Source organism: Dama dama, chromosome 18 (assembly GCF_033118175.1).
Source record: "Dama dama isolate Ldn47 chromosome 18, ASM3311817v1, whole genome shotgun sequence".
Taxonomy (NCBI): domain Eukaryota; kingdom Metazoa; phylum Chordata; class Mammalia; order Artiodactyla; family Cervidae; genus Dama; species Dama dama.
Genome location: NC_083698.1, coordinates 99,769,556 through 100,057,913, shown reverse-complemented (window position 1 = coordinate 100,057,913; position 288,358 = coordinate 99,769,556). Strand labels below are relative to the sequence as shown.

At 42.1% G+C, this 288,358-nt stretch overlaps 9 protein-coding genes and 1 non-coding gene across 15 annotated transcripts; 3 read left to right on the top strand and 7 right to left on the bottom strand.

Moving 5' to 3' along the window:
• Nucleotides 1–16,643: 16,643 nt before the first annotated feature.
• LOC133073053 (trypsin-like) lies at nucleotides 16,644–58,272 on the bottom strand. Its single transcript, XM_061166545.1, has 5 exons — nucleotides 58,182–58,272; nucleotides 25,051–25,192; nucleotides 18,336–18,586; nucleotides 17,379–17,515; nucleotides 16,644–16,972 (listed from the first exon to the last, which is right to left on the bottom strand). The coding sequence occupies exons 1-5, from the start codon at nucleotides 58,270–58,272 to the stop codon at nucleotides 16,826–16,828; spliced, it is 768 nt and encodes a 255-aa protein (XP_061022528.1). The 3' UTR covers nucleotides 16,644–16,825.
• PRSS37 (serine protease 37) lies at nucleotides 37,068–42,220 on the top strand. The gene is made up of 5 exons (XM_061166439.1): nucleotides 37,068–37,101; nucleotides 38,934–39,075; nucleotides 40,318–40,571; nucleotides 41,419–41,555; nucleotides 42,080–42,220. The coding sequence occupies exons 1-5, from the start codon at nucleotides 37,068–37,070 to the stop codon at nucleotides 42,218–42,220; spliced, it is 708 nt and encodes a 235-aa protein (XP_061022422.1).
• On the bottom strand, nucleotides 51,022–58,049 carry TAS2R5 (taste 2 receptor member 5). The gene is given in 7 exon segments (XM_061166275.1): nucleotides 51,022–51,115; nucleotides 51,117–51,555; nucleotides 51,558–51,890; nucleotides 53,914–53,982; nucleotides 55,321–55,417; nucleotides 55,964–55,979; nucleotides 58,033–58,049. Coding segments are annotated over 7 exon segments (1,065 nt in total).
• A 3,681-nt stretch (nucleotides 58,273–61,953) lies between the features above and the next one.
• Nucleotides 61,954–62,844, bottom strand: TAS2R4 (taste 2 receptor member 4). The gene has a single exon (XM_061166438.1). The coding sequence runs from the start codon at nucleotides 62,842–62,844 to the stop codon at nucleotides 61,954–61,956; it is 891 nt and encodes a 296-aa protein (XP_061022421.1).
• Nucleotides 62,845–73,149: 10,305 nt separating this feature from the next.
• Nucleotides 73,150–74,790, bottom strand: TAS2R3 (taste 2 receptor member 3). Its single transcript, XM_061166436.1, has one exon. The coding sequence runs from the start codon at nucleotides 74,708–74,710 to the stop codon at nucleotides 73,760–73,762; it is 951 nt and encodes a 316-aa protein (XP_061022419.1). The 5' UTR covers nucleotides 74,711–74,790; the 3' UTR covers nucleotides 73,150–73,759.
• Nucleotides 74,791–88,135: 13,345 nt separating this feature from the next.
• SSBP1 (single stranded DNA binding protein 1) lies at nucleotides 88,136–98,228 on the bottom strand. 2 transcript variants are annotated; one of them, XM_061165951.1, is made up of 7 exons: nucleotides 98,153–98,228; nucleotides 97,410–97,476; nucleotides 94,782–94,842; nucleotides 93,595–93,735; nucleotides 93,285–93,372; nucleotides 91,615–91,703; nucleotides 88,136–88,285 (listed from the first exon to the last, which is right to left on the bottom strand). In XM_061165951.1, exons 2-7 carry the CDS (start codon nucleotides 97,431–97,433, stop codon nucleotides 88,242–88,244), a joined length of 447 nt encoding a protein of 148 aa, XP_061021934.1. In that variant the 5' UTR covers nucleotides 97,434–97,476; nucleotides 98,153–98,228; the 3' UTR covers nucleotides 88,136–88,241. The 2 variants fall into 2 exon arrangements, with proteins under 2 accessions (XP_061021934.1, XP_061021932.1); XM_061165949.1 differs by lacking the exon at nucleotides 98,153–98,228 and adding an exon at nucleotides 97,950–98,146.
• Nucleotides 98,229–103,911: 5,683 nt separating this feature from the next.
• On the bottom strand, nucleotides 103,912–129,412 carry WEE2 (WEE2 oocyte meiosis inhibiting kinase). The gene is made up of 11 exons (XM_061166435.1): nucleotides 129,068–129,412; nucleotides 122,815–123,011; nucleotides 120,783–120,834; nucleotides 118,407–118,579; nucleotides 116,901–117,022; nucleotides 110,610–110,756; nucleotides 109,845–109,952; nucleotides 109,628–109,713; nucleotides 108,762–108,932; nucleotides 107,464–107,606; nucleotides 103,912–104,068 (listed from the first exon to the last, which is right to left on the bottom strand). The coding sequence occupies exons 1-11, from the start codon at nucleotides 129,410–129,412 to the stop codon at nucleotides 103,912–103,914; spliced, it is 1,701 nt and encodes a 566-aa protein (XP_061022418.1).
• A 14,867-nt stretch (nucleotides 129,413–144,279) lies between these two features.
• Nucleotides 144,280–192,335, top strand: DENND11 (DENN domain containing 11). The gene is made up of 9 exons (XM_061165943.1): nucleotides 144,280–144,529; nucleotides 162,696–162,795; nucleotides 163,968–164,126; nucleotides 175,675–175,828; nucleotides 181,593–181,731; nucleotides 182,574–182,705; nucleotides 182,824–182,974; nucleotides 183,494–183,562; nucleotides 186,082–192,335. The coding sequence occupies exons 1-9, from the start codon at nucleotides 144,280–144,282 to the stop codon at nucleotides 186,275–186,277; spliced, it is 1,350 nt and encodes a 449-aa protein (XP_061021926.1). The 3' UTR covers nucleotides 186,278–192,335.
• On the top strand, nucleotides 160,713–160,785 carry TRNAG-CCC (transfer RNA glycine (anticodon CCC)). The gene has a single exon. It is a non-coding gene; the product is annotated as a tRNA-Gly (tRNA).
• A 4,973-nt stretch (nucleotides 192,336–197,308) lies between the features above and the next one.
• AGK (acylglycerol kinase) lies at nucleotides 197,309–284,995 on the bottom strand. 5 transcript variants are annotated; one of them, XM_061165944.1, is made up of 16 exons: nucleotides 284,922–284,995; nucleotides 278,451–278,568; nucleotides 252,122–252,161; nucleotides 247,452–247,531; nucleotides 240,549–240,624; nucleotides 235,581–235,673; nucleotides 233,933–233,965; nucleotides 232,486–232,580; nucleotides 227,738–227,807; nucleotides 216,025–216,104; nucleotides 213,010–213,067; nucleotides 208,853–209,000; nucleotides 208,314–208,408; nucleotides 202,037–202,107; nucleotides 199,653–199,737; nucleotides 197,309–198,365 (listed from the first exon to the last, which is right to left on the bottom strand). In XM_061165944.1, the coding sequence occupies exons 2-16, from the start codon at nucleotides 278,549–278,551 to the stop codon at nucleotides 198,228–198,230; spliced, it is 1,263 nt and encodes a 420-aa protein (XP_061021927.1). In that variant the 5' UTR covers nucleotides 278,552–278,568; nucleotides 284,922–284,995; the 3' UTR covers nucleotides 197,309–198,227. The 5 variants fall into 5 exon arrangements, with proteins under 5 accessions (XP_061021927.1, XP_061021928.1, XP_061021929.1 ...); XM_061165945.1 differs by lacking the exon at nucleotides 284,922–284,995 and adding an exon at nucleotides 284,654–284,739; XM_061165946.1 differs by lacking the exon at nucleotides 284,922–284,995 and adding an exon at nucleotides 282,325–282,347.
• Nucleotides 284,996–288,358: the final 3,363 nt, after the last annotated feature.

Sequence of the window (288,358 nt, the reverse complement as noted above, 5' to 3'; positions counted from 1 at the left end):
GTGCAGAGTGGGAAGCTCAGAGTAGAGCTGAAAGATAGCCTGGTAAAGTTGAGGGTGGGGATGGGAGAAGAAAGAGAACAAAGAAATGAATCTGGCAACCCCAGCAAGTGAAACATGAGAAAGAATCAGGAAAGAAACTGGACAAGAGGGACTGGCATAGGTAAGAGAGAAGAGAGATGAAAGGCACAGGTCAGGATTGCACAGTGTGAGAAAGGCAGGGAGAAGTAACCAGATGCCATTTCTCTTCTCTTTCTCTGTCCCCTCTGTATCCTCCCTCAACCCAGGGACACAGCATGGTGGTTTTCCCTTGTCACCTTCAGCTGCCATAACCCAGCCATTTCCCTCCCAAATTTAGGGCTGCCATGACGATGTGAGTGATGCTAGATAAGAGAACGTCTCTTTCCAAGAACTTCCCTCCACACTCTGAGAAAGCCCACTGAAAATAGACTTGTCTGCATTAACACACCCATTTGGCCATGAGGTTGGTAAAATGTCAGGGTTGTGAGTGAGTTCTCACAACTACCAGCTGAGAGGATCCACACAGGTGTACTGTCACTGTTGGACCTTGGGCCAGGAACCTCAGAAAAAGTTAAATCCTGAAGTTGAATGTGGCATCGTGCATAGAAGTAATTTAAGCAGTGATTGCTGGGTCATGAAAGTGAAAGTGAAAGTTAAGTCACTCAGTCGTGACCGACTCTGCGATCCCGTGGACTGTAGCCCACCAGGCTCCTCCGTCCATGGGATTCTCCAGGCAAGAATACTGGAGTGGGTTGCCATTTCCTTCTCCAGGGAAATCTCCCTGATCCAGGGATTGAATCCAAGTCTCATGCATTGCAGGCAGACGATTTAACCTCTGAGCCACCAGGGAAGTTGGGTCATATGGTAATTTTATTCCTAATTTTTAAAGGAATCTCCATATTGTTCTGCATAGTAGCTGTATCAGTTTACACTCCCTCCAACAATCATATGACCCACCAATCCACTACTGGGCATAAAACCTGAGGAAACCATTATTGAAAAAACCACATGTAACCCAGTGTTCACTGCAGCGCTATTTATAATACCTAGGAAATGGAAGCAACCTAGATGTCCATTGACAGATGAATGGATAAAGAAGTTGTGGTACATATATGCAATGGAATATTATTCAGCTGTGAAAAGGAGTGCATGAGTCAGTTCTAATGAGGTGGATAAACCTAGAGCCTATCATACAGTGAAGTAAGTCAGAAAGAGAAAAACAAATATCACATATTAACACATATATATGGAATCTAGAAGATAATACTGATGAGCCTATTTGCAGGGTAGCAATGAAGATGCAGACATAGAGAAAAGACTTCTGGACACAGTGGAGGAAGGAGAAAGCAGGTGAAAATTAAGAGAGTAGCACTAAAATACATACATTACCATATGTGAAATAGACAAGCAGTGGGAGTTTGCTATATGACACAGAGAGCTCAAACCCAGTGCTCTATGACAACCTAAAGGGGTGGGATGTGGTGGGAGATGGGAGGGAGGTTTAAGAGGGAGGGGACATATGTATACCTATGGTTGATTCATGTTGATTTATGGCAGAAACCAACACAACATTGTAAAGAAATTATCCTCCAATTAAAAATAAATAAATTTTTCAAAAAGTAATAATTAAAGCAGAAAGTGTCCACAGAGACAATGTTTCTTCTATGACCAGTTTTTTCCTCCAAAATCCTATAAAAGAGTAAAGATTGAGCTGTCAGTAACATGAAATGGACCCAAGGATCTGAGCCCCTTAGGATTTCTGGGCTCCTCCCTCATTTCCTTCAGGCCTTTGCTCAAGTGCCAAAGCTCAAGGAGCCTTTCTTCATCATCCTCTCTAAGAGAACACATACCATCCTTTACTTTCTACCACCTCACAAGGATCTGTTTATCTCCTTAGTTCTCATCACCTAAAACAATGTTTACTTTTGGCCTATTTCCTGTCTCCTGTTTTATAATGTAAGCAACATGAAACCAGAAATTTTGTCATGCTTACTTATGGTTTCTGATACTCAATGAATACTTTTGAATGAACAAACCAATGAATCAATCAATTAAGGAAAGAATCTATGAACAAAGCGTATCTAGTCCTGGCTTTGGCCAATTTTGAAGCAAACTTGCCCTTCTGTCTTCACTGAAACACTTCCCTGTCAACATGCAGCCCTCTCTCAGGAAATCTCTTATAAAAGGCAATTGGGTAACAAGGGTATATTTGTTGGGAGAACCTAATTGTCTGCCTTCCACAATTTCTGTTTTGTTGTTGTTGAGTCACTAAGTCATGTCTCTTTGCGAGTCCATGGACTGCAGCATGCCAGGCTTCCCTGTCCTTCACCTTCTCCTGGAGCTTGCTCAAACTCATGTCCGTTGAATCAAGGATGCCATCCAACCATCACATCCTCTGTCACCCTCTTCCCCTCCTGCTTTCAATCTTTCCCAGCATCGGGGTCTTTTCCAATGAGTCGGCTCCTCACATCAGGTGACGAAAGTAGTGGAGCTTCCAGTTTTCTGTTTAGCCGGGACTAAATGAACACAAAGACAAGAGGAGGCTCCTAACCACAGCAAGGAGCTGTGCCTGTGTCCAGCATGAAGTCAAGGAAGAGCTGACTCAGCTCTTCCCCTCTGCAATGCAGGGGGATTTGGAGATGAGTCCTTCCACGCTGCTGCTGCCCTGGCCTACTCTTCAGGCTCGAAGTGTCCTTTATCTAGACACCAGCCAGGACCACAGCTTCCCATCCTGATCCTCTCCTACTCTTTCCTTCACAGAGGCGAACCCCTAAAAAAGAAAGGGGTCCGTCTAGTTAAGGCTATGGTTTTTCCAGTGGTCATGTATGGATGTGAGAGTTGGACTATAAAGAAAACTGAGTGCTGAAGAATTGATGCTTTTGAACTATGGTGTTGGAGAAGACTCTTGAGAGTCCCTTGGACTGCAAGGAGATCCAGCCAGTCCATCCTAAAGGAGATCAGTCCTGGGTGTTCATTGGAGGGATTGATGTTGAAGCTGAAACTCCAATACTTTGATCACCTGGTGCAGAGAGCTGACTCATTTGAAAAGACCCTGGCTGGGAAAGATTGAGAGCAGGAGGAGAAAGGGATGACAGAGGATGAGATGGATGAGATGGATTGCATCACCAATACAATAAACATGGGTTTGAGTAGACTCCAGGAGTTGGTGATGGACAGGGAGGTCTGGCATGCTGCGGATCATGGGGTTGCAAAGAGTCGGGACTGAGTGACTGAACTGAACTGAACTGAATACAAAACTATGTTAATCAAAACAGCATGGTGCAGGCATAAGAAAAGATGCATGACAAACAGAATAGAACTGAGAATTCAGAAATAAACTCATATGGCCAACTGATTTCCAACAAGGGTGACAAAAATAATGCAGAAAGAATAATTTCTACAGCAAGTGGTACTGGGACAACTGGATTTCCACATGTAATAGAATCAAGTTGGACCCCTACTTCATGCCATTTACAAAAATTAACTCAAAATAGATCTATGACCTAAATACAAGAGGTAAACCATAAAAATCTTAGAAGAAAACATAAAGGTAAATATTTATGACCTTTATTTCATCAATGGCTTCTTAGATATCTAAAACATGAGAAACAAACAAAAAAATAGATGCATCAAATTCATCATTTGAAGAATTCATTTTGATGAGTTTTAGAATTTATTAAAATTGAAAATGTTTGTTCATCAAAGGAGAGAATCAAGAAAATGAAAAGACAACTTACATAATAGGATAAAATATTTGCAAATCATATATATGTATGATAAGAGTTTACTATCCAGAATATAGAAATAATTCCTACAACTCAACAACAGCAACAAAAACAAATCAATCCCCCCAAAATGGGCAATGGTTTGAATAATCATTTCATCAAAGAAGATACATAAATCACTAATAGAACACCAAAGATGTTCAACATCACTAGTCATTAGGAAAATGTCACTAGTCACAGTGAGAAACCACTTCACACCTTCTACAATTAAAACAAAGAGAAAACAATAAGGATAAGGAGAAATTGGAATCTTTATAGATTGCTGATGGGAATGTAAATGGTCCAGCTGCTGTGGAAAACAATCTATCAGTTCCTTAAAAAGTTAAACATAGGATTACCATATAACCCAGAAATTCCACTTGTAGGCATATACCCCAAAGAATTGAAAAGAGGGCCACAAATGACATTTGTATGGCAGTGCTCATTGGAGCATTATTCATAATAACCAAAAGGTGGGAAAAAATTCAAGTGGCCTTCAGCAGATGAATGGATAAACAAAATGTAGTATACACATAAAATGGAATTTTATTTGGCCATAAAAAAAGAATGAAGTTCTGAAAACATGGATGAACTTGAAAACGTTATGATAAGTGAAATAAATCAAACAAAAGGACAAATACTGTATAATTCCATTTATACAAAATAACAATAATAGGCAAATTCTGAGACAGAAAATAGGTTAGAGATTCTCAGAGGCCGCGGGCAGAGGAGAATGGAGAATTCTTGCTTAATGAGTAGCTTCTGTTTGGTGTGATGAAACAGTTTTGGAAATATTGGCAATGACTGCAAAACATTGTGAAAATAATTAATGTAATTAACTGTGCTGGCTTTACAGTTGTGTGTGTTTGGTCATTTCAGTCATGTCCAGCTCTTTGTGACCCCATGGACTGTAGCCCTCTTCCCGTGGCTCCTCTGTCCATGGAATTCTCCAGGCAAGAATGCTGGAGTGGGTTGCCATCCCCTCCTCCAGGGGATCTTCCCAACCCAGGGATCGAACCTGCATCTCTTATGTCTCCTGCATTAGCAGGTGGGTTCTTTACCACTGGCACCACCTAAGAGGCCCTAGTTTTACACTTTAAGTTATTTAAATGGTAAATGGTATGCTATATTTATTTACCACAGTAAGAAAAAAGACCTTGACATGATGAGTATTTAAGAGAGATGGGAAAAAATGGCAAATGGGCTTCTGTCAAAAATGTCTTCATCTTGAAGTCCTCACAAGACCCTATTCCCCAGATGATCTTGGCACTACTCCCCCCCCCGCCCCCCCCCCCCCAGTATCCTTTGGCCATTGTAATGGGAACCTCAGTAAGAGAGAAATAAAGAATCTGCCACCCATCCAACCTCATGGCCATTCTAGCCTATCCAGTGTGCATGCATTCCAACTGGCTTTTCAGCCATATACTTCCCTTCAGATCTATGGGGTTACCTCCCTGAGCTGGTTGCAGTGAGAGGTACAGGGTAGAGTGTCAAAATGCAGAGGTGGAAAGTTATAAAAATGATAAACATGCTTAGCTTTGCTTTTGGATAAATAACTACTGATATATTAAAAACTAAAAAAGCTCATGTTAAAAATTAAACCTGTATAAAAGGATAGTTAAAAATTAAACGTCTCTCTAAAGATGTCCCATCTATATAACATGCGCTTTTTTAAGTAGTACTCCATCACACATACTGTCCTGAAACTTGTTTTTTTCCATGTAATATATTGTAGCACATCTAAGTCTACTGTGAAAGTCTAGTCTACTGTGAAAGTCACTCTGTCATGTCCGCCTCTTTGCGACCCCATGCACTATACAGTCCATGGAATTCTCCAGGCCAGAATACTGGAATGGGTAGCCTATCCCTTCTCCAGTGTATTCTTCCCAACCCAGGAATTGAACCCAGGTCTCCCACATTGCAGGTGGGTTCTTTACCAGCTGAGCCACCAGGGAAACTCAAGAGACTGGAGTGGATAGCCTATCCCTTCTCCAGTGTGTTCTTCCCAACCCAGGAATCGAACCAGGGTCTCCTGCATTGCAGGTGGAGCACAACTACCAGGGAAGCCCATGTCTACAGTATTTTCAATAATTTCTTCATATTCTCTTTATGAATATGCCATTACTCTATAACCATTTCCTTACTGATGAACACTAAGTTGTTTTCAATTTTTGATCAATACCACAATATAACACCTGTATATATGCCTCTGTACCTTTGAAAGTTGTTGCTACTGTTTAGTCACTAAGTCATGTCCAACTCTTTTGTGATCCCATGGACTTCAGCCCACTTGACTCCTCTGTCCATGGGATTTTCAGGCAAAAATACTGGAGTGAGTTGCCATTTCCTTCTGCAGGGCATCTTCCCTATCCCAGGATCAAATCTACATCTCCTGTTTGCCAAGCAGATTCTTTACCACTGAGCCACCTGGCAAGCCCCATACTTTTTAAAATATATAACTGTAAATAATTACGTTAAACTTTTCTATCTTTTATCAGATTGCCTTCCCCTGAATTTTATCGAGGTCAAGAGACCTTTTCAAGGTCTGTCCACAAAGCTTCCAAGCAAGATGTTTCCATTTCACTCTTAACTCTGTGCAGATCATAGAAATCAATAATTGGATAGAGTCTTGGAAAGAAGGACATATCCCAGAGGTCCTCGGCCCATAGGAACAATGCTGAAAGCCACCCAGGGAGCCTCTTGCTATTATCTGCCTGTTGGCCTTAGAGCAGCACTGTTGGGTCATGTGATGACAGATGTGGAAATGTGAAAGGAGGGTTGCTGGCAAATAAAGATATCCAAATATCATAGACTCGAAACCTTTCAGAACTCCTTTTTCAGAACCAACTTTCTTATATCAGTCCTACATCCTAGATTCCTTAAATTAGACTAAATTCAAGGCCCTATCAGATCATCAGTAAAAAGAGCCTACTGTTCTGAATTCCATAACTGATTCTTTCCGTGACTAAGTAAGTTCATGGCTCCTTGTTTCCCTCCAAATTACAGAAAGGAGACTATCTAGGATGAAAAGGAAAAACTATCATGGGCCAGAGAAAACTAAGATCCCTGAAACTGGTAAACACTATCTTCTGTCTTCATTCAGGAGGTGAAAATTAAACAGAAACTCTTCAGTTACATCAGTTCTCAACTTCCTCCACTCCATTCTGCAAGAAGCAAGTTCAAGATCTTTTTTGTTTAAATGTGGTAAAATATACATGACATGAATGTACCATCTTAACCACTTTTAAGTGCACAGTTCAGTACTGTTAAGCACTTTTGCACTGTTGTGCAATCAATCTCCAAAACCCTTTTCATCTTGCAGACCTGAAACTCTGCTCCTATGAGACCATCCTCTCACTCCAGCCCCTGGCAACCACCATTTTTCTTCTTCTCTATGAATCTGATGACTCTCATATAAGTGGAATCATACAGCATTTGTCTTTCTTTGATTGACTTACTTCAATTTAGTATAATGTCTTTAAGTTTCATCCATGTTGTAGCATATCTAAAAAATCTTTCGTTTTAAAGGCTGAATAATATTCCATTGTACATCTAAACCACATATGGCCATTCATCTGTCAGTGGGCACTTGGGTTGCTTCTACCTTCTGGCTATTGTAAATAATGCTGCTATGAGTACGGGAATACAAGTATCTCTCTGTTCTCAATTCTTCTAAGTATATACCTAAAAGCAGAATTTGCTGGATTATATGATAATTCTATTTTTAATTTCTTAAGGAACCACCACACGGTTTTCTATACGCTATACCATTTTATAGGCTTTGCAGTGGCTCAGACAGTAGTAAAGCATCTGCCTGCAATGCGGGAGACCCGGATTCAATCCCTGGGTTGGGAAGATCCCCTGGAGAAGGACAAGGCAACCCACTCCAGTACTCTTGCCTGGAAACTTCCATGGACAGAGGAGCCTGGCAGGCTACAGTCCATGGGGTTGCAAAGAGTCGGACATGACTGAGCGACTTCACTTACTCATACATACCATTTACATTCCCGTCAATACTGCACAATCAGGCTGTATCCATCATTTTCATTTGTGATGATTCAGGACAAAGCACAGCAGATGCTCAGTGCTTTCAATAAATTGCACATCCCTAAAAAATAATTTTTTAAAAAAAGAACTGATGAAAAATCTGAATAAAAATTGAATCCAGACACAAAACAGATTCTCTGCAAATTCTTTCCTGCCATCTTTTTCTGCCCTTTGCTTAAAGAGGCTATTTTCTTAAATATTTATTTCCCAAATGAAATCTTCAAAATCAACTGAAGCATTTTAAAGTGAATAAAATATCATGTATTATTGCCATTAAAAAAAAAAAGTTTCAGTTTCTCCACGTCCTTGTCAACACTTATTTCCTATTTGGGTTTTTTATTGTATTTTATGGGCGGGGGAGGGTTCTTTTTTTTTTTTTTTTTAATTGGGATTAAGCCATCCGAGTGGGTGTGAAGTGGTCAGTAATATTTTTGAAAGCCATATTGCAACATTTTACTGCCCTGATTAAAACTCTTCCAACATGTTTCAATGCTCTGAGGGCAACTCTCCAACACCTAGCAAACCCTTCAGCATTATATAGTAATATGGTCCCAGTCCGCTTCTTCCCCATCTCATACTCCCACTTGTTTTGTTTTCTCCCCTAGAGGTACCCTGATATTCTCTTGGCTCAATGACCAAGTTTTGCTTCCTCCTCCTGTCTCACAGCCTTTGAACATTCTATTTCCTTTATCTTAAATGTTTTTCCCCTTCCCATCCAGATTTCATAGTTAACTTTTACATCCTGCAGACTCTACTCAAAGGTCACTTAGGAAGGCTTTCTGTGACCCATTTTGTAAGTGATGACTGTTGGTCCTTCCCTCTGTACCAGAGGGAGAGATCAGGGAAGAGATCATTCTATTTTTTCTCCCTGTTATATTCACAGTCCCTGTCATGTATTAAGGGAGTGATAATATATTTTTGCTTTTCTTTAACTGTAAGTGAAGTTAGGGCTTCCCTTGTGGCTCAGTGGTAAAGAATCTGCCTGCCAGTGCAGGAGAAGTGAGTTCAATCCCTGGGTTGGGAAGATCCCCTGGAGAAGGAAATGGCAATCCACTCCAGTATTCTTGCCTGGGAAACTGCATGGACAGAGAAGCCTGATAGGCTATGGGCCATGGGGTCACAAAGAGTCGGACATAATTTAGCAAATAAACAACAACAACAAAGTGAAGTTAAGCATATTTTCACAGTTTTTAAAGCCATGTGCATATGTTTCTCTGAAAATTGCCTCTTCACGTACTTGCTATTTTCCTATTGGTCTGGTGGATTTTCTCTTATGAGTTTTAATAAGTTTTTGTATACAATGACTATCCTCTTTTACTCTAATATATATTTGAAATATCTTTCTTAGCTTGCTGTTTCCCTTCTAATTTTGATTATGCTTTGGTATGAATTTTTTTTTAATTACACAGTACTATTTTTCAACCTTTTCTTTCCAGTTTTGTGTTTTGTTTACGAAGTCCCACTCCAAGACTATATTCTTTTGTTTTTGTTAAATGTTTTCTCTTGTACTATTTTTTTATACTATAAGTGATGTTTACTGCTTTCTTTTTTCTCTTTCAGTTTTTGTTCAATAAACTTTGCTATTTATACAAACAGAGACAGCTTTACATTTGTTTTAAACAAGAAAATAAAGTCTGTCACTGTTTCCCCTTTAAGTTTGTAAAAAGTGAGGACTTAGTGTATTATACATAGGTAAGGAGAATCAGGCAGAAAGTGAAGATGAACTAAAAAGCCTCTTGATGAAGGTCAAAGAGGAGAGTGAAAAAGTTGGCTTAAAGCTTAACATTCAGAAAACTAAGATCATGGCATTTGGTCCCATCACTTCATGGGAAATAGATGGGGAAACAGTGGAAACAGTGTCAGACTTTATTTTGGGGGGGTTCCAAAATCACTGCAGATGGTGACTGCAGCCATGAAATTAAAAGACGCTTACTCCTTGGAAGGAAAGCTATGACCAACCTAGATAGCATATTAAAAAGCAGAGACATTACTTTGCCAACAAAGGTCCATCTAGTCAAGGCTATGGTTTTTCCAGTGGTCACGTATGGATGTGAGAGTTGGACTGTGAGGAAAGCTGAGCACTGAAAAATTGAGGTTTTTGAACTATGGTGTTGGAGAAGACTCTTGAGAGTCCCTTGGACTGCAAGGAGATCCAACCAGTCCATCCTAAAGGAGATCAGTCCTGGGTGTTCATTGGAAGGATTGATGCTGAAGCTGAAACTCCAATACTTTGGCCACCTGGTGCAGAGAGCTGACTCATTGGAAAAGACCCTGATGCTGGGAGGGGTTGGGGGCAGGAGGAGAAGGGGATGACAGAAGATGAGATGGCTGGATGGCATCAACGACTTGATGGGCATGAGTTTGAGTAAACTCTGGGAGTTAGTGATGGACAGGGAGGCCTGGCGTGCTGCGATTCATGGGGTTGCAAACAGTTGGACACGACTGAGCGACTGAACTGAAGGAGAATGAAATAGAAGTTATGTAACACACTCAAGATTCTCATTAGGTATAAATAATAAAGCCAGGATGCAAATGCCAGCAGCCCGACTCTATAGACTGAGCCCTTAGAGTGATTACTTATTATTATCTCCCCTTTTGAACTGACAAGACTAAGGACCAGAGGGGGTTTAAATAATTTTCCCCCAGACACACAGCTTATTAATAGTGAGGCTGGTTTTTGAAATTAGACTTATCTGATTATACAGCTTCATATCAACTCCTACCATCTACTATTTTCCTTACAAATGAACTTCTTCTCATGTCTAATAAACTTAGAAATATTTTTAGTGGCAGAGCTTTGGGCCTCAATTCAGGAAGATAGGATACAGCCTAAGTGAAATATAAGCTAAAATACTTGTGAATATTATAGATATTTATGGTGATGGTTCAGTCGCCAAGTTGTGTCCGGCTCTTGTGACCCCCTGGACCGTAGCCTTTCAGGCTCTTCTGTCCATGAGATTTGACAGGCAAGAATACTGGAGTGGGTTGCCATTTCCTTCTCCAGGCAATCTTCCCAACCCAGGGATCGAACCCAGGTCCCCTGCATTGCAGGTAGATTCTTTACTGACTGCACTACAAGGGAAGCCCCATAGATATCTATAGATAAACTAAAAGCCTAGGGAACAAATTCTGATCTTCCCGCTGCATCAAACACAATGCCATTACAAACTCTTGGGAGATGTTCCAGGGCCCAAAAGCATGGATTCCATCTCCAAATAAAGAAGGTATGCCATGAAGTATGAATTACTTAATGCATAAATAAATGGACTAAAGTCCCTTTGATATCTTCCCAACCAGTCAAGTCCACTGGCAGCAAGTGTGGCGGGAAGGATGCCTGAGGTGAAGAGGCCAAAAGAATACAACTGGAGACTTTGAAGCTTCTGTAGTGCTCGTATGAACAGCACTATGTGAAGTGTGGTCCAATGACCAGTGGTCCTTAAACTGTTTGTAACTGTTCTGTGAAAAGCAAATTACAAACTGTAAAGTAAATATTAGGAGAAGGAAATGGCAATCCACTCAGGTATTCTTGCCTGAGAAATCCCGTGGACAGAGGGGCCTGGAGGGCTATGGTCCATGGGGTTCCAAAGAGTTAGATGTGACTTAGCAATTAAATCAGAGAAGGAAATGGCAACCCACTCCAGTATTCTTGCCTGGAGAATCCCATGGACAGAGGAGCCTGGTGGGCTGCCGTCCATGGGGTCATACAGAGTCGTACATGACTGAAGCGACGTAGCATGCAAGCATGCATGCAAAGTAAATATTTAGAAACATTTATGGCAATCTGGCTTCCTCTGAGACCCAGATGCAAATCCAGGAGCTGCTACTGAGTGATCCTGAATAAGCTAATACCTGAGCTAGTACCTTTTTAGAATAAAGATGGTTCTTTCAGCAGCAGAGGCAAGGATTAAAGAACTAACACAGTTTGAACACTAGGGAAGGAAGGGTGAGAAGAAAGTGGAAGTGAAGTAGGAAGACAACATGAAGTAAAGCTATAGGAAGATGTGATAGACAAAAACACAACTCAGAGCAGCCCTTGGCAGTTTATCTGTACGGCTCCCTATCTCATTTTTCAAAGGTCAAGGTTCATATCCCAGGATATAACTACTCAGAATTTACGATAGCATCATCTTTCCCTTGACAGTCACCCAGGAAGCCCAAAGCAAGGTCTGAAAATGTGTTTTTTCAGACAAGTTTTAAAGTAGTATGGCAAGTTGGCCTGGATGGGTTCAGCTTATGGGCTTCCCTGGTAGCTCAGTTGGTAAAGAATCCACCTGCAATGCAGGAGACCCCGGTTTGATTCCTGGGTCAGGAAGATCCGCTGGAGAAGGGACAGGCTACCCACTTCAGTATTCTTGGGCTTCCCTTGTGGCTCAGCTGGTAAAGAATCTGCCTGCAATGCAGGAGACACTGGTTTAATTCCTGGGTTGGGAAGATCCACTGGAGAAGGGAAAGGCTACCCACTCCAGTATTCTGGCCTGTATAGTCTATGGGGTCACAAAGAGTCAGACATGACTGAGCAACTTTTGCTTTCACTTTTCAGGGACATGAGAGCTATTCATGCTCAGAGCTTCATGTGACCTCCAGTCAGCTTGGAAAGGGCCCAGAAAAGGTGATAGCAGTTATGACCCAGGATGCAGGCAGTGCCCTTGGAAAGAAGAGGTGGTTGAGAGGATCTGAGAAGTTATAGAATTGTGTCCATTAAAATGAACCCACGGATATGCCATGAAAATAAGAATAAACATATAAAGCATTTGTTCTACCATTAAGTATAGCTAGTGAAAGAGGAGAGTAAAAAAGTTGGCTTAAAACTCAACATTCAGAAAACTAAGATCATGGCATTTGGTCCCATCACTTCATGGGAAATAGATGGGGAAACAGTGTCAGACTTTATTTTTGGGGGCTCCAAAATCACTGCAGATGGTGACTGCAGCCATGAAATTAAAAGACGCTTACTCCTTGGAAGGAAAGCTATGACCAACCTAGATAGCATATTAAAAAGCAGAGACATTACTTTGCCAACAAAGGTCCATCTAGTCAAGGCTATGGTTTTTCCAGTGGTCATGTATGGATGTGAGAGTTGGACTGTGAGGAAAGCTGAGTGCCGAAAAATTGATGCTTTTGAACTATGGTGTTGGAGAAGACTCTTGAGAGTCCCTTGGACTGCAAGGAGATCCAACCAGTCCATCCTAAAGGAGATCAGTCCTGGGTGTTCATTGGAAGGACTGATGCTAAAGCTGAAACTCCAGTACTTTGGCCACCTCATGCAAAGAGCTGACTCATTGGAAAAGACCCTGATGCTGGGAGGGATTGGGGGCAGGAGGAGGAGGGGATGACAGAAGATGAGATGGCTGGATGGCATCAATGACTCGATGGGCATGAGTTTGAGTAAACTCCAGCAGTTGGTGATGGACAGGGAGGCCTGGCATGCTGCAATTCATAGGGTCGCAAAGAGTCGGACACGACTGAGCGACTGAACTGAATTGAACTGAATGCCATATATCACAAGTATAGCTAGATAGCACAAGCATTAAGTATAGCTTGACGCAGAGATGGAAGAGGTTTTGGAAACTATCACTGGAGATGGTTTTAATTGTAGCAACTGAAAGCCTGACTCAAACTATCTTACACATTGAAAGGAATTTAGTAGATGAAAACTGAAAAATGTCTAGAGAAAAGGCCTACATTCTGTCACAGTTTTATTAGGACTTCTGCTCCACTTCTGGGCAATTCTCTTCTTTTGACTTCTGTGCGAGGGCTTCATCCTTAGGCAGTTTCCCCAGTGGTCACTGCAAAATGACAGCAGCAAGTTTGATTCTCATTCATCGGCCATGTTCATATGCTCAGAGCAATGTCTCAACACAGCTCACTCTGTGTTATCCCAACAATGAACATAAATAAAGGGTCTGATGTTTAATATGACCAACTGTGTCATATACCCAGTCCTGAACCAAACACAGGGATTTCACTGCTAAGCTAAGGACAAGTAGGTCACATCCCTAGTGCATCATTGTGACATAATAGAGGAGAGATAGAAGTGGATGCTGAGAAGGCAACCACAGCATCCACAGGTTTAACTCTTTTGTTTTGTATATCAAATAAATCTAAAAGCCAAAGCCCAGTGATTTTCTAAATTTACATAGTCTGTAAATTCTAATAAAGGAACCACAATCTACTGCACATCATCCCTCACATATTTCCAAAGAAGAAGGTGGACTGAGGAAGGAAAGATGTCATGTCAGAAGTATGCAAAAGTAGGCAAGTATGTGGTAATAATAGAGGTGGTGCAATTAGAATAGTTTACCAAGGGAACCAATAGAAATAGACCCATAAACAGATTTTGGAATGAACCCTTCAGGACACTAGAATGGGTCTAAGACAAATAAATAAAAACAGAATAAATTAGGGATAAATAGAAGTTAATAGGCAACATTTACACATGAGTTTAGAAAGGATCTTTGAAATAATCTATAATTTATAGACCCAAGAAAGGTGATCTCTCTCATGAGCTAAAGACCAGACATGATTGAATCAGAGGGTTGGAGACAAGATAGTTCTCTTCCACACTGCAGAGGGGAACCAGCTGCCTGACCAGGCCATCCTTCATGTTCCCATTTTTGTTGTGCTCTTCACTTACCACATTGAAATCTGCTGTTTTGTATCAGGGGTCCATTCAGTGGAATGGATGTAAGCTAAAGAGAAGGGCATGGGATATTAACCCCAATCCATGGAAAGAGAAAAAGGAACCAGAAAGGGAATACAACAGTGATTGGTGGATATGTCAGGAGAGGGAGGTGAATGTGAGGGAAGACAGGGCACAGGCTACCTGAAGTTACTGATAAACCAAGTTAAATGTGGGACAGAAATGAAAAGGCTTTGCAATCAACCATATGCAAGATTGGGGCTTCCTTGATGGCTCAGATGGTAAAGAATCTGCCTGTGATATGGGAGATCTGGGTTCAGTCTTCTGAACCCACTCCAGTATTCTTGCCTGGAGAATCCCAAGGACAGAGGAGCCTGGTGGGCTACAGTCCATAGCCTTGCAAAGTGTGAGACAGGAATGAGTGACTAGCACTTTCACTTTCTTTCTTATACAGTATTGAGTTTAGAAGAAATTGACTGGATAAGTAGAAAGGTATTCACACTCTCCACAAATTAGTAGATTGATTAACTGTCCACTCATGTGTTAGTCTCTCAGTCGTGTCCGACTCTTTGTGACCCCATGGACTGTAGCCCACCAGGCTTCTCTGTCCATGGGTTTTTCCAGGCAAGAATACTGAAGTGGGTTGCCATTTCCTTCTCCAGAGGATCTTTCTGACCCAGGGAACAAACCTGGACCTTCCCCATTGCAGCAGATTCTTTACCATCTGAGCCACCAAGGAAGCACATTCATAGATAGATTAATATTAAATAGATAGAGGCAATGATTTACCCTTTCCTTTTTACATTGGAGAGCAAGGTGAGATAGAAAGAAGGCAATTCATACCAGGAAAATACAAAGTCAGAAGATATGAAGAAGCAAAAATGCCCAATGGTTGAAGTATTGGTGACCCAATCATTAAGATAGGCTTGCAAGTAGAGGGCCTGATTGAATCTAGAACAACTGCAGTGGGATGAACACATTGAGAACTCTAAGAATGAGGCCAGAAAAAGGAGGACAGAAGTACAGGTAGATTGTTAGGAAAATCATGCCAATGAAAAGTTCAGGTTGCAACTAGCTCAAATGGCTGAGGACAATACACCATCTGGCATATCATGTAAGGACAGAGAAAATCTCTAATAACTTGGAGTAGGAATTAAGTAGGCAACAAAAAATGAAACAGTTGGAAACTTAAAATTACTAACTGTTGCCAATTCCTGAATTCCTCCTATGCATTCCAATATACTTAGCACTTAACACATTATCTCTGATCACCATGATAGTCTTAGAAGGAATAATAGCTTTGATTTTGAGAAGCTTTGTGAAAGTAAGCAATTCATATCAATCAGCAATTTGAACAAAAGAATCCCAATATTTCACTGCATTGGACAAAAAAAAAGGTGTTTTACATGTCAGATACTAAATTTCTTGACCACTCAGTATTTTATATAAAAATTAGCAGATTTTAGATCAAAATCAGTTTACTCTATCATAAATTAATGAAACTTGATATGTGGAGAATATATTTGTGGAACAACAAACAAGTGTCTTTTGGGTGTGCTTGAGAATAAAAGCCTGTGCTCACGAATATATGCATGGCCTAGAGAATGCATTCAGGGTCATGCATAAAATCTCTCAGCCAAAATCCTCATGAATTTCACTATTGCATTTCCCTGTAAGAAAGGAAAATGTATTGGAAGGAAAATATATTGAAAAAAAAAAAACAATCCAACCACTTATGAAATCCTTGATATTTGTAATATGAATTATAAAATTCAGATAAACCCATATTCCAAAATTACACTGACCTATGGGTGGCTTCAGCAAACCTCAGAAAATTTTGATTTCACAGATCTTTTAAGCAGGTAATGGAAACATTAACTATAACACCCATACACACATACACTCTCTCTCTCTCACTCACCCAGGAGACATTTGGTCACTAGAAGAATTACTAAATCTTCTAACTAATTTCAGCCAATTACTACTCAGTTATGTGGTTCGCATCATGCCCAGACAGACTCCTAGTAGTTATTGTTCCTTATACCCACTTGTCTTCTGTGTTCTTAGGATAAAACAGGCAGTGTTTTAACAGAAGTATCTGAGTTAGTAGGACTACACTTCTTGAGACCAGCATCCATGTTTTCAATGTTATATAAACACTTGTTTGTGAGCTGGGAATAAGCAAAGAAGTAGTTAAAGAAACTAGAGAAATGTCAACACCAAGGAGTCATCAATGATTTCTTTTGACACTCCACTCAAGCCTAGATGCTAGGAAAAATTGGGACTAAGATACAGAATGTGGTTTCCATGGATCAGCTGGGATGTAGGGAGGGTGTCAATGGAGTTGCCAATCATCTTATGTAGAAATAACTTTCTTGATCCATGGAATGTGGCTGTAGATGTTAATGAAGACAGCAGAAAGATCTGTCGGAAAACATCCAGTTGTCCAAGACATAATTCCTTGTAATTTATCGCCACATGTGGCTGGTGCACCTGTGGTCACCTGCCAGACAGAACAGAGGGGATCAGAACCTCCTTCCCACCTCGAAATTTGTCAACTCTTGAACAAAAGCAAAGGCCATTATATCTGCCATGCAAAAGGCCCTGGATGCAATAGTCTGAAAGCTGCTTTCCACTGCATTAACCACTCCTACCTCCTAGTCATCCCTGGACAGAAATTTCAAAATGGTAGCTGGAAGACAGCCTTACACTCCTCAACAATCTATTTCTCTCATCTCTCACATAGGATGAAGGAGACAGACTCATCATTCTTCAGCCCTTTACTCTCTGAGCTCTCAGTCTGTCTGCAAAATATAGACCCTCATGAAGGATGAGAGGTAACAGAGACACAAAGACAAAGAGAAAGAACAGAGACTGAGCTTATGGGCAAATGAAATGAGAAAGGTTACCTGGCATTCTTCTGTGTTTTTTCTTAAGCGTCCCATACAGAACAAGTCTTCAAAAAACTTTTTATGCAGTAATGTTCTGCAGACTGAATCAATACTCAGTTCAGTCATGAAGCTCTGCAGGTAACCTCTTGTATTTCCTAAACATAATAAATAAATAAAGGAGGGTTTCAGTCATATTTGCATTTTCATAAGGTATTTTGCCTCCCTCTCCTTCAGGGCTTCTTTTCAGTTAGAATGGACTGCAGAGAAAGAACTGAAGGAATAGATCATGGATTAAACATGTCCTCCTGTTTATTTATCATCTTTGAAAGATGATCAGCATCAAGGTGTGGTGCCAACCAAGACACTCCAAACAATTTCTGAATCCAAGCTCTGCCATCACGAAGTTTATGACTTTGGACAACTAGTTAACCTCCCTGAGTCTTGGTTTCCTCATTTATAAGATATAAATACTAAGAAAATTGATCTACATGATATATGATGATGACTGAATAATACATATAAGATGCTTAGTGCCCGGGACATAATTAGTGTTCAACAAATGGTAGCATCTATCATTGTTGTAAGTGATAACCATATCACTGATAGGCAGGTAAAGGAAAAATATGATTTTCATCAATTTGCAAATAAAGATTCAGAGAAGCTAAAGGATCTGTCAGTAATCATATAATAAATGGCAGAACCAAAACTCAAACATAAATCCCTGAGCCTCAGCCCTCTGCAGTGTGTACCAATGTGATACATACACGCAACACATTGATTTAGGATTTGGTTCCCAAAGCCCTAAAGGAGATAATCCCTTCTATTCTAAAGAGCTGACACCATTGCTCTATTTCTACTGTTATAATTGGATGCTTAAAAATTAGTTCCAATTCCTTCCCCTGACTCCACAGAGATCGTGAAGATGTGAACACATCCAAGAATACAGCTAACTATTCTTTGTTGACAGTCACTCACCAAAAGATCTTTTTTCTTCCATCCAGGTGTAAACCAAGCAATCTGAAATGTCACTTGCATTGGAAACAGGCAACTGAAACATGCTGGTAGAGAAGAAGGTGAGAGGTACAGACAACTTTATCAGCATAAGATCATTTTTAGGAGAAGTGAAAGTGAAATTTGGGTGAACAATGACCTCCTCATAAGGCAGAATTTCCCCAATAAACTCTTGAAAAGTGATGGCTCCACCAGTTAAGATAACCTGGAGATCTCTGAAAAATGGAGAGAAAAAAGGTTGATATTATCTACTACCACATATCACAAGGCTAATCTCTCTCTCTCTCTTTCTATCTCCCTCACACACACACAGTCACGTGCACTTTCCTTCCATAGTAATCCATTTAACCTCCTCTCATATTTGTCCATCTGAACCTTTATACATAGCTACCACTTGTGGTCATGTAGGTTGTCTGCCATAAAATGTAGTTGGTTGCCATTGTTGTTGTTCAGTTTCTTGGTCATGTCCGACTCTTTGCAACCCCAAGCACTGCAGCATGCCAGGTTTCCCTACCCTTCACTGTCTCCCAGAGTTTGCTCCAACTCATGTCTATTGAGTTGATGATGCCATACAACCATCTCATCTTCTGTCACCCCCTTCTCCTGCCCTCAGTCTTTCCCAGCATCAGGGTCTTTTCCAATGAGTCAGCTCTTCGCATCAGGTGACCAAAGTATTGGAGCTTCAGCATTAGTCCTTCTCATGAATATTCAGGGTTGATTTCCTTTAGGATTGACTGGTTTGATCTCCTTGCTGTCCAAGGGACTCTCAAGAGTCTTCTCCAACACCACAGTTTGAAAGCATCAATCTTTCAGCACTCAGTCTTCTTTATGGTTGCCATTAACCCAGACTATAATGTGAATGGTGCCTCCGGGACTTAAGGCATACAATAGCTTGGTCTCCAATTTTAGCATATTTCTAGGGAGAAGCTTCAATCTGACACCCAGAAATAGCTGAGAGAAGTGCACAAGTGGATAGTCAAGTCTTCTCTGAAAGTAGTTTCTGTTAAGTGGACTTCTTTGGGTGTTGGGGGTAAACAAGAAATATGAGATTATACAAATGAAATAATTAACAGCTTAGAGAATTGAATTATTTTAAAGCTAGGGAGGATCATCCAAATATACTATGCTCTACTCATCTCAATCAAAAATTCACTGAATTAACAGGGTTTTCTGATGGTCCTTTACAAGAATAAGAGTCAAAAATATTGGATGTTCCACTGAGATCCAGTTGAAATCCACTCACTAGCATGGCTCAAGATTCTTCAGAACAGGACACTTCTCTGAGGCCCCTGAGTCTCCCACTCAGGGGTCTCTCCAACCATAACAGTGAAATAAATATCATATTAGTACTGAACACCACTTTTCTGTTGCAATCCCAAATGCTAAATTTGTCTCCTAACAGCAGTATAATTTGTCTCAACCTATTCTTGTCACTCTGTTGGGAGTTTATAAGATAAAACTGTGGTGCTGGAGAAGACTCTTGAGAGTGCCTTAGACTGCAAGGAGATCAAACTAGTCAATCCTAAAGGAAATCAATCCTGAATGTCCATTGGAAGGGCTGATGCTGAAGCTGGAGCTCCAATACTTTGGCCACCTGACACAAAGAGTCAAGTCACTGGAAAAGACCCTTGTGCTGGGAAAGACTGAATGCAAAAGGAGAAGGGGGCAGCAGAGGATGAGATGGTTAGATAGCATCACTGACTCAATAGACATGGAGTTTGAGCAAAGTCCAGAAGATAGTGAAGGATATGGGAGCTTGGCATGCTGCAGTCCATGGAATTGCAAAGAGTCAGACACAACTTTGCAACTGAACAACAACAGCATCGTAAGCTATATTTATAATTTAGAAGTCTACTTAAATTGAAGAAAATTCATAAGTAAATGTGATTCTTGGGCAAATTATGGTAAGTGAATTTCAGCTTAAAACAACTCTATGGCATGGAGGAGGGCTTTCCTGATGGCTCAGTGGTAAAGAATCCGTCTGACAATGCAGGAGACACCAGTGTGATCCCTGGTCCGGGAAGATGGCACATGCCGCGGGACAGCTGAGCCTGTGCACCACAACTACTGTGCTCTAGAGCCCATGCTCCACAAGGAGAAACCCACGCGCTACAACGGAGTAGCCCCCATTCACTGCAACCAGAGAAAGCCCACTGCAGCAGCAAAGACACGGCACAGCCAAAAATAAAATAGTGCTTCAGAAAACAATTATGGTGAAAAAGTACCAGAATAGTAGGTGCCTCTGAGAAATATGAGTGGAAAGCAACTGAGAAGGAGTACAGGATGAACATTAGGATATTGTTTAACTTAAGACTTTATTAAATATTCATATTAAAATTTGAAAAGTGAAAGTGAAAGTCAGTCATGTCTGACTCTTTGTGACCCCATGGACTATACAGTCCATGGAATTCTCAGGCCAGAATACTAGAGTGGGTAGCCGTTCCCTTCTCCAGCGGATCTTCCCAACCCAGGGATGGAACCCAGGTGTCCTGCGTTGCAAGTGGATTCTTTACCAGCTGAGCCACCAGGGAAGCCATTACAATTTACAAATTAATAACTGAAAGAATAGAAAAAAGGAAAATTAAAAAGTTATCTAAATTACTAATCTAAGAAGAAAGCAAAAGTATTTTTAGCCAAACAAAATACAGTAGAAATTCAAAACAGGTAAAAAGTAAATATAAACATAGCAATAATCAAAATAACCACAAATGGTCTAAACTCACCAATTAAAAGACAAATTATAGTATTACATTTTTTAAGTCCTGCTATATATAAATTAAGATACATGCTTAAATCAAAAGGATACAGAAAGGTGGAAAAGAAAAGATGTAAACATGATATACCAGGACAACAGTAACCAAAAGAAAACCAGGGTTGGTGTATTAAAAGCTGACAAAAATAGGTTTTAAGATAAAACATATTAACTGTATGAGAGAAAGAAATGACATATAATAACAAGTTTGATTTTACCAGGAATGTACCAAGTACCTAAATTTATAAATATACCTAAATTTATAGATACCAAATAAAATAGCCTAAAATATATTTTTAAAAAACAAAAATAAAAATAAATTCATAGAACTATTTTGACCAGTCTACTAACACAGAGGAATAACTTCAACACAATCCTCTCATTTCCTGGTATCAAGCGAAAAAAAAAAAAAAAAATTAGAAAGGATATAGAAGATTTGAATTACATAACTTAAAAGTTTGATATACTGGATATACTGAACATACATAAAACCTTCACCCTTAAAATCAGAGAGTACACTTTCTTTCAAGCACACACGAAACATTTATAAAAACTGACTCCATACTAGTCCCAAAACTAAGTCTCAATGATTTTCAAAGAATCAGTATCACATAGATCACATTCTCAGACCACAAAACAGTAGTGTGTGTCTGTTAATCCAAAACTCCTCATTTATCCCTCCTTACATTTCCCTTTTGGTATCCATAAGTTTGTTTTCTACGTCTGTGGATCTATTTCTGTTTTTTATATAAGTTCATTTGTATCATTTTTTAGATCCCACAATAAGCGATATCATATGATCTTTGTCTTTGTCTGACTTACTTCACTTAGTATGATAATCTCTAGTTCCATCCATGTTGCTGCAAATGGCATTATTTCATTCTTTTTTATGGCTGAGTAATATTCCATTTTATATCGATATACCACATCTTCATTATCTATTCATCTGTCATTGGACATTTAGGTTGCTTCCATATCTTGGTTATTGTACAATAAATAATGCTACTATGAACAATGGGGTGCATATATCTTTTAGAATTAGAGTTTCTGTCTTTTGGATATATGCCCAGGAGTAGGACTGCTAGGTCATATGGTAACTCTACTTTTAATCTTTTAAGGAACCTCCATGCTGCTTTCTCTTATGGCTGCACCAGTTCACATCCCCATCAACCAACAGTGAAGGAAGTTTCCCTTATCAAAACATTTTTTTAATTTGGAAAAATTTAGAAAATTCACTCCCAAAATTCTAAACTTACAAATGGAAGATTTAATCAAGTGGAAATTTTATTTTATTCCTTTTTATTGAAGCATATTTGATTTACAACATTATATTCATTTCAAGTGTACAAGATAGTGATTCAGTATTTTTACAGATTATTCTCCATTCATAGTCATTACAAGATGATGGCTGTAATTCCCTATTGTATACAATATATCCTTGTTGCATATGTATTTCAAACACAGTAGTCTGTATCTGTTAATCCCATACCCCTAATTTTCCCCTTCCTCCATCTGTTTCCCCTCTGGTAAATCTCAGCTTGTTTTCTATATCTGGGAGTCTGTTAATCCCATACCCCTAATTTTCCCCTTCCTCCATCTGTTTCCCCTCTGGTAAATCTCAGCTTGTTTTCTATATCTGGGAGTCTGTTATACACTCATTTGTATTATTTTTTAGATTCCACATTTAAGTGAAATCATATCGTATTTGTCTCTCTCTGACTTACTTGACTAAGCATAATATTCTCTAGGTCCATCCATGTTGCTGCAAATGGCAGAATTCCTTTTGTTTATGGCTCATAACTTCTCATTGAACATATATATGTGGAGATATATATATATATATATATCTCACAACTTCTTTATCCATTCAACTGTTGATGGACGCTTGGGTTGCTTCCATATCTTGGCTACTGTAAATCATGCTTCTATGAACATCGGCGGTGCATGTATCTTTTTTAATTACTGTTTTCATTTTTTCTGGATATTTGACCAGGAGTGGAACTGCTGGATCATGTTACAGTTTTATTTTTAGTTTTTTGAGAAACTCCATAATGTTTTCCACACTGGCACACCAATTTACATTCCCACGAATAGTATATATGAGTTCTCTTTTCTCCACATCCTCTCCAACATTTGTTATTTCTACATTTTTTCATGATTACCATTCTGACAGGTATGAGGTGATATCTCATTGTAGTTTTGATTTGCATTTCTTTAATAATTAGTGATACTACTGTCCAACTGATATAAAAAGTCAAAGCACTTCCACATAAATCCCAATAGAATTTTTCATAGAATGCTACAAGTTGATTTTTAAATTTATGTAAAAGAATTCCTAAGCGTTCCTGATGAAGAATAAGATGGCTGGCCAACCTCATTACACATCACAAATTATGATAAAGTCATAATTATTAAGGCACTGTGGTCTATAATAAATAAACCAATGGAATAACGACAGCCCAGAAACAGACCCATGTACAGATGGAAATTTAATAGATGACAAACAGATACTGTAGATCAGTGGGGAAAGAAGAGACTACCTACAAATGATATTTGGATATTTCGCTTAATATGTTAAAAAAAATAAAATTGGATCCCTACTTCACACCATTCACAAAAATCAATTTCAAATTATACAAAAAATTTAAATATGAAAATCAAAGCTTTAAAATCTTTAGAAGTAAATGTAAAGGAATACCTTTCTGCTTATGATCATAAAAGATATTTTTAACTAGGCACAATGATCAATAACCACAAATAAAGACTGATAATTCAAGTTTTAAATTTAATTATACTGAAGTTAAGGACTCTTTTTACATTAATGAATCACTTATTTTTTCACTGAAAGCTTGCATGCTCTATATGTTTGAATATATGTCTTAAACGTTAGTTGCAAAGTACCGTTTGGGTTTTTTATTTATTTATACATATATTATTTATTATTTATAAATATTTATTTATTTATATATTTTCTCTCTTTTTTTTTTTTATGTTAAGAACTCTTATGCATGAAAATACACCATAAAGAGAAGATAAAACCACAGAGTGGAAGATATTTTCAACATGTATAACTGACAAACGAGTAATATCTAGAGCACTTATAGAAATCCTATGAAGCAGTATTTTTACAATACAAAAAATGTTCAAAAGACAAAAAAGATTATTTCCCAAAAGATACATTGTCAGGAGAAGGAAGAAGAGGATGGGGAGGGAGGATGTTGATCATCACTACTAGTAAAAGTAACACAATTAAGATAATTGACACTTAATCAGCAAAAAAATTAAAGAGCTTGACACTACCCAATGTTGGAAGAACTCATAAATTGCTGGAGGGTGTGTAAAAGTAAACATTTGCAAGCTCTACAACCAAGAAATTCCACTTGTTATTATATATTCTATTTATATACCAAGAGGGGTACTCACAGATACAAACCAATATGTTGTGATACCAATACATATATAGATACAGAATATATCTCACAGATACATATACAAGAATAAGTTCTAAGGTACATCATATGTTTACAGTAACACTTCAAAATAACAGAAAGCTAGAAATAACTGAAACACCTATCAAGAAAAGAATGAACCAAACTCTGTGACATTCACATTGAAAAATTATACAGCAGTGAAAAATTAAATACAGTCACATCTAACAGTTTTGGATGAATCTTAAAAATGTTAAGAACAATGTGCAGGTTTATTTTTATGTGTATATGAAATATTGTACTATACCATAAAACTGTTTCCTTTCTGGACGTGTTAAACATAAGAGTGTGTAGTTAAATTTTATCTGTATACTTGAGCTCCCCTTTACCATCAAATCATTAAGACTTCCTGACTAGCACAAGTTTTATAGAATTTCCACAGGAGTGTTGAGCCCCAGCCTGGAAGCCTTAATAAAGTAGAACATTGCCGACCACTTACGGTAAGAAGCAGTGTGCTGCCGTTATCACCCACTGAGGAGCAATCAGAGTCCCCATACAGGACTTGTAACTGGATTTCAGATATAATAAATAGAAAAGATTGCTTAGGTCTGCAACATCTTCAATAAAAACTGAAATAACACCTGAAACACACAAACAGAAGAATCACTGGGATATAACCCAGCTGATTAAAGGGAACTGGCATGGTTATAGAGATTTTAAGATACCAGTGTCAGATAGTATCAATATTTACCACATTAATCACTTAGCCTACCTTATGGTACTAAGTTCCATACTGTACAAACACTGTACTAAGCACCTTGCTATTGTTGCTTAGTTGCTCAGTGATGTCCAACTCTTTTGTGACCCCATGGACTGTAGCCCACCAGGCTCCTCTGTCCATGGGATTTCCCAGGCAAGAACACTGGAATGGGCTGCCATTTCCTTCTGAAGAGAAGCAGGGAGATCATGTAGAGGAGAAAGACATACACAGGATTTGGAATCAGATAGACTGAAGTCAGAAACCTTGAATGAACCATCCTTTACTAGTTATATGACTTTAAGTAAATTTCCTAAGGTTAAATTCTTACTTTGTAAAATAATATAAAATGCATCCACTCCACCTTTTTATTTCCTGTGAAAATTTAAAAATATCTATTTTTAAAGTATCTAAACTGCAATCTCAAAAATGACAGAATGATCTCTGCTCATTTCCAAGGCAAACCATTCAGTATCACGGTAACCCAAGTCTATGCCCTAACCAGTAATGCTGAAGAAGCTGAAGTTGAACGGTTCTATGAAGACCTACAAGACCTTCTAGACAAACACCCAAAAAAGATGTCCTGTTCACTATAGGGGACTGGAATGCAAAAGTAGGAAGTCAAGAAACACCTGGAGTAACAGGCAAATTTGGCCTTGGAGTACAGAATGAAGCAGGGCAAAGGCTAAAAGAGTTCTGCCAAGAGAACGCACTGGTCATAACAAACACCCTCTTCCAACAACACAAGAGAAGACTCTACACATGGACATCAGCAGATGGTCAACACCGAAATCAGACTGATTATATTCTTTGCAGCCAAAGATGGAGAAGCTCTATACAGTCAGTAAAAACAAGACTGGGAGCTGACTGTGGCTCAGATCATGAACTCCTTACTGCTAAATTCAGAGTTAAACTGAAAAAAGTAGGGAAAACCACTAGACCATTCATGTATGACCTAAATCAAATCCCTTATGACTATACAGTGGAAGTGAGAAATAGATTTAAGGGACTAAATCTGATAGAGTGCCTGATGAACTATGGACGGAGGTTCGTGACATTGTGTAGGAGACAGGAATCAAGACCATCCCCAAGGAAAAGAAATGCAAAGAGAAAAATGGCTGTCTGAGGAGGCCTTAAAAATAGCTGTGAAAAAAAGAGAAGCCAAAAGCAAAGGAGAAAAGGAAAGATATATCCATTTGAATGCAGAGTTCCAAAGAATAGCAAGGAGAGATAAGAAAGCCTTCGTCAGTGATCAATGCAAAGAAATAGAGGAAAACAACAGAATGGGAAAGACTAGAGATCTCTTCAAGAAAATTAGAGATACCAAGGGAACATTTCATGCAAAGATGAGTTTGATAAAGAACAGAAATGGTATGAACCTAACAGAAGCAGAAGATATTAAGAAGAGGTGGCAAGAATGCACAGAAGAACTGTACAAAAAAGATCTTCAAGACCCAGATAATCATGATGGTATGATCACACACCAAGAGCCAGACATCCTGGAATGTGAAGTCAAGTGGGCCTTAGGAAGCATCACTATGAACAAAGTTAGTGGAGGTGATGGAATTCCAGTTGAGCTCTTTCAAATCCTGAAAGATGATGCTGTTAAAGTGCTGCACTCAATATGCCAGCAAATTTGGAAAACTCAGCAGTGGCCACAGGACTGTAAAGGGTCAGTTTTCATTCCAATCCCAAAGAAAACCAATGCCGAAGAATGCTCAAACTACCACACAATTGTACTCATCTCACACGCTAGTAAAGTAATGCTCAAAATTCTTCAAGCCAGGCTTCAGCAATACATGAACTGTGAACTTCCAGATGTTCAAGCTGGTTTTAGAAAAGGCAGAGGAACCAGAGATCAAATTGCCAACATCCGCTGGATCATTGAAAAAGCAAGAAAGTTCCAGAAAAACATATATTTCTGCTTTATTGACTATGCCAAAGCCTTTGACTGTGTGGATCACAATAAACTGTGGACAATTCTGAAAGAGATGGGAATACCAGACCACCTGACCTGCCTCTTGAGAAACCTGTATGCAGGTCAAGAAGCAACAGTTAGAAATGGACATGGAACAACAGATTGGTTCCAAATAGGAAAAGGAGTATGTCAAGGCTGTATATTGTCACCCTGTTTATTTAACTTATATGCAGAGTACATCATGAGAAACGCTGGGCTGGAGGAAGCACAAGCTGGAATCAAGATTGCCGGGAGAAATATCAATAACCTCAGATATGCAAATGACACCACCCTTATGGCAGAAAGTGAAGAACTAAAGAGAACTTTCAGCTCTTGATGAAAGTGAAAGAGGAGAGTGAAAAAGTTGGCTTAAAGCTCAACATTCAGAAAACTAAGATCATGGCATCCAGTCCCATCACTTCATGACAAATAGATGGGGAAACAGTGGAAATAGTGGCTGACTTTTATCTTTTTGGGCTCCAAAATCACTGCAGATGGTGATTGCAGCCATGAAATTAAAAGACGCTTACTCCTTGGAAGGAAAGTTATGACCAACCTAGACAGCATATTAAAAAGCAGAGTCAAAAAATAAAAAGTAAAAAAAATTTTTTAAATAAAAATAAAAAGCAGAGTCATTACTTCATCAACAAAGGTCTGTCTAGTCAAAGCTATGGTTTTTCCAGTGGTCATGTATGGATGTAAGAGTTGGACTATAAAGAAAGCTGAGCACCAAAGAATTGATGCTTTTGAACTGTGGTGTTGAAGAAGACTCTTGAGAGTCCCGTGAACTGCAAGGAGATCCAACCAGTCCATCCTAAAGGAAATCAGTCCTGGGTGTTCATTGGAAGGACTGATATTGAAGCTGAAACTCTAATACTTTGGCTACCTGATGCGAAGAGCTGACTCATTTGAAAAAACCCTGATGCTGGGAAAGATTGAGGGCAGGAGGAGAAGGGGACGACAGAGGATGAGATGGTTGGATGGCATCAACGACTCAATGGACATGGGTCTGGGTAAACTCCGGGAGTTGGTGATAGCCAGGGAGGCCTGGTGTGCTGCAGTTCATGGGGTTGCAAAGAGTCGGACACGACTGAACGACTGATCTGAACAGCAAGTGCTTAGTGGGATTTCCCAGGTGGTTCAGTGGTAAAGAATCCACCTGCCAATGTAAGGGACATGGGTTCAGTTCCTGGTTCAGGAAGATCCCCTGAAGAAGGAAATGGCAACCTACTCCAGTTTTTCACTTTTCACTTCATAGTACTCGAGTTCCATACTATACAAACACTGTACTAAGCACTTTGTTATTGTTGTTTAGTCACTCAGTCGTATCTGACTCTTTAGAGATCTCATGGACTGTAGCCCACAAGGCCTCTCTGTCTATGGGATTTCCCAGGCAAGAATACTACAGTGGGTTACCATTTCCTCCTCCAGGGTATCTTCCCAAACCAGGGATTGAAACCATGTCCCTTACACTGACAAGTGGATTCTTTACCACTGAACCACCTGTGAAGCCCCACTAAGCACTTTAAGTACTTTAAAAAAAAATTTTTTTTAATTTTCATGGGAAACAAAAAGATAGAGTAGATACATTTTATATTATTTTACAAAGTAAGAACTTAACCTTAGGAAATATACTTAAAAGTCATACAACTAGTAAATGATGGTTTGTTCAAGGATCCCAATTTCAGTCTGATTCCAAATCCCATGTACATCCTTCTCCTCCACACAATCTCCCGCTTTTCTTCACCCTGTCTGCAGTTTTCCAGGATGACTCAGCTCATCTCCAATCTCCCAAAGGCTTAAGACTTCTCGGTTCTCTCCACAGTCATAGTCATGCAGCCTGTCCTGCAGCCCCTGACTGTTTCTACTAGCACACTGCAGGGATGCTCAGAGACCAGTCATTGTGACTCCAACAGCAATAAGTCCATTAGTGAATCAAAATTAAAACTTTAATTCTGGCATGAAAATATAGGGAGAGATATTCTGAACAGATGGGCACTTAAATATAGGACAGTATTTATTCTCTGAAAACAGATTATCTGGATTCAAATCCTAGCTCTATCCTTACCAGTAGTAGAAACTTGTACAAATTAGGCAGATCTCTATATCTTAATCTCCTTATTTGTACACTGAAATCACAAACTTCTCTCCTAAGGTTGCTGTGAAAATTGAATGCATTAATGTATGTAAATAGCTTGAAAGAATGCTTGGCATATAATGCATATAATGTGTGTTCAATAAGTGTTATTTTATACAATGGCAGTTTCAAGAATATTTTTACACTGATAAATGGCAAACTAATACTCAGAAAAAGATAGAGACAAAGCCTCTCCGTTATTTACCAAATAACTAAACATTGGATACTGACTGATATCACCCTGTTTTTTGTGTTATTGCTACTTCTTTATCAGTGACAGCTCCAGCCCTAATTTAATCCTCCTACCTACTAATTAAAAATTTGAAGAACACAATTAGGGTTAGGGTACCCCAATTAGAGTCAGAATGTTCCTTCTTGACAACACCGAGTTCTGAACTGACTCCATTTCTCTAACTCCATCTTCCAAATTATCCATCAAACCCTTTAAGACGCCCCTCCCAAGTTCCCTTTACTGGGACACGTGAGATTCTCTGGAGTGTGTTGTCCCTGCTACATAAAGTTACATAAACCTCACTTTAAAAAATTCTTGGTGTTTTTCTTGGTGGCATTTGGTTAGTGGGTTCAACGAGTTAGGTCAAATATTGCTTTCTCCAGTTCAGGAAAGGAAACAGGAAAATATAAAACTATTACTTTTTAAAAAAATCTATGTTCCAACTGGGGTTTCTCTTGCTATATCAATTTATATTTCTGGGTCTATGGGTTTTCATCTAATAAGCAGTAAAAGAACAATGATTTATACAATATCCCCAAGCATTCAGCATAATTCCCAGCACATGGTATAAACTCAATAGATAGGTATTATACAAATGAATTAATGAGTGCTCGCTTCGGCAGCATATATACAAATGAATTAATGAGAGATTAGAGTAAAACTCACTTTGCATGAAAGGGGCCACTGGAAGGCTCTGAAATTAATGCAAGGGTTTTATGGATTCATATATAAAGCAAGCATCATCACTAAAAGCTAACATTATGTATACAGACATGTGTAGTTCTGTCCAAATATATACATGTGTGCATTTTTTAAATCTGTTGAATACTAATTGGTTTCTGCCATGCATTCATGAATGCATGCTAAGTTGTTTCAGTAATGTCTGACTCTTTGCGACCCCATGGACTGTTGCCCACCAGGCTCCTCTGTCCATGGGATTCTCCAGGCAAGAATACTGCAGTGCGTTGCCATTTCCTACTCCAGGGGATCTTCCCAACCCAGAGATCAGACCCGTGTCTCTTGCATCTCCTGCATTGGCAGGTGGATTCTTTACTAGCGTCACCTGCTTCACAACTTTTTTTAGCATAAGAACTCCTTTTAGTCTTAAAATATTTTGAATCTTTTTATGATGTTAATGCTGTTGTTCAGTCACTAAGTCGCGTCTGACTCTTTGCAGCCCCATAGACTGAAGCACACCAGGTTTCCCTGTCCTTCACTGTCTCCCAGAGTCTGCTCAGATTCATGGTCATTGAGTCGGTAATAATATCTAACCATCATATCCTTTAGTCTTTCCCAGCATCAGGGTCTTTTCCACTGAGTCAGCTCTTCACATCAGGTGGCCAAAATATTGGAGCTTCAGTTTCAGCATGAATCCTTCCAATGACTATTTCAGGTTGATTTCCTTTAGGATTGATTGGTTTGATCTCCTTGCAGTCCAAGGGACTCTGAAGATATATGATGTTAATACATCATGTTTTATTAATAAGACTAAGAGGGGTTCTTATGGTCAAAAAGGTTGCAAACCACTGGCATAGGCAATATTCTCATTCCTTCTTACTCTAAGCTCTTCCAGCACATAAATCTAAGTCTTATTTAACTCCCACAATATATCCCTAAATCTAGACCATCTCTTGTTAGCATGAATGCTCAGTCATGTCTGACTCTTTACAACCCCATGAACTGTAGCCCACCACACTTCTCTGTCCACCAAATTTTCTAGGCAAAAATACTGGAGTGAGTTGCCATTTCTTACTCCAGGGGATCTTCTTGACCCAGGGATCAAACCCACATCTCCCATGTCTCCTGCATCATCAGGTGGATTCTTTATCACTGTGCCACCCGGAAGCCCAAAAGGACCATAAAGGAGTACTATAAGCAACTCTATGCCTACAAACATGAAAACCTAGATGAATTCTGTCTATGATATACTCTGCCAAAACACAAACAAAAAGAAATAGACAATCTAAATATGTCTAAATCTATTAAAGATACCGATTAAACAATAACCTTCCAAAAGAGAAAGCACTGGGCCCAGATGAGCTGACTCACGAATTCTACCAAACATTTAAGGAAGAAATTACACCAATTCTCTGCAATCTTTTTCAGAAGATAGAAGCAGAGGGAATATTTCCTAAATTATTCTATGAGGCCAGCATTCTCTTGGTACCAAAAACAAAGTCATTACAAGAAAACTACAAAAAAAAAAAAAAAAAACCTTCTCATGATCAAAAATCCTCAACAAAACATTAGTCAAATCTAATTCAACAACGTATAAAAAAAATTATACATGCTCTAAGACCACGTGGGATTTCTGCTATGTATGCAGGACTGGTTCAACATTTGAAAATCAATTAGGAGCTTCTTTCCTGTTTTCTTCTAGGAATGTCAAGGCTTCGGGTCTTTTGTTTAAGTATTTAATTCATTTTGGTTTAATTTTTGTGAGTGGTGTAAGACAGGTTTTCCATTTCAGTTTTCTGCATGTGGTTAGTCAGTTTTCCCAACACCATTTATTGAAGAAAAATAGAGTGTTCTTGTCTCCTTTGTCAAATATCAACTGATTGAATACATAAGTGTTTATTTCTAGGCTCTCTATTCTGTTTCATTGTTCTATGTTTTTATTTTTATGCCAATACCACAATGTTCTAATTACTATAGTTTTGTAGTATAGTTTGAAGTGTGATGCTTCTGGCTTTGTTCTCAGGATTGCTTTGGTTATCTGAGGTCTTTTGTGATTCCATATAAATTTTAAGGCTGCTCTTTTATTTCTGTGAAAAATGTCATTGGAATTTTGATGGAGATCTCATTGAATCTATAGATGGTTTTGGGTAATGTGGAAATTTTAACATTAATTCTTCCAATCCATGAACATGAGATATCTCAATTTTGTTTATGTCTTCTTTAATTTCTTTCTTCAAAGTCTTATAGTTTTCATTGTACAGATCTTTCACTTCCTTTGCTAAATTTATTCCTAGGTATTTTATTGTTTTTGATGCTACTGTAAATGGGATACCATAAAATTCCTAGAAGGAAACATAGGGAAGAAACTCCTTAACATGGGTCTTAACAATTTTTTTGATTACGACAGTAACAATACAAGCAACAAAAGCAAAAATCAACAAATGATGGTACACCAAACTACAAAGCTTCTGCACAGCCTGTAGAGAAAACGACTGGTAGATGACATATTTCCCAAACTTCCCCAGTTCTGACCCATCAGCTCTCCCTCCCAACAGAGCTCTACAGCCTTATCTCCAGCTGAGGCCCAATCAAACGAGAGAGAGATGCCTTCAGTCACTCACCAGTTATCATCAGCAAGGTTAATAGGATACACTTCATGGTGATGCCTGAATCTTGTCCTGAGGATAAGGTTGTAGTGGAAACAGGCACAAAGCAGGAACAGAACTTATAACCCACTCAGGGATTCTCAACAGCAGGATTAAGTGCAAATGAGAGAACTGGGATGTGGATTCTATAAGTCTGTCATTTAGAGACTGCTTCTTCCAGTCTTGATCCTTAGTAAAAAAGGATTCATTAGTTACACCTGCCAACTCTCTCAGTCAATTAGCATGGAAATCCTAGCAGTCTAACTGATATCTGCCCTATAAGAAGATGAGTTTCAGGGGTCTGAGCTTTATCCCTTATCTAAGGAAGTAAGAACAGAGTGAACCTTCTGTGGTATTAAAATTCATCCCAAGTTCTTTCCCTAGCTTCTCAGTTCTTTTCACCAGTTCCTTCCCCACAAAGTTTAACTAGCAGCCCTCCCTCTACATGTCCCATTGACTCTCTGCTTTCTGGGCTACTTGGACGAAGCAGAGCTATGTCCCCACCCTTCTCTGTGACACGGACTCCCTTCTCCTTTATTCATGTCACACTCGGCCCACCCCTCCTCAGAACCGCTTCACTTGTACTGGTTGTATTCACAAATACCATTTGAAGAAAAGTTCTCAACCAACACCAGTACTAGAGGCCCCCGTCAGATCTCCAAATCTGTTCCTACTACGCTGCCCTCTGGGACAGCAGCACTGTTCCTACTACGCTGCCCTCTGGGACAGCAGCACTGTTCCTACTACGCTGCCCTCTGGGACAGCAGCACTGTTCCTACTACGCTGCCCTCTGGGACAGCAGCACTGTTCCTACTACGCTGCCCTCTGAACAGTACTCTTGTTCACTCACTCTCTCCTTTCTCTGTGGCTGCCTCATTTAAATGGATTTTTTGGCAGCAAATACAAGTGTGAGTGAAAGTCACTCAGTCGTGTTCCTACTCTTTGCGACCCCATAGACTATACAGTCCATGGAATTCTCCAGGCCAGAATACTGAAGTGGGCAGCCTTTCCCTTCTCCAGGGGATCTTCCCAACCCAAGGATTGAACCCAGGTCTCCCACATTGCAGGCAGGTTCTTTACCAGCTGAGCCCCAAGGGAAGCCCAAGAATACTGGAGTGAGTAGCCTATCCCTTCTCCAGCAGATCTTTCCAACCCAGGAATTGAACCAGGGTCTCCGGCATTGCAAGCGGATTCTTTACCAACTGAGCTATGAGGGAAGCCCAAATACAACAAGGATATTACTTAAATAGAAAATCTTGTTAGATGGCAGAATGAAACAATAATAGATTTAGAGTCGCTTTAAACCTTAGATATGAGGCCTTAGATAGATATTAGGAATGAGGCCATGGACAGGTATATCTCCATGTATATATATGTATGGAATCTATAATAACTCTAATAAAGAACTTAATGATAAGAAATTTACAAACACAAGGAAATGTTGAGTATCATACATATACATACATACTCATAGGATTCTAAAGTTATCTTTCACAAAGAGAAACTTTAAGAACACTGTCAATATCAGATATCAATATCTCAAAACAAAAAGGGAAAAAAAATGAAATTGGCAAACAAAAGGAAACATTTGAGGGCTAATGTATCATAAAAAAAAGTTATTTATTGAAACAAGAAAATTAACACTTGAAAGTAGTTTTGTAGGCCTGCAAATAAGTGTGTGGGGTGGGCAGGCAGGAGTGGGTGGCAAAGAGGGGATGAGAAGAGATGAAATGAGGTGATGTCAAGGGATCTCCCTAAACCATGCTAGGGGTCATTCTACAGTCAGTAGGGAACTACTCAAGAGTTTTAAGAAAGAGACTAATACTCTCTCCCCTACAGTTTAGGAAAGATGTCTGAGTAAAACAATGTTAAGTCGAGCAATAGTAGGCAGGCACATGCATTAGTTCAAGTGAGTCAAGATTATGGCCTGGAGTAGGGTGACAGCAGTGAGAATGGAAAGACATGGATGGATTTAAGAGATCTGGGGAAGCAGGATGGACTTTGGGATTGAGTGGTCAGAAAAAGAGAAAAAAATTTAAAGTGAAAGGTAGAGTTGTCTCCTAAAAGGAGGAAAACAGGCAGAAGTCTGAATTTGAAAAGCTAGAGAAATAAGGAGTTTAGCTTGACAGGCTAAATTTCAGGAGCTGAGAGGAGATGCAAACAGTGGTTCCCAGGAAGCAGTCATGTATGCGTGACCAGAGCTCTGGGCTACAGATACCAATGTGAAGCTCATCAGCAGGCAGCAGACCCCAGTGCCAGCTTCTCCAGAAAATCTGCTTTTCTGCTCTCAGTCCTCACATCCCCAGACAAACTCCCTTCCTGGCCCAGAATCTTTCCAAAAGAACCAGGAAAAACCACCTGGCAGTAAAGTCTCTCTCTTTCTCAAATTTTTAACCTCTATTTAACTAATCCCACCCCCACCACAGAAAACCTTCCACAACTCCATCTTGTCCAGGAATCTCAAGTGTATTTCATAAACGAGCCCTAGTCCCAGTGAGGCTGTGTTCACTGTGAGGTTTAGCAAAGTATGTGCCATGTTAACATTTTAAAACTGATTTGTTTTTGGTGGTGCAGGGTCTTTGCTGCCACGCGCAGACTATCTCCAGTTGTGGCAAGTGGGGGATGCTCTTCCTCGTGGTGTCCAGGCTTCTCATTGCAGTGGCTTCTCTTGCTGCGGACACAGGCTCCAGGCATGCAGGCTTCTGTCGTTGCGGCCTGCGGGCTCTAGAGCTCAGGCTCAGTAGTTGTGGCGCAGGGGCTCAGCTGCACCAAGGCACATGGGAGCTTCTCAGAGCAGGGGTTGACCCCGTCTCCCCTGCACTGGCAGGCAGATTCTTAACCACTTGACCATGAGAGAAGTCCCCATGTTAACTTTTCATTCCACACTTCAGGAAATTTGTGAGAGGGACTGTATAGTTTTCCAAGATTCATGAATGCTGGCTGATGAACTGAAGCCTGGAGGATGTGGCTAAAAAGTGGTGGGTATCCAGTAATAAAATATAGATACTGTACTTCTAGTTTTTCCAGCCATGTGTGATTTTGAAAAAATCATTTAAATTCTTTGTTTTGGTCCTGTCACTACAGATCAGGAGAAAAGAAAGAATGATACCAGCCCCGCCTCATCTCTCCAGGGTTGTTGTGACACTGGAATAAGACTATGAGTTTAGGAAATTTTCAGGGGTAAGAATGATACAAAGCTTACTTAATTTTGTATCTCAGACTAACCTGATATAAAATCACCACTAACAATGTCTGTAAAGAACTTTGCTCAGTGACTGGGATGTAGTAAAGGCTCACAGAATGTTGGCTATTAGCATCTAGGCTCTTTGTGTTCCCAATTATCCAAGGATGACATGGCAGTCTATTATTGGCTGACCAATCTCTTCATTAGGTAAAAAGCACTTAGAGGTCCTGCCAACCATTCAGTAGATCCTAGATCTAATGTAATCTAGAATGTAAATCATTCCCTGACTGTCAAAATGACTGCTCAATGAATTCTTTACATTTCCCCATTTCCTTAGCTCAGACCTGCTGATCACAACAACCAGGCCAAGCTGGTGATGATGGCGGAGTGATGAAATAGTGAACCCAGGGAAAGATGAAGCTAATGTAACAAAGAGGGGAGGGGCTGAAGAAAAGTATAAGTAGGGGGCTTATTATATTAGGGGGCTTATATATTAGGGGGCTCAGAGCAAACCTGGGCACACCGTCTTCCTGAACTAAGGTGCAGAATCCTGTCCCCCACAGCCCTGGCCTGAAAAACTCCATGGGGACATAAGTCCTAAGCCTGGAGTTCCCTTTCCCACAAACAGCTGAACTGTTTTTGGGCAGATGGGCTTTTAGGGACAGCAAACTGAGGGACCTGGGTCCAGAAGCCCAGTCACAAAGCTTCCTTGTCTTTCCATGAGAGGCATAGCCCCCCACCTTCCCTGGAACAGAGGGCCTCCATCTGCCTGTTGGAGCCCTCCTCCCCTGTTGTATTCATGCCCAGAGCTGCTTTTCAACCCTCCTGCCTAACCATACCCACTGGTTCTACTAGGTGTTCCAGAGAAACTACTGAACTGAGAGCTCCATACTCTGCTGATCTTCTGCCCCTTGCAAAGGGAGGCTATGAAGTTTACCTTCTGTTTGAGTGTCCTTGCTGGTATGTATCCAGGACTTTCTACTCTGTCATATAAGGCATAGGTTAATACAGAACGGAGGAGGGCAGATGCAGGATGTGGGGATGGTGCAAAAGAGAGTCAAGAGAAACTGTCAGGAGCAGCACTGGGGATCCCCCTCAGACTCTAGCCACAGGCTCTCTGGACAGGCTGAGAAGCCCAGTGCTAAGCCTGAGGGGTAGGTTATGGTGTATGTCTGCCTTGGAGAGTTCCACGCTCAACACTCAACAGTGAGTGTTCCACCTTGGTTATTCCAAAATACGGGCTTCATCACACAGGGGCAAGTCTCAAGTGTAGTCACAAGGACAGAGAACTCATTTTGACGACTGATATGCCTTCCTGTTGCAAAAGCTTAGAGACTCAGAATGCGGGGAATGGAGAAGATGGGAACAAAAGATCAAATGCAAGGACCCTCCATCCTGAACTCCCTGACTATCATGAAGCTCTTCTGAATTCTCCAGAGCGGGCTTTCCCTCCACACCCTGACTGCCTAGGTTGTTGCATCACAAATTAGCTGCGTGAGCTTGGACAAGTTAATTAATCTATCTGGGCTTCAGTTTCTACAGTCAAAATGGGAATATTCCTACCTACATTATAGAATCATTGTGAAGATTTAGAACAAGAGTGCAATGGCTCTTGTCCTTATTAATACCCCACCCTTTTTTCCTTGGGGTTTCTAACAGTGTGACTCCAAAGAAAAGGGTATGGTGAGGCACAGGCCTGGGCTTGGAAAGGTTTAAAATAAGAACCAAGGGCAGCTGAAATAAAAACAATATTTCTGATATTAGAATCAGCCTTCCTCCTCTTTCTTCTCTTTTTTTTAAAATAATTCATTTATAAAAGCACTGCACGGTCATACTAGAAAATTGAGAAATATTAAAAAGTATAAAAAATAAACATCATTCATAGTCCCACCTCAGTCAACACATGCTAATGCACTGTTTGAATTTATTCCCAGGCTTTATTTTATTTATTTTAGTGGCTTATTTTTGTTTCTTTACTTGTTCTTAGATAATTGGATTACTAGATTAAATATACATTTTTATTATTTTTTAACTGAAAGGTTATTAGTATTCCTTTGCTGTTTAATATTCTTTATAAATGCAGTTTTAATATATATGCTGTTCCATTTGTTCACATCCCTTTGTATTTCAATATCCAACATTACTGTATTGGACATTCATATAAGAAAGAAAGAAAGTGAAGTAACTCAGTCATATCCATCTCTTTGCAACCCTGTAGCCTACCAGGCTCCTCCATCCACAGGTCTAGGCCAGAATACTGGAGCGGGTTGCCATTTCCTTCTCCAGGGGATCTTCCTGACCCAGGGATAGAACCCAGGTCTCCCACATTGCAGGCAGATTCTTTACCAGCTGAGCCACAAGGGAAGCCAAAGAATTACCTATTATAAATAGTGTTAAAATGAGCACATTTACTAATAATCTTGGTCTACATCTGATTATTTCTTTAGAATCAAGAATTCTTGGGATTGTAATTATTAGGTCAAAGATGACAAACCATTTACAATTCTTGATGCTCATTTTTAAGTTGCTTTTGAAGAAGACAGAATCAATTCCCATTCCTATAAGTAGTAAATGAGAGTCTTTCTCATTGTACTCTCTTAGGCTGAATGATTATTAAAACTATTAGATAAAATGGTATGCCATTTTTATGTACATTTTTATTCTTTAATGTCAAGTACCTTCACATTTCCTGCCCAAATGACTGTCACTTTAAAATCGTCCGCATTTCCATCCAGCTGGGAAGCTGCTGACTGTCTCCTTTGTCCTAAGCACTTCTCGTTTCCATCCCTCAGGGACGCTCTTCTCCACTCACTCGTCTGTGCAGAAAGACGACCCTTCCCCGTACCTGGCCTACCTCAAGTCTCACTTCAACCCCTGTGTGGGCGTCCTCATCAAAAGCAACTGGGTGCTGGCCCCTGCTCACTGCTACTTACCGTGAGTGTTGAGCGTCCTCACCCACTCTACTCATTTCGCATTGGTGATTCTCAAACAGGGCCAACGTTCCCCCCAGGGTACATTTGGCAAAGGAAGACATTCTTGGTTGTCACAGTAGAGTGAGGGCTGCAGGGAGGGCTGTGCTAACGGCATCTGCCTGGTGAACAGACGCCAGGGCAAGGATGCTGCTTAATATCCTACAGGGCACATGACAGCCCCTCCACAACACAGTCATCCAGCCCCGCATGTCAACAGGGCTGCTGGGGAGCCCTGTCCTATGTAGTATGCCTCCTCGGTCTCCCATCAGTCTTTCCAAGGTTTTTTTACTGGCAATATGAGTTTTGTCAGTTAAGGAACCAGCAGGCAACAGATGGTACACTCAGATTTTATTAAATTGAGGAGACTTTATAAAAAGAACTAATGACAAAGATATGGTCTAGTTATAGGGAAAACATAGACAACAGTTGAGTTCCTCTGGTGTTCAGTACTAGAAAGATGCACTTACTACTCCCAGACCTAAAGGGGCAGGGGGAGAATGATTTTAGGCGGGGAGAGGAAAAGAGTCAGTGAGAGAGGAGAGCGCACTGTGCACAGACTGCCTGATGGAGGTTCTAACCTTTGGTCAGGAGACAGTCGACGGCCACAACCCTGTGGCAACCCAACGGGGTCGCGCAGGTGGGAGGATAAACACGCCAACCTCTCCCTTTTCCTTCCAATTCCTTTGTGGTGCTTCTTATGAGCCAAATAGAATCAAATGCCAGAGGAGAAGAAAGCTCATTGACTTAATCCACCTATTTCACCTTCCAAAGTACAGAGAAGGATGAAATAAGAGTTGCGAGGAGATTTGATAAAGCAAACAGGAGCTGTCCAACACTAAAGTCACCTCATTCTCTTCCCAACACCAGAATGGAAATGCCCATATAGGCTGGAGCTGGAAAGGAGGGGAAATAATATTTCTAGACCATGCATTCTTTTCTCTCCCACTACATGAAAACAGAGAAGTTAAAGGTTCCACCACTTAACTGTGTGACCATGGGTGAATACTCTCATGTGCCTCCATTCCTTCAGCTGTAACACGGGTATTCAAAACAGAATCCCCCTCACTGCCTTGCTGTGAGTAGTAAATGAGGGAATCCAGGATTCAGACAAAGCTCTTGGCAAAGCACCTGGCCCACTGTAACATCAGCTTTGATGATGATACCAACAGTGATGATGGTGACTTCCAACCCCTTATCCCTCCAGAAATCTGAAGGTGATGCTGGGAAATCTCAGGGTCAGAGTCAGAGATGGGACAGAGCAAACAATTAACCCTATCCAGATTATCCGCTACTGGAACCATAGTCATAGTTCGCCCCAAGATGACCTCATGCTTATTAGGCTGGCTAAGCCTGCAACCCTCAACGAAAAAGTCCAGCCCATTGCCCTCGCCACCAGCACCGTCAAGCCAGGCACCATCTGCATGCTTTCAGGTTTGGACTGGAGCCAAAACAACAATGGTGAGTGCACCTTCCACTGAACATCAGGTCATCAGTTATATCTGATGAGACAAGTTGGGGAGGAGCCCATGTACGTATAACTGAGAGCAGAGGAGGCTGGGGTGGAGACCAAGGGGAGGTACTATCTGAGGGGTCTGGCAAAAACAGACCCTCCCAGAAGTCCAGAGTCCTCCTTTCCCAGGGTGTCTAAAGCCTCACTGCTTCTTCAGGGCTTTGGCAGGTGGAGCCACCAGGCCACCTGACTCAGCACAAAGGCCACACCTCCTGATTGTCAGAGGCACAGTTCCCATTAAAAAGGCTCCTCTTTCCCATACTGGCTCACTTCTCTTGTGGAGGACACCTGACAACTTGAGTCAGGTCACCTCTTATTCCTCCAAGAACAGACACAGAGTAGAAAGAAAATGCTGCTTTTTAAAGAGACATAAAGGCCATTTCAAAATCCTCAAGATTAACCCTCATAACCATGCACAAAATCACGTCTTCTTTCTTCCTCATTATTTTTGCTCAGTTTAGTTCAGTCACTCAGTCATGTCTGACTCTTTGCAACCCCATGGACTGCAGCACACTAGGCCTCCCTGTCCATCACCATCTCCCAGAGCTTGCTCAAACTCATGTCCGTTGAGTTGGTGATGCCGTCCAACCATCTCATCCTCTGTTGTCCCCTTCTCCTCCTGCCTTCAATCTTTCCCAGCATCAGGGTCTTTTCAAATGAGTCAGTTCTTCACATCAGGTGGTTCAAGTATTATTCAGACAGATACAAAACATCAGTTGAAACAGAGGCTGGGGATTGGAGAGCTAAATAACATTTGTGAACAGGATGGTTGCTTTTATCCCTGTCTTCCCTCAGGCAGACACCCTGATTTAAGGCAGAACCTGGAGGCCCCTGTGATGTCCAACACAGCCTGCCAGGAAACTGAACAAGGAAAAAGCCACAGAAATTCCATATGCGTTAAATTTCTAAAAGTGTTCAGTCGAATTTTTGGGGTAATCTTTTCTCTCTATTCAATTTTCATTCATTTGGATATGTCTAATTAACTATTTAACCACGGTATTTAAAAAATAGAAAGCCCACAACTTCACAAATTTTTGAGAATTTGGTAAGGCTGCAGCAAAGCCTCCCATTATCTTCAGTAAAGGGCCCTCATTAGAGACATCTGTATTTATTAAAGGGCATCATGCATACTTTGCTTGGTTTTTGTAGCACTTAAAAAAAAATTAATTCAAATATTTCACAAACTGAAACAGGCTTCACCAGTTCAAGTAAATGGAGTTTGACTCATTTTACATATGAGTTCTAGAAAGGCTTTTCTCTGACTTTCTCAATGTCACACAAGGCTAGTTACAACAAAGTTACATAAAAGAACCAAGCTTCCAGTCTGCAGACTCTTATCTTGATGCAGCATGCTACCTCTAGACAGGGCGCATCCACACAGTGACTAGAGAGCTCCTATAAGGAGAAGATTTGACTGGATCTGTCTGCCCCCCTCTCTGTGTGTGATCCCTTGTAGGAGGTGGCCGTTGCTACTGTCATCTGCAAAAACAAGCTTCAGGGGATCGAGGTCGGACACTTCATGGGAGGGGATGTGGGCATCTACACCAACGTTCAGAAATATATCACCTGGATTGAGAGCACCACTAAAGACAAATGAGACCATGTTTCCCCCTAATCATCCCAGTGGCTCTGCCATGGACGATACCAACCACAACTTACCCCAAATTCAAAATAAAACATCCAAATAGAAATATTTGGATTTACCACACCAGTATCTTGTGTTTTCTCATTTGTATCTCTGTGCATATCCCATAATGAGCTGAAGAACCAAGAATGAAACATGAAATAAGCATTTTCCACACTGTCCTGGGTTATATATATTATCTCACTTAAAGCTTATAACAAACCCTCAAAGTTATCTTTTCTTCCCACTTTACAAATGGGAAAATTGAGACAAATAGAAGTTACTTAACATTATCTATAGGTGGTAGTTTGTCAGAGCCTGAAATGGAATCCCAAAATGCTGGATTCTTAGCCCTATGCACTTAGCCTTGAAGTTATAGGCAAGTCCATAGCATTACAACAGATACTGGCTTCTGTTCCCTGATACTTCTCTCCTTTGCTTTTCGCTTCTCTTCTTTTCACAGCTATTTGTAAGGCCTCAAGAGGCAGGTCAGGTGGTTTGGTATTCCCATCTCTTTCAGAATTTGCCACAGTTTATTGTGATCCACATAGTCAAAGGCTTTGGCATAGTCAATAAAGCAGAAATATATGTTTTTCTGGAACTTTCTTGCTTTTTCAATGATCCAGCGGATGTTGGCAATTTGATCTCTGGCTCCTCTGCCTTTTTTAAAACCAGCTTGAACATGTGGAAGTTCACGGTTCACATATTGCTGAAGCCTGGCTTGGAGAAATTTAAGCATTACTTTACTAGTGTGTGAGATGAATGGAATTGTGTGGTAGTTTGAGCATTCTTTGGCATTGGTTTTCTTTGGGATTGGAATGAAAACTGACCTTTTCCAGTCCTGTGGCCACTGCTGAATTTTCCAAATTTGCTGGCATATTGAGTGCAGCACTTTCACAGCATCATCTTCCAGGATTTGAAAGAGCTCAACTGGAATTCTATCACCTCCACCAGCTTTGTTCATAGTGATGCTTCCTAAGGCCCACTTGGCTTCACATTCCAGGATATCTGGCTCTAAGTGTGTGATCACACCATCGTGATTATCTGAGTCGTGAAGATCTTTTTTGTACAGTTCTTCTGTGTATTCTTGCCACCTCTTTTTAATATCTTCTGCTTCTGTTAGGTCCATACCATTGCTGTCCTTTATTGAGCCCATCTTTGCATGAAATGTTCCCTTGGTATCTCTAATTTTCTTGAAGAGATCTCTAGTCTTTCCCATTCTATTGTTTTCCTCTATTTCTTTGCACTGATGACTGAGGAAGGCTTTCTTATCTCTCCTTGCTATTCTTTGGAACTCTGCATTCAAATGGATATATCTTCCCTTTTCTCCTTTGCTTTTGGCTTCTCTTCTTTTCACAGCTATTTATAAGGCCTCCCCAGATAGCCATTTTGCTTTTTTGCATTTCTTTTCCTTGGGGATGGTCTTGATTCCTGTCTCCTGTACAGTGTCATGAACCTCCATCCATAGTTCATCAGGCCCTCTGTCTATCAGATCTTACTACTTCTCTCTGTCTCCACTGCTACCACTCTGGTAAACCTGGAGTATTGCAGTATCTCCCACTTTTGCCTTACTAAATTCAACCTGTTCTCAATACAACTTCTCTTAAAACTTGTCACTTGTCTCTGCTTTTAGCAGAGACAACCTCTCCAAGGTTCCCTCACTCAGAATAAACAAAAAATGTGTACAATGGACTATAAAGGCCCTAAAATCATGGGCCCCCCTGTCCCTTTGACCTCATCACCCACAACACCTCTACTCCAGCCACAATGGCCTCCTTGCTCTCCCTTGAACACATTAGACACTTTTTTACTCAAAACTTTCACACTTTTCCCAGATTCCTGAATGGCTACTTCCCTCACTCCCTAAAATCTTTGTTTGAATATTTTCTGGACTTCCCTGGTGGCACAGTGGATAAGAATCTGCCTGCCAACGTAGGGGACATGGGTTTGCTCTGTGGTCTGGGAAGATTCCACATGCCTCGGAGCAACTAAGCCCATGCATCACAACTATTGAGCCTGCGTTATACAGTCTGAGAGTTCCAGCTAATGAGCCTGCGTTATACAGTCTGAGAGTTCCAACTATTGAGCCTGCGTGCTACATCTATTGAAGCCCGTGCACCCCAGAGGCTGTGCTCTGCAACAAGAGAAGCCACCACAATGAGAAGCCTGCACACTGTAATAAAGTAGCCCCTACTCACAGCAACTAGAAAAAGCCCCCACACAGCAATTAAGATGCAGAGCAGTCAAAAGTAAATAAATAAAAACATTTTTTAAGACTACAGGGATTTCCCTGGTGGTTCAGTGGCTAAGACTCCATGCTCCCAATACAGGGGGCCTGAGTTCAATCCCTGGTCAGGGAACTAGATCTCACATGCTACAACTAAGACCTGGTGCAGTCAAATAAGTAACTTAAATAAATATCTTCTTAGTAAAGTCTTGTCTGACTACCCTATCTAAAATTAGGACCCCACTTCTGGTGCACGTTCATCTTCTGTAAGAATTTGGCAATGCATATGATAAACTTTAGCACTATGCATATGCATATTCTCTGATGTCTACCTTTAGAGTTTTACAAGATGTTCACTGTAACACCATAGAGAGCAAAACACTGGTAGGGTGGGGGGCCACAGAGTGTGGTTCATTTTTTAAAAGGCAGTACAATCATACACAATAACATGTGTGGTCATTCAATAATATCTACTGTTCTAAACACTGAAGACACAGGAGAAAATCAAAGATTTCTGTCCTCATGGAGTATACATTCTAGTTTAAAGACACAGATAAATTTTAAAATGTATTATGTCAGGTAAGTACTATAAAAAAAAACTAGAGTAAAACTGGGAGTACTGAGGTAACATTTTAAAGAGAGCATACATTGAGAATTACTCAACAAGGATCCCCAAAGCTGGAGTAGGTTCTATGAAATTTTCTTGGAAATGCAGAAAATAGAGTTGAAAGGTGGTTAGGAAAGGCAGTGTCTGCTATCCTAGAGAAATCGTTGATTAACATAGAAGAGTCAAAATGCGACGACCAGGAGTGAGGAAGTGAGGATGAGGAATATGTTTATGACAAGTTGTGATAGTAAAGTGTGACAGAATGTGGCTCCTGAGTCTTGAACGTCCCCAGAAAGCACTGATGGTGACAAATGGGCAGAAGAAGGGAAGAAAATAAGAGATCCATCTAGGGAACATCCAGGACAGGAATCTCAGGAGTAAGGGTTGAATTGGTTACCATTCCTCTGGGGATACTGGAAAAGCCCAAAACCAATTACAAAGCTAGGGGCCTGAGAGTGAAAGATGCTGTCATCAGATATTCCCCCAACTCTTCTACTAGTTCCTCAGAGATATCCAGTGCTGAGTTACAAAACCTTACTAAAAAAGAAAGCCTAAACTGTTGATACCTGATTTTCAAAGTTATCTTTTACCTTAAATTCAGGATAAGTTCATCTTAATGATACTATGCTAAGAAAACTACAATGAGATTAATACTCTACTCTTCTTAACCTCTTTTGCACACTTAAAAGACATCATGCCTGAGTCCTATCTCAGAGACTCTGACGGAATTGCTCTTGGGCAAGACTTGGGCATTTGTGATACCTTTTAATCTGCCAAAGTGATTCTCATATGCTGCCAAGACTGAGAACTTGAAACTAACCATGAAGCATGTACTATCTAAATATTTCCCAGAATTTTATAGAACACTAGAGGCTACAAAAAATGGTTTTCTAAAAACTCATGTTTACTGATTGCTTCATACTGCTGTATAGAAACACATTAACTCTTAGATATTGACCTTATATATAGTTACCTTTCTAAATTATTTCCTAAAATTTTTTAATTATTGGTATTTTCTATGTAGACAACCATATCTGCTTAAAATAATGACAGTTTTATTTCTTTTCTAATATTTACATGTTTTATTTCTTTAATGTGTTGTTAAGCATATAAATCAGTGGTTTTTTTCATATAGTCACAGACTTTAGCAATTACTGCACTATCTAAATCTAGAACATTTTCATGACCCTGACAGAAACTATATATATCCATAAGCAGTCACTACCCAATACCTATATCCCCAGCACCTGGAAACTACTAATTTACTTTTGGTTCTATAGATCTGCCTATTCTGAACCTTTCACATAAAGGGAATCATAAAACATGAAGTCTTCCTGACAGGCTTCTTTCAGTGAGCATGGTTCAGGTCCATCTGTGCCGTACCATCTATCAGTACTTCTCTCCTTCTTCCTGCTGAATAATATTCTATTACATGATTATGTGTGTGTGTGTGCACACACACACACCACACTTTGTTTATCCGTTCATCAGACAACAGACACTTGGGTTGTTTCCACTTCTTGACTATTATGAACAGTGTTGCTGTGAATATTCATTGGTAAGTTTTTTTGTGGACATATATTCTCATTTCTCTTGGCTATATACCTATGAGAGGAATTGCTGGCTTATATAATAACTGTATTTAATGTAGAATGTTGAAGTTTTGAAGCTACTCCACTAGCTCCCACTAAAGGAAAGAACCTCAGCAAAGTTTTCAGCTTTGTTCTTAAAATGCTCATACATTGCTGATGTTTTCTCTTTAATTGAAAGTAAGTTGTCGCCAACAGGTTCATTTTGTCTTCAATCTATATGCTTAATTTCTTTGGTCTGTTTCTCCTATTTCCATCTTTTTACTGTTTCCTGATACCTTCTCAGAACGTTCTCTGAGCTGACCTTCCAGTTCATTAATTCACCATCAGCTGTATCAATTCTGATGCTTAATGTCACTGTTGAATATGTCATCTAATCTAAAAATACATGTTTCAGAAACCAAAGTGGAATTAGATTTTTTCTCGCCACAGGACTTGTCATCTATGGCAGGTATGATCTAGAATCAACCAAGCAGAGGTTCTTAGCCAGGATTTTAGACCTCGGTACTATAATTCAAAGGGACATGTGAGGCACAGAGGGACAAGTGCCACACAGAGGCAGTGGCAGTGTCAAGGTCACAATGCTGACAGTTGAAAGGTGAATGGTGGTGCCAGCATCAGTCCCTCAAGAATGATTTGGTTGTGTTCTCAGTTGTTTAAACCCCCTTGATTCCCTTTCTGATATTGATTCTCCCTCTCTCCTTTGATTCCAAGAGATAGCTAATTCCCTTCCAATGAATTAAATTTATTCTTAAGTCATATCAAGTTGGACACATGAGCTGGGATGTGGGGAGAGTACAGGAGAGTCAAAGAACTGATTTTTTCCTTCTACATAGTTCAGATTCTGTAGCTACTGTCATAAGTTATGATTTTAAAAAGCAAAGTAAAAAATATATTACTTAAATTCACAAAAATTAGTGACCAGAAGAACGACAAGTAAATAAAAATAATCAAATACTGAAGAGGGGAATAAATTTGAGGTTAAGTGAGACAATCCCCAAACTTTGATGAACGGGATTCAAAAGTTACAGTTCAAAGCTAATAAACCAAGTAAGAGAGACAAAATATTTAGAGTTGTGAAATTCATCACCAGAAGAATGACGACAAAAGGTAAAATGTGACTACATCTGGGACTAATGTCAGGGCATTTTCTACCTGTCTGTACTGTTTACATCTCTTCCTAGTTCCCCTCTAGGCTGCACCATCAGAGATCTCAGTCCATAAGGGAAAGGAAGTTTAGCTGAACCCACACACACGCACGCGCGCACATGCACATGAACACAGACCCAGCTGCAGCTCTGAGAATGCAAACTATAGAAGATTTAATTACACAAGATTTAACTCAAGAGCACAGATTTGCCTCCAGATTTGTTTTCTTGGGTAAAACACAAAGTAGCCTCACATCCATCATGAGCTAAATCACATACAGAAGAGGAAGGAAATTCAATCCCAAAAGATGACTAGGAAAATGCAAGTGTTCTGTCCCTGAGAAAAGCAAGCAACAGAAACTTCAGTCTGTCATGATTTTGGATCTTGGCTCCCAAGCATCCCACTAACACAAAACTTGAAAGATTAGCTGCTTATTTCACCTGTTTAAAAATACTCAAAAACTTGAGCATGCCACAGGCTAATCCCAGCATGAAGTCTCACAAGTACGAACAAGAAGAACTTAAGGTTTACTGGAAAAAGCACAAGATTTGGGGTTCAAACATCTGGGACTGTTTTATTAGCTGATGATCTTGAGCAAATCATCACTCCAGCCTGAGTTTTGTCATCTACATAATGGGAAGACAATTACCACTTGCATAGAGTTGCTAATAAAATCAAATGAGATAATAGACTACATATAAGAACACATGATACAAAGCCCAATACAAATGTTAGGTAAGTATCATTATTACAACAACTGGTCACAGTAGACAGCTGTATAGGCATGGCATAATGGAAAATCTATCCTACTACTAAAAATATAGCCAGAGAGAAGTATCTCTCTACTTGAAAAGGATGATTATTATCATCTCCAGAAGACTAATATGGTGCTTGGCCTCACACAACTCACAGTGACATCAGTGGAGCTATGCCTCCTTTGAACGATGACCAATATCCACATGCACCTAGGACACTCCTCAGTTCACAGCTTTGGATAAGGAAAAGATATGTGTTAGAACATGTTAATGAAAGTAGATTAGCATGGTGAGTAAGAAATGAAAAAAATGTAAGTATATCAAGTACTGTTCTTTAGATTACAGAGGGGAAATGTGTTCAAATAAGCCTAAAAAGAAGGCTGAGGAAGTAGATACAAAGGATGCGAAGCTAACTCCTTAGGAAAGTCATGTGATATAAAGAAAGAGTCTGGGATAGGAGTCAGGAAAGTTAGTTCTGGCTCTCTGTGAAACTCTGGAGCAGCCCATTACCCTCTCTGGGCCTCATTTTCTCTATAATATATAAAAGGAGTTAAAAGGCTACTTCACACAGCAAATCAGTCATTTAGAAATTGTTTATTATAGCCCAGGTCATATTCTAGGCACCAGGAACCTAAGGAGGAAACAAAAACAGGCAGAGTTCCTACTGCCATGGATTTGATGTGCTAGATGATCTCCATTCAACTCGAAGACCCAACGTGCTAAAACTCTGCCTTTAGGCTGTGGAGAGGCCAGAGTGGACAGACAGGATGGCTAAAAGACCAAAGAAAATAAGGTTTGACCTCTGAAGGGAGCAGTGTTCTTTTGGGGAGCGGAAGCAAGTGCCGCTTGCTCCCATCTTGCTTCCCCCAGGTCCTGGGCATCAGAACTTAATACCAATTATGGCAGCCAATTGACTTTTATCCTAAAAGGAAAGTCTAGGGCTCAAAGAAACTTCCAGAAATAGAAATATATTTTGTTTTGTTTTTCAGTTAGATAACTAGAGAAATGGGAAAATCCTTTGGTACTTTTATTAAACTTATCTAAAATGACTAACATTAACAGACAGATGAAATTTCATAAAAATTAATGATCACTACAGTAATTGTTCCTAACCTCTATTTCATATAATAGGAAAAACACAACTTATATATGTAAATTTAAAAGAAATGAATTATTTGTTATATATAAACAGAACATAACACTTCTTTTACCAAACATGAAGCCCCAGCCTTGATTTCTATAATAAATGAAAATAATGTACTTCATATTGTCAAGAGAGTAATACTGATTTTTATTCTGCATTTTCTATTTCCCATTTGTTGATTTAGTGTTAAAGAAGGAAAGTTTTTACTCAGCCATTAAAAAGAGTGAAATATTCACACTATAAAATAGATAATAAGAACCTATTGTATAGCACAGGGAAATCTACTCAATACTCTGCAATGGCTATATAGGAAAGAATTTGCAAAAAGAATGGATATGTGAATATGTGTAACTGATTCACTTTGCTATACACCTGACACTAACATAACATTGTAAATCAACTATACTCCAATAAAAAAAACTTTTAAGAAGAATGAGGTAACACCATTTGCAGCAACATGGATGGACCTAGAGAGTATCATACTAAGTGGAATAAGTCAGACAGAGAAAGACAGATATATGATACCACTTATAAGAAGTGAAAGTCACTCAGTCATGTCTGACTCTTTGTGACACCATGGACTATACAGTACATGGAATTCTCCAGGCCAGAATATTGGGATGGGCAGCCTTTCCCTTCCCCAGGAGATCTTCCCAACCCAGGGACCAAACCCAGGTCTCCTGCATTGCAGGCAGATTCTTTACCAGCTGAGCCACCAGAGAAGCCCAAGAATACTGGAGTGGGCAGCCTATCCCTTCTCCAGCAGATCTCCCTGACCCAAGAATCGACCGGGGGTCTCCTGCATTACAGGCAGATTATTTACCAGCTGAGCTAGTAAGCAGAATCTAAAAAGAAAAAAGTTGATACAAACAAACTTATTTACAAAAGAGACACAGACCCACAGACTTAACAGAACAAACTTATGGTTACCAGAGGGAAAGAGTTTGGGGGAGGGACAGATTGGGAGTTTGGGACTGACATGTACACACTGGTAAATTTAAAACAGATAACCAGCAAGGACCTAATGTGTAGCACAAGGAATTCTGCTCAATATCATGTAATAGCCTAAATGGGAAAAGAATTTGAAAGAGAATAGATTCATGTATATGTATAACTGAATCACTCTGTGTATACCTGAAACTAACACATTGTTTATCAACTATACTCCAATATAAAATAAAAAAATTTTTAGGAAAGAAAGAAAAAATTTTAAGTCAGTCCTCTTTGGGAGAGCTATCAAAAAATTATTTCAAAACAGTCTCCTGACCACTCCTCTCTCTCCAGCTCACAGGCCCTGGGCTCTTCAAGCACATACAGTCTTCCACAGGATTCTCTCACATGTCTGCTTCATCCTGGGGTTCCCCATGATCAGTATGACAGAATGAAGAGAAGGGTAGTGTCTCAGAGATGAAGAGAGTGATGAGATCCACAGGAAAAGTCTTGGAGCTGATGGAGAAGGGGCTGGCCAGGATGCAGACCATGTAAAGTATAAGGAAACAGGCCAAGGACTTCCGGACAGTGATGTGAGCCTTGGCCTGAGCATCTCTTCTGCCGGCTGTATGGACCTTCATCTTCCTGTAGTGTCCATACAAAGGGACAGTCAGCAGCCCAGAGGAAACAAGAAACGTCATGCAAGGCATCATGCTTCCTGTATTGAGCTGTAATACACATATATAGTGCCAGTTTGAAAGGGGGAATAAGATGCTGCTGTTTCCTTGGGAAGGACTGGAGAAGTCTAAGCTACCCCTGACTGTAAGTTACAAATTGATCGTGAAGTACACCAGGAGGCAGCAGCAACTCAGGTAACAGGCCCTCTGCTTCAGCCACAAGACCGCATGTTCACAGTCAGGATCTTCCTACAGTAGCAGACACTGAGAAAACTCGCAAACCACAGGCTGGCCTGGCTTACCAGAACCCTGAAGACACTGAGATAGCGAAGCCAATGGCTGCTCTGGAAAAGCAGGAACAGACTTGAGTCCACCACAATCAACCATTGCAGAAGCAACCAACAGACCGCCAGGCTTAGGACAATGAGGTTATACAAGGACTCCCTGAATGTTCGGAGCCATTCTCGAAAACTCCAGACCACAAAAACTCCATTTCCAACAAGGCCAATGAGAAATTCAGCCACTGCCACCAGCATCAGCAGTCCTAGGATAGAAGTCGGCACAGCTGGGGAAGTCTCTCACTGCTGTCGCAGAAGGTGCTCTGCTTTAGTGCAGATAGGTGTATACAGCTCTTGGCTACACTGCAGATTCCCTGAAGGTGATACCACACTCAACATAAAGTCTTAGATCGCAAAATCTGGATTTGGTCTTCAGTTCAGTTCAGTCGCTCCCTTCTGCAATCTGTCCTCAAGCATAGACTGAACAGCTCTGACCAGAAGCAAAGAGTTTAGAAGTTAGAAATCTCTCTGTATTTGCACTCGCATGAACGTTCCTGGAACAAACCCTGAGACTAGACATTTGAAACATCACAGAGACCAAGACTCCTTCTCAAGGATATTGGGTTAACATTAGATACTAACACATTATATAATAAGGGCTTTCCCAGGTGGTACTAGTGGTAAAGAAACCTCCTGCCAAATGCAGGAGACAGAAGAGACAGGGTCTGATCTCTGGGTTGGAAAGATGCCCTGGAGTAGGAAATGGCAGCCACTCTGGTATTCTTGCCTGGAGAATCCCATGCATAGAGGAGCCTGATGAGTTGGACACAATTGAAGCAACTTAGCATATATACAAACATCAACAAGAGAGACCAAGTGAAACATTCTTAGATTCTATACCATGCCAGATGTGAGCTTGTTCATATAAAATAGAAATTCTATTTTCATAAAAAGAACTTTGAACATGTAAGCATGAAAGCTGAATAAACTCAGAAATTCAAAATATATTTTATCATTAAAGACAGAATTAGGGGAGTCTGGGAAAAGAAAGTAATCAGAGAACCAGAACATATTCCACTTAAGTGGCAAATAATAAAAAATATATAGGAGATAGGGTACAGAAACCATCACTATTAATCATGATCTCTGAGGTCATCTGCCTTATGATCAATTATCCACACACACTTGACTTAGCGTACATCTCACATCAAAATCTTAAGAGAAAGGAGATTGGCTCAAAGAAGTGAAAAAAAAAACTAGCACAGTTAGCAAGAAATAGAGGGAAAGTGCTTCATTTATTGTTCAGATTCCAAGTTCCTTGGAACCAGCCAAAAGCAAATGTGTTTGTGAGAGGCCGAATTCTAAACTGGCCCCCAAAGTTCCCACCCCTTGGTGTACACACCCTGAATAATCCTTGAGCAGGTGCAGGGCTATGAATAACAGAGGATGTCACTCCTGTGATTAGGTAATATTACATGGCAAAGATGGGGGGCTTTTGCAGATGTAATCAAGGCCCTAATCAGTCAAGTTTGAGTTAATCAAAAAGGAGATTCACCTGATTTAATCAGTTAATGTCTTGGAGGAGGAACTGAGCCCTTCTGCTGGCCCTGAAGAGTCCAGTTGCCATGTTATGAGAGTGTTGCATGTTGAGGAACTATGGGAGGCCCTGAGATGCTTAGACTGACACCCCCATCTAACAGCTGGCAAGAAAATGGGACCTCATCCTACAAATGCAAAGAACTGAATCCTGCCAATAACCAGGAGCTTGGGAAAGCACCCTGAGCTCCAGAAGGAACACAGCCCAGCCAACATCTTAACTGTGGTTTTTGAGAAGCCTACACAGAGGGCCCACTTGGGCTGTGCTGGGAGCCTAATCTACAGAAACCATGACAATAAAAGTATGCTGTTTGAAGCTGCTAAACTTGTCTTGCTATGCAGAGAACAGAAAACCAGTATGGTATTCGATATAGGCTAGAAACAAGCATAAAGGAAATGAGAAGACAGTGGAATTGGATTGGAGGGGAAAGGCCAGGCTGGCTTCTTAGGAAGGCAGCACGGGCATAGTGAAGAGTTCTGTCCCATGTCCCAGCAGCACCTGGGGCACTCTGTGCAGCTGCAAGTGAGCCAGCACCCTCGCGAGGTCTCAGCTGTTCCACTAAAAATGTAATGGACTGTAGGACTGGATTTCAGTTCACTGAGGTCAGATACACACAGCATGCACCATGTGCCAGGCAGTGCCGCAGGCACAGGGACACAGCAGTGAGCAGCCCCTGGGCCCAGGCTGCAAGCGCTGTGCCACAACCCACCCACCTGAGGGCCTGGCGCCTGAGAACCCTGCCTGCAGCTGTGGAGAGGCCAAGGGGAAGGCCACAGCCGCCACTGGTCAGAGAGCCGGGATGAGGCATGAACCTCTCCAAGAGCCAGGCTTCTGTGGTGACTTTTCAGGCAGCAGGTGCCACTGTCCTTCTCTCCTACCTGCCGCACTTCAGGTCTTGGGCAGTGGAACCTCAGGCAAAGCAGGGAAGCCAATGACATGTATCCAGAAAGCCCAGTCTCGCCTCAAAAAAAAACCACCAAAAACAAAAAGATGGTTTCTTGACAGATTATGAGTGGTGTTAAGAAAGGCTAAACCACATAGAGAACTGAGATAATTAGCTAACTCTAATAAGAAAAATGTTTGTCTAAAAACCATCTAGCAACTAATGCAAGGTTCAAGTCTTTTTAACACTCATTATTTCAAAATTACAGCTATTTTTTTTTACTTCATTTCCTCAGGGGATACATAGTCTACACTGGCAAAGAGAACTGGATTACCTATATTAATTTAGAAAAATGTGATCCTTTCCATGCAAAACATGAAAACTCAGTTTTGACATCTGGAATTTAACAAAATAAGCACTTTGCATTGCTTAGAGAGCAACAGCTCTGGTTTCTATTCTGTTTTCCACATTACTTTCTCATTTTATTTCAAACTTAAAGAAGAAATAAGAAAAAGAGTTGAGGACAGAAACTTCATTAACTCTACAGTAAGTTAATTATAATAAGTGAATTTTACTATTGGCAGTTCTCTAGAGTAAGGGCTGATTTGATCTCCCTCCCATGTTGTGGACACCTTCCATAGAATTCTTCAACAGGTCTGATTCCGCCTAACCATTATAATCGAAATGTCCTTAGTCGCTCAGTCGTGTCCAACTCTTTGTGACCCCATGGACTGTAGCCCGCCAGGTTCCTCTGTCCATGAGGATTCTCCAGGCAAGAATACTGGAGTGGGCTGCCTTACCCTCCTCTAGGGGATCTTCCCAACCCAGGGATCAAACACAGGTCTCACCACATTGCAGCCAAATTCTTCACCGTCTCAGTCACCAGTGGAAGCTCATGAATACTAGAGTGGGTAGCCTAGCCCTTATCCAGGGACCTTCCCGACCCAGGAATCAAATCAAGGTCTCCTGCATTGCATGTGGATTCTTTACCAGCTGAGCTACCAGGGAAGCCCAATATGTAAAGGCAGCCATGAGTATGAGGAGATGAGCCAGTGGTGGGTTCAGCAGAGGAAGAGCTGGAGATGATGGCAGAGAGGCTAGCCAAGGCATGAAAGCCACGTGGAGAAGGAAGAAGCAGCTAAGAGACTTTGGTTTCAAAGACTCAGGTCTGACACTTTCATCCAAAAAATGCCTTTCACCTACAAGCTACCAGAGTCAGTCCAGCTCCATCTCCTACCTCTGACATATCTCAGGGACTCAACCATTCTGTACTCCTGCACACAGCCTTTTTCAATGCTTCCCAGAACTGTGCCCACATCGCCACCAGAAGGCCTCTAGAAGGCAATTCGCCTATAGCAGCTGTTCACCTGAGCAAATTAATTCTTCTCTTAATACACTGTATGAGTCTAAAAATTCAGATATTGAGCAAATTAAGCATGTTATTAATAAGCACGTGTAACCAAAACTATCAATACACATATATTGTCTTTACAGATTCTTTCCCACCACTTCATGAAGAGGTGGAGTTCTTGCTCTCTTGGATTGGTACCATGTCTTGGGTACTAGAATCCAGGTCTTTGCAGGGAGAAGGAAGTGCCAAAGTGCATCATCCTCCATGGCTGGCGTGCCATGGACGCGGCGTGCCTGGCATTACAAGGACCAGTGTAAGAATATAAGCAGCAGCAGCATTGCTGGGGCAGGAAAAGTAAATGGCAGTGAGGAGACCTGGCAGACAGGATAGCAGGAACTATTTTCTCTGGTTCCATAAGTATGAAAACTTGGGAGGAGAAATAAGTAAGATAGACAAGATTTGGGAGACCCTCTAGGAAGCATGGCTTAATGCCGCTTCCCTTGAGAGTAAAATGGATATAGAGACTTACCTCTAAACTAGAATGTCTGGAAAGGGAAGCAGAGTGAGCAGGCAGTGGAGAAATCTGCAGACACCACCTTAACCAAGCAATCCAGGTTAACAGGACCAATGAATAGTCATGATGACATCATGTACCCCTGATGTGATGCAATGTGATGAGAAGGGTGCTTCACCTCTGTGAATGCCTCTTCCCCAAAGGCATTCAAACCCAGTCTAACTGTGAGGAAAACATCAGACAAACTCAAGTGAAGAGACATTTTACAAAATGCCCAAACAGTAACCCTCCAAGCTGTCAAGGTCATGAAAAACAAGGAAAGACTGAAAAACATCATAGACCAGAGGAGACCAAGACTATCTGCAATGTGATATCCTGGATTGGACCTTGGAACAGATAAAGAACATGTGTGGGGAAACCAGTAAAATTTGGATGAAGTCTGTAGTTTAGTTAATAGTTACTGTATGAATGCTGGTTTCCTGGTTTCAACAAATATATCAGGTTATGTAAGGTATTAACATCAGAAAAGCTGAGAGAAGAGAATATAAGAACCCTACATACTCTCTTTGCAACTTTTCCGCAAAATAAAATTAAAACTTTATTTTTGAAAAGTTACATAGAACCCAGTTACAGAAGGCTGTTCGCATGACAATCACATTTTTAACATTCTGGAACTTCTGCTTTTCTAGAGAAAATTTGGGAGACTGAGGTTTTCCCCTCACAAGATCATGCTAAGAAAAGAGTCGAGCGACAGAGATGGCAGACAGGACTTTCCAGATATCTAACCCTCAATGGGACACAAATCTCTCGACAAGCTCCTTGTAAGGGGAATTTAAAGAGGGGCACTTGGGGCCACTCACAGAAAGGCACCATTGCTTCAAAATCCAACAGGTTTGGGTGTGTCTCCCCGCTCAACTAGCCAGAAGCTATGTTCTTACACAAGTCAATTAAGCTCTCAGAGCACCTGGTTCCTCCTTATAAAGAAAGTTTTTATAATAATGCTTACCTCACAGGGATATTGTGATGATAAAAGGACATATGAAATTACCTATCCTGGTTCCTACAAATTAATGTCAGTGTTTTTCTTTCCTTCCTTGGTGATTTCTCTCCATACTCACTCCTGTCAACAAAGTAGGGGAGCATCTGAAGTCTGCTGGTATTCACAGTATGCAAATACAAGAACTGGGATGGTGCTTCTAAAAAAGGTGATCAGCTGTACACAATTCTAGAATTTCTGGACAGTAAGAGTAATGATAGGAGACAGGCCTTTAAAAACAGGCAGAGATGTCAAAGATATACAGGAATAAGTGAGAGTTAGAGAGGTTTTTTGAATAGTATCAATATATTTGATTATTTCTTGAGAGCCCTGAATTCAGGTCATTATATAGTCATTGTCCCAACTTATGAAAGCAGCAAAGCTGAGACAAATAATTTTCTGTATTTAAAATAGGTCAGCACAACATTATAAAACAATTATACTCTAATTTTTAAAAATAAATATATAAAATAGGACTTCCCTGGTTGCTCAAATGGTAAAGCGCCTGTCTACAATGCAGAAGACCTGGGTTCAATCCCTGGGTCAGCAAGATCCCCTGGAGAAGGCAATAGCAACCCACTCCAGTACTATTGCCTGGAAAATCCCATGGATGGAGGAGCCTGGTAGTCTACAGTCCATGGGATCGCAAAGAGTCAGACACGACTGAGCAACTTCACTTTATATATAAAATAGGTCAGAAAATCATGAAACAAATCATGTACCTGTGTTTACACACCTCATTTGCAAGCAAGTTGTACACACATGGAGCCATCACCCAGGGCCTCAGGCCCCTTCCTCCTAACATGGAGGTACATTCCTGCCTTTTCCCAGACCCTACACAGCCCTCAGCCATCATCCAGAGAATAAGCCAGCTGTTCCGACGTGAAGCTACTGTTGGCATGCCCCAAGAAGACTGACCTTACACGCCCCCCCAGCCGCTTGGGGAGGCTGCTGTGCAGTCCGTGCCCCTCCCCTGCTGCGGTCCTTACCCACTGACCCCTCTCCCCCTCCCTTCCCTCCCCAACCTCCAGTAACTTCTATCACCTACCTGTACTCGATTTCCATGCCAGGCAAATTCTCACACATCCATGGAGTTTCTTTTCTCCCTTTTTCACTTAAGGAATCAAACTGGCCAAGGGTCAGTTATCTAAATCCTTAGGGAGCTTTATCAAATTACCACTTCCACCTTCTACTCACCCAGGAAGAACAGGAAGCAAGCGTACAAAATTCGAAAGTCCCAGCTTCTCCAGCGCTCTCTGAGAAACAGTGGGCAGATGAGAGGATACATCTCCAGCTTGAGCTTAAAAAAAGAACATTATTGGGAAACCTACTCTAAGTGCTTTCAATAAGCTTCAGTTTCGCTGGAAAACCCTGGCATTTGAGACTATCTTAAAAGTTACATTCAATTTATGCTTTCAAACACTACTGTCTTCTTCCTCTTAATCTCTTCTTTCTTTTGTTAGTGTTGTTTTTTTTAAACTGGAACAACTGAAAAAAGCTTGTAACAACGATCGGGGAAACCCAAAGTCACATATGTTTAAGTGAAATTTCAGCAATATAGAGAAACCTTCAAAATACTTGAAAAGGCCAAGAATCCCATTTAGTTTTTCCATGAATTTTATCTACCTTCCCACCCTCTTTCTATTGGCCTATTCCTTCCCAAATAGTAGCATTCAAAAGAAATTATAAAATGGTTTCTTCTTTAATGTCCCTACTTGCTGGTTTAAAAAACATATCTCACATAAATTACACGGCCTAAAAATCCAGTAGCTATCGGATCTCATAATACTTATTTTGGAAGGAAACTAAGCACCCACAGGATTTCATATCTCCCCTACCTCTCTCAGATAAATAGACAGATAGAGATAAATAGATAAATATAAATCTAGCGCCTTAGGGTGAGATTTTCAGGTTAGATACATCCTGCTTCAGACATCATTTTGAATACTTTTTTCCTGTCCTAGAAAATAAAGCTTTATAATTGGACATTATTCTACTTGGGTCACTATGTCTTCCCACTCATCTTGTGATACAGGGGAAAAATAATTGGATTTTAGAATCAGAAGATGAATTGGAGCCTTGGGTCTACCCTCTCCTAGTTTTACTGTTACGAGTCATTTACTTTATCTGTTTGTATCTCAATTTTCTCAGTCACATAATGGGCATAATGATACCTACATTACCAAAGAAATCGTGAGGAACCAATAAAATAGCACGTGAAAATGTGCCCCAGAGAATATTTGGACTTGTAGCAGTTAAAAGCTAAGTAACAAATCCCCCAGTTATAGCTACCACAGTGAATATTTCATGATGTTATACAGACATTGTCCTGGTGCCTGCCATTCATTTCAGAAAGTGACTCTTCTCAAGAAAGAGTTTGAAGAAAGAGTCTCAAGTTGAAGGAAGGTTCGAGACTTTCTTCAAATAGCAAAACCTAATTTAAAAATTTCCTAATACAAAACCAATACCTCCAGTCCAAATAGGAAATAAATGAATACAATATAAGACAATCAAGAAATGAATTAGCAGAACTTTGTCAATACTAGAAAAAGAATCCAGATAAACCCAAAGAATAGTTATTCACGCAGCCTTTCTTAGTGAGGAAAAATAGAATTTTGACATCAGAAGACCCCACAGCTCCTTTAGACAGACAGAGATAATTTCTTACTGTTTATATTTTAAAGTATGTAGTTTGTTCTGATTACCAAAGAAATATATGTTCATCATAGAAAACTTGGAAACTTTGTGGGGGCGGGGGTGGCGTGGAATTACCCAAAACTTTCTGAAAGTCAGTGTTGATCACTCAGTTGTGTTCGACTTTTTGCAACCCCATGGACTGTAGCCACCAGGCTCCTCTGTCCATGGAATTCTCCAGGCAAGAATACTGGAGTGGAGTGCCATTCCCTTCTCCGGGGGATCTTCGTGACCTAGGGATCGAACCTGGGTCTCCTGCATTGCAGGCAGATTCTTTACCATCTGAGCCACCAGGGAAGCAAAACTCAAAACTTTCTACCTAAAAATAATTGTTGTTTTCAATTTTTTTGCATATGAATTATTTTATTTTTATTTCACTTAGTAGTATAAGTATTTTATCAGATCATATAAAAATGTTCCTTGACTATAAAGTAGTAAATAGCTACACATTACTTCATCATAAAGATGTATGCTATTGTACATACTTACGGTATAGCATGTTATTTGAGTAAGGCAACAGAAACATCAAACTACAGAGTTGAACAGAATAGAGACGTTTATTTTTCATAAACAGTCCTGGAGTTAAGGTAAGGCAGTTCCACAGTGTTAGGAACCACACAGCCAAGTCTAGGATGAAAATCTGCTCCACTATCCCCAGGCCATCACCTCATCTGTGGTGCAAGATGGCCAATCCCTGTATCAGCGTTCCAGCCCACAGAAAGAGGACCAGGGAAAAGAGGAAGGCAAGGCATCTACTAACACCTGTTCTGGGGACACCACCTAGAAATCATATACACAGCTTCTGCTCATACTGTATTGGCAGAACTCAATCATATGGAAAGACCTACTTACAAGAGAAAGCTACCAGAATTCTAAGTAGCTAAAAATTCTGTAACTATGAATTTATGGGGGAAAAGAAAAGATGTTGGGGTCCATCGGGCTTTCTGCTATTCAGAGTTCTGATGTCATAGTGTAGCTTAATCACTCTCAGCAATCCTTTTATCTCCTAACCTTCAGATTCTAATCTAACAGATACCTCCAGGTTTTGGAGTATAAAATATTGGTTTGGGTAATCTTACTGAATACTCTAGTCAAGATTCTGGTGGCTGGGATGAGAAATATCAGGTAGGCTGTAAAATCTGGAGATTTCTCGGGATAATTTTTAATAAGGAGAATGTTATTTTAATTAAGATTATTTTGAAATGTGTAAATATTACATATCCTGTAAACACACAAAAAACTACATAAATTATTATTTCCCAATTCCCATTTTAAAACATCAGTATTTCAACTTCAGATTTCTGTTCCTCTGTAGCCACAGTCCTGCTGTTCCAAACAAACAAGCAGAAGGCACAACATTCTGGAGAACCATGCAGTGCCCATAAAACTCAGTGCATAAATTCACACAGAGGTGACAGAAATCCACCAAAGGGCAGGCGTTTCCACCATCAGTCCAGTGACTCCTCTCAGCTTTCTACTGAACTCCGTATCATATGATAGGGCCAAATCTTTTGTAAAGTGGCACTCAGAATGTATTGATTTCACTCTTTGGCACAACTTTTGAACTTGGCTTCCCAGATTTGAAGATCCTTAAAGCCATCCTGGATTGGGTTTCTTTAATCCTGGTCACTTCCTTCCACCCATCAATTCTGGCCCTTCCCTTTTTTCCAGAACAAAAGAATAAATTCAGTCCTGAGCTTCCTGGCAGTTACTGTCCCTCAGCAAGTTGAGGACCCTTTTTCTCTACATCAGACCTAATGTATACCTATCTCCTTTGATGTTTCTCTTTCCTCTCTTTTCTCTCTGAAACTTTCCCTTCCTCTTTGTCTCGCTGCACCCTCTTGTTATACCTAAGCCAGTTGAGTGGCTCCTGATGACCATTTACCCATTGCTGATCCCTTACCCAGGGCTCCTCAGCTAAACTTCAAAAATTTAACTATGAAGTGACCTCTAATATATTGCTTAATTTGGGGGAACTACCCTTACACTTCTGTAACCAGTGGAACAGTGTGGTGATTTCCAAGATCCAGGGATGCGATGCCCATGCAAAACACATGATAAGCAACGCCTCCAAGTTCCTTATAGAAAATGCCTGATTTTAAAATATTACTAAACAATATATTGTACAATGAACTGAAATACGGGCACTTAAAGGCTTATAGAGTCAGATCAGTAAATACAAAAATCAATTTCTCAGATCACTGGGAAAACTACCAACAAAGAAAATCTTGCTCCCCCTGAGGTGACTTTAGCACCTTTTATTATTGAAATTCCACTATTTATTGAAACAAAGAATATTCTTTGCTTTTGTTTTCAGTTTAGGATGTGTGAGAATAATAATAAGAGAATGTCCTGGAGGGTAAATGGTGGACATAATAACGTAAATAGACTTGGTTCTCAAATCCATCCCTATAGAAGAAGGGAGATAATGGAGCAGGGTAGCAACTGAGTATGGAATGTAGAGTATGAGGAAACAGATCATCAGCTTCATAGCACCCACATGAGCTTCAGTCTGGGGATTCCAAAGAACAGTGGCACTTCTCTGCATCTTCTGTATATGTCTCTTCAAGGAATTGATTAACAAAGAAGCAGAAGTCACATTAATGATGAATTGGAGAAATGAGCTCAAGACCAAAGGAGTCACCAAAGACAAGAGTCCCTCATTGATGTCAAATACTGTGCCATTTCTCACAGTCACAAATTCAAGAGAGGGTGCCAACTGTCTGAGCATGACATACAGGAGAGTGGTGAAGACAGAAAGGAGCATACAGACCAGCAGCATCCGGAGCATCCTGGTGGACAGATTTCGTTTCAGCAGGAGAAACATTGAGTGTTGGTAGTTAGCAATCTTCACACAATACAAGACGTTGAGCAAGGTTACAAACCAAAGACTACTAGAGTCCAAAAACATCCAACATGACAGGAGAAAACAGGATAAGGAGACTGACCTTTCCGCATTTGGAGAGACGATGACAACAACATTCAGTAACAGTATAAAAAATCTGGTGATGCCCAAACTGAACAGGAGTGTGTCAGAAGAAGAGATCCTGTGGCTTTTGATGCAAGTCTTGTAACTGACCACTACAATGAAGAGATTCACAATGAGTCCTACAAAAGTTAAAATTTCAGAGACAACAATAGAAGAAAAAAAGACTATCCGAAGCATCTTTACTCATTGAGGACTCAGGAGATGCGGTGCTGATGCTGGGAGCAGGGAAAATATTGTAATATACAAGTAGGCACCAGTACCAAGCCAGGAAAGATATTTCCTATTTTAATTTCCCCACTGTGGCAAATGAACCATCAGTGGTCTAAGAGCCAGCTGCTTTTACTGAGATGCAAATCTTCCAAGGATTGCATTACTATTTCTTCATTCATATCCTGTTTTCCTTAGAAATGCCTAATTAAAACCACCAAAGTGAAAATTCCTTCTCCAAGAGAAGGAATGCTAGAGGGAAGAATTACAGCAGACTCCAAGGTTATCAAAATCAAATGATTGAATTCTAGTCCAGCATGTCTGGACTTCTCTTCATAGCAACCCCAGAATATGGTGGGAATTCCCATGCCTCGCTCCTACACACACACACACACACACCCACCCACAAAACTACAGGTGGCCACATCAAACAGGCAACACAGAGTGAGCAAGCAAGGAAACAAGTAAAGGAAAGGTTATATCAGAGCACATATTTCCACTTAGCTATCTACAAAATTGATTACTACATTGAAGTAATTATGTTAAATATTATACCTACCACATTTAAACAGAATAAACAATATAGTATAAGATACAAGAATTACATCTTAATTATATCACCAGCTCCGGGAGTTGGTGATGGACAGGGAAGCTTGGCGTGCTGCAGTCCATGGGGTCACAAAGAGTCAGACACAACTGAGCAACTGAACTGAACTGATAAGAATTTACATTCAATACTTGAAAACCAAGATTTGTAGTTATAAATCAGAAACATACAATGTATTCACAAACACAAAAAACAAGAGAACTCAAGCATGATACAAAGAAAACCTTCAAACCACAAAAGGAAAAACAAAAAACGAAAAGAAAGGAACAAAATGAAATACAAAATCAACTGGAAAACAAGGTTCAAAGCAGCAATGAATACATATTCATCAATTTTTTTGTTCAGTCACTCAGGCATTTCAGACTCTTTGCCATCCTGTGGACTGCAGCACACCAAGCTTCCCTGTCCTTCACTATCTCTTGGAGTTTGCTCAAACTCATGTCCACTGAGTCAGTGATGCCATCCAACCATCTCATCCTCTGTTGCCCCCTTCTCCTCCTCCCCTTAATCTTTCATAGCATCAGGATCTTTTCCAATGAGTTGGCTCTGCACATCAGGTGGCCAAAGTATTGGAGCTTCAGCATCAGTCCTTCCAATGAATATTCAGGGTTGATTTCCTTTAGGATTGACTGGTTTGATCTCCTTGCTGTCCAAGGGATGCTCAAGAGTATTCTCCAGTACCACAGTTCAAAAGCATCAATTCTTCAGCATTCAGCTTTCTTTACAGTCCAACTCTCACATCTATACATGACTACTAGAAAAACCATAGCTTTGACTATATGACCTCTGTCAGCAAAATGATGTCTCTGCTTTTGAAAACACTGTCTAGGTTTGTCACAGCTTTTCTTCCAAGGAGCAAGCATCTTTTTATTTCATCGCTGCAGTCACCATCCCCAGTGATTTTGGAGCCCAAGGAAAAAAGTCTGTGACAGTTTTCATTTCCTCCCCATTTATTTGTCATGAAGTGATGGGACCAGATGCCATGATCTTCATTTTTGAATGCTGATTTTTCAGACAGCTTTTTCACTCTCCTCTTTCACCTTCATCAAAAGGCTCTTTAGTTCCTCTTCACTTTTTGCCATTGAGGTGATGTCATCAGCACATCTGAGGCTATTGATATTTCTCCCGGCAACCATGATTCCCACTTGAGCTTCATCCAGCCCAGCATTTCGCGTGATGTACTCTGCAATAAGTCAAATAAGCAGGGTGGTAATATACAGCCTTGACATACTGCTTTTCCAATTTTGAACCAGTTTGTTATTCCATGTCCAGTTCTGATGTTTCTTGACCTACATACAGGTTTCTCAGGAGGCAGGTAAGGTGATCTGGTATTCCCATCTCTTTAAGAATTTTCCATAGTTTGTCATGATCCACACAGTCAAAGGTTTTAGCATAGTCAGTGAAGCAGAAATAGATGTTTTTCTGAATTCCCTTGTTTTCTCTATGATCCAATGAATGCTTGCAACTTATCTCTAGTTCCTCTGCCTTTACTAAATCCAGCTTGTAAATCTGAATTTTTCAGTTCACATACTGCTGAAGCCTAGCTTAAAGGATTTTGAGCACAACCTAGCTAGCATATGAAATGAGTGCAATTGTATGGTAGTTTGAACATTCTTTGGCATTGCCCTTCTTTGGGATTGGAATGAAAACTGATCTTTTCCAGTTCTGTGGCCAATGCTGAGTTTCCAAATTTTCTAACATATTAAGTACAGCACTTTAACAGCATCCTCTTTTAGGACTGTAAATAGCTCATCTGGAATTCCATCACCTCCACTAGCATTGTTCATAGTAATGCCTCCTAAGGCCCACTTGACTTCCACTCCAGGATGTCTGGCTCCAGATGAGTGACCACACCATTGTGGTTATCCAGGTCATTAAGATCTTTTTTGCAAGTTCTTCTGTGTATTCTTGGTACCTTTTCTTAATCTCTTCTGCTTCTGTTAGGTCCTTCCCATTTCTGACCTTTATCATGTCCACCCTTGCATGAAATGTTCCCTTGATATCTCCAATTTTCTTGAAGAGATCTCTAGTCTTTCCCATTCTATTGCTTTCCTCTTTTTCATTTGCATTTCACCTAAGAAGTCTTTCTTATCTCTCCTTGATATTCTTTGGAACTCTGCATTTGGTTGGGTATATCCTTCTCTTTCTCCCTTGCCTTTTGTTTCTCTTCTTTTCTCAGCTATTTGTAAATCTTCCTCAGACAATCACTTTGCCTTCTTGCATTTCTTTTTCTTTGGGATGGTTTTAGTCACCATGTCCTGTACAGTGTTATGAACCTCCATCCATAGTTCTTCAGGCACTCTGTCTGCCTAATCTGATCTCTTGAATCTATTCATCACCTCTATTGTGTAATCATAAGGTATTTAATTTAGGTCATACCTGAATGGCCTAGTGGTTTTCCCTACTTTGTTCAATTTAAGCCTGAATTTTGTAATAAGGAGGTCATGATCTGAGCCACACTCAGCTTCAGGTCTTGTTTTTGCTTACTCTATAGAGCTTTCCCACCTTTGGCTGCAAAGAATATAATCAATCTGATTTCAGTATTGACCACCTGGCATGTCCATGTGTAGAGTCATCTCTTGTGTTGTTGGAAGAGGGTATTGCTATGACCAGTGTGTTCTCTTGACAAAACTTGTTAGCTTTTGCAAGGATCATACACCATGATCAAGCTGGATTCATCCCCGGGTCACAAAGATGGTTAAACATATGGAAATCATTCAATGTGATACACCACATCAACAAAAGAAAACAAAAACTACACGACCACCTCAATAGATACAGAAAAGGCATTTGATAAAATTTAACATCCATTCATGATATAAAAACTCTTACCAAAGTGGATATCAAGGGAACTTATCTTAACATAATAAAAACCATTTATGACAAATACATAACCAACATAACACTCAAAAGTGAAAAGCTAAAAACCTTCCCACTAAATCCAGAACAAGAAAAGGATGCCCTCCCCTCACCACTTCTATTCAACATATTATTGGAAGTCCTAGCCACAGCAATCGAACAAGAAAAAGAAACAAAGGGTATCCATATTGGAAGGGAAGAGATAAAATCATCCTTATATGTAGATGACATGATACTATATATAGAAAACCCTAAGGACTCCACACAGAAACTATTAGAACTGATCAACAAATTCAGAAAGGTAGCAGTATAGAAGATTAGTATACAGAAATCAATTGCATTTCTTTATACCAACAATGAAATATCAGAAAGGGAAAGGGAAAAAAAATCCCTTTTAAAATCATATCTAAAAAACTACTTAATAAAACTAACAAATGAGGTGAAAGACTTATATGCTGTGAACTATAAAACACCAATAAAGGAAACTGAAGATGATACAAACACATGGAAAGTTATCCCACACTCTTGGATTGAAAGAATTAATAGTGTTAAAATGGCCACCCTACTCAAAGCAATCTACAGATTTAATGCAGTCCCTATCAAATTACCCATGATATTTTTTCATAGAACTAAAACAAATATTAAGATTTATATGTAACCACAGAAGACCCAGAGCTGCCAAAGCAACCCTGAGGGAAAAGGTAAGGGAGGGATAAATTAGGAGTTTGGGATTATCAGATACACACTACTATTCATAAAATAAATAACAAGGACCTACTATATAGCACAGGGAACTATATTCAATATCTTGTAATATAGTGGAAAAACCTGAAAGGAATATATATATATATTTATGTGTATATCTTAACCACTTTTCTATATACCAATAACTAACACAACATTGTAAATCAACTATACTTTAATTAAAAGAAAAAAGTAGTAAATGTTCCAAAAAAGAAGAGGAAACCCAGTGTCATGCAGTAATAGGCCACATTCAGAGGTTGATACACGAAGTGGTTGGGTTCTCAGTAGCAGGAGGCATGGAATTAAGATGCGATCATGTCAATTAGCAAGAGCAATGAGTAAGCTGGTTCTATCTGAAGTCATTTCTGAAAGGGTCACTATAGGCAAACCGTTAACAAAATCCCTTCTCCGCCTGCATAGAATATGACCTTCAGTTAAATATGTTATGGAGGCCTCTTGCTTCCTTGAATGTGAGGGATAACTCCTAGGTGTGTATCCCTTGGCTCAACCTGGAAACTAAGGCTATGAAATTATTACAAGAGAAACTGATTCTTTGAGACATGAGGCTTTTATTTTAGGGCAGCTTCTATCCTTACCTAAATGTGGATCTCTTCTCCTTGTACCCGAACCGTATAACTGGCAGCAAGGACACTGCAAAAGAAGGTCTGATATTCCCCTGCTGCTGAACTGGATCGCTGAACTATACCCATCCGAGTACACTGGTGCCAGAGTGTCCTAAGACAGTCTTGTGAGTCTGATCATTTGTTTGTTTATTTATTAGAGCCCAAGAAGACCCAGGGTGGATACAGTGCAGTCCTGAGTCCATACTTTGCTACTCAGTAGATCTGGAGGAAAAGTCTTGGGGCAAACAGTCAAAGCAAAAGGATGACTTGGTTTATTTGATGAAGACTTTGAAGAATGAGATCAGGCGCAGATAAACAGGAATTAAAAACTTTGAATTGTTTTCAAAAGAGTACCAATGTTGCTTAGAAGAAATGTCTTTTAATATTTCTTAGACTTTTTTGAGCGTTTATTATGTTCCTAGGCATTATAAATCTCAGTTCATCTTTAAAACAGTTCTAGGAGAGAAATCTGGTTACTCCTACTTCCAGATGAGGAAAATTCAGGTCAAAGGGAGTAAATGACTGCCAAATGTCACAGAAAATCAGTGGCTAATTTGGAAGGTCTTCTGAGACTGAGCTCTGTCCAGTACACTAGGCAGCTCCTCATTGGTTCATTCATTCAGTAAATTGTTATTATCAGCCAGTCACTTATACATTATGTGCTAAGGAAACAGGAAAGAATCACCCACAGCACACCCTGCCTTCAAAGAGCATACAGAATAGTGGGAGAGACAGACAAATAGACAATTAGATCATGTATTAGGTGCTATAACAAGAAAAAACAAAGGGTACACTAGGAGTGCTCCGGAGGGGCCTTTAACACCGCTTTGAGGATTCACAAAAGGCATTCTTAAGGAGACATATAAAGTAACTATTGAAGAGGCAAAGGGGTTATCCAAGCAAAAGACTGGGGTGAGCAATGGAGAGTCACTGCAGGATTTTAAGAGAAGAGCACCGTGATTGTATGTTCACTGTATGAAGCCCACAACCCAGTAATGTGGAAATGCTTTGCTGGAAGAGGATGGAATTGGAAAAGGAAACTAGTTAAATCATGCTGCAGGGGCTTCCCTGGTGGTCCAGTGGCTAAGACTCTGAGCTCCCAATGCAGCGGGCCCAGGTTCGATACCTGGTCAGGGAACTAGATCCTACACACTGTATCTAGGACCCAGTGAAGCTAAATAAATAAATAGATATTAAAATAAATAAATAAATCCTGCTGCAGTCACTCTTAAGGAATGAAAAGAATACAAACAGAGACTAGCAGGCATTTGAGAGAAAAATTTTTAGAGTACAAACAAACAGATTTAATGACCAAATGAATATCAAAACTGAAGGAAAAGGAAGAATCTGGGGTGATTTTCAAAATTCTAGTTCACTTGAAAAAACACAACACTTGTATCTTTTATACAAGAAACACAGGCAGAAATAGGATTAGACATGCAAGAGATTTTAGGTGGCAGGAAGCAAAGGAAGGTGAATTTTCAGATAGCAATGGAGGTCTGATACCTATAAAGAGAGAGAGAGAAGAAAGAATTGGGTAAGAAGAGCTCTAGACTGTAGCACAGTTCCAAAAAAGGGTCACCCAAGCTGATGGAGAGTCCTTGGGCGAAAACTGCCTGTTGGAAGAGTCTCGTGTCAGTGGAGCAGACCTACCTTAGGACTCTGGTCTCCATCACTGGCTGGGAGCAGTCTGCAGGAAGTGTGGCCTCAGCAGCTGGAGCCCTCAGTCAACTTTGCTCCCCAGGGCAAGAGAAGCGAGCAGTACATTTTTTTTTTTAATTTATTTATTTTAATTGGAGGCTAATTACTTTACAATATTGTAGCAGTACATTTTAATAGCTGTCAGAAAGAGAGAGCTAAAGATCACCAGGGCCAGAACTCTCTGGTAATGACAGCATCCCTTCATCATACCTGAAGCATCTGTTTCAGTGATGGAGAGATGGAATACTCATTTCTGCATCTTTATTGCCCACTACATGCAATGCTTCTGAGAATAATGATTGATCTAGTACACTGTTAAGTGCAGAGAGCATGTTAAATAAGTGTCTGTAGTATGAAAGAATGAAGTAGAATCAAGATAAGCCAGAGAGGTCAGAAGGTATCAAAAATGAGAAGTAGTTCCCTGAGACACAGGATATATAGGGGGCCCTGGTGGAAACCTGGTGGAAGGTTTTGTGAGGTACTGTTCATAAGTTACTGTTGACTCATATGTTAAAGGCCCCTCCACCATACACCAAAGAAGACATGTGCTTGGCGGAGACACGTAGCCTCAGGAACAAGCTCTAGCCTATAACTGGACTCCAAATGCAAGAACGATTCTCGTTCTCATACTTTGACCCTAAGAACCTGGTCACAGTGGGGAAAAGATATGCTCTGGTCCTTTGTGCATGAAACGGCCAGATGTAAGAGTCTTAAGGGATTTAGCAACTAAAGTTAATTTAATGAAAACAAAACAAACAAGATGACCACTTCCAGGGTGTCTCAAAAATGGGAGTAAGGTGTTAGGTAATTCTCCCCTACGGCCTTGGACTGTCAGGAACTGGCAGATTAAGTATTTTCCCTGGTGGGTTCAGAAGACCATATCCTCTCCAAAAGAGCTAAACTTCCCTTCAGGGTGCCTCTAGCCACAAGTAAGACTCCTTTCCTCAGCAAATCACCCACTACTCAGACTCACGTCCCCACTCCCACACCAGTCTTTGATTAAGGGCAGCCAATATATTGTTGAAGTCACATAACAAAGTCTGAGCTTTCCCAGGAGTCACCTCCAGATTTCTCTGAAAGAGGAAACGGGGGAGGGATTGGGAATGCCACACCTATGAATCTGATTTCATTTGCTCTCAGGGAGGGAAACTCTGCAGTCAGCCAACTGGACTACGACAACAGACTCCCTATTGGGGGATTCTACAGTTTCCACCCATACTCCAGGTTCCAGTGGAATGAACATTAGTGGTAGTCTGAGCAAGTTGACTGGACCCACCCATCTGAATCTGTTAGATTGGGGTAGGATTTAATGAAACCTCAGTAGAAAAAGGAGGAGGAAACATCCAGGAGTTAGCCAAAGGCACCAAGAAAGAAACAACAGCCAAGCCAAAATCTCTAATAAAATGTTATGTCCAAAAAAGAGACACAGATATACAGAACAGACTTTTGGACTCTGGGAGAAGGCGAAGGTGGGATGTTTCGAGAGAACAGCATGTATATTATCTATGGTGAAACAGATCACTGGCCCAGGTGGGATGCATGAAACAGGTGCTCGGGTCAGGTGCACTGGGAGGACCCAGGGGAATCGGGGCGGGGGGGGGGGGGGGGGGAGGCGGGGATTGGGATGGGGAACACATGTAACTCCATGGCTGATTCATGTCAATGTATGACAAAACCCACTGCAATGTTGCGAAGTAATTAGCCTCCAACTAATAAAAATAATTGGAAAAAAAAATGTTATGTCCAATTAAAAGAGAAGAAAATCCCCACACCCAAGGCAGAAGGCAGGATCAGGAATTCCGGTAAGGACTAAAAAACCAGAAAGTCAGGGCTAGGTGGAGAAGCTGTCAAAATGACAAGAAATAAGAACAAGTGTTCAAGAGTCAGAGAGGATAAACCGGAGTAGGGCTCAAGGTGAACAAAGCACATAGCAACTGAGACCGCAGTTTTTCCACAGGTAAACTTCCCTGTGCTGAAAAGAAGCACAGATTTTTTAATTACAGAAGTTCTCCTTTTAGAATCCTTCTATGTTAGTGAATTATGCATGAATATTAAGTCATTATTTCCACTGACAATTTTTCTCTATATATTTTTAGCATTTTTTTCCCATTTGTTTCTCTCTGTGTGTCTACACCATCTTGGAAAATCCCTTCTTCCTCCAAATTAAATTTTTATTAAGAAAAAAATCATTATTTTTAAGTTTCCATAGATACCTTTTTGAAAGAGAACTTTATGTCAGAATTAGGAATTTTCCTAGCACCTCCAAGAGGCAAATATCAATTTGAAAGCAAACAATACAGACCAAAAAACATTTTATTTCTATAATTTTGAAAATAAATGTATAAATCAGAACAACCTGAAAACTCACTTTGGGCTACATATGACAAAGTGCTAAGAAATGTGTTAATTCTTCATGCTATGTCTGAATGTAACCTCTTTCACAAAACAAGAACAAAAACAATAATAATAGCAGTATTTATTGACTTACTCCATGTGGGACTCTAGTTTTCTTATGTTGATTCACTTATTCCTTTCAACAATCTATCAAGAAAACACTATTACTATTTCTATTTTATAAATTGTTGTTTTTCAGTTGCTAAGTCACGTCCAACTCTTTACAACCCCAGGGACTGCAGCACGCCAGGCTTCCCTGTTCTTCACTGTCTTTCAGAGTTTGCTCAACCTCATCCATTGAGTCAGTGATGCCATTCAAACATCTCATCCTGTCACCCCCTTCTCTTCCTGCCCTCAATATTTCCCAGCATCAGGATCTTCTCCAATGAGTCAGCTCTTCGAATCAGGTGGGTCAAAGTACTGAAGGTTCAGCTTCAGCATCAGTCCTTCCAATGAATATTCAAGGTTGATTTCCTTTAGGATTGACTGGTTTGATCTTCTTGCAGTCCAAGGGACTCTCAAGAGTCTTCTCCAGCACCACAATTCACAGTTCGAAAGTATCAATTCTTCAGCGCTCAGCCTTCTTTATGGTCCAATTCTCACATCTGTACATGACTACTGGAAAAACCATAGCTTTGACTATATGAGGAAAGTGAAATAGAGGTTAAGAAACATCCCCAAGGTCACTCAGTTTATTAAGGTCTGAGTCAGGATTTGAGCTCAGGCTATCTGGTCTACGTTTTTAGCCAAAAAACTTTATACCTGAGAGCCCTGTTAGTGACAGAAATCCAGATTTAGAGTTACCATGTGTCCTAAATTTGTTTACAAGTTTGAGATCTCAAGCAATAATATTCTCACTGACTTGTCAGCACTGTTCAGTGACAGGAAGGAAATCAAAGCCTATATAATTTTATTAAAATAAAAATGATTACATTTAGAAAAACTGCTTATTTTTCACAAAACTCTGACATTTTAAAAACAGATATACATCTTGGATAATTTAAAAAAAAAACTGCTTGGATATTTTGCCCAATCTAAAAAATTACAAATTACTTGAAAATTTGCTTTAGCAAAATGATAAAAGAAAGCAAAGGATTACTGAAATTAAAATGACTTAACCAGCAGACAGGATTGGAACCGAGCATCCAAGGGTCTTGACTTGTATTTCTCTGCTTGTCAGTACACAATGGACTTGTGGAAACAGGTCTCCTGTGGTAATTGCTGCTGCGGCACACTTCACTGTTACAGTAACAGCTTCACCTCCTGCAGATTTCCTTCTTGTTCAGTCGCTCAGTCATGTCTGACTCTTTGTGACCCCATGGACTGCAGCACGCCAGCCTTCCCTGTCCATCACCATCTCCCTGAGTTTTCTCAAACTCATGTCCATTGAGTCAGTGATGCCAGCCAACCACCCCCTTCTCCTCTAATTCTGATATAATCCTGACACAATAAGCTGTGCTGAAATGACAGCAGACATTGTCTTCTGAATCTCTAAATCCCCTGTGAAGTCAGTATCACAGTCTGCATTTTAAAATGGGGAAAGACAGAATCAAACAGGTAATTAAAGTAACTCCCCTAAGGCCAAAAAAAGTCTTGGAAAACGGACTGAACCAGAATTCAAACCCGAGCCTGTGGATCTACAATGCTTTTGCTCTCTCCCCTCTAGTTCACTACATCACTGTCAATATAAACTTGAAGTTAAAGCTAGTAATCAGCTCATGATGTTGAGTTGATACTTATTAAAATAAAACTCCATGTCTATATATTCCAAAGACTATTTCCACCTCTTCAAAGCAACCATACACGGAGAGGCCGTGAGAAGGGTCCCTGAGGAGGGCAGGATGAAGCAGTAATTACAGAACTGGTGCCACAGGAGGGTGAGGAAGAGCCCTGTGATCCTGGCTAAGGACTCCTAGGTCTAAGGACTCCTAGGCTCCCTCCCACACCCCAAGATGCTCTATGGATAAACAGATCCCTTGGATCCAGGCTTCAGACAACCAGGCTCACACCGGAGCATCGCCACAAACATCTGCTTCAGCTTGCTATTTCCCAAAATGAGAACATAGGAGTGACCAACAGGATATAGCATTGCAATTACTTCTCCAATCATTGAAATCATCTTAGTTGCTGGCAGGAAATAACTGGATGTTAACACTGAGAAGGAAAGATAGTAGAGCAGGAAGAGAAAGAGGAAGGAGAGGATGACTCTGATGGCCCTCCTGTGGGCCTCGGTACTGGGATCTCTGGGGCTGGCACGGTTCTGATGCATCTGCCGCATGTGCCTTCCCAGGGAGAGAATGAGCAGAAAGCAGGAGGTTAGAGACAGGACTAGGGGAGGGAGGTCCCACAGAGTCCCAAGAACATGGATCAGTTTATATTCTTTTTCTTTCTTTCTGAAGAGCTCAGTCACATTCCCAGTTTTGTCAATTCCACTGAGAACAGAATACATCTTAAATTCCCGGATCAGAGAGATGGCGCTGCAACATGATAACAACAGGGTACTCAATAGCATCCATGCGACTACCCTAGAAACTCTCCACTTAAGCCAGAGGAATGCAGGATGGGAGAAACTGGCCACTTTCAGGCAGTAGAAGACATTGAGACAGGTGGCAAGCCAAATGCTCAGATGGTTTGTAAATGTCCAGAAAACATCAATAATTTGCATGAGTATCCCTTCATCATGTAGTTTGGAAGAGAACACCAGTAAAACACCATCAATCAAGAGAATCCACAGCAAAACAATCCTGGAGACAGCCAGGTTAGTGATGATGAAGTCAGACAAAGAGATCCTCTTGCTCTTGAACCAGCTGCTGCCATTGACCCACCCTATGAAACCATTCCCCAGCATTCCCAGCATGAACTGAACGGTGGTCAGAACCAGAAACCCCCACTTGCTGAGCCTCAACATGTTAGCTGTTCAGCAGACCTGGCCTTTGTTCTTTCCATTGACAAACATTCTCCTGCTGATTTGAAATTCCTCTTCTTAATCACCTCTACCTGCTGCTTCTCTTATCTCTGCCCAGTTTGGTCTGTTGTAAACACAACACAGCAGACCTTCTGGCTCTTTCAGGTTAGTCTGTCCTCTTCAGAGGACGTCTTGGTTTGTCACATTCCATCTATGATCTAAACTCAGAAGCTCTTTGCCAAAATGCAAATAGAGTAGTGTCCAGTGTCACGCAGAGAAGGAAGAGATGAGTCACCAAGAAGATGGAGGATTTGGACTCCATTTCAAAGGTAGTAGGGCTCTGAGTGCAAAGTGGAGTGGAAACTCAGAGTAGAAAGGTGGGTCACCAGAAGGGTCACACAGAATCACTCACGAGGAATGACTCAGGGACACATACAAAAGGGGGAAATATCAGAATTTCACCATACGGCACTATCACAATCATCCTGGAGGGAGGTTTACATTCATAAAATAGGAAAAATTCAGAGTCAGTGGTCCTGGATCAGAATTAAACGGAGTGCCTCCTACTGCCTCTTTCCTTGTTTTCTTAGAGTATGCCTCACATGAAGGGGCTACAAGCTCATCTCTAGGGAGTCATGGCATCAGAAAGACTTAAGTACCTGAATATTTAAATGATAACAATAATGAAGTATCATACAAGCTGCTCAAAGGATGGATTTTTTCAGAGGGCCTGACCACTGTATTGACATGTCAGTAATAATTCAGGCTGACCAAAAAAGCATACAGACACTCTCTGTGAACCAAAACAGGGCCTTACAAATTTCCCAGGACAGTGTGCTTCCATGTATATCTCATTAGCTGGTGACCAGAGTTCAATTTCTCAAATGACTTTGTTGAATATCATCATTATCACTGCCATCATTCCATCAGGTACCAGTGATATGAATTATGAGCCCACAGTTATAACTCTTCTCATTTCTTAAGATAAATAGTAGAACCATCATACTATAACTAAAACCACATCATTAGTAAAGGCTGCTTCCAAAATGTACATTGACCATGGTCTACCAAGTAACCACATGTATTTCCATTCTATTAAGCCTGCAGTTTCTTGGAGAAATCAATACTAGAGCTGTGATATTGTGGCAACCCAGGCTGCAGATACCTAGAAAGAATACTGAGGTCACACACTTGTTCTCAACCATTCTTTTCAGTAAAAGACCAAAGAAAGTAAGGTAAGTCAGGGCACTGGCAAAAATAATTTGCACAGACTAGGTCATTCCAGGAGTGTTTTAAAAAGGAATTATTTTTTAAATGAAGACAGAGTATTAGGGAAACTATAAATCGATAGTTTAGGACCCCAGGGCAGGAACAGAGGGCACTATAATATGATACCACTCCCAGAGAGAGAGCTGTGTGTAGAGGGGACCCCCAGACCATTACCTGAGATTTTTTCAGCTGGGAGACCCTGAAGAGAGTCAGCTAAGAGAATACAGGTCAGCAGACCAACAAGACATTCTCAGATCATCTTCCACCCCTTCATTATTCTTGGCACTTTCTCCCCAAGGACTTAGACATCATGGTCCAAGTCTCTGCATCATTCCTGCTTCTGATACTACTCTGCATGACAACTGTGTGGATAACTGTTAGCAGTACACTCAGACTGACATCAAGACAAACCTTAGACAATATCCATTTATACCAAAGTTCACTAATCTGAAGAACACAGAAGGAAATCAGCAGAGTTGAGTGTACACAGCAGAGAGATCAGCAATACATATAAAATGATAAGTGGTCTGCAGCCTTGCAGGGCCTTAAAGTCCTGACCTGAAGAATGCACAGTGTCCAGTAATAAGTCTACTTCAGTTCAGTCGCTCAGTTGTGTCTGACTCTTTGCGACCCCGTGGACTGCAGCATGCCAGGATTCCCTGTCCATCACCAAATGCCAGGGCTTACTCTAACTCACGTCCATCGAGTTGGTGATGCCATCCAATCATCTCATCCTCTGTCGTCCCCTTCTCCTCCCGCTTCAATCTTTCCCAGCATTGGGGTCTTTTCAGATGAGTCAGTTCTTCTCATCAGGTGGCCAGAGTATTGGAGTTTCAGCTTCAGTGTCAGTCCTTCCAATGAATATTCAAGACTGATTTCCTTTAGGATTGACTGGTTGGATCTCCCTGCAGTCCAAGGGACTCTCAAGAGTCTTCTCCAACACCAGTTCAAAAGCATCAATTCTTTGGTGCTCAGCTTTCTTTATAGCCCAACTCTTACATCCATACATGACTACTGGAAAATCCACAGCTTTGACTAGCTTTGTTGCCAAAGTAATGTCTCTGCTTTTTAATATGCTGTCTAGGTTGGTCACAACTTTTCTTTCAAGGAGCAAGTGTTAAAAGATTTTATGGCTGCAGTCATCATCTGCAGTGATTTTGGAGCGCCAAAAAATAAAGTCTCTCACTGTTTCCATTGTTTCCCCATCTATTTGCCAGGAAGTGATGGGACCAGATGACATGATCTTAATTTTCTGAATGTTGAGTTTTAAGCCAACTTTTTCACTCTCCTCTTTCACTTTCACCAAGAGGCTCTTTAGTTCTTCTTCGCTTTCTGCCAAAAGGGTGGTGTCATCTGCATATCTGAGGTTATTGATATTTCTCCCGGCAATCTTGATTTCAGCTTGTGCTTCGTACAGCCTGGCATTTCACATGATGTACTCTGCATATAAGTTAAACAAGCAGGGTGACAGTATACAGCCTTGACATACTCCTTTCCCAACTTGGAATCAGTCGTTGTTCCATGTCCAGTTCTAACTGTTGCTTCGTGGCCTACATACAGATTTCTCAGGAGGCAGGTCAGGTGGTGTGGTATTCCCACCTCTTGATGAATTTTCTAGTTTGTTGTGATCCACACAAGGCTTTGGCATAGTCAATAAAGCAGAAGTAGATATTTTTCTGGAACTCTCTTGCTTTTTCGATGATCCAACAGATGTTGGCAATTTGATCTCTGGTTCCTCTGCCTTTTCAAAATCTAGCATGAACATCTGAAAGTTCACGTACTGTTGAAGCCTGGCTTGGAGAATTTTGAGCATTACTTTACTAGCATGTGAGATGAGTGCAATTGTACAGTAGTTTGAGCATTCTTTGGAATTGCCTTTCTTTGGGATTGGAATGAAAACTGACCTTTTCCAGTCCTGTGGCCACTGCTGAGTTTTCCAAATTTGCTTGCATATTGAGTGCAGCACTTTCACAGCATCACCTTTTAGGATTTGAAATAGCTCAACTGGAATCTCATCACTTCCACTAGCTTTGTTCAGAGATGCTTTGTAAGGTCCACTTGACTTCACATTCCAGGATGTCTGGCTCTAAGTGAGTGACCACGCCGTTGTGGTAATCTGGGTTATGAAGATCTTTTTTTTTTTTTTAAATGAAGATCTTTTTATATAGTTCTTCTGTGTATTCTTGCCACCTCTTCTTAATATCTTCTGCTTCTCTTAGGTTCATACCATTTCTGTCCTTTATTGTGCCCTTCTCTGCATGAAATATTCCCTTGATATCTCTAATTTTCTTGAAGAGATCTCTAGTCTTTCTGAGGGAACTGAGCTTGTGTGAAATACAGAAGTGCTTCATGTAAGTGCAAGAGACTCTCTTTTCCCAAATAATGGGTTGCCCAGGCAACCTAGATTGAACTCCGAGGGTTATTTCTGGACAACCTTCCTCTTTACAGTATAAATCTCCTGTAATAAGAGTGATTGAATTCTGTATTTATCACTCCTTCCCTTTTTGAATAGTTTTATCACATAGGTCCCTGTCTATTAAAAATACTGTATACTTGCTTGATTTTAACCTGTAAAAAAACAACATGCTATACAAATATCCTCTGCAACCTGATATGAACACAGTATATGTTTATAAAATTATTCTTGTTACGAGATAACTGTATTTACCCAGGTGTATGATAATCCACTGTGGGGGCATTTATTTACCCATTCTGTGTGGATGAACCTTGGATTGTTCCCGGTTTTGTACTCTTACATATTGTTGCCATAAGCACCTCTGGACTTGTTTCTTGGTCTACATGGCAAGACTTTTCTACAGAGTCTATCTTAAAGGTAGAATAACTGGGTGAAATTTCAACATTACAAGTTAATGTCAAAATGTTTTCTCAAATAAGGCAAGTTATGTCCCTCAAAAGGTGTCAACTTACATTCCCCCACTAGTTTCCATGGTCTACAACATCCTCCTTCACACTTTGTTCTGTCAAATGTGTTGAAACTTGCTAGCACGGAGGTCTTAAAATGAAAGTTTATTGAAATTTCTGGTTTTGCATTTCCTTGATTATTAACAAGATTGACCAGTTTTTCATACATTAGTGGATAATTTATATTTCCTGTTAAGTGCTTCTGTCTTTGACCATTTTTCTACTAAGCTCTCATTTTCTTGCTTTGTAGTTTTTCATATATTCCAGCTCATATTTTTTGCTCTCTAGGCCTTTCTATATTCCACTCTATTTCAGTTATATTATTTTCAAATATCTTCTCTGCCAGTTTGTGACTTGTCCTTTTGCTTTCTTTGTGGTGACTTCTGATTTAAAAAGGTTATTTTTAAGTTAAATTTATCACTTGTTTCTATGTTCAAGGTTTATTTTAAAAAACCTAGCCATTGTACTGTACTTTCTTCCAAAATTTTGTTTTTCCTTTCACTCTTTAAATAACCAAGAATTGACTTTTGCATAAGATATAGAGATTCAATTTCATTTTTTTCCTATATGGATGATAAATTTTCCTAGCAACATTTACTGATACTTAATCTAGTGATCTATAATACCACTTTCACCCTATCATTTCCATATATGCATGGCCTGTTTCTGAGTTCTCTATTCTATACCACTGTTTTATTTGCTTATTTCTGCATCCATAGTATACTTATTACTTAAAAAATAAAAATAAAAAACAAAAACCTGTCTTACCAACTGGCAGAGCAAGCCCCCATCTCACCGTTCCTCTTCAAGAGCATACTGCCTAGTCTCAGACTTTTGCTTAAGAATACATCTTTACAATCAGCTCGTCCAGTTGCCCCCAGAACACTTCTGGGAATTTTTTGATCTGTAAAACATCAACTTGGGGAGGACTGACTATCTTTACATTTTGATGCGTCCAATAAACATGGCATACCAGTTTGTCTTCTTTTCATGCATTTCAAAAGTTTTAGAACATCCTCTAAAGGGACCACACACTTGAGGACACCTTCCATCTTCTGATGCTCTTGCGTATAGGATCTTTTTGAAATTACATTTTCTTTGCTGTTTGCAATTGACTTTCGTACACTGATCTTATTTCCAGCAACTCCTAATTACTCATCTATTGATTCCCTTGTACCTTCTATGGAATCCCAGCATTTGCAACTTTCTTTGCTATCTTAATACTTTTTTTTTTCATTTCCTCACTGCGCGGATACAACAGGATTAGCTCCTCATGAGAGCTCTCTACCAGAACTCATAATCAAGAGGTCATGTGAGCACACAGTAAGATGGCAGCCACCCCGAAGCCAGGAGCACAGGCCTCACAAGAAACCATGCTGGCACCCTGATCTTAGGACTCCTGCCTCCATAATGGTGAGAAAATAAACCTCTGTTGTTTATGTCACTTTGTCTATACTACTTTGTTATAGCAGCCTCAATTAAGACATTCAATGATGCAATAAAAACTATGTTAAACTCAGGATTCAGTTACTTTTCCTCTGGGAAATCTCACTCCAGATTATCTGGTCTGCTATACTGCAGGGGAAGTATGAGGGTAGTATTTCTGTTCTTAAGTGCTCCTTTATTTAACAGGGAGCTGTTAAATTAAGGGTCCTCATTAGGGACTTCAAGCAAAATTGCACAGTATTTATTTGACAAGGGTGCTCAGATTAACTCTTTGAAATGCTAACTGTTAAGGTTCTATGTAGGTTTTATGTCCCAATCTCCTTCTCGAGTTCAGAATGAGACGTTAAGTGAAAAGCCTGGAGGACTGTGTGAGCAGAAGTAAGATTTCACTTCTACTCACAGTGGAGAGAGTGCAAGAGAAAGGTGAGAGTAACGAGCTGATCATGTGTATGGAGATAAAAGGTTAAAAATGCGTGAATTCATTAAGGAATAGGTTTAACTGCAAAGCACAAACAAGTAGTTACAAGGCAGATTTATTTGTGTCGCCAAAAGAAGTCCAGAAGTAGGCTGTCCGGGACTGGTATGATGGCCCACAGTCATCATGGATCCCAGCTTCCTCTGTCTTCCAGCCTGAAGACCACCTCACGTTCCAAGATGGCTCCTGGAGATTCAGCCACCACGGCCACATTTTAGGCAAGAAAGAGTCAGATGACAGTGAAGAGAAGCACACAGGATGAGACTCCCAGCAGACTTAGGTCACTGAAGGAACTTTCCTGGAAATGCCAACAAATGACTTCTGCTTATACAAACCCCTCCTCCCACCCCCCAGCCCTGAGCAATTCTTAACTGCAAAGGAGAATAGGAATGCAGTACTTCTGCTGTTCACAGTCACCCCCCAAAAATATGGGTTCCGTAAATGTAGAAGGAATAACAGATACTGGGCAGCAAATGCATGCTTCTTTTTTTAAACAATGTGTCTTATTTTCTGTATTTTATGATGCTTTGACATCTTGGGGCCTGGCAGATCATGCGAGCCACCGCCCCCACCCCACCCCCAAAGGGTAGCTGATTCCTAGAAACAGTAGGAGTTGCCCACAAGCATGCCTTTGATATGCACATCAAGCAGCCCTGAGTTCACAGCCCTCACCAAGATACTCTTCCTCTGCCTGAAATCCCCCCACAACCTGATGATACCAAGGGACCATCCACTGCCTACTGAAATGTATTCGAGCTGACTAACTCTAAACTTGTTTGGCTCGCCTATCCTGTCTCACCCGCTCTTTCCCCCAGGAAACCCCCGCCTCCCCCCTCGCTCCTGCTGCCTCCTGACTTACCCTGGCACCTCCTCATGTGTACATGGTATGGCCCATGCCCTCCCCTGAGAACTGCAAGGAAGGAACCCTTCTCTCAAAGACAGCTGCCTCTCTATCTGTCATCACACCCTTCCCTGATTAAAACCAACCCCGTATCGTAAAAACAAGGAGACAACTGGAAATCTTTCCCACATCACTTCCCACAACAGAAAGCTGGAATCCTGGCCACATTTGAAGGTTACCTCACAAAAATCTGCTTACAATGTGTCTGGCGAGAAGAAAAAAATGTCACTCTTGCCTCAGCATGGCTTCTGAGCACCAGACTCATTAACCTTCACCCTCTCAAATAAAAGCTAAAAAGTCTACAACTAAACAAAACTAAACTCACTATCTTCCCTCTTCTCAAATCTGCTCCCACATCCATGTTCCTTGTTGTTGTTGTTCAGCAGCTAAGTCATGTCCAACTGTTTGTGACCCCGTGGACTACAGCATGTTATGCTCCCTGAGTTTGCTCAAACTCATGTCCATGGAGTCAGTGATGCCATCCAATCATCTCATCCTCTGTTGCACTCCCCCGCCCCACAGCATATCGGACACCTGATGACCTGGGGGCCTCATCTTCCAGTGTCTTATGTCTTTTGTCTTTCCATACTGTTGGTGGGGTTCTCAAGGCACAAATACTGGAATGGCTAGCCATTCCCTCCTCCAGTGGACCACACTTTGTCAGAACTCTCCGCTATGATCTGTCCATCTTGGATGGCCCTACACAGCATGGCTCATAGCTTCAGCGAGTTATGCAAGCCCCTTCGCCACAACAAGGCTGTGATCCATGAAGAGGGATCTTCAAGGCCCCAGTGCCCACGTTCCTTAGTCTCAAATAAAAATGTCACCATCTCCACAGCTGCCCAAGCAGAAGTTTCCACATTATCTTCTGACTTTTCTCATACCGCCAACACATGTGTTCTGTCACCACTAGATCCTGGGTAGGAGTTATGTGTTCTCTGTGTCCCCAGCTCAGGGCCTAGCACAGGATCTGGCACACAGTAGGCACAAAGATGAATGAGTCCACGTGAATCCCATACGGCCATCATGTCACCTCTCATCCCCACTCTACTAACCCTTCCCAGGCTTATTCAGTAGCTTCCTAATGACCTCTCCACTTTCCACCTTCTAACCCTTCACCTGTCTCCACAGTTCTTAAAGGACAATTCTGATGAGATGTTCCTATTGTAAAACCCTTCTAGGGCTCCTACTGCCAAAGTTCTCTACAAGCTTCCAACGCCCTTTGCAGTCTACCCTCAAACCACTTTTCACGTTTTACCTTTCAATGTTTCACAGACCTTTAAGTTTCTGGACCCCTGTTCATGATGTTTCCTAACTTAACTATTCTTTTCTGGGCCCCGCAGGACTGTCTCCACTGTGACGAGTATCACACTCGACTACACGGCCTCCTGCTTTCATCCTCCCCACCCAACCCCCACCATCCTACACCCTGAGTTCCTTCAATGCAGGAGCCCTGTTATATTCAGCCTTATGTCCTGGCTACACGGATGCATGCATATGACAGATGCCCAGATGGCTTCTGAGTTTAAAAAGATACCCAGGTTAATGGGAAATAGCCATAGAAGATTAACAACAAAGCAAAGAAAAAAGAATGACCAAAGTGGAATATGTGCTCAGTAATCCATGGGTGTTGATAATACAACCACAAAAAGGTAAAGTACAATAAACTGAAATGCCCTCTAAGGATCTCATGAGACTCAGTGAGATGGACAAGGTGACTGGAAGAAAAATACACCTTATTTAAAATAACTGCAACAACAGTAATAACATCCAGTATGTACTGAGCACTTGATGCAGTTACTATGGGCATCAAGTAAATAAGTTACATGTATTATTATTACATCATGTAATAATAATACATCACACATATTATTAATAATAAGTTACACATATTAATATGTATATTAAAATAAGTTAACATTTATAATAAATTAGTTAACTTAATAAATTAAGTTAATTTATTAACCTAATAAATAAGTTAATATTAATAAATAGTACATTATTATTAATAAATGAGTTACACATGTTATTATTACATCATGTAAATAAGTTACACATATTATTTACTATGTTCTTCACAGCAGGGCCATAAAAGTAGGACTACCATTACCCCTGGTTTATTCATAGGAAAACAAAACAACAAAAATCATGGCATGGAAAGTTAAGAAACTCACCAGAGTTCACTCATCTGCTCTGACCAAAGCAGAGATTCAAATGCAGGCTCTCTGACTGCACAGCCTTCAGTGAACTATTATGGCAGACCAGTTTTTTCCCCAAATGACAGGTAGAGGAGAAAAACAAGAAAGTGTCAAGATGTACACCAATATGGACAAGCAGGACTCTGAGGTTCAAAGGATGGCAGAGAGCTAATGGATGAACAGTAAAGAGAGAATGAGAGGGGACATCAGTGATACTGGTGCCGGCCAAAAGTCTCACTCTCTAAAAAGTAAGCCTGACAAATTCTTGAACAATCTTCCAGACAATCTCAACACTCAGAAGGAAGGAAACAACTGGAGGAAACAATAAAAGGAGCAGACACCCTGAACTTACTTCAACCAGTAAGGAGACACTGCTTGATAAAAAAGAAGAGGAATATGTAAAGATAACCTGGTAGGGAAATTAACTGTGACTTATTTTCCTGTGGGAATCATTAAACTGAAAACGAGAACGAATACTGAAGAGGTGGCGGTATTTCTCCATCACTCATAATTCTTCCCCCACTAAAGCCTAGAAGGTACGGGATCCTGGTGTGATTCAGATGCACCCTGCACAGGGCTCCAGGCAGAAGTCAGCAGTGGGGTTCTGGTTACTCAAGGTCAACAGGAGTGGGAAGGAAGCTGTGCTGTGCTGTGCCTAGTTACTGTCATTTCCGACTCTTTGTGACCCCAAGGACTGTAGCCCACCAGGCTCCTCCGTCCATGGGATTCTCCAGGCAAGAATACCAGAGTGGTTGCCATGCCTTCCTCCAGGGGAATCTTCCCAACCCAGGGATCAAACCCAGATCTTCTGCACTGCAGGTGGATTCTTTACCAACTGAGCCACCAGGGAAGCCCAGGAATACTGGAGAGGGTAGCCTATCCCTTCTCCAGCGGATCTTCCCAACCCAGGAATCGAACCGGGGTCTCCTGTATTGCAGGTGGATTCTTTACCAGCTGAGCTACAGGGAAGCCCCTAAGGAGGCTGTGAGCAGAAAGCAAAATGCAAACCTCATGTATCCAAGTTCAAACCCCAGATGTGACTCTCATGAGCTGCACCACTTTGACGTGTGTCTTTAATCTCTCAATGCCAAGTTTCCTCACGTGTAGAATGGGGATAATTCGACCTACTTCTCAGCGTCCTAGTTAAATGAGTCAATAGTAGAGAGTACTTAGCTCAGGCCCAGTGTGCAGCCACCAATGTGATTACTGTCACCGTGTAAGATATTTCTCTGTAACTCACTAACCTTGCGACCACCTCTTGTTTTCTATGATGATTCGCTTGCTGTTATTCCCACCAATCTTCAGGGCATATAATGCAAACCCTGACAGCAAAACAAGTAAGGTGATCCTGCCCTCATTTGCATGTCAATGTCTCAGTGCAGTCTAAAGGAACAACGCGCATTTACAAAGCCCTAAACCATCACTGAGCTGGGCTGAGCTGGACAAGGGTAAAAGGGCAGTCTGAGTAAAAGACAACCCTGCCCTCAAGAACTGCACATTGTCTTTTAGGAACAATGAGAAATTACCATTAATTTCCCCAGCTACAAAGGTTAGGCTGAAACCCAGTTGGCAATGACAGGTAATCCCCAAAACAGCCACAGAAACATGTCTTTGATGATTCTGGATGTCTTTGAACAAGTAAGCACCCAGCGATTTTTAAGAAAAGGATGACTCTCTGAGAACTGCACCTCGCAGCAAATAGTGGATCTCATATGTGATAGTCTTTAAAGTCAGCCCTTCCAGGCTATACATACTTAAAGAGGAGAATACAAGAAAAAAAAGATGACGTGTCTAAGCATGAGATGGTACTAGCTTAATGTGAATGAGAGCAAGCCTGGCTTGGAAATAATGGAAAAGCTTTTTTTTTCCCTCAAAAATGTAAACAGCTTTATTTCTTATTATAAAAGTAATACATATTCAATGCTTAAAAAAAAAGAATACACAAAAGTGTAAAGTAAATCATACACAATCTTCCCATTCAGAAATCATCAGAACATTTTGTTTTTTCTCCTTCTAGACTTCTTGAGGTATATATCTATTATCAATTACTTCTTTTTCAAATACGGGATATATTTTCAAACCACACATGCTGTCTGACACTTTTTCTCCCACACTTCCACGTATCATACTCATCATTAAACTAACACAGAATCCCAAAATCAAAGTCACAGAGCAGTCTTCTATAGGTACATTCCCTGACATTGTAAGACCATGAAATAAGGAAAGGCAGAACACAAAACTAGAAGACCCCTACGGTCTGTGACTGCTATCGGATCCTCCGTCTCCTCTGAGACCAGCCTGGGAACAGCAGGAAGTTTCTCAGCAGCTGGGGCTGCCTGCAGGGGAGGGCAGAGTTGATGCTCCTGCAGCCCAGCAGGTTGTGGACCCCAGGTCTGTAGCATCACGTGCACGCTGAGGCCTCCGCCCTGAACACCTGACTCTGAAAGCCCCGCTGCCCACCTCAGAGCCTCTCGAGTGAACTCCAGTGGGAGTCTGCAGAAGACCCCCTCAGCTCACAGGATCCTAGAGGACACTGTCTCTGGCCCCTGCACCCAGACTCAGAATCACTTGGCAATTAAGCTGTTTTGTTCACCATGTCACTTTCCCAAAGCACAGATTCATCACCCAGTTTAAACAGGAATACTTATATGCATGACCTCTTACAACTTTGAAGGAGCATAAAAGTAGCTTCACTGAGCACAATAAAAAGTTGCCCCCAAAACAAATTTTATGTACTTTACAATTTTGCTTTAAGGAATGTGGGGTCAAGGAGTGGGTACTACAACACCAGAGTGTTAATGTGGGAACCAAGAGGGCAGATGTAACATGCTGATTAATGGTCCCAGTTACAGGAAAAAAGAAAAAGGCGACTGGAAAAAAAAATTAAATTTAAAGACGGTTGATACGAGGAAACAGTAATTTTCTCGCATGTCTTGGCATGGAAAGGATAAACTAAGGAACTCCAATTTTCCCTAGCCAAACTGTAGTGTGAGTACAAAAAGCTGCTGAAGTGTGTAGAATAAACCCTAAAACAGCCAAGGGCCCATAAAGCAACGTGTGAATGCGGTTCTCGTTTAAGTCCAGCAGGATGCACGCCCCAGTGAGCACCACACTCAGAGGCAGGGGAGAGGACACTCAGCCTGGGACACAAACAACCAGGCTGGGCCAGAGGCGGAGCGGGAGCGGAGAACAGGGACGTCTGCCGTGTGAGCCGACCACCTGCCCAGCAGCGGCCAGCCTCTGTAACACAGCAGCGAACGGGCACACACTCCTGGGAGGGACTGATGCCAACTTCAACACATACAGACGCATTTAAAACACTGAGTTTATTTCATTTAATCATTATTAGTAAATTGTTAGTGCTCTGTGTTAGAATCTTATAATGAAAGTGACTGTGTGTACACAAGTGTACACAGTATGGACAGCAGGAAACCACGTAGAAAAACTAAAGGGAAAGGTCATACCTGGGGTGCTAACCTAGAGACGCATTGCCAGAGGGGGCTCCCTAAAAAGAGAGAGCTCCGGATGAGACTAAAAGGACAGAGAATAGGGGCTTAGAAAGAAAGAAAATAGTGTGAAACCAGAGTCCCTGTATCACCTCCTGGAGATGAACAATTTCATCCCCAGTTGCACTTTAGGTCTTTACTGCTGGTAAACTGTTTCATAAATGCTACTAGTGAAACTGTCCAAAAACGAAAGACAGGACTGAGGTAGCTTAGTCTTGAAGCTATTTAGGTTAGATACTAACTGCTGCTCAGCAAACCCCTTCACTTTGGGCTAAAAGCTCATTATCCTATTGGGATCATTCACATGTCAACATTTATTGCCTACTCTGTGCAAAGCACTGGTTAAACACACAAGTACACAAAGAAGATACAGCCCTTGCCTTCTGGTCCATAAACCAGATAAGGAAATCAGTATCTGCAACCATGGGCTAGATGTCTCACATACAGCAATGCTCAGAAACACTGTGGTGGTTGACTCAATGCTATAATAGAAGTGTGCACAAAAAAAGGGGGGACGGTCAGGGGGCCTTCCCAAAGGACATTCATCCCTTTGCCATAACATGGATGAACCTAAAAGTTCACAATTTTGTACACAGAAACCTTCTCTTAAAGAATAAACAATCAGTGAATACCATTAACAGGCAGGAGCTATCAGAGTTCATGACACAAAAAGGGGAAGGGGAGTGAGAGTCAGGAAAATGTTATCACTCATTTTATAACGAAGAGTATTTTAATTCTTGTCCTTAGGAACTATAAACACTAGCATGATTTGGAAATGAGACTGTACCAAACACCGGCCAGAGAAGAATCCTCCAGTCTACGGCTTCTCTTTCATCTGGTCACTCAGAAATATAATATTATCTGTAAAGAAGCCAAAGCACAAATGTTATTTTCAGAACTCTTTCTCCACCTCACTTAATCATTCCCTTCTACCACATACATTATTTTAGTAATATTCACCAAAGAGACTTTAGACAATTCTCAACATACTAGGTTCCTGCTGAGAAGGGGGCGACAGAGGATGAGATGGTTGGATTTTATCACCAACTCGATAGACATGCATTTGAGCAAGCTCTGGGAATCGGTGATGGACGGGAAAGCCTGGTGTGCTGCAGTTCATGGGGTCACAGAGTTGAATACGGCTGAGTGACTGAACTAACTGATGTTCTTGACAGGTATTTATGATGGGCATAATGGAGGTTAACAGCTGGGCTTTGACAGTTTATCAGTAACTCAGACCTTGTGAGAAAAGGTGGGATACTTCTTGTCTTCACTGAAGGTAGCAAAGGTCTTCTCAGTAGTAACTTTCTACAAAAGAGCTAGTCACACACTTTGATGCTTGCAACACTCAGATAGATGCCAGTAAACCAAGGAGCACATCCTCACACAGAAGAGGATCACGGCATCACATACCACATGCTGGAGGGAAGAGGGAAGGACGGGGTTCAATAATGGCCCTCTCAGGACAGAGATCTACTTGTGATTTTTAAGTCTGAACACTCATACAGAACACGCGGTATTTCTAAATTTCCAAACAAAATGAGTTTTACAAACTTATTCCAGGGAAATTTTCTAGTAATCAATATTTCAGAGGGAGCATTTTTATCCAAAAACATCAGACACTGCTCCTAAAAAGTTGTCCAAAAACAATTAGTTTAGGACAAGCAAAGGAAAAGAAGCAGTACCTTCTACAAAATACCAAAACACTGACATTCTTAAAACTTTAGAATTATCCCAAAAATGGTTACTATACAATAACTGAGTATTTCTTCATGACTATAGTCTTCTAAAACTAGAGTATTTTGGTATACAATAGTTATTTCAGAAGAGATTATCCAAGTTGACATCACTATGTAAAATGACGAGACTGCCACCTGCTGGTGGCTATTTTTAAGTTACATTGATTTCTAGGAGAAAAAAATATATAGCCCATAAAACAGATGAGCCAAATTATACTCTATTCCCTTCCATCCTAAAGGTACTAAAGACCTATTCATTTTACTATTACCCATAAACCTATGTTAATTGCTTAATCATCCATGCTGGTGAATAATAGTGACAAGAAAAAAATAGCAGATAATTTGAAATGTTTCTCTTTGACCTGGTTTATAAAACTTCACACAATTTAAATTTGAAATTTGTCCACACAACAGGTTCACAGTAGAAGATCAAAGTATTAAATGCTTCATAAATATGTCAACTATTTTATTAGACAGCTTGATTTTCCACTGCTGAAATCACAGGCATAGTTTTATACCACACACAGGTCTGGAAAAAAATTTTTGAACAGGGAGATACCTCTGCAAGAATAAGCCAAGGAAGAGGGCAGGCAGGAAGTGATTTACTCAAGACACTCAAGAAATATGAAAGCAAACTGGTCAGAAAGAACCTTCTCTTAGGTTTAATAATGAGGAAAGGAAGATACCTATATTGGTTCTCAAGGTCAATATACTTTCAAGAAAACAGTAAGAAAATATATGCTTATTATTTATAACAAATTATAAATTATCAATAACACATAGTAGTTAAGACATGAACTCTGGAACAAGTAAAAAGAGAAATCTGACTATAAAAGGAAAATCTGTCAGAAGACTTTAAGTTGTCAGACTTTTAGCCTCCAAAATCTAAATTCTTTTTTTAAATGAGACTTAAGATATACATAAACCATGTAATATAACGTATAGATTACTGTTCATGAAGCAAGCAAAAAAATTTCAATACTATGACATCTAGTAAAAGGTGAATTTAACAATGAGTTCTTAATACTAGCTCTGCTAATAGCACTATAAAGAGGAATCCATACATTTCAGAGACACCTACTGAAATATTTATGGATGATACAATGTCTCAAGATTCACTCAAAATGATCCAGGTGGGGAAAAGTGGGCTGGAGCATAGATGAAATAGTATTTGATATCTGCTGTTAACTGTTGAAGCTGCATGATGGGAGTTTTTGTTTTTCACTCCTCTCTCCTTTTGTGTATGTTTGACATTTTCCATAATAAAAAATTAACTTTTAAATATCTAATTTTGGCATATCTCAGAAGTTCATAAATAGCTTTTTCATTCTCATCAACTTATTTAAGAAAATAGTTTCTTGAGTTTTATATACATAAAAAACAAGAAAACAGAATGAATGCTTAATAACTTTTAGTTTAGCAATTAATCCAAAAGACAAAAAATGCATCATCTATCTCATTAAGACACATTTTCAATAAAATGTTATAGCTTTGGTACTTACATATTACAGTTGTTTTGGTCAATTATGTATTTGGTCAATTATTTGGTCAATTATATTCTATTCAATGATAACCTATTCAAGGAGAAACCTAACATTTAGAGCCCCCCTATCACAAAGTTTTTAAAATATTTTAAAATTTCTATTTATGCATGTACTTTTCTTACATTTAACAGAATAAAATAATAAAATATTTTTGACTATACAATATATTATATTAAGATACACTTCTAAGGAGAAAATGGAATTGAAAAACAAATTCAGAGAAAAGGGAATCATAAACTTTCCAAATGTTGAAGAGCTTGTATCTTTTTAATGATGATGGATACCAAATTGTTATGGTATTTAGATCCCTTAATACCTTTAACAGCAACATAATTTTATATTGAAAAAAACTCTTAATGTCAACCTAAACGTGTCCAAAGGGGTACATTGGTTTCAAAATTCTTGCAGAATTTTCAGAAAAGCTTGAACACTCTTCGTCTAGAGGATATCTTCTTAACCTCCTTTAAGCTCTGTGCATCCATTTTTCCATGTTGTTTTGTATTTTGTTTAATGAGAACAGGAGTTTAAAACAAAATCATCACGTTAAGTACCAAACAGGCTCTGAGTGAATCTATACAAATGTCTGATGCCAATATTAGTGTAACTCTTCTTGGTACATGCTTTTCCATTTAGGCCATGTCCTTCAAAGAGGCATCAACAGTGCAACAGATAATTCTAAAGTTACTTGTGAACTAAAACTGTGAGTACAGAGATCACTTTCTGAAAGAAGATATATATATATAGAAACTTGGAGCAGGCCCACAAACTCCACTCGGGATTCTCCTGGTGAGGTGCCTTACAATCTCATAAGCATCAGTACTAATAGCCTCAGGTAAGGCTGCAACATAGCCAAGCTTTCAAAGGGAAAAAAAAAAAAAAAGAATAGCTATTATCACAAGAGCCTTACCAGCTATAATTGTTGTTGCTTGTCGTCTCACATTATTTTTATCCGTATATTCACCATAGTCTACTTTCCCTTCCACAAAAATTCGAGACCTGATACAAATAAAATTTACCAGTTTTAGTCTGGAGATTTCAATATGCTTTACAGCAGAGTCAGGTCAGAGAAGAGTTATGAGTATACTCTTCAAGGATGAAATAGATAATCACACATACCATTTCTCAAAATTCAGAATTAAGAGTGCTAAAACAGTTTCCTGATGGTTAGGACTCTGCGCCTTCACTGCCTGATCCAGGAACTGAGATCCTGCAAGCCACGAGGCACAGTCAAAGAACAAGAGTACCGAAACATAAAGTACACGTGGACTTGCCTTGCCACACTGTGGAAAAAACAATGTTTTTGTCTTTTAGCTGCCTGTGGCCTTTATGAAGTTTAAGGGAAAAAGTTCCAAATTTTAAGTCAAAATTTAAAAAAAAAGCAACCTTAAGACCCTGAAAATGAACAGCATCCTTTAAATCTCTATGACTGATTTCCAACATGTGATTTTTCTATCCCCTTTGACCCTGGATTATCTAACAGATTTGTTGGGTTTTTTTTCACTTATTTTTCAGTTCCTTTCTATAGTGAGGTTCATGAACTTACTCTCAAATGACTTTAGATTATTAAAATTCAAAATACAAGTTTTCAGCTTAGTATTTCACCCAGAGTTAATTACTAAGACTATTCTGCACTCTCTAGAAGGCTGAACTAGAAGACAAATGTAATGCCGACTTTAAAGGTAGAAAATGGCCACAGCGGCACCAATCTCAGAATCTAATAGCACTGATACTGTACAATATAAAAAGCAGACTAGTACAATGACTGAGTGCCAAAGGGAACAGTCACACAGATTCATCAACCAGTAAGTGAAATTGGATACCTTTTCCCTGAAATGTCCCCTACGTGTTTTATGTGTGTATATATATATTTACATACTATACACACACAACAATGGAGGTACATATGAAGAAAAGGTATGCAGCTACTGAAAAAAATAGAAATTTTAATTATTGCTAAACTTATGTTTCATGAAATGTTTTATTTCTATAATAGTTAAACTATGACTACAGCTGCTGTTAAACACAATCTTTTGTCCTTCTGTGGGTTTGGAAAAGATACTTCTTATACATAATCCAAACATTTCAAAACGGAATTGCTAAGCTCATATAAAATTATCAAATATGAATTAACTGCTCTGAATATCCCCAGAATACCTCACCACGTCAGGCTCCCAACCTCCTAGACGCTCTGTCAAGCCACCACGTGGATGCCAAGAGGAAGACACCCACCATCGGGGTCCCTGGCCGTGGTGGCCTGGGGCCTCCCACGAGCACTGCTGCACCTGCTCAGAGGCACACGGTACCCTCTGCCTTCTCTCTCACCTCATCAGTGCTGTGCAAGTTCACATCCTATTGTCCTAAGTTCTTAAAAGGCTAAACCATGTTAAAACCTTCAAACTAGTCACATATGACACTATGCATACAGTATTAAGCACTGATAAATACCTCTTGGGCTAACCCAAAGTAATGAGCGGTACTTTATAAATAGAAGAGCTACAGAGTCCATGAAAACACGTTCCCAGTTTGTTTGTTTTTTTTAAACATTCAACCTGTAAGATCCCTCCTTCTTCAACTTACCCCTTTTTCACATACTGATACGCCACATCTCTGAGGCCCGGTCGGAACACTGAAATTCTATGCCATGTTGTCTTTTGACTGACATCACCTAAGTCATAAGAATCACAAGGACAGGGAATGTGGTTACAAATGCAAAAGACAACTGCCAAAGGGCATCACGTCCAGCTAAGCCATGCCACCGTTTCTAAGAGAGAGGACAGTTAGGGAAGATCCTTTCTGAAAGTATTCTTAAAGTATCTAATTAGACAAGTCACACTAAATAATGTCTATTTACTGCGGATAAAAGTAAAACCCAGTCTTTTATACTCACCCATTTGGTAGGTTTCGTTTTCCCCTGATCGCCACATCTCATTTGTTGCTAGGGAAAATATTGTGACTGGGTTTTTTCCTTCTACCTGTCTCATGACAGGGTCCTGACCTACACGACCAAGCAACTGCACGCGATTCAGAGCTGAAAAGCAATGTAGATAACATAAGACTGACAGAAATGTCCAGAAGAGGAACAGCTACAAACACTACTTCAACTTCAATCTCAGCATTAAACAAAACCCAAACACTAGAAGGTCAGAAAACAGGTGTGAGGAGCAAATAAAAAGAGGATCGAAGGGAAAAAAAGAGGACTGACAAGAAAGGAGAAAATATCCATAGAACCCCACAAAACAAGCATTAAGCTCTTTATCTAAATTCTTCTTTTCAGTTCAGTCAGTTCAGTCACTCAGTCATGTCCAACTCTTTACGACCCCATGACTGCAGCACACCAGGCCTCCCTGTCCATCACCAACTCCCGAAGCTTGCTCAAACTCAAGTCCATCGAGTCGGTGATGCCATCCAAACATCTCATCCTCTGTCGTCCCCTTTGCCTTCTGCCTTCAATCTTTCCCAGCACCAGGGTCTTTTCCAATGAGTCAGTTCTTTGCATCAGGTAGCCAAAGTATTGGAGTTTCAGCTTCAGCATCAGTCCTTCCAATGAATATTCAGAACTGATTTCCTTTAAGATGGACTGGTTGGATCTCCTTGCAGTCCAAGGGACTCTCAAGAGTCTTCTCCAACACCACAGTTCAAAAGCATCGATTCATCTTTTAAGCACCTTTAAAAAACTTTTTTAAACTGTTGTATGGTTAAAAGAATAAAACTGAGATCTGAAAATCTTTATAAATACAGGGACTATTTCTGTGAAACAACCACTTTTCACAAACATTCACTACTTCAGCCAACTAGCACACAGCCTTGGATGTCTTAGGTAACCAAAAAGGACCCAAGGAATTTCTTTGGCAGGAAAGTGACGATAAGACTGGGTAAAAAATGACTGATAAGGAAAGAAGGACCAGGTTTACAGAAGGCCCCTGCAGCCTGATAGGAAGGCCAAGATCAGAGAGGCAGATATGAGCCAAAAGCATGATGGTTAACAGAGTATAACCCGATGAATGCACCTCTTCTGCAACATATCTGAGAACATGAGCAAACTGCTATAAAAACTGGAAATCAGCTACTACTCACATCTCTCGAGAACCAAACTGCTAGCTACTTCAGACTCATGTCTTACAAACTGGCGAAGCACCTAAAGTGGAGCAAAGGAGTAAAACAGCTTTAGTACGGGGGAAAGGCAAATGCAAACAGAAGACCAGCTCACACCTGGTCACCACCCAGTCAGCAGCCCCCGAGGCACACACCCACACACTAGAGGTGCACCCGTCACAGTGCCAGGCACGCGTGCACGCTCAGTGGCTTCGGCAGTGTCCAACTCTGTGCAAACCTGTAGACTGTAGCCCACCAGGCTCCTCTGTCCAGGGGATTCTCCAGGCAAGAATACTAGAGTGGGCTTCCATGCCCTCCTGCAGGGGATCTTTCCAACCCAGGGATTGAACCCACATCTCCTGCATTACAGGGAGCTTCTTTACCACTGCACCACTGGGGAAGCCCCACAGAGCCAGGAGAGCCACACATACACCTAGGGGAAGCCTCCGGCAGAAGCCCACAGGCACAAAGAAGGCCCGAGGGAGTACACAGAGTCCATTACAGGCCCCTCCTGCTGCTTCGGTGGCAACCTCTGACACGGTGCTTCTGTGCTTGCACACAAAAAGGTAAACAACACGTGTTGGAAAAATCTGTGCTTCTGACAGCCCCCCAAAAAAATCTAAGATAAGCAAATATGGTTCTTTGATTAAATATGAAAGTAGGACTGTTCGAATCAGTCTGTCAGAGAAAGACAGTCACTGCCGGGTAACAGCAGCACCCAGTGATAACCAGAGCCATCATTACTGAAAGGGCCTCCCAGGTGGCGCGGTGGTAAACACTCCGCCTGCCAATGCAAGAGACGAAGGTTCGACTCCTGGGTCGAGAAGATCCCTTGGAGAAGGAAATGGCAACACATGCCAGTGTCTTGCCTGGAAAATTCCATGGACAGAGAAGCTTGGCAAGCTATAGTCCACAGGAGTCCATCATTAGTGAATACTAGGTAAGTGCTTTGCCTCTTATCAATTAATCCTCAGAATAAACCTATAAACTATGTAAAATTACCACCACTTTACAGATGACAAAAATGAAGTTCAGAGACGGAGTAACTTGCCCAAAATCCTACAGGAAAGAAGTGGCAAGTCACAACTAGAACCCAGGGCTCCCTGCCCCAAGGCTGCTGGCTTTCCCACTGCCCTTTGCTGCCTCTGTTTAAGGGCTACTGCCAAGATTTGAGTACACATTACTGAGAAGGCCACTGGGTTCAGAGAGTTAACCACTATATCAGAGAAACATGTATCCAGAACTGGCACTGTTAACATACAGTAGGCATCTACCAATTGAAACAACACCCATTCCAGGGGTACTTTTGGCTGTGGAATCCCAGCACTATGCTTGTGGGCAGAGGATGGGTAGAAAAATAAAAATATGAGTTACCACATAGTAAAGAATCAACCTAACTGGTTCTTGTGTCATGATTCTAGAAATGTACTAACCTGATTCTCAGATGAGCCAGAGCTCACATGATTTATGGAATAATAATCTGTCCCATTGGGGGCACACAAAAATCAAGACCTACCAGAGAAGCAAAAATAGGGAATGAATTATTTAACTGGGATAATTTTTTAAAACTAAATTTTTAACTCTTTTATATATGGTATTAAGTTTACCTTAATACTGTAGAATTGTGTATTACGACACGAGTAACTTTTCCAGGTTTCACATTTCAACACATTAAAAAGTATATATTTTAAAAGTATGTGTAAGTTAAAATAGGGATCCAAGAATAAAGAGCCAATTCTACAGCAGACTCGAGGAGACCTGAACATGCTTCACAGAGGAAATGATTCTTCCTTAACAAGATGGACGTTATGAGAAAAGTGTTATAAAGGAGAATCTATACAACTTGGTGCCCAAATGAGGTAAGTGAGGAAGAGTGTCTAGGCTGACTCAAGGCTGGCTAGACTGACTGAAGAGATTAGGTGAGGAGTCTGACTGGGTGAAATGAGGAGTTTTGAACATAGTTCATCTGTAGAGTTGCTGAAACTTTACCTGCTCTCCTCAGCAGGGAGATGGCTTGTGGTGGGGGACGCAGACTGACAACAAAAGAAGTCGGTGGTCAGAAAACAAACCACATCATTTTTTTAAAAAAAAAGCTGAAACAATTCTCATTGATTTTAGATCAATAAGGACTTTAAATGCTAACTGATCTACATGCAAGTAACACGTTTTAAAAAGTAATTACTCTCATCACATATGTGAATAAACTAGAAACGTGGTGGGTTTTTTTTTTTTTTTTTTTTGCTTTAGTGAACATTATTTATTCAAGTGGTAAAGAATCTGCATGCCAATGCAGAAGATGCCAGAGATGCACGTTCGATCCCTGGGTTGGGAAGATCCCCTGGAGCAGCAAATGGCCATCCACACCAGTATTTTGCCTGGAGAAGCCCATGGACAGAGGAGCCTGGTGGGCTACAGTCTATGGGGTAGCAGAGAGTCAGACACGACTGAGCTTGCACCTACCACCAAAATCTGTCTCCAACCCTCATATCAACTAAGTACACATAAGATAGGTGGACTCAAAGGACTTCTGCCTTTGCAGGCAAAACCCTAAAGAAATGTGATCACTATGGTTTATAACAACACATCTCAACATTAACGTGAAGTGATTACCTGTACTACAGGTCTTCGAAACATGGCTTCTACTCTCTTTTCTTCCAATCTAATCTTTAGTCTTTTCCTGAAGAAAAAGAGATTATATCCTATAGCAAGAACACGAGTTCACTAAGTCCAAAATTCCTAAAGGCATTCAGGGCTTTTATGCAACCAACCTTGCAACCATAACATATCACGCCCCTGCACATTAGACAAGGATTCCCTCCCGCTCCCCAAAATCTCTCGTACCTGTTTTTTTGGTCCCCCTTAACTTCCTCTTCTTTTAACCCATACAAAAATTCTGATTCTACCCTCATTTCTATTCCATTGTTTTCTCAAATTCAATTAAAACGCAAGTTCCCTTCTGGCAGGGATTCCTGTCTCATTTCTTCACGGTTAGACCCAATGCTTCTAAAACAGCTCCTAAGACAAAGTAAGAGCTCAGCAAATACTAAAATGTTATCATGCTGCTGCAATCTGGAACGTGCTGCCGCAAAAATTACTGCCTCCAATCCCGTTTGCAAAGAACAAGGCGATCCCTGGGCTTCTCCCTCTCACCGCTGAAATGGGCGCGCGCCCTGGCTCAAAGCTGACGCTCCCAAGCAACAACGTAAAGAGCCTGGGAGGTGCGACGAAAGCAGAGTCCTCCGCGCGAAAAGAGGAGGTCTACACGCCGAAAAAGCAACTCCTCCCGGGAAACGAACAGCCGTACGCACACCTAACGCAACACTCTGGCCTTCCGCCCTTTCTCCCGCCCTCACCTGAGGCTCTGGGCCGCACAACCTCCAGGTAGGGAATCGCTTCCGGGTGCTGCCGGGACTCAAGGCTCGCGAGAAGGAAGAACCGGAAAGTCCTCTGCGTACATCGTGAAAATGCAGCCGGCCGGTGCTACGGAAAACACGCCCCCTTAACGCGGTAGTTCCGGGAGCTTCCTTCCGGACGGGAGCAATATATCAACACTGCCCATCGGCGAGCTAACCTGATTTTAACTTTTTAATGAAATGAAATTACTGTATTTGAAGAGTTTCCGGGGTCCGCCCAGGACTCGGCAAGGTGAGCGAAACAAAGGGTAGCTGCGCCTCTGGAAAAAACTAGAAAGGTTCAAGCCTCCAAAAGCAAGAAGAAAAAAACAGTAGCAACAAATAAAAATAAAACAGAAAAAGGAATGGGGAAAGAGCCGAAAGTGCAAAATTTAAGGGTCACCCAAAAAAAGGGGGGGAGGTATCAAAATAAATATTAGTGCAATATTTTTAAGTCAGAATTAAGGAACAAATCCGTGAATAACATATAATTTGTATTAAATACAGTATATGAGCCAAGTAGATTCTTAAGGCACCAGGAAAAACGTGCGTGCCTATGTACAAGTTGTTATGTATTTGAACATTTTTTTCACAGAACATTAAAATACTTGAAGAAATATTGAATATTTTAAAATTCGGTGTATTAAAACTCACCACGCTGTTTTAAGATAAGTATTTTTTAATACCAAAAACAGAATTATAATTTTACCTTCCTACCTTGAATGAAAGTAAAACAATCGATAATATTTTCAAAAGCCTTTGATTACCTTATTTCCAATTGCAAGAATTTCCATCTCTGATAATTTTTCTCGAGGAAGTGGCATTCTTAGTTAACTTAAGCTTACTGATCTTGACTTCATTTAGAATTCATTGTGGATTTCGTTAATTTTAATAATTTTAAAATAAAGCATTAGTCTTGAGTGCTGGGTTTCCTAGCCATCCCTTAAATTTTGTCTTGGGCCCGCTAATTCTGGCCTTGGTGAGAGAGGGGAAAGAAGGCTGACAGATTGTAGAATACAGGCTGGGGGGCGCCTCCCCAGGCCTCTCCATCATCTGGTCCTGTCACTGTCCAACTTCTAGGAAACGTACACCCATGTCATCCTAATCAGCACATCTCCTCAGAACCCTACTTAAAACTCTTCAATAGCCCGTTTTTCCCCTAAGAGGAAAAAATATCAACTATTTCATGTGATTTCCAACACATACATTAACCCATTCTTAACAGTATGACTTCCTAGTTGGTATATTTCATGATGCTTACCTGTTTTACTTCCACCTTCAACATGTTTTGTCCTGGAAATATACCATGTTAATTGCCTTCAGGCCTTGCTCAGACATTAATCATCCTACATGCCTCCGTTTACTACTGTAACTTCCTCTCTGATGATTTCATATTTAAAAATCCTACTTTTACTTGAGCTGTTGAATCAAGTGAAAAAACAGATTCATCGTTTCCTTCAAAGCCAGCTTCCCTCTTCTACGTGCCTTGTGTGTTTTAATGGTGCCAAGATTCTGCCAGACCTGAACTTCAAATCACCTTTGAAATTTCTCCCTGATCACCCATATCTGCTAATCCACATCCAGTCACTTGGCCTTGAAAGTTCTTTATTAGGCCACAAATCACTCCCTCTTTCTTTCTGTTCACAAACACTTTGGAGAAAGGAATGTGAAAAAGTTTATTTAAAAAAAAAAAAAGCAGAAAGCACCATGCAAATTGAAAGTCACACGCAAAACTTGATGAATAATATCTTAGTGGAGAATCTGGGCTAATCTGAATTCTCTCTCAGACAGGAATTCCCAATTCACATTCTCCTTTGTTGGCTGGAAAAAGTTGCAAGTGCTGTCTACTTTGACAAAGAAAATCATATTAAGATGTATGATGTCATGGCATAATGGAGTTAAAACATCTTCTGTTATCAAATAGATCCTCCTTCCCAACATGGCAGATACTTCAGCGTTGTTTTGCTGTGTCTTCATCATCAGAAGTGTCCTTTCCTGTAATTTCAAAATTCTTTATGCAAATCATCCTTTCTTTGTTCTCCCAGTTCACTTTCTTTACACCCTAAATCTTATCTTGAATTAAAATTTAAATGCCCATGAAGGTGCCTCCTCTTCCCCGTTGACTGTGAGCTCTTAGAGAACAGGGACCTTCTTGTGAATATCCAGTCAGCAGTTAAGTCTTTAAACAAGAACAGACCACAGGCAAGAACAAATGAATAGAACATAGAAGGATACTCAAATAGGCCTGAAGTTAGAAAACTTGAAAAAATAATAATAATCTGGAAGAGTAGCTGAAAAAAATTTATTAAACACACTGCTTTTGCAAGAAATCTACAGTTTGCATTTTGACAAGGAATTCCTGAAACCTCTTCATGATGTGCGTAGACCTGCACCCATTCTTTAACATAATCGTAAGCTTTTTCTGTAGTTCATCCATGGACCCAGAAAGGAAGGACCTTCCCAATACTGAGAAGTGGTGAAAGCATCATGCCTTTAGTCAGCTACCATTACCGCTGGTCTTAGTGGAATAATTCAGGGCTTTCATCCTTTGCAAAGCTAGCTAAGAAAGAGACAAGTCTACAGTATATGCCCAAGGCCACAAAGCTATCTTTGGCCTTGCCTTTTCTCCCCTCTAAATTAAAAGAAAGTCTCAGCTGTAGGCATCAACTGGTAGAAACCGTGGTTGGTAATGCTTTCTCACAGACAGGAAGTTTTGGGCAATTCCAGTGATGTATAAGAACACTTTTTATATGTTGTAATCAAGTTTTCGCTTTGCTTTTAAATCAATTTTTCCTGAAGCCTAACTTAGAAAAAAAATTAAAGCACTTATTACCTAACCTGATCACTAGCATCTGTTTTACAGTGATTCAAATCTACTTTAGCAATACCCTATAATTAACCATGGCTACTTTTTGTTGAATTTTAAAAACATCAACCTAACAATTTTTATGCAATTCAAGATTGACATAATGGTTCATACAGAAATTTTTTAAACCTAATTGTTCAGGCCAAAATATTGACATTTATCTTTCAGTGTTCATCTTTCTACAGCTTTTAGATAAACAGCTTCTATGAATTGGTAGACACATTGGTGGTTTAGTCACTCAGTCATGTCAATTCTTTGCAACCCTATGGACTGTTGCCTGCAAGGCTCCCCTGTCCATGGGGTTTTCCAGGCAAGAATACTGAAGTGGGTTGCCATTTCATTCTCCAGAGGAACTTCCCAACCCAGGGATCGAACTCTGGACTCCTGTATTGCAGGCAGTCTCCTGCATTGCAGGTGGATTCTTTACTGACTGAGCCACCAGGGAAGCCTCAGGAAAGGCCAGTAGTATTTCTTTATAAGGTTTCTTTAATTCAAGATTTTCTGTTGGTACCTGATTGTCAGTGTTCATGTTTAAGAAACAGAACTTCATGACAAGATGGAGCTTCTTGCTGAGGCCAGGGGTCAACTTCCAACTGAAATGGAAGAGATTAAACCCTGAGCCCAGAGAAGACCCAGTCTGTGTCACGTTCAGTGTCTATGCAGCTTCTTGCTCTTCTGGTGACTTCTTGCTACTGTGGAGCCCAGCAGAGAGAGAGAGAGGGAGGGAAACCCACAGTCTAGCATCAGATCCATTCAGGTGCTAGAAGAGGCTCTGAGGAACAACATAGAGAAGGGGTCACAGGCCCTATCAATAGTTGTCGGTGCCTTCCCTGGTGGCTTAGCTAGTAAAGAACCTGCCTACAATGCAGGAACCCTGGGTTCAATCCCTGGGTTGGGAAGATCCCCTGGAGAAGAGAAAGGCTACCCACTCCAGTATTCTGGCCTGGAGAATTCCAAGGACTGTATAGTCCATGGAATCACAAAGAGTTGGACACAACTGAGCGACTTTCACTTCACTTGAAGAAGACAGGTGTAGCCACAGAACTTGCAGCTATATATTGCTTGTGCTAAGTCACTCAGTCGTGTCCAACTCTTCGCAACCCCTTGGACTTCAGTTCACCTGACTCCTCTGTCCATGGAATTTTCCAGGCAAGAATACTGGAGTGGGTCACCATTTCCTCCTCCAGGGCTCAAACACTGCTCAAACATCCCAACCCAGGGATCAAACACTGGTCTCCTGTGTCTCCTGCATTGGCAGGTGGATTCTTTACCACTGCGCCACCTGGGAAGTCCAATACATTGCATACTCTTAATAATATACCTGTTTATAAATCACAAAGTGTGGTTGACCTTGCACTATTCTGCAAGGGACATGGCTGTTGTCCAGTAGGCAAGACATAAATTCAGTTTGAAAACCTAAATAATCAACTATATTCCAATGTTTTTTAAAAAAGAAATAAAAATAAAATACACAGTGTATACAGAAAAAAAAACCTGAATAAAGACTTAATTTTTTAAAATGTCAATGGGCAGTACAGAGCACTATACCTCATTTAATTGCAGGGAGGAAATTGCTACTCCAAAACACAAGAATGATGTGATGGTTTGTTCACTGATTTATTCCATTTTTAAAACTTAACTTGCTTTTAAAAATTAAGAGAAAAGGAGAAAATAAGGCAGCCAAAAAGCCTACAAGCCACAACAGGAGTAACATTATTAAAAGACACAACTAGGCGTTCTCAAATGCCTTTGTGACCAACATGATTTTGTGTCATAACCTGGCCATTATTAGCTGTGAAGGCTATGAAACCGAGCCTTAAAATCAAGACCTGTTAGCCCTAGCCTGCTAAATTCTCTCTCCTACCTACTGTGGTTTCCAACATGAATTTCTCATTCTTTGTTAGTTACGTATTTACAAAGAAGAGTGCTTTACTGCTATTTGGCTTTGGACAAGTTTAAAAAAAGAACTTTATTTACAAACATTCTATTCCTTTAAATATATATACAGAGCAAAGGATTTGGATAAAATAGGATAAAATCACAGGAAGCAAAGCCAACTTTTGATAAAATCCAGTAGAAATTAGTAACACTCAGAAAAATCAAAACCAGTTATAACAGTTACAAGAGAGTCAAAGCAAATAGATTGAGGAACAACAAACCACATCAGATTTCCCTCAAACCCTCTAGCCAGTGTTTTTGTTACATAAGTTAATGGCCAGTTCAGAAATTTCAAGTCACATAGTGAAGCCACTTACTTTGTAAAAACAGTATCAGAGAAAGGGATTGTCTCCATTCAGAGAATACAGTAGGAAAACCACTCACTCAAAGCGACTGAGAATTTTTTGAGGAATAAAATCATCTAGCCTGGGACGTGTTGTTGAAATCCAGGCATACTTTCTTATAAAATACTACCTCAACTCAAAACAAAATTGACTTTCTTTCTGTGTGCCAGGAGAGTCCCTGGGATCCTTGGTTGGTAGGCAGGTGGGTAGGCAGCCTTGCAGTCCACAGGCTGCAGGGGCTGGGGGGTGTGGGGGGGGGGGCGGGCGGCTGCTCTCAGTTCAGAGGCCCATGCTTTCCCGCTATGCATCAGCAAACCTGAGAAGTCAGAGCTGTTGACAGGCGGTGTTAGAAACGTAACGAGAGAAGAGACATGGCTGCTAATGGTAGCACCAGCCACCAGTGCTGCTAGGAAGCCTTGGCGGCTGTAGGATCTTGGCTGAAAATGCTAAACTAGGCTGGCTTTTGAAATCTTCAGCCTCCTGAGCCTGTTAGTTCCTCCCTTTATGAGAAAAGGTTGGCACAGCTGGTATCTATTTTGGGGATAAAGGGTAAGTTGATGGGAGAGACATTCTTATGGGGAAGACTGCCTCGAGGTGAAGCTTGAAGACTTGGCACTCTTCCCTCCTACCAGACGTTTGGCGCTACTTGACCCGGTGGGGGTCTCAGAGACCCCGGGGACACTGTGGCCATCCTTGGGGGACTGGGCCTGCTGGGCTTCTTTCAGTTCCCTGACAATAAAAAAGGAAAAGTGTACATTCCTTGGTCCTAAATTAGAGATGATATTTATGATCAAAACCAGCATAGATTTTTCTTTTTATTTCAGTATTTATAGAAACAAGCATGAACGATGCACAGAATAGAAAATTAACTCCTGTGATTATCTTTAGAAATGGCCAGTACACACGTGCCTCAACACATTGCAAGTTTGCCTTCCTAAATTCTACTCATTGGGGCATAAATGGTCTTTAAAATTAAAGAGAAATAAGGAGACAACTCTACAGGGGTCAGCAAAGGACAGCCCATGGGTCAAATCTGGCTGCCACCTGTTTTTGTAAATAAACTCTTACGGGAATTCAGCCAGTCCCATTCATTTTTGTATGGTCTCTGATTACTTTCACATCATTCCAGCAGAGTTGAGTCATTGCAGCTAAGACCATATGGCCCACAAAGGATAAAATACTACCCTGGTCTTACAGAAGGGTGTGCCAGCCCCTGGTCTAGACAATTTCAAGAAGGCGTCTGCCTCATCTCCATGATGAGTGCTCACTACTGGTAATGACCAATGACACACACCTGTACGTCGACGACTGGCTTCACAGATATACACACCACACCTTAAGGATACTTATAGTCCTGTGACAGCATATATATTTGTATTTTATTTGTTAGCAGAAATAGAGCAAAAATAAAAGTTAGGATTATTAGGAAGTTGCTTACAAGGAAGGATTGCTTGGCTAATGTCTTCATAGAGTTTACACAGCTCATTGCCGAGAAATTATTTGGGGGGACTTTTCAAGCTAATCATTCTAAGATGGACTGTGTATCCAAAAGAAACTGGACTTAAGTATATTTTAGATAGTGGAAGTGACAAATAGAGTCAAGGGATTAGATCTGATAGTGCCTGAAGAACTATGGACGGAGGTTCCTGACATTGTGCAGGAGGCAGTGATCAAGACCATCCCCAGGAAAAGAAATGCAAAAAGGCAAAATGGTTGTCTAAGGAGGCCTTACAAATAGCTATGAAAAGAAGAGAAGCAAAAGGCAAAGGAGAAAAGGAAAGATATAGCCATTTGAATGCAGAGTTCCAAAGAATAGCAAGGAGAGATAAGAAAGCCTTCCTCGGTGATCAATGCAAAGAAATAGAGGAAAACAATAGAATGAGAAAGACTAGAGATACCTTCAAGAAAATTAGAGATACCAAGGGAACATTTCATGCAAAGATGGGTTTGATAAAGGACAGAAATGGTATGGCCCTAACAGAAGCAGAAGATAAGAAGAGGTGGCAAGAATACACAGAAGAACTGTACAAAAAAGATCTTCATTACCTAGATAATCACAATCGTGTGATCACTCACCTAGAGCCAGACATCCTAGGATGCAAACTCAAGTGGGCCTTAGGAAGCATCATTATGAACAAAACTGGTAGAGGTGATGGAATTCCAGTTGAGTTATTTCAAATCCTAAAAGATGATGCTGTGAAAGTGCTGCACTTAGTATGCCGGCAAATTTGGAAAACTCAGCAGTGGCCACAGGACTGGAAAAGGTCAGTTTTCATTCCAATCCCAAAGAAAGGCAATGCCAAAGAATGCTCAAACTATAGCACAATTGCACTCATCTCACACGCTAGCAAAGTAATGCTCACAATTCTCCAAGCCAGCTTCAATAGTACATGAACTGTGAATTTCCAGATGTTCAAGCTGAATTAGGAACCAGAGATCAAATTGCCAACATCCATTGGATTATCAAAAAAGCAAGAGAGTTCCAGAAAAATATCTACTTCTGCTTTGCTGACTATGCCAACGCCTTTGACTGTGTGGATCGCAGTAAACTGTGGAAAATTCTTCAAGAGATGGGAATACCAGACCATCTGACCTGCCTCCTGAGAAATCTGTATGCAGGTCAGGAAGCAGCAGTTAGAACTGGACATGGAACAACGGACTGGTTCCAAATCAGGAAAGGAGTACATCAAGGCTGTATATTGTCACCATGCTTATTTAACTTATATGCAGAGTACATCATGTGAAATGCTAGACTGGATGAAGCACAAGCTGGAATCAAGATTTCTGGGAGAAATACCAATAACCTCAGATATGCATATGACACCACACTTATGGCAGAAAGCAAAGAAGAACTAAAGAGCCTCTTGATGAAAGTGAAAGAGGAGAGTGAAAAACTTGGCTTAAAGATCAGCATTCAGAAACCTAAGATCATGGCATCCAGTCCCATCACTTCATGGCAAATAGATAGGGAAAGAGTGGAAACAGTGGCAGACTTTATTTTGGGGGGCTCCAAAATCACTCCTGATCATGAGTGCAGCCATGAAATTAAAAGACACTTGCTCCTAGAAAGAAAAGTTATGACCAACCTAGGCAGCATATTAAAAAGCAGAGACATTACTTTTCCAACAAAGGCCCGTCTAGTCAAAGCTATAGTTTTTCCAGTAGTCGTGTGGATGTGAGAGTTGGACTATAAAAAAAGATGAGCCCTGAAGAATTGATGCTTTTGAACTGTGGTGTTTGAGGAGACTCTTGAGAGTCCCTTGGATTACAAGGAGATCCAACCTGTCCATCCCAAAGGAAATCAGTCCCGAATACTCATTGGAAGGACCGATGCTAAAGCTGAAACTGCAATACTTTGGCCACATGATGCGAAGAACTGACTCATTGGAAAAGACCCTGATGCTGGGTTTTTTCATCTCCTTTTATATTTTCAACAATTCACTGGATGTAATAATTACTTTAAAATGCCTTCAGTATCCTGCTCAACCATCACTGCCTTACCTTTATAATACCAGGTCCATGCTATCTAATTAATTCCTACTTGTTAAATGAAGGAATAGATTATGCATGAATACAAGCTTACATGCATAAGAAACAGGATTGCTTCCTTAGGCTTAGAAAAATACCTCTTTCTTAAACATGGGCCAAAACAGAATTTTTTTTCTGTTTTTTTAATTTATTTATTTTTACTTGAAGGATAATTGCTCCACAATATTGCATTGACTTCTGCCATACATTAACATGAATCAGCCATAGGCTCTGTAACAATCAAGACAGAATATCTGCCTGCCCCATGATTTAATGGACTTCTAATAGGTCTATTCCCACCTTAGTTATGGTTATCTTACTTTGGATAGTCATTCACCAGTTACTTGAATACTGTTGTCACTTAGAATCCTAATTTTTCTTTACCAGTTGTATTTCCTTGCATTCATTTGCATTAACTGGAATTGTCTGTCTCAAGCTGTCTACTCACAGAGCATTACACAGGGCCCCTCTTTGTGGGCAGAAGCCTCACAGTCATAATGTTGGATTCCACTTGAATCCATAAAGAAGACACACCAGACCAGTTGTGAGTACCACATAAATAGGTTCTTGCTCAACTCCAGCATCCAAAAATCTACCTTTCCAGCGTGGCTATCTTGAACTTTTCCAAGTTCAACTGGTGCTGAAGCTCTTCTGTTTTCCCCAGGGAGGGACAGAGGACTCGATTCTTGGCCAGAGCTGCTGCAGACGGTCTCTCTGCTGGATCAGGGTGGATCATGCTCTGATGAGGTGGGACCAAAAGGGAGGAAACAGAAGCTTCACTCTTGGGAAAATCTCCCCACCCAACCAACTCCAACCCAGCTTCTGCTGGCGGGTTTTTTGAAACTCAATTCTCCTTCGTGCAAAGGGAAGAAATAAATGAAAACTTAGCTCCACCCAGGACAAAAATATCATCCTTACGTGATAGCATCCATCATCCATACCTTTGACTTTCTCAAGTATCATCTTTTAAAGCTGATTGAATGATGAACTAGTCTAATGCCTTAATTTTCAACAGAGGAAACTGAGGTCCTGAGATAAAGTGGCTTGTCCGAGTTATTGACAGGACCAAGACTAAAACCTGGGTTACCCAACTGCTAGTTCAGCTCACTTACTGCCATCATGTGTCCATTTTTCACATAAAATTAATTAAGGATATCCTATCATGATAGTACTCCTACAGCCTTTGTCTTCAGAGGATATCTGTAGCCCAAGATGACTGGAATACAGTAGAAAATACCTAAATATATACAGCAATTCATGTCAAATAATGAAGAAAACACTGACCCTTCCATTGGAGGAGCAATGTTCAGAGTCTGCTCCACTACTTGGTATGTAGCCCTGAGCAAGTCACAAAACTTTGCTGAAACTCAGTCTTCCTTTACTGGCATTTGGAAGAGCAATATTCACCTTCCGGACTGTTGTGAGAATTAAATGAATTAGCATATACTTATTACCTAGCACAGGACCAACACTGAGCTCCTCAGTATGCTGCTGCTAAGTCGCTTCAGTCGTGTCCGACCCTGTGCGACCCCATAGACGGCAGCCCACCAGGCTCCCCCGTCCCTGGGATTCTCCAGGCAAGAACACTGGAGTGGGTTGCCATTTCCTTCTCCAAGGCATGAAAGTGAAAAGTGAAAGTGAAGTCACTCAGTCCTGTCCGACACTTAGTAACCCCATGGACTGCAGCCCACCAGGCTACTCCGTCCATGGGATTTTCCAGGCAAGAGGACTGGAGTGGGGTGCCATTGCCTTTTCCGCCTCAGTAAGTATAAGTATCAACTCACTCTAAGAACGATTTACACATAGAAATAGGTGGACATCTGTTTGCCATTACATTAAAAAAGAGAGAGAGAGAGACATTTCCATCTTCTCTTCAGTTCACAAGAGACAGCACCTTGAGTAGTTGGTGGAATTCCTTGGAGAGCTCCTGAGGAAGATCTGGAAAGTTCCCCTCACGAATGTGATGCCACTTGGCGCCGTTGGTGGGCAAAGACTCTGCTCCCGCAGCCACCGCGATGGTCAACCCCAAGGCAAATATGTCTGCTTTGGGAAGGTGCTGATAATTCTTCAGAATGGAAGACAGGAAGGCTGGTTAGTTTGCCAAGAGAAGCAAGTCTAGACTAAAACACAACTGGCAAGAGAGAGTTGCTTGAACACACGTGTGGGGACACAGTGGGGAGGTCACATCTGCTGTGATTAGTAGTCTCTCTAGGGAAGACAGAGGACAGGCATCAATCCACCTGAGTAATACTGCCCTGGTCCTGGGAACCCAAAGCTGGTGCTCTGTGATGACCTAGACGGGTGGGATGGAGAAGGGGGTGGAAGGACATATGTATACCCATGGCTGATTCATGTGATGGTGGAAACCATCACAATATTGTACAGTAATTATCCTCCAATTAAAAATTAAATAAAATTTAAATATATATATATATACTGCCCTGAAGAGTCAGAGGCAGAATCTTAGCACTCTTTTGCTCTCTCAGGCTCAAAGAGGCTTGAAACTTAGATTGACTGATCATAGAGAGGAAAGACTCCTCTTTTCTTCCCCCTACTAGTGGCATGATAAAGGTTGGGTTGGAACAGTAAAGGCTTCCTTCCTGCTAGGAAATTCATAATGCTAAGAATTCTAAAAAATATTAGAAATAGCAAAGGACCTTTACAAAAAAACAGTAAAAATGTTGATTAGTCCATTGATTGAGCCACCTTTGCAAACATTTCAATGGACTATTAAAAACCCTTTGTTCCCCAAATCTATACCTCTTGCAAAATCTCATTAGCCAGGAAGCGACTGTCCCCCTCTTCCACTTTGGGATTGCTTATTGATGCTACATGACCCAAGTCACCTAAGAAAAGAAAAAGGAAGTTGAGTTCTTTCAAAGCAGGTTTTTCTTAAAACTGGAATAAATGGATTAGAGTCATCAGCATACATTTTGTAGGATTAGAGTATACCAATCAAGTTACAAAACAGACTCACCAATTTTATACATCACATCGGCAGAAAGAAACCAATCAGCTTCATTTTCAACCTCTTCCAGGACCACAGGAGAGTCACTTTGCATCTTATGACAAATGAAGATGTTACCTGAAAAGAAATACAGAACTGTTGTAAGGAATGATACCTAGACCTTTTCACCTCAGAGATTCTTTTCTATAAATGACATTTCAATCACCCTCCTCTTCTGTGTGCAGGTAACAAGACTACCAAGGTTTCTTTTCTTCCATGGAATCTCTCACACTACTTCCAAACAGCTCAGTGATTGACAATACCTATTTCAGTGGAACTTAAACCTCAAACCTCTTTGAAGAGGCTGGCAACCTCAATACAAAGAAATAATCATCAATACAGGATAGTAACAACATTTCCTTGCATTTCACATCAATGAGTGCCTTAACTAGGCATTTCTGCTCACTTTGATCTGTGCTAAGTTAGAAAGATTACCACTAGTTGTAAATCATCAGGATGCAGCCAGGATGCAGTGTCTTATCTATGCGGTAAAATCAATACTTATTTTCATAGTTGGGCTTCACTGTCTGGGAGTCTTTTCTTTCTGTCCTCTAGGCCCAATGGGAAAGTAGTTAAAGCTGTTTAACTGGAATGTGGGCCGGGGGAGAGGGATGTGGAATAGGATGAATAGGATTCTGCCAGCTAACAGCATCTTTGACAGTCAAGCAGGAACAGATTCTGACAACAAAGGGGAAGGAATTAAACACGGCCAGAGGAGCAGACAGCTGTACTGACTGGGCTTCATGTCCAGGTGCACCATGCCGGAGTTGTGGATGTATTTGAGCCCGAGGGAAATCTGCAGAAGGATGTCCTTGAGTCTGGGCTCTGGGAAATGATTGCCAGACTTTGCGTTTTCAGTTATTGCAGCCTGCAAGCTCCCACCTAGGAAAAAACAACAGAATAGCCCCACCTAGTGAGAGGAAAAGGTGTGACTCTTGTATGTGAAAGCCTAGTATGCATTCAATACATTGCTCATGAATGAACTCATTCAAACAAGTCTAAACTGCTTCAGTGTCGGTGTGAAACATAGTATCAGCTCCCTGTCTATACCACAATCATACTGGAAAGAATAATTAAGTGCCTTTAAAGAGGAAAAGAAAATGCTGTATCCTAGGTAGCCAATATGTGGCTCTATTGCCTTGAGTATGCCCCCAACTAACATTTAAAAAGCTTCACCTTGTTATCAACAGAAGATCAGTCAGTCCTAGTCAGTCAGCTACTGTGGTGTCGATGAATAATTCCATGTTGGTGTCAAGCTAGTGATTATAGGCCATTAGTAACTTTAATGTAATTGATTTCAAGTTTCCTTCCATTAAAATATATATCTCGAAATAAGAACATTTAATGATGGCTGACCCAAAGAAAATATAAAACCTCCATGTACACCTAAACCCTCTTTGAGCCAATGTGTTTGTATATCAACTCTATCACTGTTGTCAATAAAAAGATAAGCCCTGAGCTCATCTGACTACCTGACCTCAGATGCCCTGCCCTAAGGTATTAGAATGCTTCTGAACCTTTTGATTCATTAATGAGCATTTGTCTGTAGCCTCCTCAGTCAAGTTAGAGAATTCTGGGACCCCCGTCAGTTATAAGGCCTGTAAATCCCCACTTCAGGTGTGTATCAGAACAGTAGGGTCTGAGATGGTAACTGTACTTTTAAAGAAATCCATATTTAAAACTCTCTTATGTAAAACTGAATGTAAAGGTTCAACTGCCACATTCAAATAAATTCAGAAAGGAGAATTCAGCCCCTTTCAGAGACAAAAAAACAAAAACAAAAAAAAGGGCTAAAGGAGACGGGTTTTGTTTTTCCCTGGGAAACTTCTTAGGAAAGAATTTATGAACTGTAGATGACATTAGAAAGGAAAAATAAGTAAAGAGTGCATTGGGGTTATTATAAACAAAGCCACCTTGAGGCTAAGTTTGCAGATGAGTTTATGAGATGTGACGTAGGAAAAGGGAGGTTGCATCAAGGCCCCTGGGTCTCCACTAGCCTGGCTGTTCCTTTAGGATGGGCCCGCAGCTCCTTCATCCTTCCTGTCCCATGGTCTGGCATGTAATCAGTATTTTCTGAACTGAATGTCTATCCTGGCAACAGAGGGAAAAGACTGAGTGAATGCCCCTATGCAATGTATGGAAAGAAATAAGCATCCTAAGTTACTTAGCATTCCTTTAATATGTTCCTTTAGATTATAAGCAGAGGGATTTCTAATCCCCTGAAGAGCGATGGGTATTTAGTAAGGGGAACTAGACAGTGATAGCAGCTCTTTCAGTTACTTAGGGTCTCTATAGTTAGTGTTAAAGTTAGGCAAGTGATAAAACAGTAGAAGAGAAGTTACTGAAAAGTACTCATTCATATGACGGTATTAGAATATCCTTATTTTGCTAGAGCTAAAGCTGATTGTCCACACACTCTTACAGAACAGCATAATGAACTGTTCTTTACTAAACAGTATTAACAAGAAGTATCCATTGACAGGGGGCTTCCCCAGTGACTCAGATGGTAAAGAATCTGCCTGCCATGCAGAAGACCCGGGTTCGATCCCTGGATCGGGAAGATCCCCTGGAGAAAGGAATGGCTACCCACCCCAGTATTCTTGCCTGGAGAATTCCATGTACAGAGGAACCTGGCGGGCTACAGTCTATGGGGTCAGAAAGAGTCAGACATGACTGAGTGACTAACACGTTTCACTCCACTTTCACACATTTACAGACATAGCAGTCCTGAGTGAACTGTAAACTTCATCCCTCCTGAGCTCACCCGGGTGCACTGAAGCCTCAGTTCCGTAACCCAAGGTAGCCCCTGGCATTGGCTCTGTGCCTTAGCAGGTGCCCTAGGAGGAATACAGCCAGCTCCCGGGCAGTTCTTTTCAAACCATCTTTGTGAGATGAGTTGCTGAATTCCTTCCTTTAGATAAATGTACTTGCCCAACTTGGTAGGAGAAAAGATACTTCAGAAAAATATATCCTTGTTCTCCTGTCTGCTCATAAGACCTAATAGATGCCAAAACAAAGAAATAGCAAATACCTTCTGACAGTGAAATGCAAAAAGCAGGCCAACAGTTCAACAGCACATCTTATTTATGTATTTGTATTCTCACTATGTTACTTTGCTGCCAACGACACAAGCCTACTTTTCTGCTGGTAAAATTGTCCGTTATCTGATGGAAAACATAACCTGTGTTCATGGTGTTCCAACTTCTGGATGTCACATCACTTGAGCAAATGTGAGAACCAGTATTCTAGGGGATCATGCTCTGTAAAACTTCTATGCCAGAAGACGTCACAAGGAAACACTGCGGTTAGGGAGAGATTGGGCTTCCCAGGTGGTACTAGTGGTCAAGAACCTGCCTGCCAAAGCAGGAGATGTAAGACACACGGGTTTGATCCCTGAATCAGGAAGATCCCCTGGAGGTAGGCATGGCAACCCACTCCAGTGTTCTTGCCTGGAGAATTCCATGGACAAAGGAGCCTCTGGGACTACAGTCTATAGGGTCACAAGGATGACTGGGGAATGACTGAAGCGACTGAGCACCCACGTGCAGGGAGAGAGTAATTATCCAGCCCTGAGCCGGTCAGAATCCTAGTTGTTGCAGAATCAGCTGGCTACTGGAGACCTCTGATTTCTGAGGCTGGCTCAGAGGTGACCTTGTAGGGGACCTTGGCTAGGGTGGCGGAGAGGGCAGAAACTTGTGATTGGTTCAGAGTTTATGAGGGACAGGAGGGAAATCAGATGACTGTGGGTCTCTCATAGTTAAAATCTACCTTATCTACATCATCTAATTTATAATTGAAGTTAAAACCGTAACCATGCATGTTCCAGCCTGACTGCTATGAGAGGCTGGGTAAAGGGGTTTGGGCAGATATGGGTGGCTAAGGGTGGGTATGGGGAAACAGGGCATAGGATGAGAGGTGAGACAGAGGGGGAGAGGGAGGATGTAGGAACGGAAGGAAAGAAGCACCGGCTACCTAACACATACTCTGGATTTCTTATCCTTTACTTAGACCCGCTCCAGTATTCCTGCCTGGAGAATCCCACGGACAGAGGAGCCTAGCAGGCTACAGTCCATGGGGTCGCAAGAGTGCGACACCACTTAGCGACTAAACCACCACCACCACCACCAGGAAAAGTCTCAACATGGATTATCCTCAACAACAAACAAGATTTGCGTGCATGCGAAGTCACTCTGGTCGTGTCCAACTCTGTGCGACCCCAGGCGCTGCAGCCGGCCAGGCTTCTCTGTCCGTGGGATGCTCCAGGCAAGGCTACTGGAGTGGGTTGCTGAGCCCTCCTTCAGAGGGCCTTCCCAACCTAGGGATCAAACTTGTGTCTCACATCTACCTTCACTGGCCTGCGGGTCCTTTATTACTAGCACCACCCAGGAAGCCCCACGAAAGGGCGTGCTTTATTTTCCATCATCAGTTTATATTTGAAAGGTTCAATGTATGTGAATTACATTTTGCTAAGTCACGTTTGGGTTGGCAAGTGTTGAGTGAAGTTAGCTGAAGCACCACAATGAACAAACAATAATTTCCCATAATATCTTACATCTAGTCCACACTCACTGCCTGGCTTTCAACGCCCACTACAGGCTTCCCACACTTCACCTTGCTGGTCTGATTTCCTCCTACAGGGGTCACCTTAGTCCTGTTTAGTCTCCTTTCTATCTACTAGGCCAGACGCATGCCCAGTACCATGCTTCTAGCCTGCATGCTGGGCTTCCCTCTGCTTCCATAAACTCAAGGAATACTTCTGCAAGGTCCCATTCAAGTCTTAGCTCCTTCATGAGATTTTCTCAGACTATGCTAATAACAAGTATTACCATGTTCTTACTATGTATTGGGACTTGATGATATGCTAGCATTTGACATACACTGTTGCTAATTCGCAAATGACTCCTAAGTAAATATTACTGTCTCTTTACTCAGTGAGATTAAATGATGTCTCAGTGATCCTGAGAGAAGTGAAGTGACGTGAAAGTCACTCAGTCGTGTCTGACTCTTTGCGGCCCCATGGACTGCAGAGTGCATGGAATTCTCCAGGTCAGAATACTGGAGTGGGTAGCCTTTCCCTTCTCCAGGGGATCTTCCCAACCCAGTGACTGAACCCAGGTCTCCCGCATTGCGGGCAGATTCTTTACCAGCTGAGCCACAAGGGAAGCCCAAAAATACTGGGGTGGGTAGCCTACCCCTTCTCCAGGAGATCTTCCCCACCCAGGAATCAAACTGGGGTCTCCTGCATTACAGGCCAACTTTACCAGCTGAGCTATGTGACAGAGCTAGGTTTTGAACTCCAGTCTGCCGACTTTAAAGCCCAGGCCCATCCCACCACACCCTGCTACCTTTGCTCACATTCACCCTCTCTGGCCATTTTGTGTGCTCACTATAAGAGAATAAATGGAATAAAGCTTCTTGAAGGTAAGGACTTAGCTCACTCTACAGTATTTTGCACCCAAGAGCTTAATACAATGTCAAGCCCATAGAAGACATTCAAATGTTGAAAAGAATGAGATGATTTTGTAATAGATTGCTTCATCTTATTCTTTTTGAAAATTCTGAAACTTTTACATTGCCCCAGTTAAAATTTTACATTGCCCACAGGTTAAAATTAGTTAGTTTTGCTTTATTGGCTGATTTTTAAATTTGATATTATCTTTGTTAATAGGTAAATGTTATGGAAATAAAATCAATCTTCTCTATAGAGAGAGGGAAGAGAAAAAGAATAGGGACTCTCAGGTTATGATAAGGGGAAATTAAGAGAAGATGATTTTAAAAAGAAGGTCTCAACTACTCAATCACAAGTATAAGGAAAGGGTCCATTTTGTTTTAACCCAAAGAAACTATTAGAAAAAGGGGTTTGGGGTAAGCTTATTAAAGAAAAAAAAAATCATGAAGTTCACACGTAAGGCTGTGAGAAAAGCAGGCTATAAGGAGATAACAAGGAAGATGCCAAATTATTATTTCATAGAATATGTGTACCACTGTCTATGCTTCTAGCATCTCATAATTCTGTTTACTTACCTACGTGTCAAAGTAATCATGTATACAGTGTTGAGCCTTTATCACTGATCACTGTCCTCAAAAGCCAGGCTATCTGGTGGTAACTAAACTTACCCAAAGACAGACTGCACCATTAAAAAAAAACTCAGGGTAGGTGTATATGTTGGGCGGATGCCATTATCCAGTATTACTGGGGCTAAAATATGGATTGCAAAATGTGGTTGCATCCTAAAACGATGACAAGCTTCTATCCAGTTGGTAGCACTTTCCTCCTATACCACTAGACGTTTTAATGAAAATGTATTTCCAAGAATAACAATACATAACTGCTGTTATGTAACCCCTTAATCATAGATAAGAACTATTAAGTCATGGATTAGAAATATGTTAATCTAAAGGACCACTCTTTTGTGATTTAAGTAGCCCAGAAAAAAAGTTTTACTGGTTACTGTGTATACATAGTCCCGAAGGACCTAGGAGGATGTGTCTGAAGTCACTAGATTTCAGTCCCAGCACCCCACCCCATGCCCCTACTCTTGTGAGAACACTTAAAGCTCAAAGGTAAGAAGCAGCTAGAAACATGAACAATCCCCAAACACAGGAATCCACTTCAAAATTAATCAAAAGTTGGCTATATAAGTCTACCATTCCCTCCTCCAAAATAGTAGAGACTATGGTTTACATCTTTTAGAGCACTTAGTAAATGGTAAAAAGATGATTTACCATTCAAACCACTAGTGTAAAAGTTTTCTAAGTATTAACTAAAGTGAGAAGGATGTGATAGCTCCTATGTACCAACTACACATCAGCTTTGAAAGAAACACCTAAATAGCATAAGCCTGAAATTCCTTTCCAGCTCAACTCATTTCCTCCAGCTCTCTTGCTTCCAAGCAAAACAGTGGTACAGACTTTTAGGTATGATTTGCTATACCTGCTATCAAGTACAAGAAGGAAGCAAAGATTTTTTTCCGAAGACTGAAAAGCTAATCCTCCCTCTCCATAGATATGAGCCCCCGTACTTACCATTGCAGTATTCATTTTGAATGATCATGTAGTCGTCCTCTGCCCACGCAGAGTAGTAACGAACCACATGAGGGTGGTGTCCCAGCACTGCATGGGCATAAACTTCATGCATAGCCAGATTCCTAAGAGATAGAAAAGCATTCAGGAAGCTGAAAATAATACACATACAAATTTTTTAAAGATGAGATATGAGGCATTATTCACAATGCAGAACATTTATTGAATGCTCACTGCTTGCTTACTATCTTATCACATTTAATGTTTGTAATTCCTCTATATGATATAGTGACAAGGATGAAGCCTTTAAAAGGTTAAGTGATTGGCCCAAAGTCGAGCTGGTGATGGTAGATCTAAGACCAGAGCCTTGGCTGTCCTGGGCCCAAGTCCACGGTTTTTCCGTTGAACAGGATATATGTAGAGAGGAATCTTAGGTGTCCATTATCTCAGGAGCAGGCTTGTTTTGATTCTAATTTTCACAGTCTAAAAACCCTGATGGGCTTAACAAGAAATGGACTTGATTGTAGATACTGTAATGGGCCTGCTACCATCCCTATGAAAGTGAGACAGCTGCCATGTGTGTGGTCAGTCACTCGGTCGTGTCCGACTCCTTGCGACCCCTTGGACTGTAGCCCGCCAGGCTCCTGTGTCCATGGAATTTACCAGGCAAGATTACTGGAGTGGGTTGCCATTTCCTACTCCAGGGGATCTGCCAGACCCAGGGATCGAACCCGGGTCTCCCGTTTCTCCTGAACTGCAGGCAGATTCTTTACCCACCGAGCCGACAGGGAAGCCTTGATAGTCAATACTAAACTCTGCTGGTATGATGTAGTCACACGGACAGTCCCGAGGACAGATATCCATTATGGCATAGGAAAACCCAACACAAAAAAAAAGCAGCAAAATATACTGCTTGACCGATTTCATCATACAAATGAAGAATTCCAAAGACTAATTTCAGATTCAGCATTTTAGTATTATATTTCCCAGAGTTCACAGAAAGCAATGGCTGAATCTGAAAATACTTGTTTTCCTTGTGAAAAGGAAGAACTTTTGAATAATTAGTTCTAGGAATGAAATTTAAATTTTTGTCAGTTTTTCCTGGCTTGGAGTTTTTCAAACTTGACTATTGAATTTATTATTAATACAAAGTAGAGATAACCAGTGAGTTAACAATAACTTGGTAGTACTTCTGATGAACTAAACAGATGCCAGAAGATCCTTTCCTAAATCCATTCATTAGAAAAAAAAAAGTAGTAAGACCAGTAGTAAAAGCCATGAGAAATACAAAACACACACACACACACACACAACACAATTCCAAATGCTCATGGTATATTTCAGGAAATAACTTATCTCTGGTCTTGAAAATTCAGAAAGGTTACAAATGTGAGACAGCTTTCAGTGGTAAGGTTGACTTTTAAAAGTAGCAAATGACATCAGTGCTCTTATTCAAAATGTTTTGACAAATCCAAGTGTGTATTTCTAGGACATTTTAAAGGTACTCACTCATCTGATAATCCTCCCAAAGGTTTCGTGGAGCGTTTTATTGCATAAACACATCCATCCAGCCTCTTAATGCACTTGTAGACTGTACCAAAGTCTCCAACACCAATTTTTTCTACCTCCAAGAATTCTTTTTCATAGCGGGAAGCCATGTTGGTTTCTCGTAAAACACATCTCTAAAATATTTTAGCAAAAAAGTGAAATATTTTAGAATAAAATTTAGGCATATTATATCCCTCAATTTCCCTAAGTTTCCAAAAAGACTTTTGAGGCAAATCCATTGGATTCTGTCTGTGTCAATGTTCATGGTGGCAAGAACCACCCCTCTCCCAGCGCCCTGCCACAGTTGCTGACTACCTCCTCTGTGCTCTTTATAGCCTTCCATACAACTCTGCACCGACATTTCTCTTGGCTAACTTATTAAATCTAACTCTGTATTATTTCCTCTGTCTGGGCATACTCTTCTTCCCTACGTTTGTCCCTAGAGGCAACAGTGCACCCACAGCCAGAAGCGCCGTCCTCAGCTGAAAGGAGTGGTGGGCCCTTGGAGGAGGATGCCAGACAGACAGAACCTCTCTTTGACTCTTGTTTACTTGTCTCACACTCTGGCTGCTAATGTTTCATCTTAAGCGCAATAAACATACTTTTTAGTTTGCTTCCCACAAAACCTTAGTCTAGAGAACAAAACTGTCAAATTGATTTATTTCAGAAAGTGTGCTCAGCTACAGCAACCGCTCCCCCTACTGGCCAACCGTGACATCACCCATTGCTCTGCTAAGGAAGGAACTCGAGCAAGTCACTGAACTCCTGTATCCGTTTTCTCATTTATCAGATGAGGATCAGAGCAACTATGCCTCAGGGTCCTTTCAAATACTGCATGAGAATTACATATATTATAAATACATATAAATTCTCAATAAACAGTAGCTCTGATGATAGAAATATCCATAGATTTATAAGAATCTCAGTCCAAACTGATTCATCTCTGTGAAATCACCTTTTCCCAGTATCTCCATTAGCAAGAACTTTTTCCATCTAACTTTAAATGTTTAAAAAATCTTGACTCTTACCAGCTCTTCATTTTCAACATCCAGGCCCAATCAGTCTTCATCAACAAGATCTATAATTTCCCTTGCCCTTACCAGTCTCACGGAGAAGGCAATGGCACTTCAGTGACAATCCCACTCCAGTCCTCTTGCCTGGAGAATTCCATGGACGGAGGAGCCTGGTAGGCTGCAGTCCATGGGGACCCTAAGAGTCGGACATGACTGAGCGACTTCAATTTCACTTTTCACATTCATGCCTTGGAGAAGGAAATGGCAACCCACTCCAGTGTTCTTGCCTGGAGAATCCCAGGGACGGGGGAGCCTGATGGGCTGCCGTCTACCCGGTCTCACGGAGTCGGACACGACTGAAGTGACTTAGCAGCAGCAGCAATACCAGTCTTAAGCTCATGCGAGAGCTTGCTCCACCTCTGGACTTGCTCCAGCTGCCAGCCCTTTCTCTGTCTCCTCTATCAGTAAAATTATTTTTGTGAAATGATGCCATAGAATGAGACAGACCTAATTGTTTCCCATGAGGAATCCTCACCTCTAATCTGAGACCTGGAGGCTCTGGTAGGGCTTGTCTGCTCCCTTATATCCTCATCTCAGACACCAAGTACCAGCTTACTATCCATATCACCCCTTCCCCATCCTCCTCCCTACCCTGTACGGACACTGAACATTATACTATCATGAAAACTTGCCTACGTCCAACATGCCATCTTGATGGCAATTTAATATTCTACTGATTTTATGCTCTAATTTAATTGACCATTCTTCTATTATTGGATATTTGGTACTCCCCCTATTTTTTTTTTTTTCTTTTTTTGCTCTTATAATTAAGGCCGCAACAAACATCTCTGGTGGTAATATTTACAGCATTATTTTCTTAGTTTTGATTATTAAATGAGGGATAATAGATCAAAGATTGTGAACGTTATAAAAATCAATAGATACTGACACATTTAAGAACTAAAATTTTTGCATATAAACCTCTGGCTTTATGCTATTTTTCTGCTTTTTTTTTCTTTTTGGACCTTAAATATCTTGATGTTCCCTTTACTTCTGCACCCCAGGAATACAGAACTTTTCCCAGATCAAAGACAGAAGCAGTAGCCTTGAATTTAAGACTAGTCCAAGGTAATGATTCAGCAGTATAGATGTCAGACACTGTCTGATAAAGTAACAACTAGCTAAGAATACAGACCTTGATTACAGTCCAGATAAATTCAGCTGCAAAACGCATTTGCTACAAGTGTCAAGGATTGGGAAGGGAGGGAGGAAGGGAGAATGAGATGGCTGTGTTACAACGGCTGGGCCAAAGAGCAGCGCTCACCTTGGCAGGGAGCCCTTGTTCTCCCTTGCCTTCTCCTGGGCTGGATTCCTCACTTGGGGGGAAAAAAAAAAGATTATCAATGTATGGTTAACACTTATGAACCGTGGTACTGTGCTAGGTTTGGGCACAGTACAAGTAAATAAGACAATTATTTTCCCTCTTCATCTATATTTAGAAGCAGGGATCAACAGAAGTTTTTAATACAAGAACCTAGGACAGTATTAAAAACAAGATATGAAGGATACTCTAGACAGTACTATACACTCTGTTTTGAAAGTAAAAGCCTTTCCACAAAAAAAGAGGATATATAAGCTGAGATTCCAAGAATGAGGAGGAACCAGCTAAGAGAAAAGAAAAAGGGTTTCAGACAAATAGACAAGGTATGCTGAGATGTGGAGTCAAGAGAGCTTACAGAACATGTGAGAAACTCTAAGGGCTGTTCACGCCCGCAATATAATGTGTCCCCGGCAATGCTTGCCTTCCCCAGAGCCTGGCCTGTCTTAGGTTCACAAGCTGACTGTAGGCATAGCAAAATGCACTCTAATCCTAGCTAAGATGTTTTCAATTACTTTTCAATAAGCTGAAGTCTCTGATGGATATTCTCTTTTGGCATGAGCAGATGAATTCTGGAATCTTTAAGCAAAATTTCAGTTTCTAGATCAATTAGGTTTCTTTTCTGGACAAGTACAGGGTCAAAATGGCAAGTGGAGGACATTATACTCACACAAAGAAACTGATGCAGGCAAACTTGTGACTTAAATTTAATACTACATTCTAATCTTTATAAAATAACAACAACACAATGAAAAAGAAGGGAAAATACCCTCTCAGAATCACTAAGTGATTTTACGAAAGTGTCATCACTTTCAGGGCCAGGAATTCAAATCAGCAGTCTTTTCCTGCTAGCTTCAGTGACAGATGAATCCATTCACTCTGCAGGTTTACAAAGCATCCTGAAGAGCTAAAAACCAGTGGAATACTCAATAACAAGAATAGATCCAGTGTACTTGTGCTCGAGTCCTATTTACTTAAGATCCAAGAAACAATATTGAGAAAAACCTGTTCTGGCTACAAGGTTGATTAATATGGAGTCACTGATTCCAAAAGAACACAACACATTAAATGCTCTATAGACTTTAAGATTGTTAGCTCTACCTTTATTTTGCTGAGTACATCTGAGCACAAAAGACTGGCCTGTTTTAGAGGTGCTTCCATTCTATTAAAAAAAAAAAAAAAAAGGCAGCACTGAAGATAAGAAATGTCCTTGAGGGCTTCCCTGATGGTCTTGTGGTTATTATTCCTCACTTCATTAAAGGGAGCACAAGTTCTCCCATCCCTGGTCAGGGAATTAAGATCCCACATGCTGCCAAAGATGAATAAATAAAAATAAAAGCAAGTACCCCTTCACTCCCTCACATATGGGTAGAGTCACTTAAAAAAAAAAAAAAAGCCCCTGAGTAATCTGCAAACTCCTTATTTAGGCAATTTCTGCCATTGAGTGACCTTTGTAGAATAGTGCAGTCAGCTCTCCATCTATTAGCACCTCCAAAAGCAATACTCTTTTTCTCTTCAGCCAATCTTTCATCACCTGCAGAGGAGTTCAAATTCTTTCTCTGTAGCTGTCATCACCAGTCATGCCACTGGATTCAAAACAGCAATGTACTCTCTGAAATGAGAATGACACCTTCCCCAACTGCTAGCCTCATAGTAACCAGAGGGGACCCCTTGAGAGCAATTCCACTGCCCGTTCGACTTCCTAATGTAAGTCAGACTTCCTAATATAAGTCTTCACTTACTCTGCTCTGTTCTTTCAAAGAGAAGGCATTTTACTGTGCACTTTGTTATGGAAAGGTGTTAGGATCTCTGTGATGAAGAAGGTTATAGCCAACACTAACATTTAGGAAGGAGGAGATATATAAACATGATGCTTATCATTTAAACAGACATTGTTTATTGCTAGTCTTTAACACTCTCCTTTCCTTTCGACAATAGTAAGACCAGTTCTCAAGAGTCATAGCAACAGGACACTTACAGATCGCCTCGGGTTTTCCTCTTGCCATTGGATATAAGGAATTGTTTTCTATAGGACTCCGGAGTGAAGGGATTAATGTTGACCAGAGCCAGTGAGGTCATCTCATCGATGAACGGGCCAGGTGTGAGCTTCAGATGCTTAGAGCTTCGGGGGAGAGGCTTCCCTGTTGAAGAAATCATTGACTGGCTCACCTGACCCTGAATGAGGATGACAAAAGACAAATCAGAATGGAGTTAATTAAAAAAAAAAAAATGGTTCTGTATCAGTTAGGTAGTTAACATTTCAACCAAAAAAAAGTTATTGCTGAAAGGGATCTTCGAGGGTGCCTGGTACCTTGCAAACTAGTTGCGTGGTAACTAGTCCTCTTGTGAAACATACAGATCCCCAGACTACCTCTAGATATTTTGATTCATGGGATCCACACAGCAATCTGTACTTTTATTTTAATGTTTTTTTTATTGTGGTAAAAGTCACAGAATATAAAAAATACTATTTTGGGGTACTTCCCTGATGGTCCAGCGGTTAAGAACCTGCCTTGCAATGGGGGCTATGCAGGTTCAATCCCTGGCTGGGGAACTAAGATCCCACATGCTACTGGCAACTACCAAGTCATGCCTGCCTTGAATAGGACTGGTTGCAGTGATATAAATAAATAAATATTTTTTAAAAAAAAATACTATTTTAACCATACTTAACTGTATGTTACATTCAGTATGTTCAGTGGCAGTAAGTACATTCGCATTGTTGAACTACTCTCAAGCAATCCGCTCTTGTGTCAACTTCCACTCCCTTCCCCTGGGCGATTCTGTTAGCCAGCCGTGAGACCACCAGTTCTAGTCCTACCTCCAGCTTTTTAAAGGTGACATTGAAGCTTAGACAAACAACAATGACTCTAAAAGCCCCGGCACTTTGGTTCCCAGAGCGTGCACTTTAATTTCCCCTCAGTATTCATATCAATATTTGTTTGTTGCCTGCTAAGTAGCAAGCGGGCTTCTCTGGTGGCTCAACCGGTAAAGGATTTGCCTCTCATTCTGGAGACCTGGGTTCTTGCTGGGCTAGGTGCTGAAGGGTGAATTCCAGCTTTTAAAGAACGCGAAGTCCACTAGTCTGCAGCTTACAGTCACTTTGTAAGGGAAAGATTTCATAGACTAAGCATGGAAGAAGTTCCCAGTTCCACTTAAAATGTAGCACCAGTTGAGAGGAGCTCCATGAAATGGGGTAGAGAGATTGAAAAGGAATAGTCTAAGCCCTTCAGATGCAAGGCTCTGCAGGGGCTGTAACTAGCATACTAATCCATAGGAAAATGTGCAGGACTTACCACTCCAAGTGGGGTACAGTGAAAGAGCACCAGCCCAAAACACAACCAGAATTAAATCAAACCACAGAGGTTAAGAAATCAAAGAATTCTGATGAGACAGCAGAATGCTATTATGACCTAAGCACCTGGGGCCAGAGGAATGGCTATGTTATAGATTCAAGAGGACAGTAGTAGACCCCAGGGCCAAGATATTACCTCACAGTATAATTACTGCGGGCTTCCCCGGTGGCTCAGATGGTCAAGAATCTGCCTGCAGTGCAGGAGACCGAGTTCAATCTCTGGTCAGGAAAATCCCCTGGAGAAGGGAGTGGCTACCCACCTCAGGATTCTTCTCTGGAGAATTCCATGGACAGAAGAGCCTGGCGGACTATGGTCCATGAGGTCACAAAGAGTAGGACACAACTGAGTGACTGACTATAACCATTGTATTGTGCGGCTCTTTCAAAAAGAATTATACCATTTTGATTGTCTCTGCCCATGACTTTTGAGTGTAGAAGCTGAAGCTACATTACAACATGACTCACTATATAATGTAATTAAAGACGTGAGTCTACAAAGAATGTATCCTGAACTTATTAATAAATACTCATTAAATGATTGATAGAAGCAGAAATGAAGGAAGCAACATAGTAACCTAACATTGTTTTAAATGAAGAAAAAATTGACCCTCAGTGAAGAGTTTTGATAAGGGCTTACTTAGGTCTTAGAGTTCAGAGGGTCAACAACCTTGGGGCTATCATTATTCAAAGCCATCAATGACAATTTTCCCATAAGTTTACTGTAAGTGTTGAGTATTGGTTCAAAAGAAATAAAACTATACAATATGGTATTTCTCAATGGTCAATGTGATTCAGGAAGTGAATTTAGAATTATAGTAAATCATTTTCTGAAACAGTTTTTTTTTTAATGCTGATTATCACAGAAAATAAAATACACCTGTCATATATGAAACAGTAGGGCATCAACTCCTGGAACAGTTCACATAATTCCAGTTGCTACCATTCAAGGACAACAAACAGGGCCTAGAAACTTTTCAGCTAAAAGGAAAAGTGTTCATATCAAGGCAGACAGTACCAGAACTCCTAGTCTGGAAATATGAAGGCTGATATATTTTGTGAACTCCACTTAAAATATAGAGAAAGACATTAATACACATTTTATTGCCAGAGTGATAGAATTATGAGTAATCCTTTTGAAATCTAAAAGAACACAATTTGCAAGAAGATTTATGATGAAAATGAGTTCTGCCTGGAAATAAAACAGACTGAAAACATGGAAAGATGACCAGGTGGAAAGTAAAAGTGTGTCCCAGAGAGTGTAGCTAGTTGTATGTAAGTAGCAGCTCTTATGACAGGCGATTAAGAGAAAGAAAGGAAATTTGGGGAATAGCTCCTTGACTTCTGAAGACGGTGAGAGAAGGTGGCAGCCTCCCGTAAGGCACAACATCACAGGGAAAGACTTTGAAGGCCCAGCACCAAACTGTTAGCTTCCTGATGCTCAACTCCCTGCTACAGCATTCCTACACTAGTCAACTAGTGTTCCATGCATTTAGCCACAGGGAACTTACTACCTCCTAAGGAAACTCTTCTATATCTAGATAATTCTGCTAGGAAGTCCTTATGATGACCTGGCCATTTCACATAATTTCTGGTCCTATCCCTGTAGCAAGGCTGAATTAAGCCAATCCTCCTTTGCTCTGCATTCCTGTCTTTAGTGCTCTGTACTCAGTCATGTCCAACTCTGTGCGATCCCATGGACTGTAGCCCACAAGGCTCCTCTGTCCATATTTTCCAGGCAAGAACACTGGAGTGGGTTACCTTTCCCTTCTCCAGGGGATCTTCCCGACCGAGGGATCAAACCCACATCTGCTATATCTCCTGCACTGGCATGTGGATTCTCGACCACTGAGCCACCTGGGAAGCCCATCTTTAATACAACATCACCAATTACCATCACCCTGGCCTCTCTCCTCTGATCTTGATCCCAGCTATATTTTTCATAAAGTGTGTGCTTTTTCAGTTGCTTCCCAGTTTCCCTGCCAAGCTCTCTTTTCTTTCTGTCCCTTAAATCTTGGTATTTCTAGAGTTCCTAACTTGTACCACTCTTCTTAGTCTGGCAGACAGGTTACATAAACTTAAACACACCCATGGCTTCAACAGCTTCCTAAACGCCGGTGACATCCAAGTATAGCTCTCCAACTGGGGTTGTTTTCCTGCAGTGCAGAGCCATGTATCCAACAACTTACACCATATACCTCCTCTCCAAACCTATACCTCCTCTAATGTCACCTACCCGATTCAAAGTACCATCTACTCAATCAGACAAGCAGGAAGCCTCACAGCCCCTGAGACCCCTCCTTTCCCAGCAACCCCTCCATCAAGTCAGTTACCAACTCCTAAACATCTGTCAGCTTACCACAGTCCACCACTGTCCTAGTTCAGGCCTTTTTGAGAAAAGGCCCTTCTCTTTTCTCAACAGATCTATTGTGAACACTGCCCTGCCTCATTGGTCTCTCCCACTCCATTCCATCCTTCACATGAAAGTCATGATTTCTCAAAAACGGCCTCTGGCCAAAACCACTTAATGGCTCTCTCAACACTTTCAGGGTAAAATCTTGGTCTTGCTCCTACCTACCTACCTACCTACTCTGGTCCCACTACCTGCCCTCTCACACACCCAGACCCCTGCTGCTCTGAATAACATGTAGTTTTCCAGCTGTGGCATGATCTTTTCCCTCCAGGACTTGGTAGATATTTTTCCCTTGGCCTTGAGTTCTCAATCCTTCTCTTCCCAGCAAACTCCAACTCATTCTGTAAGATTGCTCTCAAATATTGCTTTCTTTGGAAAGGTTTCCTGGCTATCTTGAGACTTAATGTCTCATTAGTTTTCACCACACTCTACCACTCCTTAAGTTCACCTGCTCTGAACTTATTATTGCTTACTTTTGTATATCTTTTTCAATCTGTCTCCAAAAATGATGGAAATAAAAACAAAAACAAACAAATGGGGCCTAATTAAACTCAAAAGGCTTTGCACAGCAAAGGAAAACATAAACAAAACCAAAAGACAGCCCTCAGATAGGGAGAAAACATTTGCAAATGATGCGATCAACAAGGGATTTAGCCTCCAAAATTGGCAAACAGCTCGTGAGGTTTAATATCACTAAAACAAACAATCCAATCAAAAACTGGGCAGAAGACCTGAAGAGACATTTGTCAAAAAAAGACAAACAGATGGCCAAGAGGCACATGAAAAAATGTTCAACATCACTAATTATTAGAGAAATGCAAGTCAAAAGTACAATGAGCTATTGCCTCACACCATTTTGCAGGCACTTGTTGAGGCAGTGAATGGCTTATCAGCAGAAGGTCTGCTAACATAGCAAGGTGTTCAAAGTTTTCAGTGAATGGAAGAAAGTATACATACCATGTCATTTCCTTGCCTGTGCACTCTTGCTCAGAACCATATGCTCTCAATCCACTCTCCCCCAACTGCCATGTGTTAAAACCATACCAACTATCATTAACCTTCCTATACTTGCTTTAAGTTCATTTCTTTTCTGACCAGCCACTGAGAAACAATCTACCCAGAGAACTCTGACCACCTTGAATCACCTACCACGTGGTACCTGCAGACATATCTTCCCTCCTGGAGACTGCCATATGCTCCCAGACCATAGTGGGTTTTCAAAAGATAAATGGATGATTGATTGGTTATAGGGACCATTGAAAAACCCACAGATGGATGCATGAAGGTATGAAAGTAGTTTGTCTACCACTCAGACAAGAAGCCTGGTATTTCCTGGTAGATGTGGCGACCACCCTCAGCAGGTACAAAGGAGACCTGCTGACGGTGACTGTGCTGCCAGCAGAAGCAGAGATGTTATTACCACGATCTTAAGTGCCTCGAGCTGAGCCAGCAGGAAGCAGAGCTACTTCCAGGCCTAAGGCTCTTGTGGCATGTCACCAGTCTAGACAGAGGTACCCCTGCCCCATCCTAGCTTTAACAGTATGAACAATGTAAATGGAGACCAGGCACAGCAAAAAAGAAAGGAAGATGTTTTCTCGGGACTTTTGCTTGTTTGCCATCCTTAGTTTATAAAGTAGTATCAACGTTACCTCTTGTTCACCTACAAGAGCCTGTTCATCACTAGACCAAGAAAGGGTGAGGACTTCTTTCTGAAAAGAGCATCAGCAAAGATGTGTGTGTGTGTGTGTGTGTGTGTGTGTATGTTCAAACAGTGAAGTACACATATTAGGCAATAATAGTAAATAATCACAGAAAAATAGAGCCAGTTGGCGTAATGTAAAGAACAATAGAATAAGCTCCAAAGATTGTGTATCCAGTCCTTTTGCTGCCATTGGCTGAGTAACAGGCCAGTTTCTCTCCTAAGACCTTGGTTTTCTCATAGGTAGAGTACAGGCCGGGCTTCCCTGGTGGCTCAGTGGTAAAGAATCTGCCTGCCAGTGCAGGAGACATGGGTTCGATCCCTGGGTTGGGAAGATGCCCTGGAAAAGGAAATGCAACCCACTCCAGTATTCTTACCTGGAAACCCCATGGACAGAGGAGCCTCGTGGGGATCACAAGGGTTGGACTTGCCTTAGCGACTAAACAATAACAGAGTACAGTCTGGCCCACAGACGTCTCTTTTTCCAGCTCCAGTATTCTCTCCCTAGAAACGTTTTCCCCATCCAAGATTTATCTGGGGCCTACAGCAGTGGTTTTGAGTAGACAGCTGCAAAGACACTTAATTCTGTTTTCTGGTAGCTTTCAACTCTTCTTCATTTTCACCAGCAAGTACATAATTGAAGACATATACAGAGCATGAAGCACATCCATGACACACCTAGGACTGCACCCTCATTCTCGATCAGCTGAACTGAAGGAACACAGGCCCAGGTGGCCTGGCTCCCGCTCCCCCCATAGCGGACTTACTTTGGGAGTGAAGGGGCTCTCGCAGTGTGACGGCCTGCTCCTGTCTGGTGGGGCTGGTGGTGTTTCAGGGAGTGCAAGAGAGTGTGATGCTGGAGTCCCGAGACCCTGGCCTGGACTCACTTGGTCTCTTGCGTGAAATGCGCTGAGGTCATGTTCGTTACTAAGGGGCGTCCTGGGAGGTGTGAGCTTCGCCTCTGGATCCTGACTGCTAGGCCTCTCTGGGGTTTGACTCTGGGCCTCCTCGCCCTCCTGGGCTTGCTTCTGCCCCCCGTTCTCATGCTCTTCTTCACAACAGGAGAAGCTTAACTTCTGCTTCAGTCCTTTATTCTCATCGTTGTCACCCATCTCAGCCGAAGAGCTTTACCACCTGGGCAAGAAGGCCTAGCAGAAAGAAACACAGCTACTGAAACAGGAGGAGAAAGAACGAAAGCTGACACATTCCCCAGTCCCAGCCCTGCTTTTCTTCGGCCAACTGACAGCTACACGGAGACACGCCATTGGTTTTCTCACTTAAGTACCATGCACCCGTAGGATCTCAGCTTCTCCCTATTTCCATTCTGATTAAAGAAGGCTGCAGTAACTTTCTGAGCAATTAAATCCAATTTATGTATAGAACTCCCGCAGTCTCCCTGAACCCACATGCTACCAACTACTAGGGAGACACTTGGATTCTTTGCTCTGGCCTGGCTTTAAACATACACATCGGATCTGTAATTTTACTTAACAATAAAATGTTACAACAAATTTTTTAAAAATACACATTTGCTAATTAGGAGCAAGCTCATTATTGGAAAGACATCATTTTCACTCTTTTCTACCTACCAGTTAGAAATATGGCCCTCTTCTCTCCCCTACTCACCACCCACCCAGTGGCTAATAGCAGTTCCTTAGAATTCAGTATCACCTGGATAGCATAATGATCATCAAACAGCAGCTAACATATCTTGGCTAGAGTTCATCTCTCTAATAGATACACACCTGAGATCTCTACCAGATACACCTGTCCTAATTCAGGCATCTCCACACCCTCCTCTCACCCCTGGGTATGAGCAGTTAAAGCGTTTAGAGAACCGGACACATTTTTATATCAAAAAAAAAAAGGGGGGGGGGGAAGTAGAAAGATCAGCAACACAGAGACAGATAAATGTATTACTAGAAAATGGTGACTACTTGGGCCCCAAATGCCTTATTTTGTGAAATGTATTTCCTTACCGTTTAGATATCTTTTACATACATTATTCAATTTCTTTCTCAGAGTGGTCCCTATGGGGAGGGTAAAAGTAAAAAATGCTTTGAGGAGCAAAATAAGGCCACCAATATCATTTTATAGGAGAAACCATGTGAAAGGCAATCTGTGAAAAAGGAAAATGATGTAATGAGGCCCTGGTGCCCTCAGGGGAGACTCTGGAGGGACTGGACATGAGGAGTTATTTGCGTGATAGATGTGGACCCAAAGCGAGAGCTGGTGGGGATGATTTTGCTGTTAGTTTTTTTAATTTGGCTGTGCTGGTTCTCAGTTGTGGCAGCGAACTCTCAGCTGCAGCAAGTGGGATCTAGCCCCCTGACCAGGGATCAAACCCGGGTCCCCTGCATTGACAATGAGGATTTTTAGCCACAGGACCCCCGGAAGTTCTGGGTTTGGTCTTGAATGAAACAAACTCACTGTCCCATCTCTTGATTGTCTTTGGTCACCCATTACTTGGCACCCACCTTCCACCTCTCTCTTTACCAATCCCTCCACTCCTTTCTCGCCTCTCACTCCCTTCCTATTCCCCACCTGAACTCATGAGGAAGTTAATCCAAGAGAAGTGTAACTGGGGGCATGTGAAAGTATCTTTTTAGCTAAACGCCTTCTCATGTCCCAGCTTTCTAGGTGTGCACACCACCCAAGCCTTCTTTTGTCCTTCCCAGTCCCTCCTGCCAAGCCAACTTTCCAGATCACTCAATGGGGTAGCTCCCTGCTCACCTTGGTCAGAGATTTGGCATCCCACAGGCTTCCCTGGTGGCTCAGATGGTAAAGAATCTGCCTGCAATGCAGGAGACCTGGGTCCGATCCCTGGGTCTTCAGGAAGGTCCCCTGGAGAAGGAAATAGCAACCTACTCCAGTGTTCTAGCCTGGGGAATCCCACGGACAGGAGAGCCCGGTGGGGTGCATGGGGTCACAAGGAGACGGACATGACTGAGCAACTAATGCTTTCACTTTTTCACAAAGAAGTTCCTGTTAACTGAGATTCTGGGCTTTGGAGTTGGGTTCTTGTTTACAAACCAGGAGGCCATATGATATAATTCCTTCACTACAGCCTTGGTGCTGATCAGTTTTACCCTCTTGAGGTCATAACTAGTCATTCTCACCTCTCCAGGCCAGCTGGAGACTGCCTCTACTCTTGGCTGGGTTGAGACTAACCTGAAACAGTCTGGATCACAGGCCTGCAGGCAGAGCACAAGGCTGGGGTGTTTGTTTTCACCATCACCCTTGCCTTTCGTCTCTGCCTTGCTAGAATTCTCAGTTACCTTTCTTTAGGACTGCACTGTTTGCCTAGGGCGGCAACTATGCCATCGTGATGACTTAGATCTTACATTATCAGCAGTAATTCTATCAGAAACTTGTGCCATTCATCTTCTGTGTATTAGCACTCCGCAGATGAATTTGCACTCAATATGCCAGCAAATTTGGAAAACTCAGCAGAGGCCACAGGACTGGAAAAGGTCAATGCATTCCAATCCCAAAGAAAGGCAATGCCAAAGAATGCTCACCCTACCACACAATTGTACTCATCTCACACGTTTGTAAAGTAATGCTCAAAATTCTCCAAGCCAGGCTTCAACAGTATATAACCATGGAAATTCCAGATGGAATTTCCAAATGTGGAACCGTGAAATTCCAGATGTTCAAGCTGGTTTTAGAAAAGGCAGAGGAACCAGAGATCAAATTGCCAACATCTGTTGGACTATCGAAAAAGCAAGAAGAGTTCTAGAAAAACATCTATTTCTGCTTTATTGACTATGCCAAAGCCTTTGTCTGTGTGGATCACCGCAAACTGTGGAAAATTCTGAAAGAGATGGGAATACCAGACCACCTGACCTGCCTCCTGAGAAACCTGTATGCAGGTCAGGAAGCAACAGTTAGAAATGGACATGGAACAGCGGACTGGTTCCAAATAGGAAAATGAGTATGTCAAGGCTGTATATTGTCACCCTGCTTATTTAACTTATATGCAAAGTACATCATGAGAAACTCTGGGCTGGAGGAAGCACAAGCCGGGATCAAGATTGCTGGGAGAAATATCAATAACCTCAGATAGGCAGATGACGCCATCCTTATGGCAGAAAGTGAAGAGGAACTAAAAAGCCTCTTGATGAAAGTGAAAGAGGAGAGTGAAAAAGTTGGCTTAAAGCGCAACATTCAGAAAACTAAGATCATGGCATCTGGTCCCATCACTTCATGGGAAATAGATGGGGAAACAGTGGAAACAGTGTCAGACTTTATTTTGGGGGGCTCCAAAATCACTGCAGATGATGACTGCAGCCATGAAAAAGATACTTGCTCCTTGGAAGAAAAGTAATGACCAACCTAGACAGCATATTAAAAAGCAGAGACATTACTTTACCAACAAAGGTCCATCTAGTCACGGCTATGGTTTTTCCAGTAGTCATGTATGGATGTGAGAGTTGGACTATAAAGAAAGCTGAGCACCAAAGAATTGATGCTTTTGAACTGTGGCGTTGGAGAAGACTCTTGAGAGTCCCTTGGGCTGCAAGGAGATCCAACCAATCCATCCTAAAAGAAATCAGTCCTGAAGATTCATTGGAAGGACTGATGCTGAATCTGAAGCTCCAGTACTTTGGGCACCTGATGTAAAGAACTGACTCACTGGAAAATACCCTGATGCTGGGAAAGATTGAAGGCAGGTGGAGAAGAGGACGACAGAGGATGAGATGGTTGGATGGCATCACCGACTCGATGGACATGAGTTTGAGTAGGCTCCGGGAGTTGGTGATGGACAGGGAGGCCTGGTGTGCTGCAGTCCATAGGATTGCAAAGAGTCAGACACGACTGAGCGACTCAATTGAACTGATGATTGTTGCTAAGGCTTCAGATATAACTAGTTATAATGCATGCATGTTTGCTAAGTCACTTCAGTCGTGTCCAACTCTGTGGCCCTATGGACTGTGGCCCACCAGGCTCCTCTGTCCATGGAATTTTCCAGGCAAGAATACAGGAGTAGGTTTCCACTTTCTTCTCCAGGAGCTCTTCCCAACCCAGGGATCAAACCCACGTCTATTGCATCTCTTGTATTGGCAGGCAGGTTCTTTACCACAAGTGCCACCTGGAAAGCCCAACTAGTTATAATAACCAGTACAAAAAAAATATTCCCAATCTGGAAAATAGAACAGTCAGGATTGGGCATTCGCTGACCTTGATGGCCCAAGGGTCCCTGGAGATGCACATCTTCTGTCTGGTCCATAGCCCTGCTGTTTTTGGTGTCATGCTTTACTCTTTTCTTTGTCCTTATCCTCTTTACATTGTGCAAGATTGCATCTTTGCTTCAGTGCGTGTTAATAGGCGCCCATCCCAGGCACAAAGCTTCCCATCACAGTTGAGATGAGATGTCAGAAGGGGAACCCAAGTAATCTGTAGCAATAAGAGGAAAAGGGGGGAAGGATTTTTCTCTTAAAGTGGAACGCATTATGGGTGTTCCATAGCTGTTTTTGAATGGACTTGGGAAAATAAAATTAATGTATCTCAGTTTTTGTTGAAAGTACTCAGTATTGGACTTTTTTTTTTTTTTTAATTCAAACATTTCTCATATCATTACAAGGATTTCTGCAGAGCAGAAAAGTCATGACCCCAAGAGTGAGATGTACAAGGAGGAAGTCAGCTTTGAATCTCAGGGCTGGGTTCCCCAAACCGTGTGCCTGGGGAAAGCTCTCTTTCTGCTGATGCTGTTTAGTGATTAGAAACCTCCCAGACTCAGAGCCCTGACCAAACTTCAGTTCTGACATCTTTGAAGCAGTGATGGGAAGAACAGAAGCAGGAAAATCCAGCTAATTCCAGTCGGATTTGCAAGAGGTAGAAATTTACATTTACACTGAAAAGGCACACCATTCCTTTTCAAAAGTAAAACTAAGGCCATGGAAAATATTTGAGAGTCTATTGCTCCAAGAAAGGACATGCAGACCTGATCTTCTCCTCAGTCAGGAGAGAGAAATGCAAAAAAGTGTTTGAACAAGCTAAAGTGAAGCTCCACCATATTATTTACTGAAGACTGAATTAAGAGTGAGTCATTCCAGACTCTGAAAAAATACCAATGTTGAATCATGGTATATTTGATAGGACTGCCCCCACTGGGAACCACTGGGAGGTCTGGTCTACCAGGTAAGAATTGGGCGTTTTTACCGCCAGACTTTCTGGAAAGAGGAGAAAGCTGACCTTTATCCCCAGTATGTGCCCTATAGAGGCAACAGGGAGATGGTGAAGAACAGGGAAGCCTGGCATGCTGCAGTCCATGGGATCACAAAGAGTCAGACACGATGGAACGACTCAACAACAACAGAGGCAACAGTGCAGCAGTCAAGGTTTTCAGGAAAGGGATCGAGGGCCTCCTTAACAGGTAAAGGCATCACTGCCAGCTCACTGAGGAAATAGGAAGTCTAGGCAGTGATTATCTCGAAGGTCCCTCGGGCTTCAACCCCATTGTCTTCCTTGTCCTTATCTTGCTCAGTCTGTCATCACAACCGGAAATCTGAAATCCGGAAAAGTTGCTTCAACCCTGGTGGGGGTGGTGGAGGGGTGTTGGAGGCGGAAATTTGCAATAACTTAGAGAAAAGCAGAACACATTCATTACCGACATGTATTACTTAGCAATCTGGACAGTTCCTCAGCGACTGTGACCGAGAGCAGGTCCAAAGATGGTCCAAAGATGGGTGCACCTGTCCTGGTCCTGGACCCATCCCAGCAGGGGTCCCAGGTGTTCCTGCTTCTAAGAGTCCTCTTCCCAAGACAAGTGAAAAAGAAAGTGAAAGTCAGACATATGCAACTCTTTGCAACCCCATGGACTATACAGTCCATGGAATTCTCCAGGCCAGAATACTGAAGTGAGTAGCCTTTCCCCGCTCCAGGGGACCTTCCCAACCCAGGGATCGAGCCCAGGTCTCCTGCACTGCAGGTGGATTCTTTACCAGCTGAGCCACTAGGGAAGCCCAAGAAAACTAAAGTGGGTAGTCTATCCCTTCGCCAGGGGATCTTCCCAACCCAGGAATCAAACCAGGGTCATCCTTCATTGCTGGCGGATTCTTTACCAGCTGAGCTACCAGGGAAGCTCTCCTGTGACAAGGGAGGTCTGCAAAGCCAAGAGCCATGACGGGGACTTTATCTTGAGCTCCTCCCTCAACTAAGAGAGAGGGCACAGAGACAGCACCTGTCAACCCCGGTCAATCTACTGATAATCACATCAATCATTAACAATACTTATATTTGGCCTCCACGTTTCTCCTTTGGAAGTGCTTGTACATCTATGTCTAAAGAATAGCATTTGCAGCAGAACAGAATTCTAAGGAAAGGTTGTGGGCCAGTTAAGATAAAGCCTGGAAGTCATTTTAAAGCTGATGAGTCTATCGTGAATACTTTTCTTGTTCTGTTTTTTCTTGTGGAAATGTTCAAACACACCAAAAGTAGAGGAAATACAGTATAATGGGTCCTGATGGACCAATAATCTAGGTTCAAAAAATTGGGGCAATTTTACCATCTTGTTTCACTTACATTTGCACCTTTCTTAGGGGTGGGTGCTAGAATATTTTACAGCACATCATGGATAACGTGTCCTTTAACCCATGAATACTTTGGTGTCATTAGTAAAAATTCTTAGATTAATCTATTTATTTGAAATCTACTATAAAACTATGTAACAAATCAGATTCTAATGAATTGCTCCTCTTGCCAGAGTTGCCTGTTTGCTAGTCCTAGAGGATATTCATCAAAATGGCTATTAGAACAGAGATAAACTACTTGTCTGCTCACAAGACAGTATTCTTCTTAGAACAGGAACAAAATTCTAACCTGAAATCCCAATAATTTATAGATGCTTGGTATACTGCCCATACTTTAAGGAGCAGAGAGTTTAAAATGATATAGATTCATTTTAATGAATCTTTACTCTATGGGCCACAGTTGGCAGAATTTATGAGGCATTTGACCATCCCCAGGATCTCTACAATTACAGCAGTATTGCCTAGGTGACCAAGTCCAAGGTCAGCCCTGCAGCCACAGAGATGAGGCTCTCTGTGGCTGTGTATCTTTCTCACATACATGAACACATTCACACTCACTACTTTAAAGGGAAGAAATTATTAGGGATGAAAAAGACTCATTCTAACAAAGGTCCATCTAGTCAAAGCTATGGTTTTTCCAGTAGTCATGTATGAATGTGAGAGTTGGAGTATAAAGAAAGCTGAGTGCCGAAGAATTGATGCTTTTGAACTGTTTGGAGAAGTTCAAACAACTGTTTGTGAACTGTGTTGGAGAAGACTCCTGAGAGTCCCTTGGACTGCAAGGAGATCCAACCAGTCCATCCTAAGGGAGATCAGTCCTGAATATTCATTGGAAGGACTGATGCTGAAGCCGAAACTCCAATACTTTGGCCACCTGACGTGAAGAACTGACTCAATGGAAAAGACCCTGATGTTGGGAAAGATTGAAGGAGGGAGGAAAAGGGGACAACAGAGGATGAGATGGTTGGATGGCATCACCGACTCAATGGACATGAGTTTGAATAAGCTCCTGGAGTTGGTGATGGACAGGGAAGTCTGGCGTGCTACAGTCCATGGGGTTGCAAAGAGTTGGACATGATTGAGCAGCTGAACTGACTGAAGGTCTCTCTCTGTTTTGCCTCATTCTTGACTCACTCTCTCTCAGGAAGTCCCAAGAAATTTGCCTAAACATTCTCAGTCATTTCTTCATACTTCTGATCCAATGACAAGATCCCCACACTGAAGCTTTGCCTTCATAGAATGAGGCAAAGTGAACTTTTAATGATTTTTTTGAAGTGTGATTAGGAATTTAAGCTCTTCCACAGGAGGTAACCAGCAGAAACTCTGAAGACAGAAACTTAAAAGTATTAGTCTCTCAGAAGAGAGCATGGGGAAGGGGGAATTGGAAGGGAAGGAAATTGCTGCTCATTATACATCCTCTGTGCAATTTAATTATTTAATCTTTGCCATAGATATCACTGCAGATGGTGACTGCAGCCATGAAATTAAAAGACGCTTACTCCTTGGAAGGAAAGTTATGACCAACCTAGACAGCATATTAAAAAGCAGAGACATTACTTTGTCCACAAAGGTCTGTCTAGTCAAGGCTATGGTTTTTCCAGTGGTCATGTATGGATGTGAGAGTTGGACTATAAAGAAAGCTGAGCGCAGAAGAATTGATGCTTTTGAACTGTGGTGTTGGAGAAGACACTTGAGAGTCCCTTGGACTGCAAGGAGATCCAACCAGTCCACCCTAAAGGAAATCAGTCCTGGGTGTTCATTGGAAGGACTGATGTTGAAGCTGAAGCTGCAATACTTTGGCCACCTGATGTGAAGAGTTGACTCATTTGAAAAGACCCTGATGCTGGGAAAGATTGAGGGCAGGAGGAAAAGGGGATGACAGAGGATGAGATGGTTGGATGGCATCACTGACTCAATGGACATGAGTTTGGGTAAACTCCCGGAGTTGGTGATGGACAGGGAGGCCTGGCGTGCTGCGGTCCATGGAGTCGCTGAGTCAGACATGACTGAGCGACTGAACTGAACTGAACTGATAGATATCTACTTATGAAAATATTTAAAATAATACCTAAAAATTTCAGCAAGTAAATGAATATACATGTATACATATGCATATATATATATATATATATATATACACACACATATATATATAGAGAGAGATAGACGAATTTAAACCTGTCCAGAACATGCTTGAATCACTTTGCCCACTCCTTTTCATCTCCTGACCTCTGAACTCTGGAGGTCCCTGAGCTCACTCCCCCACACTTTTCTGTGTCCACTCTCTTCCTTGGAATATCATTCTCAGCCCATAACTTTAAACCCTCTTGGTTAGCAGGTGACCTTGAAATTTACCTCTGCATCACAGACCTCTCTGTTGAACATCAGACTTGCAGTTAGTTCATCAGATCTCTCTCTGGCGGTCTAACAGGCATCTCAGCCTCAATGTGTCCAAAGCCAAACTAATAATCTTTCCAATCATACCCATTCCTTCCACATTTTTTCATTTCTTGGTGAATGGAACATCAGAAATCTGTGAGTGATCACTGAGTACTCTCTTTCTCTGCAACCATGCACCCAGTCTCTGAGAATTTCTTGCAGTTCTCTCAGCCTCCTCCTACTGAAGTAGCATCTTCTGCATCCCCCTGCCCCCTCTCCACCCAGCAGCCAAAAAGGGCTTTTTAAGAGGATCCTGCACTCAGATCCTCCAGGGCCACCCATTTCACTTAGAACATAGAGCCGGCCCCTGTATGAGGCCCCCGGGGCCGCAGGGTCCACCCCACAACGTTTGATTCCTGCCACCCGCCCCCACCTCCACACCCCGCTCTGGTCTCCTCACTGTCCCTCCACACACCAAAACCTTCCCCACACGTCTCACTCACCCCATCGCTTCCTCCAGGTGTCTGCTTACAGGTCACTTACCATTGAGGTCTTTCCCAACAACCCCATCACCCACTCTCTGGTCCCCTACCCTGTTTTATGTTTCTTCACAGCACTTACCACTACATCATATATTATATATTCAACGGTTCATTAAAAAAGTTGCCTCCCCCATCCCATCCCTAATAGAATCTAAATTCCACAAGGACAGGACTTAACTCTTGCCTGATGCTGTTTTTCCATTACCTGGAATAAGGCTTGGCACACAGCACCCACGGTGACTCAAGGCGCACACCATGTGTTCTGAGTATCCACGTGATGGACACTACTGCAGAATGAGTACCTTTTATGAGGTTTCAGATGTTTCATTTCCAATTCCACTGCAAATGTGAGAGGGCTAAAAGGGAGGGATGTGTTGATTTTAAACAATGTAGTAATTTTGAACATATATTCTATATTAATCCTTACACTGTTTTTGGCTCAACTGGAACTCAGCCTCTGCAGTATGAGATTTACTGTGCTTTCAACTTGGGTCATGCCAAGGGCCTGCTGCACAGGTGATTCAGTGCAGACAGGGCTAACGTTCCCGCTGTGTGAGCTAACGTGTGACATAAATGGGTCTCCTCCATTCACATTCTAAATCTCAGCCCATTACACCTCAGCTTGTCCCATGATCTGGACTCTCTGAACCAGTAGCATTTGCCCCAGACAACTAATTATTCAGACCGAGGATGGAGGCAGGATATTGCCCTGCCTTCACCAATCTCTCTTAATGTCAGAATAAAGTGGCTTAGTTATAGAAAGATGTTGACCCTTCTCCAGTACATATGTCCAGATTACCCTTGAACAGTGCAAGGGTTGGGGCTCCCCACTCTGCAAAGGTGAAAATCTGCTTGTAACTTAGACTCGGCTCTCTGTGCCTGAGATGACTCTGTATCCACCGTTCTCCACCTGCGCTTTCAACCAACCATGGATAGTATTTACTGTGAAAAAAGTCCACATATATGTGGACTCATGTGGTTCAAACCTGCATTATTTAGGGGTCAATTCTCATGCAGTTTGACCTGAAAACAATTCGTAGTTTTTTGGAAACTAGATAAAACGATTTTAAATTTCACACGGAAAAAATGATTGTCAAAGAAATAGCTGATGACTTTTTAAAAAAAATGAGTAAAGAAAGAAGACTACCTCTCCTAGAAATAGAAATTTATATGTGAATTTATATATATGGTTTCCCAGATGGTTCGGTGGTAATTCAGGAGACACAAGAAATGCAGGTTTGATCCCTTGGTTGGGAAAATCCCCTGGAATAGGAAATGGCAAGCCACTCCAGTATTCTTGCCTGGAGAATCCCATGGACAGAGGAGCCTGGCGGGCTATAGTCCACGGGGTCGCAAAGAGATGGACACACTGAGGGACTGAGCACACAGCACATGTGCATACATATACATATATGTATATTCTACATTAATAACATACATACAAGATTAATATTCTTGCTGCATAAAGAACCCATGCCAGCTGATAACAATTCTTCAGACAGTGTCTTCTGACACCACTCTGAAGAGGAACCACAAGTCACCAACATTTATTTCAAAACCATGATTAGATTCAGTCACAAAAGATAAACTTAAAATATGATGGCCATCTGACAACTGGCAAAAAAAAAAAAAAAGATTTTAAATGGCACTATCTAATTGGGATGAGAGGGAAGTGAGATTGAGGCCCTTGTACACTTGTGACTCAACAATTTGGCAGTACAATCAAAACATGGATGCACCTTAACCCGGTATTGCCACCTCTGGCAATCTGTCATAAGTCAGCAGCCTGAGTGACTGATTGTTCTTGCCCTGTTTGTCACCCCTCATTCCAGATTTCATTTTTCTCCTGATAGCTGCCTTGCCTGCTAGGCTGAAAGCGAAAGCGTGATGGGAAGGGATGTCTGTTTTCTTCACAGCAGGACTTGGCATAGAATAGGTACTTAGTGTGAGTTCAGAGTGAAATTCAGCCACAGTAAAAAAGGGAAAAGCTTGATTGTCCAACAATGAGAATGGGTAAATAAATTTTCAGAAAGCATACAAGGGGAACCATTAAAATGATGTGCATAAAGTTTCTAATAGAATGGCAAATTGTTCACAGTTTGATAATAAGGGAAAAAAGAATACAAAATTAATATACAGTATGATTTCAACATGTAAACACTCAGGAAGAAAAAATCTAAATCTATCATTTATTTTAAGATATACCATTCTTATACTGTTATTTTCACATACCACTGAGAATAAAGAAATGCCCATGATGCTGAGTCTAATATGATATTGTCTACATGGCTTTGACAAATAAACCTCCCATGTAGAGAAGCCTGGGCAAGGGAGCTTGCTTGTCTCAACTTTGTCATTGGGTGCAGAGAAGAAAAAAAAAAATATCTCACCTAAGAATTATAAGGTAGGGCTTGCATTAGCTTGCATTTTGAATCCACACTACCAGCGTGGTCCAAAGAACCTCCAGCAGAGAATTTAACTCAGAGCAATTTAACTCAGAGCATCAACTCAGGTCGATGTTGCCTCAGATGGGTGCAAAAACAGACACACATCTCCCCTGTGAGACTTAGACCTCAGCAGGGCTGGCAGCATTTATGAGCCACCACAGCAATCCTAACAAGTGAAAAATTTTGCACCCTACAATTGATGAGATAGACTAAACAAAATCTTAACAGGGGCCAACTCAGTGGTAAGATGATAAAGCAAAAATACTTTAATATATCTTATAGACATTGTATTTTTATATATTATAGATACATAATATAGATATGTTTTATGTAATGTGTTTTACATAATGTAGACATATTGGTATTTGGAGAAGTAAAATAATTTCATTTAAAATTTGAGATATGTGTGATTCTAGGGGAACTCATTAAAAAATTTAACATTGGGACTTCCCTGGTGGTATCGTGACTAAGACTCCATGCTTCCACTGCGGAGGGTGTGGCTTCAGTCCCTGGTTAGGGAATGAAGATTTTGTATGCTGTGTGGCTGAGTGCCAAAGAATTGATGCTTTCAAACTGTGGTGCTAGAGAAGATTCTTAAGAGTCCCTTGGACAGCAGGAGATCAAACCAGTCAATCCTAAAGGAAATTAACCCTGAATATTCATTGGAAGGACTGATGCTGAAGCTGAAGCTCCAATACTTGACTACCTGATGTGGGAAGCCAACTTATTAGAGAAGACCCTGATGTTGGGAAAGATTAAGGGCAAGAGGAGAAGGGGGTGACAGAAGATGAGATGGGTGAATGGCATCACCGACTCAATGGACATGAGCTTGAGCAAACTCCAGGAGATAGTGAAGGACAAGGAAGCCTGGCGTGCTGTAATCCATGGAGTCATAAAGAGTCAGACATGATTTAGAGGCTGAACAGTGACAACGATGCTACGTGGCATCACCAGAAAATAAAATAAATTTAACATTATCCTCAGGTCTCTGAATGTGACAAATCTTTATTTCTTCTTGTCTTTAACACTAGTTTCTCAGCAGTTCTATTCCAATAGCTAAGTTCAATTAGTTCCCTTCCTATCATCTTGTGAAATTCAATAGACACAGAAAAGATAAATCTGATGGTCAGGTACAGAACCTCTTTCATACTGTGAATGTATTAAGCAGGGTGTCATCAGCATCATTAAGATTTTTGAGCTCTATGTGCAAGATATTAGATTAAGCCTGGTGGGAGGGGCAAGTTGTACAGAGGCTTAAGTCTCTATTTTCATTCATTTACTTAGTTGACAAATATTTGTTGAGCACCCATTATGCAGGGCTTCCCTGGTGGCTCAGTGGTAAAGAACCAGTGCAGGAGATGGAGGTTCGATCCCTGGGTGGGGAAGATCCCCTGGAGAAGGAAATGGCAACCCACTCCAGTATTCTTGCCTGGGAAATCCCATGGACAGAGGAGCCTGGCAGACTACAGCCCATGGGGTCGCAAAAAGTCAGACGTGACTGAGCACTCACAGGTCTTAAGAAGGACATGATGGCTGGTGAGCTAGACCTCCTGCTTAAATGAAGATTGGAAAAGCTGCTGGATTTAGGGTGTGAACATTTTGGTTTTCTGTTTATACAGAAAATCAACTGGGATGGAGATTATGAGTTTATTTCCTGGTATATATACACAACTTGAGGGTATTAAAAGTAGGGGATTCTGGGTGGGGTGAGTCCACACAAAATAACAGAATAAGGAAGTCCCTCCAGGGGGGAAAAAAAGAAAGTCAGACTAAAGCTGATGGCTTTGGGAATGGATTAAAGATATTCTATGAACCCCCATTTTCTATTTAGAAGTAACATTTTGAATCTCAGCCCTTGGGGTAAATCTGGTGGTTATGTCATCAGAGGAGGTGGGAAAAATAGGAATAGTCATTAAAATAACGAGAAAGAATGAGATGAGGAGAGAGACTTGTTCAGACACCCAGTTTCTCCACGCTTCAGGACAGCCTGGGGTTTTTGCTTGCCCTCAGGACCCAGTGGATTTGTTTACTAGTTGTTACCCCGGGGGTGTTGATGAAGGGTCATATTTATGAGCCAGAAGGGCAGTGATAACACGATCTAAACCCTCTTCCCAAGGAGATCATCAGTGATAACCCAAGCCTGCTGCTTCCAGACCAAAATTCAGAACAAGACAGAATCCAGGCAGTATTCTACCCTAAAGAATAGGGACTGCTTTCCTCATGGCGATTATTTAGTTCAACCTCTCCGCCGCCCCCCGCACCTCCCCCCCTCCTCCAAGGGCAAGTAAGTGACCATCCACCACTCTCTGTAGAGACTAAGTCACTGCAATGGATGGCGCTCCAAGCAGGGTCCAGGAAGACCAGCGTCAGGCACTCTCCAGCTTATTCAAGGGCACACCGACAGGGTGATACACACACAACTGCTCCAGGCCGGACACCAAAGCCCACGGCTTCAGGGGATCAGGCCACATCCCAAGTGTAAACAACGCGGGCAGCCACGGCTCCCCTCTTCGGCTTCACTCGCAGCACGGCGGGAGCTCTGGCCGCACTTCGGGGGTTATGTAACACCTATCTCTCACGGTCTGCGTGTCCAGGGGACTTTCAAAATAATGGTGGCGAGTAACAATTCACGGCGGTACGGTCATCCCACGGAATCCTAGGTGAGAAGGCACAGGTAGACAGATGCAAGTGGCTGCGCGTCCGGGTTACCGCACTTTTCCCCATCTCGGAGCGCGCAGATGCATCCGTGAAATCTCAAACCCGGCACGCAGTTCCGCGAAGCCGGTAGAGAGGACGCCTCCTCGGGCGGGATCGGCACTCAGCAGAGCGGGGTGGGAGGGCGCTGGGCGCGGGGCGCGGGGCGCTGGGCGCGGGGCGCGGGGCGGGGCGGCCGGGGCAGGTGCGGGCCTGGGGCGGCGGCGGCGGCGCAGCGGGTGCGCGGAGGCCCGGGCGGCGGCGGCGGCGACGGCTGCGGCCGGCAGCCCGCCCGGCGAGGGGAGTTCCCGCAGCCCGCCCCTGCGCCCGCCCCTCGCCGCCCGCGGCTCCTCCTCGCCGCCGTGCCGCGCCTCGCCTCGCCATGGTGGAGCGCGGAGACGCGGCGCCGCTGCTGCGCTGGGCCGAGGGCCCCGCCGTCTCCCCGCCGCGGGCCCCGGTCCCGCAGGCTGGAGGCCGGGGCTGGGGCGGCGGTGGGGGCGGCTGGGCGGCCGCGGAGCCGCCGAGGAGGCGGGAGCCCGAGGAGCTGCGGCAACCGGGGCGCCTCGAGCTGGGCGACGTGGAGGAGGACCAGGTGGTGGCCGTGTTCGTGGTCACCTTCGATCCCCGCTCGGGTGAGAGCCGCCCCGGGACCGGGGCGAGGGTCGCCCTCCAGCCGGGCCTCGGGGACGGCGGGGGAGGGGCTCGCTGCGCGCGCACCCGCACACCTGCACCCCTCTCCCCGCCGGCCGGGGGCCCCCCGGGGAGGGCAGGGGTGCCTCAGCGGGGTGGGGGCGTGGGGCTTTGTTCCCTGCGCCCCCGGGCCCCCTCTCCCGTTCCGTCCCGCCGCCTCCCGGCGGGTCCCCAGCTGGCGCCCCAGTCCCCACAGTCTTGTTTGCACTTCTCGGGTGATAGAGGATCCTGTTCGTGGCCACGGGCACGCTAGCTTTTGTTTTCTTTTCGGGATCGGCTAATCGGTTTCTCCTGTGAAGAGGAGGAACGCCCCTCCACCCCTCTAGGTGAATTCCTTCGGAAACTGACCGTCCTAAGCCTCCAGGTTCTCTGCTTCCCGCCCTCGCTCCCCATCCCTCTCCGCCTGGTAACTTTGTGAGCGCCCAAGTTCAGTCTCTCTGACGGCCTGATTTTGAGGAATTAACGCCTGGAGCATTAAGGGATGGCACGGAGGGATTAAGCTGGAGACGGATTAAAAGAGAAACCTCCTCGGTAGGCTCTTTGAGGGTGTGTTCGGAGAGTTAAAGGGTGATCTCGCCTAATCCTTAGCCTAACCATCCGGTAAGGAAGTGTGCGTTTTACTGGTGAGCGAATTCCTGGGGTTCAAAAGTGAAGGCGTTAACTTGTTGTTCAGTCGCTAATACCTCCCTCGGAGAGCCTCAGGTGGTCGGGGAAGGGCTCTGCTCCCAGGAGTGGAGGGAGGAGAGCTCATGGGTCTGAAAAGTGTTAGTCGCTCAGTGGTGTAGGACTGTTCGCAACCCCACGGACCTGAGCCTGCCAGGCTACTTTGGAACTGGGGTTAAGAAAACCCAGATGTGCCTTTCTGTTCTCAGTCCACTGAAGTTGCTGGAATGTGGAGTGTCTAATTATGTGGACTGTCAGCTTTTTCCTCAAGTTCCCTAACTGGTCCTCCAAGGATGAGCTGTAGAAACCTTTCTGAATAACTTGATAGGGTGCGATGGAGTGAAAGGAAACGGAAAAGGTGTGAGGATCTTGGGATGTCAGAAGATGGGCAGGATTAGAACCCAGCAAGGCCCAGGAAGAAATAGGAACAGCTGTGGGGAGACTAGACCTTTCTGACTCCTGGCGATTCCTTGGCCCCTTCCCTGTGGCTTTCAAACTTTTTTGACTGTGACCCAACATATGAAATTCATTGTATATACCAATCAGTTTGCTCCATACATACATATGTAACTGAAATTAAAGTTTCATCAAACAGAACTAATCCCTTTTACATGTAGTACATACTGTCATTTTCTATTTTTTGTTTTTTAATGCTCACCACATAGGCTGCTTAACTGACATATGGTTGGGACTCCCAGACAGGAAAACTGTTCTTTTTTGACCGAAGTAACCTTTATCGCTAGAGAAAAACATACTATTTTGTAACTCATAATATTCCTTATTCCTGCAGTAAATAGATGTGCGCATCAGATTCTTTCTGAAAAGCATTTACGAGTAACTAGAAGAAATGCAGAGGGAGCATTCACAGGGTCTGACTTAGCAGTGGTCACACTGGTGGTAGAGATGAGAGGGGAAGATGAGGGAAAAAAAGAAATTTCTGGGCTAACCACAGGTGGAGTTAATCATACTGAAAAGCACCTCAGAGCTGGGCCCCGCCCCCTACCTCGTTAGTCACAGCTGGTGACATGGTTTTGTGGGTATGTGTGTATAAGTATTTGTGTGTGCAGACAGGTACACGAATGTGTATTTGTAATGGCTTTCAGATTAAGATTAGTGTGGAAAGAAGGGATTTAACAGGCATTTGGACACTTGCTTTGTGTAGGCGTTTTACGATAATGGTGTTTCGTTTCATTCTCACCACCATTCTAATTGGATGATCATTTATACCCCATTTATACATGAGCAAACAGAACAAAGATGATTAATTTGGAAATATTAACTAGCTGATAAATAGGTGGCTGTGAGTCTGGTTGTCTTTAAAGTATATACAACATGACCTGAACATCTGCCCTGGTAACTTTTTGTCTTAACTGTGTGCAGAGAGGGGAAAGGATGGGAAGGAGTTGGGTGGGCAGGAGACAGAGTGTGTTTTTAATTATGGTTGATGGTTTTGGTTTTGTTTTTTTGTAAAGCTGCTGTTTCCTGCCCATAATTCTCTTTCCTCATCTTCCTAGTTCCAAATGGCACTTTACTTTCTTTAAAAAGAAAAAAAGAAAATTCTGATAGTATCTGTATTGAGTAAAAATTGTGTGATGAAGCACCTAAAAGTAAAAGATGGGATGAATGAATGCTCGTGGGGTTTCTGGGACCACAAAGGTCAACACTGGGGTGAGGGCCTCAGAGAGCCTGTGGCGGGTCCCTTGTGTGAGGGTTGGGGGAGTCTCGGTCTGAAGAGGTGACGCTTGGGCCCTCGGATGCCCGGGGAGTGGCTGACGTCACTGGGGCCAGGCTTCTGTCTCCCACTTTTAGTTGAGTGTCTCAACCTTTATCCTGCTATGGAGGCAGGTCTGCTCTGTGTTGCTGTTTAATCTTGGTCCACCAAGACTTTTGCCTTCCTAAACCTAAGATACCCAAAGTAGTAAAGTGAATACTGGCTTCCTTACCCAAATCAGAACATATCACAGAAGTTCTTACATAGGAGGAACTGTCGTCTCTATGACTGCCCATCTGCGCCCCATGTCTCCCACTGTGTCCTCAGCATCCTCCCCTCAGAGCTTCCTCCCTTGTCCCCAGACTTCCCCAGGCGCTTACTGCCCAGGCCGTGGGTATTTCATTCATCTTCCCTCCTGCTGCAGGTAACAACACGTTGGTGCATGTGCCTGCGAGAGTACAAGAGGGGATGGGCAGGAGAGAATCTACCCCTGTGGGTCATCTGTCAGGGCCTGAGTGGTCTGTGTGCTGAAAGGGAATGAGAGGGAGGAGTGGACCCTGGTTACACGCACGCAAACACACACACACATACACTTGGACAGATGAGAGGGAGGAGGGGACTCTGGTTACACACACACACACACTCTCTTGGACAGAGAATGCTCAGTGATTCTCAGACTGCTATATGGGAATAAGAGAGTATATACTTTTGGATACAGGTTTGGGGTTGAGCATCTATAGGAAGAATCAGAGAAGAGGGTAGGGGCATAAAGAATGTTACTTTCATTGGAGCTTCAGTCTGAAGATTATGGTTGTTGGGTCCGTAGATGTGAGGACCAGGGCTTCAGGGTCAGGAGAGGTAGAGGCTCCCTGTCTCTGACATGCCCTCTAGCTGCCTCCTCTTTGTCTCTCTCACACACACTCACTCGCTGACACACTCAGTCTTTATCTGGAGCAGGGAGTCCCTGGGATGGTGGTGGTGCCGGCCATCTGGGCTACAAAGCTGCTATTGAAAGCAGGCCCAGATGCTGACTCTGCGAGCTGGGTGGGAGAGATTGGCAGCCAGAATATTGCTTTTTTATTGTGTCCAACCCATCATTTAGAGCTTTGACTCTGTTCTTTGGGTCTCTAGGAACTAAATTTTCTTCCTCTGCCTAATTAAGGGAAAAGGTTAAGGTCATGCTTGGAAATCAGCCTCCCCCCTCCCCAACCCTCTCTATGAAGGTGACGTAGCAGTCTCGCCGTGCAGCTGAGGGCTTGTGTATGGGCCTGAGGCAGATAGAGCTTTGAACCTATGGTGGATGATCCCTGTGAGTCAGCCTTGCTGGACTGTTTGTTTATAAGAGATCCACTTTCAACAGCTCCATTTTCCGCAGAGTTATTTTGTGAGTGTCCAGGGGAAGTTCGTGTGTGTGTGTGTGTGTGTGTGTGTGTGTGTGTGTGTGTGGCTGAGGGGTAGCCCACCTGCCGTGGTTTATAGGATGTCTTTTTCCTTTGTTCTTCCTGATTAGGGATGCATTACCTATTCCTCCCTCAACCTCTAGCCAGTGCCTCAGTTACATCTAAAACCCTTATTTAATTTAGTGCATCTAAATGCTTCAAATGACTATAGTATTTAAAATCACTCACATGCGGAAGTTTTAACCTCCATACATTCTCCCTACAGTCAACAAAGCACAAGCTATTTTCTTTTTAACATCAGCAACACGGAGGCCTAGGGAGACAGGGCCAGGTGTGGCGTCTGAGGCATGACTTGGGCTGCCCAGGTCATCTGACTCGTGCAAATAATAAATGGCTCCAGCCACTGGTGGGAAAGTGACAGAGGAGAATGAGAGTGGAAAATTTGGAGTGCAGTTTTGAAACAGGAAAAGCAGTCCTAAGGATGGCCGGCTCACAGAGGCCAAGGGAAGGCTGCTCCTGATAGCCAAAGCAAGCAAGCCTCTTCTAGTGATGTAATTTGGCTATGGCCTTTTTCTCTACTTGCGATCAGAAGTCAGTGGATTACAACTGGTAGATTTCTTTAGTTCCCATATTGGCAGACTCTTTCCCAGGCTGTTGGTGATTCACCTACTTGCGGTTTTCAGGGAAAAGTCAGTTGGTGACCATCTGCTGTGACTTCTGTTTCTTCTCTTGAAAGCTGATGGAGACTCGAGTAGGAGGGGAAGTCATAACACCCACCGTTTACCAAGTGCCCACCGTGGACCAGGAATTATCTGATCCCTTCAGCAGCATTCGCAGTCACGAGGCAGACAGAGGCACGGGGCCGTGAGGTCATCTTAAGTCACAGATCAGCGGTGGGGGCAGAGCGCAGAGGCAGGCTGGCTCTAACTGCATCCAATGTCTGTGGTCCTTCCCACATCACACCACACCACTGCCTGGTGCAAAATGATATGGCGTTCGTGAAATGGAAAGTTTCTTCCATGTAAAATTAATGCATTGGAATTCAGCCATGGATGGGCATATGGCTGACTTGAAATCACCGGGATTAATTTCTTCCTGCCTCGGGTTTCTTTATCCTGACTCTTTCTTCCTTGGCTCTGATAGACTCTTATCCTAGGTGATGTTATGACAATTCAAAGCTACGTAAGACCCAGTCGAATGATATGGGCTGTTGACATTGCTGATGTTAGAATCCGAACCCTGTAAACTTCTGAGGTTTCGTCCATTTGGGGTTGAGGGCCTACTGCAGAAGTGGGGACCATGAGCACTCCTGGATTCTTGCCTTTTTTCATGAGACGGGATTCCTTTGTACCTCTGGACTGGAATGAGGGCCAGGAATGTGTATGCTGATGGGTGGAAGCTGAAGGAAAGACTGAAAATCAAGGCACATTTCTTCTGAGAGGGGAGAATTGGTACAGAGCTCCCCGCTTGAGGTCAAAGGAACGGTAATAGGACCTTTGAGTCAGCCGCTGATTATGAAATCAAGAGCTCGGGAGGAAATTGTTGGTTGGGGACTGCCCAGCAAGGAGGGAGAAGAGGAGGAAGGAAAGTCATGTATTTCCCATTAGAAAGAGATTGTTTTGGTTCAAGACCATTGCTTTCTCCGCTTTCGGTTTTTTGAGATCAGCTTTCTCAGAGGCAGCAACAGTGGCAGCTGATGTCTCTTCCCTCTGGAGAAATGGTGGTTGATGAAGTCCAAATATGCTGGGGCGAGGGATGGTCACTCCACATTTTGACCGAAAAAGAAGATAGAGGCAGCCCTGTTTGTAGGAGATAAGACAGAGTACATCTCACCTAGCGCAGGAGCTTATGAAACGTGAGCCCTGGGAGGCCCCGGCCCATCAGACCATGAGGTTCAGACTGTCTCTGCATCCACAACCAGGCTCAGCATTGTCCTCTAGCTTCCCTGGGTTAAGTGAGCTGCCAACTCAGTAATCTGTTAGTGCAAGTTCCTTGGCCCCAGCCTAGCATCTGGCAGCAGGCTGCCAAGTTATGTTCCACCAATATTTATTGAATGACTGGCTGAAGGTACACAAAGCAGACTGCCACGTCTGTTCTTCGTGCTGTTATGTCCATCCCTCCACAGAAGTTGTCTTAGCAGCTGGAGCCTAGGCAGGGCCCGTGGGTACCTGTGATGGGCCCAAGGCAAGGGGGGACTTGGGGATGGAAGGAGAGCAAGTTGGGAAATAAGGCACCTATTCATGTTGATCGCCCCCTCTCTTTGATTGCTTAGCCCTGGGATCAGTCCTTCTGTTCAATCCTGCCAGGCCTCACCTCCCTGGGTGGGTTCCTGAAGTGTGGTGAGGAGATTTGGAAAACCGAATGGCTTTGCACGTGAGGGCTGAGCCTGCGGTAGGTAGCATTCTGTGTGAGGTTTTTTCTGGCCCTGCATGGCTCACCACAGGATTGTTATTTTTGCAAAATCACTTTCCTTTAGGCCTGTACAAGTTTCTTATATAAATGGGTTTCTAATTTTTGAGCATCGTATTTTCTTTCTGTTAAAGAATGACCTTTAGCCATCATGCTGCTTCATCCCCCTAAATATAACTCATTGTCTCAATTATTTTTTGTTTTTGCAGAGTCCTTTATGCTTAGCTTATGGTTTTCCCCACCTCTGTTATTTCAGTTATGATCCTTTATTCATAGGATATGTTTTTTAATTTTTCTTTTGTACTGGGGTATAGTTGATTTGCAGTGTTGTTTCAGATGTATAGCAAAGTGTTTCTGTTATGCATATACATATATCCATTATTTTTCAGATTCTTTCCTCATATAGGTTATTATAGAATATTGAGTTCCCTGTGCTATACAGTAGGTCCCTATTGATGGTTTTATACATAGCAGTTTGTATATGTTAATACCTAACTCCTAATTTATCTTACCTCCTCACCTTTCCCCTTTGGTACCATAAATTTGTTTTCAAAGCCTGTGAGTCTGTCTCTGTTTTGTAAATAAGTTCATTTGTGTCATCTTCTTAGATTCCACATACAAATATATGGCATTTGTCTTTCTCTGACTTAATCCACTTGGTGTGATAATCTCTAGGTCCATTCATGTTGCAGCAAGTGGCATTATTTCATTCTTTTTTATGACTAATATTTAATTGTATATATTGATACATACCACACCTTCTTTAGCCATTCATCTGTCTGTGGACATTTGAGTTGTCTTGGCTATTGTAAATAGTAAATGGGGCTACAGTGAACATTGGTGTGCATGTATCTTTTTGAATTATAGTTTTCTCCAGATACATGCCCAGAACTCGGATTGCTGGATCATATGGTAGGTATTTTTTTGAGGAACCTCTATACTGTTGTCCATGCTTCCTGTGTGGCTCAGCTGGTAAAGAATCTGCCTGCAATGCGGAAGACCTGGGTTCCATCCCTGGGTTGGGAAGATCCCCTGGAGAAGGGAAAGGCTACCACTCCTGTATTCTGGCCTGGAGAATTCCATGGACTGTATAGTCTTCAGTCCATGGGGTCACAAAGAGTCAGACACGACTGAGTGACTTTCACACATACTGTTGTCCATCATGGATGTACCAGTTTACCTTCTTGTCAACAATATAGAAGGGTTCCTTTTTCTCCACACCCTCTCCAGCATTTATTTGTAGACTTTTTGATCTTGGCCATTCTGACTGATGTGAGGTGGTGCCTCATTGTAGTTTTGATATGCATTTCTCTAATGATTAGTGATCTTGAGCATCTTTTTGTATGCCTATTGGCCATCTGTAGATCTTCTTTGGAGAAATGCATAGTTAGATCTTCCACCCACTTCTTTGGAGAAGGAAATGGAAACCCACTCTACAGTTCTTGCCTGGAAAATCCCATGAACAGAGGAGTCTGGCAGGCTGCAGTTCATGGGTAGCAAAGAGTCAGACATGACTGAGCAACTGAGCACCCACTTCTTGATTGGGCTGTTGGTTTTTTAATGTTGAGTTGCATGAGCTGTTTGTATATTTTGGAGATTAATTCCTTGTCAGTCACTTTGTTTGCAAATATTTTCTCCCATTGTGTGGGTTCTCTTTTCATTTTGTTTATGATTCCCTTGCTGTGCAAAAGCTTTTTAGGTTTAATTAGGTTCCATTTGTTTATTTTTGTTTTTACTTTCATTACTCTCAGAGGTGGATCCAAAAAGATATTACTGTAATTTATGTCAAAGAGTGTTCTGCCTATGTTTTCCTCTAAGAGTTTTATAGTATCTGGCCTTACCTGTAGGTCTTTAATCAATTTTGAGTTTATTTTTGTGTATGGTGTTAGAGAATGTTCTAACATGTAGCTGGCCAGTTTTCCCAGCACCACTTATTGAAGAGACTGCTTTTTCTCCATTGTACCTTCTTGCCTTCTTTGTCCTAGATTAATTGACCATAGGTGTGTGGGTTTATTTCTGGGCTTCCTGTTCCATTGATGTATGTTTCTGTGTTTGTGCCAGTACCATACTGTTTTATTAGCATAGCTTTGTGGTTTAAAGTCAGGGAGCCAGCTCCATTTGTCTTTCTCAGGATTGCTTTGGCTATTCAGGGCCATCTGTATTTTCATACAAATTAAAAAAAAAAAAAGATAGTTCGTTGAAAAATGCCATTGGTAATTTGATAGGGATTATATTGAATCTATAGATTGCCTTAGATAGTATAAGCATCCTAATAGTGTTGATTCTTCCAATCCAAGAACATGGCATATCTTTGCATCTGCTTGTGTTATCTTAAGTTTCTTTCATTAGCATACAGATCTTTTCCCTCCTTAGGTAGGTTTATTCCTAGGTATTTTATTTTTTTGATGCAATTGTAAGTGGAATTATTTCCTTATTTTCTCTTTCTAATCTTTTGTTGTTAGTGTATAGAAATGCAAGAAATTTCTGTATTAGTTTTGTATCTTGTAACCTTACTGAATTTGTCGATGAACTCTAGTAGTTTTCTGGTATTACTAGCATCTTTAGGATCTTCCATGTATGGTATCATGTCATTTGAAAACAGTGACAGTTTAACTTCTTTTCCAGTTTGGATTCCTTTTATTTCTTTTTTTCCTGTTTGCCATGGCTAGGACTTCCAAAGCTATGTTGAATTAAAGTGGCAAGAGTAGACATCCATGTCTTGTTCCTGATCTTAGAGGAAATGCTTTCATGTTTTCACCATTGAGTATGATGTTAGCTGTGGGTTTGTCATTTATGGCCTTTATTATGTTGAGGTAGGTTCCCTCTGTGTCTACTTTCTGGAGAGAGTTTTGTTTTTTTTTTTAATTCATAAACTGGTGTTGAATTTTGTCAAAAGCTTTTCCTGCATCTATTGAGATGATCATATGGTTTTTATTCTTCAGTTTGTTAATGTGGTATATCACACTAATTGTTTTGTGGATATTGAAAAATCCTTGCATCCTTGGGATAAATCCCACTTGATCATGGTGTATGATCTTTTTAATGTATTGTTGGATTTGGTTTGCTAGTATTTTGTTGAAGGTTTTTGCATTTGTATTCATCAGTTATGTTGGCCTGTAATTTTCTTTTTTTGTGTTGGTTTTGCCTGGTTTTGGTATCAGGGTGATGGTGGCCTAATAGAATGAGTTTGGGAGTGTTCCTTTCGCCTTAGTTTTTTGGAAGAGTTTCATAAGGATAGGTGTTAACTCATCTCTAAATGTTTGATAGAATTCACCTGTGAAGTCATTAGCCTTGGACTTCTGTAGTTGGAAGTTTTTAAATCACAGTTTCAATTTCAGTACTTGTGATTAGTCTGTTCATATTTGCTATTTCTTCCTGGTTTATCCTTGGAAGAGCATCTCGTTGTGACTTTTTTTTTGTCTTTGGATATAGAGTATCTTTTTTGATAGGTTCCAGTCTTTTTTTTGTTGATAGTTGTTGAGCAGGTAGTTGTGATTTTGGTGTTTTTGTGAGAGGAGGTAAGCTCAAGTCTAGAAGACAAAGTAGAAGCTCTGTCATCTTGTCTTCCTCTCATATGTTGAATTTTTTTACACCTTAGGAAAATTTAAAAACCTGTATATCCCTCACTTAGGTATACCCTTCACTCCCCGTTTGTTGACATTTTGCCATATTTGCTTTATCCTTGTAAAGTCAGTTCCACCATGTGAAGTATGCATTTCTAAAAACCACTGTGCTGAGCAAATCCTGCAGTAAAAACCACAGGGCTTGTGGGGAAGGTGGGGTGAGGGGCACAACACTTAAAAACCTTGTGAGTAACACTTTAAAGATGGGAACATAATAAAAAGTGGTAGGACGGCTGTACATATATTAAATAGTTAAGAAATACATCACTACTTTAAATATGGCACTCTACTTTAAAAAAAAAAAGATGTGTGGTTTGCTTACAAAGGTGGTTGTTGGAAGGGTGGAGCTTGTGAGTTATTATGAAGCAGTGGAAAAGGGCTTTGTGAAATTGGATAGAAGGTCGTAACACTAGAGGAGTTAAATGTGGCTCAGAATACACATGGTGAACCGAGGTAGCAGGCAGGGGTTTGAGTGATGTGTTGGAATTCATCTTGTGTATTTCTGCAGCTGGGTGCAGTTTTCTGTATGTACATTGTAATCCTTGAGATCAAAATCACGTATCAGCACACATCAGATTTTCTGTGATCAAACTGTTAATATGTCAATTGCTTTGGAACAAATTCAGCCAGCATTATAGCAGAACTGAGGATGTGTAGATCTACTTTTTTTCTGAACTGTTTGAAAGTAACTTGCAGGCATCATGGCATTTCATTTCTAAATACTTAAGTATAAATCTCCTAAGAAAAAGGCCATTACCCTGCCTAACCACAATATCATTTCTACCCCCAGGATAATTAACCTAGGTTAGTTCATTTATTAGCTTTTTTAATTAATATTTTATTTTTAACAGTTTTAGGTTTATAGGAAAATTAAGCAGAAAATACAGAATTTCCATATCATATACCTTCTTCCCTTACCCACCCACTTACATTACCTGTTATTGACATCTTGCATTAGTGTGGCATATTTGTTGAACATATGTGTGTGCATATTGTTGAACCAATATTCATACATTATTATCAACTGAAATTTGTAGTTTCATTAGGGTTCATTCTTTGTGTTGTACTTTCTATGGGTTTAGAAAAATGCACAGTGTTAGGTTATCTACCATAGCAGTATCATACAGAATAATTTTACTGCCCTGAAAATCCTCTGTGCTCTGGTTATTCATCCCTGATTACCCCCAGATCTTTTTTTTTTTACTGTATGTAGTTTTTCCTTTCCAAAATGTCATATAGTTAGGATTATACAGAGTATATCTTTTTCAGACTGGCTTCTTTCACTTAGCAATATGCTTTTAAGAAGTTCCCTCCATGCCTTTGTGTGGCTTGGTGGCTCATTTCCTTTTGTTGAATAGTGTTTTGTTGACTCGGATGGTTAAGAATCCGCCTGCAATGCGGGAGATCTGGGTTCAATTCCTGCGTTGGGAAGAACCCCTGGAGGAGGGCATGGCAACCTACTCCAGTATTCTTGCCTGGAGAATCCCATGGACAGAGGAGCCTGGCGGGCTAAGGTTCATGGGGTCGCAAAGAGTTGGACACGACTGAGAGACTAAGCCCAGCGCAGTGTGTTCTATATGGACAGCCCAGTTTTTTAATCCATTCACCTTTTTGAAGGACATTTTGGTTGCTTCCAGTTGCTGGCAATTGTAAGTAAAGCTTTTGTAAACATCAATGTACAGGCTTTTGTGTGGACATAAGTTTTCAACTCATTGGATAAATACAAAGGAGCATGGTTGCTGGCTTGTGTGGTACGCATATATTTAATTTCGTAAACTAAATTGTCAAAACTGTCGTTTGAAGTGGCTGTACCATTTTGCACCCCCACCAGCCGTGGACGACGTTTCCTGTGGATCTGCATCCTCGTCAGTGTTTGGTGTTTTCAGCGTTTTGGATTTTGACCATCCTGTGTATGCTTAGTCACTCAGTCGTGTCCAACTCTTTGCGACCCCATGGACTGTAGCCCGCCAGGCTCCTTTGTCCATGGGGGTTCTCCAGGCAAGAATACCTGAGTGGACTGCCATTTCCTCCTCCAGGGGAGCTTCCCAACCCAGGGATTGAACCCAGGTCTCCTGCATTGCAGTAGGATTCTTTACAGTCTGAGCCACCAGGGGAGAAGCCCGTGGACTTTGACTATTCTGATATGTGTGTAATAGGATCTTGTTGTTTTAATTGGCAGTTCCTTGATGATGCGCTATTGAGCAGGTTTTCATGTGTGTGTTTGCCATCTGCCTATCTTCTTTGGTGAGATGTCTATTTAGATCTTTTGTCCATTTTTTAAATTGAGTTGTTTTCTTATTGTTGAGTTGTAAGAGTTCTTTGGGTATTTGGATTTAAGCCTTTATCAGATATGTTTTTGCAGATATTTTGCCCCATCATTAGTTTGTCTTTTTATTCTCTTAATAGCATCTTTCACAGATGAGAAGTTTTTAATTTTAATGAAGGACAACTAACCACTTTTTTTTTCGTGGATGATGCTTTTGGTGTTGTATCTAAAAATGTTGCTAAACCCAAAGTCACCTAGATTTTATCCAATATTCTAGAAGTTTTATAATTTTGCATTTTACATTTAAGCATACTATTCACATTGAGTTAATTTTTGTGTAAAGTGTAAGGTCTGTGTCTGGATTCATTTTTTGCATATGGATGTCCAGTTGTTCTAACACTACTTTTTGAAAAGACTGTCTTTTTTCCCATTTTATGACCTTAGCTCCTTTGGCAAAGATCAGTTGATTGTATTCATGTGGGTATAGTTTGGGGCTGTCTGTTGTCTTCCATTGATCTTTTTGGGCCCATACCACATTTCTGGATTCCTGTAGCTTTATAGTCAGTCTTAGAATCAGGTAGTGTTAGTTCTCTTCAGTATCATGTTGGCTAATTTCAGCCTTGTGCCTTTCCATGTAAACTTTAGAATTAACTTGTCAATATCCACAAACAGCTTACTGGGGTTTTCATTGAGATCACATTGAATCTATTAGCATTAGCAGATGTGAAATTCCCTGTGGGCACATTATTCTCAATATATATCAACTGACACAAATTCAGGAAGCATTGTATCAGAACTTACTAAATGCGGATATAAACTCTTTTCCTCAACCATTTGAAACTAAATGCAGACATGACTTCACTCCTTTCCGTATAAACGTCCTGAGAAAAAGGGCATTTTTCTACCTAACTACAATATCTAGGACTTCCCTCGTGATTCATTGGATAAGACGTCACCTTCCAGTGCAGCGGGTACAGATTCAATCTCTGGTTGGGGAGCTAAGACCACACATGCCTTGCGACCAAAAAACCAAAAACATAAAACAGAAGCAATATTGTAACATATTCAATAAAGACTTTAAAACCAGTCCCACATTAAAAAACAAAAACGTTTTAAAAAACCACGCTATCATTATCACTAGCTTTTTAAAATCACGCTTGTCCTCAGTAAAGCTGGGTTTTTGTTTTAATGTTCATCCTGTCATATGCTAAGCACTGTGCTCTGTTGGGACATAAAGATAAACAAGCAGAGTTCCTGCCTTTAAGAAGTCCAGTCTCCTGGGGAGACAGACATCTAAGACAGTGATTGTATTAGGCTGGGATGAGGGCCATAGTAGATTTATCTACTTTCCTTTCATTCAAGGAGTATGTCAGCAGAAATGTTCTTTCTGTGGGATAAAGAACTGTTCCCAGAGTGGTGTCCTGGAGTCCACACTCCATTGTGTGATTCAGCCTGACCGTGATGGACCTTCCTTCCCAACCGAGAGGGGCTTGCATCCATCTGGCAGTGAAGGATGCAAATAGCAGAGTGTCATTCCCTTCATCTGATTCTTTCAATTTCTGTATGAGAGTTGGCCAGGCACAGAAGAATAAGAAAGAAGCTATGAGAGCTAGGCTGAGGAATTGGGGGCTTTATTCTTCAGATCAGCTATATTAAGCTGTATAAGCTATATTAATATATGTACTAACGTATATTAAGATATATGTTTGGCCATGAATACCAGAAGTGTACGTGCTCAGTCGCTCATTCATGTCTGACTTTTTGCGACCCCATGGACTGTAGCCCACCAGGTTTCTCTGTTCATGGGATTTCCCAGGCAAGAATACTGGAGTGGGTTGCCATTTCCTTCTCCAGGGGATCTCCCAACCCATGGATCGAACCCATGTCTTCTGCATTGGCAGGCAGATTCTTTACCACTGAGCCACCAGGAAAGATGAATACCAGAGACCCAAATTAACAGTGACTTAATCAAGATAAAAGTTTAGCTTTCACTTAACAGGAGATCAGTGGTCCAGGGCTGGAGTGCCGGCTCAGGTCCATGAGGTCATCCGGGGACCTAGACTCATGCTGGCTATCGCTCCCTCATCCCCGCTGTGATATGTGGGCTGATGCGCTCACCTGTGTGATGCAAGATGGCTTGTCTGTACATCCACATGCCAGGCAATAGGATGGAAGAAGGGGGCAGCATACGCCTTTCTTTTAAGGCATGTTTTAGAAAGACACACCTTATTTCTGTCTAGATCCCATTAGCCAGAATTTGCTTGTGTAGCCATACCTATTTACAAGAAGGTGCAGAGAAACATAGTCATCATTTGGAAGACCATATGCCATGCTAAGAATAAGTTTTATTCCCTATAAGAAAGGTGGAGTGATATGTACTAAGAGTCAACTTGCAGCCCCTTACATACTAGTATTTCTTTTATAAAAAAGAGCCTTCTATAAGATTGAACCCTTAAGATGCTACTTAAAAATAGGTTTATCAGCAGAATAATTTTGGAATTTTAAGCATGGTATTGATCTCATAGATATTCATAATGCGGAATAGCATTAAAGGCTCTGAGAAGTTCTGCAGTAAAAGAACATGTCTGTCTTTGTATAACCTGAAAAATCCCTTTGTATATATATATATATATATATATATATTTGCTGAAGCCCTTAGCTTTGGGAAACACTGCTTTGGGAATTATTGAAGTTTTTTCTTAGTTTGCAGCAATGCAAACATTTTTACAAGACTTTCACTCCCAGGGATTTTGTCAACAGAAACATGTGCACATTGTGTTAGTCAAAATCAAGGTTTATTCAAAGAAACAGAACCACTGGAGATAAATAAAGGGATTTATTGAACTTGTGCATTTGTGGGAGCTGGGTAGATAGTCTGTGTAAGGCTGCTGTCTTTGTATCTGATTGCGGAGCTGGAGGTCTCTTGAGTAAGGCAGAAGAAATTGGAAAAGGAGAATAAGCTGCAGCTCATGAGAGTGGGTGGGAACGACAAGTCAGGCTGTCATTGCCTCCAGTTCTAATGATGTGGTGTCCTGACCCGATGACGCTGATGCCCTTCCTTGTGGAACTAAGCGTGTACCTGGGGTGTGAGTCAGAAGCCGAAAGAGGGTCCAGGGAAGGGAGATCCATCAGCAGCAGACCTGGTGCCCCCACCCCACCAGGGTGTGATGAGCCTACACGATAAGCAACAACAGGTGTCAGCTTACCTGAAGCTCCCTCACTGACCTTCCCACAGAAACATAATATGGCTTCACTTCCCCTTCCCCATCTCAACTGGAAACGTACAAAGAATGGAATTCTGAGAAATGTGTACTAGCCCAGCCGGGTCATGCGTTACAAAGCTACTGCATGTGCAGTCACCAGATGACAAGTATGGAATTGTTTACAGCAGTGCTGTTTCTAATGGCTTCAAATAAGAAATAAGCCAAGTGTGCGTCAACAGTTAAGTAGATACGTAAGTTGTGTTACTAGCATAGGATGGAAATAATAAATTAACAAAATGTTGCTATATGCTTCCCCATGGATGAATCTTGCAAAAAATATGGAGCAAAAAAAAAAAGACACGAATACAAATGATGATTGCATTTTTGTAAGTTTCAAAAACAGCAAAGCTCATTTGTGGTGTCAGAAGTCAGGCTAATAGTTAGCCTTGAGAGAGGGCTAGCGACTCAGATGGGTTTCTGCTGGGCTGATAATGTCCTGCTTCTTGGTCTGGGTTCTGCTCAGCCAGGTATGTTCACGTTGGGAAAACTCACTATGCCACATAGTTCTGATCTGTGCACTTTTCTAAACTTATCCTTCAGGACAACGTTTAGATGCATTAATGTTTTAACAAGTCATTGAGTGCTCATGGACCTGCTGGATTAGAGGAAGGGAATTAAGTTAGAGCAAGTTGATCCCTCGTATGTAGTGGCATGGGGGCATGGAACAAGGCAGCAGATACTAGAAGAAGCAGATGTGAGAGGACCTGGTCTCCTAGAGGGTCACTGCAGGCTGTCCCTCTCTTTGGCTGGACATCTGTTGCCATCATGAAGGGTTAGGACCCTGGGGACTTCCCTGGTGGTCCAGTGGCTAAGACTCTGTGCTCCCAATGCAGGGGGCCCAGGTTCAATCCCTGGTTGGGGAACTAGATCCCACATGCTGCAACTAGAGAGCCTGCATGCCACATCAAAGATCGAAGATCCTGTATGCTGCAACTAAGACCTGGTGCAGCCAAATAAATAAATAAATATTATTTTAAAAAAGAGTTGGGACTTTGTACACAGGAGGCTTATTAGCAGATGCAGCCACGTGGCACAGATCATAGATCTGGAGTAGATCGTGTAGATTTGGAGTGGGTCTCAGCACATTTGTAAGTTTCCTGGGTTTCCTGAGGTACAACGCAGGGTGGAAGCCACTGGACTTGAGAGACAGTAGACATGGATGCTAAGAGGAAAGAGAGGCATGTCGGGGGACCTTGGTGCTGGAAACCTTTCTCCCCATGCTTACTCCTGGTTCAGCATGCAGCATGCTTTTTCTTGTCTTTAACCCTGACAAATACATTGGTCTAGCCTTTCTGTTGTGTGAAATCATAACTCCTTTTTCCACGCTTTTTGTTTTAGCTCATCATTGGGGTTTATGATTCCTCTCTTGAAAACACATTACTTGAAAGGGCTGTAGGCTGTGAATATAGAATGGGCTGAGTCCCTGTGATGTCCACCCCGTTCAGAGCCTGGGGTGTATACAGTTGGACCTCTGATGCCCTAAACAGTTATCTGAAAAGCATTGTTGTCTGGGATTATTAATGGTATTTCTGTTGCCTGGGAAATTAGGGTTTGCCATGTTGATGAGCAATTTGTTCTAAAATGAAATCTTTACAAGTATCTTAATATTTTTATTTGGAAAAATTTTGAGTATGCTAGAAAACAGCAGGGCATATGCTGCAGTGTCCTCCCAAGCCTCTAGGAAACACTGGTCTTGTGAAATTCTCCAATTCTCTCAATCTGATGGAAGCTTGTCATTGTTGTATCCTAAAATCCCGTATTATACTCTGTCATGGAATTTAACATAACCTCCAGAACTGTAATCACCCGTCTCCTTGTTTATCTCTTTATCTAGCCCTGGAATCTAATCTGTTTGAGTTCAGGGACTATGTCTTATTTGACTTACAGCTCCAGTGTCTGGCTCAGTAGATACTCAGTAATTAGGGATAAGTGAATGAGCCCTTAAATTCTGGAAGCAAAGCACTGGTGTCTGGACCTTGGAGAAGAGCCTCATTTGAGGAGGGAGGAGAACTAGGGAAGGCAGCAGAGCTACACTGACCAGAGAGGAAGGAAAAGAACCAAAAGAGTGTTCTATCATGGAAGTCAAGGAAAAAATGGGAGAGACTTTTGAGGAATTATCAAATGCCACAATGAAACCAATGAAAATTTGAATTGAAAAGAGTTTGGGGGACTTCCCAGTAGTTCAGCAGATAAGACTCTGCACTCTGAGTGCAGGGGTGGGGCTCATGTTTTACCCCCGGCTGGGTAACTAGATCCCTTTTGCTGTAATTAAAGATCCTGCATGCTGCAACTAAAACCTGGCAAGGCCAAATAAGTAAATTTTAAAAATAAATTTAAAAAAGAGTTTGGAGGTTTGTCAAAATCATTAGTGGCTATAGGAAAGCAAGATGGAAGCAGGATCTTGAGGGGTTAAGGAGAGAGTATGAGACCAGGAATGGAGGTAGAGGGTCAAAACATGTACCTAGAAGTGAGGCTACAAAACAAAGGAGATCGGGAGGTGGTCAAGCAGAATGGCAGAAGCAAAGCCAGCAGCCTCGCTAGGAAGAACTGTGTTCATTCAAAGGCAGAGATCAGAGGTGTCTTCAGTGCCCATCTCCCGGCCCGCAGGATGACTCAGGTACTCTGCCAGCCTGTGGCCGGTGGAGGGATGAGGCTGCATTTTGGTGGCTGAGTCAGCAGTTCATTTACTTGGAAGCCACATGCGCTCGGCCCTGCACTAAGCCCTTTGAATGATTTTTGTCTGTTTTAAACGTGTATCTTCCCTTTCCTGCAGGAAACATGGTGGAATGGTGCTTACCCCAAGATATTGACCTTGAAGGCGTGGAGTTCAAGTCTATGGCCAGCGGATCCCATAAAATTCAGTCTGATTTCATGTAAGTGGTGCTGATTGCCAGTCTGTTCTGCACTGTTTTCTCTCCTCCTCTGCTTTCCCCAGAGAATAAGAGCTGTCGTCAGGGCATCTTTAGGAAGTGTTTATAAGTGCCCTGAAAATACATGTACCGGTTTGTGTTTTTATATCAGTTTTGTAATAAGAAGCTCCCAAGCTTTTGTTAGGTTCTCATGACCCGAAAACGTTAAGAACTCCTGCCATAGAGGTTCTTGCCTTTTCTAAGAGATGGTTGATCCTCGCTTCAGGTTTGGTTTTAATGACCTCGCTTGAGGTTTTGGTTCCATTTGGGTTAACTCAAGACATGTATGTGCTAAAACTTGGAATTTCAGCTTTAAGTAAGGCCAGTTTGTAGTCCTGTGTGATTAAGATTCTTGTGAGGAACAACTGGAACATACGGGTGACGGAGTAGCTTTCATCTTCTCATTGGGCTGAAACCGTGACAGGCACAAGTGTGAGAAAGGGGAAGGAAAACAAGTGACAGCTCTGGTCAAACGTTCTATTAAAAACATCAGAGACTCAGGAAGCGAGGAGAGCATCAACACGGTTTATGCTAATAAAACAGAGGTCACACATCAAGTCAGCTGTTATGCAGGAAAGGAAGGTCATGGTCAAAGGCAGCTGATCTGGGGTCAAGGGCAGCTGAACAGCAGGCTTTGCGGAGAGCAAGTCCTGGCTCCAGCGGGACAACCCTTAGTGAGTTCCAGGTTTTTTTTGATCCTTGATTGCCCCATCTGTAGGGTTGAATGGCTTGGGCTCATTGTCCCCCTGAGATCCTGCCCCCCACCCCGAGATTTTAAAAAAGGTTTTTCTCAGGCTGAACTTTCTCATGTAGAGCCCTGGACACAGTTACATCTTCTATTTGGGATGCCTCTCAAGGGATTTCCAGATGCTCCTGGTGGTAAAGAACCTGCCTGCCAATGCAGGAGACATAAGAGATGCAGGTTCCATCCCTGGGTGGCGAAGATCCCTTGGAGGAGGGCATGCAACCCACTCCAGTATCCTTGCCTGGAGAATCCCCATGGACAGAGGAGCCTGGTGGGCTACAGTCCATGGAGTCGCAAAGAGTTGGACACTGAAGTGACTTTAGCACACCTGTCAAGGGAAAAAACCAAAATTCCTGATTTTGAGCTATGCTACATGTTGGGTCTCTTTTAGCTATTTCCGGAAGGGGCCCTTCTTCGGCCTGGCCTGCTTCGCCAACATGCCGGTAGAAAGCGAGCTGGAGCGTGGCGCGCGGATGAAGTCCGTGGGCATCCTGTCTCCATCCTACACCCTGCTGTACCGGCACATGCACTTCCTGGAGAACCAAGTTCGGTGCGTGGGCCACTGGGCGGGAGGCTGCGGGCCGGCGGGTGATGGTGATGAGCCCTCGGGGTTAAAGGTCGTGCATCGATCAGAGCAGTAGGTGCCTCTCCGGGAACTTCCGTGGCCACGTTTCATGCCTCCGGCGGTGGTCTTTGTATTTCAGCCTGCGTCCTGCGTACTGATCCTTCACACTCGAGTGAAAGCTGGGGTCGATTTTGCTTTCAGTTTAACACTATCATCAGTTTTGTTTAATCAATTTGTTGACATGTACAGTGATCTTTAGTTCCCCTCAACCACAATTAAACCTCCCTTCCAACTCCCACCCTCAACTCTTTTAAGACCTCATCATTTATTATTTGGAGTAATCGTTATCATGGGAGGGAATTAATAGGAAGGGAATTTTTAACAGAAGCTGCAAAACTGTTACTATTTCATATTTTTCCCCACCATGTGAGTAACCTAATTTTATTTCAGATTTTTGAGGAAGAAATCTATCACTAATCCCTGAAGCATTGTTAAAATTTTAGCACATTTGCCTCTTTTCTGGTATGCGTGTGTGTGTGTACTTTAAAAAATTATTTATATACTTGGCACCATACACTATACATGCTTTAACATCCCATCCTTTTAAAATATATCATTATTTTAATTTTTTATATAACTGTCTTTCTTGATCAGCATCTTTGAAAGAATATGAAATGTAGTTTGTGGGGAAGATGTTTATTATTTAAAAATTAGTTAAAAGTACAAACGAACTTTTAAAATTCTCCCAAATCTTAGCACTTAGTAAGATGAAATATCCATTGTCAATGTTCAGTGAATGTCATTCTAAAAAACATAATTTTCCAAAAGTAGAATTGGTTTAATGTATTTGTATATATCAGAGAAAAAGAGTAAGTGAAACTGAAGAAATTGTCAAACTTTGAGTATTTTTTTCACAGTAAGATGTATTATTTCTTGGACTATTCCGCCCAAGTTAGAGACAAAAGACTCTGAAAAACATGAAGATACAGTATTATTCTTATTGAGAAATGGCATATATACAGTAAAGTATACAAATCTTTGTGTAGGTGTCATTGGTGTTTTTAGGTTGTGTTTTAGGTGTAGACAGTCAGTTATGTTATACTTTTCCCCTTAACTCCTCCCCTAATTTTTTTCTTAACTTTATATATTGTGAGGTTTATTACATTTAGCTCTGTAATCATAATTCCCATGATTCTTAAGTCTCATTTATATGTTTACAACCACATCCCTGGCTTAACTGTGACTTACTGAGCTCCTGATACATTTCTTGGTTGGATTTTGCCATCAAGCACTCTTTTTTTTGTCATAAAAGGATTGTGGGTGCTGCCTCCTCTGAAATCTTGCATGCTTAATACTGTTGGTCTTTCTCCTTTACTCTTGGCTTGGGTATAAGATTCTTATATCTTTTCTTTTCTCTTCTCAGGATGCTGTAAATATTGTTCTGCTGTCTTCTGATATTGGTTGTTTCAGAAAAGCCTCTGTCGTCTAGGTCCCTATAGATGCTTTATCTGTGATGTTTCTGAACTTTTTTTCTTTTTTTTTTTTTTTCTGGAATAGTTCTTCCTTTTTGATCCAGAGACATGACTTAATTTCAGGAACCTTTTCTTCTACCATGAAATACTCAACTTTTTCTCTGCATTTTTCCTTCTTCTTCAGGAACACCAGTTATGCTCAGGTTTTCTTGCCATTGTCCTGCATATTTTTCATTTTGATGGTTTAAAAAAATTATTTATTCATCTTTGGCTGCACTGGGTCTTCTTTGCTGCATGTGGGCTGTCTCTAGTTGCGGTGAGCAGGGGCTACTCTCTGGTTGGGGTCCACGGGCTTCTCACTGCAGTGGCTTCTCTTGTCGAGGAGCATGGGCTCTCGGGTGTGAGGGCTTTGGCCGTTGTGGCATGTGGGCTCAGAAGCCGTGGCTCACAGGCTCTAGAGCACAGGCTCTGTAGTTGTGGTCCACGGGCTTAGTTGCTCCACAGCATATGGGATCTTCCCGGAGCAGGGATCGAACCCATGTACCCTGCATTGGCAGGCGGATTCATAATGACTGGGCCACCAGGGAAGTCCCTGATGATTATTTTAATAGCAGTCGAATGTTAGAGCTGTCCCATTAATCCACTCCCTTATCCCCTGTGGTTGAGCAGTTGGCATGTTTCTAATTTTTTTTTAACTGCTCCTCTACATTTTGGAGCTGTGATATATATTTTTCTGTATTTGAAATATTTCCTGAGTTTTGTGTCTCAGAAGTAATACTGAGAAAAAGAACATTTTTATTGGGATCTTGACACTTTAAAAAAATTATTACTCCTTTTGAAAAATTAATTTCCCAAGGAGGCAATACATTCTCATGGTTCAAAAGCTGAAAATTATAAGGAGGTATTATGTTAGTTAGAGTCCTGGCTAAATGGTGGTTAACAGAGGCCCTGAAATACGCTGGTTCAGATAAGACAGAAGATTCTTCTCCATAAAATGGCCTAGAAGTAGGCAGGTGGTCAGTGTGGGCAGCCTACTGTTCCCACAATCATCCGGGGCCCACACTGCTCTCCTAGGAGGGATTTTTGTGTTCTCAGATGCCCTTCTCACCTGTTGAGAGCTGCTCACCACCACTAGATCTGCATTGCAGCCCACAGGTAGGAGGGAAAAGCCAGAGGTTCCATACATAACTTCTCATAAGCCACGGTCAAGTCTTCAATCACAAAGACACAGCTGACAGCAAAGGACGCCAGGGAGGGTCGTCTCTGGCTGGGGGGCCTTGTGACCAGTTAACACGGGGGGCTCCTGTTCGGTATAGGAAGAAGAATGGTCTTAGGGGAAATTTTAGCAGCCTCTGCTTCAGTGTGCCCCACTGGCAACCCAAGTATCTGTGTGTACTCTTCTTCCCATGCACAGAGCACATTCCTTCCATCCTGAGACATCAGAGTCTCATCCAGTTAATGCTGGCAGTCTAAAATCTAAGGTTTCTGTGTGATATGAGGCAATCAGGATATGGTTCCTCTTATTCTGAAAAGCTGTGAAGGAACAGTCAAGTCCTCCACTCCCCACCTCCCAAATGCAACATAGAAGATAGAGCAGGAGCCGTAATACAAACTCCTGTTTGAAAAAGAATGAGAAATACGAGCCGTCATTAGATCATAATGATAATGGAATTCTGCCCAGCAGGGATGGCAAAGACGTCCTGTAGTCACAGAGCAGGAGCTTCTGGCTACAGTTTGGTTCTGCTGACTAGAATCCCCTTGTCCATTTTCCTCCATGGCTCCCCACTTTGCCTTCTAGGGGATTCTTTATCTGTTTCCCACTGTAACTGCTTTTAAATTGAGCTTTGGAGAACTTTGGAGAAAGCTGCATAGCTTAAGAACATGTTTCCTGTGGGTGTAGGTCTGGAAGTCTAGTGGTTTCTTCAAGGGACCGGAAAAGTCCCAGGCTTACACAAGGCCAAGCATGCGGCAGTCCAGACCCCTCAGAAACTCAGCAGGCTTCTGGGCTGTTTGCTTCCAGTCAGTTCCAGGTCAAAATACCCACTGCCAAACATCTCTTCTGGGTCTGAGCTTTTAAGTCGGTGCACTGTGAAGTAGTTACTGCTCTTTGCTCGTGGCCTACGCATCTTTGCCTCATTTTGATGGCAACTGTCTTGAGACTGTAGCCTAAATCTGATCTTTATAAATGAACTGACGCTCATGTCTGGCAGAGAATATTTAACTGGAGAATTTCTTGGAGGCTTTGAGAGAAAATCTTGGCCTCCTGCTTTTTGGGTCCAGAGAAATTGGTTTTTCCAGTCCCATTGGGTCCCAAATGTTTTGAGTCTCAACTAATTCATATTGTGGAACTCAGAATATACACCCTTATGCTATATTTATTTCTGCTTGCACACTGACCAGTTCTTGCTTGTTTTCTTCTTAACTCTTGTAGTAGCTCATTAAAAACATCAAGGAGCTGTCAGTACCCTGTTTCTCACTGTTTGCCCTAAAGGCACAAGTTCAGATGACACATGGCTTGTCTTACAAGTTATTGATGCTCTAGTGAAGTTTTTTTGCTGCAGTAATAACAAGGATTACCAGCTTGTCAGTCTGCAATGTTTATTTTCTTACCATTTTCCCTTGCCAGCTGCTAAGCCAATGCACTACTGTTGATCATGGAAACTCATATCTAAATATCATTTTCTATTTTAGCTGAGTCCAGGCTAAGTTGCTGTAAAAAAGAGACCCAAAATAGAGAGACAGAAGTACAACTTTTATGACCTGATAATTCCAGAGAGAGGGAAGTGGTCTGGTGTGGCAGGCTTTGTTCCACTGGGTCATTTTGGGACCCAAGCCTTTTTGTTTTGTATCCTGCCATCTCCTAGAATATTGTCCTCACCCACATGATAAAAACTGATTCACCATTAGCAGGTCATGTCCCAGGCTGCCAGAGGGGGAACATTGCAGGAATCCTAGAAATTGAACACATAACTTCTGCCCATATTTCATTGGCCAGGTTTTAGTTACTAGCCCCACCTAGCAGCAAGACAGTCTAGGAAATGGGGTTTTTAACTGGCTGGTCATGTGGTCAGCTAAAATCTGAAAGGTTCTATTACTAAGGGAAGAAGAGAGTGGCAGTATCAACCACTGGCATTAAAAAGCAAAGTGTTCACTGAGTTCCCACATCCATCCAGTAATCCTGGTCATCGCTGCTCATTTCCCATGCATCTTTCCTAAGCTCTTTGTTTATACATATACAAATATACAAATGTACATTCTTATTTTACCCCTTTCGTACAAAAAGTAGCATATTATACACGTTATCTGCACCTTGCCTTGTTCATTCAACCGCATATCTGGGAGATCTTTTCATATTCATACACAGAGACCTTCTTCACTGCTTCTCACGGTTGTATCACAAAAGAACCTTGCTTGCTTTATCAGGTCTCTTCAGTTCAGTTCAGTCAGTAAGTCGTGTCCAACTTTTTGTGACCCCATGGACTGCAGCACGCCAGGCTTTCCTATCCATCACCAACTTCCAGAGCTTGCTCAAACTCATGTCCAGAGCTAGTGATGCCATCCAGCCATCTCATCCTCTGTCGTCCCCTTCTCCACCTGCCTTCAATCTTTCCCAGCATCAGGGTCTTTTCCAGTGAGTCAGTTCTTCCCATCAGGTAGCCAAAGTACTGGAGCTTCAGCTTCAGCATCAGTCCTTCCAATGAATCTTCAGGACTGATTTCCTTTAGGATGGACTGGTTTGATCTCCTTGCAGTCCAAGGGACTCTCAAGAGTCTTCTCCAGCACCACAGTACAGAAGTATCAATTCTTTGGCACTCAGGTTTCTTACTGATAGACATTTGGTTGTTTGCAGTCTTTTGCTGTGGTGCTGCTGCACTGGATACCTATGAGCAGGTATCACTTCACACATGAGCAGTATATGTGTACATTAAGTTTTTAGAAATGAAATTGGTGATTCAAAGGGCATATGTATTTCTAATTTTAATAGATACTTTCAAGTTGCTTTTTACAGAGATCGTACCATTTCACATGCCCAGCAGTAATGCAGGAGAATACTGTTTGCTCACAGCATTGCCCACACAAAAATACAACTTTTGGATTTTTGGCATTCTGATGCATAAAGCACAGTTGTTGCTGTTCTCTAAGCCATGTTTGACTCTTTTGTGACCCCACGGACTGTAGCCCACCAGGCTCCTCTCTGTCCATGGGATTTCCTAGGCAAGAGTACTGGAGTGGGTTGCCATTCCCTTCTCCAGGGTATCTTCCCGGACCAGGGATTGAACCCACATCTCCTGCATTGCAGGCAGATTCTTTGCCATCTGAGCCACCAGGGAAGCCCATAAAACACATTATAAATTTACGTTTTTCTTGGGAGTGAGGACAAGCACCTTTATATGTGCTTGAGCCATTTACATTTCTTTTTCCATGAACTCTTCCTAGCCTTTGCTACATTATTTTTTGGTCATTGATCTTTTCTTATTAATTTACAGTTCTTTGTATAGTATGGAGATTTAGTCTTTGTGATATAAATGGAAAATATTTTTCCACTTTGTCATTTGTCTCTCTTACAAAATTATTTGTTTATTTAGGCTGCGCTAGGTCTTTGTTGCTGCCTGGTCTTTTCTCTAGTTGCTGAGAGTGGGGGTTGCTGTCTAGTTGGGGTGCACAGGCTTCTCACTGCAGTGGCTTCTCTTGTTGCAGAGAACAGGCCCGAGGGTGGGTGGCTTCAGCAGTTGCAGCTCCTGGACTCCAGAGCGCAGGCTCCATATTTGTGGCACATGGGCTTTGGTGCTCCATGGTATGTAGGATCTTCCCAGATCAGGGACCAAACCCATGTCTCCTGCATTGACAGGCAGATTCTTTATCACTGAGCCAGCAGGGAAGCCCGCTGTCATTTGTCTTTCAACATTCCTTTTTGTTTGTTGTGCAGATTTTTCTTCATTTTCTTTTTTTCTTCACTGAATTCAATACTTTTTTATGGCTTATAGATTTTGAATCATAACTAGAAAGGTTTTCCAGCTTGATGAGTAAAGAGAGCTCAGGTAACACGAGAGACGGACTTGCATGAGAGCGTATGAGGAAAGAACATAGTGATAGAAGCCCACGTGTACCCAGGGATAATACATGATTGTAGCAATAACTTCTATAAAAATTCACTAACTTGTTTTTTTAAAATACTGAATCTATGTTTTATATTTATTTTTACGTATGATACCCTAACCTTTTTTGTTAGTATTTCATCCACAACTCTTGACGTCTCTATCTCCCTAATTAGTCTTTCCTATGATTCTTTTTTATTAATCAGAATATATTGGAGAACTGTTTTATAATTTTAAAGGATTAGTCAGAAAAATGAAGAGGGCATGTTATAAAATAAAAGGGACTTAAACACATAACCACATTTTTTATCTTGCTTAGATCATGATAGAAACTACCAACTATAACATTTAGGGGACAGTTGATATAATTTGAAAGTGGACTGCGTATTAGTTTGTGTTAAAGGCATTATTATTTTGTTGGGTGAGATAATGGCATGGTAGTTACATTATTTTTTTAAAAGATTTTATTAAAGATGCATACTGATGTATTTATGGGTAAAATGTTATAAGGGATCTGCTTTATAACATTTCAGGAAAAAGAGTGATGGGCATTGGGAAGGATAAAGTATAGCTGTAACAACCATATTGATCAAATATTGACTGTTGTTGAAACTAAGTGGTGGATAATGGGGTCTATTATTCTCTTCTTTCTACTTTTTGTGTATGTTTGAAATTTTCCATATTGAAAAATTTAAAAAGACTAAATAGAAAATTAACATAGAGTTATTACAGAAAACTGAAAAATGGGCAAAGGCTAATGGGTTAAAAATGAACATGATCCCACCAGGCAGACCTATCTGCTGTTAACATTTATATCCTCCTGGTCTTTTCCCCATGTGTAAATATGTCCATACACATTAATTTTTTAGAAAAGAAGATTGAGGTCACTCAGTGTCTAAATATTCTAACTGAAAGATATTTAACCTTTTACTGTATCATGAACAAGAGTCCTTATCATCATTCTGGTGGTTTCCAAGCATTTGGGGAAGATCCCCTGGAGAAGGAAATGGCAACCACTCCAATATTCTTGCCTGGAGAATCCCATGGACAGAGGAGCCTGGCGGGCTACAGTCCACAGGGTCCCAAAGAGCTGGACACGACTGAAATGACAGAACACAGCACACAAGCATTTCAATATATAGATGTATCACAATTTAACTGTTTCACTGTTTTATTTTTAAGATTTTTTTTTTTTTTGATGTGGACCATTTCTATAGTCTTTATTGAATTTGTCACTATATTCTCTTTTATGTTTTGGTTTTTTGGTGAGTCATGTGGGATCTGAGTTCCCCGACCAGGGATGGAGCCCACACCCTCTGCTCTGGCAGGTGAAGTCTTAACCCCTGGACCACCAGGGGAGTCCCTGTTTCACTGTTTTTGTAGCTTTTAGGTGGTTCTTATTTTTCACCACCATGAACGTGAATATCCTTACGAATAAATCATTGTTCGTATCCACGTATGGATCCTTAGGCCTTGATCCTGGAAATGGAATCATTGGGTTGGAGGGTACATCCAGGGTATGCAGTTTTACACAAATGTCAAGTGACCTTTCTGAAAGACAGTACTGCACCAGCGATAAACGGGAATGCCTGTTTTTCTGTACTTGCAAGGCCAGAAGACAGAGTGGTTCAGACTGGTCATGAGTGTCAGAAGTGAAGAAGTGGCATTGCTGTGCAGAGGTATCCCTGATGCTTACACTGGGCGCGTGATGGCCCGGTGTGCTGGGGGAAGGCAGGGCTAGTCGCAGTGTCGGTGTGGCTGTACAGCTTACGTCATATTAGTGAAGGGGCTGTGGGCTTAAGCAGCAACCCAGTGTCTCTGGTTCTTGAGAAGAATCCTTGACGTGACTCAGATCAGTAGCACACACTCTGCCAGTTACCCTCTCGTTTTTACGTTGTCATGGCTCGTGGGCGGTTCCCGGAGATGCTCGGCCTGTGTGTCTCCATCTCTGCCTTGTATGCAACACCCTCCTGAATCATCTTTGAAACCCATATTATCTTCTAAACTCTCAGGCTTGTTTCAGTACTTTTTGGTTTATCTTGGTGTTACGGTTTGATAATCATTCTTGCTCAATTGCAAAATCTATATTGTGTTTAAATTTTGAGGCTTTCATAAAACGGCTGTGTAACACCTATCCAGGAACTGCCAATTTATATTTATGTCTGTGTCCGTGGCCATAGTCCGTGTCCTTGTTTCATTCTGTTCCATCAGCCAGTGGTATCTTAGGCTGTCAGAGGACAGGATTCTGAAACTACCTTTTCGTGTAAGAGATTCTAACTTCGTAGTGAGCTTTTCTTTAGACTCTTGGTTCAAGTATAGAGTTTGATGGAGTCAAATAGGTAAGACCATTAATTGAGAAGCAAATCAGCAAACAATGAACCTAGAAAATATAGCCAAGATGATAGTATTAAAAATACAATAAAATGCTTCCCACTGTTCCTTTTAAGGAAATTAGGTCTTAATAAAATTACCCTTGAACTTAATTGTCTACATGCTATTTTGTAGTAATAAAGCTTTTGTCCCTTTGACATATCCTTGAGGGTTGTCTAAAGTCTGCCATCTTCTCAGAATAGCTGGACCCAGCTTAGCCCTCATGGGTTTCCTGTCTAGACTGTGAACATTTGTAAGAGTGAAAGAAAGGATTATAGGGACTTTCCTGGTGGTCCAGTGGTTGAGATTCCACACTTCCAATGCAGGAGGCGTGGGTTTGATCCCTGGCCGGGGAACTAGATCTGACATGCTGTGCAGCCCAACAAAAGAAAACCAGAAGTGATTATAGGCACACACACCCTCAGAGTCATTTATTATTACATCACACGGCTGCTTCCTTGTGCAGAGGTTAAAGTGTAGGAACCACCGAAGTAGAGAGCTGTCACTCAGAGAGGAGTTTATTTTAGTAATGTTTTTTGGGGTGTACTTGGTGATTTTTTGTTGTTGTTTGTTTTTAAAATGTAAATTTGCCCAAAGGTCTCTTCCAGGGCTTGCCCTGAATCTTCCCCTGTTTCCCTACTGTTTCCAAGCCTCCCCTGTGCGCCTGGCTAGACGCTGCCCGTGTGCTAGGGAGGAAGGAACCTGGTGTTTTGCATGTTGTTCTCCACCCTTCAGTCATGTCTGACTCTTTGCAACCCCGTGGACTGTAGCCCGCCAGGCTCCTCTGTCCATGGGATTTTCTAGGCAAGAATATTGGAGTGGGTTGCCACTTCCTCCTCTAGGGCATCTTCCCACCCAGGAATCAAACCCATGTCTCCTGCATTGGCAGGCGGATTCTTTACCACTGTGCCACCTGGGAAGCCCGCCAGGTGTTCTATAAGAAGCTGAAATAGACCACAAACTGTCCTGGGCACTTTTTCTACTCAGCTCCATTTGCACCTCACAATACTATTGCGGTGGTACTGCTATCTACGGGAAGAAAAGCAGATTTCGGAAAGTTCAGTACTGTCACTGAGTGCTCACAGGGAAGAAGTGGCAGCTTTAGCCTTGACATCAGGAGCCGTCGGTCCCTCTGGAGCAGGGATGGGTGGGGAGCAGCAGGGTACCTGGTGGACCGTGCAGATCTGGAATCTGAGCCTTGCGTGACGGCGTTTGGGCAAAGCCAGCAGTGACAGGCTGGGGGCATTGCCTTCCAGTCGTCATTGTGCCAGGGCCAGCTGTAATTAGGGGAGCCTCCCCTGGCTCAGAAAAACTCTATTTTGATTCTCTTTCATTGCAGTATGATGGAAATTGTAGAGTTCTAAGGCCATTTAAATGGACTAAAAAAGTTTTAGTTTTTTTTTTTTTTAATTTTTCCTTCTGTTCATGTCCTAAGGCTGCTGTAACAAAGTACCACAAACTAGGTGATGACTGAGAACAACAGAAATGTATTGTCTCACAGTTCTGGAGGCTGGAAGTCTAAAATCCAGGTGTCAGCAGGCTTGGTTTATGCCCAGGGCTCAGAGAGAATCTAGTGGTTGCTCCTCTCCTGGCTTCCGACCATTTTGGCTTGTTGCTGGCTTGTAGACTTATCACTCCGATCCTTCACTTGCACACAATGTTCTCGTGTGTGTCTGTGCGTCCAAATTCCCCGTCTTACAAAGATACCAGTTGGGACTTTGCTGGTGGTCCAGTAGTTAAGATGCCACACTTCCACTGAAGGGGGCACAGGTTTGATCCATGGTCGGGGTGCTAAGATCCCGTATGCAGCGCAGTGTGGCCAAAAAATAAAAAACAAAGACACCAGTCATACTAGATTATGACCTCATTTTAAATTCAGCCTCTGTTAACACTTTCAGCAAACATAGTGCCAAAATGGTACCCATGGTCCTCCTGTGCTTGACCCAAAGGCAGGATTGGATTCTCCATTGACCAAATGGTCCAGGGCCTTAGTGTAGTTTTCTTGGCTTTGGGATCAGTTGACAGAATTACCCACAGCCAAGTCTCTGCCACCTGTGCAGGATGGGGTTGGGGGAGAAAAGGTTCTGAGCTCTTTATTACTTGGTTCAAACATAAGCCCTTCGTGACCTCCAATAGTTGTTTTCCATTGTTTGAGATGTTGAAAAGTACGCTTCTTATTCTTTCACAACAGCAAAGCAAGAAGACAAACTTGCTCTCTAAACAAAGAGCAGCTTTTAAGCAGGGAATGTATGGTCTTCCAAGTTTCCCCTTCTCATCACCAACAGCCATTCTCTGGGAAGCATCCTTTGCTCCAGAACAATGGACATTAGTTATAGTCTGTTAATTCCTCCTGTTTCCCACGAGAAGGAGCTTGTGTCCACAGCACTGTCAGGGAGTGTCAGAGCCTATCTTAGAGCTTTTGCCAAGGAACTTGTAACATCGAAGGAAGTGTCCTAGGCAACCTCTGGAAGGGAGGCTTTTAGTTTATCCAGGCTTTTGCCCTCCCCCACCCCAAGCATTGCTGCCCCTGGGGCCGGGGAGTGAGTGGCAGGGCTGCGGTCAGAGCCGTTCTCACTGTGCATGTGTCTCATGCAGACACCAGCTGGAGACCCCGGGTCATTACTCTCACCTGGCTGCCTTCTATGAGGACAACAAGGGGGTGCTCCATGCCGGTCCGGGGAGAGGTGGCAGCCTGCCCCCCGTCTACTGGCTGCCTTCCATCCACCGATACATGTACCCCGAGATGAAGGTAGGTCAGCCGAAGCCTCACGCAGTCCCGGGCTTGGGTCTGGGGACAGTGGTTGCTGATTATTGTTTTCATGAATAAGGAAATTTGTGTCTTGGGCTAATGCCCAAAGTCTGCTTTCGATAGAATAGGATTGTAACCTCAGCATTTGGCTCTTATTTAAAACATAAGGCAAGTTATCTTAAACAGTATGCTTGGTAATACTTCCATAATAGTGGTGCAAAGCCATATGGAGGGCCCAGTTGTGGTGGACTTCTGGGGGTGACGAGTGGATCTGATTCTTGTGATTGCTTCGGTTTTAAAGGCAGACATTTGAACTAAAAGTGAAGTGTTTGAACAGTTGAGATATTTCTTAGTTACCGTATTTTTGATATTACTTTATTGTGTTTTTTTTCTGAATTACTTTGTACTAGAATATGTTTATTTACCATTAAGAGAAGACCCAAGCAAGTGTTAGATGTTGGGAGGGTACAAAGAGCCTCCCCCTTTCCCTGCTCCGCCAGCTCTGCCCTCCCCTTCCTCGTCCACTTCCTCCTCCTCCGTCCTCCTCCTCATCCCCCTTGTCCTTCATCCCTCTCCTCCTCCTCCATCCCCCTCCTCCTCCATCCCCCTCCTCATCCACCTCCCCCTCTTCCATCCCCCTCCTCCTCCCGCAGCCTCCTCCTCCATCCCCTTCCTCCTCCATCCTCCTCGTCCACCTCCTCCTCCATCCCCCTACCGTCCCCCTCCTCCTCTTCCATCCCCTCCTCCTCTTCCATCCCTTCCTCCTTGTACACCTCCTCCTCCACCCCTCCTCCTCCTCCATCTCCCCCCTCCTCCTCCACCCCCCTCCTCCTCCTCCACCCCCATCCCCCTCCTCCTCTTCCTTCATCCCTCTCCTCCTTCTCCATGCCCCTCCTCCATTGCCCTCTTCCATCCCCCTGCTCATCCCCCTCCTCCATCCCCCTCCCCATCTTCCACCCCCTCTCCTTCTCTAACCCCCTCCCTCCTCCTCCACCCCATCTTCCTCCTCCATCCCCTCTCCCCTCCCCTACAGGTGGCCACAAGATACTTCAGTGGAAATTTCAGGCTCCCTGGTAGAGAAATTATACCATGAGTTTGAGAGGACTCTGAGAAGGCATCTTGGAAGAGGCATTTGAGGTATTTAACCGGGGGAAAGTGAGGGATGCTAAGTCCAGGCTGAGGGAAGGCATGAGCCACAGTGGGGGCCATGGTCCAGCACCCTGCCAGCACCTTCTGTGAGTCAGACGTTCTGCTGACTCTCTCTGCATCTGTGGCAACTCTCTTTAAAGTGGATTTTTTTTTTTCAATCCATGTTTTAAAGGTTCAGTGACTTGCTTAAGGCCTTACAACTAGTAGGAGATAGAGCCAGGGTATAAACACAGGCCTGGTGCCAAGGCCGGGGCTCAGTCCCTCCCACTCCATTGCCTTGTGGGGATGTGCGTGAGAAATCACAGGGCGAGTTCATGGGTGTGAGAATACTGGTTTGACTGTGATGAATATCAGTGTCATCTGGCCAGGAGAAAAAAGTGGAAAAATAGGTTGCAGTCAGATTGGAAAGAACCTTAACTGTTAGACCATGGTATTTGAATCTGAAGAAGTACAGTTAGGGTCTCGTTAGGAAAACACAAACTATGCCAGGTATTTCAAACTGATTCAATACAGAGAATTGGTAATAAAGGAATTGGAAAACCAAAGGCACAGAGAGGTAACAAAATAACCTAAACACTAGAAATACAGACAGTAGCTACCACCCTATGTTAGTTATCTGTTGCTGCATCAGATGTTGCCCTCAAATTAATGGTTTAAAATGAAAGTGAAAGTCACTCAGTCGTGTCTGATTCTCTGTGACCCCATGGACTACAGTCCATGGAATTCTCCAGGCCAGAATACTGGAGTGGGCGGCCTTTCCCTTCTCCAGGGGATCTTCCCAACCCAGGTCTCCCACATCACAGGCGGATTCTTTACCAGCTGAGCCACATCTCTCCGTTTCTGTGAGTCAGGGATCCAGGCTTTGTTGGGCCCTCTGCAAGACTGCAGTCAAGGTGTCCCTCACGACTGGGGGCTTATCTGACAGCTCAGCTTGGAGAATATCCATTTGTGAGTTCACGTGGTTGTTGGGAGGATTGAGGTTGAGGGCTGTTGAACTGAGAGCCTTGCTGACTGTTTAGTGCCCCCGGCAATAAACAAACACGTTGGGTCTCTCCAACATGATGGCTTCCTTCATCAAAGCCAACCCGTGAAAAAGTCTGCAGGCAAGGTGGAAGTCCCAATCTGTTGTAGTCATTGTGGAAGTCACAACGCTGTAGTGTTGCCATAGTCTGGTGGTTAAAAGCGAGTTACTCAAGAGGAAAAGAGGATTGCATAGATAGGCAGTAGATAACCAGTGAGTGGGGGAGGGGTTGGTGGTATACCTGGGCTTTTTGAGGCTGCCTGCCATGCATCCCCAGGGCTGGAGTAAGAAAGAGGGGAAAGTGACAGGAAGTGACATCTGAACTGCAGGAGCTCGGAGGAGGGGCTCAGCGGATGTGGTTCTCAGACCGCTTAGGGAGGCCCGGTGCACCTGGGCCTGGTGTGGGCAGGGCTTGCCTAGGGCCGGGGATGCCAGGAATAGCTGGAGTCTAGAATGGAGGTGTCCTCTGCCCCTGGAGCGATACCAGCGGAAGCTGGACCCTGAAACTGGAAGCCTCCCGCCGCCCTCCAGTCTCCAGGCACTGCCCCCCATTGGCAGAACCTAACGGGCAGCCACCAGGCATGAGAGTCCGGGAAAGGTAGTTTGAAGATTTCCCAGGCGTGTGCTGCGAGGCAATAACTAAGAAGCTGTCAGAGGATCATTAGGGCAATTCTGGGCCTGTACTGATGAAAACCTACTTTCTTTCTCTTCACTCCTAACTCTGACCCTCTTTTTCCTTCTGAGTTCAAGGCTGCCTCCAAACCCACAGGGAGGTGACCAGCATCTGACCTGGGTGCCCTAGATTCCTCTCCCCAAGATGCCAAGAAGGGGACCAAAGGGAGAAAAAGTGAAATCACCTGTTTTTTGCCTTATTGTGGGCAGACATTGTTAAACCCTGGGAGATGCAGGGAAAAGGATACCTTAATAGGTTGCAGGTAGAAATGTGAACAGTCTTCTTTAAAATAAAAACAATTTGTTAGTGCTTTATTAAAAATCAAAATATTGCACCCTTTGATCTGATAGTCCCACTCCTAGAGATCTGTCTTCTATCTGTAAACTACCAGAGTGTCATGATGTCTGTATGAACATGTTTAATTCAATATTGTTCAGAGTGGTAAACAAATAGAACACTCTGTATATTACATAGCCATTCGGAATAATGAAGTAGAGCATAACTAGTTGACAAGGGATGCTCTACTAGGAAGTATTGTGAGAGAATAGCAAAGAGCTGAAAACTATATATGATGTTATCACTTTTGTAAAATAATCTCTGCCTTGGGTATGTACAAACATGTAGATATATCCACATACACACATGAACGTATATACATATATGTATCCATGTCCATATACACACGTGAACATGGAAAAAAATATGGATGGGTGTGATATAGGTAATTAACACATATTATCTTGGGGTGAGGTGGCTTTGGAGGGACAATGCTTATATATGTAAAAGAGGAAAAGACCAGGGGAAAAAATGACAGTACTAATTAACATGGTATATTTGATAGTCTGTTCAAATATATCACACATGTGTACATATGAAGAAATTGTTATGTAACCTCTCTATTGAAATATAACATTTGTCACAACTGGTTGAAAGCTGTAAGCTTACTATAGGTCAATGAATTTTTTACAAAGTGAACAGATATATGAAGAAAATTGTAAAATAAACTTATAAAGTAGAGGTCAGATCTAAGCAGAGGGAAGGAAAAACCTGGAAGGTGAGAGGAAGGCAGGATGATGGAGACCTCTCTGAGCAGCCCAACAACAGCTAGTAAATGCTCCCCCAGGGAAATAAGGGAGTGAGAGAGAGACAGAAGTCGGGCGACTGAGTCCCAGGAGTGGATGGATTTCCTAGGGGGATGAAGGTGAAAGGTGAGGGATGAAGTGTGAATCTGAGGGACCTACCAGCGACAGTTAGGGAGTAAGAAGAGGATGGGGTGCCTGACATGAAAAGCTGGAGGGAAACCTAACGGTAGGAACTGTGCAAGTCCAGAAGAGAAGGTTCTCTGTAAAAGCTCCAAGGCCAAGAGAAGGGAAATGTGCTGAGGTGAAAGCACAGGAGAAGTGTGTGGTATCGTGCAGTCGGGGTGCAGCCCAGCACCGTGTCTCAGCAGAGAGAACGCCCCCTCGCTGGGCTGCTGCCCGTTTGCCCTGGCACACGCCCTGCCCAGCGCCCCAGCTGCTTGTGGTTCCCAGAAAGCAGCTTGTTCTCATACCTGAGGGCCTTTGTACACTCTCCTGCAGCCCCCTGCCCCTCTTTCAACACAGCTCTCATCAGGCTGGTGTGCCTGCTTCTTCCACTGGCTTGTAAACCACACACTTTGTCCTGGAAGTGACCTTCCAAAACATTCACAGAGCACTTGGCTTGAAGCCTGGTGTCTTGTCAGTGACAGTTGCGTCGTGTGGCTTTCCCATGTGCCAAGTGTTGCACACAAATTTTCTCAAGTGTTTCTTCTAGCCATATGAGGGATGTGATGATATAGCCCCATTTTACAGGTAAAGAAAGTGAACCAGAAACGTGGGCTGGCTTTCCTGAGGTCTCCCTGTCAGTAAAGGGCAGAGCAGAACCCTGGTCTCCGACTTCCCCTGGGTCAGACAGAGCTCATGCAGTTGCTCCTGGAATATGTCCTGGCTCCTCTGCCTGCCTGGGAGGCAACCCTCAGGGTTGAAGGGTCCTGGCATCCAGCACTGAGAGGAGGCGGGGGTGGAGTTGGGACAAGGGGATGGAGTTAGGTATGGGGGTGGGATTAGGTGCAGGGGATGGAGTTAGGTGCAGAGGGTGGGGTTAGGTGCAGATGGTGGGGTTAGGTTCAAGGGAGTAGGGTTAGGTGCAGGTGGGTGGGGCTAGGTGCAGTTGGGGTTAAGTGCAGGGGGTGGAGTTGGGACAAGGGGGTGGAGTTAGGTATGGAGGTGGGGTTAGGTGTAGGTGGGTGGAGTTAGGTGCAGGGGGTGAAATTAGGTGCAGAGGATGGGGTTAGGCACAGGGGGTGGGGATAGGCACAGGGGGTGGAGTTAGGTGCAGAGGGTGGAGTTAAGTGCGGGGGGGTGGGGTTAGGTGCAGGGGGTGGGGTTAGGTGCCGGGGGTCCCTCTTCCAGCGGGGTAACCTGTAATCCGTTCCCACATGTCACCTCGCACGGGAGCTGGGTCCCTGTATGTTGGGGTGTCACCTAGGATAGGTGACTCATCCTTTCCTTCCTCCCTGTGCTTAGTCACGTTGGGAGCTGAACCGTCTCACTAAGGTGTCCGTCACCTGGGCGAGACTCAAATATTACAATCCAGTTTCTCTTCCTCTGCACCGTTTCCCCAGGTGAAGTAGTTAATGATCCTAAACACTCACTTCGGTGCATCCGGAGAGCTGCTGAATGATAGAATTCTGGTTTAAAGATAGGACTTTCAAAGTAAAATATACCGTTTTATGTAGAAGTAACCATCCCTTAGTGTATCTTTTTAGTTATACCTTGGGGTTTTTTTTTTTTTTTTGGTGGGAGCGGTGGTTAGCACACACTTGTATTGAATATTTTTCACAATATTTCTAACAAGCTTTTCTTCTCTCCCCCTCACCCACCTCTGTTAATTTTTTTCAGATCACACACCCAGCTGGCTGCATGTCTCAGTTTATTAAGTTCTTTGGCGAACAGATCCTCATCCTTTGGAAATTTGCCTTACTTCGAAAGCGCATTTTGATATTTTCTCCCCCTCCAGTGGGCGTTGTGTGCTATAGAGGTAACTAGAAGCCAAGGTCAGGGACACTGCCCAAACTCCCTGGACAGAAACTGCTCCCATTCTTTCCATTGTTGACCAAGGTCAGAGGGATTGATCCGTATCAGGGGCTCACTGATATGAAGCCCTGGAGGGCTGCAGTTGGATTGATAGCCTAGAATGTGGACTCTGGCAGTAGGGAAGATGGATCGGGTGGCAGATGAGTAGTCTGGAAAGAGACAAGGGCCTGGGTTAAAGCAGAGAGGATGGATTCCAGATATAAAGAGAGAAATCTGGCAGAGGCTGGTGTCAGATTGGGTTGTAAGGTTCTGGTGTGTGTGAGCGGTCAGGGCGGAAGAGTCTAGGATGCCAAGGACGGTAGGGCCACCAGCCGGGGAACTGAGGAGGAACAGATAGGGAGCGGTGTGATAGAGTCCACTTGGACACTATATGTGTGTGCAGCTCTGAGACTTTCTTGAGGTGGACGCTAGGCAGTAATCTAGTTGGGTCAGGACCTTGGGGGACAGGCCGGGCTGTCTGTGCTGTTACTTGGAGAGAGTGTGAATCAGGAGGGATGTGTCAGCGTGGAAGATGCTGGCCCGGGAGGTGAGCTGGAGGAGGAGGAAGACAGAGGAGGCCGAGGGGCGCAGTCAGGAGAAAGGAGGGGACCAGGAGAGGCACGGTTGTTGTGGGCAAGGGTTCTGAGAAGGGGAAGGTTACCAGTACCACGTCCTAAGCAAGATCTCCCGAGAGGAAGACTGACCCGTGTCTGAATGGAGCACTCTGACGATGCTGGCAGCTCAGAAGGCGGGGGGCAGGCTGGGAGGGGGGGACCCCGGGCGCCCTCACCTCCGCTGTCCCGCCAGTGTACTGCTGCTGCTGCCTGGCCAACGTCTCCCTGCCTGGCATCGGGGGCACCGTGCCCGAGTCCAAGCCTTTCTTCTACGTGAACGTGGCCGACATCGAGAGCCTGGAGGTAGAGGTGTCTTATGTGGCCTGTGAGTACAGGGCCCGCCCCATCCTGCCCGTGCGTCCCCGGCAACCCTCCGGGGGCCCTGGTTCCCTGTAGGGCCGCCCTGCGGAGGGTCCCCGCCTCCTCAACCCCGGCTCCTGCAGGCACCACGGAGAAGATTTTCGAGGAGAAGCGGGAGCTCTACGACGTCTACGTGGACAATCAGAACGTGAAGACGCACCACGACCACCTGCAGCCCCTGCTGAAGATCAACAGCGCCGACCGGGAGAAGTACCGGCGGCTCAACGAGCAGAGGTGGGGCTGGGGGAAGGGCCAAGGGGAGCTGCCCGTGCCCACACCCCAGGGGCTCCAGTCCAGCCCCCCTGCCTGCCGCCCCTTCCCTCTGTGCACACTTTTGCCCATCGGCCCAGGGGTCAGGGGGTTGACGAAGCTCCCCAGCTAGACTGATGGGTAGCAGGCACGCCTGAGCTGACTCCTTTCCGGTGGCCTCTAGGATCTGTGAAGCCCGAGGTAGCACCTTGGTATCAGTGGAGACGTAAATGGCTTCATGGCCTCCCCCCAGTTGTACGACAATCAGGAAAGGCTGTCCCTCGTCCTCGTTACCCAGGGCCAGGCCCAGCCCTGGACTCCAAGCCCTGTGCTTCCCCTTCTCTCCCTGCATTTGGCCGGGGCAGGGATGGGGGTGTTGCCCTGGGTTTTCAGCCTTCTTCCTGGGAGGTAGTGGCCCATGCAGATGCCCGCCCAGTGACCTAGCCTGGGGCCTGGGGTCCTTGTAGCTGTGCCAGAAGCTGATGGTCGTCTCCTTCCCAACAGGCAGATGCTGTTATATTCCCAGGAGGTGGAAGAAGATTATAACCCTTGTGAAGAGGACCTCTTTGTGCTGTAAGTCAGCCTAGTGGTGGTCATGGGCCTCCCTGAGGGTCCCTTGGCGCTTGACGGCTTTAGCCTGGATCCCTCCTGTGTTGGGCTTCGCTGGTGGCTCAGCGGTAAAGAATCCGCTCGCCAGTGCAGGAGATGCGGGTTCGATCCCTAGGTCGGGAAGACCCCCTGGAGGAGAAGTGGCAACCCAACTCCAGTATCCTTGCCTGGGAAATCCTGTGGACAGAGGAACCCGGCAGGCTACAGTCCACGGGGTCACAGAGAGTCAGACACAACTTAGTGACTCAACAACCACCACCTCCTGTGTTACATGCTGCAGTGCAAGGATGCCCTTCATTGCCCTTAGAGCTGGGTTTCCTCCACAGTCAGCCTGAGCCCCGAAATGCTGTTAGGGGGGCCCAGAAGAGTTCAAGAGCAGGGAAGGGTTATTAAGAGAAATGGGAGCCCCAGGAGTCGTCTTCCTGTTGGTCATTTACACCCAGATGTCCGCTGCATACAAGCTGTCTCTCAGGATGCAGGGGCTTGTCATCCATTGCTGCCTTTGAATAGAGCACTTCCTTATATGGAGTATTATGGGATTATCAGAAACTTAACTCTTGAATGACATTTCTTCCACCACCAGAGCGGCTGGTGGTTGGGGTCTGAGCCATGGCCTCCTCAAGGCATTGATTTCATTCATAAGTATCTGTGTGAAATAGTGCCAGGTGATAAGAACAGAAGTGTAATTGAACCGGAAACAATTCTGCCAGCCACCTGCTTGGTCTTCCTACTTGGGATGGGGAATAGCTCTTGCAGTTAGAACTGTTTCTGCCTTTGATATTGGCTTTGAGCATCTGCCTGCAATGTAGGAGACCTGAGTTCAATTTCTGGGCCGGGAAGTTCCCCTGGAGAAGGAAATGGCAACCCACTCCAGTATTCTTGCCTGGAGAATCCCATGGACAGAGAAGCCTGGCAGGCTACAGTTCATGGGATCGCAAGAGTCGGACACAACTTAGCGCTGTCTTTTAATGTTGCAACAAAGGTGCAGTACTTTGATTCTGATCAAGTATACTTTCTAATGTGTACCTGCTGTTGAGATGTAAAAGTATCTGGAAGCTGAGCAGAGAGCCAGCAGTCTCGTCAAGGCTTTTGAACGTCTGTCTATTGAATCTGAAATCCCTGACTGCCCAAAGCTGCTTGGGGCACTGAGCACCTTGCTCTGTGGAATACAGATGTGAAAAGTCTAGACTGTTAACGTTATCAGACTATATCTGAATATGGCGCATATATTCATATAGTACTATAAGTCAGTGACACTCAGATAAGCTCTGTGCAAATTAAAACAAAAAAAGCCATCAAAGTACTGATTTCTCACATAATTCCACAGTGGTAAGAGAACAGACTGTACGATTTCAATACCTTTAGACCATGAAATTTTTGCACCTTGTTTTATGTCCCTGGATATGTTCCAGTGTCTCCTGGTTTATAGTCTGTGGGAACTTGAAGTGAATTTGTATCCTACTGTCATGTGAAAATTGTGTAAATTTTAATTACGTTGAATTGGTTCTTAGCTTTTCTGGTCTACTATATTCTTGTACTTTTCTGTCTGTTCATTCTAGTAATTTTTGAGAGTTTGATACTGAAACTCCAACTAAAAATGTTAATTTATCTGCTTAAAAAAATAATTGTAATATATAGTAGAACTATATGTAAGTTCCACTTACATATAGTTACATATAGGACCTATATTTAAGTTCCACCATAGTGGAACTTTGTTCTGTGTTTTCTAGGTCTCCTATAAATGTTTATCATACTTTCATAATTTCAAAAAGAAAAAGCCATCTGAGGAACACACAGTTATACACAGATGATGGTGCGCTGTGGAGATATCGGTCCCTCTGCCTGGCTCCCCCTTCTCCATCACTGCCCGCCCCCCGGGGCTGGCTTCTGACTCCCCAGTGCCTGCCCCAGTACCTCTGAGCTCCATCTTTTTTGCGTGGTTAGCTCAAGGGCTAGAGAGTCATTTTAAGAGTCAGAGTCCTTCCCTGCGTTGGGAAGCCTCGCCTCTTGTCACTGGCTTTAATTACCCACCCAGGGCTTTGAAGGTAGATTTCAGTTTCTCACATTAAGTCTTGATCTCAGAACTGCATTATCAGGTTTTTTGCTTTGTTTTAATATTTCTCTTCCCTTTAGGACTAAGCAGAAAGAGAGGAACATAGTTCATGGGGCCTCTCTCTACAGCTGTGTTTAAACCTCTAGTAACCTTCCTGTAGATTTCTGGCAGGCAGGCCATCACTCACTCAGAGATATTGCTAATCATAGAATGGCTTAACACCAGTTCTTTGCTGACCTAAGAGGCACTTGAGTAACTCTTTTAACTTTTATCCTGTTTTCTTCTTTTAAAAGGCTTGTCTGACTTTTGAAACCATTTAAACGTATAGTGAGCAAAACAGTATAGTTTTGGTTCCCCATGTGTGGCTTACTTGGTAAACTTTTGTGCTTTTTCTGCCCTCCCTTTTCCATGTCTTGTCTTGTGAATGCAGGTTTTTCCTTGAGCAAAACAACCGGATATTTCAGACTTTGTTGGAGGTGTCCGCCAGTCAAGACAAAACTCTGACAGCTGAGCATGCCCGGGGCATGGGTTTAGACCCCCAAGGAGACCGGAGCTTTCTTATGGACTTGCTGGAGGCCTACGGCATCGATGTCATGTTGGTCATTGACAACCCCTGTTGCCCATAGGAAGGATGAGCTGCTATCACGTGGGGATGGCCTGATTTCTGATTGACACACAGGAGTATTTATACTTCCAACAAATGTAGTTTTTGCATCTCCTTTCTTCCCTTCTTCCCAAGAGGTAAGATCAGAGCGCCTTGATTTTGGAGGTTACTGGAAGCTACCACTTTCCTAGCTGCTGCTGGGTTCAGTCTTGGGAGTTATCAAAGCAGATTCTCTCATCTCCTCGTGATTGACTTGAGGTGAGGGGGGAAGGCCGCCTATCACCAGGAGCTCTGGACACCCTGGCTGGACTGTTGGGAAAGTCTGTCTGGTCTCTGTCATCTGATGTATCAAGAATGAGCCCACAGTCTGTCCAGCGTGGCCTTGCATATCCATCTGCCCAAAGCAGAAGCTAGACCAGATGGCCTTCCAAGGTTTTCATCAGTTCTGGGAGTCTTGTCTTGTGATCAAATTTCCTTTCTGGTTTATTAGAGTAAATCTATGTTTTCTCTGTTCACATAGAGACTTCAGAGTGGGACAAAGGATGTTTTTGTCACCAGGTACGAAGCTTCTCTAGATAGAGGACAGGGAGTGGTGGCTTCTAAGTCAGCTGAAAACTAAAATTGTAAAAATGAAGCCTGGAAACCTTTCCCTAAGTTAACAGTGGCTGCTCCACGTCATAGTTTTGTTTCTCTGATTTCCCTCCTGGGACGGGCTGGCACATTCCTCCAGGCCGATGTCAGCAAGAATGTGTACCAGTTAGGAGCCTTCATAAACAAACTTCTTTTTAGCAGAGACAGCATTCCTCGAGCTAGGCAACTGGGACCAGAGACGCACCAGACTCGTTAGAGGTGGCGTGCCTGCACCAGGGGCGCGGCTGGGAACCCCGTGTGTGAGATGAGTTTCTCTGCTGTGCTCGGACCTGGGATAGCTCCTGTTGGCCCTGCTTGTTCCCTTTGGCTGGGGTGTTCAGTGGACGTCAGCCGCAGTGAGACAACCACAGTTTGTTAGAGAAGCCTGCTCCTGTGAGTCGAGTAGAGGTCTTCTGGGCCAGTTCAGGATTTCGACTTGGGGTCCTGGGTTGTTTGTGACAAATAACTTCTTCCCCTTCACTGTTCCTACCTGACTGTGTTATTGGAATAGCTGTCTGTGTATCTGTGTCCGGGACCAAGTTCTAGCCAGGCTAGTGTCAGAGAGAAATAACTTTCAAATGGATGGATCATGTGTCTTGTCTCGAGACTAGCTTTGTAGGGCTTATTGCTTTATTCAGAACCATTCTCACTGCAGCTCCCTGATACAGAATTCAAGATTAAAGAAGTTCACATGTGGAAATGCAGACATTGACTAATCAAGGGTAGTGTCTTTTATGTAAATATATAAATAAGTTTGGGCATTGAAATGTAAACTGTACATTTTTCTTCTCTGTGGGTTTAGCCATCATTTCAGTAGTATATTTGTTTACAGAAGAAAAAAAGAATCCGTTTAGAAGCTGAAGCTTCACTGCCTTTTTCCTTGAAGAGTGGCCATCTCCTCTTATTCCTGGAGAAGGAGCAGCCTTTGTAACTTGGGTCAAGTAATGGTTACTGTTAGTATTATTGGAAGGTTCAAGGCTTTCTAAGTTGGGATGGGCGGTCAGAAGTAGGGGTGGGGTAAAAGGGAAGGTCAGGTTCTCTTGGAGGACAGAGGCAGGCCCTCATTCTGTGGAATCAGGGAATTTGTTGGGCAAATACTCTTTGTAAGCCCTTCTGTTCTAGAGGGCTTCTGCATGCGAATGCTTTTATTTCTGTGCGATTGTAACTCCAGGCTTAGACGTGCTGATGTACAGGTAATCAGATGAAAATGAGGTTCCTGTATTTCTCTTTGAATGGCGGGCCCAGGGTGCCTCACCCCTTCTTGTAACTCCATGCACTTCTAGGCAGCCGTCCATCTGGCATCCCCTGGGCTGGGAGTGGCCCTGGGAGAGGGTGCACCCATGCGGCGGTGCCAGGTCTGAAGTCTGTATTCGGCTGACTCCAGAGCAGAACTCCTCTGCTACCCCCCGCCACCCCGCCTCCCCAACAGAGTCCTTTGAAGAGGATACCCAAGCGCCGGTCCTTCCCTGCATCGCCAGCTTCCTGGTGAGGCCAGGAATCCAGCGCAGCGCCCTCTGCTGGGCGGCAGAGCACGCTGTTACCCTGTGTTACCCTCGTCACTGACATCCCGGAGAGGAGGATGGAGCCTCTAGGAGTTCACCTTTTGGAGGCTCCCTCCTCCGCCCCCCCACCCCCACCTTCTTCCCCAATCTCTCGGGTGAGCAGCACGCCAGCATCACTTGCTGCCAGGTCTCTGCAAGGGGAATTTGTTGGCGAGGTACCAGGCAGGGCTCCCTGCGCAAGGACAGCAGAAGCTAGGAGCCACCCAGACCTGCTTTTGTGCCACTATGGAAATACTTTCAGAGAAACCATCTGCTTTTGTTTGGAAGTCACTGGTGAATGTCCTTCTCTGTCCTCTGTAGAAACAGGGCTTATTATAATACTACTGTGACCTTCGGGAGCTGGCTGGGAACCTCAGGTGTGGGTACATTGATTGATGGTGACCTTCTGTCCCTCTCAACTCTCAGACCTCCTCCTCCCAACCCTGTGCCAGCTGGCTTGGTCCTTCTGGGGAACTTTAAGCCTGATCTGACGCCAAGCTGTGTGTGTGTGTGTGTTCAGTCATGTCTGATCTGACGCCAAGCTGTGTGTGTGTGTGTGTGTGTGTTCAGTCATGTCCGACTCTGTGTGTGTGTGTGTGTGTGTGCAGTCATGTCCGACTCTCTGCGACCCTGTGGTGTGTAGCCCGCCAGGCTCCTGTGTCCATGGTATTTATCAGGCAAGAATACTGGGGTGGGCTGCCATCCCTCCTCCAGGGGATCTTCCTGACCCAGGGATTGAACCTGGCTCTTGAGTCTCCTGCACTGGCAGGTGATTCTTTACCCACTGAACGAAGCTGTGAGCCATGCCCTAAGCTGGAAACATTGCTACCTTGAGAAGTGGGGGCCACCGGGTCATCCTTGGATGAAGTTAAAAGAAATTCTAGGTGGTCAGAGTCCTTGTGGGCCTAGAATCCAGGCTTGGAGTTTGCTGATGTCTAGTCAGATATGACAAAGTTCTGACAAAATGGATTTTTTTCACTTGTGCAGACTTGGCAGATGGTACTCTTCAGCCTTGGGGACAATGTCCAGTTGTCCTCTGGGTTAGGACTCTTCTAAAGGAGTCAGAAATGGTAGGACTTATCTTTCCCCAGACCAGAAAGTATGGGGCAAATAACAGTTCAGAATTGGCTTTGGCTTTTGCTAAGCATGAAGCACCCCTTAGGCCTGGCATAGATCCCTTTTAAGGTAAGTGCCCATACAGTCCTCAGTAAATTATGATTGCTGTGGATTAGGAGGCTGCCTCCGTCAGTCATCATGGCATTGTGTCTTCCATTTGGCTGGAGAAGGGAAGCTGAATTCATTGATACATTGATAGAAATCATTTAGCCTAGGAATTTGCATTTGTAACTTGTTTGTCCCACGTGAAAAAGATGGGAAATTTAAGTATAGCACAGGGTGCAGATCATTCTCAATACCACATGTGAAGAGTCATTGATCAGTGTAACTACCTGTTTTAGCTAGAAGATAAAGGTAAAGATAAATGAAACCATAGCCGAACCACTTTTTCATTCTGGTGGTTATGAGGGCAAACTTGCTATTTGTCTTAATACACTGAAAGCCCTTCAAACAGAGTAAAAAAGATGAGCTTACTCACCTTTAAACCAAGGCCTTTGGGGAAGCTTTTGCAAAGGGCAGTGATGTGAAGTTTTTGTTAACCTTTTAAAGGCAGTACGACCACCCTCCAGGAAGAAGGGGACCTCAGGAACTTGTTTTTGTTTTGAAATGAAACTACCCAGTGGCAAAGAATCCACTTGCATCTCCTGCTAATGCAAGAGACATGGGTTTAATCCCTGGGTCGGGAAGATCCCCCGGAGAAGGAAATGGCAACCCACTCCGGTATTCTTGCCTAGAAAATCCCATGGACAGAGGAGCCTGGTAAGCTACAGTCCATGGGGTTGCAAAGAGTCAGCCCTGACTCTGGACTGCTAAATCAAAGAAGGAAAAGAAACCACAGAGCCCAGGGAATGAACTGAGGTGCTTTCTCCCATCCCAGGAGGATCGTACTCACAGAGGTACGGGAAGCGGGGGGTGCTGCTGAATAAGACAGTGTTCAGGTTGACCGTGAACTTGCCGTGGTGTGATGACAGTTCTCCACCAGGCAGGAAAGTTAGTAATATGGGGACCAGTGTGTGTCAAATGGGCTTTCATCTCCCCACTAGGCTCCTGGCTGTGGGCCTGGACTCTGAAAGGGCCAGTCCTCGGTCTCTCCTCTGCACTCCTGCGGTACCTGTATGTGGTGCCCTGTGGTGAGGCTCCTGCATGGCTGGGGGCGCCTCAGCAGGCCAGCCCACCCCTCTCATTTCAGGAAAGCCCTTTTGTGATTCAGGTGTAGGGGAAGAGGAGCTCAGGGCTCCTTTTTACTCCTAAGTCATGGATGGATTTTTAATATTCCATTTGTATTACTAATATACCTCTGTTCCCAGGAGCTACTAGAGGGCCGAGTGTGGTGGAAAAAGGCTGTGAATTAAGTTAATGTTTTTCTGATAAGAAGTGGAAGTTTATTTTTATATTGATATGACTATGTGATGTATTGAGGATGCACATGTTGAAATGGAAGGAAATGTCAAAACAATAATCCTGGAAGAAATGGGCATATTGCAATTTGGAAGCAGCTGAGACCCCTCCCCCCTTTTTTTGTTTTTTATTTAAATGTTCTGGTGAGTGACTAAGGACTGTCCTGTGAAATCTAACAGCCTTTTGAGGAGATAAAGTTTACAGTCCTGTGGAGGATGACGTACAGTCACCAACCTTAGTAAGACTCTTTTATGAAAGCGGGTGAGTGTGATCAGGCTGATTGCTAGGCCTCTTAACTGGAGGGAGTCAGAGGTAGTTTTATAACTCACTTTAGCTCATTTTTTTGGAGCTGGAATACAGGGGCTATTGGATGAAACTGCACATTTAGAAAGGAAATAATTTTCTAGTACTATACAGAGAACTGATGATGGAGAAGTAAAGCCCTGCTCTCGTCTCTTTAGCATTTATTCTAGAAGCTCAGCACTGAATGGGCTTTTCGAGGTAATAGGATCTCAATTCAGGAAATGTATTTAATCACCATAAACAGATGGGTATGAACCACCTCTCTTTGCTATAGAATGCCTCTTTACACTAACGGTACATCTATTTTGCTAAGGACAGTTGGGGGATGCGGAGGTGGGGTGTAGGGTTTTATGAACTAGCCAGAGATGATCCACAAAATGAAAAATCCACACACAGGTCACTGAGTTATCTGGTTGTCAACATATATCGTTGACATTGGAGTGAAAACTCCTTCCTTTGTCCAAATCAAACAAAGATTTTCAGTCTAGCCCTCCAAGACCAGTGAGGAAAGCTGTAGATTCTGTGCTTTTGAGGAGACTGGGTAGGAGACTTGAGGGGTATGGGGTAGAGGAAAACAAAACGAACCTCCTTTGTACATCTCAGGCTTGTTGGCTAAATTTTTTTTTTTAATCGGTCTGACGAGTAAGTCTTTTCTGAAAAACTTGGGAGACGTTCTGTGTTTTCCAAGTGTAAGATCAGCATAGCCTCCCCGTCGCCTTAAATGTCAAACCCCTATTTTGATTAATATCCCAGTGTAAAAGTCATAGCAATAAGAGAAATGGAATCTAGTTTTGTTTCAAGTCTTTAGCTCCTAGGATGAAATTAGTAAGACAGCTGATACATCTCCCTGAATGTCCTGCATCTGGCTCTGCTGTCCTCTCTCGTCGGTGGTAATCATTTAGAAGGCCTAAGGAAAGCTGGGGTTCATCCCAGCGGGTACATGTTTCTTGAACTGATTTTGTTCTGTGCTACAGATAACATCTGTGTATATCATATCTGTATATATCTGAACCAAGCTGTATGCAGAGAGGTTGATATAACTATATTTACAGAAAACTGTTTTTATGATTAAAATTCACATTTTAACACGAACATGTGTGCTGCACTCCTTCGCCTGGCCTGAGGAAGGTGGTTTGTGATAGGAAGGAGCGGCAGCCACGGGCGTGAGCAGAACGTATGGTGCTGACCTCCCTTAGGGTGACGACCGAGGACACTGCAGAGGCTGGAGCCTGTCCTCCTTGAGGCTGAGGTCTGGATACACACTCTCCAGGTAAGGGAAACCAAAATTGGGAGTAACCATCCCCATTCCGTCAAAAAAGTCAAGACTGCGTGCTCTCAGGCACATAGATGACTTCTGGAGGAGGACCCCCACCCAGACCAAGGCCTTTTTGTTTCACATCTTCTTCCTACTAAAGTTCACTTTAAAACACTATATACTGAGATGCACATACACACACACCTCATTTTTACCCTTTTGGGCAGTTACTTATTTTAAGGCAGTATAGAGTCAATTCCTAACACTGTTATCTCTCTGTTCTAAGCCAGGTTCCTACCTTCTAAGTGACGCGACCACATATTACCTAGCTCCTTGGGTGGTGAGAATACAGCTGATCAGTCGTGTGTGTAAAGCACTGGTGCATAGTAATTACAACCGTGCATTCACACTGGCTGTGGGGTTAAGAAGACTTTATACTAAGCTATATTTAATATAACACATCTGCTCTGTTTTGAATAGAAATGCTGTTGGTTTTTCAGTGACATTCGTCTGACATAAGGTTTGTACTAAATAGAAGGTCGGGGGGGGGACTCAGGTTCTCATTGGACCCCTTTGCATTCAGGTCTGGCTGACTTGGGAGAGTCTGTCATAGTTGTGTTAAACATTCTTTACATGGAGCTTATATGGAAGAACAATGGCAAGAAGGCAATAGATGATAAGGCAGCTGTGTTCTCAGTTAAAAGTTTGAATCAAGAAAACAAAATTTGAACTAGAACATATTTACATTTAAAAATGAATAAAAACACTAATCTGAATTAAATATCCTTCCCCAATCCTATGTTCCATTATTTCTATAGAAAAATTAGAATCACTAAATAAACACATACCTGCTGGTAGTCAAGATTCTGTGCTGGTCTTTGCACTCTGTTATACAACCAGTATATGCCAGATTCTCTTGGCTCATGTAGAGACTGTATTTTCTCACACCACAGCACCCCCTCCCTGGCACATTTGGATCCGTCTGCTTTTTGTTTCATTAGTTTTTGCAAAAGTACAGCTTTTAATGCCACTCCGAAGAACACAGAGGTAAACGGGTAAGCATTATTTTATGGGCTTTTTAAGCTGCTTTTCATGGTCTTTTCATAGCTGCTTTGTAATCCTTTAAGCATGTGGTCTTCCCTCTCCACAAAGTCCTTGGGTGCAAGTATATGCACTGTCCTAAAACTGATCTGCCTGAGAAGTCCGCCAATTCTTCTTCCCCTTTTCCCTTCCTTTTTTTTTTTTTAAAAAAAAAAAAAAGTGCCTTAGGTCTCATCCACCTTATTGCAGTGCATTGCCCTCTGGAGTATTCTATTAACAATGTCATGCAGTTCTTTGAGTTGCATAACAATCTTTCTATCCCATCTGCTTATTTATCTATTTACATCTAAAATGTTAAACACTGTCTCAGCTGTAAATAACATGCCTTTAGGAGGAGACAAGATGGCAGTGTAGACGGGCGTGAGGTCACCTCTTATGGAAACACCAGAATCACAGCTAACTGCAGAACAAACGCTGGAACCCACAAAAAAGATGTCCTACACCTGAAGAGGCCACAATCAAGATAGAATCAAATCCCACATGAACCGGGTGGAGACCCACAAACTGGAAAATAATTATACCGCAGAAGTTCACCCCCAAGAGTGAATGATCTGAGCCCCACAAAGGGCTCCCCAGCCTGCAGGTCTGGTGACAGGAGGAGGTGGCTCCAGAGAATGCAGCTTTGAAGGCCAGTGGGGTTTGACTGTAAGAATTCCACTCTTGGAGGGTAGAGTCTCACGTACATGAGGATTCAGGGAAAAAAAGCAGTGACCTCATAAGAGATTAGGCCAGACTTACCTGCTAGGATTGGAGGGTCTCAGGCAGGGGGCAGGGACAAGGACACTGGTTGTGATAATTCTAGGGAACACTTATCAGTGTGAGCCCTCTTGGATGCCCCCATTTTCTCACCAAGACCTGGCCCCACCCAACAGCCAGTGCTAGGACACCTCAAGCCAACCAAGCAACAGGGCAGGGGCACAGCTCCACTCAGCAACAGACAGCCCGCTCAAAATCCTGAGAAAACAGCTGCCCAATAAAAACAGTCCCTGACATAGCCCTGCCCACCAGAGGGACAAGACCCAGATCCACCCACCTGTGGGCCAGTACCAGCTTCTCTCACCAGGAAGCCTGCGTAAGCCTCTTAGATAGCTGCACCTGGCAGGGGCAGACAGCAGAAGCAAGAACTACAACCCTACAGCCTGCAGGATGGAAGCTACAATCACGGAAAGTCAAACAAGATGAGATACCCCAGAAGAACAACAAGGTGAAGCAGACTGGCAATCTACCTGAAAGAGAATTCAGAGTAATGATATAGTAAAGATGAGCCAGGATCTCAGAAGGGGAAGAAGGCACAGATCAGGAAGATACAAGAAATAGTTAACAAAGACTTAGAAGATTTAAACAACAAAGATGAACAATACAATAACTGAAATGACAAATACACTAGAAGAAATCAATGGCAGAATAAATGAGCTGGAAGACAGAATGGTGGAAATCACTGCCATGGATCAGAATAATGAAGACAAGAATGAGCAGAAGTGAGGACAATTTAAGAGATCTCTGGAACGTTAAATGCAACAACATTCACATTATAGGGGTCCCACAGGAGAAGAGAAAGGAGCCAATTAAATATTTAAAGAGATAATAGCTGAAAATTTCCCTAACATGGGAAAGGAAGCAGTCACTCATGTCTAGGAAGCACAGAGTGCCAGGCAGGATAAACCCAAGAAGGAACATGCCAAAACACATAGTAATCAAATTGACAAAAATTAGACAGAAAAATTAAAATCAACAAGGGAAATGTAACAACATACAAAGGAATTCCTATAAGGTTAGCAGCTGATTTCTCAGCAGAAACTCTTCAGGCCAAAGGGAATGACACAATATATTTAAAGTGATAAGAGGGAACCTACGACCAGGAATACTCTTCTCAGCAAGGCTCTTTATTCAGATTTGACAGAGAAATTGCCTACAGACAAGCAAAAGCTAAGAGAATTCAGCACCACCAAACCAGCTTTGCAACAAATGCCAAAGGAACTTCTCTAGGCAAAAAAGGCCACAACTAGAAACAAGAAAATTACAAATGGAAAAGATCATCAGTAAAGGCAAACACAGTAAAGGTAGGAAATCATCTGTAAATGATTCAAATATTTCAAATATATCAAAACCAGAAATCGTGAGGAGAGCACAAATGCAGGATATTGGAAATGCATTAGAAATTAAAAGACTACCAACTTAAAACATATCATTTATATACAGACTGCTGTATCAAAACCTCATGGGAACGGCAAAAGGAAAACCTACAATAGATACCACACACAAAAAAGGAGGAAACCAAACTCAATACTAAAGTTAGTCATCAAATCACAAGAGAACAGAACAGGAAGGGAAGCCATAAAGTGCACAGATAACCCACGAACTGGAAGAAAATACTTGCAGATGATGTGAACAACAAGAGATTAAGCTTCAAAATTTATAAACAGCTCATGTGACTCAAAAAATGGGGAGAAGACCTAAAAGACGACATGCAGATGACCAAGAAACACCTGAAAAGATGCTTAACATTGCTAATTATAGAGAAACACAAATCAAAACTGTAATGAGACATCACGTCACACCAGTGATAATGGCCATCATCAAAAAGTCTACAAATAATAAATGCTGAAGAGGGTGTGGAGAAAAGGGAGCCCCCCTACACTGTCAATGGGAATGGAAATTGGTATAGCCACTGTGGAGAAGAGTATGGAGGGAGGTTCCTTAAGAAACTAGGGTTATCACATGATCCTACAATCCCATTCTTGGGTGTATATCTGGAGAAAAACGTGGTTGGAAAGGATACATGCAGCCCAATGTTCATTGCAGTGCTATTTACCATAGCCAAGACATGGAAGCAACCTAAATGTCTGTGGACAGATGAGTAGGTAAAAGAAGATGTGGTACATACAGTAGAATTATTACTCGTTAAAGAGAATGAAATAATACCATTTGCAGCAACATGGATGGACCTGGAGATTATCATACTAAGTGAAATAAGTCAAAGACAAAGATCATATGAAATAAGTTAAAATACAAACTTATATACAAAACACAGACCCACGCAGTGAGAGAACATACTTACCATCACCAGCAAGGTGGGTGGGGAGGATAGAGTAGGAGTTTGAGCTCAACTTGTACACACTGCTCTATTTAAAATAGATAACCAACAAGGACCTAATGTTGGTTGGGAACTCTGCTCAACACCCTGTAACAACCTAATGGAAAAAGAATTGAAAAAAAAAAAAAAAAACATACACATACATGCATAACTGAATCACTTCGCTATACACCTGAAACAATACTACTATATAAAATAAAAACACAAAAACAAAAACTTGAGTTAAACTGAAAAAACAAAGGGGTTTTTCAATAAAATCAACTCAGGATAAAGAGTATTCTAATAAAATGCTAATTTTTAATTTTCAAAAATTTATAATATCAATTGCATTTCAATAATTTATAACATTTATTCAAGTTAATTGACACTTGAACTAAAAAAAGTTATTTCCATTTATACTTTTTGTTGGCAAGATGATAGTTCCAATAAAAAAAATTTCAAGCATAAAAACATTACATTATGATAGCATTCTTTGCAGAAAGGGGTATGGAAATACACATATAAGAAAAATCAGCATTTTTCAATGACTAAACAACTTACTAGCTTATTTTTGTAAATGGATGATGAGTGTCAAACTGCTATGTATCTCAATTACACTGAAAATGTTCAAAAGAGTAATGTAACAGTTTTATTTTAAAATATCAATATTTACATGACACTAGAAGGTATGTACTTTGGCAACTAACTTCCCATGAAAAATTTTGGCTGTCAACTTAAAACTGCGAATGGTTACATGATTTTTCAAAATACTTTTAGGAAGTACATGACCAGAATAACAATGTGTGTGGACCACTGCTTTACAGGACCGTCCCATTCAGTTCGGGGGATCTCTCCTAGTAGAACCACTTGGGGAGGGTGGCCGCCTTTTAAAACGTGCAGATTCCTGGGCTCGGCCCTCCAGACCGAGTTACTAGATTCGGGATGGGCCCCAACTAAGTCAATTTTCAACATGCACCCTAGGTGGTTCTCTTGCAAACCGACATTTCAGAAGCAGGGCTGCAGGGTGGAGGGGTGGGGAAAGAGTATTGGACAGTATTTCAGCCATGGCTGAAGAGGGACACACCTCCCCCTATGCTTTTTGCTTGGGCGGAGTTGGAGCTCATCAAGTCGCAGCACCCGTGGAAGGGCCTGGGAGCGGGCGGAGTGGCGGGAAAGCAGGTGGCTTGCTTCCCAGGAAGACCCAGGGCGGCAGCGGGACCCAGCGCAGGAGGATCCTGCTCCCCACCAGGGGGCGCTGTCGAGGTCGAGCCCTTCTCCGGCCACTGCGGGTGGGGATTTCCTGGAACTAGTCTTGGGAAGAGCGGTCTTCACGAGGGCCCGGGCCATCATCGCAGGAGAGTCGAGCGTGCGCTGCTGGGAAGCTGGCTGCAAAGCTGGGGAGCACTGAGAGGGGGACGGGGGCGGGGGGTGCTACTTGCCGTGAACCGGCCCTTGGGGTCCTCTGACAACACTGCGGGGGACAGGGGAGGCCTCGGCTCCCTTTTGGTCCCGGGGTGGGCTGAAGCGCAGTCTCGGGCGCCCACCTGCCGCCCGCTCACTGGGCCGGGCGCTGCAGCAGCTGCCCCCTCCTGCGAGGGTCACAGAAGAACTGCAGTTTCCTGGGGAGCAGCTTCACCTCCACGGGCATCGCTTCGTACTCCTCACTGTCGATGCTGAAGGCGCCCGCGGTGCCCTGTGCAGGGGGAGAAGACTCAGAACAGCTCGCGCCCACAGCTGGCTGGGATTCGTCACACTCTGAGCATCTGGGCAGGGTGTTCGGGAAAACCGCACCCTGAGGATTTAGCTTCATGTTCTTTAAAAAGAGATTTCTGTGCCTGTGTCAGACACAGGGCTGGTTATGGAAATAGGGGGGCTTCCCTCATAGCTTGGTTGGTAAAGAATCTGCCTGCAATGCAGGAGACCTGGATTCAGTCCTTGGGTTGGGAAGATCCCCTGGAGAACGGAAAGGCTTCCCACTCCAGTATTCTGGCCTGGAGAATTTCATGGACTGAATAGTCCATGGGGTCGCAGAAAGTTGGACATGATTGAGTGACTTCCACTTCACCACCATGAAAAAGGTTTAAGTGGCCTCTGCCTCCTCCCAGAGTATTTTGGGATTTGTGAAACAAGGTTATCATTTTCAAATGCTTATTGAAAGACAGGGTCCTGTCATATCTTTAAGGAATTCACTTAAGATGTGTATGTCCTTCTCGGCCCTAATCTTGCCCAAATGAAAAGTGAGCAACACAGCCAGTTCTCTTAGGGAAGCCATTACAGCCCCTTGATTATTTTCATGGTTGTTCTTTAGGACTCGCTTACCTTTATACCGAAGGTATAGCACCATTAATATTACAAATTCTAGAAAACCCTTCCATAACTCATGCGTGTAAGTCAACATTTGCTGTGTTGAAACTATGGTGCCAGCCACTGTGGGGACACCTTCTGTTTTACCTACAGTCCTTTTTGACCACCTTAGTTTAACAGTCAAGTCTTCAGAGGACATCTGTAGTTAACTTTTTCCCCCCACTTATAGGTTATTCCACATAGCTTGGCATTTCCCAGTACAGAAAAATTTACTGTCATCCTGAAAACGCTTCCAGATCATTTTTAAAAAACGTGAAGCTAGAATTCACTATGAACATTTGCAAACTAGAGAATTCTGTGGGTTGTTATAGTAACCATTCGCATAATTTACATTCAGAAAAATAAAAGCTCAGGAAACTGAAGGATCACTTTACAGAACCTTGGCTTGACAACACTGGAAGTCTTCAGGAGCCAAACTCTAAACTTTTGACTCAGAAGGGGCTTTTCTGCCATCTTTTCAGGTCTCCCTTAATATAACCCAGAGCCTGGCACAGCACTCAGCATGTATGAGGTACCTAAGGAAGGGTCTGTTAATAGGAAAGAGGGAGAAATAAAACAGAAAGGAAGACCACAGAGGAGAAGACCACCAGCTGTGGGGCAGCTCACCCCTGCTCACCTCTGGAAGAAGCAAAGTGCAGCGGCTGGCTTGGAGACACTCAGTGCCCTCGACATGCAGCTTGGGATCGCTCACCTTTTTACTTCTGTTGGTACAGGAGAAAGCAACCTTGGAAACCAGTGCTGGCAACTGCACTCGGCTGCCAGAATAAAGCAAGTTCTGCGTGTCTTTGGGTAAAATCAAATACATGGACTCACAGTCTCTTGAACCATGGGGGTTCTGTGAATAATTTTCCCCCCAGTACTTCTTGCTTAGTGTTGAGATACATTCCAGATTGAGAAGGTTTATTTACTGAACAGAACTGTGCATGAAGACTGATTTTTCTCTCAACTGATCTTTAAGTAGTTCCATGTATACCTAATTCTTGGGCTATTTAAAAATCCCAAGTTTAAAAATTGGAATGAAATGAAATACTTTAGAAAAAAGTACTAAACTTTTGATATTTGGTACTTCTTGTGAGTCTGTGACTTGAAAGAGAAAATTTTTTATTCTGATTTAAACTAGATGGATTTATATGAACAACCAAACTTAGCAGCTTTTGTGTAATTCTCCATATTGATATAAACAGTCTACTTGGAATACTGCATCTTGACCTTGACTACATGGCTTTGGAATAAAACTATTAGCCTCTCTACACACACACACACACACACATTTGGAATAAAACTATTAGCCTTTCTACACACACACACACATTTGGAATAAAACTATTAGCCTCTCTACACACACACACACACACCCCTACCCACCCCCACCCCCCATGTATATACACCCTGCAGCTAGTCAGAATCACTGGGAAATGGGTAAAAGCTAATCTATGGAAATCAGTCCATCTTCATCACTAATTGCTGGAGAAGGGATAGGCTACCCACTCCAGTATTCTTGGGCTTCCCTGGTGGCTCAGCTGATAAAGAATCCACCTGCAATGCGGGAGATCTGGGTTCAAACCCTGGGTTGGGAAGATCCCCTGGAGAAGGGAAAGGCTATCCACTCCAGTATTCTGGCCTGGAGAATTCCATGGACTGTACAGTAATTCTATGGACTATATAGTCCAAGGGGTTGCAAAGAGTCGGACACGACTGAGTGACTTTCACATCACTTATCATTAACTAACAATAGTAATTCTTTCGATGAAACATCGTCAGTTTTCTAAAGCAACTTTTCAGTGTTCTAATCAGATACTCAGAGGAAGCAGACAGGCTTGATTTTGCTTCCTGTAGAGACCAAAAGGAAACTATGTTATTGCTGCTGCTGCAGATGATGACAGCAACCATGTGCACCATAATGACTTCGTCTAATTTAAGCAATATCATCAGTTTTTCTTTCTGGTTTTGGATGTCAGCATTATAAAGGAGATTCGAATATAGCTGGTCCCACAGGCTTGTGGGACACTGTGTAGCTTCTGGACCCTTCCTAGGAGAAGAAAGACTTTTTCCCTTTCTCCCTTTTACTATAGTTACAGCAAGTAAATCAAAGGCTGCAGAAGCAGCTATTCAGCATCTGAAGAATTGGTACCCAGGGCAAGAACAACACAAACTGAGTGAAGCCATTGTGCTGCCGGTGCTGGCACAGAGAATGAGGCAGCCATGGAGACCCGGCCGCTGCAGCAGCAATGTCTAATCCTCACGTGGGCGCGAGAGGGAGCTCCGAGACAGAGTTCAGAAAAAATGGAGCAGATTCCAGTTGGCATGGTAACACATAGCCTTCTCAGTTGCTCTGAAGTCTGGCGGAAGGCCGAGAGCATCCTTAACCAATAAAACTCTGGCAGAGGTATGGCTTAACAAATCAGACAGGACTTGGGAGGGTCTTTTGTAGTGGAAAAGGGAAAAAAGTCTGGAAGATGTCCAAGGTACTCAATACCTTTTCATTAATGCCCTGGGAAAAGGCAAGGTGAGCTGACATGAATGGTAACCAGTGCTGTGAAGTACTTCATGCTTATAAAAACTTTGCCCACACAGTCCCTCATATGAGACTCAAAAACAACCCTGAGAGAGAGAGGCAATTATGTTATTCCACTCCAGGATTCAGGGAAAGTAAAGGATCATGAGGCCACTGAGTGGCAAAGTCAAGATTTGTATCCAGTAGTTCTGACCCTGAGGCCAAAATTCTGGGCAGGATACCATGCTACACTGACTCCTGTCATTTCAGTCAAAAGACCAAGCCAGCTCCCAAACTCTGATCTTCCCAAAATGCAAGCGGAAGGCCAAACTAGGAGACGTGCACTACGCATGCCAACCCCAAAAAACAAAAGGGTGCTACAGTTGCCAAACCACGCAAGTCTTCAGTGAGATCTCTGCTTTGGACTTTGTGGGCGCTCGGATTGGTAAAGTCTGAGAATACAAACCACTTAAAGCCTCACTGCCTACAAACCCCAGTCCACTTACCCTAGAGTGATGAAGTCTCCTTTGCTGACGGTGTTGGGTTCCATGCAGATGTTCATAAAGTCTTCTTTGCTCTGAAAGGTTAGGAAAACTAACGTTAATGCTCTGAATTTTGGCCTATGGACCCTGTTGCCCTCTTAGCCTTGGAGGGTCATGGTTGGAGCTGTATATTACAGAAGGGACTTGACTTTCAATGACTTAATCCTGAGTATATTTTCAGTCCTTCTTCTTTCTTTTTACATTAAGACCTTTACTGAAGCATAATTTATATACCATAAAATTCATCTCCATTGCTTTTTTTTTTTTTTTTACTACATACATAAGCTAGGTAAAAACTCAGGTTTAGAGGTTGGTCAAGTTCTGTCACTTGCTGATAATCACAATTGTTACAGTCTCGAGGGTCCTCTCCCTGGTAAGCCTCTCTCCCAGCAAGTCTCCATCCTCACTGTATGTCAGCATCACACCACACCAGCTTGATCAGCTTCTTGGTGTGAAGTATCTGGATTTTTTAACTCTGTACCTGCAGACTTAGTGAGTGACCAGAGTTGAAGAGCAGCAATCCATTTATGCCATGGAATAGAAATGTTTTTAATGCAAGAGTTGTGGGTTCGAGCCCTGGGTTGGGAAGATCCCTTGAAGGAGGAAATGGCAACCCTCTCCAGTATTCTTGCCTGGGAAATCCAATGGACAGAGGAGCCTGGCGGGCTACAGTCCAAGGGGTCGCAAAAAGAGTGGGACATGACTCAGTGACTAAACAACAACAAATGTTTTTAAAATGCTGCATTCCCCACCACAGAATGTTCTAGAAGAACTAAGCTACAAGAAAGTGGCATAAAAAAACAGACTTGGTTCTTTGGCCATGGCTGAAATTTACTACCAGTTGGTAGCGCGCAATACAATCTGGCCCTCTATAAATCAATCCCAATCCTTCTGGGTCTGCTTCAAATAGAATTTCGTTCTTTTTGGAAAGGTTCAAAATTCATAGCCGCAGGGTCATCCCCAGGCCTCTGCAAGCTGTCAGCCTTTGCCCAAGATTAAAGGGCTCAACCAAAGCACAACTTTACATCTCAACCAGGAATTACAAAATACAGAGGGATAACTCTGCTCTAAGGTCACCTCTTACTAAACGACTTATTGTCTTCTTTGTACCATGAACTTTTCTAAGTGCTAGGGTCCCCTCAATGAACCAGAAACACGAACATTTCTGCCTGCAAAGAACCTACATTCTACCGGAGAAAGCGAAAGGGAGAACAAAACACAACCATAATAAAGTAATAAATGATCACATATATTAGAAGTATGCTAGAGTATATCAGTATAAAAATAGCAAGCTGGAGAGTATGTATATTAGCATAAACGGTATGCAGTATATTAGAAATATTATAAGTACGTTATAAAAGAGATAAAAGGTGGTGTTGGTGGCATTTTTAAAGAGGAGCCCAGGTATGCCTCATTGACGAGGTAACCTCTAGGCAGACACCTGAAGAAGGTGCAGGAGCTGTGGAAACCCAGGGCAGTCTTCAAGAACTGTCACCAAGGTGGCTGTTAAGTTCAGACTCGGCCCCATTTTCAGAGCTTAGAGTTCAATAGATCTGGGGTGGGTCCCAAGAATCTTCATTGTGAAAAGGTCCCAAGCGATGCCACTGCTGCTGATCTAAGGCCCACACTTTGAGAACCACTGGTCTAGGGACGCGCAGTCCACACAAAGGACACCGGCAGGGCCGGGGCCTTCGGTGGGAGCAGGTCTGACAACATGGAGCCGGCACGGCTGGAGCAGAGTGGGAAAAGGAGACAAGAGGAGGCGAAATCAGAGAGCACGGACACTGGACCGCCTACAGGGAAGCTGGCCGCTAGGCTGAGTGAAGCAAAAAGCCACTGGAAGGTCTTAAGCAGAGAAATATGGTGTGCTTTTTTTAAAGGCTCTCTCTGGCTACTGTGTTTAGAGGAGCAGGAAAGGGGCAGGGAGACCACTTAGGCACCTATTGTAGTAATTGGGCTAAAATACGACCCTGGCTTGGAATAGCTGGCAGTGGAGACTGTGACTCATTAACAGAAGGTGCAGGCACTAGGATTTGCTCGGAGGTTTCAGCTGTGGACACGGAGTATCCAAGATGTTTGGCCTGAACAACTAAAAGCATGGAATTACAATCAGCTGCGCTGGGGGAAGAGTGAGAATAAGGCAGTTTTCAAGGGGTGGGAGGGAAGATCAGGAGCTCAGGACATGCCAAGCCTGAAATGTATATTAGACATCAAAAGGGGCAAGTGGATATATATACGAGTCTAGGATTTGACTTTTGTAAAGCGTGCAAGTGTGGAAATCAATGTATTACAATACGACAGATTTCAGTGAGAAAGCCTTATCTCAGTAGTGGCTGAAAAGGTACTTGATAAAATTATATAACCACTCATGATAAAAACTCTTGGCAAACTAGGATAGGAATGGAAGGGAACTTCCTTAATCTGATAAAGGCTATCTATTAAAAAAAAAAAAAAACAACATCAAATTCAAGAATGAAGCAGTAAAGCCTTTTTCTCTAAATTAGGAATGAGACAAGGACTCCTGCCAATACCGCTTCTGTTCAACCCAGTACTGAGGTCCTAGCCAATGTGATAAGGCAAAAGGTTATAAGGGTAAGTATTTGAAAGGAAAAAAAATCATATCAACTGCACCATTTGCAGTTGTTATGACTGAATCTATTGAAATCTAAAGGAATCCATAAACATGATAAGAATTGTAGTTTGCTGGTACAGCATCAATATAAAAAAATCAATTACATGACCATCTACTAAATCAGTTAAAAAATGACATTTTAAAAGACACTATTTACAACAACGTCAAAAATTAAGATAACCAGGAATCTACTCAGCAAGACAAAATGTTAAAGAAAACTATAAAACTTCACTGAAAGACATTAAAAGCCTAAATAAATGAAGCGATATGCCATGTTTATATGACAGAAGAGTCAATGTTGTAGAAAATGTCATTTCTCCTCAAATTGATCTACAGGTTCAATGGAATCCTGATCGATTTTATAACAGATATTTATGTAGAACTTAAACATTCTAAGAGATTTATTGAAGTCAAAGAGCCAAGAATAGCCAAGAAACCCTTTAAGAAGAAAAACAGAGGGACTTACTCTAAAACTAATAATTAAGACAAGCATAATATTAGTACAAATATTGAAAAATAAAGCAACAGAGTAGACTTAGGAACATCTCCATGTATACAAACTCTTGATGTGTGACAGGTTTACTGCAGATCAGTGAGAGAGGGGGAGGCGTGGGGCATATTTCAATAAATGATGCTTGGACAACTGGCTTTCTATATGGAAGAAAGATAAAATTAGAGCTTCACCCTCTGTCATTCACAAAATTCAATTAGAGGTGGGAGTATTTCTTTTTAACAGATATATGAAATCTTTTGATGCAAATCATATTAACCTGGTTTTTCATTTAAATATACAATGAACATCTTTCCATGTTGGTAGAGAACATTTTAAATACATGTACCAAAATCTACTGGAGTAGGAAGTAGTAACCCACTCCAGCATTCAAATTCCATGGACAGAAGAGCCTGGCGGGTACAATCCATGGGGTTGCACAGAGTTGGACATGACTGAGCAACTAAACACGTCAAAATCTATTTAATCAGTTGCCTGATTAGTTTGTTTCATGTATTTTGCCATGATAAATACAGTGAACATAGCTCTACAAGAGATCCTAATTTTCAAACATTCCACACCCCTAAAGCTTCTTTCAGACTCTGAATGGACTTTTTTTTTTTAAATGATAAATGAACATTTTGAGCTATTACATGGCAGCTTCATTGTCTTTGAATATTTTATTGCATTCGCTTTTATTTTTACAAAGAGGTTTTGGAATAAAAGAAAATGAATGCACTGCTGCCAGTGATAAGCAGCACAGGATCATATACTTTTATAATTGGCACAAAGATAAAAAGCTTTCAGCATTCTGAATGCAGCTAATCTCGAGCCACAATCACCTACTTGCTGAACTCAATCCATTCACTGGTATTCAATCATCAGAGCAAAGAACAAGGTTAAAGAACATGAACAAAACACTGGAAGTGCATATCATCAGAGACTGGGTATAAAGGAAATGCATAATTAGAAATCTTATCTTTCTTTCTAACAGAGTATTTTTTAACCTTAATACATTCACTTTCACCAACATTTCCAGAATCCCATTATGTAAGAAATAAGGGATTGTCTTTATATATCATCTGATTATTTTTGATGGATAAATTTTTAGAAATATGCTTAACAGGGCCAGTGGTATGCTTGTATTTCACATGCTTCATATATACTGCCACAATGCCATGGAGAAAGGGAGTTCCGAGTTCTCTTCCCTCCAGTAATACCTGACAGCCCATTTCCCCACCCACACTGAACACTAGCATGCTTTTTAATTTACAGCCATTCAATATTTATGATTTTAATTTGTATTTCTTTGATATTAAGCATTTTTTTCTTTACCTATGAAATTAAGATAGACATTATACCCACCTGATAGTATAGTTATGAGGATTACATGTGATGACACTATGTAAAATTCTTAGGGCAGTGCTTATCATGTAGTAAATACCAGTGATTTTTTTTCATGTTTACTTTGTGAATTTCTGTTTTTGTCCTCTGCCTGTTGTTTATATGAATCCTTTGCCCATCTCTTACTGACTATCCCAACAGTTTTACTATAAAGGAAAGCTATTAACTCCACATCTATCACATCCTAATATTTTCCTCAATTTTCATTAAAATTTTGGTTTATTTCTTTTGTATTAGACGTAGGCAAATGCATCAATGTGATTTTTGCCTCAGGTGCCAGGTTTAGTCTTGTCCTCCCAAGTTTATGTTGATAATCACTTAAGATTTCACTCCAGTACTTTCATAGTTTTTTTTTTTTTTTTTTTACATTTAACCTTTTAATCCAACTGGAATCAATTTAGAAAGTGAAAAGAGCTATGTGATCCAAATTTTGTACAAAGACATGCATTAGTTTTACATTTAGAAAGTCACCCGACACTCTGCATATTAATACTGGAATCAAACTTCCCATTGTACTTCTCTCCCTTACTTACTCACCATACTACATTCATACGTTCAATTCCATGTGCCAATTTTCAGACTGACCAGGTCAATTGTGAACATACTACTATGATTTACTTAAAAGCTAAACATAGTATTGGTCCATGGTTAAGAATAACTTTCCTGATGGCATCTTCATTAACATAAACTACTGAGGTTTCCTCTAGACCAGGGGTCAGTAAACCTTTACTGTGGATGGGCAGAGAGTAAATGTTTCAGGCTTTGGGGGCCATTCAGTCTCTGTCACAATGACTCAGCTCTGCCACTGCTGCCCAAGTGTGGCCACAGACAACACAGACATGGATGAACACAGCTCTGTTCCAGTGAAACTTTACTTATGGATGTTGAAACTTGAGTTCCATATACTTTTCACCTATCACAAAATATCATTCCTTTTTTGACTTTATTCTAACCATTTGAAAACTTAAAATCAATTCCTGGCTTGCAGGCTGTAGTAAAACAGGTAGCAGACCAGTTTGCTAACCTCTGATTTATTTCAGAATATTTTTTAGCGTTATTGTCTATATCAGCACTCTCCAGAACTCTGCACTGTGGAAATATTTTATATTTGTGCTTTCCAATATGGTAGCTACTAGCCACATATGGCAGTTGACATGTAGCACGAGAAATGAGTTTTAAATTTATTTTGTAATTAATTTAAACAGCTACCTGTGACTAGTGGCTACTATATTGGACAGTCCATGTTAATAGATTGGACTCAAAATATGCAAATAGGTATTTGTGTGTGTGTGTGTGTGTGTGTGTGTGTGTATAGTTTTCTTCCCTGGAGATCTAAATCTACATATTTAATACAGTCACAAAAATAATAGATGTTTACTCAAGCAAAAGTTCTGCAACTTTTGATTTCTATGACAAACAGGAGACTAACTCCACTCCTAAAGGCCCTTTGCCCTTAGTTCTCTCAAGGCAGAAAGCTTGGTGACAGATACTTGACCAGAGCCCCATAAGCTTTTAGGCACTTCACTCAGCTGTTTCTTCTCATGCTATTATTCCTCAAAGGCACCCCACATCCTCTTGTTCCTGACCCCTCTCTCTCCCCACAGGGTAAAAATAAAAACACCAAGTTACTAGAAGAGTGTGCAGCCTTTGTAGCCTTTGTCACTTTTCCGAAATGCTTTTCTAATTAAAAAAAAAAAAAAAAAAGGCACACTTACTGCCAGGTCAAGCTGACTGTTCCGGGTTGTGATGGACAGTTCAAGGGTGGACAGCTGCACTTCCTTCCAGACCTCTGGGTTCACCTCTTGCGGGGCTGTGTGAATGCATCCGACACAGGTCAGCTATCTCCCACCAACATTTCAGCACTGCCACCCACGGCCAGCTGCCAGCGGCTCAGATGGCCTCCCAAGCCCGTCTGTGGACTTCCAGGCTTAATTTTCTTTCTCTTATACTTTTGATACACGGGATAAAGAGCCAGGTTCAAAATGGAATCTCTAGGCCTGAGACATCCCAACAAAAGCAGCTACAGTAACACAAAGGCTGGCGAGAGAAAGAGGGAGTCGCTGGGAGTCAGGAATGACACGGGCTGTCCCCGTTCACGGGACGCTGCTGCTGCTGGTCTGGGCCTGTGTTGTGCACCCGAGGGCTGAGTTCAGGCCTCCGCCACTCCCGGAGGGTCGGACACTCGTGTGGGGTCTGCCTCAGGCAGTCCTGAGCTACCCAGGGCTTTCCAACCTCCAGTCCCCAGACTGCTCACCGCCCTGCGGTTGTGCCCAGTAGGACGCGAGCCTCCGTAATATCCTCCTGTACAGAGAGGGCCGGGGCGGGGTCTCTTCCGCTCCACTGGGACGTCTCTCTGTAGGTCCCGTGTAGGAGATGGAGGCTTGATGAGTCTGAGGCCACTCCTTTCAATGAAGGGAAAAAAACGTTTATCATGCAACACAATTACAAACTCTTGGAGTTTCTCAATATGAATGAGCATAGAGTCACACCATAATAAATTTATCATTCATTTAGAGATGGTGACACAAACATGAGACTGATGAAATCTAGTTGCATCACAGACTTCCTTCACTTTGGGAAGCATGTTCCACTCGGAGGCCACACTGGTTTGGCCTCAAAATCCAGCCCAAGGCTTCTTGTTTCTGCTCTCAAAGACCATCATTCTCACACCCCAGATCTGTCTTCTTCCTGGCATCCCGAGTCCAGTACCATCCTGGGTCTCATCAGTGTCCTCAAGGATTATTAAAATAATACCCTAGCCTCTCAGCCCCTGACATTGCCTCCAACCTACCACAGCAACCCATTTCCACATCCTAGTCCTTATCGGTACCCAGAACTACTCGATCTTAGAAGTCTAAAGCCCTGGTATCCCACTCGATAATCACTTCCCTTATTCTTCCAGTTGATATTTTTGTGCCCAGTGGCCCTCAGGGTGAACTACTCCCATGTTCTCAAGTTTCCAAGTGGTGAATTACAAAAGAGTAACAATTAATTCTGACTTCTCTCACTCCATCTCTTACTCCTCCCAGGTCCAGAAAGACCCAACCTCTTCTCTTCTTTCTCTGGAAGTGATCAGAGTCCTACAGAGTCACACATCCATTGATTCCTCGTGCAGTGGGCTTACTTAGCAGTCTCTGTCCTGATGGAGGTCTTTTAAGTGGAGAAATTCAATTTGGACTGTGAGGAAATCAGATTGTGACCATGTATCCACGCTGTGTCCTTCACTCCTGCTGACATTGATAAAGCTGGTATGTCAATTCTCATCTGCTTTGTTTCTGCATTTTGCTTTCATAACTGGTTCAAAGTCAGAGGAGGAAGAGAGGGCTATGAACTGGGGGCCCCTGAAGACCCTAACCACACCTGGCTCTCAGAGAATCCCAGCTCGGGGCCACTCCATTTGTCCTCAGCACCAACCAGATGAACAGGGGATTTTACATCATCCTTCTGTCACTTTTGGCCCTCATTGTCTGCCTTCTCTAACACGTACCCTGAAAAGCCTCAGTTCTGGATCAATCTGTCACTAAGTGTCTGTACTTCTACATCGTGGCTCAGTATTATCAGAGGGGAGATAAGGCACTCCTGCTGAGTACTGACACTGGGAGAACAACCACCCAAGTGAGGACGCCCACATCACAGCAAGCTCTTGGCCTAAGGTCTCTTGTGTCACTTGATAATCTTTCTAAACCTTCCTATTTTCATCCTTCTTCCAAATTCCCCACCAACCTCGCTTTCAAAAGATCACCTTGCTTCCTACCATTCAGAGAAAATACAAGGACATCAGGGAGAACTGCCTCACCTCTTTATAAATGTGTTTTCACCCAGACCTCTGTTTTATTGCTCTCCTGTCTCAAGGAAAAAGGTGTCCCTCCCCCTGCCCGGGGCTAGTCCAGGGCTCTGATCCACTCCCCTCCTCTTGCTCACAGACTCGGCCGAGTCAGTCATGTCTTTTGTGCCTTTTCTCTCTTCTCCTCCCATTCGCTTTTACTTTTTCTTCAGGGAGTAAACACATGAACAGCTCTCTAACTAAAAAAAAAAAAAAACAAAAACAGAATGCTCCACTGACCCGTATTTCTCAGTACCTTCTGCTGTTTTTAATCTCCTCTCCTTCAAAGTAGAGTTTCTTAAAGGAGTGGCTCTGCTGCCTCCAGTTTTTACCTCCGGTTTATTCCTGAACTTTCTTCAATTTGGCTTCGGCCCCTCCACCTAAGACGTTACCAAACCTGCAGGGGTTGCCAGATTCAATGGATCCTTACTTTCCTCTCTTTATTTTTGCTCTTTGCTGCTGCTTCTTAAAATCTCGCTGTCTTCTGGAAGTTCTCTTTTTCATCGGCTTCTATATCAGTACTTCCTCCCAGAGTTTCTCTCTGGACTTTCTGGGCATCATTTCTGGCTCTTTAAAATGATGGTTATTTGTGCCGACCTATTTTCAACAGTAACTTTAACAAACCCATAGCTCAATGCCACTCATACACTTACGACATTTAAATCTATTTCTTCAGCCCAGATATCTAAGTCATAATTGTATGACTTCACTGGTCTGTACCACTGGTAATGTTAAACTCGATATGTGCCAAACTGAGAATTTCACATTTCTTCATGAACATGATCCAACTCTAATATTATCAGCATTCATGGAAAACGCTAGTCACCAAACTCTAGACCCTCAAACCAGAAATCTGGGAATACTCCATGCTCCTTCTTACTAAAGACGATTGTACCTCTTTAGTCAATGCTCTGGGGTCAATGTTCACTATTACCACCTTGTCGAGACCTCATCTCTCCTCACCTGGATCATGTTAACAATCTTCTATCTGATGCCTTTGCCTGTAACTACCAATGTCCAGTCTCTTGTCCATTCTGCTGCCAAACAATTTCTTGCCAAAGTGAAAGCCTGCTCCTATCATTCCCCTGCTTAAGATCCAGTGACTCTCTAGTGCTTTAATGATAAAGGTCAGATCCCACGTCAAAACCTGCCGTAAGCCTGCAAGCCATTCAACTGTGCTGGCCATAATTAAAGACCATGTCCCACCTCTGTGACTCCACACATCCTGATCCCTGCACTTAGAATGCCCTTTATCTAGTCCTGTATATTTTTCAAAATTTGGCTGAAGTACTGTAACCTTCTCTGGGCTGACTCTACTGACCTTCAGTCAGAGGTAAATGCTCCTCCTCTCTGCTTCCATCTTATTCTTTCCTATTTCTCTCCTAGCATTTGCCAAACTGCTGATTTACCAGGCCCTCACTCCTGGCATCTGAACACTTCTTGAGGGCATGACACCTGTCTTATTTGACTCAGTATTCCAAATATACAGCAGGGCTTGCCACCCAATAGGTATGCAATCACTGTTTGCTGTAGAAATGATAGAAACAGTTTATAGGTCCCAGATTCTACAGCTTAAATACGGAGCTACTCTATTTCTTCCTGAATACTCCATCAACGAAATTATTCCTCCAAGCAACAGCAGTCATGCATTTTACTCACACAGTTTGCCTTAAGCATAGAAAGTCCTTGCTCCCCATCATCCCAAGTTCATTTTAGTAATCACATAGATTGGTTACCCCTAGTACTTTAATGGCTTTGTTAATGAATAACTGGATAGCTCTGGGTAAAGGGAGCTATGTTTTCCAATGGACATACATTACTTCTTTAATTTCAAACCCATTCGATACTCTGAATGTTAACACTAGATAGAACCAAACTCTTTACTACATTGAAACTTCATCTGCCAATTTTCAGATTCAAACTGTAAATATACTACCTTCATGTGCATAAAAGCTCAACATGGTATGTAGTACAAGATAACTATGACTTTTCTATTAGTGTTTTCTTTAACATACATTGTTGAGTTTTTCTCTATACCAATATTTTTCATCGTATAACCTACAACAGCATAGCCTGATAGAACTTTCCCTTATGATGGCAACGGTCTCACACTTGTATTGTCCAATGCAGCAACCACTACACATATTTGGCTAGTTAAGCACGGTTTGAAACACAAAGCATTGTTTGAAGCCTACTATATTATACACAAGCCTATACGATTAGGTGTATTCAGATACAAATCTTCAGTTCATTTCTAGATATTCATTTCTAATATAGACACACTTGCAAGTAATTAATGAGATACAGGTCACTCTGTTCAAGGTTTGTTTGGTAAGAGTGAGTGGACAAAGGGAAGTGAAATACTAAAATGAAATTAAATATGGGCTTGGTAATAGAGAATAAGTTGGCAGATGAGAAGTATCAAAACAAGAATGCCGTCTGCATTTGTGTGTAAGTAAATAGGCCCCATTTTAGGAGCATGCCATATACATCTATAGCAAGAAACTTTTAAAAATTCCAAATACACACATCACAAAGGAATAACAAAATACCAGAGGTCAAATTTCAATACTGTAGCCTGCATTTACCTTAAGAGTGCTGAAAAAGTGGGCTGCTTTGGTTTTTAGAGGCCCAAGATACCAGTACCTGAGAAAGAGCAAGATAAAAATCTGATTAGAATATTAAAAAAAGCTATCAGTGTGCTAGATACCATTCAGGACAGATAATACATTAGAATGACACCTCTACCAGGAGTGTCTGCTCTGGAGATTTGGAGATTGTGGTTTAGCATAAAGAAGTATTACAGTTAAGTTTTTAATCTGCATTTGAATACCACGTCAAACAACGTAATTAGTTATACAGCAGCTAAATCCTTGCAATTTATGAGACATATAATCAGAGTCTCCTTGAATCTCTAAATTCACAGTATCACTGTAATATGTACTTTCCACCATGGAACACAGTTGAGTTCACATTCCGAATGAGTGGAGAGTGATAAAGCCACAATGAGATATAGACGTGGGTGCTGATATATTACTCGTGAGCTAAATGGCTGCATGCTGTACGCCGCGTTCTCTCTCAACACACAAACATACAATTAAAATCTGTAAATCAGCGTAATTTCACATTACTCATGTTATGCAGCTTCACCATGGCAAATGTGAAATCTGGGAGTAAAGAGGGTCTACTTCATATTGCTAAATTCCTAAAAGCTACTGAAGAGAAAAAGATGCCTGGTTGGATTTAGAAAGTGGTATAAAGTAGACTTCTCTCTTAAAATGTCTTTCACCTCCCAGCCCATCTTAACTGCTCCCTATTCAATTCGAATCAACATGCATTCATTTAGCACTTACTATGTATATGGAGGAAACAGAAGCAATATAATCAGTACAAAATTCTTGCCTTTGAGGGCTTCTGAGAAGATAAGGCCCCCAAATATAATAAATAACGACAAACAAACATATTTCTATGACATGGTATAAACTGATCACTATTTACTGGTAAGGAGAGTCAAGAAGGCGCAAGAAATCATTATGGGCCTAAAATCACGGAAGCAGCCACACCTGCACAACAAATGACAAGAACAAAGTGAGGGCGTGAGACCTAGAAACCTGGGTTGGATGCAGACACAAGAAAGAGGCAAGGACGTCATTCTAGGCAGGACAAGGAGTAACAGTACGGGAAACGCTTAGAGTAATTGCCAGAGCAAAAGCTTTAAACAAAGGCATGCTGCTGCTAAGTCGCTTCAGTCGTGTCCGACTGTGCAACCCCATAGACGGCAGCCCACCAGGCTCCCCTGGCCCTGGGATTCTCCAGGCAAGAACACTGGAGTGGGTTGCCATTTCAGAGCAAAGGCATAGAACTTGGTAATTAGGGATGATGATGGATTAAGTTGGTCTTGAACACCAGAATATGGAGTTTAGCCATCCAATGAGCAGAGCAGAACCATTCTAACTATTATCCCAGTAAGCACCACAAGGCTATTAATGACGGCTTTGATCATCTCATGTTTTTGTTTCTGTTACTCTGTTTGAAAGCTTACTCGATGCTTTGCTTCTTTTCCCGGGTAGCCAGACAGAAACACAACCCAGCCAAGGCAGTTTATTTCCAAACTGATTTAGAAATAAATAAATAACTTTATTCTGAACTGACACTGTGCAAGGCCAGCTAGGAAATGGCTTCTTGCACCCCCAGTTTCTCCCGTAACACACATGGCGACTCAGTGGATGGTTCTAGTCCAGGTACAACAGCAGCCAGCATTTACAAATTCCATGCTCAGAAATCAAACAGAATATGGGCCTGTGTGTGATATTCCTCAAGAGCTGACCTATGCTTGTGCTCAATACACTTAGAAAGCAATGTAGGACTTCCCCAGCGGTCCAGTGGTTAGGACTCTGCACTTCTACTGCAGGGGGCATGGGCTCCATCCCTGGTCAGGGAGCCCAACATGGTCAGGGAAGATCCCACATAGCACATCGTGTGGCCACAAAAAAAGAAAGAGCAATTTGCTCTCATCAGACTTTCTCAGGGGAAACTAAGCAATTCCTCTTGGTAAACTGCTGGCATGTGCGATTACAGATCAGATACAAAATGACTTGCAGAATGAAGATAACCATGCACACTTGCAAACAAAAGAACGCAGTGGGTGATGTAACTCAGTGGTCTCTCTCCTTTGACAGTCCACTGTCAGGAACGTCATTAGGAGGAATAACCATGTGGGACAAATGAGAGGAATTTCTGTAAAGAAAATGTGGCGAGAATGCCTACAAAGTGAAAGCGAGCTTTCTTGATAAAAGCTGTGTGCGAGATCAATCATCACTCATTTACACTACACTCAAAACATAAGTGTGTTGTCAAGAAGAGGTAAAGAAAGAAAATAACGCCCACCAGCCAGGAGCGAACCTCTCGCCCTGTCTCCTCCAGCCCCACCTCAGGAAGCCTTGCCCACGCGGCCTCTCCATAGCAGACAGCAGAGGGCACACCCTCTTTCCGAGCTGGCAGTTTTATGCTCCACATTGAATCCTCCAAAAATAAGCAGGTTGCCATGAAAAGCCACCAGCAGCCCTCTCATCGCCTCCTCCGCAGGCCTGTTTCTTCCACCTTCCAGCATTCCCAGGTCTCTGCCCTTTTCCCTCCTCTGAAGGAGGCGGCCTGGGGTCGGTGAATCCGCTAGGCCTTCAGAAAGAACACCTCTTGGGGGAAAGGGGGCCTTCCAACCAGGGCTGTCAGAGCTCCAGGAGGCTGCTGCCCCAGTGGTACCTTGCACTTGGTACCCAGCTAAGCAGGCAGTGGGAGGAGACAACACCAGTGCCCCTCTGGTCCAGCTGAGCCGCGCCCCCCCACCCCCGGTCAAATGCAATGTCTAGAAAGAGAGGTGGACACTGCTCATCCTGAGCTACCACTCAGCCAGTGTGGAGGAAGCTGGGACTTCCCCCAGCCTCTCTGCACACAGAATGTAAACTTCACTTCTGTTATTCATACATAATTCAACCACCGGGCCCACCGCATGTACTCTGAGATCACTGTATACTGAAACCTCAAAGACAGGGACACAGTAAGAAGGTGTTTAAAAACCACCACTGGTTAACCCAGCGCCCTTCTACCTGCTAACTGAGACGCCGGCATCTCGGAAGGATCCCCATCGAAGGCCGGTGAGTGCAAACACAGGCTGTTCCTTTTCACCCTGGAAGTTAAATACATTTCACTTAAATTTATGACAATAACCTGGAACTCTCTACAGGTAAGTAGCCAGCAAATGTTCATGGCCTATGTTTCATCAAAACAAAATTCCAAAAGGGATGTTCCAAATTTAAGAAATGAACTCTTTTGAGTGCTCAGTAAAAGTACTGAAATAAAATGAAACTAACGTTCATGTATTAGGCCTCATGAATTTGCTGGCAAGAAAACATGGTATCATACTTCGGACTGTAATCACTATGCTGACTCTTGGACCAATTAGTCAGGTCAGCCAGAATTTCTCTCACTTGTTCAAGGTAACTTAAACCTGTGTTCTCTATGGAGGGCCAAGAGTTGTCAAGCAAGATCATCAGAGTTCTGGTATGTACTCCAGAATGTTTCACCTGAGTCTCTGAAGATACAGCCAGGTATTTGTCATAACAAACCAGGAAGCAAAGTGATTCGGGTTTAATTCAGTGCTTTATGGCCAAATACTGCATATTAAAATCACCGAATTCTAATAAATCAGTGAGTTTGGCAATAGCTATTATAGCAAGTAAACATTAACAATGCCACTGCCTCCAAGAGTTTATACTCCATGCTGGGCTTTTTTCTAGATGAAAATATACACACCTGAATTCTGAAAGGGACATTCCCTATAGCTCAGAATTGCAGCAAAAGCCCAAAGGTACCCCCACATTCTAAGGAGAGCTGCCAATTGCTAGACACAACTCCACAGAATCTGCTAACCGTGCACAGAGCCAGGTCAGTTTCCAGGGTGCCATCATTAGAACCAGTGTAAGCAGATGATTAGGAACTAGAAGGGACTCTTGGCACTCTAAGTTGCTAGCCGAGAGAAAGTGTCTAAGTCTTCTTAGGAGAGGACGTCTGTTCCATTTTCACTCCTGTTCCCACTATGCTGAAACAAGCGAGGGTCTTCTAGGAGAACCATACACAAATAGGACCAGCCTACAAGGAAAAGACACTGGCCTCTCACTCCTCGCTTGTCTATCCATTGAAGCAGACTTGCTTTTCTGCTCTCTGTACCTGGTTGAGCAAGAGAAGAAACAGTAGAGCAAAGACAGAAATAGTAGAGCAAAGAGGTGATGGTAAGATTAAGTCGTGACAGGCAAGGCAAGGATGTATTAGTCTCCTGTGTGCCAAGTGTGTACTGTGGAAGATAGCAGGGCCTGAGTCTTTCTCACTCTATTAATCATTCATTTAATAATTTTTTCCATGAATCATTAAGGATATTTATAGTATACATTAGGAACTAGCAATAAAAAATGTCTGTCCTCAAAAAGCTCAAGGTATAGTGAGGGGATAGACAGACAGACAATACGAACATGCAGTCGGTCCAAAGAATAGAGATGTGTACCAAGTAATTTGAAAGTGCAGAGTAGGTGCAACTTATGATGAGTGAGGGAACAGGGAGACAGATGGCCAGGGAAAACATAAGTTCTAAGACAAACCATATATTTTAAAGAATAACGTAAAATCTGAACAGCCTGATGCCTAGTTAGAAGGCTGAATCAGTAGAAACCTCTCACCAAACAAAAATCCAGGACCAGACAGTTTCACTGGTAAATTTCATCAAATACTCAAAGGAGAATTAACATGAATCCTTCTCCTACTCTCCCAAAAAACAGGAGGATTTCTTCCAAACTGACCTTATGAGGCCAGTATTACCTTGATACCAACATCAGACAAGGACAACACAAGAAAATTAAAAGCCAATATTCCTGACAAATATAGATGCAAAAACCCAAAACAAAATATTAGCAAACCAAATTCAACCATACATTAAAGGGATCAGACACCATAATGAAGTAAGATTTATTCCATGGGTGCAAGGATGGCTCAACATCTTAAAATCAGTCAATGGGATCTGACACATTGACACAAAGAAGGGTGAAAATCATATGTTCACCTCACTAGATGTAGAAAAAGTATGTGATAAAATTCAACATTAGTAATTAATGATAAAAAGAAAACAAACCTCTCAATAAAGTGGCTATAAGGGGAACACACTTAAGTATGGGATAAAATTCAACAATGATTTATGATAAAAAAAAAAAAACTCTCAATAAAGTGGGTATAAAGGGAACACACTTCAACATAATAGAGGCCATATATGACAAGACCACAGTTAACATCCTATTCAACAGTAAACAGCTGAAACCCTTTTGTCTAAGATCTTGAACAGGAAAGACAAGGATGTCTACCCTCACCACTTTTATTCAGCATAGTATTGGAAGTCTTAGCCAGAGCAATTAGGCAAGAACAAGAAATAAAGACATCCAATTGGAAAGGAAGAAGAAAAACTATCACTGTTTGTATATGACATGAGAGAAGTAAGAAACAAATTCAGTAAAGTTGCAGGATACAAAATCAACACACAAAAACCTGTAACATTTCTATGCACTAATAACAAAACATCAGAAAGAGAATAAAGAAAACAATCCTATTTACAGTTGCATGAAAAAGAATAAAGTATCCAGGAATAAATTTAACCAAGGAGGTGAAATTTGAAAACTACATGGCATTAATGAAAGAAGCTGAAAGTGACACAAACAAATGAGAAGATACTCTGTGATCCTGGATTGAAAAAATTATTGATGTTCAAATGTCCATACTACCCAAAGCAATCTACAGATTCAATGTAATCCCTATCAAAATTCCAATGACATTTTCAAAGAAACAGAATAATCCTAAAATTTTCATGGAACCACACACACACACACACACACACACACAAATGCAAACAGCCAAAGCAATCCTGAGGAAGAAGAACAAAGCTGGAGGCATTACAATTCTGGTTTCAAACTATATTACAAAATTGTAATGATTAAAACTGCATGGCATTTGCATAAAACCAGACACAAAAATCAGTAGAACAGAGAGCCCAGAAATAAACCCACACATATATAGTCAATTAACCTATGACAAAGGAGCCAAGAATATACAATGAGGAAGGGACAATGTCTTCAGTAAATGACACTAGGGAAACTGGCAGTCATATGCAAAAGAATGAAACCGGGCCATTAGCTTATACCATATACGAAGATTAACTCAAAATGGATTAAAGACCTGAAACAGAAGACCTGAAACAATAAATTCCTGTAAGAAAATGTAGAGGGTAAGCTTCTTGACGTAAGTCTTGGCAATGATTTCTGAATCTGACACCAAAAGCAAAAGCAACAAAAGCAAAAATAAATAAGTGGGGCTACATCATACTAAAAAGCATCTGTATAGCAAAGGAAATAAATCATCAACAAAATGAAAAGGTAACCAAATGATTGAGAGAAAATGTTTGCAAATCACATATCTGATAAGGGGTTAATATCCAAAATATATAAAGAACTCATACAACTCAATAGAAAAAAAGAAGCAATCCAATTGAAAAATGGGCAAAGCATAGGAACAGACATACTGATGGCCAATAGGATGCCCAGCATCATTAACCAGAAAAAGCAAATCAAACACAGTGAGATAACACCTCACATCTATTGGAAAGGCTATTATCAAAAAGATAACAAAACAAATGCTATTAAGAATGTGAAGGAAAGGGAACCTTTGTGAATGCTGATGGGAATGTAAATTTGTGCATCCACTATGGAAAACAGTAGGGAAGTTCCTCAAAGAATTAAAAATAGAACTATCATGTGACCAAGCAAATCCACTTCTAGGTATTTATCCAAAAACAAAGCACCAATTCAAAAGATATACATACCCGATGCTCACTGCAGCATCATTAACAATAGCCAAGACACACAAACAACTTAAGTGTCCATTGACAGATGAATGGATTAAACTGTGGCACGTGCACACACACACGTGCAGACATGCTCATTATTATTATTCAGTCAGAAAATAAGGAATGAAATCTTGCCATTTGGGATAACATGGATGGACCCTGAGGGCATTAGGCTAATGAAGTAAGTCAGAGGAAGAAAAATACTGTATGATCTCTCTTACATGTGGAATCATTAAAAAAAAAACACAAAAACCTAACAACTACAAAAAAAAAAACAAGCTCATAGATGATACAGAAAGCAGACTGGTGGTTCACACAGGCAGGAAGTAGTGGGTGGGAAGTTTTTTTTAATGCAATGTATCTATATTTTTTGATTCAGCATATATACATGTGTATATCTGCATATACATCTATATCTATATGAACCCTGGATTATTTTATCGATTCATTATAATTTTTGCAGATATACGCAGGAGGTTCTCAACAGTGACCTAAGCACTATATAGGATTGAAAGAGAATGAACAAGGCTGAATCATACAGTATTGGGACTAGGGAAGATGCATGCTAATTAAAAACAGAGAAAGAAACCAGGTCCCTCAACTGAGGAAGAACACTAGATTACAATATAATAAGTGCATACCACAGTGATCTCACCAGTCCTTCTCCTAAAAGGAATTAAAAAAAAAAAAAAAAAGAACCTGGATTAGGGAGGTTGGAGAAAAGAGGAGAGAGAAAGGAAAGACAAACAAGAGGAGAAAGAGTGTTCCAGCCTAAGGGAGAGAAACAACACTACATGAACAGTATGCTGTATCCATGGGAACATTTCCCAAATGTCTTTTAAGATCTTAAATGTTACATCTGATGATGTTTGATGTCAGAAGATTCCACGTTGAAACAGGCTGGGAAATAGCAAACGCATTTGGCTTGAAACAAGTTATGTTGACTGCAGTTCTTCTTAGAGTCTTTCATATGTTAATGTACATTATAAATTTCCAAGAGGAGAAATATAATATACAGTTTTCCTGAATCATTTGTGCAGCCCTCTCTGGAAAGACATCCTGCATAAGTATAATATATTCCTTGGGGAAATGCTATTCTAAAGCATGTAGAGAGGCAAGCAGTTCTGAGATAAGTACTCAAGATTTCCTGACTGGTGCTCTAAAACCACTTTCCCTTTCTTCATGTAGGGGGAAGAATTTGGGGACTATTCTGTTAAGACTACCTGAAAAGCCTTGTAACCTTGAGGTTGCACAGACCTGAGCTGCTATTCTAGCAAGTGGTATAAAGGGCTCTGAACAATAGGAAAGGAGTGTGAAGAGTCTAGAGCAACAGACGGGTACAGAGCCTTCAGGATTAGAAGGGGTCTGAGGGTCAGTAGTGAAGAGACTGGTCCCAGTTAGAGGTCACATGAGTCCAGGAAAAACAAGCAAGGTCAGATGCATAGCGTGGAAGCCAACAGACAAAGTATCACTGTATCTGAGGTCAGTGAGGCTGATAGACTATGAGACGGAGAGGTCACAGAACAAGAATGGATACAGAAAGATGGTGCAGAGCCAGACCTTAGCAGCAGAAGAGACACGCTGCACCAAGTCAGAGGCTCCCCTGGACAGACTGACTCTCTGGGTGGAATGGCTTTGTGCTCTGCAGAGGAAAGTAACTGGGAGAGCTGGCTGGAACAGAACAGTGAAAAGAAAACAATCCCGGTCAACCAGACAGCTGCCTGATCTAGGAATCTTAGGGATTTTAGATGAAGAAAAAAGAAGCAAGGCAAAGAAAGTGAAAGTGGCTCAGTCGTGTCCGACCCCATGGACTATACAGCCCATGGAATTCTCCAGGCCAGAATACTGGAGTGAGTAGCCTTTCCCTTCTCCCAACCCAGGGATGGAACCGGGGTCTCCCACATTGCAGGTGGATTCTTTACCAACTGAGCCATCAGGGAAGCCCAAGGTAGAAGGAGCTCTAAAGCAGCCCTAAGGATCATCACATGAGAAGGATCTGAGCTGGGGCTTTCACAGAAGGAAGCCATGTGATAAGCCAGGAATGACAGAGTGGGGAGGGTGGGGAGCTCCTCACTTCTTACCACCTGTCCCACCCTCCTCATTTGGTTCTGGGTTGGCAGAGTCTGAGTCCAACCAAAAGACCAGAAATAAAGAACCAAAAAGAATTCCATAAAACTTTCCAGTAGTTACTTTAAAGTCCATTTCAAGGCACTGTAGATATATCTATGTGGGACAGGAAAACAGTGATCCCCCCTGGACAAAGCACTGAAGGAAAAAGCAAAGGCCCATAAGACAGAAAACCCTCATTCTGTCACCAGCACAGCTAGTCTATGATTAGATAACCCTTTATTTCTTAATCTGTCCCATGAAGACACTAATACACATCTTGCCTCTCTCACTGAGTTAGAGGCCCTAAGGAGATGTGAATTCACACTCTACAATGAAAATACAAAGCACTATTAGAACTTCTAAGGGCCATTTCTTTTATCTTTGGAGAATCTTCCATTATATGTTTAACTGTTTCAGTTTGTATTTTAAAAGAAGAGCAATCTGGTATCAGGCTTCATCTATAATGCTTTCCAGCATTTTGAAGGCAATTTCCAGAAAGAAAGAAAAAAGAAAAAGACAAATTCAGCCTTGCTGGGTGCCTCAGAAACCACAGCAGGGGCTACTATACTTTGTTTTCTAGGAATTGATTTTAAAAGTTTTCTGCTTCCTGAGGTGTGTTACCAATATGTGGTAAATTTGACTCTGGTTTTATCAATTCACAGAATTGGTATATTTGAAAGAAAAAGATAAAGGAGATAAGACATTTAAATGCAAGCACAGTCAAGAATTTCCAGTTAAATCCTAATTATTTCAGAATGTATAACTTCTCACACATAAATGAGAAGCAGTAACTCACTCAGTTATTAAGTAACTCACTCAGTTATTAAGACCCTGATTCATTCCTGTGATAGTAACAATATTTTAGAATAATATCTTCATATATGCTGATCTGTAGTTTCCTTTTCTAGCCTAACATTTCAGTACCTTTTGTGAAAACAATTAAGCTTTATTAGATGCTAAAGACTCAATTGCAACTTAAATCACTTTTACCCTGACCAGCAAGGTCATGGTGGAGAGGCAGATGTCACTGCATAAAGAACAAGGAAAATAAAAGGAAAACAGACTGCAAGCTCACAGGTTCATCAACTGTAAACAAGCAAGTAACACACGCTATACAACAAGAGTGACATTTTAGGATTGAAGCCTGGAATCGTGACACAGTGTGGGGCCTTCTACAGAAGAAGATACTTGGAAACTTGCATGAATATAAAATGTGCATAACCTTTGGAGGACAACCTGAATATAGCTGGTACATTTTTAAAGCCAAATCTGAGTAAAGTATGAGGGATTCACTTGTTTACAGGATTATTTGGCGGGGGGTGGGGGGATGGGGAGAAATATAGATGACAAAGGAACAGATACTTAACTGCTATCAAGCGAGAGTATCTTTTCCTTTTCAATTTCCAGGAATTGAACCCTTTATATAAGATTCTAATCAAGAATCTGGAATAGCTGTTGGGGCTTCTTCCCTCCAAAATTTTACCTTTGGTAAGATGTCAAACCAAAAAACATTTTATATGTGCAATGAACACCATTTTTACCTCACACTCAGCTTCACCATGCCAACATTTCCTCATATTAGCTTTATCTGTGTGTGTACAGTTTGTAGAATTGTTAAATCATTTGCAAATAAACTGCAGACTTCATGACATTTCACTCAAAAAATGTCAGCATGCATCTAAGAACAAGGACATATACAGACATAACCATAACACCATGGCACCATATATCATCCACATTAAAATATCTCTGGTATCTTTTATAGCTGACTCTAATTTTTCATTTTTCTAATCCAAGATCTCATATCTTAATTATGATAATTTTTTAGTTTTCCTTAACTGCTCAAGATTAAATCTTCTAGAAGATTTCATGACACTGATATTTTTGAAGAAGCCAAATCAGTGGTTGCTTTTAGAATGTCCTACAACTTGGATTTGATTGTTTTCTCAAGATTAGAGTCAATCAGATTAAGATTAATGTTTTGGGCAAGACACTACATAGGATGCTGTGTCCTTCTCAATGTATCATATCAGGAGGCAGACAAGTTCATCCGTCCCATTACTGGTGATGCTGTTTGATCACTTGGATAAGGTGATGTATGCTAGATCTCTCTATGATAAAGGTGTTTTTTCCCTTTGTAATGATTAAGCACAGAAATTTGGCATAATTTGAGACTGTGTGGATATTTGTTTCTCAACGACCTTTCATTCAATGTATGCAGCATCCACTGATGATCTCTGCTTGAATTACTTCATTACTTCATTAGTGACTGCCAAATGGTAATTCTCTAACTCTGTCATAACTTACACAACTTGGTGATTCTTCTATAATATGACTGTAGATTCAGGATTCATCATTTTTAATGTATTATAATCCACTAGCATTACTCTTTTTGAAGTTCAAATTGCCCCCAAAATGGCTAGTAGGATACCATCAAATAGCTGATAAAAGAAGAGAAGTGAAAGGCAAAGGAGAAAAGGAAAGATATACCCATTTGAATGCAGAGTTCCAAAGAACAGCCAAGGAGAGATAAGAAAGCCTTCCTCAGGGATCAATGCAAAGAAATAGAGGAAAACAATAAAATAGGAAAGACTAGAGATCTCCTAAAGAAAATTAGAGATACCAAGGGAATATTTCATGCAAAGATGGGCACAAAAAAGGACAGAAAAGGTATGGACCTAACAGAAGCAGAAGATATCAAGAGGTGGCAAGAATACACAGAAGAACTATACAAAAAAGATCTTAAAGACCCAGATAACCATGATGATGTGATCTCTCACCTAGAGCCAGACATCCTGGAGTATGAAGTCAAGTGGGCCTTAGGAAGCATTACTATGAACAAAGCTAGTGGAGGTAATGGAATTCCAGCTGAGCCGTTGCAAATCCTAAAAGATGATGCTGTGAAAGTGCTGCACTCGGTATGCCAGCAAAGCCACTGCTGTTTTCCAAATTTGGCCACAACAGTGGCCACAGGCCTGAAAAAGGTCAGTTTTCATTCCAATCCAAAAGAAAGGCAATGCCAAAGAATGTTCAAATTACCACACAACTGCACTCATCTCACACACTAGCAGAAAGTAAGTAAAGTTGCTCAGTCGTGTCCAACTCTTTGCGACCCCATGGACTGTAGCCTACCAGGATCCTCTGTCCACGGGATTTTTCCAGGCAAGAGTACTGGAGTGGGTTGCCATTTCCTTCTCCAGGGGATCTTCCCGACTCAGGGATCGAGCCCGGGTCTCCAGCATTGCAGACCAACGCTTTACCGTCTGAGCCACCAGGGAAGCCCAAAGCAAAGTAATGCTAAAAATTCTCCAAGCTAGGCTTCAACAGTACATGAGCCAAGAACGTTGAGAGGTTCAAGCTGGATTTAGAAAAGGCAGAGGAACCAGAGATCAAAGTGCCAACATCCACTGAATCACAGAGAAAGCAAAGAGAGTTCCAGAAAAACATCTATTTCTGCTTTATTGACTACGCCAAAGCCTTTAACTGTGTGGATCACAACAAACTGTGGAAAATTCTTCAAGAGATGGGAATACCAGACCATCTGACCTGCCTCTTGAGAGATCTGTATGCAGGTCAAGAAGCAACAATTAGAACCAAACATGGAACAATGGACTGGTTCTGAACTGAGGAAGGAGTATGTCAAGGCTGTATACTGTCACCCTGCTTATTTAACTTACGTATATGCAGGGTACATCATGAGAAATGCTGAACTGGATGAAGCACAAGCTGGAATCAAGATTGCTGAGAGAAATATCAATAACCTCAGATATGCAGATGACACCACCCTTACGGCAGAAAGCAAAGAGGAACTAAAGAGCCTCTTGATGAAAGAGAGTGAAAAAGCTGGCTTAAATCTCAACATTCAAAAAACAAAAATCATGACACCCACTCCCATCACTCCATGGTAAATAGATGGGGAAACAATGGAAATAGTGACAGACTTTAGGGCTCAAAAATCACTGCAGATGGTGTCTGCAGCCATGAAATTAAAATACAATTGCTCCTTGGAAAAAAACTTTGACAAACCTCAACAGCATATTAAAAAGCAGACATTACTTTGCTGACAAAGGTCCATACAGTCAAAGCTGTAATTTTTCAAGTAGTTAAGTATGGATGCAAGATTTGGACCATAATGAAGGCTGAGCACCAAAGAATTGATGCTTTTGAACTGTGGTGTTGGAGAAGACTCTTGAGAGTCTTGAACTCTCAAGACCCTTGAGCTGAAAGATCAAACCAGTCAGTACTAAAGGAAATCAGTCCTAAATAGTCATTGGAAGGACTGATGCTAAAGCTCCAGTACTTTGGCCACCTGATACGGTGAGCCAACTCATTGGAAAAGACCTTGATGCTGAGAAAGATTGAAGGCAGAAGGAGAAGGGGACGACAGTGAACAAAATGGTTGGAGGGCATCACCACCTCAATGGACATCAGTTTGAGCAAGCTCTGGGAGACAGTGAGGGACCCAGAAGCCTAGCGTGCTGCAGTCCATGGGGTCACAAAGAGTTGGACAACTGAGTGAATAACAATGAAGGATACCATCAGGCTGGCTCCTATGTCATTTCAGTGTTGTCCCCATGAGTTTTTGAGTAGTTCTTTCCTTGTTCCTGCCCTGCCACTGAAAGACATCTCTGCATAGAGTACTGGTAAGTTTTATTAGGGAAAGTACTTAGAGACTGAAATCTGGGTGCCAGGTATGCTCACTGCTGTTTGGTGTCACTGTCTTAAGTCCCTTCAGTGGGCAGAGCCAGCAAATGTATTTCTAGAATAATTTATGAGTTCACCTACAAATCACTAAGAAAATGTTAGGCCACCCAAAAGAAGATATAGGAAGCAACGGAAAACATTGTTCCCACCCTAAAGCTGAGAAAAAGCCTGATAATCTACAGAATCATAATTTTTCTTCAGCTCTTCAGAGAGCTGAGAATACAAGAAAACAAAATAACCTGAATTCCCAACAGAAGGCCCTCCAGAGGACAGAAGGGTCATGAGAAGGGTTCTGCCCATGGCAGAACATGAGATTAGGAGATAGCCACTATATAAACACAAAAGATGAAGCCAGGTGCTGTCCCGAGTGCTTTTATTAGCTCTTTCAGTACTCAAAACCACCAGGTAAGATAAAAAAAATTGCTTGTGGATAAAACATAATCAACAGAGGAACTAAAAATCATGATACAACTATATTGAGAGGTGATACAGAGGACTTCTGATACGTGAGAGGCCAAGAGATAAGGTCTAAAACTGATAAACCAATACATGGCGTCATGCACTTAAACTGAACTGTGTGTGCGTGCTCAGTCGCTCTACTCTGTCTGACTCTTTGTGATCCTGTGGACCAGAGCCCACCAGGCTTCTCTGTCCACAAAATTTTTCAGGCAAGAATACTGGAGCGGGTTGCCATTTCCTTCTCCAGGGGATCTTGCCAACACAGGGATTGAACCTGTGTCTCCTGGATTGGCAGGCAGGTTCTTTACCACTGCACCACCTGGGACGCCTCCTACACTGAATTATACATGGAAAAATGGTTATGATGCAAACTTCAAGTTTTGTGGGGGTTTCTTAAACTACAATTTTAAAAAACAGCATCATAGGTATACTAATTAGTGATAACAACTAGAACAACCAGGTAAAATTATTTTCTCTGTGGGGTTATACTTCAGATAGGAAAGGGGACGAAGAGGAATTGGTTTCATTCTAACATTATTTGAACTATTACATTTTTTTAAATAGGTATTAGCTTGTTATTTTTTCAAATTCTGATGAAAAGACCTCCTTACCTTGACCTGTAAGACATCAAGTGGAACTGTCTCTCCTTTCACAATGGCAAGTGTAGCATCGGTAATATGTCTAAAAGATAACAAGAAGAAAAGATCATGTTGTGAAAAATAAACAACAGTCCCCCCAAGACACACACACAAAACCATTCCTGCCCAGAGTACTAACAGCTGAATCAGGGAAAAGACATACTCCTTTGAAATACCCCCAAGAAAGTAGAGTGAAGGAGTGTAGAAGAATTGCTGATACAAATAGTGTGGAAGGCTCCGATACAGACTCAAAGAGAAGGCTTCAGCAAAGAGAAGTTTATCCGAATTTATTTATTTATATCATTTATTTACTTCAATCATTTATTTACTTCACACTTATAGAGGGTCTACATTGTGTCCAACTCGTATCATTGGAAATTATGATAAATAAATAACAGAACATCTTTCATTCATTGTAACAAAGTCAAGCACTTCAAAAACCATATACCCTTTTACTCTGATAACCTGAAGGATAACTAAAGGACAGGACTAGTTGGCTCAGTGGTAATAAATCCGCCTGCCAGCGTAGGAGACATGAATTCGATCCCCTGATCCAGGAAGAGTCCAGATGCTGCAGAGCAACTAAGCCCATGTGCCCCAACTACCAAGCCTGTGCTCTAGAACCAGGAAGCCGCAACTGCTGAGCTCACGTGCCGCAAGTACCAAAGCCCATCTGCCCTAGAGCCCGCGCTGCACAACAAGAGAAGTCCCCGAAATGAGAAGTCCATGTACTGCAACTACAGAGTAGGCCCTACTTGTTGCAATTAGAGAAAAGTCCACACAGCAACAGACACAGCACAGCCATAAATAAAAATAAGTAAATAAAATTATTTTAAAAAAGAAAAAAAAGCTACTAAGTATCTCTGGTGTGGGGATTACATTCAAAAGAAGAAAAAAAAAATAAAGGACAGGATTTGTTGAAGTTATTTTAGGAAAATATAATAAATCCTCAAAATATACACGTTAATGCTTGAATGACATTCTGGGTTCCCTAGTAAGCAAGCTGAAACTCAAGAAACAACCTCATTTACTTTCTCAAATTTCTCTTTATCCCATTTTCCCCTCCAAGACAGATGCTATGTGGGAAGCAGGTAGAAGTCTAGAAAATGAGATTCAATTTAGGAGATAGCAAGATGCATGATCACCAGTTCAGATTAATTCGATATGAATATATTAATTTCAAAGGAAGTTATCAGAAAGAATCCTAAAGTTCCATGCTTGCTCTGAGTGGTTTAAGAGGTTTAAGAAGTGCTTTTGAGAGGCTGACCTTTAAAAAATGTTCCAACTGAAAAATGCCTTTCCATATTAATTTTTTTCAAAATTGCTTGGCAGAAGATGGTTAACATGCAACCTTAAATTTGTCATCCTCTGGCAATAATTGAAAGTTCTAAATAAAGCAGCCCTGTAGCATGGAATAGCTATTTTTTAGGATTATTTATCTGCAACATTCCGAATTCAAAATTCCTTTTTCTTCTGTAGTAATTATGGTACAACAAATCTTGACAGCAATGCAAAAAGCAAAGCCTTGTTCTTTTAAATAGCCTCAGGCACCTGCCATGTTAAGAGGGTCTACAAAATTCTGAACCCAGGGCAGACCGACTTAATTACCTAAGAGCCCTGGGGCATGCTTATAAATTAAGTTTTAAAAATCTTCAAATTATAAATAGAAGCAGCAACAACATTTGTTTAACTACAGGGAAAATCAGCTCTCAAGACACTGAGGGCTATCTAAGGCCTTGAGGGTGGGCGCCCAGCCTAGACCCTGGCTTTGGATAGGTGAAAGGTTCTCCCAAGAACGCCCTCTGCCTCTGCATTGCTGACATATTTGGTGATGCTGGCAAGCAGTTCGAATAATCTACACTGACAGGCGGAAAGACCAGCTATCACAAGTGATCAAGACCCGAACCAGACAGGATTTGTCTCCGACAAGCAGAAACGTTTAACTCACTGGTTGTCATATTTATTGTCCCTCAGAAATTCTAGACTGGGGAAAAATATACAGCAAAATGAAATGCCACGTTCGGCTGCAGGAAGACTGGTAAAGGGTTGGATACTCCCAATTAGATGAAGACTTGAGGCATGAGGGACGTTTTAATAAAGACCTGGTATTAGTATATGTCTACATGTATGCCTAATCTGTGATATATGGACCAAGGCTTTTATCTAAAACAAAGAACTGAATTGTTAAAAGATATAGGATGACTCCTAAAATTAAACAGCAATAATAAATCCATAAAACCAGTCTATTCAAAATCCCCAAGCAGAACTGGACAGCCACATGCAAAAGAATGAAATTGCACCACTAGCTTACACTACACATAAAGATAAACTCAAAATGGACTAAAGACCTGAATGTAATAAGACCTGAAACCATAAAACTCCTAAAAGAAAACAAAGGGTAAGCTCCTTAACGTAAGACTTGGTGATGATTTCTGAACCTGATACCAAGAGCAACAAAAGCAAAAATAAAAAAGTGGGACTACATCATACTAAAAACCCTCTGGAGAGCAAAGGAAATAAGCAACAAAATGAAAAGGCAACCTGATGAATGGGAGAAAGTATTTGCAAGTCATGTATTTCTAAGTGGTTAATATCCAAAACATATAAATACCTCATACAACTCAACAGAGGGAAAAAAAATTCACTTGAAAAATGAGCAGATGATTGGAGCAGACATTTTTCCAAAGACATACAGACGGCCACAGGTACATGAAAAGATGGCCCGGAATCATGAAACTTCAGGGAAAAGCAAATTGAAACACATAGAAATATCCCCTCAAACCTATGAGAATGGCTATTATCAAAAAGATAAGAGATAGCAAGTGTTATAGAGGATGTGGAGAAAAGGGCACCCTTCTTCACAGTTGGTGGGAATGTTAAATTGGTACAGGCACTGTGGAAAACAGTATGGAGATTCCTCAAAGAATTAAAAACAGAACTACCATACAATTCATCAATGCCACTTCTAGCTATTTATCCAAAGAAAACAAAAACACTAACTCACAAGATATATGCACCATATTTGTTGCAGCATTATTTACAATAGCTAAGATATGGAAACAAGCTAAGTGTCCACTGACAGGTCAATGGATAAAGAATCTGTGATACAGGTATATGTTCATGCACACACACATAGTATTCAACAATAAAAAAGAATGAAATTATGCCATTTCCAACAACATGGATGAACCTGGAGGGTGTTGTGCTAAGTGAAGTCAGACAGAGAAAGACAAATACTATATGATCTCACTTATATGTGGGTGGCATCTTAAAAAAAAAAAGTTCATAAATGACACAGGACAGATTGGTGTTTGTCAGAGGTGGCGTGTGGGAGGTGGGCAAAATAGGTGAAGGGAGTCAAAAGTTACAAAATAAGTAAGTCCTGGGGATGGAAGGTATAGCATGGCAATGAATGCTAATACTGTGCTGTATGTTTGAAAGTTTTAAAGACAGCATATCTTAAAAGCTCTCGTTGTAAGGGAAAAAATTCTGTAACTATTGTCTGGTGGCAGATGTCAACTATACTTACCCTGGTGGTATACACATATTGAATCATTGTGTTGCACATCTGAAACTAATATAATGTCATATGTCCATTATACTCTAATTTAAAACAAAAATCCCAAAGCAGAAACAAAAAAATAATCTGAAAGAGAAAATCACCTGCATACTGTTATTGTCGCTGATTTTGGAAGGTTATAAACAGAAATGCCTTGAGAATATTTCAATTCATTCATTCAATAAACACTATTTATTGACCTCTCCAATGTGTCACAAAACCTTAAAGATCAGGCATTTAAAATGGATGGCCAACGAGGACCTACTGGCCAGCACAAAACTCTGCACAATGTTATGTGACAGCCGGACAGGGAGTAGTTTGGAGAAGGGATACCTGGATATGTATGGCTGAGTCCCTTCATTATTCACCTAAAATTATCACAACATTGTTAATCGGCTATATCCTAATACAAAATAAAGAGTTCAAAAAATAAATAAAGATCAGGCAACCGACAATGAGAACCTGAAAATGATTTGTCCAAGATTCTATTTTTAATCAAAGTCACGACTCAAATTCAAGATTCCCATCTTCCTGAAAAGACTCGATTTTTGTTTACATAACGCTTTCAAAAGAAAAGTGCAATGGTAACAATTTGCCTGACTCCTAAAGACAACAGTAGACTCACAGCAATTTAATTTAGATGTCAGGGCTGCACTGCTTTCTGTCTACTTTCTCTGTACTGTTTTCTACTTTGGGCATTCCCTAAAGGAGGTAACTATATTTGGCTGTTTTAGCTACTTATATTATCAAGGTAATGGAGCCAAGGCTGCTGGCTCAGTCTCCACGGGGGATTTGCTATTTGTCATCATGCATACTTAACGCAAACAAATGAGCACTGCGAATCTGTCTTCACCAGAGAATCTTACAACACAAAAGCACACAAATAGTATGCTTGGATCAGCAGCGCTATCTTAAGAGACAAAAGGACATCAGTATTCATAGCCATACCTCACCTGGCGACTTAATATTAGATCACCAGGGTCCCACCACCCAACAGAGAAACTTCCCCATCAACCAAAAGCTTGAACTCTGATCTCTTCCTCCTTAGTGATCTGAAGTTTCAGGCTAGCGAAACTCAGAAGGAAAACTGTATCACACACGCGGGTCTGCCATTCCCAGGCTCTCTCACCCACAAATGCTACCATCCCACACTGAGACCTACCGGACTTTGTTTCCACTTTCAGCAAAGAGTGTCTGACTCAAACTACTGGTCTGGCCCAGTGGGATGAATCCGATGGGAATCTTACTGAAGGTAGCCTGGGGGGAAGAAAATGAGAGGCAAGTCTTACTGTTATGGTCAGAAAATGAGATTGAACAAAGAGGCACAGACGTGTCCATAAAACAAAGTAAGTGACCCTGGCCCTGCCTCCCTGTCTTCCTTCCCAAGCCCCTAGACCAGCCATTGCTGAGGAAGCAGTTTCTAGAACAAGGCAGTTCATGAAAACAACAAAACTTCAAATTTGGAAGAAATACTTCAATACTCACTAATAGCAATGGGTTGAAAGAAATTCGGTTAAGAAAATGAATGTCTTGGATATTACATAGCTGCATGACTGTGACAGACTGTATTACGTTGCCACACTATTTGACAAAGTTGCAGATAAAATTCAATTAAAAATGTCTAACATTGGTATAGTGACTGAGGACAGGTGAAACTGCCTTGTAAACTATTGCAAGTATAAACAAGGCTATGAGAATATGCAAGGTCAAGTAGCAGAAGAATGGCATAGCAGAGGACTCAATTAAATGCTACAAATACTAACAGATACCGTAAGGTTCTAAAGACTATTTTGAGCTCAATCTATTATAACCAAGGGACTGCGAAGGATCTTCTTCCTTGTGGTTACTTTCTTTTCTCTGTTGTATTTCTTATTTAAAATACTTTATTGTAGAAAAGTGGATAAGATAATCTCAAAACACCCATGTAACTAAGACCCAGATTTGGCAAATATTACATTTTGCCCTATTTGCTTCAGTTTTAAGAAAGAAATTGATGCAGATGCAGGTCAAGTCCCTTCTTACTCTCTTCCTCTTTCCTTTCCCCAAAGGAAACCAACCATCCATTATCATAGACTTTGTACAGTTCCTTTCCACCCATGTTATTATCCTTTGACTACAAAGTTGATGTGTCCATCAACAGTATCTTTGTTCTCTGAATTTTAAAACTTTGTAGAAATGCATTAACATGCTTTGGCAACCTAACTTTCTTATTGAATATTTTTTAGATTTACCACGTAGATGTTTGTAAGCCTAGTTCATTCATTTTAACTGTTGTGTGGCTTCCAACATATGAATATACCATGGTTTATTAATTAAGGAATCCTTTGAGAAAAAGATTTCATAGGGAAATTTTATAGTTTAAACAACTCTTGGTAAAAAAAAAAAAAAAATCATTGGATATTCTAGGTTCCCAAAGCAGAAAAGTCCACCATGGGTTAATAGAAGTGTTCTATGACAGGCAGATTTTACTTTCTAAAATCCAAGGAAGCAAAACTTGTTCCCACCTTAAAACATAAAATAGGGAGGAAGGGAGGGAGGGAGTGAGGAAGGGAGGAATAAAGAAAGAGGAGGAAAGTAAAAGTCAAAATGCAATTATTCTTAAAGCTCACCTCATCTGCTCTTCGAAGAATTCCAGTAATAACCTAAAAATGTTTTTAAAAATTATTATAAACACCTTGTAGTTCCTTTATCATAAAATAATTGGATTCAATTTTCATGGACCACAAACTTGTTCCTGTTTTCTTCCTAGAAACTATGTCAAAAGATGTATTGGTTCTTAAAACACAAACCATTCTCCAATAGGATCAGAGCTAAATTAGGTTTTATTCTTCACCTGGCATCAATAGGACTATAAAGACTAAGATAAAATAATTATAAAACCTCCACATTATATTAGCAAAATTACGTTTTAAGTTCAATAAGATGGGTCACTCAGAAGCCTGCTCTCAATAAATGTTTCTTATCAATGAATACAAAGACAAGGGGAATTGTGTTCCCTCTATAAAAAGACATTTTTAATTTGAATTTTTGCATAATTTACTTTTCACTTTTAAACTATAACGCACAAGTCTTGTAAAAACTGTAAAAAATACCTGAAGAAAGAATACTTCCTCATTAACCCACCAGACATCATTAGTGAGTTGTTTACATTGTTACATTTCTCTCCAATTCTTTTTTTTTTAATTGGGGCATAGTTTTATGAGTAGATCATACCAGATACACAATTTGGTATCTTTCTTAAAAACATTTTGTAAAGTCAAGGCCGATGCCAATCTTCTCCCCCATCTCCTGCCTCCCTGAATTTTGGGATTAGATGGGGCTCTGATATGGCCCACTTCATTCTTTGTTGGCATGCTATCTGTTTTCTTCACACTTCATTAAAAAGCCATAAAAACAATTACAAGATCATTAGCACAGCCTTTTAAAAAGCAGCTTAGTAAGGCTCACATGGTTGCTAAATTAAACACAGGACAATGCCCTGCCTGCTGGCAGCTCTTGATCCATAAACACCGAGGAAACCACCAGGCAGAGGCAAAAGACGAGAAATGAGGTTCGGATGCAACTTTTACACAGGATGGGGTGACTGAGTGGGAGGCCCCCCCACCCCCACCCCCGCCGCACTGGGCTCTTCAGGGGCTTCCAATACATAATGAAGGTTCTAGTCTATTGCCCTGGAAGAGAAGAGCATTCCCAGGGCAATATACTTACTGTCCCAGGCAAGCAATATGGAAAAGGGATTGCAGAACAAAGGCAGTACACACACTAGAACATGGAAACCTCTGCCTCTAAAGGTACCATTAGGAGATAACATTACCTAGGATGGAAACGATGTGAGAATGGACAGATGCATTCTTTTAAAAAGGGAATCATTATTTAAGTTTTACAAGAAACCTTCCCATAATTAAAACTATTATTCCGTAATAAACAGGGCTACTGCAGAAGAGTCGTAAAAATGTAAAAAGCATTTCACACCCAGCACTATTTTGTACCCTGTTTTATTTCACTTTATCCACCTTCAATTTGATAGAATGGAAACCTTTACTATGTGCTGGGTTCAGAATTTATACAAAGCAATGAAATAAAAGTCCATAAGGAAAAATGTAATGCTATGTTTGCTTCACAGAGAAACAATGCTAGGAAGAATGGATTACTAAGAAATCATTTCCTTAAATGATAATCACTTTATGCCCCCGCTCTAAGATCTCACTTCTATTTTCCTCATTTTCAAAATGGCTTCAGACAGAAAAGCAGCCATACCTCTTGCAAAGTCCCGTCTCCTCCAGCGACAATGATCACATCTGTGTTTTCCATCAGTTCCAGGAGTTTCTTGGCTTGGCCCTCATAATCTGTCTGCAATACAAAGGAAGCCTTTGGTAAATGTATCATCCTAGAGCCACAAGCCCAAAGGTCTAAAAATGTATAAGTTTCTTTACAGTTTTGCACTTAATCTTTTCTTACATCCTACATAATAGATGCATATGAAAAACTAAATAGCTGCTAAAGCAACTAGATATGGTTTTTATAGTTTTATATGTTTAGAGCTGGAAGGGACCTCAGAAACCATCTAGTCAGCTCCTTGCTTTTAAAATAAAACTCAGACTCAAACTGATGTGTCTCAGTTACAGTTAGCCAGTCAGGGGACTCATTTCCAGGCCAGTGCAAATTCTATTACTTCATTTACCCAATGACTTTCATCTGAAAGCAAGAGGTCAAATGTATATGCAAATACGGAGAAACAAATGTAATGAAAAAAGCACAGATTTGAGAGCCCAAGAGACCCAGATTAAACCCCAACTCTATTTTTTAGCTGAGTGGCTTTAAACCCTCAAGATCTTCATTTCCTTATCAATGGAATCATGTGTACTGGAAGAAAGGGTAAGAGATTTGCTGTAATATTGTTGGAAAGCAGTATGAAAAGCAAACAGTGAGGTACCTGTTCTTAACTGGTACTGTGCTATATAACGGCTTCCCCAGTGGCTCAGCTGGTAAAGAACCCGCCTGCCAATGCAACAGATGCAAATTCAATCTCTGGGTCGGGAAGATCTCCTGGAGAAGGAAATGGCAATCTGCTCCAGTATTCCTGCCTAGAAAGTTCCATGGACAGAGGAGCCTGGTGGGCTACAGTCCATGGGGTTGCAAAGAGTTGGACATGACAGAGTGACTAAAACCAAATATTGGATTTTAACAGATGTAAAGGTAATGCCGTTAATAATAAGGAAACACTATCTCCTGTGGACACTTTACTAGACAAACTAATAGGCAAAAAATTAAGAGACTGAGGTTTCAGATGGGCTAAAGGACCTGGGCCACAGTCAACATAGAAAAAAAAATGAAGTCCCTACACTAACATCATCTCATGATGAATGGTTCTACTTCTATCCTGAAAAATCAAATGACTGGCTCTGCAGTTATACATTTGCAAATACATCTTTTTTCACACTTAACAGCTTATTACAAAGGATCTAGATGAACAAATGAAGAGGTACATGGGGCGAACTGTGTGGGGAGGGGCGTCCCATGCCCTCTCTAGCACACCACTTCTCAGATCTCCACAGGTTCACCAGCCCAGAAGCTCTCTGAGCCCTGTCCCTTCGGGTTTTTACATTGGTTTCATTACATACCCATGGTTGATTAAACCGTTGCCCTCTGGTGATTGAGCTCGATCAATCCAAATATTTCATTAAAAAAAAAAAAAAGAATATACATTGATCCTAATTTAAAAGGAGGCTTTGTAAACATCCCAAAATAGGTGACCACTGGTAATCTGCAAGGGTTCTCCAAGAACAAGGCGTCTCAGACTATTCTCATCTTTGACAGACTACTAGATAAATGATACGGGAATCCAAACAGACATTCTATCTGGTCCTCAGCAAGGCACCTGGCAAGCTGTTTGATCATATCCTTGGCAACAAGGTGAAGATAAGTGGGAACAATGCACTAGAATACAATTGGGTGAACTGATTACCAAGTGAAATGTCTATGCTCAAAGTAACACTCCCCCAGCGGAGGAACATCAAATTGTAGGTAGATTCCTGATGGCATTTCTTTAGCGCTCTCCGTTCAGACTTTTTCTGCATAACACTTGATCAACAGTGAGAAGAAAGGTCATTTACTGAATATATAAGTGATACAAACCTGACAATCTTGCCCTTCCTGACTTCTCCAACCTCATCCTCTCTGCCTGTCTCTCCTTGCTCATCCTCCTCTAACTACACTGGCCTTCTTACTCTACCTCAAACACCCACAAATACTCTGCAGAGCCTCTGAATGTGCAGTATGCTGGCCCTGAATCCTCTCCCTCGCCCACCTGCATGACTCTCTGATTTCCTCCAGGTCTCTTTCAAAGGGCATCTTATAAGACCAGCCTTCCTTTGGCTTCCTGAACTAAGCTAACACCCCCATTACTTTTTTTTATCCCTCTTGACTTTTCCTCTTGGCACTCACCACCACCTGACAAATCGTAAGTTTATTTATATATGTTCATCATGTGCATCCCTTCTTTTCACACTTTAGATTTCTCTGAGGACAGACAGGGAAAATGTTTTGCTCAGACTCTATCCTCAATACCTAGAACAGAGTTTACTTTATACGAGGTGCTGTTGTGGCTCAGTTGCTAAGTAGTGTCTGACTCTGTGACCCCATGGACTGTAGCCCACCGGGTTCTTCTGTCCACGGGATCTCCCAGGCAAGAATACTGGAGTGGGTTGCCATTCTCTTTTCCAGGAGATCTTCCCGACCCAGGGATCAAACCCACATCTGCTGAATTGGCATGTGGATTCTTTACCACTGAGGCACCTGGGGTACTCAAATATTTGCAAGAAAAAAGTGAAAAATAGGAAAGAGTACATGAATGAAAGAATCAAAATTTCAAAAGACATTGACACATTTAACAGACCATAATTTAAAAGATTACATTAATAGGGATGATATATTTGAGGCTCTAACCTTAAGAGGAAAGTTCTAAATGCACCAAACAGAAAGGACAAAGAGTGGCCTAAGGATGCAGAAAACTCAAATTTTATACCTTTCATAAAAATTAACTCAAAATGGATCACAGATCTAAATGCAAATAAAAATCTATAAAATTTCTAGAAAATAACATATTAGAGGATCTAGGTGATCCTGGGTTTGGTGATGAGTCTTTAAATAAATCACCAAAAGCAAACCTAAAAGAAAAAATTGGTAAGTTGGACTTTCTTAAAATTAAAAAGATAAGTAAAAAGTATACCAGGCAAAAACTAACCAAAGTAAGCCAGTATGGTTACTAATAACACTAAATAAAATAGACCACAGTAAAAGACAATGGTAATGCTAAAGGGTCACTCTATGATGGGTTCAAAATGCAAGAAAAATGAAATAACTTGAAATGTGAATTCATCTACTGACACAGTCTTAAAATATAAAAGAGCAAAAGTGGATAAAACTACATTGAGAAATAGACAAATCTATCCAGGGGGATATTTCTAACACCTCTTTCTGAATAATCTATAGTTAAAACAGAAGAAAACAGTAAGGATATATAAATTTTGAGCTACACAATTAACAGACTTGACCTACTGGGCATATACTGAACATGGTACCCAGTAACTGATACCTCCTGTTCTTCTCAGGCATACATAAAAATTTATGAAAACAAACCACATGCTAGGCCATAAAACAAATTTCAATAAACTTTAAAATATTGGAATTATATAGACTATATTCTTGGACTATAGCACAATTAAATCAGAAATCATTAACAAAAAGATGTGGGGAAATTTTATATTTGAAAATTTTAAAACATGCCTAAATAACTCACAGGTCAAACAAAAATCATGATGGAAATTAGAAAATATTTAGAAATGAATGATAATGAAAATATATCAAAACTTCTAGGATGTAGCTGAAGCAGCAAACACTAGCAAAGAAGGGTGAAAATCAATGAAATAAATATTCAAGTTAAAATGTCAGAACAGCAGAAGCAGAAAAAAAAAAAAATCCAAAGAAAGTATAATGAAGGAAACAGACTGAAAATTAATGAAACAAACATAAATAAAGGGATCAACAGGCCAAAAAATGGTTCTTGGCAAGGATTAAATTGACACAGCTCTTATATGACTGGGAGGCAAAAAAAAGATGATATGGATAAAAAATAAAATATAGAGCATGACAATGATTTATTTCAGATGGTACAAAAATTTAAAAGAAGATTTTATGAACAACTTGATTCTATGAATTTGAAAACTTAGATGAAATGCACAAATTCCTTTAAAAATTTTAACCTTACCAATATTAATTTAATAGAACATCTTGATGTACTTCTACAGGCACTAAAGAAATTTAATATATACATACAAAAAAATTTCCCTTCAAAGAAAGCTCCAAGCAGGCCCAGGTGGTTCTACTTTTGAGTTCAACCAAACATTCCAGGGATAAATAGTATTAGTCTTAAGTGACCATTCCCAGCTCTCTTATACGTAGTCTGCAGTATACATTACAGGTTCTAAAATAAACGTCAGTGTTCTTCTCCTCTCTCCCATCCTGGAAGACCATGTCTCAGACACGGTGGAGTTCAGCACTGCATGGTCAATTGGACTAAATGACCATTCAACCTCTAAGATTTAACGAAAGTGTGTAATATGAAAAATCAGTAAACCACAGACTTAAAAAACAGGTAACACAGTGATTTTTACCAAATACATACACCTGTGTACACACCCTACATACAGCACTTAAAAAGTGGAGCCTTGAGGCATCTTCTGAAGTACACGATTCCCTCTCATTTATTTTTGACCCCCTTTCTTCATGTCGAAATCGCAAAAATTCTAAAGCTTTACCACTTAAAATTCCTCACCAGAGATAACTCCTCACCAGAAAGAAAATGTTTACCTGTCTGCCCAGAAATTAATTACTCAAACTTGAAGTTGTTTTTTTTAAAGAGTCAGAGGAATTCTTACAGCTATGACAACTTTTCATCTTCTAAGAGACAAGCGTTCCAAGTCCTATCTTTCAGAGGAAAGGAACCCAGTTCATGGCTTCATTTAATCCTACTCTGAAAATGAAAAGCTGAGAGTGGTTGGGAAAAACAATCTAATTGTATTAATTATCAGAAGAAGAACACAATGGTGATTTCTCTGTTCTTACCTCCTTATGTGATAAACAATTTCCGCTAAGAAGTCAAGAGAACAGGATATGTTATAAGGAGGGGTGGCTTGGATAAAATCAACACTCTAGAGCAATTCTCACCTTAACGATAGTAACATCCATGCCAGATAAGTGTAAAATCGGGGCAGCATTTTTTTCAAATAGAGTCCTGGCTTTGCTGTAAACGAAGGAAAAAAATACAAATATTTTAACAGGAGTGATCAGGAGGGAAAATAAAGAGCCCAACCATCTTCTCTAGAATAGGACAAGGAACAGCCTAGAGAACACAGGTTTCCTCTATTTGTTCAACACAGGAAGACTAATGATGAGTAATGAGTTTCTCTGGGTAGAAACACGGACTCTCTCACTCTAGGGCCTCCAGGAGCTTGCCCCTATCCATATGGGATGCTTACAGTTCACATTCTAGCTCCTCCAGAGGAAAAGGGTACACTAGATACGGCTCCAGTCTAGCAACAATGTCTGATTCATTCAACAAGCACTACCGACCTTCTACTGTGCGCTAGACACATCTAGGAGCTGGACAAACAACAGGACAAGGCAGACAAACATAGGTGTAATTCAGGTACAACGTAACAAGCCCTCGAGGAGCTTCTTTATAGTCTGCTGCTGGACTGAGAATGTATTTAACATTTTTTCATGTGGCCAGAGAGAACAGATTGAACCAAACAGAATATTGCTTAATTCTGACTCAGTGAACACAACCTTTGAAGGAAAGAGATATCATTTTTAACAATTTCAAATACTAGGGGTATCTCCATTTCTTGAGTTTTAAGCCTGTAGTGAAATCCCTGGAGAAAGAGCAAAATTCTTTTCCACAGAGGCAGAATTTCTGCTGGGAGAGGGAAAAGTTCTAAATTACCTAATCTTAATATGGGATAATTGGCAGTTTGTCTAAAACTCCAAGGGGCTTCCCTGGTGGCTCAGCTGGTAAAGAATCCACCTGCAATGTGGGAGACCTGGGTTCGATCCCTGGGTTGGGAGAAGGGAAAGGCTACCCACTCCAGTATTCTGGCCTGGAGAATTCCCTGGACTGCACAGTTCATGGGGTCGCAAAGAGCCGGACATGAGGGAGCGACCCTCACTTTCACTTTTTAAAACTCCCAGTCATGTGCTTTTCAGGGTAACCCTGGCACACGGTCCACACCTCTCATGGGGACTTTCACATCCTGTGATGAATAGTGGTTCCCAAGACAGTCTTCAACACTAGACTGGAAGCCTTGCAAAAACACACACCAAACCTTACTAATCCTTGAGTCCTGTGGTCTTTAGCATTATGACTGGTATACTTAAAAGGTTATTTAGTAAGCACCTGGTACATCAATACACTTATGAATGAATGAATAATCCATTCCAAATGTAGACAGGTGTATTGTGAGGAAAAGGAAGTGAGACAATTGTGGTATCTTATAACAACAGAAATAAAGCGCTCTTAGAGTGTGTGTGTTTTAAAAGTATACACAGCATTCTAGTAGTGACCCTTGTTCAATTCAGGTCAAGATTCAAAAACAAGAGCCTAGAAATCAAGGGATGCAGAAGCTGCAGAAAGTTTCCAACAACACAGTCTCAAGGTTGAATAAATGTTAAACCTATCAATCAGCTGACTTGTCTTTTACCCAAATATTTTCAACTATCGTATCACAAAACAGAAACAAAAACTAGCACTTTCAAAACAATCAACACCAAACATCTAACTTTTACATTCACACTTACCCAGTCCTCTATCAAAAAGATTATTTTTCTTATCAGTGAGGCATGCTTTGAATTTCTTAAGAATATTTTATACTAGAAAGAGATGCCAAAATAGTGAATAAGGAACATGTATAAAGTTATGCACAGACCAAATTCAACATTCTTTAAAAAGAAGCAACTACCAAATGGAATACAGAACATAAAACGTTTCTGATTATGAATGAAAACAGAAATTGAGAAACAAGTAAATTTTCGCAAGAGCCAAAAGAACAGCTTGAACCAAGGGCCCACCTAGGCAGGTAATAAGCAAACCAAACAAACCTATCCTCCCTCTACTACGGCTCTGAATGCTTATCAGAATGAATGCTGCTGCTGCTAAGTCGCTTCAGTCGTGTCCGACTCTGTGCGACCCCATAGACGGCAGCCCACCAGGCTCCCCCGTCCCTGGGATTTTCCAGGCAAGAACACTTGAGTGGGTTGCCATTTCCTTCTCCAATATTAGAATGAATGGGAAAGGCTAAATGGAAACCCCTCCTTCCCAGATGACCTTTTCTGGGGCTTACACCAACAATAAAAGGCTGAGCTGGTGATACTGTAAACACTTCTCCTTGCAGGACTGCTTTCATTAACGGGCTGATAAAAAAGGGTGTGGAAGTGCATCAGATCCATCTCTGGGAAGCAGAACTCTGGAGAAGTCTCAAGTGGCTGTATTAATCACTTATAACACACCTGGGGGCTCCTCTGAGTTAGCTTAAGAAATAAGGTTTGCAAAAGTACAATGAGGTATCACCTCACACACAGTCAAATGGCATCATCAAAAAAATCTACAAACAATAAATTCTGGAGAGTGTGTGGAGAGAAGGGAACCCTCTTACACTGTTGGTGGGGATGTAAATTGGTTCAGCCACCATGGAGAACAGTATGGAGGTTCCTTAAAAAACTGAAAACAGAGGTACCATATGATACAGCAATCCCACACCTGGGCATAACATACATTTGGAAAAGATGAAAACTCTAATTTGAAAGGATACATACATGCACCCCAATGTTCACAGCAGCACAATTTACAACAGCTAAAACATGGAAGCAACCTAAGTGTCCATCGATAGATGAATGGATAAAGATGTGTTGTGTATACACATGCATATGCATGCACACACACACACACACACACAGTGGAATATTACTCGACCATAAAAAGAATGAAATATTGTCATTTGCAACAACATGGATGGACCTAGAGATCATCACACTAAGTGAAATAAATCAGAAAGAACAATATTATATAATATTACTTACATGTTGAATCTAAAAAATAAATTTATTTTAAAAACAGAAATGAACTCACAAACATCGAAAACAAGCTTATGGCTACCAAAGTGGGGAGGGATAAATTAGGAGTATGGGATTAACAGATACACACTATTATATATAAATTAGATAAACAAAGAAGATTTACCAGTTTATTGTTTTTTTTTTTTTTTTTTGGCCAAGCAGCATGTGGGATCTTAGTTCCCTGACCAGGGACTGAAGCCAAGCCTCCTACATTGGAAGTATGGCATCTTAATCACTGGATGGCCAGGGAAGTCCCAACAGAGATTTACTGTATAGCACAAGGAACTATATTCAATGTATTATAATAATCAATAATGGAAAAGAATCTGAAAAAAAAATATGTATATATAACTGAATCATTCTGCTGTACAGCTGAACCTAACACAATACTGTAAATCAACTGTAATTTTAAAAAAAGAAAAAATATCTGAACATTTGGGCCTTTATTCATGTATTTATGCGATGCTACAGGTACAGAAAATCTCTAAGATGAAAGTGAAGACTTTTTTTTCCTTCTAATGTTCCATATAAAAGATTGAAAAACAAGTGTTAAAAAAAAAAAAACACAAGTGTTACCAGTAAGAAATGTATTATTTATTATATAATTAAGGGTGAGATAGCACCAGAGCCAAATAAAAACTTTCTATACTACAGCAATTTCCAGGTTCATGCACACACAAAAAATAATTACTCCTTAATGTATTATGTATTAATGCTAAACACAGCTATCTTATTTCCTAAAGCTCTAATGTAGTTTTAAACCAGTACTACATAATGAAATAGCTACATGATAAATTATAAATTATGTGTCAGGGCAGAGCCAAGATGACAAAAATAGTACAATTAAGTAGCAAAAGCTATTTCAGAGTGACTGCTTCCTAGAAGCATGCAGGGATTCACCTTGTCAAAGTGGACCATGACTTTAGAAAAATTTTCCTTACCCTCATCTGCAGATAAAGGTATCATACTTTTCAACACTAACTTCACGTTTAAAATCACAAATACATTTCCATGTAAAAGTGTAAACAGAACCTAAAACTGCTTTTAAAAAAGTGTCTTCATTGTTTAAAAATGCAAATATCTCTTAGATGTAAAAATTCAAAATGACTGATTATAGCTTTAACAATTGCCATATAGATCATCAAAATTGGCAACTTACTAAGTTACTAGGTCTCGAAAGGAATAGGACCTGGAACAGTTACATTAATGCGGACAGAAGGAGAGGTCCAAGGGTGGACAGCCAAGCAAAGAACCTTTTGAACTCAGCCTACAGGTCAGTAAGGGCTTCCCTGGTGGCTCAGTGGTTAAAAAACCCGTCTGCCAATGTAGAAGACGAGGAGGCTCGAGTTCGATCCCTGGGTCGGGAAGATCCCTGTAGGAGGAAATGGCAACCCACTCCAGTATCCACGCCTGAAAAATCCCACGGACAGAGGATCCTGGGGGGTTACAGTCCATGGGGTTACAAAGAGTTGGACATGACACAGTGACTAACACCACAGGTCTGAAACAACAAGAACAGCAGCTTGTATTTCTTTAATCGAATGCTAATTATGAAATGGAAGGAATGCAAAACACTTTAGAGGCGTTATCTCATTTAGTCCTGAAGGATTACACGGTGATTTTTATAAGGTATGTGCCATTATTTTCCCATTTTACAGATGAGTATAAATTGAGGAGTAAAGAAACTAAAAAGCAAAACCCGCAGCATCACAGAGCAGAAGAGAGGATACAGACCTGGTCCTCCAGACTCTCAAACTCACATCCAGGTCCCTGCTGGCTTCTCCCAAAAGCCATCAACGACTATTTAGCTGTCTTGGTTATTTTGATTGTGTTTTGTTGGTATTTTTGTTTAGTGCTGGTTTTAAACAAGAATGAGGGAAGCCCCTGGTGGTTCAGTGGGTAAGAATCCACCTTGCAATGCCGGGGAAAGTGAAAGTGAAAGCCGCTCAGTTGTGTCCGACTCTGTGACCCCATGGACGATATAGCCCATGGAATTCTCCAGCCCAGAATACTGGAGTAATGCTGGGGGCACAGGTTCAATCCCTGGTTGGGGAACTAAGATCCCACGAGCCACAACTAAGACCCTATGCAGCCAAGTAAATAAATATATATAAATAAATATTGAATAAGAACGATCACAAGGGCTTATGATAAGCATGTTTAGGGGGACAGGAAGTGGCTCCAACAAAGGTGGGCAAATCTGATTCAATTAGGTAGCACAATGGAGCCGATTTAGGCAATCTGGAGGTAAGTATCTTAAATTGCTGAATTCAAAAGAAATAAGGCATGGCTAGTCCTCGTATCTGTGAAGCCACACTCACTACCTCCCTAGAAAAGACAAGAGAAAGTTATTTCAGAACTCCTGCTTTTCTTTCCAGACAACGTCAAACTTCCCACTTAAGAGCCACTCCCAGCTATGCTTTTTGTTGTTGTTCTCATTATCTTAATTCCAATTGATTTTGACCTTATAGAATCCAATCTAATACAGATTTATTAATTTTCTGATCCTTAAACAGGACAAAAAGAATTATTCTGGTCCTCAGAAAGAATAAAAAGTATCACTCCCCGCCCCCCCCCCCCCCCCCGACCAATTCTTTCTATTTAAAAAAAAAAAAATTTTTAGGACTTCCCTGGTGGTAGAGTGGAGGGGAATCTGCCCGCCGACGCAGGGGACATGGGTTCGATCCCTGGTCCGGGAAAATTCCACACGCCGCTGAGCAGCTAAGCCTATGAACCACAGCTAAGGAGCCTGAGTGTCGCAACTACTGAAGTCCATACCCCCGTCTTGAGCCTGTGCTCTGCAACACGAGAGGCCACTACAGTGACAAGCCCAAGCGATGCAACAATGCGTAGCCCCTGCTCACTGCAACCAGAGAAAGCCTCCATGCACAGCAGCAAAGACCCAGCACAGCCATAAATAAATAAAAAATTTTTAAACGCAATCATAATTTTAAATTTTAAATTATTTCTTCTAAAAACTATCAAAAGTCCTTTTCAACTGAATGACAATTGTTCCCAACTAATAATATAAGAGAAAAAGTTTTTTATTTTGCTTACAGGACTTTTAAAAAAATTAAGACTGTAGCCTGCCAGGCTCCACTGTCCCTGGCATTTTCCAGGCAAGAGTACTGGAGGGGGATGCCCTTTCCTTTTCTAGAGGATCTTCCCAATCTGGGGATTGAACCCAGGTCTCCCACATTGCAGGCAGACGCTTTACCCTCTGAGCCACCAGGGAAGCCCAAGTTTATAGTAAAAAACAGTGGACAATACAGAGTTCTCACATAACTCCCTCCCTGATCCCCTACACACACACACCACACACACTCTCTCCCTCCCTTTCCATATCCTGCACCAATATTGTACATTTGTTATAATAAATGAACACGTGACTACCAACCAAGGTCCCAACTAGTCTCCACATGTTAATTCTCACAATTGCCTCACATGAGCCCTCCAGGACTGTCAGAACAGTGACACAGCAAGGGATATGTCAGCACTCCTATCTCTAACCACATTCCCCCACCACCACACGTCATTTGCTTAGTCAGGAAGACCGAGTGTCCTCCCAACTGACCTCCAAGACCTAACTCTACATTCACTGCTTTGGGGAAGAATGTTTCTGACCTCACAAGGCCACAGTGCTCTTGGCCATCTCCGAACATCCCATATCACAGCAGCAGAAGCTGTTCCCAAGGGGGCTAGGACCAAGCAGATAAGACTGATTTGAATGTGCTAATACTGCAATAATTATTAAAATTCAATTAGACAAGTTGGCTAAGCATCAGTTAGCTTTACAGTTATATCCCCTTAAACCATGATTTCTACAATACAATTGAATCTTATGGCTACGGGAGCAACGAACCTAGTGCTTCCAGTTCCACAGACTCAACCAGCTGCCTGACGCTGTGACTCTTTGCCCCTAGAAAAACTGAATTTGTAACAAATCACAGACTGAACTACCCTTTGCAAGCTGCAGGGTTGAGAAACACAGTTGCCTTCTTCACTTGTGCATTGGGAGGAATAAGTTGATTGCCAAACACCTAAAAAGGAACAAAGAAAAGTTTTCAGTAAGTGTCCTTTTACTGAGTTAGTGAACACATATATTCTTTCATTCCAAAAGAATTTACTTCTGGCCTGTACCCTGAGGAAGTCAATGTTCTTCCAAGATTTCCTATTGACAACCCCACCACTAAGCTGCATGAATCTAAAAAGAATGACACCAACGAATTTACTTATAAAACAGAAGCAGATTCACAGACTCAGAGAAGGAACTTAAGGTTGCCAAGGGGGAGGAATGGGGGGAAAGGATAGTTAGGGAATTTGGGATTGACATGTACTCACTGTTATAATTAAAATGGATAACCAACAAAGACCTACTGTAACAGCACAGGGAACTCTGCTCAATGTTATGTGTCAGCCTGAATGGAAGAAGGGTTTGAGGGAGAATCAGTTCAGTCACTCAGTTGTGGCCGACTCTTTGCAACCCCATGGACCGCAGCACAACAGGCTTCCCTGTCCATCACCAACTGCCAGAGCTTGCTCAAACTCAAGTCCATCAAGTCTGTGAAGCCATCCTCTGTCGGATGAGGAGAAGGGGTTCTCTTGCCTTCAGTCTTTCCCAGCATCAGGGTCTTCGCCAATGAGTCAGCACTTTATATCAGGTGGCCAAAGTATCGGAGTTTCAGCTTCAGCATCAGTCCTTCCAATGCATATTCAGGACTGATTTCCTTTAGGATTGACTGGTTGGATCTCCCTGCTATCCAAGGGACTTCTCCAACACCACAGTTCAAAAGCATTGACATGTAAATCCACGGGTGATTCATGTCAATGTATGACAAAAACCACTACAATATTGTAAAGTAATTAGCCTCCAACTAATAAAAATAAATGAAAAAAAAAAAAAAAAAGCATTGATTCTTCAGTGCTCAGCTTTCTTTATAGTCCAACTCTCACATCCATACATGACTACTGGAAAAACCATAGCCTTGACTAGATGGACCTTTGTTGGCAAAGTAATGTCTCTGCTTTTTAATATCCTGTCTATGTCGGTCATAACTTTCCAACCAAGGAGCAAGTGCCTTTTAATTTTATGACTGCACTCACCATCTGCAGTGATTTTGGAACCACCCAAAAATAAATTCTCTCACTGTTCTCATTGTTTCCCCATCTATTTGCCAAGAAGTGATGGGACCGGATGCCATGATCTTAGTTTTCTGAACGTTGAGTTTTAAGCTAACTTTTTCACTCTCCTCTTTCATTTTCATCAAGAGGCTCTTTAGTTCTTCTTCACTTTCTGCCATAAGGGTGGTGTCATCTGCGTATCTAAGGTTGTTGATATTTCTCCCGGCAATCTTGATTCCAGCCTGTGCTTTATCCAGCCCATCATTTCCCATGATGTACTCTGCATATAATTTAAATAAGCAGGGTGACAACATATAGCCTTGACGTACTCCTTTTCCTATTTGGAACCAGTCTGTTGTTCTATGTCCAGTTCTAACTGTTGCTTCTTGACCTGCATAAAGATGTCTCAGGAGGCAAGTCATGTGGTTTGGTATTCCCACCTCTTTAAGAATTTTCCATTTTGGGGGAGAATAGATACATGTATATATATGGCTGGGTCCCTCTGCTATTCACCTGAAACTATTGCATTTTTAATCTGCTATATACTTCAAAACAAAATAAAAAGTTTTAAAAAAAGTGGACCATTATTTAATAAAATATTATTAAATAATGAATTAGATAATTAAATATAATTAAATATGAATTATACTAAAACACCTACTTCATTCACTTACTACAGGTAAGTAACTTTTCTTTTCTCTATAAGATATGGTGAGGTTTATTACAACCAATAAAGGCATAGTCTGTCACAAGGGAAGTTTGTCTTTAGTTTTCAGAATATAATCATTTTTCCTTTTAAGTGAAATGCAAGTCACTCAGTTGTGTCCAATTCTTTGTGACCCCATGGACTATTCAGTCCATGGAATTCTCCAGGCCAGAATACTGGAGTGGGTAGCCTTTCCCTTCTCCAGGGGTTCTTCCCAACCATCTAAAGCTTATTAATGAAAAACCATTGTGTTACCAATTTACCTTCATATCTTTATACACATAAAAAATAAATCTCATACTCTAGCTGCCTCCTTTCTTTGCAACCCTGAATGATAACTCAGTAGCATCAACTGGTACAGGAAAATAAATATAATTAATGTTTACTAAGTGGAAGGACTAATGCTGAAGCTGAAACTCCAATACTTTGGCCACCTGATACAAAGAGCTGACTCATTAGAAAAGACCCTGATGCTGGGAAAGATTGAGGGCAGGAAGAGAAGGGGACGACAGAGGATGAGATGGTTGGATGGCATCACCGACTTAATGGACATGAGTTTGAGCAAGCTCTGGGAGATGGTGATGGACAGAGAAGCCTGGCATGCTGCGGTTCATGGGGTTGCAAAGAGTCAGACACGACTGAGCAACTGAACTCAACTGAACTGAAGTGCCTAATATTTGCCACTTCCACACATATTGTTCTTAGTTCTCAGAAACCAAGTAGGAATTAAATATTCCCATGTCTATAGATGAGAAAGCCAAGATTCAGAAAAATTAAGTCAAAGTGTTAATAAATTACAAGTTCAGAATTTATATCCATCTAACTTCAAAATCCAAGCTTCCACTCTATCAGTTCTAAAGAGAAGATAATGGATGAGACAAGAGTTCAAACTCATAGAGGATAAGATGTAAGGGGTTATGATGGGGACTGATCAGAGCTGCCACTGCTCCATCAGGATGGGAGAAGATGGTCAACAAAAAGAAGGAGAATAGGGAAATCCTAAAGAGGATTTCTTAACTGGTCAGGTCTTAACTGGTTGGGAAGCAGGTCTGGGCCAAGAAGGTAGAATTCAAGTACAGAAGTACAAAGCAAAGAAGAAAAATGAAAGTTATACCAAGTATCTTATTAAGTAACTGATTCTGACTCTACTACCTCCCTGACAGCCCACTGGAGATCCTTTCTCATTACTGTCTATTACTTGCTCTAAACACAAAAATAAACCTCTATTGCTGAATACTTCAGAAGGACATAGTGTTTCTTTGTAAAAAGTTTCTGGTACATCATAATTTCTACTGTTTTCACTCTGAGTTAGACCTCAATATAATATTGTAATTTGTTCTTCTTCTGTCCATACTATTTCTGGAATTTGGCCAGGAATGACTTAATTAACCAGCCAGATTCCAGATCTATAATTCTACATTATTCCTCTTGGTCCTGGGTTTATAGCCTCTAGAAGCCTTAGCTACCTGTGACTTAGGACTTAGGGTTTATAGTAGATTAAGGAGTTTACATGAGACTATAATGAAGTGACCTTAAAAAAAATCCTATTTTATTCAAGAATTTAGACTGAAAGGGGACGGACACAGGAAAAGTAACTAGAAGGAGTAGACTAAGGATGAATTCACTTGCTTTTTTCAGATGAGAGGAGCTAAATGGGTGTTGGGAAGTGGAGAATTAGAACAGTGGGAAGAGGGAAACATGCAAGGGAAGAAACAACAGAAGGAACAGGGCCATGAAAAAGGAGGAGGAGAGGGAACTCAGAGCAGAGGTGAAGGTATTAATACTTCACACAAGAAAGGGAGTGCTGTATCCACTCTTTGTTCAAGAGCAAAAGCCTTCCCCGTGCATGATTTTCTAGTTACTAATGGAAAATTAGCTTGGGGTGAAGATCACCTCAAATTTAATACTAAAGTTTATTTGAATTGATTTCCAAAACAACCCAGAGCCATGAGATGAAACAACAAAGCAATCAAATTCTTAAAACTCGGATTTAGAACAGTTAGGGAATCCTGAAAGAGAGAAATTTGTTCACACTGTCTATTATCATTGTCATCCATGAAGACACTTCAGAACCTTTTCTGCCTCCTACTTCTACTAAACACATCATGCCTTTGTCATTTTTTAATTTCATGTTTCTTTTTTGGTATTTCTGACATCATAAGCTTAAGTGACATAACAAAAAGGCAACTTAACCATGCAAATTCATCTGCAAGTTATAATGTGCATATTTGGAGGGGGGGTGGGAAAGAAATGTGATCTTAAACTTGAAAGGATGAACAATTCAACTCTAACTAGATAGATGAATATTTAAGTGCAATACCCTAAGACCGGGAATAACAATGCACAAGCTATGACTCAGCTGGGCTAAAGAGACAGGCTTTAAAAGTACGAATCAACAGTTTTAAGAAGATTTGACTTTGAGAGGTAACAACTGCTCTGAACTGATATCCTCGGGGCTTATTCGGCTTAGGCATGAATCGGGCTTTAGCCAGAGCTTCCAGGCCACCTGCAGACATGAACAAATTCCCAGAAGGCCAACCAGTCCAGTTCTGTGTTCTTTGGACTAATCCAGAAGTAAACAAGTCTGAAGGGGTGGGCGTTGGAACTGCTCTTCGCCAGATGGTTAACTTCCTCGAGTTCTATTCAGAATTGGCTGGCAGCCTGATTCATCCCCTGATAGTGGGGGAAAAAACAGCCAAGCTGCACTGATGCAAGGTGCTGGGCAAGTCCCCTGGAACAGCCCGAGATTTCTGCACGGTGGAGATAAGGTGGGTTTTAATTGTTTCATATTAAACAGCATTACCTGAGCTTCTTGACAGGCTGCTCTCCTTAGTAGGTTATCACTATCAAAGTAAACAAAAGAGAAGGAACGTTAGCTTTAATAAGTAGGTTCAAATCCAAACAAATCATCACTTTTTAAAGCACATATAACTCTAAAATAGTCAAGTGAACGTTTCTTAAGACCTGTAACAAATCATGGGCACATCTGAAAGGTACTTTCTCCAAATGAAATCCATGTTAGGTGTTCCCACACAACAGCAGGCAGAATAATCCTCATTCCCTTTAAGATGTTCACATCCTAATTCCCAGAATCTGAAAAGGTTACCGTATGTAACCTTATGTACATACTACCGTATGTAGTAACAGGGTTTCTACAGACATGATTAAGTTAGGGTCTGGGGATGGGAGAGAATTCTGGATGACGTAGGTGGGCCCAATGGAATGGCAAGGGTCCTCAAAAGCAGGGAAACTTCAGTAGCAAATATGACCAGGAAAGGATTGTCAGAAAGATGCAACCTCGCTGGCTTTGAAGATGGAAGGTGGCTTTAAGTCAAGGAGTGTGAGCACCCAGGCAGGAGAGGGGCTCTCCCCAGAGCCTCCAGGAGGAACGCTGTCCTTGCCAACACCTAGAAGTTAAACCCAGGGAGCCCTGTGTTGGATCTCTACTCCACAAACAACAAGGCTTCTCCTCAGTCGTGTCTGACTCTTTTTGACCCCATGGACTGTAGCCTGCCAGGCTCCTCTGTCCATGGGATTCTTCAGGCAAGAATACTGGAGTGGGTTGCCATTCCCTTCTCCAGGGGGTCTTCCCAACCCAGGGATCACAGCCCCATCTCCTGCATCGGCAGGCAGATTCTCTACCACAGAGCTACCTGGGAAGCCACAAAACTGTAAGATAATAAATTTGTGTGGTGTTAAATCTCTAAGTTTGTGGTAATTTGTTAGGGCAGCAACAGAAAAACGAATGCACATACCCTGCATTTTTCTTATTCAGTAGAAATTACTCAGGTCATTTGCCAGAAATAAATTTGAAATATAGTTGCTTCTGCGAGTGTTTTCTCTAAATCTTTTATTTTTTATATCACAGTCAGATACACAATTATATCATAAATGGAAAATTCTGGCGTGAGGCAAAATTTTAGCTTGCAAAACCAAAACATTCTATCAGAATATGTTCATCTATTCAGCATAAAGCTTTCTAAAATGTGTTTGGGCCACTTATACCCGAAGACCACTTTAAATGGCTGACTGCCTACCATGCTCCAGAATCTTCTCCTTGTAAGAGTCCATTCTAACACGGGTTGCTGGCATCATTCATACAGTAACTTCAACCTGGCTAACAACAGTTAAGAAAATGAATACCCAGAAAACATGAGCAGTAAACAATTTAGAGGGAAAAGTTAAAAGGAGAAAGGGTTATTTTACTTAAATTTTCTGTCTAGACCTTTCTCATAACATCAAAGACCTTGAATTTTGCATCTTTACAGTACAGTAAGTCCCCTACATGCAAACAAGTTACGTTTTGAGGGTGCATTCCTAAGTCCAGTTTGTCCATAAGTCCAACCAAGCTACCCTAGGTACCCAACTAACACAAGCGGCTATATAGCACTGCACTGTAATAGGTCTATAATACTTTTCACACAAATAGTACATATTAAGTAAAATTAAACTTTTGCTTTTCGCTATAGTTGCAGTCAAAGGCTATGGAGTTTTCTTCCAGAGCCAGGCTACAGGACAAGCCCGATTTCTCAGAGCCATCAGCTTCCAGGAGAAAGCACTCCCTAAGAGGAAGTATCTCTGCTGCCCACCTGAAACCTAAGGGCAGTGACAACTTCCCATTACAATCACAGTGACACAGTACCTCAAACCCTGAGAGCTCAGTGGGTAAAGAATCCGCCTGTAATGCAGGAGGCCCCGGTTCGATCTCTGGGTTTAGAAGATCCCCTGGAGAAGGGAAAGGCTACCCACTCCAGTATTCTGGCCTAGAGAGTTCCATGGACTGTATAGTCCATGGGGTCACAAAGAGTCGGACATGACTCAACAACTTTCACTTTCAGTACCTGAAAAGCACATACGGTTCTACAACAAAGATTTTAGGGGGACCGATCCCTTGTGATGTCTACCCCACAAGGCGCCTTTACAGCCAGGCTCAGCCCCCTTGCTTGAGCGACACTGCTCCCTACTAGCCCACGGCAAAGGGAGTCCTACAAGTTCATCTCCCTCCCCCACCCAAGAGTCACAAATGCTTTGTTCTTTCCAAGCCTCTCCATCAACTGCTCTCAGTGAATTATTCTAACATCCACAGAACATGCACGCAAGATGAGGCAGATTCAGGGTACAATCTAGTAAAATATTTAAAAATAGTTACATGTCAATAACCCTTTGTAATAACCCTTCACACTCATGCTCTTCGGTACAATGATGAGGCAAACTACAGAGCCCTCTGTATCCGTTGGATCATAAAATACAACTAGGTTCCTTGTAGTCACCTGAGCATTCTCAGCAGATTTAACCCTCAGTCTAGTTTCCAGACTGCCCAAGTTTCCGCTGCCAGTCTCACGGGACTGTCTTCCTCCTCCTCCTCCTTGCCTCAACGTGTTTTTCCTAGTAGACAGGATGACCTGTGCCTCGTCTTATCCTACAGAGACATCCTGTGGATTACTCCGTACAAACACATGCTGCTATAAAAGCTGATCACCTGTCTCTATATATCTGTCCGTTTCCCCCAGCCAGCTCCTTCTTCTACGAGGGACAGGCCTCTGAAGGCACCAGGACCCTCTGGGTCATTAGTAGACACCACCTTCCTTACTCCATTTCAGCCACGCTGATGCCTGTGGGCCCAGCTGAAAAGGGAAGACCCCCAAACAGATACAGGAATATGGGTAGCATCTTGGATCATTTTTTCTCAATTATTTTTTTTTTTTGCTAGAAGTAAAATTTTGATGGTTAACTTGTGATGAAATGTATTATTAAAGATCTCAGCTCTCTTGAGCTTACTAATAACTGCTTGATGTATCAGCGTGCTATTGAAAATCAAAAGGTATTTTGATAGTTAACGTCCTGGATTACAACGAGCTAAATGGAATATGTGCACTGCCAATGCCACCTGTGAGAAAAAAAGACAGAATATGTACCAATTTAGACATTACAAAAGAAATCCTCATTATAATCACACTTAGCTTTTTAAATATCAAAAAATGGTATCAACTACCTTGATCACGTTCTCTGAACCAAGCTGTACCTAAAACTCAAACTTATCCTCAAAAGAAAAGATATTTCTCCAATTGACATATTCTGAAGGTCTACAGCAAGTTCTGAAAACTATTTCAAAAAAGACATTTCAAGGATGTTTTCCGTAATGGCAGCATTGCTGCAATAAAAAAGAAAATAACTTAAAATCCACAGAGCGACTACTGTGTGCCAGATACTATGGCAGTTGTTTCCATAAACCTTTAGTCTTTGTAACAACCTTGCAGGGCTTCCCTGGGGGCTCAGCTGGTAAAGAATCCACCTGCAATGCAGGAGACCTGGGTTCAATCCTGGGGTTGGGAAGATCCCCTGGAGGAGGGCATGGCAACTCATATCCAGTATTCTGACCTGGAGAATCCCCACGGACAGAGGAGCCTGGCAGGCTGCACTCCATGGGGCTGCAAAGAGTCAGACACAACTGAGGGAATAAGCACCCAACCACCTTGCAAGGCAGGCGGTATATTCCCATCTTACAGATGAGGAAGTCCAGGCTCAGAGAAAGAAACTGACTTGCCCAAGAGCATGTGTTGCTAAGTGGGAGAGCGGACTTTCAAATGCCTTAATGCTGCTACTTCTTAATCCCAGACCATACTGAATGGGCAATACTTCTTTGGATGCATACTTTACAGCACATTTATTAAGCTATCACATCGCTTCCTAGTCCCAGCTAACATAACTCTTGGAATTTATATTCATACATTTGTTTTGTTTTGTTTTGTTTTTTATGAATTCAAGTGCAATAAAGCTCCAAAAAGGAACTGATGAAACAAACTGATTTAACACAAAAGTGCCAGGTACAGCACCACGAACAAGACTTGGTCCTGACCTAAAGAAGCTTGGGATCTAGGAGCAAAGAACAGCACTTGGTAAATATCAGTGATATAGTAAAAGACATGTATCCTGATAGATAACATGCCAGGCACAGTGCTGGGTATCTATGACACACAGGTGCATAACGACATTCCCCATCCTTGTGAAGTCTACAGTTTTAAGAGGGAAGAAAGACAATTTGCTAGGCAGTCATCAAATGATATGACTTATACGTGCTCCATAAAAGGAGTGTCTAATAGAGGTATCTAACCTCGTCTTGAGGGAATTACAGAAGACTTTTACATGGATAGTGAAGTTGAGATCTAGCAGAGAAACAGAAAGCAACCAGGCAAAGACAGGGAGGAGAATGCAGGCAAAAAAGGAAAAAGCATGGGAAAAGCCCGCAAGTGCCAGGTCACAACCAAGGCCAGAACCGGAAGCAGCTCAGGACAGCTGCAGCAGCACACCAGGGAGGAGCCAGGACAGGTGGCTTCCAAGAGCCTGCTCGAACCCATTTAAGGGATTGGGCTTTACCCTGGGGGCCATAAGAAGCCACTACAGGGTTTTAAGAAGGAAACTGACATGACCAGGGTGACAGCGCAGAAGGATCATTCTGGCTGCAGTGTCAAGAAGGCAAGGGTCAAAGATAAGACTGAAACCAGGGAGACCAGGGAGGATTCTTCAGGAAAGCAGGTCAGTGAGGATAAGGACTAGAACCAGGTAGGTGGTAGTGGGGATGGAGAGAACACAGATTCAGCAGAGGTTGAGGAGTGAACTTAACGGCTGGCTCGTGGGTAGGGAGGGGTCAGAGACCCCTCGACCTTCCAGCGGAAGGTGTCACTTTCACAGAGATGGAAGGCAACACGAAGGACTGGTTGAGGAGGAAGGAAGCTATGTTTGATCTGGATCGGTCGATGTGAGACAATGGTGAGAGACCAGGGAGGAGGATCCAGGGGACAGGTAGAAATACACGCCTGGAATTCCAGACAGAGCTCTTGACTAAAGATGAACATGGCTGGACTTCCCCGGGGGGTCTAGGGGTTAAGAATCTGCCTGCCAATGCAGGGGACACCAGTTCGATCCCTGATCTGGGAAGATTCCACATGCCGTGACAATTAAGCCATGCATCGCAATTACTGAGCCTGTGTGCCCTAGAGTCTGTGCAACAAGAGGAGCCACCGTAACAAGAAGCCCTTGCATGGCAACTAGAGAGTGGCCCCTGCTCCTGCAGCCAGAGGAAGGTTGTGAACAGTAACAAAGACCCAGTGCAGCCTAAAAAAAAAAAAAAAAAAAAGATATACACATAGTAACAGGAGGGATGAGAGGGCAGAAGTTCATCCCTATGAGCAGGTGAAAGCCGGAGAAGCAGGAAGAGAGCGCCTGCACATCAGGACCCTGGGCAGAGAACAGCAAGTGACTCAGAGAAGTGGAGACTGCCTCATCTCAAAGCCAAAGGAAAAATGTGGGGGATAAGGCTAGCGCCCTTCCCGTATCCCCATCATGCTCTCAATGCTGCCCCTACTCTTGGCAAACGGCATGCTCTGCTGTTCCTAAAAGACACAAAGGACTTCACTTTTCCCCTCCAGGGATGTGATCATTTCCTCCCCTCTCTTTAAAAAAAAAAAAATCGAAGACCAAACAATACCACCCTCGTCCTTACCCCACCACACACAAAGCGGCTTGTCTTATCTTTCTTCCTTAATGGTAACTGTCCAGAAGTCATGGATAATTCACCATTTTCTTTCCCACAGCACAGAGCACAGATTGCTATACACAATCTAAGGTACTCAATAAATAACTATTTAATAAATAAGTGGCAAATGTTTGAACAGCAGAGATTGACTCATTGTGCTCAGACAGGCAGACTTTGTTCTGGAGGAGACACTGAAAGTTATTCTCTGCAGGAGAATCTGGTGTTCTTGAAGAGGATGCTGTTTCAGGGTCATGATCACTGAATGGCAAGAGGAGGGCTCACTGTGGGGCAGGACAGGAGAGAAGGGGAAACTCCAGTCATAAGAGTGAAAAAAGTGAAGTGAAAGTCGCTCAGGCACGTCCAAGTCTCTGATCCCATGGACTATACAGTCATATATAGTCAATACAGACACATAGTCAATACAGAAAAACTCAGAAACTCAGTGTGAAACTGAAAACTCAGCAGTGGCCACAGGACTGGAAAAGGTCAGTTTTCATTCCAATCCCAAAGAAAGGCAAGGCCAAAGAATGCTCAAACTACCACATAATTGCACTCATTTCACAAGCTAGAAAAGTAATGCTCAAAATTCTCAAAGCCAGGCTTCAACAGTATGTAAACCATGAACTTCCAGATGTTCAAGCTGGATTTAGAAAAGGCAGAGGAACCAGAGATCAAACTGCCAACATCCGTTGGATCATCGAAAAAGCAAGAGAGTTTCAGAAAAACATCTACCTCTGCTTTATTGACTACGCCAAAGCCTTTAACTGTGTGGATCACAACAAACTGTGGAAAATTCTTCAAGAGATGGGAATACCAGACCATCTGACCTGCCTCTTGAGAGATCTGTATGCAGGTCAAGAAGCAACAGTTAGAACCAAAAATGGAACAACCGACTGGTTCCAAATCAGGAAAGGAGTATGTCAAGGCTGTATATTGTCACTCTGCTTATTTAACTTACATGCAAAGTACATCATGAGAAACGCTGGGTTGGAGGAAGCACAAGCTGGAAACAAGACTGCCAGGAGAAACATCAATAACCTCAGATATGCAGATGACACCACCCTTATGGCAGAAAGCGAAGAAGAAATAAAGAGTCTCTTGGTCAAAGTGAAAGAGAAGAGTGAAAAAGTTGGCTTAAAACCCAGCATCCAGAAAACTAAAATCATGGCATACAGTCCCATCACTTCATGGCAAATAGATGGGAAAACAATGGAAACAGTGACAGATTTAATTTTGGGGGGTTTTAAAATCACTGCAGATGGTGAGTGCAGCCATGAAATTAAAATACACTTGCTCCTTGGAAGAAAAGTTATGACCAACCTAGACAGCATATGAAAAGGTAGAGACATTACATTGCCAACAAAGGTCCGTCTAGTCAAAGCTATGGTTTTTCCAGTAGTCATGTACGGATATGAGAGTTGGACTACAAAGAAAGGCTGAGCGCGGAAGAGTTGATGCTTTTGAACTGTGGTGTTGGAAAAGACTCTTGAGAGTCCCTTGGACTGCAAGGAGATCCAACCAGTCCATCCTAAAGGAAATCAGTCCTGAACATTCATTGGAAGGACTGATGTTGAAGCTGAAACTCCGATACTTTGGCCACCTGATGCAAAGAACTGACTCTTCTGAAAAGACCCTGATGCTGGGAAAGATTGAAGGTGGGAGGAGAAGGAAACGACAGAGGATGAGATGGTTGGATGGCATCACTGACTTGATGGACATGAGTTTGGGTAAGCTCCAGGAGTTGGTGATGGACAAGGAAGCCTGGCATGCTGCCGTCCATGGGGTCACAAAGAGTCAGACATAACTAAGCAACTGAACTGGACTATACAGTCCATGGAATTCTCCAAGCCAGAATACTGGAGTGGGTAGTTGTTCCCTGCTCCAGGGGATCTTCCCAATCCAGGGATGGAACCCAGGTCTCCCCCATTGCAGGCGGATTCTTTACCAGCTGAGCCACCAAGGAAGTTTAAGAATACTGGAGTGGGTAGCCTTGACTGGATCAAGAAGACCCAAGGGGGTGGGTGGATGTGGGTGTGTGTGTTTGTGGGAAAGGGTCATGGAGCTAGAATCCTCTAGAAAGGCTAAATCAGAAACTCAGAAATTCCAGACTGCTAATAGGTCAAGAATTTGAATGTGAACCAAAGACATAGCTACCAGGAAAAAAACAAGTATTGTATATAAATTCCAAGCCCACACTCCTTCCACTACAGCATGCTGTCTCCCGAGAGCACTGAAGTTTAACACAATTTAAAAGAGGTGCTGCAAAATGTAGTCATATCAAAAAGGGTCCCTGAAGATCTGCTCAGTACTAAAATGTGGGTTCTTATACAGAAAGAAATTAGAAGCTTCTGGATTAGAAAATGAAGAAAAAATCTGCTGATGTCACCCTGCCTGAGGCTTTAAAAGAATTTGAACATGCCTGCTACTGCAGGAAATGGGATGCTCTCAATTTATTCTGAGCCATAAATGTTTTATTTATTACTTTAGGACTGCAAAATAAGATAAGCTGTTACTTCAATAACAACTCTACATGGAGAGAAAAATTACATTGATCCATCCTATTCCCCCCCCCTCAAAATACTTCTCACTATAGTCTAGAGGCAAACTGTACAGCAATTTCTACCACCAGCTTTCCCCTTGAGGCATGCAAAGAGAGTTTCTGCTTTACACAAAACTGATTTCAAGTTCAAGCCCCTACTCTTTGCAACCCCATGGACTGTAGTCCGCCAGGCTCCTCTGTCCTTGGAATTTTCCAGGAAATAATACTGCAATGGGTTGCTGTTTCCTGCTCTAGAGGATCTTCCCAATCCAGGGATTGAACTCTCGTCATCCAAGCCCAAATTCCATTTCCTGACAATTGACATTTTTAAGGTTGGGAGAGCCCTTAGAAATTATCTAATCCAATGCTTTTCAACCTCCCCCAACGCAGCCTGATCCCCATCAATCAAATGACATGGCATTCCATTAATAATCAAGTTCACTACAGCAGTGATCCTCATCTGGGCAAAGAGACACACACATACCACCCCCCTCCACACACACACACATACAACACATATAATTCTAATCCCTACACCCCACGAGATTCTGGAAGGTTCACTCCAGCAGGGACTCCTTCAACAGTGCCATCTCCTTCGAGCTCCTGAAAAATAACCGACTGACCTAGTCTGTGAAACTTCCGGTCTGGGGATCCGCCCACTGTCAGACAGAAGTTAACTCAAAAACATGGCACTAGAACTTAAGCCTTCTCATTCTCAACAATGGTGGTTCTTCTCTCGACACTCTGCATCTACTCTGTTCTCTAAGGCCAAGCCCAAATAACACAAAAAGCAATCAACATAGCTCCATCCACTGTCTAACTACTCACAGGTATATGCCACCGCTATGCTCACCTCAATTCACAATGGATTGCTAGAGTGATTACTTATGTCCTGCAAACCGGCTTAGGAAAAAGCCCAACTAAATCTAACCCCACTCTATTCATTAACTCAAGAACACTTATTAGCCAAACAAAGACCCAATCTCTGTGCTCAGTGGGAAGGCCCTGTCTATAGTGATGGCCAGAGGCTGCACGAAGCTCTGGATAAACTAGGGCTTATTCTTTCTTACTCTCTGAAATATAGAATTCCAAAGCCAACTTCTTCCAAGCTTACTTATTCCCGGTCGTTTCAGTCTATACTCATGTGTACTTCCCTGGTAGCTCAGCTGGTAAAGAATCTGTCTACAATGCAGGAGACCTGGGTTCAATTCCTGGGCTGGGAAGATCCCCTGGAGAAGGGATAAGCTACCCATTCCAGTATTCTTGGGCTTCCCTGGTGGCTCAGATGGTAAAGAATCCACCTGCAATGTGGGAGATCTGGGTGCGATCCCTGGGTTGGGAAGATTCCTCCAAGAAAGAAATGGCTACCCATTCCAGTATTCTTGCCTGGAGAATTCCGAGGACAGAGAGGCCTAGTGGGCTACAGTCCAAGCGGTTGCAAAGAGCTGGAGACAACCGAGCGACTTTCACTTTCAATGTGTACTTAAGTGGACCACTTGTAATATTTCAAGTAACTTCTTATTCCTCAGGTTTACTCCACAAAACATTTCCTCTCTAATTCAGGACGGGAAATGACTTAATGAAAAATAGCATCCCCTGAGGGCTCCGCTCACACAGTAAGTGAATCATTTGGGTCTGTTCTGTAGAAATTTCCATCGACCAGAGAGATGGAAATGTGTTCTGCAGGTTATTTCTTCATTCCATTGACCAAGAGAAACAGACGTGGAGGAAGCCTAAATCTTCCTTTCTCATCTTAGAACGTGAAATTATTCTATTTTCACCCTCTTATTCGAGCCTCGGCTTTTCATAAAATACCAACTGCTCCAACTCCGCTGCCCAAACACTCACATAGGCTGAGGTCTGTGGACCATCTCCAGCTGGCTGCTAGGTTGTGCCCAAGTGTGGGCCTTGGCTGCCACTGAAGGGAGTCTTGGAGCTGCTACCGCTAGTCACTTTTTTTTTTATGATTTTTACCCCTACCTAATTCTCACAAATATTCTGATTTTCTCTTGTGGTTCATTTACTTCTTTTGCTTTCTGTTCTTTCTCCATCCATCCACTTCCACCCAACATGCCAACTTAAACATTCTGTGCCACACAGCTTCCTTCACACACGTATGACATTAACTTTAGCTCACAACCAAAATACTAGTTCTTTCTGTTCTATCAACCAATACATATTTATGTATATAATTATACACAAACACACATGGAGTGTCAACTATGTCCAAGGTACCCTCAGCCATCTGCATAGAAAGAGAAAAGATAGAAAACGGATGGCATGGAAATTGACAGGTGTTCAGGAAGAAGGGCTTCCCAGGGGGCTCAGTGGTCAAGGGTCCACCTGCCGATACAGGAAACATGGGTTCGATCCCTAGACTGGGAAGATGCCCTGGAGGAGGAAATGGCAACCCACTCCAGTATGCTTGCTTGGGAAATCTCACGGACAAAGGAGCTGGGCAAGCTACAGTCCATGGGGTCACAAAGAGTCGGATACGACGTAGCGGCTACTCAACAACCTTTAGGAAGAAAACACAGGAAGAGAGAGTTCCTTTCTATCTCCCCCACCTCCCTCAATGACATATCCTGTGTAAGTCGCACACAGAAAGTGGTTATTTACTTTGGGCTCCAGGATTCAGGAGAGATCTGGACAACTTCTGACCTGTAGACACACAAACTCGCAGCTACTGTCGTCAGTATTTGTGCTGGTCCAGGACAGACAGTATATGAGATGCCAGTGACCACCTGGAGAGGGGTCAATTTTAGCATCATCTATGATTATTCTCTCTGCAGTGCTTGGAGCGGCTGAAACCACTGATATAAATATCCCTAAAAATTATGTAAACTTAAAACCAAATATAACATAAATATCCCTCTGTCGTTCCAGCTCAGTGCTCCCGCCCCATCCCACTTCACCTTCTACCAGTAAACATATAGAAAATACATGGAAAGGAGGCAAAATAAACAACGTAGACTTAAAAAAAAAATTTAAAAAAAGATCTGTTTTCTAAATAATAAAAGAGTTAAAAGGAACGGGGAAATAATTAAACTTCATTGCACTGAAAAAAAAAAAAAAAAAAAGTCCCCCTGTTCTCCATCAAATCTGGGCTGACAGGCATGTTATTTAATTGCCCATAAATGAACTTCTTTAAACAGCACCTACTAAAAAAAATAAACAGCACCTACTGATACCTCAAATTTCAGCATTAGATTGTGCTCAGAGAAAGAGAGAGAGAGAGAGGAACTTTGAGATGGCTAAAAAGCAAAACAAACTGCTTCCTTCAAACTGCAACAAAATCTAGAATAAGGAAAAGTCATGAGGGAGAAGAGCCTCGCTACCTTCTACTGCTGCTCAACCAGCCGGGCTCGGGACCACTGACTGCTAATCAGAGGCTAATCTGAATGGATGTCCAAGTAAAACGTCTGCTTTGTCAGAAACCCCAGAGATACTGAGAAATAAAGCACAAGGCATTACTGGAACCATAACCTATACCAAAAGAAACAGCCTGGGTCTGGTCAAGTGTGGCTCCCCCTGGAATCTGACATTCCCTCTTGGACATCCCGTCAAGGTCTCAAACTCAACATATCTAAAAGTGAATATAAATGTAACAGCCTCCTTAAACCAATTTTCCCAGGCGACCTTCCTCTTTTTCTATCACCAATTATCCTAGCTGTGGTTCAGTCACTCAGTCGTGTCCGACTCTTTGCGATCCCATGGACTGCGGCACACCAGGCTTCCCTGTCCTTCACAATCTCCCACGGCTTGCACAAACTCATGTCAATTATCCTAGACTTGAAGCTAAAAAAGATTTCTCCTAACTTCCTCTCCTTTAACCAAACAACCAATCATCTTGTAATTATCCCAGTTAGCATTTACCAAAGTGCAGCACGTGACATGCATCACGTCATTTTTTTTTTTTTTTTAATTCCTTTTGGCTGTGTCACGGGGCGTTTGGGATCTTGCTTCCCTAACCAGGGATCGAACCCACATCCCCTATGTTGAAAGGGCAGAGTCTTAACCACTGGACGGCCAGGGAAATCTCTGCACCATCTCATTGAATCCTTACAGGTAACCTGCTAAACAGACTGCACTGTTCCCATTCACCAGTGAGGAAAAGGAGGCTCAGAGGTCAAGCAACTTGACATGGCCAGTAAGCAGCAAAACCCAGACTAAACAGAAGTCTGCTGGCATGGCATCCCGCACTCAATCATTGCTCACAGTGCCACAACTTCATATCTGCCCTTTTATTTTCCCCTCCTAACGCCAGCACTAGGGCCTCTGCTCTCTTCTATGTGAAGTACTGAAATGCCACTCCCCTGCCCTCGCAGTCTACACGTTTTTCTCCCTCCTAGGCAGCAGAAATAAACTTCCCCCCCTTCTTTGTTCCAGACATCCTCCTCTCCTTGAGCTCCAAATACTACACACTGCCTAGAGTCAAAGCCTTCCACCACCTGGCTTTCCCCCTGTTCAACAGAAGAAAAAAGAAAAAAGTGAGGTCAAATTCTTCGCCAGTCTCTAAGAACACACCATACACTTTCGTTTCCTGCCTGTGCTCAGGTCATGAATCTCAACCAGAACATCGTTCCATCCATTCTGCAAGGACCCACTTGAGACATCTTTGCCACAACACTTTCTCCAATGAGGAAAGAAGAGAAGAAGGGCAGCAATGCCTCTGATGGAGAGCTTGCTTTGTGCCAAACCTGATTCTAAGAAAATCTGTGTGATAGCCCAGTGAGATGGATCAACCATGATCCATCTTTGCTTAGAGGCCAAGAACTGAGGTACCTTATCCAGGGTCACAGATGGGTAAGAGTAAATCAACATTCAGATCCATCCAGCAGCCCCCCTCTTCACCAGGTTACTCCAGGGAACGCTCGGAAGAGATTTCTCAGCCTTCTCATGAATGTGTCAGCCTGATCACATGTGAACCCACTGATCAATTTAACATCCCCCAAAGCAGGACAACCAGACACCACGTACTTCCTGGTGGGATACAGTAAGATCCACAACACGCCTATGAAGCGCTCTCGCCACAACAACTAAACCTGATTGGAATCACACCTTCAGAACAGTGCTCCTCAGACTTCACTGCGCAGGCAAGGGACACTGGGGATCCGGTTAAAATGTGGGTTCTGACTCAGCAGGTCTGGGCTGGACCCTGGGGTTCTGCATTTGTAATATGCTCCCAGGAGTGACTTGTTCCACTGGACCATGGCTCATGCTTTGAAGAGCAAAGATCTAGAAGTCAGAACAGGGGACACCCCTGGCAGTCTCGTGGTTAAGATGTCGCTTTCCAAAGCAGGGGGCTCAGGTTCGATCCCTGGTTGGGGAGCTAAAATCCCACATACCTTGGAGTCAAAAAACCAAAACAAAAAAATAGAAGTAATATGGTGACAAATTCAATAAAGACTTAAAAAAAAAAAGAAAGCAGCAGCAGGGAACTAATCACCAGTGTACAAGGCACAGGCGAGACAGAAACAAGTTAAACAACTCATGTCTGGGACTGGAACAAAGGGCGGGAGGAGCCACTTGCCTCAGGTGCAAAATTTAAGGGAATACCACAAAACATAGCAATGGAGATAAACACTTTAATACATTATTTTTTTAAAAAATCAAAATGATGAACACAATATCAGAGTTTTAAATACAGACTCCGTATTACTGATTCTTCTTTTTGCTTCAGGCTCCAATATGACTCTGCCCACCATTGAACCATGTAAGTTAACTGTCAAATCTAGAAGATGAAAAATTCTACAGGGCAAATGCAGACATGCCTGGTTTCTAAAACAAATAAATGCTATGAGAGGAGGAGGGGGTGGGAGTTTATGAGGCTTAAAAGATAAGACATCAAGTACACTGTGTGGAACTCATTTTGATATTGATTTGAACAAAACCATAAAGCAGAAATGGGCATCAACAGGCAAACTGTAAACACAGACTGAGTATTAGATGACATAAAGGATGTAGGGGGGCTCCCCTGGTAGCTCAGTGGTAAAGAACCCGCCGGCCAATGGGGCAGACTCGGGTTCGATCCCTGGGTTGGGACGATCCCCGGGAGGAGGGTATGGCAGCCCACTCCAGTATTCTTGCTTGGGATATCCCATGGACAGGGGAGCCTGGCCGGCGATAGTCCATGGGGCTGCAGAGAGGGGGGACACAACTTAGTGACTAAACTTCAGTAGCAACAGCAGAGGATTTTTAATTCTGTTAGGCCCATGTTAATGGCGTTGTGATTCTTAAAAATTCTTTAACTATTAAAGGTACTAACGTATTTATGGGTATAGTTACAAGATATATCTGGAATTTGCTTTAAAATATTCCAGAAAAAAAAAAAGAAAAAACAAAAACAGGACGACAGAGGAAATGAGAGTAAAATGCTGGTATTTGCTGAAGCTGAGTGCTGATATATGCAGATTCATCACACTCTTTGAATTTTTATATGTTCTAAATTTCCATAATAAAGAAATGTTCAAGTAATGTTTTCCCTTAGGCACCCCAACCGACTTTGTAGCACAGGACGCAGCACACAGTGCCTTATTCATCCAAAGTAAAAGGTGTTGCTCTTTTTGATGTGTGCCAGAAAAGTGCGATGATCTCATTTAAGGTCACAATAATGTTGTGAGATACCACGAGGATGCGGAAAAGCGAAGTGGAGCAAGCTTGAGGAATTTGCCCAAAGTCACACATCAGCAAGTGACAAAGGCAAGGGCTCGAACCCAAACCCAGCTGACTTGGAGGGAAGCTCGACCTGAAGCACGACGTTCTATCATCATCTTATGCCACGTGGGGCTTAAGGCCTGGGAAAATATGTTTGCAATTTGTCACCTAAGACAAAGGGGCCACTGGGAGAGGTGACGAGGAGGACCTGGTTTTGAATCAGGGTCCTGACACTTACTAGTTGTGCTCAGTAGTGTCCAACTCTTTGCAACCCCATGGACTGTAGCCCGCCAGGCTCCTCAGTCCATGGGATTTCCCTCCAGGCAAGAGTACTGAGTGGGTTGCCATGCCCTCCTCCAAGGGATCTTCCCAACCCAGGGATCGAAACAGGCCTCCTACATTGCAGATGGATTCTTTACCGTCTGAGCCACCAGGAAAGCCTTTACTAGCTGTGTGACCCTGGGCAAATGACTTCATCTTGCTGTCCCTCAGCTTCTTCATCTGCCTAGGGCTATTAATCTCACACTAGCCTGAGATTAACAACCATCTCATAAAGTTGTTAGGAAGATAAAATGAGCTAATAAATGTGAAGTGCTTAGAATAGTGTCTGACACGTGACAAGCTCTGATGAAGTATTAGTGATCCTCATGATTAACACCACTACGTTCTCAATAAAGCTGAACAACACTGAACACACCCCTTGGGCCAACTCATAACCATTTAGTTTTACTTGCAATTTTTAGTTTTACTTCTAGGCAATTGTTTTGACCACAGAATTGAAAGGTGGGCTCTTATCAATGCTTATAGTAATCAAGATTAATGTATCGTAATCAAGATTAACGTTCCTATGTTCAGATGGAAAAAATTCCAGTATTAATAAAAACGTCGGGACACATGGCCCAGGACCAGTGCTACAATATGACGTCTGCTTTGCAAGTTTCACGTGGAGGGATGCACAATGTTCGTGGGATTGAAGATTCTCCGAGAAGATACCAGGAAGTCTGGCTGAGTGGCTATATGCTCCAGAAACAAACAGGAGGAAGTCCCGGGTCACAGGCTAAGGTGGGTGGCCGAACTGGTGGCAGAAGCACAGAGCCAAAGGACAAAGCTGAGAACCGGGAGCCGGAACTGAGCAAGAACAGAGCTTCTGTCACCTGCCGAGCCACGAGGACTAGTCGATAAGCTGTGGCAAGCCTCACCAGCCAGAATCTCGAGGAGAGAGACCAGAGGCAGGATGAGCAAGGACACGGTCCCCGAAGATGAAAGGATCTGAGCTCAAACCAGATGGACAAGGATTCAGACACGGCTCGACGCTTTTTAACTACTTACGCCCTCCCTCTTTTGTGGTTATGTTCTGTCACTCTTGAAATTACACTTTTCTAAGCTGTCTTGTTACACATGAAAGGTGAAATAAATAAAAGGCTGAGATCTCATTACACCATCTGGCCGATCTTCGTCTTCCTTCCCCACTGTCTGGCTCTTGAATCACTCATTGCCCAGTTACCAGCAGTAGTTCGTTTTAACTCCCAGAGTGAGTGAGTACCTGTTACATCAAATTAATTCAGAGTTACTGGCATGTATGGAACCCTGATATCAATCAGGCACTATGCTAAGAGCTTTTCAGTTACCTCAAGCCTTCAATGATCCCATAAGGCACTGTTATTATCCCCACTTTACAGATGAACCTGAGGCTCAGAGAGCCCAAGGTCAGACTGTTAGAAGTGCCTCCTTTCTCATGCTACTGTCTGTTAGCAGGATCCTTGCCGCTGAAAGGGCTCCAATGAGAGAAAGACCATTGCAGGTAACCGCTGACAAGATGAACTGAACAACCTGGAACACAATCTCCCCCAGGGAACCCAGAAAGCCTGGGGAGAGAAGCTGAAGAGGAATGAGCAATACTCAAATTCTCTTTACTTTCCGCAAAGAGGGTCATTTCCTCCTCTTCAATTGCTCTTTCCAGAGTCCTGAAAGCAGCCCCTGCTGCTCCTGTCAACTACTGCAACCTGCTGTGGGGGACAGTATGCAGAGGAGAATATCACAGGGTTTTTGTTTTTTTTTTTTTCCCTTGAAACTGAGGGGAAAGGAGAAAAAAAGAAGAGAAATTCCCACAGAAGAAAAAACTATAAATACAGCAACATGAAATAACACCCACAAATAAATAATAACTGTGCCCAAAGACAAAGACAGCAGTCCAAAATCGGATGGATAAAAATAACATATGTCATTTTTTCCAAAGCTGTCATACACACACACACACACAAGCTTTTCCTTACAAATGAAAGTGAAAGCCACTCAGTCGTGTCAGACTCTTTGCGACCCCATGGACTATTAACAGTCCAAGGAATTCTCCAGGCCAGAATACTAGAGTGGGTAGCCTTTCCCTTCTCCAGGGGATCTTCCCAACCCAGGGATCAAACCCAGGTCTCCCACATTGCAGGAGGATTCTCTACCAGCTGAGCCACCAGGGAAGGCCACCTATCAAACCAGGGTCGTTATTTAATCATAAAGTCAACAATGAAACACAGTCAATTATTCTCACTGGTATGTGAATCCCATATCAGGAGACACCAGTTTCCTTCCAAAGGAAAGGAAGTCAAATATATATAAAGTAACAATTTGCTTGCTTTCAAAAATGAGGAATGCAAAATATTATAGTCACTAAGAACAAAAAACTTAAAATTCTGTGTAAATAAAATAATTATTTTATGCTTATCTTCTAGAATACTGCTCAGCCAAAAAAAAAGAAATGAACAATATGGATGAATCCCAAAGCCATTATGCTAAAAGGAAGAAGCTTAACAATAAAAGAATACAGTTTATATGATATCTCTCATATAAAGTTCTAGAAGTAAAAAAAAGATTAGTCTACGGTGGGAAGAGAAATTAGAATAATGACTGCCTCAGGGTGTGGGGGACAGGGAGTGATGGTGAAGGGATGTAAGGCGAGCACCTGGACAGATGACAGCATTCTGTCTTACTAGGAGTCTGGGTTACACAGGTGTCTGCAGCCGACAAAACTCAGCGAAAGCAGGCTTAAATCTGTATATTTCACTGTATGTAAATTTCATTGTAAAGGGAAAAAACAGTATAAGCAAACGCTAAACCCTAATTACTGAGCCACATGGTTGGGTATTCAGGTAGAAGTACATCGATGTTGACAAATTACTTGGAACTGAATCAGAAAGATCAAGAGGACGGACAGATGGATAGCGAAGTGACAAGGCAAATACAGTGAAGTCTAGAATCCAAGAAATAGGTAGGCAGATGTTTATTGTAAAATGCTTTCAAGTTTGCTGTACGTTTGAAGATTTTCACAGAATGGAAGAAAAATAAATGTACTCATCTGTAAATTACAAACAGGTAAGGAAGCTTAAAAGGGGCAGGGGAGGGGGGCGGGACTGACTTCCCTGATGCAGTGGTTAAGAATCTGCCTGCTAAGGGAGGGGACATGGGTTCAATCCCTGGTCCAGGAAGATCCCACATGCTGTGGGGCAACCACTGAGCCTGCCTGCCTCGAGCCCATGCTCTGCAACAAGAGAAGCCACCACAAAGAAAAGTAGCCCCCGCTCGCAGCAACTACAGAAAGCAACAAAGACCCTGAGCAGCCATAACAAATGAATAAAACTTTTATAAAAGGGGGAAGGGGGACACGGAGGAACAGTAAAAGGCCGAGAGAAAGGGTAGGAGCAGTGAGTAAAAGGGAGGAGGGGAGTCAGACCAGAATATGAACAGAGGCCACAGAGAACCACTGAGAGCATGAAGGAACAACCAAGAGAGCCCAGAAGGTTCTGAAATGAGGGCCGCGTTCCCTGGGCTATGTGTCCAGTGTGCACCTCATCTCTACTAAATGCTAATAAATGCATTCTGTCTATTTAATAAAGGAGCTTGATTCCATCTGAGCAATGAAAAATGAAACGGGAACATAATACAACAGTTTTAGTAAAGCTGCATAACAAAGGCATTTAAAAGGTAACGTCATTTAATCAATGCAGCAGAATTCATATACTGAAGTGAGCATCGCTGTCCAAGGTGGTCAATAGGAAAGAAAGCACATGGGATTTATCATAGAGCATGATTAACCTGGGTTCAAATCTCAATTTCACCAATAAGCAGAGAGACGATTTTAGACATGTTATTAATTTCTCTGAGCCTCAATGTCTTCATTACATATGGAAGTAACATTCTCTCTCCCACAGGTCTAGCTTGAGGATTACAGGAGACCATGTACATACATGGGAACAATGAGCCCTGCACCAGCAGCCCAGCAGGCATGGGGTAATTACACACGTTGTTTTCTTTTATTCTTATTCAATAATGCCACCCTTGCTTTACACAGCCTGGTGACACGTTTTTTGAGCTGCTGGCCAGTGAAGAAGAGCAGAAGTATTCCAGGTAGAGGGGTGAACACAAGCAAAGGGACAATGAGTCACACAACAGGGAGGTCTTTTTCTAGAGACTTCCAGAACACAGAGGTTGAGTGTAAGTGCTGTGGAGGGAGGATGAAACGCAATCAGAAAAAGGCTGGAGAGGAAGACAGGGCAGGATCACGCAGGCTCTTTTATGCCATGCTAAGGGGTTGGGTCTTTTTGTTCCAGGCTGTGGAGAACCATTTACAGGTTGTCAGTAGAACAGTGACGTGATCAGAGTTCTCTTTCAGAAAGAATATTCTGCTTGTCGACTGCATGGTACAACTCCAGGGATGCACCTCACACGGGATGTCAAGGGAAGTAAGACATGAACTAGAAAATGCTATGACTCCAAAATCTAAGTATCCCACCTGAAAACCCTGCTGTGGTTACGATCACCTTAGAAGTCTATGGGATGAGGACAGGACCTAGGGACACCGGCATCTAGGGCACAAGCAGGGCAAAAAGACACCCTAAAGGCGGGAACTCCCTGGCGGTCCAGGGGTTAGGGCTCAACTGCAAGGGGCACAGGTTCGATCCCTGGTTGGGAAACTGAAAGAACTAAGATCCACCATGCCACGTGGCATATCAAACAATAGGAAAAAAAAAAAAAAAGATGCCCTAAAGGTAACTGAAGAGAATCAAATGTGGCAGATACCGACTGAAAAGTATCTACTTTATTTAACAACTAAGAGGCTATTAATGACCTCGTCAAGAACAGGGTCAATCAAATGATGGGACAGAAAATCAAGTTTTACTAAGCTTATTCTAAAAAGAGGGAGAGGCATGCAAGTGTGAGGCAAGCTGTCAGGAGCGGTGTAAATGGGAGAAAGAGGGCAGTAAGTAAATGGGAACACACGGCTGAAATGACACATCTCAGCTCTGAACAGTTTGACAAATGGGGGGAAAGAAGTAGGAAGGATGGGATTCAAGATACAAGTGAGGACTACTGATAGCATGTATAAAATAGGTAACTCAGGGGAATCTACTGCACAGCAAAGGGAACTTGACTCAGCGCTCTGTGGGGACCTGAAAGGGAAGGAAATCTAAAAAGCAGGGGACATATGTATACACAGAGCTGACTCACTTTGTTGTGCAGCCGAAACTAACACATTGTAAAGCAACTATCCTCCAATACAAATTTAAAAGGTACAAGCAAGGAAGAGGATAACCAACAGAGGCGGAAGAAATGGGTCTATATGAGGGTTGCAGGGGCTGGCCCTGGGCAGGATACAACTTCATACAACGAGACAAAAAGAACAGACATGTGCACACAGAGGTAACTGCTGATGTTCTTTCTCTTTGAAGTAGGAGTTCAGGTTGTCTAGGAATGAGCATAAAGAAGGTGAAGCAGGAAACTGAGGAAATTCATGACTATTTCAAAATAAATTTGTGAAGATGGAAGAGTAACCTGACTATGGCTTGAGTGTATCTTCTTCAGGAGGATATTCAAAAGCCTGGGTTTGTGAATTCAGAAGTAGCCAATCAAAATGGTTGAGATTTTGCTCTCTGAGAACTCAGACCTTCTTTCTTTTGTTTGTTCCTGCCTCGATAAATAAAATATATGTCAAGTACTTTCTATGTGCTGGCCTTGGGGATGACATTGAGAAAGACAAACAGGGCCCCTGCCTGCAGAGTCTTATGATAGAAGAAACAAACAGAACAAAAAAACTACAACAGTAATGAGTATTACATGGAGTTGGACCATAAAGAAGGCTGAGCGCTAAAGAATTGATGCCTTTGAATTGTGGTGCCGGGGAAGATTCTCGAGAGTTCCTTGGATAGCAAGGAGATCAAACCAGTCAATCCTAAAGGAAATCAGTACTGAATATTCACTGGAAGCACTGATGATGAAGCTGAAGCTCCAATACTTTGGCCATCTGATGCAAAGAGCTGACTCACTGGAAGAGATCCCAATGCTGGGAAAGATCAAAGGCAAAAGAAGAGAGTGGCAGAGGATGAGATGGTTAGATCGTATCACCAACTCAATGGATGTGAATCCGAGCAAAGTCTGGGAGATAGCGAAAGACAAGGAATCCCGGCATGCTGCAGTCCATGGGGTTGCAAAGAGACACAACTAAGCGACTGAACAACAAAAATTACACAGCAGTTCATAGTACTATGGAGAGAATGATGAGAAGACTGCCTAGTCTGGAGGAGGCAGGGAAGAAGTAACATTTGAGACCTGGGGAAATAGTAGTTGGCTGGGGAAGAAGAGAAGGGAAGAGTGTTCCAGGAGGGAACATTCCTGGAGGCCCTCCAAGGGACCCTAAAAGAAATGGGACATGGCATTTTGGAAGACCTGAATTGGGCTGGCCAAAAAGTTTGAGTTTGTCAGTAATATCCTAAAATGCATACGGAATCTCAAGGGGCCCTGAATAGCCAAGAGAATTATGAAAAAGAGGAAAGTTAAAGGTCTAATACTAATTTCAAAATATATTACAAAGCTACAGTAATTAAGACAGTATGGTACTGGCAGTGTTGTGCAAAGCAGCTTAGAAGCAGGCAAGAGTAGATGCAAGGAGAACAGTCAGAAGGCATTTAGTAAGAATCCAGGCCAGAGATGATGGTAGTAAAGACAAAGGTGGTGACAGTGAGGAAGGACAAAAGAAAACTGAACAAAGTTGATATAAAAGAAGCAAAGTCACTTAGAATGCCATAACCTGAATGTGGGAAATAAGATGGAAGGATGAATGGAGAATGATGTTCAACTTTTCAGTTTGGAAAACTACATGGATGATGAGTGGTACCAATCACTGAAAAGAAACAGGCTTGCCAGGAAAGCTTTTGATTTTATTTTTAGTCTGTTGAGTTTGGAGGCACCTGGGAATTATCCAAGGAGACAAGCTGTAAGCAGTTGAATACATGCAGAGGTCTGGAGCTCAGAAGAAGAGGTCTTTATGGAAATATGAACCTGGGGTTTGTCTATCTATAGCTGACAGTGACGCCACTGCAAGTGGATGTGACTGTATAAGGAAAGGGTATAAAGTGAGCAGAGGACCTAGGGCAGAGTCCTGTGTGTGTGTGTGAAAGTCACTCAGTCGTGGTCAAATCTATGCAACCCCATGGACTGTAGCCCGCCATGTTCCTCTGTCCATGGAATTCTCCAGGCAAGAATACTGAGTGGGTTGTAATTCCATTCCCCAGGGCATCTTGCCAACCCAGGGATTAAACCTGGATCTCTTGTGTTCCGGGCAAGATTCTTTACCATCTGACCACCAGGGAAGCCCTTAGGACAGAGTCCTAGAGAACTATTAATACTTCTCTAATGTCTGAGTAGAAGGGAGAAGTGAAAAGTGAGAATAAACAGCTAGAAGAGTAGGAAGAAAACAGGACTCTGGCAGTCAGAAGTCAAGGAAAAAAAATGTTTCAGGAAGAGTCAACTGTGTCTAAAGCTGAGCAGTCAAAAAGGATGAGGAATAAAACTGGCAAGACTAATTCTAATGAAGACCAGATGGGATGTAGTATGGGCAGGAGGTAGGGAAGCAGAGGGAATCTATTCAAAAAGTTTAACTTAGAAGAGGAGGAGGAAATGAGATTGTGAAAAGGCCAGGGAGAACATATGAAAAACTGTGTTGAGAAGCTGTGTAATACGTTGGATAGAGGAACCAAGGACAGAAGAAAGTGAAGAAGGCAGGGATGAGTGATAGATTGGGAAGAAAATGGAGGGCCCAAGGGACACAAAGTTGATAACACTGAAAAAGGGGAGAAAAGGAAGAAAACTGGAATAACAGAAGGCTGACATGAAAGATTCAGATGCCAAAGTTCCATATTTCAAGAGAGGAACAGGGACAAGTGATAATAAGGTTCAGCATTCAACCAATGAGAATGGATGTTGAAAGAGGCAAAGGCTTACAGTGACAGGAATAGATGAAGTCAGGGAAAGGAAAGACAAGGTGCTATTGGATGGGTCATTCACATAAACACTCAGGGCGTTCAGAAAGATAACAAGACTTAAAAAAGAGAAAAGGATATTGATAAGGCAGGCTTTGAAGTCTGAGTCTAGTGCAAGAGATGAGACTCCAGAAATCTGGGAGGTTTATGGTTTTTATGATATAGTCAGGTATTATGAGCCTCAAAAGAGAAGAGATTTTTTTATAAAATGATGAAAGAGTAATGGTTTGGAATAGGTACTGAGAAGCTAAAAGAATGTCAACACATTTGAAGGTAAGAGTAGCTTCTACTCAAGAGAGTTCAGGGGAAGATTTTCTCAGGGGAAAAAAACTAGATTAGTATAAAAAAAATTGTGTTAGGACTGTTATGTGAAAAGTTGGGGGATATATAGATTTTTTTTAAAAAGGACAATAGAAGGAGACTACCTCAATACAATAAAGAACATGTATTAAAGCCCACAGCTGACATCATATTCAACAGTGAAGGTCGAAAGCTTTTCCTTAAAGATCAGGAACAAGGCAAGGATGCCTGCTCTTACCACTTCTACTGCATATAGTACCGGGAATCTTAGCCAGAGCAATTAGGCAAGAAAAATAAATAAAAGGCATCCAAATTGGAGAGGATGAAGTAAAATCATGTTTGCAGATGACATAATCTTATATGTAGAAAATACTGGAGATGACACACACACACAAAATCAGAATAAACAAATTCAGCAAAGTTGCAGAATACAAAAATCAGTCATGTTTTCATATGCTAACAGTGAACAAACAAACAGATAAACAAATGGCCAGCAAACATGAAAAAATGTTCAACATCACTGATCACTAGAGAATTGCAAATCAAAACCACAAAAGGCCATATCACACCCATTAGTATGGCCAGTAATGGTGGCTGGGGGGGGGGGGGGGGGGGGGGACAGTGTGAAAAATAAGCGTTGATAAAGATGTGGAGAAGTTGGACCCTTGGGCAGCTGGGACTGTAAAATGGTACAGCCACTACAGAAAACAGTATGGAGCTTCCTCAAAAATTAAAAACAGAAATACCGTTAATCCAGCAATCCCACTTCTGGATATATATCCAAAAGAACTGAAAACAAGATGTTGCAGCCATATCTGCACACCCAAGTCCAATGGACTAGCACTATGCAACAGCCAAGAGGAGGAAGCAACCCAAATGTCCATTTGTAGATAAGTGGATAAGAAATGTGGTCTAAACATACAATCCAGCCTTAAAAAAGACAGGAATCCTGCCATATGCTACATCTATGAACCTTAAGGACACCATGCTAGGTGAAATAAGCCAGTTACAAAAGACAAACACTGCATGATTCCACTCACATGAAGTATCTAAAGCAGTCAAACTTACAGAAACAGAAAGCGGAATGGTGGTTGCCAGGGGCTGGAAGGAGGAAAGAGACAGTTCTGTTCAATGGGCACAGAGTTTCAGTTTTGCAAGATGAAAGAGTTCTAGAGATCTGTTGTATGACAAAATGAATATACTGCATGCTACTGAGCATACACTTAAAAATGGTCACAGTGGTAAATTTTCTGCTAGTGACTTTTATCACAATATTTTAAAAGGGGCGGGGGTGCTAAGTCGCACCACAGCATGCAGGAGAGAAGTTGAGAAAAGCAAGCTACGCAGGACAATGGAGGTCTGCATTCTAAGCAGTGACCCTGAAGGTCAAAGGTAGAGACAGCAAAATGAAGCCTTCAGGCTCCTGCTACACTTCCGGTTCAAACTGTTTCAGATCCAACAGAGAATGAGGCCTCTGACTCAGTGCTAGAGTCAGGGGCCTTTTTAAAAGTCTCAAGACTACACTATGAGAAGTAACTATGGTACCTTAAAGACATCCTGAACAGAGGACATAGTTATTTCCTCAGACCTTCACCCCACAGTAGCAACAGCTATAACCCTCAGCGAGGGGGAGGTTCTCCCGCACTGAGCCAGCTGGGGCCTGGAGTGGGTGCTCCTCCAAAGGAAATCCTAGTTCCTACCTGGGTTGGAGCTGTAAGGAGCCCTCCCTCGAGGGCTCAAATGTAGCTTGAAAAGGGAGGAAAAGCCAAATAATTAGATGCTCCAGACACAATTTGTTAAAACCTTTCCTCTGCCTTTTTTTTAATATATTAAAATTTTAAGATTCTTGGGTCTGTTCTTCATATGTTAGCTAATGGAGCTCACATGCTCAGCCTTGAAGATACTTAAAAGGAGGTGGGAAGGGTTCATCTTCTCCATACCTGCAGAAAGTAGATACCACATTTATCATAAATGATCTCTGATGGGTGAATTGAGGATGCTCACAAAAGGACCAGCGTGAGTCTGCTTTTCCATTGTAAAGCCTGCTCACTGTGTTCCATTTAACAAAGCAGTCAATTAGGACACCCGGATTTTAGAGAAGACTGCTATATATTTAAGAAGTAGCCCTGAATCCCCCAAGACTGCAGTGTGACTGAGTCTCTTAATAATCTGTATAATTTTTATTTTAAAAAATTGTTTATTTAAATCTTATTAGCATGTTAAACCAGAAGAGAAGCTTGGCACTTTCTTCTCCCTGCAGACCCGAAGGGTAATAAAACCCAGGACTCCCTGGAATCTCTTACTCAAACAAAAGGTAGCAAAGTCTTAGTTTCATTTAAATGAACCTAGGCTAACGAGTTAGACAGGAAAGTCCAAGTCAGACATTGGAGGGAGCGGACTCAGTGTCCGGCAATGGCCACCAACACAGATCAAGAGACTAGAGTGAGAAAAGGAGGACTAAAACCCCAAGGAGACGTGTGAGTTCCAACCCTCTACCACTGCTCGGAAGGGCACTCGCCTCTCTCCTGAAAGGCCCTCAGTTTCTCCCTGCTCTGATCTTGCTGCGGTATTCTGTGTCCACTGAAGTGTCAATAGTTCTACACAGTTTCCACCTCTCAGGACTGGTTACAAGAAGCCGTCGTCTCTGTTTGAGGTTTTAGTATCTGCCTTCCTTTTATACCACAACGTTTCAGAGACGAGCACGGCTGAACAAGACTTTATCCTCAGGCCCCTGTGGACTGTTCCGTGTTGCCCGTGAAGGTGGGGTGGGGTGGGGTGGGGTGAGGCGCTGTCAGAGGCTTACCAGTGTTTCCCATAGACCCAGTGGCCTCCCCATGTCAGCAGACAGATCCCAGCTGTCGTTTTCTTCCAATGATTTCGAAGTGTTTTAAAGAACACAGTCATCTTCTCTTAGGGATTTGCTAGATCAGGAGAGGCAGAAAAGAAAAATATAATTATCCAGGGAATCATGTGGGCCCTACGCTTTCATTCTCTTCCTTCTTTCATCCTCTCCATGTCTTCCTTCCTTCCTCCTTTTCCTTCCTAGATACTTCATCTTCTTACCTACCCACCTACATTTCCTTTCTTTCTTCACTTCTTTCCACCTTAACTATACATTTTCTTCTTTCATCACTTTTTCTTAGAAGGAAGAGGAAAGGAATTCTAGGAGTCCTGTCTTTGCTTTCTTTTTACAGTCACTATACCTGTTTAAAAGTATCTGTTTATCTATTATATATAAAGTGCTTATCATCAAACTAGTAATCAAATCAGTGATGTAAAAGGGTTATTCAAAACAGAAAACAACCAGGCCCTCAATAAAAGAACATTCAGAGAAAACTCAATGAAGAGGAAATGTACATAACTGTAAAAATGCTCAACTTTCAAGGTAATCAAAGACACGCAAATTACAAAGAACTATCTCCATTCACCCATAAAATGAACAAAATTCTAAAATGATTGTATTCACTGATGACAAAATGAGACAGACACTCACAAACTACTATAAGGAAGGTAAATTAGCATAACTTTGTGGCAACTGACTCCAGTATGCTTGCCTAGAAAGTTCCACGGATAGAGGAGCCTGGTGGGCTGTAATGCATGGAGTTGGAAAGAGTCGGACATAACTGAGCCACCGAGCATGCACACTCAAAAACAAACTCATGTCAGTGTATGGCAAAAACCACCACAGTATTGTAAAGTAATTCAGTTCAGTTCAGTCACTCAGTCGTGTCCGACTCTTTGCGACCCCATGAACCACAGCATGCCAGGCCTCTCTCTCCATCACCAACTCCCGGAGTCCACCCAAACCCACATCCAATGAGACGGTGATGCCATCCAACCATCTCATCCTCTGTTGTCCCCTTCTCCTCCTGCCCTCAATCTTTCCCAGCATCAGGGTCTTTTCAAATGAGTCAGCTCTTTGCATCAGGTGGCCAAAGTAATGGAGTTTCAGCTTCAACATCAGTCCTTCCAATGAACACCCAAGACTGATCTCCTTTAGGAAGGACTGGTTGGATCTCCTTGCAGTCCAAGGGACTCTCAAGAGTCTTCTCCAACACCACAGTTCAAAAGAGTCAATTCTTCAGCACTCAGCTTTCTTTATAGTCCAACTCTCACATCCATACATGACTACTGGAAAAACCATAGCCTTGACCAGATGGACCTTTGTGGACAAAGTGATGTCTCTGCTTTTTAATATGCTGTCTAAGTTGGTCATAACTTTCCTTCCAAGGAGTAAGTGTCTTTTAATTTCATAGCTGCAACCACCACCAATTAAAAAATAAATAAATAAAAACAAAAAAGTGAAAAAAAAAAAAAGTGACCGTATGTACTTGTTTTTCTTCACCGTGCTTATCATGTGATGGTCCGTATGTGTTAGTTTACTATCCCACTGGAATGTAAACTCCATGAGTAAGGACTTTGACTGCTCTGGTTCACTGCAGAATCCCCATGTCCAAAATAAGATCTGGCGCATAACAGTCATTTGATAAATAACTGTGGAATGAGATGGGGTTCAAGACATGCTACCCCAAACATGGTACATTGTGAGGATGGATATCTTACTCAGAAAAGGTTTGGAAAATAGCAGAAGCTGGAAGGTCACTCTGACCATCTCCCCACCTTGCTCTTTCTTAAACAGATCATAAAACCCTCCAGTGAGAGGTGCTTGCTTTGTCAACAAATACTCCTTAACACGCAGGCCTCTCTAAGGTTTCCATCTGCTACAATTACCTCATACTCTTTACCCTATCATGCTTCTCCACGATGGTCTATTCAAACCCCTGGGTCCTCATTTCCTTATGAAGGCTCTCATATCATGTAAAACTTACACTAGATAACTTGCATGCTTTGCTCCTGTTAATCTGTCTTTGTCAATTTAATTTCCAGACCCAGGTAGAGACCCTCTGAGGGTCAAGGAACACTTTCCCCCACCTACATTAAATTTTTTTTCACTAAGAATTTTTGATGTAGAAAAAACTAAAAAATATAATTTTAAGTAAAATTAACAGGATTTAAAAGTCTTATGTAATTGCCATTTACCAATTATGTTCAAACACAAATATAAATGAAAAAAACAGAAATAAACGCACGAGACTTTGTAGTAATTCCCTCTTGTGAGATAACAGGTGGTATTTATGTTTTAAATTGCAATGTATTTTTTAAATTTTTTGAAGATAAATTATTTTCTAGACAGAACCTTTTTAACTGAGGTGAATAGACCAATGCTGATGGGCGTGGGGGCAGCACGAGAACAGCTGCTTTTGCTGATTCTAGTTCTTTGGCAGGACTAGTGGTAAAGAGCCTGTCTGCCAATGCAGGAGATGTAAAACATGTGGGTTCAATCCCTGGATCAGGAAGCTCCTTTGGAGGAGGGAATGCAACCCACTCCAATATTCCTGCCTGGAGAATCCCATGGGCAGAGGAGCCTGGCAGGCTACAGTTCAGAGGTTTGCAAAAAGCTGGACACAATTGAAGTGACTGAGCACAAGTTAGTTCTTTTATTACTCCATTTAACCACAGGGACTCTCTTCTTGACCAGAAACTTGAATCAGGCTCTGAGTTCTGCTGGACTAGGACTTACCTTGGGCTTCCCTCTCGGCCCTTTTAGAATCCAATTTGAGCAAGACTCCTACTAACGTAGTTTAGTGAAAATCTCCCATCCACACCATTGGAATCTGACCACCCTGGATATCTTATCACCCTGGTCTGCCTTCAGCAAGGATTCTACTGGGTCACCTAGTAAGAGCCCCCTTTACCCCTGACATTTCTTTAGCAATTTTACATTCACTGATGCCATCCTGCTCCTTGGCTATGAACGCCCATTTGTCCTCACTGGAGTCAGGGTTGAATCCAAGCTCTTCCCCTCAGTCCAAGACCATGCGTGCTGTGGTTTCTACATCCACCCAGATGCCTCTCCCCACCCTGGAGTGAAGTCTGTCTTACCAGTCTTTAACAAGTGTCACTACTTAATTTTTTCTTTACCGCCACCACTGGTTAAAATTCCTAAGACCAGACACATCCTTATCACCAGTCACGTGTGAAACCCATGCCAGGGAACCCACCTTCCTGTGAATCAGGGCCACAGTGCAGGATGGCACATAAAGGAAGCCGAAAGCACATGTGATAATTAGATGCCTCTCCATCTGGCCCGAGAGCGCTCATTCATTCAACGTGCTAGGCTCTGGGCTGGCTGCTAGGCAGAGAAGCACAAGTCTCTATTCTCAAGTGCTGGCAACTGTGAAAGCCACAAGTACAAAACAATTACATAACTTATGGTTGTAACACAGGGGGAAGGCTGTCAGGGCTCTGTGAGAAGCCACAAGAATGACCTAATGTGGACTGAAGGTGACAGGGTGGTCCATGATTGGGGAAGTCTTCCCAGAAGGTATCACACGTACCCTGGGTCTTGAGCAATGAGGAGAAACGCCAAAAAAGCAGCTAAGGAGACTTCTGCGCACAAAGGCATCAATGACAGAAAGGTATAATCAGAGAAACACAAGTGTGTCGTCAGGTGTAGATAGGAAACAGGATCAGTATGGAAAGTGAGAACAAGGCCTCTCAAACTCTAGTGTAAATCTTGTTAAAATTCAAAGAACTTGTTTAAAATCCGGATTCCTGGGCATGACCCCAAGATTCTGACTTATTCTGGTCGGGCTGTCAGTGAAACAGACCAGTACCTGTGAAGCTCCTCAGCACAAAAGCCTGTGTCCCCCACTTCTTGACCTTCCCCAAGTTCCAAAGGGCAGGTTCAAACAGCTGCTAATCAGGGAAGGGAGGGGGATAGAGAGACAAGGGAGGAGAAATTAAAAAAACAAAAACAAGACAATAGTGCAGCCTTGGGGGGCAAAGTCCTGGTTCTGCCTCAAGTGATAAACAAGATTCCTGGCACTTTCCCCAGAACTAAAACCCCCAACAAATGGAACATGTTAATTACTTGATGAAGTATTCTTCATCCCAGAGAAGGTCACAGTATGATAACCTTGAGAATCACAGAAGCGCATCAGAAACCCACCTGAGGCCAGATTAAAGGAGAGCAGGCCCTGATCCTTATTAACAACCCTGCCTGTAAACCATTCCTATAAAACTCCTCATCAAGTCCCCCAGAGTTGAGACACACAGGTTTTGAGGGCACAATCCCGCTGTGTCCCCCTTTGCCTGGCAAAGCGATAAAGCTATGCTTTTCTTCTTCACCCAAAACTCTGCCTCCCAGATTCGATTGGGTACCTGCGCAGAGGCCATTTTCAGCATCATCATGTTCATTATTAACCAGTACTCCCGTGCCGCTCACGGAGGTCAGCACCACACTCCGACAAAAAGTAGTTTGAAGATAAAGGATGGGGAAGGTCCAGGAGGTTTGGAAAACATCAGGCAGGACCTCGAATCCATGCTAAAGACTTTGGAAATTATATTGACGATAATAAAAAACCCTGAAGGGATTTAAGTAAGTGAGGGACAGGATCACATTTGGACTGTAGAAAGATCACTTTGTAGCAAAACGGAAAATGGGATGGAAGAAGCTGAGCTCAAAGCTACAAAGAGCCAGCAGGAAGTTATTACAATCTCTAGACACATAAATGAAGGAAAGAACAAAGGGGGATGAACTTGGCAGCACTGAGTTATCAATTAGGGCTTCCCTGGTAGCTCACACCGTAAAGAATCTGCCTACAATGCAGGAGACCTGGGTTCAATTCCTGGGTTGGGAAGATTCCTTGGCGAAGGGAATGGAAACCCACTCCAGTATTCTTGCCTGGAAAAATCTCACGGACAGAAGAGCCCTGTGGGCTACAGTCCGTGGGGTCGAAAAGAGTCGGGCACAACTGAGCAACTAACACGTTCACCCGTGATCAACTGATTATAGATGGTGAGAGAAGAGGTACCAAGCCAGGTTTGTACCTGGGCAACTTACTGAATAATGATTTCAGTCATGAGATCTGGGAAGTAGGTTCATGAAGAAAGGTGTTATATGTGGTGTAGGAGATGCTGAGTTTGAGATTCCCATGGGGGATCCAATGGAAATGATCAATGGGTATCTGGACTTAGCAGTTAGAAGCCAGGAGAAACTGGATAGAAGATATAGATTTGGGATTCAGTGTGAAGGAGGTCAAGATGGAGTGCAGATAAAATACCCAGGGCAAGGACAGAAATTAGAGAACAATTTAAGAATTTTAAGAGTCTGTTTTAAGGCCACCCATGACCCACTGGAACTGCCTTGCGTCACAAATGAATGGGTCTATGCATTATAAAACTAGTGCAGAAACATGCAAGCAGCCTACAGCAGCGGAAAGAACACTGGTCTAAGACTTCGGCTTAGATTCAAGTCCTACTTTTGTCACTTATTGGCAGTGAGAGCCTGGGTAAGTCATTTAACCCGTCTCTTATGTTTTCATGAATAAATGAGGATCAGTTCAGTTCAGTTTCTCAGTTGTGTCCGATTCTTTGCGACCCCAAAATGAGGATACATCTGCTCTGATCAACTCATTTGGCGGTAAAGTTACTATTGTACCAGGTGTGGAAGCACTTTGTAAATATCTCCTTATTCAGGTCATCATCACAATATGCAACATATGAGTTACCAATGTATATGCTTTCTAAGTACCCAACAGAATTCTTATTCCCCAATCACAGTAAAATATATATATATATATATATATATTTTATAAAAATAAATTTATTTTATTTTATAAAAAAATAAAAGTTGGCATATAATAGCCATTGGAGAAATAATGGTTGCACGGCTCCTCCGAAATGCATGTTTGCTTTTCCCCTAAGAACTCCCAAATTCCAATTGTATTCGACCCCCCTCACAAACGGTGGGGTTTTCCTTAGACGTTGAACCCTCACAAAACAGGTTCTAACGAACAGAACCTAGTAACGCAGCTGAAATGAATGAATCAACCGACCAGAGACCAGTAACCCTATTTTGCAAATAAGTTAGCTGAATCGCTCTCTTCTCCCCACCCCAGCCCCCACCTTACCCCCGTCCCCAAGAAAAGGAAAGGGTCGCACAAGTCAGCGACAGCCCTGCGGCCAGAGCCCAGGACATGTGCCTCCCGCAAGGGCAACAGGAACCCCGCCATCCGATGCTCGGAGCTCTCCCAGTGCCGCTCCGCCCGGCCCTCGCTCCCACACCCTCCGTCCGCAGCGGCGTTCCGACAGCGGCCACCTAGGCCCGGCGCCCGGCGCCCCGCCCCACACCCCCGAGTCCAGCGCGCCAGCGCTTGCACGGTCCCCGAAACCCGGTCCCGGCTCCCAGCGCCAGCACCGCCGCACTCACCACGGCTGATCCCGCTCGCCGCCCGGCCTTTCCTGTGTGCTCCCTTAAGAGTCCCCCGCTCTTTGAAGGGAAACAGCTACCGCCGCCCTCGGGTTCCGCCGCGGGTTCCTGGCGCGCAGGGCGGGCGCGGTCTGCAGGGGCCGCCGCCGCCAGGGGACTGCCTTCGGGTTTTGATCAAACATTTATTTGATCTCCATCCTTGTGGCTCAGACGGTTAAGCGTCTGCCTACAATGCGGGAGACCTGGGTTCAGTCCCTCTGTCGGGAAGATCTCCTGGAGAAGGAAATGGCAACCCACTCCAGTATTCTTGCCTGGAGAATCCCGTGGAACCGAGGAGCCTGGCGGGCCACAGTCCATGGGGTCCCAAAGAGTCGGACACGACTGAGCGACTTCACTGCTCACTCACTTCTTCATCCATTCATCCTTACCACTTATCCCTCTGTCGCTCAACAATATTTTATGAGAAGCCTAAAAGGCAAACACTGTTTCAGGGCCTGGCGCCCAATCAGAGAATTTTAGGCAGTGATGTAAACCGCTCATTCATTACGGACATGAATTGGAGCAAACTCGGGGAGACAGTCGAGCGCAGAGGAGCCTGGCGGGCTACAGTCCATGGGGTCTCGAAGAGTCCGACACGATTTAGCCACTGAACAACAACATGTACACAAGAAAATGAAAACAGGTGATAGAGAGTGGGTGGAGAGAACTATTTTAAGTTAGGCCTCTCCCTTAAGGGGTAATTAATCTGAGACCTGAAGGTGAGAAGGAGCAGGTCAAGCAAGGTCCTCTTTTCTAGAGGAAAAGAGCCTGAGGGAGGGAACAATCAGGGCAAAAGCGGTAAAGTCTGAGGCAGTTTACCAAGTCAGGGACCAGTGTGGGTGAAGCAGAGAGAACTAAGGAGTAGGTGACAGGGGTGAAGGCGGAAAGGTGGGCAAGACAGGCCAAGGTAGTAAGGAGCTCTGACGACGTTATAGGCAACGGAATGGGAAGACAGGGAGGGTCAAGGGAATGACGTGATCGGATTTGCATTTTAAACATCTCTGGCCACAATGTTCTGTTCAGTCACTCAGTCCTGTCCTACTCTTTGCGACCCCATGGGACTGCAGTAAGCCAGGCCTCCCTGTCCATCACCAACTCCTGGAGTTTACTCAAACTGATGTCCATTGAGTCGGTGAGGCCATCCAATCATCTCATCCTCTGTCATCCCCTTCTCCTCCTGCCTTCAATCTTTCCCAGCATCAGATCCAAATGAGTCAGTTCTTCGCATCAGGTGGCCAAGGTATTGGAGTTTCAACTTCAGCATCAGTCCTCCTTCCAATGCATATTCAGGACTGATTTCCTTTAGGATGGACTGGTTGGATCTCCTTGCAGCCCGAGGGACTCTCAAGAGTCTTCTCCAACACCACAGTTCCAAAGCATCCACAACGCAGTGAATAGATCCTGGCCAGTAAGAGACAGCAGAGAAGTCAGGTCACAGGCAGACCACCAGAGGGCAGTTCTAATTCTCTGTCCTCCCACCTCTTCCCCTGACCAGCACCTTGTAGGGTGGAGACCATGCCAGTCAATCAAGAATGTTTTCTTTCCTTCTCCCATTCATTACTGGCCAACCAACAGTTGCAGAGTGTTGGGCATGCACTAGGCACAGGGGATGCATGCCTGCACATCACCCCTCCCCATGGTCCCTGGCCTCATAGAGTTTGCAGTCTAGTTTCCCCAATTACTGCATAAAGACACACATCCTTCCTATCGCCCCCTATATGAATGATTTAAGAGAAATGAGACAGGCCGATAAGATTATGGTGCAGTAAAGCTTACTTGCCAAGTTCTAATCCTCAAGGGGCCATATTAACGGTAGGGTGAACTTCCTAGACCATCCACCTGTAAATTAGGACACTAGATCATCATTAAAAACAATCCTGCCTAGCTATAAAATGTTGTGATATTTTAGGTATGACAGTTATTTTCAACTCTCCTTTTCCAACCATCTAAAACATCTGCATTTGAAAATAAGTTGCTGAACTGCTTGCCTGCAGGTTAGAAAAATTTGGAACTTCATGCTGCATGGTCCAACGGGCAGATTAAGCTTCAGGGCTTCAGCAGAACAGTGTTTCCCCTCAGTGAGAAAAGTTCAGCTTAAATGAGTTTTTCCATAAGTTTCCAATAAAAAAATGAAGAAATGTAGAATAAAGCTTTTTCTTAAAGTATATATCTATACTCTATATGGAGATGTATACTTTGTATACTTTCTTTATACATACACTTTTTCTGTTGTTCTAGAGCTGATTTTATCTTTGTTTTGGATCACACAGCGACAGGAAACTGTATACTCATGTCTGTCATTAGGACCGACAAGCAACAGAATCCAGGCTGGCTGGGACAACCTCGTCCTGAGTGGGTGTGATCTGACCACGCTGAATGTGCTCGTGTGCGTGCCAGCCTGTGAGTGCCCGGTGACAACAGCTGTGTCGGCTGTCTGTCTACCTGTGCACACAGTGTATCAAGTTTCACAGCAGTGAGAAGAGTCCTCCCTCTGTGGTCTGTGACTTATTGCCACAATTGGATGAGACCATGGCACTGCCCAGGCTGCGGATGGGCACTTAGTGTGATCAAGAAGAAAGCAGAAAAGCCTGGTCATTTCAGTTCATTCGCTCAGTGGTGTCCGACTCTACGACCCCATGGACTGCAGCAGGCCAGGCTTCCCTGTCCTTCACCAACTCCCAGAGCTTACTCAAACTCGTGTCCATCCAGTCAGTGATGCCATCCAACCATCTCATCCTCTGTCATCCCCTTCTTCTCCTGCCTTCAATCTTTCCCAGTATCAGGGTCTTTTCCAATGAGTCAGCTCTTCGCATCAGGTAGCCAAAGTATTGGAGTTTCAGCTTCGGCATCAGTCCTTCCAATGAATATTCAGGACTGATCTCCTTTAGGATGGACTGGTTGGATCTCCTTGCAGTCCAAGGGACTCTCAAGAGTCTTCCCCAACACCACAGTTCAAACCACATTTCAGTGCTCAGCTTTCTTTACAGTCCAAATCTCACACTCATACATGACTACTGGAAAAACCATAGCTTTGACTAGATGGACTTTTGTTGGCAAAGTAATGTCTCTGCTTTTTAATAAGCTGTCTAGGTTGGTCACAACTTTTCTTCCAAGGAACAATCGTCTTTTAATTTCATGGCTGCACTCATCATCTGCAGTGATTTTGGAGCCCCAAAGGAATAAAGCCTGTCACTGTTTCCATTGTTTCCCCAACTATTTGCCATGAAGTGATGGGACCGGGTGCCATGATCTTTGTTTTCTGAATGTTGAGTTTTAAGCCAACATTTTCACTCTTCTCTTTCACTTTCATCAAGTATTCTTCTTCATTTTCTGCCTTGAGGGTGGTGTCATCTGCATATTTGAGGTTATTGATATGTCTCCTGGAAATCTTGATTCTA

Excerpts from the sequence above, each read along its gene's own strand:
- SSBP1 (XM_061165951.1), bottom strand. The coding sequence starts at position 97,433 with ATGTTTCGAAGACCTGTAGTACAG. Across the intron at positions 94,843-97,409 it reads TTCGAAGACCTGTAGTACAG|GTGCTTCGCCAGTTTGTAAG; the intron begins GTAATCACTTCA and ends GCTCCACTTTAG. Across the intron at positions 93,373-93,594 it reads AAACGAAACCTACCAAATGG|GTGATGTCAGTCAAAAGACA; the intron begins GTGAGTATAAAA and ends CTTATGACTTAG.
- DENND11 (XM_061165943.1), top strand. The coding sequence starts at position 144,280 with ATGGTGGAGCGCGGAGACGCGGCGCCGCTGCTGCGCTGGGCCGAGGGC. Across the intron at positions 162,796-163,967 it reads AAAATTCAGTCTGATTTCAT|CTATTTCCGGAAGGGGCCCT; the intron begins GTAAGTGGTGCT and ends GGTCTCTTTTAG. Across the intron at positions 175,829-181,592 it reads ACATGTACCCCGAGATGAAG|ATCACACACCCAGCTGGCTG; the intron begins GTAGGTCAGCCG and ends AATTTTTTTCAG.
- WEE2 (XM_061166435.1), bottom strand. The coding sequence starts at position 129,412 with ATGGGTGACAACGATGAGAATAAAGGACTGAAGCAGAAGTTAAGCTTC. Across the intron at positions 109,714-109,844 it reads CGATGTGATGTATAAAATTG|GTGACTTGGGTCATGTAGCA; the intron begins GTGAGTCTGTTT and ends TTCTTTTCTTAG. Across the intron at positions 104,069-107,463 it reads AAGATAGCCACGCTGGAAAG|GGAACTGAAAGAAGCCCAGC; the intron begins GTAGATTTTTGG and ends TTTTATTGTCAG.
- TAS2R4 (XM_061166438.1), bottom strand. The coding sequence starts at position 62,844 with ATGCTTCGGATAGTCTTTTTTTCTTCTATTGTTGTCTCTGAAATTTTA.
- PRSS37 (XM_061166439.1), top strand. The coding sequence starts at position 37,068 with ATGAAGTTTACCTTCTGTTTGAGTGTCCTTGCTG. Across the intron at positions 37,102-38,933 it reads CTGTTTGAGTGTCCTTGCTG|GGACGCTCTTCTCCACTCAC; the intron begins GTATGTATCCAG and ends TCCATCCCTCAG. Across the intron at positions 40,572-41,418 it reads CTGGAGCCAAAACAACAATG|GCAGACACCCTGATTTAAGG; the intron begins GTGAGTGCACCT and ends GTCTTCCCTCAG.
- LOC133073053 (XM_061166545.1), bottom strand. The coding sequence starts at position 58,272 with ATGTATCCTCTCATCTGCCCACTGTTTCTCAGAGAGCGCTGGAGAAGC. Across the intron at positions 18,587-25,050 it reads GCAGCACACTGCTTCTTACC|AGATCTCCAGGTTATCTTAA; the intron begins GTAAGTGGTCGG and ends TCCATTTTTCAG. Across the intron at positions 16,973-17,378 it reads AAAACACAGAAGAATGCCAG|GTGACCACAGGTGCACCAGC; the intron begins GTAACCTTTCTC and ends TCTGTCTGGCAG.
- AGK (XM_061165944.1), bottom strand. The coding sequence starts at position 278,551 with ATGACTGTGTTCTTTAAAACACTTCGAAATCATTGGAAGAAAACGACA. Across the intron at positions 252,162-278,450 it reads TGGGTCTATGGGAAACACTG|TGATAACCTACTAAGGAGAG; the intron begins GTAAGCCTCTGA and ends TTACTTTGATAG. Across the intron at positions 227,808-232,485 it reads GAAAGTGGAAACAAAGTCCG|ACATATTACCGATGCTACAC; the intron begins GTAGGTCTCAGT and ends GTTATCTTTTAG.
- TAS2R3 (XM_061166436.1), bottom strand. The coding sequence starts at position 74,710 with ATGTTGAGGCTCAGCAAGTGGGGGTTTCTGGTTCTGACCACCGTTCAG.